General features: G+C 55.7%; 15 protein-coding genes across 18 annotated transcripts in view; 6 read left to right on the forward strand and 9 right to left on the reverse strand.

Annotated features, from left to right (window-relative positions):
* Positions 1-10,407: 10,407 nt before the first annotated feature.
* On the forward strand, positions 10,408-56,820 carry CTNNBL1 (catenin beta like 1). Its single transcript, XM_068416121.1, has 16 exons — positions 10,408-10,535; positions 18,018-18,206; positions 20,323-20,429; positions 21,237-21,376; positions 24,561-24,658; positions 26,883-26,976; positions 27,848-27,939; positions 30,915-30,987; positions 31,264-31,322; positions 32,074-32,222; positions 36,415-36,596; positions 44,704-44,801; positions 45,864-45,944; positions 51,825-51,962; positions 52,575-52,647; positions 56,567-56,820. The coding sequence occupies exons 1-16, from the start codon at positions 10,506-10,508 to the stop codon at positions 56,653-56,655; spliced, it is 1,692 nt and encodes a 563-aa protein (XP_068272222.1). The 5' UTR covers positions 10,408-10,505; the 3' UTR covers positions 56,656-56,820.
* Positions 56,821-63,072: 6,252 nt separating this feature from the next.
* On the forward strand, positions 63,073-73,601 carry VSTM2L (V-set and transmembrane domain containing 2 like). The gene is made up of 4 exons (XM_068416358.1): positions 63,073-63,181; positions 69,797-69,966; positions 71,084-71,134; positions 73,201-73,601. The coding sequence occupies exons 1-4, from the start codon at positions 63,073-63,075 to the stop codon at positions 73,507-73,509; spliced, it is 639 nt and encodes a 212-aa protein (XP_068272459.1). The 3' UTR covers positions 73,510-73,601.
* Positions 73,602-77,215: 3,614 nt separating this feature from the next.
* On the reverse strand, positions 77,216-91,097 carry TTI1 (TELO2 interacting protein 1). The gene is made up of 7 exons (XM_068416430.1): positions 88,802-91,097; positions 88,154-88,327; positions 87,217-87,365; positions 86,220-86,360; positions 84,640-84,844; positions 83,813-83,900; positions 77,216-78,705 (listed from the first exon to the last, which is right to left on the reverse strand). Exons 1-7 carry the CDS (start codon positions 91,095-91,097, stop codon positions 78,483-78,485), a joined length of 3,276 nt encoding a protein of 1,091 aa, XP_068272531.1. The 3' UTR covers positions 77,216-78,482.
* A 486-nt stretch (positions 91,098-91,583) lies between these two features.
* RPRD1B (regulation of nuclear pre-mRNA domain containing 1B) lies at positions 91,584-111,358 on the forward strand. 2 transcript variants are annotated; one of them, XM_068416142.1, is made up of 7 exons: positions 91,584-91,784; positions 93,422-93,551; positions 94,337-94,470; positions 98,084-98,196; positions 99,427-99,553; positions 100,576-100,751; positions 107,411-107,714. In XM_068416142.1, exons 1-7 carry the CDS (start codon positions 91,634-91,636, stop codon positions 107,441-107,443), a joined length of 864 nt encoding a protein of 287 aa, XP_068272243.1. In that variant the 5' UTR covers positions 91,584-91,633; the 3' UTR covers positions 107,444-107,714. The 2 variants fall into 2 exon arrangements, with proteins under 2 accessions (XP_068272243.1, XP_068272241.1); XM_068416140.1 differs by lacking the exon at positions 107,411-107,714 and adding an exon at positions 108,848-111,358 and having other exon boundaries at positions 91,585-91,784.
* A 4,572-nt stretch (positions 111,359-115,930) lies between these two features.
* TGM2 (transglutaminase 2) lies at positions 115,931-127,197 on the reverse strand. The gene is made up of 13 exons (XM_068416451.1): positions 127,051-127,197; positions 124,534-124,713; positions 122,652-122,894; positions 121,431-121,549; positions 120,704-120,832; positions 120,406-120,586; positions 119,366-119,501; positions 119,145-119,248; positions 118,793-119,032; positions 118,361-118,633; positions 117,414-117,574; positions 117,024-117,160; positions 115,931-116,717 (listed from the first exon to the last, which is right to left on the reverse strand). Exons 1-13 carry the CDS (start codon positions 127,058-127,060, stop codon positions 116,561-116,563), a joined length of 2,070 nt encoding a protein of 689 aa, XP_068272552.1. The 5' UTR covers positions 127,061-127,197; the 3' UTR covers positions 115,931-116,560.
* Positions 127,198-133,115: 5,918 nt separating this feature from the next.
* KIAA1755 (KIAA1755 ortholog) lies at positions 133,116-145,743 on the reverse strand. Its single transcript, XM_068416450.1, has 14 exons — positions 145,569-145,743; positions 142,236-142,433; positions 140,557-141,832; positions 140,300-140,464; positions 139,553-139,676; positions 139,077-139,170; positions 138,056-138,142; positions 137,496-137,612; positions 137,087-137,185; positions 136,711-136,859; positions 136,104-136,242; positions 135,712-135,834; positions 134,885-135,076; positions 133,116-134,805 (listed from the first exon to the last, which is right to left on the reverse strand). The coding sequence occupies exons 1-14, from the start codon at positions 145,569-145,571 to the stop codon at positions 133,840-133,842; spliced, it is 3,732 nt and encodes a 1,243-aa protein (XP_068272551.1). The 5' UTR covers positions 145,572-145,743; the 3' UTR covers positions 133,116-133,839.
* A 5,322-nt stretch (positions 145,744-151,065) lies between these two features.
* Positions 151,066-158,961, forward strand: LOC137672190 (bactericidal permeability-increasing protein-like). Its single transcript, XM_068416250.1, has 15 exons — positions 151,066-151,180; positions 152,027-152,141; positions 152,686-152,814; positions 153,326-153,481; positions 153,920-153,983; positions 155,098-155,161; positions 155,615-155,706; positions 155,833-156,009; positions 156,241-156,300; positions 156,414-156,581; positions 156,804-156,871; positions 157,074-157,116; positions 157,490-157,553; positions 158,053-158,129; positions 158,678-158,961. The coding sequence occupies exons 1-15, from the start codon at positions 151,066-151,068 to the stop codon at positions 158,729-158,731; spliced, it is 1,446 nt and encodes a 481-aa protein (XP_068272351.1). The 3' UTR covers positions 158,732-158,961.
* A 386-nt stretch (positions 158,962-159,347) lies between these two features.
* On the forward strand, positions 159,348-166,158 carry CDK5RAP1 (CDK5 regulatory subunit associated protein 1). Its single transcript, XM_068416342.1, has 13 exons — positions 159,348-159,564; positions 160,240-160,343; positions 160,807-160,841; positions 161,552-161,652; positions 161,840-162,050; positions 162,858-162,978; positions 163,258-163,488; positions 163,737-163,834; positions 163,932-163,987; positions 164,104-164,234; positions 165,111-165,260; positions 165,627-165,767; positions 165,915-166,158. Exons 1-13 carry the CDS (start codon positions 159,348-159,350, stop codon positions 165,993-165,995), a joined length of 1,677 nt encoding a protein of 558 aa, XP_068272443.1. The 3' UTR covers positions 165,996-166,158.
* Positions 166,159-181,155: 14,997 nt separating this feature from the next.
* LOC137672320 (BPI fold-containing family B member 4-like) lies at positions 181,156-187,414 on the reverse strand. The gene is made up of 16 exons (XM_068416468.1): positions 187,309-187,414; positions 186,978-186,996; positions 186,453-186,668; positions 185,736-185,840; positions 185,456-185,599; positions 185,190-185,250; positions 184,600-184,660; positions 184,035-184,126; positions 183,498-183,692; positions 183,225-183,278; positions 182,751-182,921; positions 182,551-182,618; positions 182,373-182,415; positions 181,665-181,728; positions 181,289-181,365; positions 181,156-181,179 (listed from the first exon to the last, which is right to left on the reverse strand). The coding sequence occupies exons 1-16, from the start codon at positions 187,412-187,414 to the stop codon at positions 181,156-181,158; spliced, it is 1,500 nt and encodes a 499-aa protein (XP_068272569.1).
* Positions 187,415-188,355: 941 nt separating this feature from the next.
* On the reverse strand, positions 188,356-195,754 carry LOC137672321 (BPI fold-containing family B member 3-like). The gene is made up of 15 exons (XM_068416469.1): positions 195,658-195,754; positions 194,842-195,343; positions 194,467-194,571; positions 194,236-194,358; positions 193,792-193,855; positions 193,575-193,635; positions 193,098-193,216; positions 192,377-192,556; positions 192,174-192,227; positions 191,911-192,081; positions 191,469-191,536; positions 191,073-191,115; positions 190,571-190,634; positions 190,378-190,454; positions 188,356-188,394 (listed from the first exon to the last, which is right to left on the reverse strand). The coding sequence occupies exons 1-15, from the start codon at positions 195,752-195,754 to the stop codon at positions 188,356-188,358; spliced, it is 1,767 nt and encodes a 588-aa protein (XP_068272570.1).
* A 4,721-nt stretch (positions 195,755-200,475) lies between these two features.
* Positions 200,476-206,542, reverse strand: BPIFB6 (BPI fold containing family B member 6). The gene is made up of 15 exons (XM_068416470.1): positions 206,434-206,542; positions 205,901-206,000; positions 205,249-205,353; positions 205,031-205,177; positions 204,486-204,549; positions 204,146-204,206; positions 203,677-203,768; positions 203,206-203,379; positions 202,985-203,038; positions 202,496-202,666; positions 202,253-202,320; positions 202,027-202,072; positions 201,377-201,440; positions 200,649-200,725; positions 200,476-200,514 (listed from the first exon to the last, which is right to left on the reverse strand). The coding sequence occupies exons 1-15, from the start codon at positions 206,540-206,542 to the stop codon at positions 200,476-200,478; spliced, it is 1,371 nt and encodes a 456-aa protein (XP_068272571.1).
* A 3,777-nt stretch (positions 206,543-210,319) lies between these two features.
* LOC137672323 (protein TENP-like) lies at positions 210,320-215,239 on the forward strand. Its single transcript, XM_068416471.1, has 15 exons — positions 210,320-210,428; positions 210,651-210,750; positions 211,029-211,133; positions 211,253-211,390; positions 211,837-211,882; positions 212,120-212,180; positions 212,411-212,502; positions 212,624-212,800; positions 213,112-213,153; positions 213,242-213,406; positions 213,601-213,668; positions 214,317-214,362; positions 214,660-214,723; positions 214,811-214,887; positions 215,171-215,239. Exons 1-15 carry the CDS (start codon positions 210,320-210,322, stop codon positions 215,237-215,239), a joined length of 1,359 nt encoding a protein of 452 aa, XP_068272572.1.
* Positions 215,240-216,749: 1,510 nt separating this feature from the next.
* Positions 216,750-253,057, reverse strand: LOC137672156 (BPI fold-containing family B member 4-like). Its single transcript, XM_068416190.1, has 23 exons — positions 252,990-253,057; positions 252,111-252,250; positions 250,176-250,284; positions 249,824-249,956; positions 248,839-248,928; positions 246,571-246,700; positions 229,039-229,222; positions 227,428-227,531; positions 226,689-226,815; positions 225,839-225,953; positions 225,225-225,329; positions 224,804-224,959; positions 223,345-223,408; positions 222,858-222,921; positions 222,357-222,448; positions 221,590-221,763; positions 220,848-220,901; positions 220,064-220,231; positions 219,913-219,980; positions 218,597-218,639; positions 218,050-218,113; positions 217,663-217,739; positions 216,750-217,112 (listed from the first exon to the last, which is right to left on the reverse strand). Exons 7-23 carry the CDS (start codon positions 229,166-229,168, stop codon positions 217,089-217,091), a joined length of 1,629 nt encoding a protein of 542 aa, XP_068272291.1. The 5' UTR covers positions 229,169-229,222; positions 246,571-246,700; positions 248,839-248,928; positions 249,824-249,956; positions 250,176-250,284; positions 252,111-252,250; positions 252,990-253,057; the 3' UTR covers positions 216,750-217,088.
* A 2,095-nt stretch (positions 253,058-255,152) lies between these two features.
* Positions 255,153-263,765, reverse strand: MAPRE1 (microtubule associated protein RP/EB family member 1). 2 transcript variants are annotated; one of them, XM_068416189.1, is made up of 8 exons: positions 263,661-263,743; positions 263,067-263,158; positions 262,806-262,929; positions 259,982-260,127; positions 258,556-258,760; positions 258,077-258,186; positions 257,231-257,383; positions 255,153-256,850 (listed from the first exon to the last, which is right to left on the reverse strand). In XM_068416189.1, the coding sequence occupies exons 3-8, from the start codon at positions 262,924-262,926 to the stop codon at positions 256,794-256,796; spliced, it is 792 nt and encodes a 263-aa protein (XP_068272290.1). In that variant the 5' UTR covers positions 262,927-262,929; positions 263,067-263,158; positions 263,661-263,743; the 3' UTR covers positions 255,153-256,793. The 2 variants fall into 2 exon arrangements, with proteins under 2 accessions (XP_068272290.1, XP_068272289.1); XM_068416188.1 differs by lacking the exon at positions 263,067-263,158 and having other exon boundaries at positions 263,661-263,765.
* Positions 263,766-267,046: 3,281 nt separating this feature from the next.
* Positions 267,047-271,634, reverse strand: part of DNMT3B (DNA methyltransferase 3 beta) — a 15,422-nt gene continuing 10,834 nt past the window's right edge. For both annotated transcript variants that reach the window (XM_068416148.1, XM_068416147.1), the window contains exons 10-19: positions 271,399-271,443; positions 271,148-271,227; positions 270,755-270,867; positions 270,229-270,412; positions 269,936-270,020; positions 269,261-269,406; positions 269,014-269,104; positions 268,636-268,841; positions 267,913-267,998; positions 267,047-267,188 (exon numbers count right to left, since the gene is read on the reverse strand). In XM_068416148.1, the coding sequence (XP_068272249.1) occupies positions 267,047-267,188; positions 267,913-267,998; positions 268,636-268,841; positions 269,014-269,104; positions 269,261-269,406; positions 269,936-270,020; positions 270,229-270,412; positions 270,755-270,867; positions 271,148-271,227; positions 271,399-271,443 (1,178 nt within the window). The remainder of the gene's footprint in view (positions 267,189-267,912; positions 267,999-268,635; positions 268,842-269,013; positions 269,105-269,260; positions 269,407-269,935; positions 270,021-270,228; positions 270,413-270,754; positions 270,868-271,147; positions 271,228-271,398; positions 271,444-271,634) is intronic.

Below are 271,634 nucleotides of genomic sequence, written 5' to 3' on the forward strand. Positions count from 1 at the left end.
CTTCCTTGGGTGGGGAACGGACATTGGGCCAGAGAAAAGCTGCTGTTGTTTAGCCCCAGGTGGGGGCTAAATGAAGACACGGTCCACTGCAGCGTGGGGGCACGGCTGGGCTGCCCGTGTCCCTGCCGGGGGTCTGTGCTGTGGCACCTCTTGCTGCTGGCTTGTGGCCATGCCAGCACAGCTTGCCATGCCCTGCCCAATGGCGAAGGGCACAGGCAGGTGCTGCCTGGCTTGCTCGGCCTGGGGGGGCCGCAGCAAGGTGCAGGAGGGGCTCGGGGAAGGGGCTCGTCCTCTGCTGGAGCTGGAGAGGCGAGAAAAGCCCTGGCCGGGGTCCCAGCGTGCCGGGGGGGACACTCCTTGCCCGGGCGTCTGTCGCAAGGCCAGCCTGGCTGGAAGCGGGTGTCTTTGTGCTGTTGACGTGACCTCTGCGGTCTCACGCGGGGTTTTACAGCTCAACGATTTCCCCGCTTGGAAATTCCTGTTTGCGTCATCCCAGCTCGGAGCAGCCAAATGCACTCATTGCTCCCGAGGTTTTGGGCGTGAAAGGGCCGGAGCCGTTAGCGAGACACGCGGGGCTGTGAGAGCAGCCCCCTCCCCGGTCTATGTGTGCGGGGTCCCTCGGAGCGGCAGCTTTGCCCTGGAGTGGCACGTGCCGCGGTGGTGCCGCGGGGAGTTGCCAGCCTGTCCCCAGTGGTGCCTGGTCCTTCGGCTGGCGCTGGCAGCTCCTCGCTCTGCGGGGCTTTGGCGTCGAGCCCGTCGTTCCCCGGCTGCCACGTGCCCGTTGTGTGTGACGGTGTGTAGCTGTGTGACGGCGTGTTCGGGTCCTGCTGGCACACGGTGCTGGGAAGCCTGGTGTGTCCCCCTGCCACCGTGCCCCGGGCGTGGGGAACGGTCCCGCTGGCCTGTGCATCCCTCTCCCTGCCCGTTGCCGGGGCCCCGATCCCGCAGCTCCGGGGCCCCGATCCCGCAGCTCCGGGGCCCCGATCCCGCAGCTCCGGGGCCCCGATCCCGCAGCTCCGGGGCCCCGATCCCGCAGCTCCGGGGCCCCGATCCCGCAGCTCCGGGGCCCCGATCCCGCAGCTCCGGGGCCCCGATCCCGCAGCTCCGGGGCCCCGATCCCGCAGCTCCGGGGCCCCGATCCCGCAGCTCCGGGGCCCCGATCCCGCAGCTCCGGGGCCCCGATCCCGCAGCTCCGGGGCCCCGATCCCGCAGCTCCGGGGCCCCGATCCCGGCGCACGCCCCGCGCGGCGGCCAGCAGAGGAAGCTGTGGCTCCGTCGGAGCGGGCCGGGCTCCGCCGGGCCCCGGGAGTGCTCGCCCCGTCCCTGCCCCCAGAGGCGGGGACCGGCGCGGGGCTCTGTGCCAGCCCGGGGCTCCCGGGCACTCCTTGAGCGGCCGCGGGGACAGCGCCATGAAGCTGGGACTGGGACTGGGACTACTGCTGCTGCTGCTGGCCCCCCCGGGCCACTGCCGGCCGCCCTCAGGAAGCCACCTGCCAGGTGAGCCCCGACCCGGGCTGCGTGCTGGGCTCGGCCCCGCCGCCACCCCGGGGTCCCCGGTGTCCCCTCGCCCCCTGGGTGGGGGTGCGCTGGGGGGACACGGGCTCCAGCTGGGACATCCCGACGGCCGCTGCCTGCCCAGCCCAGGCAGAGCGGGTCCCGGCCGTGCCCGCCCCACCGAGGGGGTCCCTCACCCGATCCCCCGCGCTCAGCCCCTCTGTTGTGGGGGGACGGGGCACCCGTTGCTCCCTGCCCGCAGGACCCGGGGGTGGGCTGGGTGGTGGGAGCGGGCAGGGGCTGGTGGGGCTCTGACCCTGCTGGGCACCCCCAGCCAAGAGGGGCTTCTGCCCGCGGCTGGACCCCGGCGCGGCAACAATCTGCCTGGTGGAGTGTGGCAGTGACAGCGAGTGCGGCGGCAGCAAGAAGTGCTGCAGCGTGGGCTGCCACGTCCACTGCGTGGAGCCGGTGCCAGGTAAGGGCGGCCAGGGGGCTCGGTGGGAGAGGGGCCGCGGCCAGGACAGACCCCCCGTGTGAGCCGGTCTCCTTTCCCACCCGCAGCCAAACCGGGCGTCTGCCCCGAGCGAAAGGTGCTGCAGACCTTCGCCCCCTGCAACAGCACCTGCAGCGACGACACCGACTGTCCCCACCGTGAGAAATGCTGCTTCACGGGCTGCGGCCACGGCTGCCTGCCTCCGGACAGAGGCACCGCGGCGTGGCTCCCGCCCGCTGGCCGGGGCCACCGCCTGGCTCGTGCTGCCTCCAACGGCCCCGTGTCCGGGGGTGACACCTGTCTGCTCCCTCTCGTGCCTGGCCCGTGCAGGGGATCCTTCCGTCACTATGCCTACAACCCTGCCCTGGGGGCCTGCCAGCCCTTCTTATACAGCGGCTGTGGGGGGAACCTAAACAACTTCAGGACGGTGGAGGAGTGCCAGCAGGTCTGCCAGCACTTGGGTGAGAGGAGGGGCTGCGCTGGGCCAGACTGGGCTGCCCCTGCCCAGGCAGAGGTGGGGGCCGGGCAGGGGGTGGGAGCGCAGAGCCGCGCTGCCTGTTGCCGGACCTGGAGGGTCTGCGGTACCTCCCTGGGGGGGGAGGGTGGTCTCCCCACGGCAGGGAGAGCAGCAGCATCCCACATCGCCCTGGCACACGGTGTCCCTGGGCCCTGGCATGTGGCATGGGGGCCTCTGGGCGTTCATGCTGGCTGACTTCAAGGAGGTTGCAGCTCCCTCCTGGGAGCTGGTGGTGTCTCTGGTCAGAAGCAGGCAATAGCATTAGGAATCATAATTTTGCAGCCTGATTATCAGAGTAGGAAACGTGAGCACCGAGGTGCTCGTCCTGCGTGGGCCAGGGGAGAAACCTGCTCGTGCAGTTTGCCTTCCCACACCCCTGCCGAGCGCGTTGGGCACAGGGTGTGCACTCAGGGCACTCACCCGGTTGTGACACGCATTTCCGAGCGGAGCTGTGGGCGGTTGGGGCCGTTGGTGGTTGGACGGGCACCGCGGCTGCTTGGCTTCCTTGGCACGGCAGTTGTGGCTCCAGGCAACACTGGAACCACGAGAGCTTCTCCCGGCTGTGCCATGTCCCTGGGGGTGCGGGCAGGGGGGCAGCCTGGGGCTGGGGGGGCGAAGGCATGGGGGGATGAGTGCAGGGGCCAGCTCTGCTCCTGAGCACCCTTCTGCCTCCCCCCACCCTGCCTGCACTGCCTTCTCACTGTCCCCTTTTGTCCCGCAGGGAGAGCCAAGGAGTGACCCCAAGGAGGAGGCGGCAGCAGGGCCTGGGCCCCTCCGTGGGCCTGGCAGCCCGGGGGCTGGGGTCTATGGCGGTGCTGGCCGCTGCGCTCTGCTCCATGCAATAAAGCCGCCAGGACGCCTGGCTTGCAGCAGCACGGCCTCCCCTGCCTCGCCTGACCCACACCTCCATGGCCCCACATGCCCCCGAGCGCCTTCCCCCTTCCCTTCCTGGCCATGTCCCCCTGCACTGGAGCAGCGAGCCCCGGGACCCCGTACCTGGCACATGGGCTGTGGGTTGCTCACGGTGGCAGCTGGCCCCAGCAAGCCCCTTGCTCTCAGCTCGGCCCCCCCAGCAGGCAGCTCGTGGCGGGGGTCCCAGCACCTCGTGTGGCTGCATGGAGCTGGGTAGCACCAGCCTGGTGTGAAATGTCCCTCCTGGACACGTCCCCTTCCGCAGGGGCTCTGTGGGGACAGTCTTGGCACTGCCCTGGCTCAGTGCCCGCAGCTGCTCGCTCCTGGGGAGGGCATGGCCGGGGGTGTGGGTGATGCTGCAGATGCTGGGGATGCTCCTGGGAAGGCTGAGCACACCCTGGTGTGCTCTGGGACAGCGGCACCTCCATGGCTGTGACACGCCAGCCTCTGCCTGCCACCTCGGGCTGGGCGGGGGGGGTGGATGGCGCAGGGGGCCAGAGCTTCCTCTGTGCCAGGGGTGGCTGCAGGGTGGGCATCGCTCCGGAGCTGGTGCCGAACTGCTGCGGCTGCTGCTGAGAGGAAAGTCCCCGCGTGGGGCGGGCACGGGGGGGTGGCACCCCGTCCCCAGAGTCGGTGGGAGCTGCAGCCGCTGCGCAGTGAGCTTGGGCAGGGCTGGCCCATGGCCCTGGGGCTGGCCCCCAGCTCGGGGCGAGGAGGGTGCCTGACCCAGGCAGAGTGCTGCCCACCGCAGCCCCCCCTGTGCAGCCCCCCACGATCCAGCCCTTGGGGGTTAACAGCACCAGCTGCATGAGTGGGCACAGCGGCTGCTGCTCCCAGGCTGGTGCCCCGCAGCCCAGCCCAGCTGGCGGCACGGCCACGCGTGGCGCGGTGGCCGGCGGTCTCCTGAAATGGGGCTTTTATTACAGCCATACATCACCGCGGCGGCCTGGGGCGGGCGGATGGCGGTGATTTTTCTTCGTGGTTTACAGACAAATGAGGGGAAGGAAAATTGATGTGAACTTTGCTATAGCGAGAGGTCGGGCGCGGGCAGGGAGCTGGTTATGGATGAGCCGAGGGCTGTTGGGGCCGCCTGCCCCGGGCAGAGGGACGGGAGCACCGGCAGCGGTGGCACTGGGGCACCATGTCTGGCGTGGGGACCGTGCTGCTGCCCCGGGGGGCTGGAGGAGGGGGGTCCTGGCCCTCCATCGCCCGCAGCATGGCCCCGAGCAGGCGGCTGCACTGTCCCTCGATGGTGGGTGCTCGGAGGATGCTCGGCTGCGTGGGGCGGGAGGACCATGTGGGCAGGGTAATTAATTCCCGCAGATATTCATTAGCGCTGCAGAGGCGGTTTGGATGTGCAGCTTCGGGCTGGCGGCTGTCACCGGCTTCTGGCGAGACCTCGGCTGCTTTCACCACAATTAAAGTTGCCTCCAGCCACCGCGGTCCTGCCCGGTGTAAGATAACAGCTAATACCCTCGAACAGCGACTATCAGCTTCTCCATAAGGCCCATAAATATTAATACAATTCTAATTAGTTCCTTTAAATACGTTGCCTAAATTAAGCTCTTCCTCGGCAATAAATCAGCAGCGGCTTGGTACCCGGCTCGCGCCCATTAAGCAGAGCACGAGCTCTCCCTGCCTGCCCCACACCAGTCCCTCCATGCCAGGGGATGGCACCCATGGCAGCCCAGGGCTGTGCCGTGCCAATGGGAGGGCTGGTGGTGCCCAGCCACGATGCTCCCGCTTTGGGACTTCCAAGCTTCAGGATGGGGAAAGGTGGGTGGGTTTTGGGGCTGGAGGGGCCGTGAGCTGTCCCACGCCGGGCAGGGTGCCGGTGTGCGCCGTGGTGACCTCCTGCCACGCACGGGGGCTGTCTCAGCCCGTGCCAGGAGCTGCCGTGTGACGTCGCGTGCATCCTTTCTGCGCTCTGGCATCGGCGGCGCTGGAAAAGAGCAAATACCAAACTCATTTGCTCGAGGAGAAGTTAATACGGTGTGAGGCCTGGAGTGGGTGAGTTAAGAAGTGAATTTAAAATCTCAACACAAGAGATTTTTTCATAAGGTCAGAAGAAAGATTAAACACCACAGACAAGCCCAGCACTTGCCATTTCCAGCATCTCTTTTACCATAAATACTTTGGGCTGGCGCCGTGTCCCTGCGCTGCCCACGTGGGTCCAAGCCGGCTGCCCCGGCCCGGGCAGGATCCAGCCCCAGACCCCCTCCAGCACTGCCACCAGCCTGCGAAGGTGCCCAAGCCGTGGTGCCAGCCTAGGGGGGGTGTGTGCCCACTGCCAGCTCCTGGCTCCCTCTCCCACCACCCGGCAGGGACCAGGATTGATGGTGAGAGAAGTGAAAGGCTCCAACTGTGCAGGTTGTACCGCTGAGCCGCCCCCATCCATCACGGGACGTTCATTATTGAGCAACACCCCGCACGCCGGGCTGATTTCACACCTTATCTGAACCCAGCAGCTGTGCCCTAAATCCTGAGCGTCGCGACTGTCTGGAGGAATTCAGCTGCCTGTGCTTAGAATTAGTGTGAGCATCTATCATTTCCCCACACCAAATGGCTTCTGTGTCGGCACTTGGCAGCGCCCATCCGTCACCGGGGCCCTGGGCTGCCCAGCTCTGTACCCTCTCCCTCGCTGTCACAGGACCCCTCGTTGGCCAAACGTCACCCAAAGGACAAGCGCAGCAGCTTGGCCTCTCCCTTCTGCCCAGGCTGGCAGCGAGGGTGTCCTCCATCCCCTCGGGCACTGCGGGCACCAGCTCTGCTCCCAGCGGGGCTGTCCCTGTCCCTCCAGCCCCACCACAGCTGGGCACATGGCACGAGCACCCCGGGCACGGCGGCCGCTCCCCTCCCCTGGCCCAGTGGCTCCTGTGGTGCCAGCCGCAGCCGTGTGGCCAGGCCGCTCCTGGCCACGGCTGCCACAGCCGTCCCTGGCGCGGCGCTGCTGCCAGGCAGGTGACGGCGGAGCTGTCGACGTGATGAAGAGCCTCCCGCGGCACTGCAGATAGCGTACAAGCACAGGTCAGGCGAGGCCCGTGTAGCCCATCCATCAGGCGCGGCAGCTACAGGCGCTCCCGGTGCCACCATCTGATGCACGTTACCCGCCACAAATGTGTTTCTTCCCCCAAGGTTAAACGGATGAGTGAGGTTCAGGCGCTGACAGCTCTGCCTGCCCCGCGGAGCCGATAAACGAGCTGGGAGAACCAGAGGGAAAAAAAGGTTTGTTTTCTGTCAAATGCTCCTTTTGATGGTGCTGGCACGGGGATGGCAGCAGCACGGAGACGGGCACAAGGATGGGGATCCGCTGCTGGTGCAGCCACGGGGCAGCCGGTGATGGCACCGTCACAGCCGCGTTGGGTGCCACCGCATCACCGGCAGTGACAGATGGGTGAGAGCGGGGGCTCGGCCAGACGCTGGAGCACCAAGCGTGCTGCCAAGGTGTGCCAGGGCTGGTGGGGATCAGGTGGGATGGCAGCGACCCAGCACACCCCCCCGCCAGGGCTCCCGCAGGCGGCCCCAGGAGCGGTGCCACGGGGTGGCAGAGCCGGTGCCGCAGCCGGGCAGGGGCCGGTGCTGCCCTTTGCACCTCCAGGTCTGCCCCAGCGTGTGACGCCCAGGGCCTGATCCTGCCTGGATCACCCATTGGGTGCTGCCCGCGGCCGCGGCTGAGCCGTGATGCCCCGGGGTGTGTGCCGGGCGGGGGTCTGCCTCCCCGCGCCGTGTCCCCGCCGGGCTGCCGCTGCCCTCGCTCAATGTCACACTTGGATCCTGTCAACTTGAAAAAAGGTTTGCAGGCGATAAGCGAGCGGGCTGTCAGCCGCGGCGTGCCGCTCGCTCGTGATTTACTGCGGCGTCGCTAACGGAGCACAGATTTTTCTTAATCTAAATTGAAAACTACTCAAGTAGAAAAATAATTTCATTGCTTCGTCTTGAAGGGGTGGGGGGAGAGGAAGGGGAAGAGCTGTGCCAGGGCAGGCAGGTCTGGGGCTGCCCGTGCCCCCCGCCCCAGCCGGGCAGGGCCAGCTCGGCCACCAGCCCCCGTTGCCTTGGGTGGCTCCTACACCCGGGACAAGTGGCAACTTCTCCTGCTCTGGCAGTAAAATCCTATGGCTTTGCCCTGAGCCTGGCGGGAGCCACTGGCACGTACCCGGGGCAAGGTGGGCAGCAGGAGCTGCGTCCCCACCGTGGGGCATGGGAAAGGCCTTGGGGCACCCCCATGGGGACACAGGACAGTGCCACGTCCCTGCAGCATCCTGGAGTAGCACAGAGGTGGCGTGCAGCCGCGGTGCTTCGCTGTGCCGTGGTGCTCCCCGTGCCACGGTGGCTCACAGAGAGATCGGCAATTTGGAGCGAGCGAATTCTGGGAGCGTTTGCTGAGCTGGAGAATAACGTGCCCAGTGAGCTGCATTGCAAGCACGCCGCCAAATTAAAGGAATTTTTTTTCCCCTTTAATTTAAAAGTCACCGTTGGGAAATCTCTGCCGGCCTCCGCAGTGATTTCCCCCCAGGCTGCCTTTCTGGAGAAATCTTTAATTTTGATTGTCACACTTTGTGGAGTTTAACTCGGGGAAGCAGAGCCATAAATAAGGGGCCGCTCCGGCACGGCGGCTCCAGCTGTGCCAGGACAGCGAGTGGCACCAGCGCGGGCAGGAAGGAGGGCGCAGCCTGGCCACGGACCGGGATGCGGGCAAGACCCCGCGGCACATCCCCTCCTCGGGACGGGGGCTCCGAGTCCGGCGGCCGCCCACGCTCCCGCGGGGGCTCTGCGGGCGCCCCGGGACCGCTCCCCTTCGCCCGCTCCGGTGGGGCGCCGGGCTCGGGGAACGGCCGCCTTCCCCTTTGCGCTTCACCCCCACCGAGCTGGATGGTTCTGGGCCCCGGCTCGGGATTGCTGCTGTAATTCGGGGTGAGGTTTCTCTCCTCCCCTCCATCACCCGCTCGGCAGCTCTCCGCCCGCACGGACCCGTTAGGATGCGGGAGGTCGGTCCCAGCCGCTCCCCGGGTCAGCGGTGCCGAACCGGGAGGGAAGGGGCTGCGGCGGGGGCCCGGGGGTGCAGCCCTCCCGCTTTGCCAGCGCTCATTTCACATTCCGCGGTAACTTGGTCCCTTTTTCTCATTTTCACAGACGCGAAAGCATCCGGAACGCCGCCGCGCCCGGGAGCGAGCGAGATCTGACATAATTAAAGAGTGGCTTCAATCGGGCTGTTTTCCTAATGGTTTGTCATATCAGCCCACACCGCCCTGCGCCCCCCGTGCTCCCAACCCCCTGAGGCATCATTTACATTTCTTAATAACCCCTCATTAATATTCATGACGCGGGGAGGGTAATAACGGCTGAGCGCACACCACTAATTCAATTTCAGCGAGCCTCAGTGTGTTTAGTTAATCACCGGGGGACCCGGGTTACTTGGCACAATTATTTATTCGGAATTAGATCTCGAGGCATCTGGATTGAAACCTGAACTCGGAATAAAATTAAACCGGGATTCTCCTCCTCCTCCTCCCGCTCCCGGCTCCGGTGCGGAGCGCACCCCGCGGCGCCGCTGTTCCCGCACCGGCACGGGTCCGCGGGCAGCGGTGGGGCCGGGGGAGCCGGGGGCTGTTTCAGAGCCAGCTGCCCGGGCTGTGCTCTGGGGTCCCCCCGCTGCCCCCCGGGCTCCGGTGCTGCACCCCCCGCGGAGGGAGGGCCGCTGCGGGTCCCTCCGGTGCCGTTTGCAGCGGGGGGCTCTAACGGCGGCACTGCTGCCCGTGGGTGGGGGTCTGTCCTCGCCTCCCGCTGCACCCCGGGTGTTTGCAGCCGCTCGCTGCGGTCGTCACTGTCGCGACAGCCGCACCATGTCACCAGCACCGCGCGCCGATGTCCCGTGCGTGACGCCGAGTGTTGCGGGTTCACGGCCGGTGAATTACCGGAACGCTCCAGGAAGGAGCCAGATGATCCTGTGATTATCTGCTATTTATCTCCTCTCTAACACGCAGATTTGTTGCGTTAATTTCCCCAGGACTGATCCCTCCAATATTTTATCGAAACAACAGGGGATGCGAGGGACTTCCGTGAAAACGTTATATATATTTTTAATTTTGTGAGTGTTCTCAAACCAGACCCCGACCGAGATAACTGCCTAACAGCGGCCGTCATTAGGGTATGAAAAATGATCTTAGCTCAAAGCTGTTTTCTAAAGCGTAGTTGAAATAAATTCGACAAGACTTTGGTCAGGTTGGTTCTCTTCTAATTATTCATATTTGTTAAATTGAAAAATGCCTCCGTCTGTGCTGCTCTTGGATTACCGTGTCACGTCCCCCCCGGTGCTCAGCTGTGGCCCGGCTTCAAGGTGACAGCGGTTAATGACGCTGCCTATAAATAGCGGCGCGTTGTCAATAAACGCTGCCGGCAGCTGCAGGCAGCCCCGAGCCGCGGCCCCGGGAAGGGCCGGGTACAGAAACACGCCAAAAGGGGCCGGGGGGCTCTGCCGGGGCACCGGGGCGGGACCCCCGGTCCTGCCTCACCCGCGGCACCTGGCGCTGCGTCCCCTGGGGCTCAGCCCCCCGCCCGGGGCCGGGAGGGTCTCCGGGGGCCGCTATCACCGGCGGGGACCTGCCGCTCTGCGGGTGTCGGTCAGTCACGTTTCGTTCCGGGCCAGCGGCTCCCGTGACCGGGCCGCCACGGCAGGCCCAGCCCGCCAGGGACGCGGGGGGACCTCAGGGCGGTCCCGGGCCGGGAGCGGGGCAGGGTCCGGGCCCCCTGAGCCGCTGCCCTCGCCGCGGGGCTGTGGAGGGCCCCGGGGCCAGCACGGCCCGTGGGACGCGGCTGCCGCCCGCCCTCGCCAGGGCCCCCGGTCCCCCGCCCTCTGCCTTCTCCGGCCGTGAGCATCCCGGGGCTGCTTTGCGGCAGCGTGGCGCCCTCCCGCCTCGCTTTACGGCAGCGTGGCGCCTCCCGCCTCGCTTTGCGGCAGCGTGGCGCCCTCCCGCCTCGCTTTGCGGCAGCGTGGCGCCCTCCGGCCCGCCTGCGCTTGCTGCCTTACGGCACGGTGTCGCGCGGCCCCGGTGGTTGGCGACAGTTTCCCGGTGGCGGGGCCCGACCGGTGCCATGGACGTGGGGGAGCTGCTCAGCTACCAGGTGAGAGGCCCCGCGGCGGCTCCCGGGGCGTGGGGGGGCGCCGAGCGGGGCCGCCGGTGGCGAAGGCCCGGCGGGGCCCTGCTACTGCCGCGGGGCCTGGGCCGGCCCCTCGAGCCGGTGGGAGCGCTCGGTGCGCGGGGAACAGCCCCGGGCCGGCCCCGGCCCTCCCCGCCGCCCCGCTGGGGCGGGCCGCTGCGCAGGGCTTGCCCAGCCGCCCTCGGTGCGCTCTCACGGGCCCCGGTTACGGTGTCGCCAGCTTTTGGGGGCCTCTTCCCCCCTTCCAAGGAGTGGTGCCCGGTGGGGCCCGGTTACCGGGGCTCTTCGGGCACACTGCCCTGCTGCTGCTGTGCCTTCCACAGGCGGGCCCGGTGTGATGCCTGCGCGTGTTCCTGACGTGAAGCCTGCACTGGTTTCGTGGCTTGTGTTCTCGTTCTTTTTTTCCCCTCTTGTTTTGTGATAAAACCCCTTGAATCTGATTTTCACCAAAGTACTTTGGAAAAGTTTTCATTCTTGTAAAAGTTTCCTTCTGTCTCGTGAGCGTTTCTCTTCTCTCGGCATGTGATCGTTGGTTGTTTGGAGGTCAGTGTGTAAGCAGATGGGGTAAATCGTGTATTTATTGTCACGAGATGGGTTTCGCGTGTTCCCCTGTGGCTCAGGGAACGAGAGGGCTGATCTCAACAATGTTTTGGTACTTTGTTGTGATTTGTGCACGCGATAGTGTTGGCTTGTGCGTTAATTCTCAGCTAAACTGCAACAGTGGCTTCTCCTTGCTGAGTCGGGGTAAGGACAGCACTCCAAGACATTATCTACCTTGTAAGGAATTGAGTGTGAGAGCTACGGGACTAGGTCTGCTCCTTAACTGAGGATACGGGATCTGCACGGAGCTCCTTCCCGCCTGCCGTCCTGTATGCGTGTTGGAGGCCCTGCACGTGTTCAGAGGCGAGAAGAGCATCTTCCTGTTGAGGACACGTCTGTGCCCTCAGTGTGTGTTATCTTGAGATGCCCAGGGAAAGGGGGAAAGTGACCTTTATGTTTGAGAAAGTTCTCATCATCTGTTCCCAGGGGTATAGAAACCCTCGGGGGTGTGGCTGTAGGAACAGCCTTTCTTGGAGAACATCCCTGGCCTCCTTGGTTCAGCTCCAGGACGATTCCTTCTGCTGATTGCTCTGTCTCACGTCCTTCTGACTTCATGCACTTGTGTGGTGCTGACAGCGTAGTCCTGCCGCTCTGAGACCTGCTCTAACTTTGTATTTCTGTACCTACCATTTTTTCTAGTGATTTTTCAATATCAAATCAGAATGATAATTTCTCACGTTCCTTTAATTCTTTGGTCACCTCAGTTACAGTTAACGGTGCTGTTCTTTACTTGTTCTCTGATGCACTTTACACCTAAGGCACGGAAGGGTAAACCTGTTTGGAACTTCTGTGTGTTGTAGTTGTCTTAACCAGGCTCTAGTTTAGGTTTTTGTTGTTTTTTTCTCTTGCTCTGAAAATGTGAAATCTGCAGGATTCCCTTCTGCTCTGGAGGGAAGCACACATCTGCCTTAGTCACTTTGATTTCTGCCCAGCTCTGTGTCGCATGAGCTTTCTGTACTGCGATGAGGCTGGAGGTGAAGAAATGCTGCTCAGCTGCTGGGTGTTACAATCTTAATTTCTTTTCTTGCTGCTGAAATTATTCTCAGCTGCGGGACAAAACATTCTGCAGCTTTCAACCAGTTACTGAAATTGCTCCTGAAGGTGTTGTCCTGGTCTCTCACCTCAGTGCGGGTGGCTCCTGTGTCAGTAGGGGACGTAACACTTCAGAGTAAGCGTTGGATTTCAGTGTCAGTGGATTCAGACCTCCAGAACTAGGTAAGATGGTGAATACAAGTGAAAGGGGTGGAGGAGCAGAAGGCAGATAAGTAGCTCTGGTTCTGAGATGATGAGATTCCCTTCGGGGGGGGCTTCTGGCTGAAAGATAGAAACAAAAGTTGGGAGCAGCAGGTTTCTGTGCCTGCTGCCCTGCGCGGGTCAGGCTCTGCGCCACGGGCAAAACAGGTGCCCTCGGGGGGCAGTTTTAAAAATGCACATTCTTGTCCAATGGACGTGTAAAATTCAGAATAATCCCACTTGTGTCGTGCCTGTGCCACAGGGAGGCCGCTGCCGGGTGCGTGGCAGATACATGAGGCGAGCGTTGCTGCCCGCTGTCCCCAGCCGAGGGCTGCCGCTGCCCAGAGGAGGCCAGCTCGGGACAGCGGCTCCTGCCCTGCTCCCGTTCTCTGCCTGGTGGTGTGAGGTTAACTGGGGTCTGGGGGCTTTCCTGCGCTGGGCTGAGGCACGAGCTGGCTCTGGATCTCCTCACCCGTCCTTGCTGCAGGGGTGACACCCGCTGTCAGGCGGGTGGGCTGGATGATGGGTGGTCTGCACCTCTGCTGTCAGGTTTTAATCTCTTGCTGCAAATGAGTCGGTCCTCTCATCTTCCCTCAGCACAACCCAAAATAATTGCTTTTCTCTTAGATTGTTTTGCATTTGTCTCCTCCGAGTATCTAATCTGTGTCCTTGCTTAATCAAGATGATGTTCTCCCTCAGCGCCAAACTTGGCGTGGAAGATTTCAGGCACCGTGCCACCAATTCCACACCAAGTGTCTGTCAGAGTGGGAAAAGGAACCTCTTGCAGCAAAAAATACAATTAAACAGCACCTGGCAGTTTATACAAAGCTCAGGAATCCATAAACTTTATGTGTTGCTGCAAAACAGTTGCAGATGGTCTAAATTGGTGATTAAATATTGCTGCTGTTCTGCCCAGAAAGACTGTGCCCAGATCCTCTGCGTCTGGCCTCCCATTAAGGGGGTAATTAAGGGGACAAAGCCAACGCTGGTACTTTTCAGAGATCTCTTTTAATTGTCTGGGGAGGGAATAAGGGAGATTATTGTAATTCTCATTAAATGCAGATTTCACCACTGCGAGCGATCATTACAAATTGCTAATTTTTTAATGGAATATCAGTAAAATCAAATAACAAAAGCAGCAATAAATAATGGGATAAGGTCTGACTGCACCGAGCTGGGCGATCTCCTTGTTTGAACGGGTTGAGTGCGGTTAGTGGTGGGATGGATCTCTGCCTGTCAGCGGAGGCACATCACGATTGCTGCTGCTGGTTGAGCTCATTCCCTGTGAATTTTCATGGTAATGGGTGGCTCGGCTGGGCGGGCTGGTGGGGACTTACAGCCATATTGCCCTGGTAGCTTTTGTCGTGAGCGAGTCTGGGGAGCACAGGAGTTCGTTCCCTCTGAAAGCAGGGATCCGTATCCGTGTCGATGCGGTGCGCATCTTTCACCTCAGTTTGTGGGATTTTGGAGCTCTTGGGACTTCCTGAGATTTCTGGATTTTCCTGGTACCGGTTCTTGCGGTTTGTAACGCTCAGACCATGCACCATCCAGAAGTGTCTTGCTTCGGGAAGGAGAAACAACGATAAGTAAGATTGATAGTAGCCTGGTTTGTCACAAATGTTGTAAACAAAATCAAGAAGTTAGCGAAGGTCCCTCTGGGGGCTTGGGGCTGGCTGTCAGGAGCCCTGAACCGACAGCTCGCGCGTAGCTTGGTGCAGCGGCTCTGCTGAGCAGGCTGCAGCCGGCTGAGACGTGGCCACAAAAGAAGCTGCGTCGTTTACGAAGATTTATTTCAGATTTCATTAACAAATAATTTCCGAGCTTCACAGTAACAAGGTTACTTACAAAGCAGATGTCTTAGTAACACAAACTATATTACTGAGACTTGTAAACCTTCCTGACGTTTGGAGAAGGCTGGAAGCAATGAGGGGCCTAAACAATACGTTCTCAGATTCTCTGGGGTACTTAATCCTGGTATTGATGGGCAGTCATTGCTCTGAGGGAGCCCGGCAGGGCCCCGGGCAGGTCGTTGTGCTGTGATTTAGGGCGTCGTTTCTCTCTCCTTCACGGCACAGGGTGGGTGTTTCTGGGGCAGGCGCCGCGGTACGTGTCCGTGCACACACGAGGACCCGTGTCGGTGCGTGTCCCCGGCGCCTCGCACCCGGATAACGCGGGCCCTGACAGGTCAGCTCACACCCGAAGCAGTGCAGCTGGAGGCTGGACAAGAAACAGATCGTTCTCCCTTTACCAGTCACCAGCTTTTGTTTGCTTTATTGTATTTGATAAATGTCGGCTTTTTTAAACCCTTTTGTATTCAGGTTTTTGTCTGGCGATATCAGTGTTAGATTTAAATGAGAATGTCTTCTGAATAAATTACTGTGAGTGCACTGCATTCAGCAGGGACAAAATTAAGCTTAACTAGCAAAACAATTTAAAAATGCTTTTCTTGTGCAATTTCTAATGAATTCCATCTTCTTGCTAAGTGCACCTCAGCACAGCTGAGTAAAACCCCACATTTTATTTATCAAATGATTAACTGTCCCTTTTCTACCAGGAGGCAAAGCTTGTGTAGGTGTGTGTGAAGCTATGAAATTATTTAAATCAACGTGTTTAGACACAATATCTGTGTTTGCTTAGCAAAATGCTCCGGTCTCAGTGCAACACGGTACGTGCTTAATTCTTGTTGGCTGGTAACGGTCCCGTAGCAAATACCAGTGCAACCCAGAGATGAGAATCAATGAACAGAGGCTAATGCTTGCCTTAAATCAGTTGTTCATGACTGTGCATCTCTTGTGGAATGAGCAGAAACCCAGGTGCTTCACTTAACGCCTTGATTTCTTAGTTTTAATAGCGCTGGTTGGAAAATGGCAATATTGTTAGAAAGGTTTTGCATAACATCAATAACGAAAGGAAAGACCTTAATGCCTGCTTAATAGCGTTTGCCTGGGAATTCAATTACTGTCTATTGCCGGGGTGGTGGCAGCATTAATGATTGCACGCGGGGCACTTCCATAATTTATCATAATGATTTCTGTTCTGTATTATAGAAGATTCCTCCCTCCCAACAGCGCATAAATACAAAAAAGGATAAAATAATTGAGATTGAAACAGGGTGTAAATTCTGATACTAAGGGTTGTGTACTCAGAGGAAATGGGGTTGGTTTCATGATGGAGTTTTAATTTAGATTTTGTTCTGGTGATGTAGTCCCTTCCCATGGTACATTACTTTGCGTCTGACGAACCACCCGCTCCCTGAGCCCCTCGGTACAGCCACAGTCTGGGGTTTTTATTCCTTTTTTAATGTTTAGAAACGAGAGCGAGGAAGGAGATTCTGATGCCCTAAATTAGGACCGTCCAAGGCAGGTCTTGGAGGGCTTTTTGCTGTACATTTCAGGACTCCTTATGTCACCGATTTCTATATGTGTGTTTGTAACACTAATCTGTCAGAGGTGGTTTGGGATGGATTGGGTGTTATCGAGGAGTGAGTGGAAGGACAGACGTGTGCCATCAAGGGCACTGAGTAAAGAATATGTATTTCCCAAAGTTTTTTCCTTAAATGATGTCATTTAGAAGAGCACCTTTTTTCTTTTTCTTTTCTTCTTTGGGTTGCTGATTGCTTGGGGAGGGTTTGAATTATTGCTTGTTGACAATGACAAGCTTGCTCCCAAATGGATCTATGTGAAATTATATTTCAGTGTACCTAGCAGATAAGTAGTAGGGATCTGCTTTAAAAAACCCAACAAACAAAAAACCCACAAAACCCACCACAAAATCCTCCAAGCAAATAAATTTTTCATTTCAGAGAATCTCCGGGTATGCTGCTGCTTCACAGCGATTGAATTATGAGCTGAGTAACTGCTTTAAGAGTGCATGGGAGCACTTTGGAGGAGTTTTAAGTCAGGAACGTACCACCCGTAATGGAAAGAGCAGAGAAGATGTAGGGAGAAAGGAGGCAGATAACCACGTTTGAATAGGTCTGGCTGGGAGCAGGCATCTGGAGCTTTGATTTGTGCTAATATGTTGTCTGGGAGACTTGGTTCTGCATCTTCCTCGAAGTGGTGACAACATAACCCTGAAAACAGCGTCATCTTGGTCACTCTGCTGTCCAGTTTGCCTCATTATAATTAACACTTCAAGTGCTTTTCGACAGGGTCTGGTTTTAGTTTGTTTGGGGTTTTTTTTACATCTCTCCTGAAAGCAAGAGTTTTCTTGAGAACAGAGCTTTCATTTGCCAGCTTTTCCTGTATATTGAAATAAACAAACACAGAAATGCTCTCTGGGTTGTGCCGAGAAGCAGTCGGAGCTGCCCGCAGCGTGCGCGTCGCCATCGAGGCACAGCGGGGTTGCCTGATGAGCCTGACAGATTTATTGCCCTCGGGGGCCCAGCGGTTCCGACCTGCTGGGGAGCTGGAAGCTCCCACCTTGCCGCCCACCCTCGTGCTGGACCTGGCAGGAGAACAACCCTGTCACCTCTTCCCTCTGCTTCTTTCTTTGAATCAAAGAATCCAGATCTCAGTGGAAAGCGGGCCTTGTGTTCCTGAAAGCGTGACGTGACTGGGATGATTTTAGACAAAGGGTCCCACGAAGCAGGACAGTGGGGTCTTCCTGCCAGGTGGTGTTTTGTGAAATAGGCTGGACCAGTGTTAGACCTAATGGGGTTGTGAAATCGTCTACCAGGCAACTTGCGCAGAGATGGAAAGTAAAAGTATTTTTCTTATTGTTTTCATTGTTCTTAACACACAGGCTCCTTTTAAATAGTAAAGAACTAAGCTTTGTTTTCCTGTAGTTATAGAGCATGGAGTACTCCTGTTCCAGCTTGGTTGTTCTTCAAAAAAATATGAGACCAAATTTAATATCCTTGTAGCTTTTGAAGGGAGAGAGTTCTTCCAAATGTTTTCATCCCTTTTTGCTAAATTAAAACATGGGATTAGCGTTAATGGATTTTTTTCTTGTCCCTGGCAAATTACCTTTAATTTTGACAATTAAGTAGAAATTTTGAGGTACGGCCACTTAATCTGGAGTCAAGCCCCTGCAGAACTGCAGCAAGCAGCAATGCTCCTGTCCTGCGTACTCCAGATTGGGCTCTGGTTCTGCAGACTTCAGACAGAGGATGGGGGACGTCAAGGTGAATTAGGCTGCGCACAAGGATTCAATATAATCTCATATTCTAGGGGGGTGAAAAATGATCTTTCCCTGCTGTCTGCTTGAGCACGTTGGTCTTCTGTGGGTAAAGCCTGAGGCTGTCCCAGCTGACGTGGCTGTCTGCAGAGCCTGGCGGCGGTCAGCTGTACAGCCCCGGAGCAGTTCAGCGTGCCCCCTTCTTGTCCCTGAAATACTCGTCTTTGCCTATGAAGATATTTTCCCGTGAGTCGTGTTCATAGATCAAACAAGGTAGGATGTTGACACAGCTCTTGGCAGAGCCATTCATCTACCCATGTGATGTTCCACTTCACTAAATTAATTTTCTTCCCAGTTCTCAGAGTTGTTAAGTGTTGTGTAAGCAAATGTTTTAAACAACTTGTAAGGATTTCCTCAGTGTGTCTTGTAATACGGTGTTCTGGTTCGCAGGGGTCACAAGAGACTTGTATTCATTCACCTTATTTCTCTGACTAGCCTAACAGAGGGACAAAAAGACCCCGTGATGAAGAGGAGGAAGAAATCAAAGCACGTCGGAAACAAACTAGTGCACGAGAGCACGGTCGTCACAGGGAGGAGGAGTCTGTTGTGGTGGAAGAAACTGATGATGAGAAGAAGAAACTTCTTCAGATAATGGAGAGGGATGGAGAAGAGGAAGAGGAGGAGGTAAATCACTGGTGTCCTGTGGGAAAGGGGAGGCAGTGGGAAACAAGCAAACCCTAAATCACCTCTCTGTGATTTCCAGTTCTTCCCATATAGATGGTGAGACTAGCTGGTGATTTTCACATGCCTCTTACAGCTCAAGGTTATGGTTTTACTTCCCTGCCCTGTGGGGTATTCATTAATTTCAAACGAGGCTTCTCAAAGATATCCCCTGAAGGTTTAAAGGGTGGGCGGCAAAAGGGAGGGGAAGGGGAAGCTTTCAAGCCTAATCTCTGGTTTAGGCTGGGAATACGCAAATCAACTTCTAAAATATATTCTTAGGAAATAGTCTCTGTATTCTCACCAGTTTCCTACCTCTTATTGTTCTCATCTGTAGCCCCAGACATTCAACTTCTCCCCCTCTCCCCCTCTTTGTTGCTGTGCAGCAGCAGCAGCAAATAAACAGTCTTCTGTGCAAGAAAGGTCTTGGGTCAGAGGAGGGGGGTAGCAGCTGTCAGGGGTAAATGATTTCAAGCCTTAGAGACAGAAATCCAATGCAGCATTGGCCTTTCTGCCAAGGGCCGGGGAAAAGATCACTGTATAAATGTGACACATGGATTGGTATAAATCTGGAAGATATTTGCTTCCTGCTGCCGCTGTCCAGTTTGATAAAAAAACAAGTGATATTCACCACTGCAGAATCATGTAGGTTTGTAAAATATCATTGTCCTTTGTATACAGCATTGCTGGCATTCGTCTCTGAAAATCTCCCTCGTTTTTTTGATGTTGAGCTGTTGCCAGTACAGTTGTTGCTGATAGCGGGGAAAGATAACGCAGGATTTCTGTAGCGTCTGAGCTCCACTGGGCATGAATGGACGGAGCCAAAAGTCCTCTGGACTGGCTGGAGTCTTGTGGATCCTGCAGTGTACAAGTCCCCCGTCTTTGTCAAGTGGGATTTCCCACCCAGGCATTTAAGGGCTGGAAGTCCAAGGTTTCTTTAGAACAAAATCTCTTGTTTATTCTCTTGGTGTGTAGTTAATGTAAGTGCTGTGAAAATGCACTTTGTACCAGTGAACTTGATGGAAGGAGCTAATCTGTAGGATACTGTGATACTGAATGCAGATGAAATACCAGATATAAGGCAGATCCTAATGGAGATATTGTAGTGTTAGAGGAAGCAAAGAATCACATGAAATAGAGGGGAGCGGTGTCGGCATGTGTGACACTGTCTGTGTGGATTGAGACGCCATTGGGGGAAGAATATGGTTTGGGCACTGTGCTGATTACCGGAGTGGGACGGTGCTAAGACAGGTTGGGCTTGAGAACATGGGCAATCCAATAACAGCGGAAGACTTGGGCTGGTGTCACTGCTGCAATGGGGTTTGCTGAAGAAATTGAAATTTTCTCTCTCTCGTATGAGGTTGCTGCTTAGAGCCGCTAACCAGGGAATCTTCAACAGCAGGAGCAGCTCTTGATTTAATCCTGAACAGGAGATGGGCACAAAACTTTGCTTAAGATATGAAGGGGTCTGGTTTGTTTTTGTTTTGAGAACTTCTCTTTAGTAGTGATTGTAACATAGTCAAATAGAGGAGAGGGGAGAGGTTACACCAGAGAATCTGTATCATCGTTTCAATAAAAGAAGTGCATGAAAATCAGGAAACAAGGAAGATAAGAGTCGTGTTTGTAGATGTGAGGGAGGTGGCTAAAGCTATACTGCTGCTGTACAGTAAGTGTGTAATGCCAGCTGAGAAACACCTTAGAAGAGTTTCAAAAATAAAAGTACTAGAGTAAAATATTGATTTTTTTTTTTCATTTTCTTTAGAAAATGACTTTAAAATAGAAGTGAAAGCTTATCCAAGTGAGGAAAATACAAAAGAACATAAACTCAGGGCAGTTAAATGTAGACCTACAAAAAGAAATGCCACAATGAGCTTCTGAAAAGAAACTGTGCTCAATATGTGCTGATGGTGCCAGGTAATAACAGGTGTAAAACCTCCGGGGTTGCCGCGTGTTCCCGCAGGGTCTGGGCCCCACTGCAGCCTCGCCGCGTCGCTGTGCTCCCTGTTCTGCCTTTTGCCAGGCAACTGTTCCAACCATCCAGATGCTGAGCTCTGTTTTCTGCCCTTTCTGATTTGGTTAGGATGAACCTTTGGATGAAAGTTCGGTGAAGAAGATGATTCTTACCTTTGAGAAGAGATCTTACAAAAACCAGGAGCTGCGCATCAAGTTTCCTGACAATCCGGAGAAGTAAGATGATGCCCGGCCCCTCTCTGTGACCCTTTTTTCCTTTGATTTTAGGTTGCAGCCCTAAATCAATTGCTTGAATATACAGACGTTTTCAGTTATATAAGGCTTATGTAACAGCAGTTATTGCCATGTAGTTCTTCTAAATTGTATTTGAAACTAACTTTGTTAATTAAAAGTGGCATTATTGAGACTCTGGCAATAATGTATGGCCAGCAGCACAAAGAGAATAATTAGCAACGAAGGGAAAAGTTCTAGTTTATTAAAATCTTGCTGTTGTTAACAAGATAGTTTGTGAAACTTCAGTACTAGAATTTGAGTTTATGTTGGTTTTATATTGGGAGCACACAAATACATCCCACACCCTGATGTGTGGTGGCTAGGGAAGGTGCATCACTCTGGAGAGTTTATTTTATATGCAGGTTGGGTTTTTTCATGTGTAGCTACAACCTCTTGGTGTTTTTTTTTAATTCTACAACTGATCTGCAGAATTGGAGCAAATCTACGCATTTACCCTATGTAAATGATCTAGTAGGTAGTCCTACCCTACTACGTGATTACACGTGGAGGGGCGGGCGCGGGACAGGACGAGGCACAGAGTGCCCCAGGAGTTGTGGATTTTGCCTGTAGGAGAGCTGGACTTTGACATGACCAGAGGGGATCAGAATGCCAGGGCCACGTGCTGCTGGGGTGACAAGCCTTACCTGGTGTCTCCCAGAAGGTGCTGGTCTCTCTTTGGAGAAGGGCTGTGTCCTCTGAGTGCCACTGATGTGCTTTTGGCCTTTTTTAACCATTTTTGTCTTGCCACAGGTTCATGGAATCCGAGCTGGATTTAAATGACATCATTCAGGAAATGCATGTGATCGCCACGATGCCAGACCTGTATCACCTGCTGGTGGAGCTGAACGCTGTGCAGTCTCTGCTCGGGCTGCTGGGGCATGACAACACAGATATCCTTCAGCTGTTAAGGCAGCTCTCGTGTCAGAGGCTTTCTACAGACTTTTCTGTAATCTCTCATATCCTGCTTTCACAGGCTCCTGTATATGTTTTTCTCTTCTTTCCCACCACACTGAATTTATGTCTCTCTTTTTTTTTCCCCCAGCTGAAAGCCTTCTGTTTTCAAGTAATATTGATTCTGAATTTTTTCAGTGCTGTTATTCTCCTTTCTTGTTTTATGACCCTTTCACCTAGGTCTGAGTGGCTGCGTTAGAGTGTGAACAGATGAACGATACAGGAAAAGCTAAAGCATGGGCTTAGCAGCGTGTAGCCTTGAACTGTGGGCAGGCTTCGTCTGGAACAGTCCCCAGTCAAAATGAAAATGATTTACCCCTTTTTGTGGAGAGCTGAGCTGTCGTGCTTTCAGCTGTTTGCCATGGAGTAGCTCACCACAGCGCTTAGTTTGTAAATGGGATAAATTTTTCACCTTTAATTTGGTGTGCTCAAGACTTGAGGCTGTGGGTACCCCTCTGGTTGTGTAAATACCCAGAGACATTTCCATGCTCTGTTAGTTCTTGTGTCACTGAACCTGATCCCCAGGTGCAGCTGTCTCTTGCTCTGAAGATCTGAGGACATCTCAGAGATTTCTCTCTATACTGTTAAAGATTTTGGTAGTTTTGAACAAAAACTGTAATTTTTTTAATATCCTGGTGCCTTGATGCTGTAAATAGAACTGTGTCTGCTTTACCATTGTGCAGTCTTTAAAAGTCGAGCTCAGCCTGCGTTGCTTGTAGAATATTCTAGAGGAGGTTAAGCTGAAAAATTATGACATGATTTGAGAGATCGTGTGTGTGTGTGGTGACAAACATCAGTGACTGGAGGGAGCAGTGGAGCCCAGTGGAAAGGGCGCTGGACTTAGACTTGGGATTATGGCAGGCTTTTCTTTTTTCCTTTTTATTGATTCATGACCTTAGGAAAGTAATTTATTCTTTACTTCTTTGTGTAAAGAAGTAGATAATACTTACGAGCTTTTCTAAGGTGTTTTGAAATATGCAGTTTTAGGAGTGTTAGTGCTCAATGTTGTGGTCTGATGCACAGATCTTGCTTTTCTTTTTTTAGCACTTTTCCTTGTAGTACTATGTATTAAGAATTCATAATTCATTCTTTCTAAGTGGTTGCAGTGATCAGAAGATAAAAACACAACATAAATATTTGATTGCTTACCAGTTTATATCAGAAAGCACTGCTTATGTGTTTGGCTGTTTTGCCTTGTACCTACACGAACTCGATGTGGCGAGTGCTGGTCCCTGCAAAGCAGCAGCCCCCACAGCTCTCCTCACCCATGCTCTGGGATGGGAATGACTCTCAAGTGAATGTTTGTTAACAATCCACTGATGTGCAGTGGGAAGCACCTACCATGCATAACCAGTCTCCTGGCTACCTTAGCTTCCTTACTTATTTTTTTTGCCAGACACCGCAGGCTTTTTCCGTACTATGCTCATGACATTAAAGCTTAGACTGAATTTCTTGTTCACAGGGAAAAGATAAGCTGTGGGGAATTTGGGATAGCAGAAGTGATGCATAGCTGGAGTGCGCAGGAATACAGCTTGCTTTCTCCTTTCAGCCATGAAAGCTGTGTCCTGGGGTCACTGCCGCTGTCAAGGACTTGTCAGTATCCCCACTGTGAGCTCTTTTTAATTGGTTTGCAACTTGCCTGTCAGTTTAGGGGTAGAAATTTGGCCTATGAAGTGCAATTTTGGGAAAAATGTATTTCTTGTTATAAAGCTGCTGAAGTGTTTCCAGATCTGCTGGAAGCAGGACACAGGCTGTAGTACTGCCTCTTCGCTGTGCTGCTGCTTATGTGTGTAATAGAAACACTGTTGAAGTGAAGCATCTAAACATAAAACTAAACTGATACAGCTCAAGTTTTCTAATGACTTTTTGTTAAAACAAATGGAAAAAAAAATGCGAGGCAGGTTATTTTCTCTTAACTTGCTTATTGAGTCGTGCTCCAACTTGCTTTTAAAAATTATACCCTGGCACCTCTGACAGTGTTTTGGTACAAGCACGAGTGACTGTCTGCGTAGTGAGGGGTAACCACCCTTCTGTTTGGTTCCTGATGGCAGTTGCTGCTGGAAGTGACATCTACCCATCGAGAAAATGTACCCGTAGCTTTGGCTTGGTTAAGGATTGCTGCAGAGCATGGAGAAAGTAGGAGCCTTACTGATACACGTCTTCTGCAGCGCCTAGACACAGGTTAACTTGGCACTGGGGCAGGCAGCTCTCTTACCGTCGTCCCTGAGACTACAGAAGTCATGACTGAAACCTTGCTAAGAAAAGACATACGAAAATACTTTTCCTGCTGCTGCTTGTGTGTCTGAGCAAATGCACGAATAGGGGAACTGGGAGGCTGGGCTGTCAGCCTGTGCATTTTAAAGAGATTCATCACAAAGTTGTTATATAGGGCATGCAGAGAGCTGCACATCCTCTTCTACCCCGGTGGGACTCGGGCAAGATTGATCAGCGTGTCTGAGAGAATAGGGAAGTGGGTCTAATGAGGTGGAATACGTCTTGCCATACCAGAGAGCTGTGTAGCAGTCAGGGGAACCATGTGTTATGCAGCCCGGAGTTAATGAGTGAAAATTGGGCTGGCAGAAGCGATGCTGCTCCTGCGAGGTCCGCGGTTAGAGGAGCGTGCTGTCCTAATTGGGCCGGGCAGGAGGGGTGATGGCTCCTGCTTCCTGCAGTGGCCTTGTTAGGTGCGTGCCGTGTCGGGTTAGCAGGGGTACCACTGAGAGCAGAGTACCCAAATCAGATTATTGTGACTCATTTCTCCTTGCTTATTTTCAGTCTTGGCAATGCAAGGTGATGTGTAGTTATACCATGGCTGGCAATTTTGATTTGAAAAAATAAAAAAATAAATATCATCAAGAAACAGTAAAATTGCCTGATACAGTGAGCACACAATCACATTTGTTTTTATCATTCCTAGTTGTTAGGATTCCCTGATTTTGGTGCCTGTGAGGGCTGTCTGCTGAAGCAGTCTCTGTGCTCCTGGCTCTGGTGTTCCTGTGCCCCACCGCTGTCATGTATTACCAGTTGTTTTGGATCGTGTCGTGAGCACGCTGGCCTACGAGCGATCTGCTTTTGATATTAAATGTGTCTGCCTCTGTGTTGGTTGTCCTTAACACGGAGCACATGTTTCCATAGCTGTGGTAGACTTGCTTCAAGAACTGACTGATATAGATACTCTCCATGAGAGTGAAGAAGGAGCTGAAGTCCTCATAGACGCTCTAGTAAGTAGTAAATACTCTGAACTGCCACGCTTTCTGCCGCTGTGGTTATCTGTACTGCCAGCACCACGGTGACGTTAGCCGGGTCAGGAGCCTGCTCTCTGGTAGCTGAAATGCTGGACTGAGGACCACCATGGGTGGTGTTAATGGGATGCCAGAGTTTGGGGAGTAAGTTCTTCTTGCACCTTGTCTACCACTCCTTTTCTGGAAGGAACATGCTCATATTGTGAAATCTGTGTAGGCTGGGAGGTTTTTTTTGTGCAGGGAGGGAGAATGAAGTAATATTTGTGACTTGGACAGAGTCTTGTTGAAAGTAGGAGCTTGATTTGCATTTTTCTTCCTTCTTCCGGGAAAGGGCGACCTCCGTTCACCCATGAAAAACTGAGGTTTGTGGCAGGGATCACATTGTTACCTGAAGGGCAGCGGGGCCATTGTGATCTGTCAGTCTGGGCTCTTGCAGAGGACACTGGTAATCTTCTACCCAGTAACTCGTTTCAAACCCCACAATCTGTGCTTGAACTGGGACATCTGTTGGTCTAGTGAGTGTATGTGTTTTTCTTAACAAGCAGCAGAAGCGTGAAAGTTTTTGTGTAGCAGAGCTAGTGCATTTCTAGAGGTAGTGATACTTTTTGGTGTAGAGATTATGAAAATGATCTACGTGCAGTAGGAGATGCATGGCTCGGCCTGTGCTCCCTGCCTGGTCAGCCCTCGGGTGCCTCTTGGTCTCCGTGGTTCTGCACTTCCCCTTTCCCTGGCGTTTGTGCTGGATGCCTCCTGCTCCTCGGCTGTGGAAAGAAGCTCTCCAGGGAACCGATGCCCAGCAAAACTTGTGATTTATGTGTCTGTCCTACCTTTGGGCAGCTTTTCCTAGTGAATTGCTGCCTTTGTGAATCACTGTGGCTGTGTCCTGTTCTGTAACTGTTCTGTTGAAATTGAGAAATGGGGAATTAAGGGTTTTCTTTTGTTTGCTTTGTTTGGCTGCTCTGTGTTCTCCTACAATCCTTCTTGTCCAGTCACTATAATGTTACCTTCCAAAGGTTAATGACAGTGGCCTGGAGCTGAGTTCCTCCAGCTGGCCTCTGGGCTGCTCTTAATTACTCTGCCTTCGTGCAAAGATTGCTGGATGAATGAAGCCGTAGAGATGAGCTGCTAGAGAAGATGTTTTCTATAAAATGTGCAGAGAGGTAGTAAATCAAGCAAAGTTCTTTCTCTTTTCCTTGTCACCAGCCCGCTGATAATAGCCGAGTTTTAGAGGTTTTATTGTCCTCTTTGAAAGAAACAGGTCAGGCATATCTTGGAGAAACGTTTAGATATCTGCTTTTTAGATTACTTTTTTTAAAAGCGAGTAGGTGTAATGTAGGGTGTCTGTGAAGATTGCTGCACTACCTTCCACAGCAGCTGACACTTGTATTTTTTCCACGTGTTCACTGGGCCCAATGCTAGTTTACAGTGTTTGAATTGGAAATGTTATTTTGTTTAACTTTTCCAGGCTTGTGTCCACAATGGAAAGTCAGCCAAAGTGGAGCTGGAGTCTGTCCAGTTGCAGCTTTAAAAGCATTCTTCTTGTGTGAGCTTTGTGATCAGGAGGCTCCACCTGCAGACGTGGGTTCCTGCTCCTGCTGTTGATTTGTCTGGCTTCGTTAGCTGGCTGAAGTCCACTTGGTACATTCATCTCGCTAGGATTTAAATGCAAGGCTTCGGCTGGGGATAATCCAGCTTTTGAATTTGAATCTGCATGTGTGAGCATAGTTCCTTCAGCTTTTTGTACCTGTGAAGGTGGAAGATAGAAGAAAGATGTAGGCAGAGCAGCAGTAAGCAGCTGGGAGTGGAGCTGCGTGCGGAGCTGACAGCTAGCCCGTCCGTGGTGGGTTGTGGTGCCTCGCATTTAAGAATTCTGAGGGATTATAAATCAGTCAGGCTGGTTCAGGAAATAAGACTGTGACAAGGTGCATGTTTCCCTCCAGATGTTTTTCTGTTTAATCTGAAACACGAAAGTTGTTTAATTAATTAGGACAAACGAAGTGACAGACTTACTCCATGATTCCTTCGCTTCCTCTGAGATTTTAGAGCAAGATTGTTAATGTCTTCTGATCACGTCTGGCAGGAATTTTCCGTAGGGGTTACTGATTTTTATTTTTTATTAACCCCCCCATTCTTTCTCCTTCATCTTCCTTTTTTCAGTCGTCTGTCTTATCTTTTTGTCTTTCCCGTGACCCCGGTGATTTAGGTGGAGGGCCAGGTCGTGGCCTTGTTGGTCCAGAATTTAGAGCGCCTGGATGAAGGTGTGAAGGAGGAAGCTGACGGTGTCCACAACACACTGGGTAAGTGGCTGTTGCTCAGCCTCTCACCTCGTCCTGTGTTCTGTACGGGGGGTGGGTTATCTCTCCCCCTCCTTTCCTCCCTGCCTCCTTTCCCCTTGAACCACCAACACTGGGGTGGAGGACCTAGTGCAGCTTTTGTTCAAGCACAGCTCTAACTCCCGGTAAAGCCTGGTCCCCTGAGCCAGCGTTTGTCGCGTGGCAGCTGGGAAGGAGTCTCTTCCCAAAGCGGTTACGGAGGGAGGTGCTGATACAGGGACGAGACCGAGCACTGCACCAGGTATGCTCCACTCCTCGTGCCTTCACTGCATGCTGGTCTGTGAGCTCTGCTCACTCAGGTATGAGAGCTGTTTATGTCTTAGCAATATATTTAACTTTCAGGTAGTAAAACATTTGTATTTCATGTGAGTACATCGCTAGCTCTCTCCACTCTACCTGCTTTGCAGGGTGTCAGTGTTGTTAGCATTTAGACCATCATCTGCTCCTTTGTTATTTGGGCTTGTAATCTCCTGGGGCCTGGAAGAATGAGAGACACTGGAAACATGAGTTTTGGAATTTTTGCTGTCGCTGTTGTTGTTGTTAGTTTAGTTTTGTGCAGTGAGAATTGCTGCTGGAGTAAAGGGGAGGTGTCCGAGGCTTCTGCCAGCAGGAGCTGGTGTCACACTGAGGGTGGACTGTGTGGGCAGTGCAAAAACTGAGAATATCACAGACCCAAGCTTAAGTCTCGCTCAAAAAAAGGTATTTTTGCGAATAAGACGTAACTTTGAGAAGAGCAGTGCAGCCCGAGGAAGGACCTGGCAAAGCAGTGCTGATACAGGCCTGAGCTGAACTGCAGGTGGGGACAAACGGCTGCTTTCTGTGCCTTTCTTCTCAGCAATCGTGGAGAACATGGCAGAGTTCCGACCAGAGATGTGCACAGAAGCTGCGCAGCAGGGCCTCATGCAGTGGCTGCTCAAGAGGCTGAAGGTGAGCTTGTTTTCCTGGTGTCATTTGGGAGATATCACAATAAAAACTGACAGGCCACTGCTCTGGAAGCTGCTGTGCTTGAGATGGTGTTTGGCACAATATTAAAGGCCCAAGGCTGTTTGTTGGTGACCCTTTCCATTTGTATAGGTTATCTCTGTGATAAGTTCTAACATTTGTGAATACAGTGAATTCAAAACTCTCCTCAGACTGAGAAGTATGTCCCTTTTGACTTATAAACTAGCAAAATTGAAGGAGTTGGCTTTATGTGTAAGAAGTTCTACACAGAGAGATGCAAGTCTGCGAGTAGAAGTACTCTCATTTTTGTAGTGTTTGCCTGGAAGAGTATCTGACCTTGAGTCTTCTTGAATGTCTGTGGGTTTTACTTGTTCCTGTGGGAGTTCTTTTTGGTAGCGTGTCCCTGATCCTGCTGTGGGAACAATGGTCTTTCCTGGTCCCTTTGCTACCAAACAGCACTTGGGCTCCGGCCCCTGCTGTGGTTGTCCCCAGTAGCTGCCATAGCCCCGTGTTCCGAGCTCAAGCATCGGTAGTGCCTTTGCTTGCTACATCTCTTAACACTTTTTTTTGAGTTTTAAATGATGTCTTTAACTGCTGCTGGCGGTGGCTTTTTCTTTGAACTCATCTAATTGCCTTTTGAATTCAAAATTACTTTTTGATATTCTTAGCATCCCGTGGCAGTGAGTTAGACAGTTTAACTCTGTCGTGTGTGAAAAGGTGCTTAAACATTCCCTGGAAAATACTGTAGGAAAGGAATGGATAGTTCAGCTCTTACAGAGCTAGTGAAGGAAATCTAGCAAACAGATTCTGGCTTTTTCCTGACCCTGTTAGGAAGGCGTTGGCACCTCCACCCTTAAGTGTCTTTATGGTCAGAAGGCCTCTGAATCACAGAGATACTCTCTCAGCTTCCTAAGTGTGCAGACACCCCCCTGTGCCCCTCATATGCTTGTTAGCAGAAGTAACCTATAATTTCTCACTACAGGTAGTAACATAATTATATTCCTTTTACTTAAAAACAAAAAGTGAAGTTAATTTTATTCCAGGCAGGTGTGTACTGAGTGTCGGTCTGCTGCCTGCCTTGTAATTACTTTGGCAGCTGAAAGGCTTAGAAACTTGGGAAAGGAAAATAATCACAACCTGGTCCCCTGCCGGGTGCCACAGAAAATGCATGCGAAAGGCCCTCGAAGCTTGGTGCTGAATGTGGTGACTTCATGGGTTTGGGGATGAGGGATCAGGCAGTGGTTTTACTTGTTGTGGGGAGCTGCACGCTGATGAAACCCTTGCGCAGGAGCCTGTGCTGTTGGCAGTGCTTGGGCTTGAACCTCTCACCCTGCCAGATGTGTTTAGGATTAAACCAGGATCCCAGCATCTGGGTAGAGCGTTGTGCTGCTGAAGAATGTCTGTAGGGTGAGTTTTAAAGTCAGGGCTCTGTCTAGGCGTCGGTGAGGACATCTGGCACGCAGCACAAAGCGTGAGTTTTGTATTCTGACTACACATCAGGTTGGGTAGTTGTGCTCTGACTGTCAGAACTGCCTCGGAAAGCTCAGATGGAGAGAGCCTAATACTCTCTTCTCCAGACATAGGCAGGGCTTGATGGTGTGTGCGGCCTGGAGAGAGCAGAGCGTTATTTGGAGGGGTTTAAGACAAGACTGGACGTGGCACTTAGTGCCCTGGTCTAGTTGCCATGGTGGTGTCAGGGCAATGGTTGGACTCGATGAGCCCAGAGGGCTCTTCCAACCTCATTGATTCCATGATTTCCTAACGCCTGCCATAGGACAGCAGTTGGTGTGCACCACGATAGGAGCCAGCAGAGCTGTAAGGCACCGAGTGCCTGCTGCCTTCCCCTGTTACGTGGTGGCTGTAAATACCATCGTCTGCAGAGGGGCTGGGGATCGTTGGGAAGGGAAAGCTTTATTTCAAGTTAATGCCACTTTGTGGCATTTGGGATCTTCCTCTTTTCATGATTTCATGTGGCACGGTGCTTGTGCACAGTGACCTTTTCCATGGCAGCAGGTCGGGATAACTGGCCCGGCGCAGCCTGGCACAGGGTGGTTCGCTCAGTCGAGCTGCGGGGAGTCGTGCATGTGGGGAAAAAAATGTGGGTGACAAATAGTATGTTTTCAGCCCGGTACTTATTGCTTGCTTTTTTTTTTTTCCCCCTTCTCGAACAGTGGAATACAAATAGCTGTAACTGATGATTTTTAAAGCTGTTTTGTTTATTTTATGAATTCCTTCAGTAAAGCACTTTGCATTATTATCTGATCAGTTAATGTTTAGGCTGTTTCTGTAGATGAAGCAGCTTTGGCAGCACACAGAAACGTTGCATCCAGTTCAGAATCCCACTTCAGGGTTTTATTTTTTTCTTCAAATTCAGCATTTTTTTCATTAGGATTTTCTTTTTTAACATATTTGGGTACGGAGGGAATGTATGAAATGGAAGTTATGTGTCTGTGCAGGCTGAACCCATCTAATGTTCTTCTGGCTGTGACACTGTGACCCTCGTACAAGACTGGCAGTTACTATTTCATGTTACAGTGATGTATTTTCTGAAATAGTTTTTTGTGACAGGTGCAGACTTTCACAATAGGGATAAGCCCCGTGCACTCATATAACATCACGGAAAGGTTATCACAGGAGAGAGATTCCGTGTTGCAAACAAGTGGTGACTGTTCTCAGGGGTTTTGAGCCAACTTGATCAAAGCCACTTATGTAGGACAGGGTGAAGGATCGGAGCCGAGTTTCCACGCGTGCGCGCACAAGCACACACGCACCCCCCGTCACCCCTGAATCAGAGAGAATTATTACTGTTTTGTCACTGAGGCATACTGCAAAATTACCACTCTTGTGTTTTGGTTTAAGTGTTGCTCGTACGCTCGGTGATTTGATTAATGTGTTCTTCACATCAGTGGAACACAAGGAGCTGTGCCCTGGTGAGTCTCTTGTTCCTTCTTCCCCGACAGGCCAAGATGCCTTTTGATGCCAACAAGCTGTACTGCAGTGAGGTGCTGGCTATTCTGCTCCAGAATAACGATGGTGAGGCACACCTCTGGCGTGGATATTCTGTTGGGATCGGGTTCAGGCTTCTTTCAGATCACACAGCACTCTTCTGCCTTCGGCTTCCCTTTGCCTGTGCTCCCTCCTGTGCGTGTGCTCTCACATACGCATGCGCCCTCTTTTTCTCTGCAGCTTCTGTGCTCTGTCAAGCCATATTGATTTTGTTCGCTGATATATCAGTGTTAGATGGCTGTAAAATCTGACAGTTAGCTTCATTTTTCTCTCTCTTTTCCCCTTCCCCCCACCTCCGTCTAGACAACAGAGAATTGCTTGGGGAGCTGGATGGGATCGATGTGCTGCTTCAGCAGTTATCTGTGAGTAATTCACATACGCCCTCTCTACCATCAGGAGCTCGCAGGCTGGGCGTGAGGAGGTGGAGCGGATTCTGGGTGTAGTGCTGTCCTAGCAGTCTGTAGATACTGAAGCACAGCAGTGCTCTATATTTAGTGGTGGCGTAGTCCCTGAGTAACTTCCACGCAAGTGTATCATCCGTGGTGAGGTTAATCCCTGTTTTACAGATGTTAATGTGTAGGTACACAGAAGTTAATTTTTTTGTTACAATTACAGGGCAAGCTGAAGACAGGCAGGGTTAGAATTTGGCCATCTTCAGCACTCTCTGCTCCAAGCACCGAGCTGCCTTGTGCCTACATTTGGGGTAGCTGAAGGTAACGTGTTCTCAGCTCACGTACGTTTCTTGAGGCAGTGCTGTCAGGTTAGGTGTGGCAGAGCAGGCCTCTCAGGTATGCGTTAGGCCTCGGAGTTCTCTGGTAACAAGCTTATCCACATACTTTTGTCAATTGGGCAAATTCACCGACTGCCCTTCCCTGTGGAGGCCCCGTGTTGTCCTCCAGCTGCACGTTTGGTGGTGACAGTCAGGGCAGTAAAAAGGGCAGCAGAGTTACAAGAAGGAATGCGTCAGGGCCGTGTGTGAGTGCTGCTGTCGTGACTGCAGGCTTGTGTGTGTCAGATTCTGGAGGCTTGTGATGTAAAATGTTCATGTATACAACAGTGTGGACCAAATCGAGCCCTTCACTTTGGGGTAATTCTGTTTTCTTTGTCATGCAGGTGTTCAAACGACACAACCCGAGTACAGCAGAAGAGCAGGAAATGATGGAGAACCTGTTTGACTCCCTTTGCTCCTGCCTGATGCTCAGTTCCAATCGTGATCGCTTCCTGAAGGGCGAGGGCCTGCAGCTGATGAATCTGATGCTTAGGTACCCAGATAACTTTTTGATTTTCTTGCCTGCTTTTGATGCACCAACACATGTTCTGGCTAGATATTTGTGGTTTTCTGTTTGTAAAATTCCTGTGTTAGCATGTTTGTCTGGTTTCTGTTGCCTTTAGCTTTGTTTCCTGAGAAATGGGGTTACTACAGCAGCTGCTGGAAGGTAACAGTGCAGATCTGTGTGGCAGACACCCAGGTGAGAGAGTGCTGTGGGTCAGGCCACTAATCCTCTAAGGATTTAGAAGACCCCTATGAGGGTAAGAGAGACCCTTTGGGTGTCTCTAGGGAAAACGTTTTTTCCTTTGTTCTGCAGCTCAACCTTCAGTGTGTTGTGTGTCCTCTGAGCTGGTGGATTTTTGTGGATGTTGATACAAAAATTGCTTTTGTGAAATGGGTGTAAGCGTGTGTTTCTTCTTGTGGTGCCTTTTGTCACGCCGTGAATCTCCGGGGCTTCTGGGCTCTCTCTTCACTTCCCAGCCTGTTACTGAACTGTGTCCCCTGCGCTGGCTGGCTTCCTCCAGAGCTCGGCGCTGGGCGCGGTGGGGCTCTGGCTGTCCCTGGTGTGCTGGGCTGCGCGTGGTGGCAGGTTAGCAAACGCCAACGAGAAGCGATGCGTTCCTGCAGCGCGTGGCTGGGTAATGTGCAGCAGCAGGGAGCTGAATAAATAACCAAACGTGGATTATTCAAATAGGAACACTGGGTTTTTGTGAGGCTAATTAAAGGAAAGCTCCAGAACTAAGAACGAGGGGGAAGGCTCCTTCTGCCGCCAGTACTAAGCTGCGAAGCTGCCCTGGCAGAACTGATTACTTGGAGTTCTGGTGCCATGGGGGTGGCACTCGGTGTTTGGATTTTCAGTAGTTTTTTCCTCATTGGTGGACTCTACTGTTTGCCACTCTCTGTACCAGGATCCCAGCTGGGAAATTACGACAAGAGGAAAATTTCTCTGCCATTTTAAGGGAATGGATGCTGGCAGAAGGTGGCTGCTTTAGGAGGAGAAGCTTTGGGCATGCTCAGCTGCTGCCATGGCGGGGTACTTGCTTTTGCAGGTCATGGTATGATTGAAGGTAGGAAGCTCTGCTGGACTTGGCGCTTTGATGAGGAAAATGGAGCACGCTTCTGTAGCTTGCAAACCACCAAACAAAGCCAAGTGTCTGAGAACTGACACTGCAAGGTTTTGGTGTTTGGTTGCTTGTGGGTTTTTTACGTATTTTAATCTCCAGAAGACATTAAATGGCTATTAATTCTGTTAACCTCAGTTCTCATTGGGAGCTCTCTTGGTGAGTGCTTAAAAGCTGTTACAGGTGCTCAGTTTTTCTTAGTCCTGCTTTGGTAACCACAGGCTGGCACTGTGAATCGGGAGTGAACTCGATAGTTGTGATCTAGAGAGCCACACGGGAGTGTTACATCGCTGTGTCTTCTTGATACCTTCATGATAAACAGCAAAGCCATTCAGTCGTGATTGACCACCTTGCCCACAAACAGGGCAGAATATCTTTCTCTACTGTCAGTCTCCTCTGAAGACTGGGGGGAGAGATCTGTTATTTTTTGTTTTTACTTTGAAGGTGTTTAATCATTGTGCCGTAGTCTGTGCAGATGAAAGGACAAATAAGCAAAGTTGGAAGTTTATTGACACGATGCGAGATAGATAAGCTGTGGGAGAATAAAGATATCAGGCTTGAATCTCCATTAGTGTCTCGGAGAACACAGCACTCTGTATCCAGTGCTGCCCAGTGCATCAGCCAAGTTGTGCTGCTAACAGTGGTCATGCACAGACCTGCAGGGGAGTACAGCGGCCTTCAGCCGAGCATTTAACGTGCTCAGGAGATTCCTACAGACAGTAATGAGGACAGGACTGCTGTCCGTTACACCGAGCCTTGAACAGCACGGCCAACAGTGAAAGATGACATAGTTTTGTGTGAACTTCTACTAGTTTATGGGGACGCAGGGGTTACACCTGCAAACGAGCACGGTGTGGCTGATGCCCTTTGTGTGCGTGACCTTAGCAAGCCGTGTCCTGGGCTTGGTGTGCTCTCGGGCTTGCAGGGTTGAGGGGCACTTGCCCTTGGCCCCCGGGAGCAGAGGTTTGCTGAGCAGCTGTGTGGGAGGGGAGCAGAGGGGGCTGGGAGAAGAGCAGGACAGAGCCTGTGACAGCAGGAATGAAGCAGGGTGAGAGCACGGGTGTGTACAGTTACTTGATTTACATCTCTGCAGCAACGAGGCTCCTTCATCAGTGGAGTGTCTTTATCAAAAATAAGGTGGTTTATCAAGCCACCAGTGGAAAGTTTATAGATGTCACATAGAATTCAATTCAATTTTTTTAGGTCAGGAAGCACTTTTTAGTACCCAGCCCCTCAGCCTTGCCGTGGTAACCTAAATGCAGTTTACCTTACAAAGCCAAAAGAGAGAAAACCAGGCTTGTGATGTCAGATCCCTCGCGCACACTGACAGGAAGCTTATTGCTTTTGCTGTAAAATTGTGTTAAGGTTTGGAGGAGATGCAGCCACTTGGCTCCCAGGGGATGTGTCAAGAAGATTCTCTGTTGCATAGGAAAAATGACGTGTGGCTTTCCCCGTTATTAACGGAAGGTGTGTGTGTATGCACACGGACAGATGCAGCAAAGGGAGCTCACGGGAGCCAGCGTCGCTGGGGCAGCACGGTCCGATACCCTGCAGCTATTCGGTGGCTTTGCTGCACCCTCAGAAAAGCGTTTGCTCCTGTACAGCAAAAACAAGGTGAAAATGGACAACTCTGCACGGCTCCCCAAAGCTTGACTAGAGCTATTTCAGGGTATATTTTTTATGGTTATTAAAATCCTTTTATGTTTTCTTGTCCTGCTGTTCCTAATGACCCCATGGAAACTTAGACTGTCTCTTTACTAAATCTTCTGGTTAATTAAACGGAACCATTTCATGCAGCTCTTTTCCAGGAAATCTGGCATTCTGCTTTTGCTGCTATTCTGGAAAGTGAGAGATGGTGTTATGCTAATGTGGCAAGTCCAAATAATGTCAGCACCTCTTCTTTTTGAAACACTAAATGTGCCAAGAGTTCCCTCAGATGTAACGGTATTAAAAGGAGGAAAACAAAGGTTAGCAAATAAAGTTGTGATTCGGAGCTCCCTGTGAAGGCCAAGGTCGCTCCCTGTTTGGTGATACTCATGTATGCTTGTCGCTGAATTAGTGTTCAGCTCAAAGTTACCTCAATAAGCACAGATGAGACTAAGATAAACTGCTTGCCCTCTGGCAGAATAAATATTTCAAATAAAATCAACTCTAGACAGTCCAGTCAAGCAGCTATTGATCTCTAAAAGCCTGAACTTAAACCCAATGAATATTCCAGAGATAGCTCTGTGCAGCCTTCCTAAATGCTGATCAATATGCAATTACTTCCCCTGAAAACATTTCTTGTATCATCTGGCCTAAGAAGTACTTTATTTTTAGCTCCCTGTGGAGGGGAGGTGGGGGTGCTTTTTCAGTTCATGTTTCCCAAGATATTTTGGATTTTCCCCTCGATGAATTATAAATTCCTCTGTTTCTGGTTTGAGAGGTACAGAGCTTTTGGAGGTCATTTTCAGACCATCCGTGTGCTATCGGTGTGAGTTATCAGCGTTCTGAACTCTCAGTAAAGCAGAATAGCCCAGAATCTGCTTCCTTCCAAAGGTGGTTTCTGGAGATGGGTTTTCTTTATTATGGCTGACCACCAAGCTGCGTTACCAGATTTACTCCTTTATTAAATTGGATTGTTGCTAGATCTAAATCCTGATCTCTTGGGGGTGACAATATTTGCCTTGTGTGCCTGACCCAGTCTCCCCTGCCATTTTGTGCTAGTGTGTGTAAGGTGGTGAAGCAATAACTTCTTTAATAGCTGAGAAATAAAAAAATAAGAAAATAAACCCATAACAATAAAAGATATAAAATGAAATAAAAAGAAAATGGAAAGTAAAAAGAAATAGAAGACATTAAAAAAGAAATAACCAAGAGAATATTCTCAACCACAGTTTTGAAAAGGGTATTTGTCAATAAAATATTTTGGCTTCTTGAAGAAAATCTGGCTTAGAGCTCGTGCTCAGGCTCTTCGTACTTGCCTTGTCCTATTCATTTCCCTTTTCAGGCTCTCTTTAAAGCAGTGTGGTCCAAAGCTCCTCATGTCCCTGAGAAGTTTAACTGGCAGCTTTCTTTTCACAGAGAGAAGAAGATCTCCCGCAGCAGTGCCCTGAAGGTGCTGGACCACGCCATGATTGGACCCGAGGGCACCGACAACTGTCACAAGTTTGTTGACATTCTTGGCCTGAGGACCATCTTTCCACTCTTCATGAAATCGCCCAAAAAGATAAAGAAAGTTGGAACAACTGAAAAAGAACATGAAGGTAGGCACGTTTCCAGATCCTTCTTACTGTCGTGGAGGAGGTGGATGGAAGGCAAGTGTCTGAAAAGTACCTGCAGCCAGGAGGGGCCGGCACACCTCCAGTCGCCCAGGCAGCCCGCCCGCGCCCTGTCGCAGCCCGGCTGTTGGTGACACACTTGCCCTGCTTGTTTTGGTATCAGCAGTTCCTGGCGCTTCCATTTCATGTGCTGTTAATAAGTTATTTTACTCCTGCAGGGTCTGTTGTTTGAAGCTCTGACTCTTTGATGCAAAACTCTTTTGAAAAGAGTAATGAGGCAACTACAAATGTCACCTCAAAAGCAGTGTTTTCATGGCTCTGAGCACTGAAGTGTGACTCGATGAGCATCAGGCACTGCAGAAATAAACTGCATGCTTTGAAGTTGCTTTTTATTTTTTTCTTTTTCTATTTTTTTCCTCTCTTCCCTGGAAAACTCTGCTTTAACAGAAATCTGCTGTGAAGTATTACTGCAGGACCTTATGCTGAACTGAATCCAGGGTCATTCCGTCCTGCTTCCATTTTGTTAGTAATTGACTATGTCTCGGAGGAAACTTTAAATATGCCAGTGATGCTTGAGGTTTTGTGCCGGTTCGTTACTTACCTCAGTTCTATAAAGGGTGAATATTGTCAAAAGCTGAAGAGGTGTGAGTGGGTCTCAGGCTTGCCTGGTATCCATCCATTACTCTTGCAGCAAACCAAGGGAAAATGGAAGGAGACAGCAACAAAATGGGAGCTCTGAGCCCAGTCCCCTGCTTTGGTTCTGCCCTCGCAGCTCCGGTGTGACCGGGTGTCCCGAGGTTCTCCAGAGCCCAGGCTGGGAGGTGCTGCCAGGCGCTGGGCTGGGCGCTTGCTGGGGCTGAGCAGCCTCTTGGAAGAGCTCAGAGCTGGGCGCAGCGCGGTGGGCATCTGCTTGTTCTCCTCCTGCCCGAGGACGGGGTGGACGCGTGGCAGCGGCTGCTTCCCCAGCACGGGTGGAGAGACAGGGCTTACCTGCAGCCCAGCGCCAGCCCGGGGGGGGTTCACACACAGGCTGCCAGTTCCAGCTGCCTTATCTGTCTCGTGGTGTGTTCCTTGTCTCGCGTAGATAATGGTGAGGAAGAAATGCTGTCGTGTGTTCTGGGGTCTGTGTAATAAAATCGCGGAGAGCGCAGTGTGCTCAGATGATGGATTTACAGGATGTTCTGAAATCCTCATTTGCAGTATGAAAATAAGGTTGTTGAGTTCTTCGTACTGAAAAAGCTCCAGCTAGAATATGAGCTTTTGAGTAGAGGCATCTGGGTCTGTGGCTCATGTCGTTGACTTAATTTTTCAGTTTGGGAAAGTGAGTTAATCTCTGTCTCATCTGCTTCGTCTTGAGACTGCAGCCGACGTCTGTGTGCAATCTTGGCTGCTGTGAGGATTAGGTCGGGGTCTGGAAAGCCCTAAGGGGTCAGTTCCTGACTATTTCTGTGATAGGAAAAAGGCAAATCTGCCCTCAGGAAAATGGAGCGATCCGTGCAAACAGTCTTTGTATCATACCTCCAGCTCATTAATATCCAGAAGAAATGGAGGACATTAAGGTGAGTCCAGAAATTAGTTTTATTAAAATAAACTCTCCCTCCAACGCTGTGGTAGCAAGTCCAATTTTCTTTGTTTTGCATCGCCGGGCAGGTGAGTTACTGAATTTCTAACGATGGGATTTAATTGAGATGTTTAACAGGGTTCCCCCGGAGCCCGTCACAGCCATTGTCCTGACACGTGTACAAGCAGCACAGTATATGTTTTTACTTTGCCAAATGTCGCAGCAGCAACACAGTAATTACTGTGTGCTCGGGGGCACGGCTGGCTGATGGTCGGCTCTGGTGAGCCACTGCCTGAACAGGGAAACTGCAGAGACCCCTCGGTGCCTGCTGGGGTTAAAGGGAACGGCGCAGGTCTGGTGCGACTGAGAACCGATGCCCTCCGTGCTGTGCTGATCCTAGGAAGCTCTCTTTATTTATCAAAAAGAATGCCAGTATTCAGTCTTCTCGTGTCATCTTTTTTTGTAAAAACCTTATCCTTTGTTCAAACTGTTTAAAAAAAAAAAATTGAGCGGCAGAGCCACTCTTCTCGTTGGGCACCCGATGCTCTTTAGAGCACAAAATCTTCCGTGTGTGTCCGATGGTGGTAGGAAAATACTCCTCTTGTCTCTCTTTTATAGTACAGTTGCTTTTTACATGGCAGATAGTCCATAACATAATGTTTATTTTATTGTCTTGAAGGCAATGTTCTGAATGCCACAAAACAACACCCAAGTGAAAAAACCTCAGTGCGACTTGGTGAGCTTTTATTTATTACAGAAATTTATAATCCAAATTAAATTTGATAAAAATAACTTCTCTGTAATGTATTTCTCTCTCTTTTTAAAAGCTAGCGTAAAGGTGCCGGTGCTGGTTAGCTACATTAAACACTGTCAGTGTTTAAAAATTATTTCACTCTAGGAGGCCTGTGAACAATTTAAAGCCAAACTGCACATATTTATGCTTTATATATATGACGTAATTAGGAAAAAAGGGAAAATTTCTTAACCATTTTTATGGATGATCTGAGCCTGAAGATTTGGCTGGTGGTGTCTAGCTGACTACACGTTGTCTACACTTGAAGTTTCCCTGACTTTGTACAGATCTTGATACACTTCTGAGGGTATTAGGTTTGGGAGAAAAATCTCATTTGAAGCAATTTCCCTTTTTCTGGGGCAGTGAAGCAACTCAAAACAGAAATATTTTGCAGTTGAAGACAGAAATGGCTTAGAGTTTTCCTGTGTGTTTGTTTTTGTGATCGATTGCTCCCGTAATCCTCCTGATGAAGGACTGTGATCCCGCTAGAAGCGTAATCCAGGTGGGTGTCGAGTCAGAGACTGCCTCGTGGCTGCAGTGGGGCTGAGCTGGAAGGGCAGAGAGTGTCTGTCTGGAGGGGTGCAAGATCTCCTGGTACTGGTCTTCCCGCAGCAACAGTCGAACCGAAGCGTTGGGTGCTAACTTGGAATTCTTGAACAGTCTCAGTGAGCTAAAAATGGAGAAAACACAAATTCCTTCAGAATTAGTCGGCAGTGAAGCAATGATAACTGGCTTGATAGGCTGTATGTTCTGCTCTTTCTCAGGACAGTTATTTGCAGGCTAGTTTTGCTCACTTGGAGGGTCTAATGAACTATAAAAGGATGTTTGTCCAATTCATCTTCATTTAAATGCCTTCTCTTGACTCAGATGCCAGGTTTACTTAGGAATGCTTAATTTGACAACCTGAGAATTAGTTCAGCCAATTTCCAAATGAGAATTCCTATCCCTGTGGTTTTTTGCCTGTTCGCCCTCTAACAACAAGGGAGCCTGTTTTGGAGATACTCAGCTCTACAATTCCTTTAAAAAACAGCAGCAGCAAAACCCATTTCTTAGTAAATCTACTCTCACTCCTTCGTTACGTACACGGAAAGGCAGCAGAGCCCTCGGAACGGATACCTGCTGCAGAGCTAAGCTCCCTGGGCGTGGGAAAGTGAAAAGGCAGCAACAGAAAAACGGCCTGATGAAGAGTATGTTCATTAGCTGAACCCCCCCTGCCAGCCAGCAGAACATATTTTTGTGTGGTGGTCTTCGGGAGGCACGGCACCTGGGGGAGGCATCGCTCTGTTTAAACAGAGCTTTATTGTGCCAATTTGTTACTTTACCATCAACGCTCCTGAACGTGACAGGAGTGTGTTACTTGAACGAGCCATGATGCCGAGTGCAGAGTTAAATTTGTCTCAATCAAAGTTAGCGTTCTCTGCTACAAGAACGTCACAAAAATAAACTTCTTAGTTGGCAGAATTTTGTTTTACTTTCAGCGTGATGCTCGGATCCAGCTCGACAGGGGCCTTGTGTGGAGCTTTTTCGACCTTTCAGGCCTTACTCTACCCATCAGTAAAATCAGTATTTCTTACTGTACTTCAAGATAAGATTTTTCTTGGCAAAATATTTTGAGGTGCTTGAGTGGGTTACTCTGAAAATGCAGAAGGCATTTCGTAGGCATCCGAACGCCACACAGAGGAGAAACCAGCAGCGGCCCCTCGGCCCTGCTGCTGCGGGGTGAGGCTGGGGCGGCTGCGAGCGTCCTCCCCCCGGGGCTGGGGGGCTGCTGGGCCTTAGGGTGGGCCGGGGGCTTCGTCCAGGCTTCCCAGCAAGCAGGCGTGACGCCACAGAGTTCTGTGCGTAGGAAGGGTAGAAGTTTCTGAAAGAGATGGCTGCTTTTTTTTCTGGTACTTTCCTGCTCCTAATTAGAAACCACAATTTGTCTGAAGAGGGCTTTACACGACAGAAGGCTCCGAGATGTGTTCTGCTGGTTCCTCGGCGTCCCCAGCTCGTCCACCTGATGGCTGCTGTCCCCCTGCACCCAGAGGCGCCTGCCTTCCCCTTCCTCCCAGAGGATGCTCGATATTGAAGGGGAGGGTGCTCGAGCTTCCTCCCTGCTAGGCAGATGCCCATTATCATGAAATTTAAAAAAAAAAAAAGGGGGGGGGTGAGGGGAATAATAAAGGCAGAGGAGTGTAATGTTACGGCTTGATTTGACAGGACCTCCTGCTGCTGCAGCTGCCAGTGCCAGCCATGGAATAGATTAATCTGTATTCCAACACGCTGCAGCTGAAGTCAAGATCGATCTAATTAGGGTGTTTTAAACACTGCTTGTGTTCTGGGATCTTCGTGCCTGTCTGGAGAGGGAGAGGCTCCCGGGAGTCCGAGGTGATCCTGGTCCGAGGGGATGCTGGTGCAGCTGGGTGAGCGTCTGTGATGTGCCCGGGGACGGGGCTGGCCGGTGCGTTGGGCAGAGGAGGGGTGAACCAGCCCACTGGGCAGCAAACAGGGTTGTCTGCTGGTAAGAAAAGAGCCTCTGTCTTCCCATATCCACAAACGTGTGAGATTTTGGGACGTTTACATGAAAAGAAGTTGTTCTTGGTGCATACTGGCTGCCAGCTGGTGACTGTTATTCCATCAAAGGCATCGCCGGTGCTGAGCACGGCTCATTCTGGTGTTCGCTCTTCAGAGGAAATGCATTTAGTCGTTCTTAGGAATAGGGGCTAGGCAGCACCTTCTGCCTCTGGCCGTGTCTGTTGCCCTCCTTGAAAATGCCTCTTTGTGTGTGGGTGCTGTGGCCCTCGGCTAGCGTGGGCACGGTCATTGCGAAGCTCCCGAAGCACTCGGAGGCAGGCAGGCTGCCCGTGGCATCGCCCGGGGCCATGTGCAGCTTGTGGCCTCTCTCTGCCAGCTCGGATCAAAGCTGGGCACCTGTGGGTTTTGCTTTCCGAGGACCCAGAACAGCACCAGCTACTAATTGTTTTCCAAAGATCCAACCCAGAGCAAATACTGTGGTTACAGGCTCTTCCAATTCTGCAGGTGTGAGATCTACATTGGTGCAGTCCGTGGGATATGGTGAGACCCCACGTGCGCAGAGCCCCTCGCTCCAGGTTAGCTCCTCTCACCTCTGATCGCTCGTGTAAATGCTTTAATTCATTGAATAATGGATTCAGCCCCTTATCCCCTAGTGCTTCCCTTCCCCCAGGGTTTGCCATGGTTTTGGCTGCTGTCCTTGCACATGGATGTTGCTGTTTGTTGGGCCAGGAGTTGCATTACGGCATAATTGTGATTTTTGGGGAGGGGGCATGAAACACACTAGTGTGTTTTTTCAGGAAGCTGATCAAGAAATAGGTTTAGCTGGTCCAGAAATATTTCTTTGAACACTTTGACCAGGCAGCTAGGTATTTCCTGGATTTTCTGGAGTGATATATTGAAAGAATAACCTCATTCGTAAAAAACCTGTGTCAGCTTCTTTAGACTTCTCAGCAGTTTTAAAGATTTTATTGATTAAAATGGATAAATATCTGCATATGAGCACCAAAGCAGAAATGATGGCTACAATACACTTCCTAGTAAAGGAGTATTGAAAAAAAGGGATGAAGATATATCATTGATGAGAATATTACTACTAAAATACTGTGTCAGCACTCCTAAACACTTCCAAAAAAAGAAGGTTTGGGAAAAAATAGTGTGAAATACAGGATGCTGGCTTCTTTCTGTAAGAGCAGAGCATCTGTTGGGATGTATTAAAAAAGAAAAGTCTTCATTTTTGGCAGGGTTTTTTTCTCACCTTAAGAAAAGAGGATCTTGCAAGGACGTCAGAGGCTTTCGCAGGTTTTTTTAAATGTAGACACTTAATTTGGTGTCGCTTTTTGTGGAATAACAGTTTCTCTGCAGCGAGAGCACTGAGTATGCACTGACATACCCGGAGCCATCCTTCACCCCCGCGTTATCCTGTCGCAGTGACGGAGCAGCCGCGCGGCGCTGGCCACCCGATAAACCTGTTATCTCCCTGCTCCTCCTGCCAGCAGCTCTCCCAATCTCTTTGGTACATGAAAAATTGACACCACCTCAGGCAGAAATCTGTTTCTAAGGAGGCTACATTTATAAGTAGCTAATGAAATGGGGTGTGTGCGTGCGTGTGCGCAGCCTCCTGCGCGCGCCGCCCTCGTGCAGGTGACCCGTGCTGGGCAGGGCGGGCACGGCTCGGCCCAGCACCCGCGTGGCTTTGCCCTCCCGTGAAGCGTGAGCTGGGAGTTGGTGCAGCAGCTCCCTGCAAACACGGCGCTGGGGCTTGTGCTTTGTGCGCTGGTGCGATCGATCAAGGCTGCTTGTGGCTCCGGGCAAGGCGGCGCCGTGGAAATGCATGTTCAAGTGGTCTGACGGCAATGAGGTGATGATCCCCTTCCTCTGCTCATCGCGTTTTCCTCTCTGGAAATAACAAATCTTGACACCCCTCCTCCTCTCCCTGCCGCCGCGGGTGAGGGAATGTTTATGGCCGTTATTGTTCATCAGTCTTAATCAGCAAGATTAAAGTTGAGGACACCTTGGAGAAGTTACAGTTTAGAATATATGGAGATACCGTAAGGGCTGAGCGTATGCAGACCTGGGGGCAGGGAGCAACACCGAGAGATTTGGCAAGGGAGGGAAACTTGTGCCTCTCTCATTTGCTTTGTGCCTTTGTGCTTGGTTTTATTTCCCCATATTAAAACAATGTGCTCTTTATTGCCAGTGTCATTTCTGGTGTTTGCATACATTTTGCAAATGACTTGCATCTCTGCACCTCCTGTGACCCCGGCGGTGCGGCGTGTGCCCGCTCTGCTCCCCTGGCACAGGAGAAGGAAGGTGGGCGCCTTCCCTGGGCTCCTTCCCTCGCCCTGCGCTGGCTCCCGGGGCTGAGCCGGTCCCTCCGCCCTGGAGGGCCTTGGGAGGAGACCAGCACTGCCGTGGGTCCGAGGCACGTGGTTCAGGCACCTTCAGAGCAAAGCTGTGGTTGGATGTGAACACCCGTGTTGTCTCCTGGGTGCTCCCAGCGCTGGCTTTTTGCTTGGCTCCAAGGTTTGTGCTGTAAGATACGACCCCCAAGTGCGATTGAGAAGACCGTAGAGCACGTTTATTTGGTTATTTCTGGTTTGTTGTGGCACGTTCATATTCAGTCCATGGGATTTTTTGTAAATAAAAGCGGTTTGAGGATTTTTTCCTCTAGCTAATACCAGCCAAGTCTCCGCAGGAGCTGCACGCTGGCACAGTTATTCCTTTCTCAAGCTCTCCTGTTACAATGACTGTCCCTTCTTTGGTAACCTGAGGGCCATTTGAGTGGCAGTGCTGGCTTCGGCCAGGATTCCTTTTAGCCCCGAGGGGGGAGGCCGTGCTGTGCCTTTAGCTGTGATGGAGCGTGCCAAAAGGAGCGCGTGTGCCGCCAGGCAGGCGTGCCAGCCGGGGAGGGAACCGGAGCAGAACTTGTGCTTTACGTCAGGCGCTTTTTCCAGGTCACCGAGGACGAGCAGGAGCAGCGCAGCAGAGCCAGGGGAGCCCTCGCCAGCGGGGCTGGGGTGGGCGAGGAGCTGTCTGTGCTCCCCCAGAACACGGCTTGCTGCTGCCGCTCTGCCTCCGCTCGCCGGGGATGGGAAGGGGCCGGGGTTCTGCCCACCAACAGCTGCACACGGGAGCGCTGGGAGTAAATGTAACGGCACGTTACGGAGAAAATAAGCTCCCGTTCCTCATCTCAGCATGCAATTTTCATTTTGTATCTCTAGAACATGTCTGCTCCATCCTGGCCTCCCTTCTGCGAAACCTGAGAGGGCAGCAGAGGACACGGTTACTGAATAAATTCACAGAGAATGACAGCGAGAAGGTGAGTGCTGAATGTGTGTCTGCAGGCTCTGGGCTCCCGGGCCAGGAGGATACCTGATAACGGCGGGGCGCCTGCGAGCACTCGCCGTGTTACTGAACCTGCCCAGAGAGACTTGTGCTCTCGCAGGCGTCATCCTCTCATTCATGTTATCTACAGACTGGAGAGGAACTCGAAGTGCCTTTAGCGCTTGGCCTCCCACATCACACATACTCTTGTTTTCTGGTGCTCTTGCACACAGTAGTAGCGATTGTCAGCCCTGGGTTGTGTCTCTGCTGAAGCCCTGACCGTATAACTCGTGTGGCATTACGTTGGGCTGGCTCTGTGAGACGAGGGCGGCGTGGAAAGGTGCCAGTTTTTCTAGTGAAGCTCTTTTGCAGAGAGTTGAGGAATTGCTATAGTACACACTTAACATTCCCCATTCCTCTCCTAGAATGTGTCGCTTTAGTGGTGTTTACTCTGGGAAATTCTTTCCACAATATTTACACGGTGGTGGGTAGATCAAACAGCTGTGAAACAGAAACAGCAGCTTTTGCAAACCAGTAACTGCCAAGGGATTTGTAAATTCCGCCGCTGGGGAGATGCTGGTTCCTTGGTATTCCTCATTAGTATTTCTTAAAGGTGTTTTTCATAACCTGCAGAACATTTCCCATTACTAGATAGGCTTTCAGTTGCCTAACACAGTTCAGAGGAGAGCGGGGGAGCTGTAACGTGTCTGATACATTTAACATAAGCTTGGCTGCACACAGCACAGATAGAGGGAAACCAGGAGAACTGGAGAACCACAGGAGAGCGAGCGGGGACACGTGTCTGTGTGCTGCCTTTCAGCTGGAGCTGACAGGACCATACTGTGATGTGGGATCAGTTCAAATGCCTGCAGACTCGGCGTGCTCGTCCGACCAGCGCTTGTGCTGCCCTTCTGTAACGTGTTCCTTCCCGGGGGGGACAGAATTGCCTGTTGCTTTGTGCAGACTGCAGCTGGGAGGGAAAACAATGTAGCACGAAGGATTGAAGATGACTGCATTGTTCTTTTCTCTTGCTTAGGTCTCTCTTCTGCCTTTGCAGGTTGATCGGCTGATGGAGCTGTATTTTAAGTACCTGGATGCAATGCAGGCAGCCGATAAGAAGATTGATGGAGAGAAACATGTATGTATTGCGTATTGCTTAAGTTTTGCCAGCTCCTGTCTACAGTACCTCTGCATAGGCATGTCGTCTGCACAGAACTGGCTCAGGTCACTCTCTGAGCCGTGCCCTCGTGCCTGTGCTGTTACCTCTTAGTTCTTTTTGCTCCGTTCTCCAGCTTCCAGTTAACCTCAGATAACGGGCTGAGAACTTCTCTACAGCAAGTGCTTCTGGCCTTGTCGTGGAGTGAATTTTACCAGGAGGGCCTAAGTCTGCTTCAGTTTGCCTTCCCTTTTACTTGGCTGCAGCCTTGCTTGGCTTGGCAGATGGAGCGTAAGTGAAATGTAGAGAGACAATTACGTGGTAATGTGCGAGGCCTCCTACCCCGGCCTGTAGAGTTCTGATCAGCTGCGAGAAAGTGTCTATTTTGATTAGTTAGATGGGGCTGCAGCCAAAGGCTGGTGTGTGCTCTCTGCACCCCAGCAGTGAATCGTTTTGAATGACACGAGCCTTGGTACCACACAGTACTTTCTTGGAACTGGAGCTAGAACAGCCTTTTTGAAAGAGAACGAGCTGTTGGAGTCAGGAAGCAGCTTGCAGGGCTGTTAGCGAGCTTGGCCGGCTTCCCACAAGATTATCTGTATCAGCACTGATGAGGGTGTGAGATTGATTAGCACTGACGGGGAGTAATCACTGCAGCCGCCGTCCCCGCACGTGGGCGAGCTCGGCGTGCCACGGGCTGCAGCCCCCGGCAGGCTCCGACAAACAGCTGCCTGCCCGCTGCCAAGGCCGCCTCTGCGGGCACTGGCAAACGTAGGGAGGGCACGGGAGCCGGGCAGCGCTGCTGCCGCTCAGGAGGCGCGGGGGTGAGTGATGAATGGAGCTGCTTTTGTTGCCAGCGTTCAGGCTCCATATGGGCAGCTGCAGCTTCACAAATGAACGGTGGCCTGAAGAAAAACAGCCTTTACCCTTTCCTGCTGTCCCTCCGCGCTCCATTCATCCTCCTTGGAGCAGAGCAAGAAATTATTTATTCTTTACATTTCGGCGTTGGTGTGTGGGTTTTAGAACTCGGAATGGATTTCTCTGGCTGAAGTCTTGCGGTGTACGGGCAGCTGCTGCACAGAGCCCTTACACGCAGCGTGCAGAGCTGGTGTATGTGCCCTTGACCCAGAATGATCCTGAAGCAGGCTGCGAGTGTTCAGACCTGTAGCCAACAGCCAGCACGATGCAGGGGTGAAGGGAATTTGAGTGTGCAGAAGCTCTTTTATTGATAATACTAACCCGTTTGTGCTTACTGATGCACAAGAGAAGAGAAACCCAAGAGTCTCAGGTTTTCCTCCTGTATCCAGAAGGCCACTGTGCTTCTGCCCCGCTGCAGGGCTCTGCAGGCTGGAATGGCTGGAATGAATGATCTCAGTTCTTCACTCCTATTAGAGCTAATAATAGGATTTGACAGAAACATCTCATATGCGCAACATCTTGGGCACAACGTGCAGGAAATACGATGTTGAGGTTCATTCCCAGCTTGGAACACCCTTGGAATTACCGTTTGCTTCGGTTTGTCGTGTCCTCAAAGGGTCAGTGGGAAACGCTCTGCTGAGATCTGAAGTGGCTCAAGCGTGTTCCCCACACAGAGGCAGGCGAAAGCCACCGTTCTGTCCATCAGATCACGGCGTTGTCTGGCTGCGACAGGGTTTATGGAGCACTTTAATGTTTTTAGTTGTGGCACATGAATCACTGCAGTGGGTGGTGTGAACACTTGGTCCTTTAGAAACTGTGCTGTGTCACGTGGGGGCTTTTGACCTTCCTCTTGCAGTAGAGGACACAGTACCCCAAAATCTGGTGTACAGATCCTCGCCTTTCTCCCTGCCCCAAAGAAAAATGACACCTGATGAGATTTTACAGGTGCAGCCTACGCTGATGAGAGCGAGATGCAGGTCTGATGGACAGACCTGGTGTAAGCCTTGCATTGCGAGAAGGGAAACCTGATCCTACAGGGAATGATTGAGTGTATCGAACCTGATGTTTTATCTTTAGCGGTGCAGCCGGCGTGAGGAGCTCCTGCTCTTGCAGTTCTCTTCCTTTTTCTTTCTCTCAGCTTGGCTCATTGTAGTGATCTGGTTTATAGCCCTGTGGCAGTGGGGGTGCGGGAATAGTTGAGGGTGGAAGGGAGGGAAGGGATTGCTGAGGAGGAACGGTTGTAATGAAACTGCACCCTTAATCTGGACAGTGAAGCAGGATGAGGTCCACTGAGTCCTTTCGCAGTGTTACCCACTGGTTTGCTTCTGTGGAGTCTCTTCAGAAGTGATCAGAGGTGATAACTTAGTGATTACCCTGACTGCCCTGTGAAACCCAGGAGCAAAGTCCATGTGAGCATTGGTCTCCAACACCTGATGCCTGTCTTAGACTTTTCTCAGAGTTTTTAGTTAATGAAACCTAGAAAATATCTTGTTCCCCTCTCAACTTCTTTAATTCTTTCTGTAGAAAATGGTGCAAAATCCTGTGGCTTTTAACTCCCTCTAAAATGAGATATAATTGCAGGTGGCAGCCATAGCCTCAGTGATCTCCAAAGATGGTAGGAAAAGACAGGAGATGGTTTAATATTTTTATAGTTCCACAGAAAATTATGCTCAGCAGGTTTATTCGATAAAATATTCTCACCAGACACTCAGCGCTATAATGACTTACAAATTACATGCTAATTGTGCTACAGTTAAGTCATTCCATCCTTGGAAGGGAGAGGTGGAACGCCTGGTGCGAGAGCAGCGTCCGTGGGTTCGGATAACCGAGGCAGGAGTTTGTGCCAGCCCATCACCGCGGTTTGGTTTGGGGGGACCGAACTGCAGAGGGCTCTGATGGTTCCTTGTGTGGTTCTGAGAGCTTCTCGGCCACCTTGGTGTGACCTGGGTGCCTGCCTGCTCTCCTGGCTGCAGCAGAGTCCGTGCCTGACTGGGGCTCACTCCTAACGTCCTGTGTTTGAAGGCAAACAGTGGTCAGGCTGCTGGAGAGCCTGTGTCCTGTGCAGCCTCTGCTGTGAGAGAGGCTCCTGGGGAAATTGCTGTGAGCTGAAGGCAGGGGGTCCTGGGCAGTCCTTGTTGCAGTGCTCGGGCTTCACCCGAGGCTTCTGCTTGCTCCTCTCCTGTGGCAAGTGTTGGTCTCTGTCTCCTGCATGTCCTTTTTGACCGAGGGCTTAGCGGTGACCTTGAGTTTAGCTGTCAGCCTGCGGTCTGAAGGCACCTCCTGAGCATGGCTTGTGTCACTTGCCCCTTCCCGGTAATACAGACAGAAAGTGAGGGGTGAGACTCTTGTGCTTGGTGGAGGAGACAAGCTACGATAGCCGTTTACGTGCACGGCCATTCGGAGCCTTCTCACCTCTCCTGGCCTGGGCTGCCCTCGCCGTCCCACCTGCTGAGGAAGTAAACCCAGGATCCTGGCGATGTTCTTTGTCCTGATCAGCGCCCGTCCCTGCTGCTCTGCCCAGCCCCGCTGTGTGCCAGGGAAGGAGGGGCATGGGGAGAACCTTCTGGGCCCTGCTCCAGTGACTGTGTGGAGCAGATGTGATCTTTTGTGTAGCACTGGCAGATCCAGCGTGTCTTTAGGTTTTGAGCCTCTACCTGACACCCTGAGGCCTGTCAGTCCTGCCTCATTAGTGGGAGAGAAGCTCATTTTAGCTTCACAGAAACCCATCTTATTGCTGTCTTCTCCCATCAGCAAGGGGCATCTCAGCACATATTGTTGGCAGATTAGAAATGGCATGTGAGCGCTCACTTGGAGGTTAGCGACGTGACAGCTTTGAAAGAGAGACAAAGTGGGAAGGTGGCTCTGTGGTACTGTACTGGGAGGCAGATTAGCATTTAAAGGGTGGCTGTGGTTTTAAAAAAAAAAAGGCTGTGAAAAGGCACCTTAAAACTGTACTTGTCTTCTAATTCGTATCAGCTTAATTTACTGGCATGAAATAATCTCGCTTCTCTGTCGAGAGGGGCTGCTGTAAGTGCTGCCTTCGCTGTGTAATCAAGACAGCAGTTTCCTGGGTTCGGCTCCTGCGCTCGCCGTGCTGGGATCAGAATACAGAGCAGACGTGGCCTCTGTCTCCTGCTCTGGGGATGCACAGTGCTGGCCTCCGTGATTTTCTGTGCAGGAATTGAGCACTGTTGAGAGGAGCAGCCAGCGAGGCTGTGTGCGGGGAGGGGGGAGGCAGTAGTTCAGGACTGGTGTCTTTCTGGAATGGGGGTTTTTGATATTTCAGTCAGTGGCTTCTTGCTAGTGTGGCTCAGCACTGGTTGGCTTGAGAGGCCAGATTTGGTCAGAGTCGTGCGGTTTGGCATGGGTGTAGGGCAAGGAAAGTCACTCCGTGCACAAAATTGGATTTTTCTTTTTACTGGCAAGAGCTCACATGCGAGTTCTGCCCAGTCATGCCTGTGCCCATGATTTTGGAAACCTGGAGTAAATTACAGTTGTGCAAGTGCTGGAGTCTAGAGGATCTGGTGCTCCAGCATCCTGTGCCGTAGCCGAAGCAGTTGGCTCTATGGCATTGGTAACTAGGCATTGCTTCTTGAACGTAACTTGTTCCTTCACTGGCAAGCTGGATTCCTAGGAGGAAAGGAAAAGTGTTTCATTCCCTGAGCTTTCCTCTCTCGCTGTCAGAGCAGTGGTAAACAGCTGGACTCCTAAGTCACTTCATCAGATTTCTGTGTGGAGAGCATCCGTTGTGCTCTCTCCAGGGTTAATTCTCCTTCGTGTGCGTAAAAGACTCTACCTATGATTAGATGCAGGGACTTGGCTTGGCAAAACAGGAAAATTTGGTAGCCTGAACCCGCTTTGGTGCTGGTGACCTTGCCTGGAGCGTGCACACCCCGAGGAGGCCCGCCTGGCCGGGCGGCGCGGGCACGGTGCTCTCGCCGGGGACGGCTCTAATGAGGAAATATTGCTGGGCCGGCGCGTGCCCACCTGCCAGGCGGCTGCATAATAAATCACGCCAGCTGCAGCGAGCTGGCGGGGCCTGACAGGCTGCTTCCTTCGCTTAAGAACAGAACCAAAAAACACACCCCCGAATGCAAAAGGTCGCACGTGACAGCAGTTATTTTGGCCTGTCGGTCTCCGTGAAGATGGAGACGTGGCCGTGGCCAGCCTGTCTCGGGGGAAGCCGCTCCGAGCGTGTTGCCGGGCTGCTGTCGCCGGTGTTTTGAAGATGCTCCGTTTGAACAAGAGTGGAATGGCCTCTTGGGGCTCCGTTGGGGCAGGTCTCGCTGGTGAAACGCCGTGTGTGCGGAGGAGGGACCCGCTGCGGCGTTCCCGTGGAGCCAGGGGCCTTCTGCAAGCAGACCCCGGCCGGGGTTCGGCCCCGTCGGCATCCCCCATGGGTGAAGCTGGAAGAGCAAGGCAGGGCAAGGCAAAGCTGTTCCTGGGCAGGATTTTTGGACCTGTTTTCTCATTCATCAGTCGACAGTGGAGTTGGAAGCCTGGTAGGTCTTTGAGTCTGCTGGAGTCATGTTCTGCACTGCTTAACAGCACCCTCAAACGGCCAGTAAAAGAGCAGGTTGTTTTGTTCTGTTTTGACAAAGAACTTATAAATAATAGATGGACTGGTTTGTTCCATACTCACAGTGTCTAAACGCTCAATTGAGAAATGTAATTTGTGTGTTTAAATTAAAATTTTGATTTGCAGATGGACACACTTCACAACCTGCGAAGGCAAAACCGTGTTCAAAACTGAATGAAATGTTTTGTGAATTTAAATGAATTATTAAAAGGACTTCTACTTACGGCGAGAAATGTATGGACTTTAATGGTTTGGGGAACAAAGCGTTTCTTAAGACACCGCAAATATCACCAGCATTTTGCCACTACTGATGGGAGGTACTTTGGGAGACGGTCACCACGCCTCTTCTTTGTGTTGCTGTGCAGGACATGGTGCGTCGGGGAGAGATAATAGACGACGACATGGAAGACGAATTCTATCTCCGCCGCCTGGATGCTGGTCTCTTTGTTCTGCAGCTCATTTGTTACATCATGGCAGAGATCTGCAACGCCAATGTTCCCCAGGTAACACCATAGACAGGGTTGGCAGATCATCTGTGTTTCCATCCATGATGCAAACATGACTCTAAATCCTTGCACATATTGCCTCATCGAATAATCTTCTGTTTAATTCCTTTTGTGGGAGGAAACTCCTGCTTATTGCACTTGTGTCCATACAGCTTCATGGAGCTACAGCAGTTAGGGTGGCATTAGTGGGTGCAGAAGCTGATTGTTGTCACTGAATTCATACAGTCTGCCGTGAGCGAGGTGACAGTTTGACATGGAAAGGGCCTATTTATACCACTGCTGAGAGGTAGTGGAAGGGGACGTTCTCTGAGAAGGTCTCACAAAGGCACAGACTACAGCAAGTGGCTTTTCTTGATCCGTGCAAAATCCTGCATCTCTGCTGGTGTGAATGCATTGGGGTTTGTGAGTGTGTTATGTGGTTACCTGGACCTGTGCCCCACGCCTTCCTGAGTGAGTCTGGGTGGGTGCTCTGGGACTGTGGACTGGCAAGGCTGAGCTGGGGTTTGTGGTGCTCGGGGTTTCTGCTCTTCCCTCAGAGTGGGAAGAAGTGGGGCTGTGCATGGTTTTGTGTTGTATTGATGATTACTTCTCCTTCCTGTCCCGCATCAGATTCGTCAGCGAGTCCATCAGATTCTGAACATGAGAGGCAGCTCCATTAAAATCGTTCGGCACATCCTAAAGGGTGAGTTGAGAGATTCCCGTGCACGTGTCTCATCTCTAGCAGGGGCAGCTTGGTCGGCACTTTGTAGGAAGAGCCTTCACGTGTAATTCTCCTTGACTTCATGAGCATCTTCAGGCAGCAGCTGAGTAGAGTTCTGAGATCTGGGCAGGGCTGGAATCGCCCTGATAATCGGCGTGCTTTACCTGGGAGTTAGGACACTTGCTGTTGTCTGCTGTCATGGAAGGGCACGTCACTTCGTGCTGCCATCAGCTACAGACTGGCTGGAACTCGCTGCTGACATTAACACCAGGGTAAATATTTAAGGGAAGTGTATATGCATGCTGGAGGGAAGAACAGTGGAGTCTCCTCTTTCATTAACACGGCCCTGCACTTTACCATCTGCACCGTATTATTATCCGTGGTGTATTTGTCTTCTTCTTAGTGTCAGATTAATATGGATTATAGCATTAAAGCATCCTCTGTAGCTTTAAAATGTAGCTGTTGTGATTTGCAGCCCCAGTTTTAAAGTACTGCTTGTTATTTTTAATGCTCATGTTGAATTAGAGCAGTGCTTGTTTGAGCTGGGGCTCTCCTCTGTAGCCTCCTGCTGCCCTTCAGCAGGAGCAGCCGGTTGGACCGGGGAAGAGGAGGACAGGACTGGGACTGTCCCCACAGCCTGCTCCGAGCCGCGAGGCTTGGCTGGAGAGCTGGTGACCTGCTGCCTGCAGGAGGTGCCTCCTGATTGAGCAGAGGGTTGTGTGGGACGTATCTGCTCCTGAGGGGCTGTGTTGGTGAGGGGTGAGGAGTCTCTCTCCCTTCTGAAGAGAAGGGAAGGTTGGCAGCATCTCCGGGGGCCCCGGGCTGTGCGTTGTTGTTTCGATGTCTCTGCTTTCTTTGGGAATAACAGTGATGTTCTCCTGGCCTTTTCTTCCCCCTGCCCCTCAATACTGGCACATATGGGCAGCTTTTTTCTTGCAGATCCTGTCATTTTCCTCCCTTCCCATATGCGGGAAAGAAGGAGATCAGGAGGATGGCTGATATGGTGAAATTCAATTTTCTGACAGTGTGAGATTACCTGCAGCTACAGGCAATCTCTTTGTCCCTTGTCCTTTGCCAGCAAGTGCAAGTTAATGCCTGCTGATGAACAGAGGGGACTGCATAGGTCGTCTTTTCTGCTTTTAATTGTGGTACTTGACGTTTCCTGCCTCCAAACTGTCCACTTCCAACTTAGGGCACGGCTCGTATCCACGTTCAGATTCCCATGCTTGACCTGGGCCACGGGTGCCCGAGGGGTTTTCCTGCACACCTCGCTGTGTGCACACCTCACGTTCATGTCTTTGCTCTGTTGATCTAAGTACTAAGCTGAACTGGAGGGCAGCTGCCTTAAAATTTCACCCAAATCTCCTTCAGAGACAGTGACTTGCACTGTGAAACTTTTTCAGTGGTTTGTCTGTCTTGCAGGCTGCGGGGTGTGCAGCAGGGTGGTACTCTCAGCAGTAACGTGCTCTCTTCCTGGAGAGGCCACAAATGGCATGTTAATAACACAGGGGATGGATACAGTATTTGGGGCTCTGTCTTCAGCTCGCCCCACCTCCCTGCCTGTCAGTTTGAGAGACTTGTGCCATCACAGTTGTCAGTGACCTTAAATGAGTTGGTGGGCCCTTGTGAAACACTGGAACGGGGCCCAAGAGATTCCCACCAGGCAGGAGCAGCACTGAGCTCCTCTGCAGTGTGTGCTGGTGAAATGTCAGTTTTCAGCAGTCACACACCTGTCTCCAAACACGTGGTCAGCGCAGATTCACCAGCGTTCAGCAGAAGTGACCCCACGGACAGGTACCTGCCTCTCCAGAGGAGCTGGTCCTCGGTTGGTGTGGTGGGGCTGGGGGCCCTGGAAGCATCCCTGGGGACAGGGGGGGATCTCCGACACTCAGCTGGTGTCTGAGCTGTACGACTCCATCCCAATGACACAGAGGTGGGGAGCCTTGAGCCTTGGCTGAAACGTTTCCAGGCCACTTCCCAGCTCGCTCTCAGGACAGACGAGGGCTGGTTTATTTTTACTTTTTGTTCAGTGTTTTGCTCTTGTTCAGTTTTTATTTTCTATTTTTGCATACTAATTAGGCGCTTGGTTTTTAGTTTGATTTTTATGGCCTACATATTCTCCATGTTTCTCTGGCAACCTGACAGCTGATGGATCCCTTGGGGTTGCTCAGAATTACTTACGATGCAAGTAAGGAAGCAAGAGTGTTTTCTTACGGTAGGCTTTCAAGGGGGAGGAGTGGGCAGGGAATAACTGAAGGCTCATTAAATGCATTTCTGCAGGCTGACCAGTCCGCCCACAGTCCCTTCTTGAAGATCAAGCGTTACTGGCAACGGGACAGTTAGTTTATCCTTTGGGAGAAAACGGCTGAAGGGCCTGTGCCTTGGCTGGGGGGATGGTTTGGGGATGGAGACTGGTCTTCGTGACAGCAGGTGGTGTCTGTGTCTTGGGGCAGCTCCTGGTCTCCATCTCCAGTGGGAATGGAGTGAGGCACAGACCTCTGTGGACAGCGATGCTCAGCCCTGGGAGGGGAAAGCACACTGTTACCTACGGACCCGGGGAGAGCAGCCCTGGGTGCCTGCGCCCTTCGGGGGGCTGCTGGCAGGGGGCCTGCAGGAGCTGGGGGGCAGAGCTCCCTCCCTGCAGGCACCGGGATGCGATGCCTGGTTAAACCTCTGGCTCCAGGAAGGTGGTGGGCACGTGGGGAGCTGGGAAGGTGGAATGTCTGCTGGATGTTACAAACCAGACCTGTTAGCGTGGGTAATCAGAAAGAAAAGGGAAGTATGTTATGAGGGCTGTGCTAAACTGGGCACGTGGTCCCTCAGCACGGGCAGGCTTTATAGCTTCCAATATCCATTACAAGCTTCAGTATTTCCCTATTGATTTTTACTGTTCTCTAACCATTGTATTTTGTCTAATGAAGCAGAAACCAATCTTAGGTCCTTTCCCTTTGTGTAGCTACAGCAATGTGTAAGCTCTGTTTAACTGTTGGCGGAGGGAGCTTACATTTTATTTTTTTGCCGTCTCACTGAAGTGGTGGAATTTTAAACAAAAAAGTAAATACATAAAACCTTGGTGGGAGAAGTTTGGTTTTTTTTAAGCCTGGTTCCCTTCTCCGGGACAGCGAGGTCGGGTTCACGTGCAGCAAACCTCAGCGTTACCCACCTGCTCTTGTTACAGGTGCCGGAGCAGTTTATAAATATTCAAAGGATTTCTCCCAGGGGCCTGGCAAAGAGCTCTCTCTTGTACCTGGAGAGGGAGCGTGCTCGCAGGAGGGAGGACTCCCACATCAGCCAACTTCTCCCTGTCCTCACTCCTTTCAGTGCTCTTAGAATAAAGGCTTTGATGGAGCTCGGAAGCATGTAGCAGTGCTGAACGTATAAATATTAAAGCAAACTTTCCGCAGCAGCTTACCATTGAGATGCTGAATACAAGCTGTTGTGTTTGTTTAGGGAGAAGAGAGAGAATGCGAGGAGGCGGGGGCTGGAGAGCTCTAACCAGGCAGGCTGCTCCTGATGCACTGAGATTTGTTCAGCTCCTCACTTCCACAGCTCAAAACCTGCTTCTCATTTTTTTCTTTTTAAACCATCTTTGAATATGCAGGTTCTGGTGGCAGGAAGGAGGGAGCTGGTACAGGGATGAGGGGAACGGGCACCGCTCGGGGTGTGCTGCAGCCTGTTTGCTGCAAGAGCTTTTACTGTGGGGTCAGTGGATGTTTATTGTGCAGCGCTTTAACGCTGGGGTTGGGGAGAAAAACCATCAACGCTCCTCACACGAATGCCCTGTCAGTGGTTTGCGGTGGGTGTAGGCTGAGATCCTGCTGTGGTATCTGCAGGAGAAGTTGCCCGTCGTTCGCCAGTACCTCGCTCAAAGCCTGGTGTCTGTGTGCTCTCTCCCCCGCAGAGTACGCGGAGAACATCGGGGACGGGAAGAACCAGGAGTTCCGGGAGAGCGAGCAGAAGCGGATCCTGGAGCTGCTGGAGAACTTCTGAGGGCTCGGGGGCCAAACCCCACGTCTGCCCACGAGGACGCGGCGTCCGGTTCTCCCTCCTGCTGCCCTCCTCCGGCCTCGATTGCACCATAAAAGTGATGTTTCTGTGAAACTGCTTCTAAACGGGATTTGGGAGATATTAAAGATAGTTTGCTTTTTTTTTTTAGTTCCTTGTTTGTTGTTTAAGTACCCTGCTGCGAGGGGGAGTGCAGCCCCGGACCTGGCAGTGGGGCAGCTCGAGATTTCTCCTTTTTTTATATATTTTTTTTTTTCCCCAAGTCAAACTGCAGTGATCAGTGTGAAACAATATAATATAATAATATGTGAGTGGGAGGGTAAAGAGCGAGCCCAGGCAGCTCAAGAGATTGTTAGCGAGTTACTCCAGCCTGATGCTTTGATAAGATGTACACCCCGCTGTGCTGAGGTGAGCTGGGGGGGTTGAGGTGTCCGTGGGTGTCCAGGGTGGCTGTTCTTGGGTGGCAGAGGGAAAGCAGGAGTCGGCCACGGGAGCGGTCCCTGCTGACCCTCCCTGAAGGTGAGTCAGGACCGAGGGCAGGTTTTGGCACAGGCCTGTCAGCCATCGCCCTTCCTGCAGGGACCGTTGGCGTGAGTCTGTCCAGGTCATACCCACAACGAGGAGGAGGGGAAGGGATCAGCGAAGTGCCCAAGTGACTTCCCCTCCCAGTCGGCTTCAGGGCTCGGCTGCGCTTGCACCGTAGGAAATCAGTGTTCTGATCCCTGAACGGGGAGTTGGGCTTTTTATAGTGGCAATAAGTTCCCAATAAAAGAGGGAACACCCCGCTCGTGCAGCCTTTGGCAGGTGCGTGGTGGGAGCTGCAGGGGGACCGAGCGCTTTCCCTCTGCCCGCCTGACTAATTGCAGCGGCTCAGGCCGTGGCTCGGTGCTCTGCCCCCCTCGGCACCGGCGGGGTCAGTTCAGATCTCAGCTGCCAAACCCTGAGCGCTGGCTCCCAGCTGGGACGAGAAGTAGCTGAGAATATTTTCCTGCATCCTCTTTTCTTCTGCTAAAGCTAATGACTGTCATCACAAAACATCGCGGCTCCAGCAAGCTGGGCCTCGCCTAATTTAGAGAGATTTGCATGCTGGCAGCATTCATTTTTTATCTCCAAGAAAAATGCATTGTCAGGGAAGCTTAAAGGCTTCCTTCAATCATGCCTGCGCCGGCACTGCTGGCCTGGGTGCTGTCAAACCCTGCTATTCAGGGGATCAACACAGAAGTCGTGGTTTCAGCAGCTACAGAAGGCTGCAAAAATACATTTGTGGTGCAGAACTTGCTTGAATTCCTCATTTCTTTCTTCTGTTTTCAACCCGCTTCCTTAAAGGTGTTTTTTTTCCTTTATCTCTCAGATGTGTTCAGTTTTTTACGTTACTTGAGTCTGGGAATTGTTCCCTTTCCACACCACAGTGGATCCGTGGTCAAAGCTGGTCTCTGGTTTTCCTCCTGGAAGATGATCTGTTGTTCTCGCTCTCGCAGGACCCTTGTGCTTAAGAAGCCGAGGAGAAAGGAGGTTTGAGGCAGGAGAGAAGGGGAACCCGCTGCCGAGTGGCCTGATGGCAGCGGCAGCCCCCGTGCCAGCGGGATGGTCCTGCCTTGGAGAAGCCCTCCACTCCCCCCCTGCTCCAGGGACCGTCCCTACCCGCGGGCTGGCCTCTGGGCTCGCGCTGCCGCCCCTCATGCTCCTGCCTGGAGAAATCCCTGCTCCGCGCGTATCTTCAGCAGATAAATAATGAAATTTGGTGAGGAGGGGGAGATGCAGGGGGAGAGGGTGGTGATCAATACATGGTGACCTGGCTTTGGGGCCGCTCTCCCAAGCAGGTTTCCTCGGTGCGGTGCCGGGGGCAGGGAGGCTTCGCCCCTCGCCTGTGGTGGGGGAGCCTCTGGCACCGCCGCGCACCTGCACCCCAAGCACAGCCCTGCTGGGAGATGCCCACCTGCGCCCGCTGTTATTAATTAAGGTAATTATTCAGCTTAATGTGCTGCTCCAGGCCAGCTCATCTTGGCTGTAATGTTGAGCATCACAGAAAAGCTTTGGAGGTGTGAGGATGGGGCTGTGAGCCTTCGCAGCTGGGGAGAATGTTGTTAGGGTAATGGGGGGAGGATTAAAGGGTCCAGCTAATACCAACGGATTTTCTTAATGAAGCCTTTGTAGGCTGTGGGCAGGGGGGTTTATCCCTGGTCTAACCCCTTCTGGTTGTTTTGGCCCTGGGTTTAAGTTCAGGGGCTGCAGCATCGCTGTTGGCTTTTGGGCTGAATGTGGGCTTGGGAGGGGGGCGAGGGAGCGGCCAGACCCCGGGCAGCAGCCGCTGGGCTCCGAGCTGCGGGGGTGAGGGCGGGAGGTTTGGGTTCAGCTGTGAGCCCTTGGCATGTCCACACGTTCCCCTGCCTGCCCAGGGGTGGCCGTGTGCCAGTGGCGCCAGGTGGGACATGGGGCAGCCCCGAGGGCTCGAAGGTGGTGGGAGATCTTGTGTGTGGGGAGATGCTGAACCCTTCCCAGGGCAGGGATGGCCGAGCCCTGGTGCGGGGTTCGGGCAGGACGCGGGGCTGGTGCACCCAGGGGTGCCCGTGCTCTGGGTGCCCGGCCAGGCTGGGCTGCGGCACGGAGGCAGCGGAGCGTGCGGGGAGAGAGGCCAGTCTTCATTGCACCTCTCGCTGGGTCGTGTTTTCTTGTCTGTGATTGTAAACAGATTTGACTAAAGAGGTAAATTAGAAGTTAATTAGAGGGAACATGATGGATGAGGCGCCCTGGTGATGGGGAGGTGGGAGACCTGCGCTCCAAGAGAAAGGAGAGGGAGGGTGTTCTGCCGCAGGAGCGTCGCCCCACGCTCCCCCTTCCCTCTGCAGAGGGACCCCGGGACAGTGCCAGGGGCTCTGCTCCCCCCAGGGAAGCCCAAGGCTGCCCCAGGCTGAGACCGGGGAGCGGCTGCTGCTGGCGGTGACAGGAGCTGGTGGCTGTTCCCCGCGGCTGCGGGACACCGGCACCATCCTCCCTGTGTGTCTGAATCCCCCCTCAGCTCCACTCCCGGCCGAGCCTCTGAACGGGGAGAAACGAGTGACATCGAGTGACATCGTGGCTGAGGAATCTCTCTTGACATCCCAGCAGAGAGGCCCAGGCCGCACTAAATACAAAGAGACGCTGTCAGAATCGGGAAACAAACCTCCAGCCGCACAAATAAGTCACTTAAACTATTGATTTTTTTTTTTAAACAATTTTTTTTGTTTCAAGACCTGGGTTTCAGGGAAGGCTTTTCTCATACGGCAGTAAATAATCTGGAGGGGGAAGGGGAGGTTGGGTTGGGGTTTTGGGGTTTGGTTTTTTTTTTGCATTTGATTTTTTTGGTCCTTAAAACAAGGGTTTGAGGAGCCCGTGGTGGTGCTGGGGTCTGAACCCCGCGGCTGGTGTGTCCGGGGCAGGGCTCCCTCCGTACCCCCAACCCTCTCCTGGGCCAGCGCGCCCGCGGTGGCGTGTGGAGGAGAAGGTGTGGAGCGTTTGGGCGTTGGCAGCGTTTGGGCGTTGGCAGCGTTGGGTGTCGGCAGCATTTGGGTGTCAGTAGCGTTGGGCGTTGGCAGCGTTGTTTTCCTGCAGCGCGCACAGACCTTTGCAAATAATCTAATAATGCAGGAACATCAGACTTCAGCTGCGGGAGGAAATCCTTTCATGCAGGGATTGTCAAGTCTCTAAACAAGTATCAGAAAGGAGCTCGGTATCGATGCGGAGGGTGTTTGTTCTGCCCGTCAGAGAGATGGACAACCTGACCCGCTCTCCCAGGCAGCCGCAGACTTGGGTGCTGGCTCGTGGGCTCCGTGCCCGGCCCCACAGGGCGGGGGGCTGTGGGATGGGGAACCGGCTGCCCTGGGGGGAGCATCGGGGGCGAGAGCAGCTGCGGCAGCAGGGATCCGAGAGCAGCATCCTGCCGTGCCGCGGAGCCGGGGGTGCTGAGCCTCGGGGCGCTGAGCCTCAGGGTGCCCCGCACAGACCCTTGGAAAGGTGAATCTCAAAATAGTGCCTGAGGCAACCCTCGCGCTGCAGTAGCTGATTTTTTTTATTGTTTGGTTTTTTTCCTTCCCTGGCTGCCTCGCGCTGGCGGCGCAGCTGCGGGGTAGCTCGGCACACAGACCTCCCGGGCGCAAGGGGGATCGCGGCGGGCGCGGTGGTGCCGGGGTGTTTGCGGTGCCGCTGGGTGGGAACGGCTGCTGGATTCCATCTTGCAGCTGCCCACCCTGAGCAGAATCAACGGCATGTGTGAAATTAAACAGCAGAAAACCTGCCGCTACCGGAGATAAGGAACGGTTCATCCTCGTGAGCAGGTCCCTGGGCACGTTCGGCTGTAACAGGAGCCTGGCGAGGGAGCGCAGCTGTGCCAGAGCCAGGGCGAGCAGATGAGGGACCTCGTGTCTCTCTGGGCCAGGAGCTGCTGGCTCTGCTCTCGCTCGTGCGTGTGACCGACCTTCCCTCCTCTCCCTCCTCTCCCTGTCAGAGACGCGGGGGTTCATCAGGGCTGCGTGGCCGCGAGGGCAGACAGCATCTGCTCTGGCCCTTTTCACTGATTAATTCAAATTGAGGAAAATGAAACCTTCCACGTGCGCCCGAGACGTGCGGACGCTTCGCTCTTCCCCTTCCCCGTCTGCTGGGCCCCGCACAGAGCCTGCAGCACCTGCGGGCGCCCGCCTCGTCCCTCACTGCTGCTCCCTCCTTCCCCCGGCTTTTAACTCTGGAGGGAGTAATGAATTTGGGCAGAGATCAATGCTCTGCGCTCTGCTCTGGGCTTTATTCTGACATGTGGAAAACACTGCAGAAGGTAGAACTTTTTTAAAGCTATTGCTCTGTGACACAGGTACGAGGCAGCGCAGCGGCTGCAGTCGGGCGCGGGGCCCTGCCCAGGGCCGCACCTCGCAGGGCTGTCAGGGGAGCGACGCTCCTGCTGCTGCTGGAGGAACCCTGCTGAGGGGAGGGCGAAGATACACGGGTTGTATCAAGTCCAATTTAAAGCATCTCTTTGTAGCAAGCATCTGTCATCTCGTGGCAGAAAACACCTGAAATAATCTGATTTTTACTGTTTCTCTAGAGAGCAAAATATCCTCCAGCTCGCTACGGAGCGCACAGATAATATCACGTGAGTGGAGCCTGGGCCGGGCCTCCCTCCAGCGCGGAAGGGAGGCGATACCCCCCCTTCGGGCTCCTCTTTACATGTTTAGACTTTTCCCATCAGGTGTATGAATTGTATCGGTGCCGGTGCCATGGGTCTGATCTGCCACAGGGCGCAGGGTGGGGGAGAGGCCGGTGCTCGCGGCGTGTTTGGCCTCCGGATCTGCAGAGCCGAAGGGAGATCAGGATCGCGCCCGTCGCATTGAACACCTTTGCAGCAGGAGCAGCTCTGCCCTTCCTGGCCCCGTAGCGGGGTGCTCCGGTGCAGCCCTTGGTCCCTGGGGGAGGGCTGGGGGGGAGCTCCCTGCCCGGCCGGGCTGCCCCCAGCGAGGCCCCGGGGGCGTTGGAGCCCACACGCACCCCAGCTCCGGGAGTTCATTTGGGGACGAATCCGGCACCGTGCGACTGTCCCTGATGCGGGGGGGATCGCGCCCTTGCTCTTCCCTTAATGTTTTTTTAAAAAAAAAGCATCAAACCACCCCCAGACCTGCCACCTCCCTTGTCCATAGCGGGGGGGAGGCAGCTCCTGTCCCCCTCCCAGGGCTGCAGCAGGCACCCCGGGGAGCCGGGCAGGGGTGCGGGAGCCCGAGTGCTGCTCCCGAACGCTCTGAGCGTCTCGTTGCTCTATAAATGGTTTATTTTCCCTGTCGCGAGGGACGAGGTGCAGCCGCTCCCCGCGCTGCCGGGGAGAGGACGGGAGCCGCACCCCGGGCACCGCACCCTGAGCCCTGCACCCCGGCATCGCTCCCCGCAGGCGGCCGGGCCGGGCCGTGCCAAGCTGTACTGAGCCATACCGGGCTGTACCGAGCCGTGCCGGGCCGTACCCGGCCGGAGCCGCGCGCGGCGGCGGCGGGCGCTGTCCCGGGTGCTGAAGCCGCCTCCGCCGGTGCGGGGCCCCGGCGGGGCGGTGCGGGGGGTCTCGTGTGGGTACGGGGGTCCCGACGGGGCGGTGCGGCGGGTCCCGGGGGTCCCGGCGGGGCGGTGCGGGGGTCTCGCGGGGGGGCGGCGGCCCGGCCCCGCCCCGCGCAGTTTAAGAATGAACCGTGGGAAAAACTTCGGGGGCGCGCGCGGGGCCGGGATCCCTCCGCCGGGCGCGGGAGGCTCCGGGCGAGCCGCGGCACCGCCTCGCCGCGCGGCGCCCTCCGCGCCAGGGCAGAGCTCCGCAGCGCGGCGGCGCCGGGACCGCGCGCAGCCCCGGGGACAGGGCTCGGCCCGGCGGCGCCGCCGCCCCGGGACGGACGCGCCCGCCGCAAGATGGGCGCCCTGGCCCTGGCCCTGCGGGTGCTCCGCTGCCTGGGGCTCTACCTGCAGCTCGGCGCCGCCTCCCGGCACCCCCCGTGGGACGCCCCGGCGGCGGGCAGCGGTGAGCGCGGGCGGAGGGATCCGGGGCTCCGGCGGCGGCTGCTCCGGGGCGGGGGGGTGGCTGCGCTCCGAGCGCTCCCGGGGCTCGGTCCCCGTGGGTGCCGGTCCCCGGCGGTCTCGGCCGTGCGGGGCTGGCGGCGGGTCGGGGCGGCCCCTGCCCGGGCGGCGGGACGGGTGGCGGGGGGGTCCCGGTGCCCGCGGCAGCGCTGGGCTCCGCCGCCGCGGGCAGCACCGCGTCGCGGTCCGTCGCGCCGGCGGCTCCGGGGAGCCGGGAAGCGGGGAGGGGGGGGCCCGGCCGAGCCGGGGCTGGGCTCCGCCGCTCCCGGCCCTGGGGCCTGGGGGGCGGCCGCTGGCCCCGCCGCTGGGCTGCCGAGACCGGGGGGCTTTGCCCGGTGCGTCCCCGTGCCCGCCGCCGTGCGCTGCCCCGCGCCGCCGGCAGCAGGAGCCCCGCTCCCCGCGGGCTCCGCTCCCGGCCCCGCTCCCCTCCGGCCGCGGCTCCTCGGCGGCTCCGGTGCGCGGCGGCTCGGCCGGGGTCCAGCCCGGCGCTGGGAACGGCGGATCCTTTCCGTACCCCCCGTGAAAGCGTCTGTCCCGGCGCGGGGGGCAGTTCGCCCCCGCGGGGTGCTGAGCAGGTGACAGCCCCCCTCGGCGGAGGGCACCGAGACCCCCCTGCCCTGCCGGTGACACGGGCGGGTGTAAACCTGAGCCTGAGGAGTGACCGCGGGGTGCGGGCGGGGTGCCCGGTGTCCCGGTCGCAGCCGCCCCCTCGCACGGCTCCGGAGCTCCCGGCGAGCGGAGGGAGCTGCCCCTGCCCCGAGGAGCCTCCAGGCACGGGGAGCCCCGGGGCCGGGCGGTGTGCGGGGTCCCGCAGCGATGCGGTGCGTGGGCCTGCGCGGGGAAGGGGTGAGCGGCCTTGGCGCTGGGGGGCAAAGGCAGGAGGGCTTCTGGACCTGGCGTGCGGGCAGGAGGTGTGGGCGAAGAGCCTCCATTAGCCGGTGCTGCTCCCCTCAGACTCAGCGATAGGCAAATAAATAGTGAAATGGTCGCTGTGAGGGAGCGGGGAGCGAAGGAGAAGAAATATTCTGGGAGGGCGAGTGCACTTTGGAGACACATTACAGGTTGCTACCGTGAGCAGTTCTGCAGCAACTCACTTAATCACAACAGAAACCTTTATTAACGATACCGAAAAGCAGTGAATAAGTGGGTCATGTATAATAAGCCGTTTGTGTTCAGCAGGTGAATACCAATTTGATAAAAGCTGTGTGCGCTGGAAACCTCTATAAATTGCTGTTTAGCAGATCGGAGATTGATCATTTCATTACTCGCTGGTGCAGCTTTCCCTCGGCACCACCAGAGCCCGGCGGTCGGGGCCGTGGAGCAGGAGAGGGGCCAGGGCTGATGGGATGGATTTGGCCGTGGCCAGCGGGGACGGGCAGGTCCTGCCAGCCTCTGCCCGCAGCAGGCAGCGTCCGGAGCTCGCCGCCATCGCTGCCCGTGCAGGCGGCCTGGAGGAGCCTCCGCTGCGCCGCGAGGGTCTGGCACAGCCCGGGAGCGTGTTTGCTGTTGTCTTTCTTTGCCTTGGCTGCAGCGGCGGAGCTGGAGGGGAGCAGGGCGCTGGGCAGGCGTGGGCAGGGGGCTGTGACCGCCCCACGCTGCCTCCCCTGGGTGTGAGCGATGTGCCTGTGCCCACGCGGCAGCCAGGGCCGCTCGGGAGGGGGAAAGTCTCAGTCAAAGCAAGTCCTGTGCCTGCCCCCACAACAAAGGCTCTGCCTGGGGCGAGGCTGGGCTCCATCTGCCCCGCTGCCCCCAGGAGAGCGCCCGAGCCGCAGGATCCCCCCTCGCCATCCCCCCGCTACCCACAGCGCTGCCTCTCTCCTCCTCTCTCCTCTCTCCTCTCCTCAGGCTGGCGTCTTCAATTATTCATGCCCCCGTTGCAGACAGCCTGTGCACGCTGGGCTGGTGCCATCGGCTTCCGAACCGGCGCTGGCTGGGAGGCTCCAGCCACCTCCGAGCTCCCGGCTCCGGGAGCAGGGCAGGCAGAGCCGTTACCGGGGAGGCGAAGGCTGGCTCCTGCCTCGGTCGTTGGCAAGCGCAAACCATCAGTAAAGCTGCTGCTGAAGGGCTGCGGGCTGGAGGGAGCGGTGCCCCGGCTCCCCGGGGCGCTGCCCTTCTCCTCTCTCACACACCCCGATGATTATTCTATCAATTACTTTCATAAACACTTTGCATTCTGCCGGGTTTTTTTCCCGGCTCCTGGTGGGAATTCTCCACCCGATGTGTTTTTCCTGCTGCTGTTCGTGCAGTCATTCAGCGCAATTACTTCTGACACCTCTCCTCATCAAACGCCTGGGCTTTCTTCTCCCTTGAAGAGGCTGACAGACGATGGGCCAGACACTGGGAATTATTACGTTAGGACAGTGACAGCTAATTTTAATCATAACGTTCCCCGTGAGCGAGGCAGCAAATCAAACGAGCAGCCGGTGCGGCTGCGCGCGGTCTGGGCGCCGTGGGCAGCTGGGGTGGGGAGTGGGGGCCCGGAGGGTTAACCAGCAGGTGCTGCTGCTGGGGCCGGTGGGGACCTGCTCGGGTGCTCTCCCTGTCACGGGTGCTCTGGGGTTTTGGTTCGTGGTGCAGGAAGGACTCGTGTGCCTGGGGACGGGCAGCGCTTCCCGGCCCCATCCGCCGAGGGCTCTGCCTGCGTCCGGGCTCCTTCCCCGTGGCCATTTCCCGTGGCTGCGGGTTTATCTCCCTCCTGGCCGTCCCCTCGGCACGTGGCCGGGCACCGGGGCCGTTGGCAGATGCTTTGGTGCCTCACACCACATGCTCCATATGGAGCTGCTCTGGGGGGAGCCCACTGGTCACGGGGCAGGCGGGTGCTGTGCCCGCGAGCACCGGGCGCTGGCGGCTCTGCGGGGCAGGCACCGGCACCATGCGTGGCGTGGGCAGCTCTCTGCAGCGGCTGCCGGTGCCAATCGCTCGGGTTTTGGGTGCTGGGCGTGAGACCCGGGGGCTGATCTCCAGCGGAGCAGAGCTCCTGTCTGCCTCATCCCGGTCCCTGCCTGCTACCAGGTGCCCTGCCTGTGGGCATCGGCCCCTGGCAGACGCCAGCACCGAAGCGTGTGGCAGCTGCAGGACGGCTGCGCAGCGCTGCCGAGGTCCCGCTGGGAGCCATCCTAACAGGCCATTTTAGGTTTTCCCTACTTATACTATCAAATAACTGCTCCTCCTCGTCCCCCTCGGGAGGGAATTGTCTGAGCACCGCGGCTCCCCGGCTGGGAGCAGCGAGTCCCCGTGCCTGGGGAAGGCTCCTGGCAGCCGGGGCCGGGCTGGGGCAGGATTCTCACCGCCGGCGTCTCTGCTGCCGTGGCGGTGAAGCCTGGGCAGCGGGGGGCTGCGGGGAGGGCAGGAGCTGGGGCAGCCCAGCCCTAATGGCTCGGTTAGAAATACTCACAGGTCTCAAGGTTAATTCCAGCTCCCTGGTGAGGTGAGCTCTGGCCTGAGCACAATCACCAAATTAGCTGGATTTATTTTTTTTTTTTTAATTTATGCTGCAAATTTGAGCTAATTCTGCTGCTAATATGACAGTAAACAGGGGCAGAGGAATGGCGCTCCTGTCCCCAGCGTGCCGCAGGAGCCCCCCTGTCCCCGGCCAGCGCTCGCGGTGCTCCAGCCTGGGGCTTCCCTTGGCCAGGGCAGTTGCTGGCGGGGAGCATCACTGCCACGGCACCGGGGCCAGGCTGCGGCCGCTTGGCTTTGCCCTGGCACAGCTGCTGGGGCCGGAGTTCCCTGCCCTGGTGACGCCGCCGTCGTGCCGCTGTATTCGTGCGTTGCCGTGTGGCCATGATGTGTTTTTGGTGCCCTGGGGTCAGCATCCCCGCTCGCAGGCTTGTCAGGGGAGATCCGTGCCCAGATGTTAATGGGCAGAGGGAGGAGGAGGGGGGAGGTTTCAGCACGCGCCAGCAGCCTTCGTGTCCCCGCTGCGGGGACGGGGGGCCCGGCACAGCCAGCGCGCTGGAGCGGTACCCGGGTGTCTGCGCCCAGGTCCCTCGCGGGGGGGTGGATGCCTCCTGTGCCTCCTGATCTCTGGGGTGATCCCTGCATGGGCAGCCTGTGCCAAGGGGCGGAGGGGCCCCGTGGCACCGAGGAGGGCCCGTCCCTCCCCGGTCACTGCCCGGTGCACGTGCCGGGATGCGCCGCAGGAGCCTTTGCTGCCGGCTGGGCACGGGTGCCCTGGCGGCGTCTGCGCTGGGAGCCGGGGCGAGGGCGGTGGGTGGTGACAGGAGCGTGAGGCTGACCCGGCAATTAGTCCTTGAGTGTCTTGACTCACCAAAGCGTGATAGACGGTGACTTGTGGTGGGAGCTTTGTGAAGGGACGAATAAGCCACGCTCGCCTGCAGCCCACGGCCCGGCAGCGGCAGCCGGAGGGAGGGAGCGACGAGGGGCGGCAGGGGCTGCTCCGGCGGCACCGTCCTGCACCCCCCCCAGGGCCAGGGGCTTCCCAGCCACCCCCAGCCCCTGTCTCTGCCCGGTGCAGGACGGATCCAGCCCCCACCGTGGCCTCTGGCCCGGCTGTGGCTCTGGCGAGGGGCTGGGCAGGGGATGCAGCGTGTGATTGAGCACTGCTGCGGTGGGTCAGGGGGGTAAATAACTCACGGAGCAAGCGCGAGCGCTAACGAGGTGATTAACTTGCATTTGCAAATGTCCAATGCATATTTAATCGCCCCCGATACGTGTTTACACCAACATTAACCTGTCTGCGTGCCCACACCGCTGCGTGAGCCGTGGCCGTCCTGGCGGCTGGAGCCTTGGGGCAGCCGAGGCGGGGGCCGGGGAAGCCAGCGTGGCTACTGGCAGGGAGCGGGGAGGGTCCGGGGCTGCGTGGGCTCGTGTGCTGCGCGGGGCAGGGGCAGGGATGGCAGGGGCTGCAGGGGGACGGGGCAGGGGGACAGGGCTGGGGTCCGGCCGGTCATTTCCCGGGGCGATGCACGACCTGGCCTTGCCCTGGCACAGGGCAGGTGGGAGCCCCCCTTCCCCTTCCCCCGGCTCCGGCAGCCCCCCTGCCCGCCGCGGCAGCCGGTATATCTCGGGTTTATGAGAGCACCAAGCTGTCCCAGCAGGCGTTTTCAATTCCGTTTATCTGTGTTTCCCCATTGAGTTCATTTTATTTCCCCTGATTTTTGTTTCCTGGGAGATTTATGGGTCCTGGTTTTCCCGGTTTGTGACGGGCAGCAGGCCATAAAGCACGCGGAGCCGCCGGCCCCCTCCCCTGCGCCGGGAGGACGCGGCACCAATGTCAGCGGCGGGAGGGGGACGGTGGGGGGCCGGGGGCGGGCAGGGGCTGGGGTGTCCGTCCGTCTGTCCCACACCCGCTCTGCCGTGCCGCCTGCTCCCGCACAGACTCACCCGTCCCCACCTCGCCGCCCCGCTCCCGGGCTCGGGGTGCTCTGCCCAGGGCCTGGATCCCCTCTGCTCCCCGGTGCGGAGCCCCTGCCGGTGCCGGGGTCCCGGGCGAAGGGGGGTGCGAGAGCCCCGCCGGGAGCCCCGGGCGTGTTAAACCCCTTACGCTGGGTATTTCCCTCAGTCCCCCGCTGAGATGGATTAAAGGAAAGCGATCAGTGTATGGGATTTCCACGCGTCCGGAGGGACGGGGAGATATTAAAGGTATTAACTTTTCCATCGGGGCTGGTAATAATTCCTTCTCAGAGGGGATCAGGGCTCGGCGAGGAGCCCCGGGGAGCTGCGTGTCCCGGGGGGCTCTGGCGGCAGCGGGGGGACCCGCATGGTGGCACGAGGTGGCCGGCGAGGACGGGAGGGCACAGGGCACCTGGTGCGGGTACAGTGGGATGGGCAGGGACGGGCAGGGACAGGAGGGACGGGCAGGGCTGGGAGGGACAGGCAGGGATGGGCAGGGACAGACAGGGACAGGAGGGACGGGCAGGGATGGGCAGGGACAGGCAGGGATGGGCAGGGACAGGAGGGACGGGCAGGGCTGGCCGGCCCGGCGCTGGAGCAGGTCCCAGCAGGACCAGGTTCATCCCGGTGCTGCCGCCAGCCCCAAGCGATGCTCCTTGGGTGGTGGGGACGGGGCAGGTGGCCCCCGCGCCCCGCAGCCCCTGCCTGCAGCCCCAGGCCCAGCCGTGCCAGCAAGGGGGGCTCAGCCCCTGTGCCGTGCCGTGCCGTGCCACGCTGGGGGGAAGCCACTGCAGACTGTGACAATAACATTTGCTGGTGACCTGCACGCCGGGGCCGTCTTTACAGAGGAACACTAATCTCTCCCGAGGAGATGAAAAGAATTCTAATTACATCTCCGAACAATATTTGTTTTGAGCGAGGAAAGCAAACCATATGGCGTGTGGGAGAGTGTTTGGGGCCGCGTTCAGCCAGGATTTGTTTTTTATTTGGGCCCCGATCTGAGCGGGGATGCGATGGTGCTTTATTGATGTAGTACATCTCGGGGGCGCGGGGGTCCCGTGCCCGCTCTGGGTTGGGGGTCCCGGGGGCGGCATGGGAGCGGGGGGGGCCGGGGGCTCCTGGTGACCCCGCTTGCGTGGCCGGTGGCATCGTCCCTCGCCGGGGCGGTGGCACGTCCCCGCAGCCCTCGCTCTGTCTCTTGCAGCCCTCTTCACCGAGACGCCCCACGACATGACGGCCCGGGCGGGCGAGGACGTGGAGATGGCGTGCTCCTTCCGCGGCAGCGGCTCCCCGTCCTACTCCCTTGAGATACAGTGGTGGTACGTCCGCAACCACAGGGACTGGACGGACAAACAGACGTGGGCTTCCAGCCAGGTAACGGCCCTCGTCCTCCCCCTCCGGCAGCAGCAGTGGGAGGCAGAGCCCTGTGCCCGCCCGGGGGGTCACTGGCAGCAGCTGTTGGGGCTCGGGGGGGGTCCCCGTCCCACCGCAGCATCCCCAGCGCTGACCCGACCTGCAAACACCGGGGTCTCGCCCCGCTCCAGGCTCATGGGCAGGGAGGAGCCTGGGGGTCCCGCGGCGCAGGACCCCTGCCCGGGGCGCACGGCTGCGCCGAGGATGGCCAGCGTGGCCAGCGAGGCTGGGCTGTGGTGGCCACCCTTCCCCATCAGCCAAGGGGCCGCGTGGCCCGTCCCCTGGGGCTGACCCCGGGCAGAGCCTTTGTCCTTGTGCTTGTGCCCTCTCCCACCTCATCACGAGCCGTCCCCACGTCCCCCCTCGTTCGTGCCCGTGTGTACTGGGCCGGGCAAACAGCTGTCGCTTTATTTCTCTTTCTGTTCACACAGAGATAAGGGCCAAAGAATGGGACGGCGGCTCTGGGTGTTTTAATGAGCCGTTATTGTTGTGTCTTTGGCAGAGCCGCTCCTGGTATTACCATAAATCGAGAAGAGCACCGGGGAGGGGCTGCGGCTGGGGAGCGCTGCGGGGGGGGCCTGGGGCTGCGGGGGCGAGGGGCTGGGGGGGAGCAGGGGTGCCCGGGGCGGGAGCGGGCATGGGGGTGGGCTGCATGGCGCAGCGGGACCCCCGATGCCCGGGCAGCCGGGGCCAGGGCTCGCTGCCGCGGTGGCGATGCTGCAGGAGCAGGGCCCTGGCCCCGGATCGCGGGGGGCACCCACCGGCAGAGCCGAGCTGCGGCGGGGACCACGGGCGAGCACCCCGTCCCCACTGTCCCCCCCGTCTGTGGCAGTGCTGCCATCCCCTCCCCTTCCTGGCTGCCCCGTGCTGCTGGGGTGGCTCCCATCCGCCCGGGGTGGCTGGGTTTGCTGGGGCTGAGCAGCCCCCTTCCTCCTCCTCCTCCTCCCTTTGAGCAGCCATCCCCCTGGGGCAGCCACCCCACGCCACCGCAGCCGCTCTCGGGGTGCGCAGGGGTCTGGGGTCTCCTGCCCCCTCCCAGCCGAGCTGACGGTCTCCCCCCCCCCCGCTCTCCCACCAGCTTGCCGCGTCGCCGCAGGAGGAGCCCGGGAAGGACGCGACAAAAATCAGCGTGAGTTTGGCCAACGATTCTTGGGACGTTCCCCTGCGACGCCAGCACTCAGCACCACACAGAGCTGGGGGGGGCAGGAGGGTCTCCTGGGGTTTGTGTCCCTGCAAGGCCGGGTGCCCCGGCCGAGGAGGCGGCGGGGTGTTACTGGTCCTGCTGGTGCTGCCGTGCCTCGAGCTGGTGACGCCGGGGTGAGTGGGCTGGATCCCCCCAGCCCCGGCGCTGGGAGCAGCCAGGGCGAGGGGCAGCTCCCCCGTTCCCCCCAGTGCTGAGGGTCTCAGCCTGGACCATGAGCCCCGTCCGGCTCCTGTCGGCATCTGAGGGACACATTTACGCTGAGAAAATAATCTCATTTACTCCCCGGATGAGCCTCCCAGAGCCATTTAGGCTCACGTGAGCAGAATGAGGAGACACTAATCAGTTACATAAAATAAACGCGCTCAGCCTCCCGCTGCCAGGCGCGTGTCCCCCCCCCCTGCCCTCCCCACCTCGGGGGGCTCCACAGGAACGGGGCAATATTGCACAACGCTTCCCACCACGGCCCTGCCCTCGCAGCCTCCTCCGGCTCGGTTCTTTTCCCTTCACCGAGCGAGCGAGGGGGCACGGGGGTTGCCAGGCACCTGCTGCTCCTCGGGGCCGAGGGTCCCCGTGCCCAGGGTGGGTGCCTGTGCCCAGGGTGGGTCCCCGTGCCCGATGCCAGCTGGGGCCCACAGGCATTTTGTGGCAGGGGCCTGGGGGCCGAATCCTGCGCCAGGCAGGGATGCGCGGCCGGGAGCTGGTGCTGTGTTAGAGCCCAGGGAGGGCAGGTCCCATGGCACGGACAGCGCGGCTGCACGGAGCCTGGCCGGAGGGGCCGAGGCGGGTGCCGGAGCCGTCCAGGGCTGGTGCTCCCGCTCAGCTCAGCCGTTGCATTTTTCACCATAATTAGGCAGTTAATTGCAGGCTGGAGCGTCACGGCTGCGTGTGCCCGTGTAACCAGGATCGACTCCGAAGCGCTCGGGGTGCGGCGCTTCTGCCGTCCCCTCCGGATCAGGCCAGCAGGGAGAGGCTCGAGTTTTAAACCATTTTTTTTTCTTGTTATTTTAAATGTCCTTCATCATCGGGTGTTTACAGGAAGGAGGAGATAAATGAGCGCGGGCGAGGCGCCGCCACGGGCGGCTCTGACAAACCAGAACCAACGGCAGCGTCACAGAGCTGCGAGCGGGTGTGAATCGTGGGCAGAGCCCGCGGCGTCGGGCACCCCTCGGCCAGCCTTTATCTGCCAGAACACCCTCGGGGCTGGCGGGGCCGGTGCCGGCTCTGCCCGGAGCCACCGCGGGAAATGCCACCAGCCTCTCCTGTGTGGTACCCAACACCGCGGGGATGGGTTTATTTTTTCCCCCAGCAAATTGGAGTTTTCTTTTATTGGTTCTAAATTTCCCAGGTGTTAATTTCGGTGAGCAACTCCTTGCTCTCCCGACACAAAGGGGGTTTTTTTTGAAGCTGCTTTTCTGTGACCCCCATCCCTGGCAGCCCCAGAGCTGCCCTTTGGGGTGGCCACAGACATGACACCCGCCGTTCGGTGCCGCCTCCTTCACCCCTTGGGCTGGGAGCTTGCAGCTCTCTGGTTGTGGCTCCCGGCCCCGTTTCTAAACACCATAAACCCCTCAGCTAACAAATGCAGCGGCAAGTAGAAAAATGGCCTTTGCCATCCCGTGTGATTATAGGGAACAGAGCCAGGGGCCTCGGGGCGGGCTATAAATCTGATTTATTGACCCAGCCCAGCAGCAGCCGCGGCTCGGGCTAGTGAGTAAGTCTTAAATTTCATTGGGTGATAAATACTGAGAGTGAATCAACTTGGTAGAAAAGCTAATTAGCCGGCGTGGCTCCGCATCGATCTCCGAGCCCCGCACGGCCGGGTGCGCGCCGGGGCCTCCGTCACCCCGCAGTCGGGGCCGGGGTCCCCCCATGCCACCTGCGCGGCTTTGCCCCCCTTCGCCGTGTCCTCCCCAGCACGTGGCTGGTGTGTGGGGGGTGTGGGGGCCACGGGGGTCCCGGGAGCCGCCTGACCCCCGTCTGCCCCGCCGCAGGTGGTGAAGGTGGTCGGCAGCAACATCTCCCACAAGCTGCGGCTGTCGCGGGTGAAGCCGGCGGACGAGGGGACGTACGAGTGCCGGGTGATCGACTCCAGCGACGGCAAGGCGCGGCACCACAAGGTGAAGGCGTACCTGCGGGTGGAGGCGGCGGGGGGCGCGGGGCACCCCCAGGACACCCAGCTGCGGGGCGCCCCGCTGCCGGACCCCGCCGCGCCGGGCTCGGCCCACACGCACCACCACCACCCCCACAAAGCCGGGAAGGAGCTGAGGAAGCGCTCGGCGGACGCCTCCTGCGTGCTGTAGGCGGCGGGTGCCGGAGCCCCCCCCGCTGCCCCGGACTCGGCGGAGCCGGCGGGGGTCCCGCGCCCCCCACCAGAGACTGGCCCCACCGCCCCGTCTCAGCCACCACCCCCTTACTCCCTCCAGCCGCCGCCGCCTCGGTTTCTCCCCCAGCCCCGCGACGCGGCGGTGCCGGGGCTCGCTGTGGGCGCGGGACCGTGTCCGTGACGGGGGGCATCGCCAGGACCGTGCCCAGGGCGCTCGCCCATGCGTGGTGGTCCCTGTCCCACCAGCCCCCCGCGGGCGGGCACCCCCCTGCTTGCTGCCACCCGCGGTGCCACGGGCCGTGTTCTGCCCAGCTTTGGGTGCCCGGCGGGGTCCCCTGCCCGCGGGACCCTCCGTGCCCTCCCCTGTGCTTTGCAGCTCCCCCCGCCGTCCCCGTAGGAGGCCCCGCTTAGTTGCTCTGTCCCAGCCCCGCAGCGCGTGTATCGGTTCCAGCACCCACCCTACACACCGTGCCCGTCCCCTCTCCCTGCCCCATCGCCACCCCAGCACCTCGACGCCTGAGCTCAGCGGAGGAAGGACGGCACGGCACGGCATGGCACGGCACGCTCCCCAGCACAGCCGTGGCGCTGCGGGCTGCAGCCTGCCCGTGGCCCGCGTGTGCCCGGGGAGCCGTGCCGCCGGAGCTGCCCCACTTGCACCCACTGCTCCCCCTGGCCCTTCGCATTTCACGGGGAAGGGGCTTGGCTGCCCTGGCCCCGTCCCCCTGCCCGTGCCGGCTCGGCTCCCCGCCCCCGGCTGAGCTCCCCTTCCTCCTGTGCCGCAGCCCCACGCCGCGCTGGGCAGGGTCCGGCCAGGGGCTCCTGTCACGGTGCGCGTGGCAGAGCCCGGCCCCGGTGCCCCTGCAGGTGACACTGCTGCTGGGGACAGGAGTGCGGGGAGGGACAGGGGGGTCCCGGGTCTCCCCGTCGGGGTGCCGGGTGCCGCTCCCCTGCCACCACTCGCCCGCACCACCGCGCCTGCCGCCGCCAGACCTGCCGCAGCCAATAAAGCTCTTTAAACGAAGCCTCTGCGGGTCTGCGGTCTGTGTCCCCGGCGTGGGGAGGGGACGTGGCTTTGGCACTGCCGTGGCTGCAAAGGGGCACAGCTGGGGCTGCCCCCGGGGCTGCTGGGTGCTGGGCTGGGGCCGGTGGGGTGGGGATGGGGGGGGTGGGGACGGGCATCATCACCCACAGCTGAGGGCTCAGAGCATTTAAAAGCTGCAGCCGCAGCTGGGTGGGAGCTCAGCGATGGTGCCCGGAGGGTGCAGGATGCCCCAGGTGAGTGGGGGCTGCTCCGCACCGTGGCTGCTGGGTGCAGTGGGGGAGACTGGGTGGGCTCCTGTGGCTCTGGGCTCTGGAGCAAAGGCCTCGTCCCCGGCCGGGTGGGAGGTTGGGGTCCCCAAAGCGGGGTCCCCCCCGGGGCCGGGCTCTGTGAGGAGCTCCCGGCGCTGGCGGGGCCCAGCCTGGCCCCAGCTGCCCCAGTCCCCCGGCTGCTTCACAGCCCATCAATCCCCGCGGCGCTCACCTCTCGCTTCGCTGACACGAAGTGATTTGTCACGCGTTGGAGTGACAAAAGCACAAGGCGCTGGCCCGGTGTCAGCCCGTGGCAGGGCATGGCACAGCATGGCACGGCTGGGGACCGCGGGCACGGTGAGAGCCACGCGCTCCTGGGCCACACGCTGCGGGTTTCGCCTGCAGAGACGAGGTGTTAGGGGGGCAAAGAGGAGCCTGTGACCCTGCGGGTGCCCTGGCAGGGGGGAGACACGCAGCAGCCACCAGGCGAGGGGCTACCGGTGGGATCCTGCTTGGCCACAAGCCACAGCAGCCGCCGCGCCAGAGCCGCGGGGTTTGTGCTGCGCTCGGATGCTCCTTGTCAGGGAACGGGGGGAGCAGAGGGAGCGGGAGGCATCGGCCACCGCTGCGATAAAAAACAGGCTACGGAGGAGGAGAACGGAGAGCCGGAGGTGCTTTGGGGAGGGTGGAGGGCTGCAAATCACCTCAAATGGAGAGTAAACATATTGTGGTGCGGTGTAGTGATTTGCCAAACCTAGAGGCAAGCTTTAAAAATAACAGGTTTTATTAGGAGAGATTAATTTCGCTGAGTTTATGTGAAACCTTGGGCGCGGGAGTGGGAGTCGGGACCCCGCTGGATGTGGGCGCAGGACCCTGCGGCGCTGCCCGGCCCGGGGGCTGCGTGTGGGGCTCCCCGTGTCTGGGTGGGTTTGCGTGTGGGGGAGGCGGCTGGATGCAGGTTTCTCTGCTCCCCATCCCCGGGGAGGGTGGCTGGAGCGGGGGGAGCTGGCTGGCAGCCCCCCCAGCTGCACCCCCCGTGCAGCCCCTCTGGCTCTGCTGGGGCCGGGTCTCCTCTGGATGGCGAGGGTGCTGGGTGGGCTGGAGCTGGGCACCCCTCCTGCACCCCGGGGTGCTGCCCCCAGCTCGGTCCCAGACCCTGGTGGGTTTGGGGGCTGCTCAGGTGCCTGCCTGGGGAGGAGGGTGCGGGCAGGGCAGCGGAGAAGCCCCCGGGCTCGCTTGCAAACGGGCTGAGCTTAATATGCAAGTCACTGCTGGGGAGGAACCAGCCTCATGAAAATGCCATTTCCACGCAGTCACTCTTCTGGCCATTATCCGGCTTCAGACAAAAGCAATTTTCTCTGCCTGTAATAAAGCAGGGGTGATAACGAAGCTGAGAAGGGCTGTGACAGGCGGCCGTGCGGCTGAGGCCACCCTCTCCCTGCCACCCGCGCTGAACCTCTGTCTGGGGACACGGAGAAGCCCGGAGAGAGCACCGGGGCAAGGCGGCACTGGGACGCGGCGGGTGTCCCGGTGCGGTCGGTGTGCTGGGGGCCTGGCTGGGGGACGTGGCTGGCTCCTGGGCACCGGGGCAGTGACCAACGCACTGACCTGGGGGAGCAGGCACCAGCCCTCCCTGCCTGCAGCCCTCTGCCCTGCCTGTAACGCCCAGCAAGAGAAGGGGCGGCGTGGGAAGGTGCATTTGCCTCCGCGGATACCGTGCAGGGAAGGGGTGTCACAGCAGGGACAGAGCGGTGGGACCTGCCCTGTCCCCAGGGGCATGGCAGGAGCATGCCCTCGCTGTCCTTAAGGACCTGAGCACCCTGGTCCCTGCTGTGCCAGGGCAGGGACCCGCTGCCCCAGTGTGATGTGCCCGTCAGCTGCAGGGAGAAGAGTGGCAGCAGCCCCTGAGCCCTGTCAGCATCTCCCCAGGAGCCCGGCTTGGTGCGCAGCCGGTGCCGCTGCCCAGCTCAGCAGCGAGGGCTCTGTTAGCCCCGAGACCAGAGGGCTGCGTTACGGGGTCACCAGGGTGCCCACGCTGGAGCAGCAGCCCAAGGCCCCCTTCCCGATGGATGCAGCTGATTCCAGTTGCTCCCCCACCAGCTCTATTACATGGGGCACATGGTAATTAAAAGAATTCTTCTAATTCCTCTCCTGTTGCCATAGCCCTCCTGCTCAGAAAGAGCAGCCACCTCCCTGCCCACCCCCAGTCAGGATGGAGGGAGGCTGGGCTGGGCTCCCGGGTGGTGCCACGAGGCCTCTGACCATGGGGCTCATCCCAGCAGGTTGTGCTGGGGTTCTGCAGCCCCAATGCTGCCCCTGCCAGAGACGGCTTCCCAGCAGCTGAGACGTGTTCTGGGCACTCACCGGGATCCCACAGCGATGCACAAAGCCTGTGCCGTGTAACAATCACTTTATTGCTTTGGGTTTTGCATTTCTGAGCTCGCTTCCAAGTAAACAGCCGAGATCTGTCCCTCTGCTTTAGCACAAACCCTCCGTGGCGGCCGGCGGAAGGCAGCTGCTGCCAGGAGTCGCTCTGGGTGAAGCCAACGCATCCAGGAGACGGCGCGGTCTGGGAGCAGCCACGTAAAGCAGCACCGGCACAGCGTGTCTGGGGACAGAGCCTGGAGGCCTCGGGAGCCGGAGCAGGCGACAGCAGCTTCCAGGAGAGCGGTTCTGGAGGGAAGGCCCTTGGGCAGAGGTCGAGCAGACCCCAAAGGCTCGTCATCCTCCCTGTGTTACACCCGCTCGAGCACCCCATGGCACTGCCGCAGCACCGTGTCCTCACCCCTCGTGCCACCACCTGCGCCGTCCGACCACCTCCGCACCCACCGGGGCACGGGTAGGTGCTTCATCTAGTTCTCCTTGGGGTGGGTGTGAAAAATCTCAGAGGTCTGAGAAATGGCCTGCGAGACTGGCAGGCAATCAGGGACCGAGGGGGAGCCCTAAATCACTTGCAGGTTGTAAATCAGGGCTGGCTGGTTTTCTAAAGCGTGTCTCGGCGGTGAGGAGTGGGGAGCACAGCGCGTCCGGCCGCCCTCAGCAGCCAGTCCTGGCAAACTGCAAAGTACACGGAGCAGCCGTGATGTTCCTGTGAGGACATGTTGTTCTCGCCAGTGGTACTGGTGAGGAATGCGTTGGAAACATGTTTTGACTTTTTCTGATAACAACTGGTTTAAAAAACAAGATTTCTAATGCACCCCAAAGAGGATTCTCCCCCTGGGAAGGGTCAAGGCCAGCAAAAGCTTTTGTTTTGAGTTGCTCATTGTCCAGCTGAGAACAGACAGGGATATCACAGTGGTGAGGAGGCTGGAGGGGTGTGGGGGTGCTGAGGGGGCACCTCCCAAGGATCTAGTGCTGGGAAGTCACTTGTGGAAAATGACTCTCTCTTTGTACTGAAGAACTTGAAAGAGATGTGCTGAGCCCCTTGGGCTTCAGAGAGGTACAACTCTGGAGGAATGGGGCAATGCACCCACCCAATCCTCAAACACTGCTAAAAAGAAAACCCACCAAACTTCTGCCCGTGGGGAGGGTGTCTTGGCCAGTACCCCGAGCGGGCAACCCTCCCTTGGCCCCCACGATTTGGGGCCTAAACGACGGGATTCTCCCCGGTGAGCTCTGTCCCGTGGCTCCTCTTTCCCCTGCAGCCGCTGCACAGGCCTGTCAGGGAGGAGCTGCCCCTGGGGTCGCCGCGCTCTCCCGCTGCCGCAGCCTCTCCAGCAGCAGCAGCACGTTGTGGGTGAACTCGTCCCGCTGCCTCCCCATCCCACCGAGCTTCACCGGGCGCAGGCTGGCGTGGGGGGGCTCGTACCCGTGAGGGCAGCAGAGCTTGTTCAGGAGGAGCCAGGTGCTGTCAGGGTCCACGTGCATTAAGTGGAGGAAAACACTGTGGAAAACAGTGGGAAGAAAGGAGAGTAAGGAGAGGCCTCTTGATTGGCACCCAACCGTGTCACCGAGAGAGCTCTGGAGAGCTTTGATGCTGGCTGCAGCCCCTGACAGCCCAGCAGACTGGGAGCTCATTAGAGAGAGCCACTAAAATGGCTCCTGTGCCCAAGAGAAGACGGTTCAGTGGTTTCACACCACTGGCAAGTGGGAGAGAAAGAGTTGTTATGCTACACAGTTAGTGTAACTTTCTTCCTTCCGCACAGCACCTTTCACAAGGCAGGATTGTCTTTTTTTGAAAAAAAACCTCCACCTTCATTAACACTAGAAGGGAGGAAGAGAGGAATGACAGCTTCCTCTAATGCTTTACTGCTGTGCTGATGGTTTTCACTTTGAATTTCAATACCCTGGGTAAGATGGAGGATTTGACTTTTGAGTATGCACTTCACACTTGTGACTCCAGCTGTGAGCTGCTGCGGACAGTCTGGCTGAGAGCAGGAAGCTCCTAGGAGCAAAAGAGCAAATGGCTGATTTGCATGACCTGCACTTACTCATTTCTTCCTGCCAGTCCTCCCTACCCTGACAGCACTGCGAGGCCTCCTCCTGCGTGGTGCTGAGTACTCTGTGCTCCCACAGAGACTATGAGCAGGAAGGGTACACAGCACTCACCAAACTTAGGGTCCAGCTTTCCAAGACATCCGTAAGTGCCCAGCCACAGATCTTCAGGTCTCTAGTTTCTACTGAAATCAGGGGGCCATGAGGAGGTGGCGAGGCACCTCCCCTGCGTGAGGTAACGTGAAATCAGAGGGTAGGTCTGTCTCTGTTCCCCCAAGCAGCACAGAACTCCCCTCTCTAAAATCAAAGACCACTTGCTCCAAAAGCCACACAAAATCCAGACCTGACTGCTGTCAAAACTTCTCACAGAAGAACTTTTATCCCTAAAGTGAGCTTGCTTCCTATGGAGAGCACAGAGCTCTCCTCTGAAATGGAGTGCAGTGCCACGGGTAACCTGAAAAGGCACAGAAACGAGATGGAGGCACTAGAAACCTGCCTCATCTCTTCACAACCTTGTGGCTGTGTGACTCGTTACTCCATGAGCAGCCACAGTTGTTGCCTTTGTCTGTCTGCCATTAACCCCTGGCCTGTCTCTCGGTGCAGGTCTCTGAACAGCAACGAGGGAAGACGTTGCCACTGCGAGCTGCCAGCACTGTCCCCTTGGAGGGTGCCTGCAGTGCCAGCCTGCCCGCTCCAGAGGAACCCAGCGTGAGCGTGCCCCACGCAATGGCTGCGCTTGGCGACAACCACACCAGCAGTGTACCTTCTGTCGGTAGGTGAGCTCATGGGGCTCTCTGCTCCCCTGGCTTGGTTATCACCGCTCTGCAACTGGGAAAGGGAGGATGGGTCTGACCCTGGTGCCAGCTGGGGCAGGGTCTAGAGCTCGCACCTGCTGACACCCCCGCAGCAGCTCTCCAAGCCCCGCCGGCTGCCAGCGCTCTCCCGGTGCTCGCTCGGCCGTGGCAGTGCGAGCGTGCAGCTGCACCAGCGCACAGCAGGTCCCAGCGGGTTCCCCTGGCTGGTGAGGGGCTGCTGCTGGGGGGCAGCTGCGTAGAAATAATCCTTGCTCCTCAGGCTGGGGTGGGCAGGACCCGGCAAGAAAGATCAATCACTGGGAAGCAAACAGGGGAGCAGGGAATACTGTTCAGGTGGCTTCTGCTCCTTCAGCACACGCACAGCTTCACCTCTTGTATTCACAGCAAAGGTATCCTGCTCTCCAACCTCTTCCCCATCAGCTGCTCTGGAGAGAGCAACCCTCAAGAGATCAGCTGGTCCCTGCAGAACCCCACTGCCTCTTGTGCCCGTGATGGCCCGAGGCCTGTGATTATCTCCTGATGACCTGGAGGGCTGTGCAGCTTAAAGAACAACTTCACTTTCACATTGTCAAACTAACTCTGGGGTAGTTTCTAAGCAACCTGTTTCCATGGCAAAGAATCCTAGGGTTAATCCACGTTTGTTTTCTGTTGTTGCTTTTTTTTAAACTTAAATATAATTTTATTGTATTTTGCCTTGTGCAGGTGGCTGTTTTAGTGTACTTCAGTGCACCCAGCGTGCGAGTGACAGCTGTCAGTAAGTATGCAATCAACTACACAAAAGGGGCACGCTGCATAATCAACTGCGGTATCTAAAAAGGTTCAAAAATAGCTCATATTTGTTCCAGCTGTGCTAAACAACTTATCCTACTAGCACAGAGCAGAGTTTGCCTATTCTGTTAACTTGCCTTTTCCCAAACTTTAAGCAAAGCCACGGCACAGTGAACAGGCTGGCAAAAGGACAAGTCTTTCTGGCTTTGGCATCTCTGCTGAACGTTGAACTAGGTACAGTTCCACTGACTTCAGTAAGACTGGGGGAATTATCTCTGCATCCTGGAAAAAAAACCATTCCTATCCAGACAGTTGGCTGAAAGGTCAAATGATAAACTTCACAGGCTGTAAACATTTATTAGGAATTAAGTGTAAATTTCAAAGCAGTCACTTCAAACTGAAAGAATGCAGAACTATTTGTGAAGTGTTGACATAAACCAATGACAATTTCTTAATCTCTTTTTCCTTCGAAGTTTGTTTCTTCCCCAAAGTGAAAAGCTTGTCAGGGATGATGCAACTGAATACATTGATGAGAAGCTCAGATTCACACATTATGACCCTGGCCTTCCCAAACTCCTCTAGTTTTTTTTCCAAGCTTTGGACAATATTCCTCTCCTGGAATACTCCCAGCAGTCGTCTTACAATAAAGCCTATTGTCCCATTTTCTCTCCCTCAGACATGCTGGAGTTTTTTTTTTCTTCCCAGCATCTATTTTTGCCTGTTGAGTATTGCATGAAGCTGCAGTTACAAAATTCACTTACTCCCACTGGAGTAATTTTTTTTCTTTTGTGGCTCCAGCACCTTGGCCAAAAATTCCTGCTTAGCCCTTCGCATACCGACAGAATCCTCACTTAGTTCAGGGAGTTACTGGAGCTACAACTGACTTTGTGAGACCTGACCTTGCTCTTGGCAGGTCACAACTCATGTGTTGAGTAAGAATCCAAAAAAAGCCAGTTAGTATAAATCAATATGGCTGATTCCAAATATCTTTTTACCTTGTATGATTTCTGCAGTGATAAAGCTGAGTTATGTGACGCATGTTGGCACTCCTGCTGTGGCTAAGAGTAGTTCTGGTCTATCTGTTTTTAACAGCATGTAAAATGCAGCATTTTTCATGTAGCAGGCTGATAACGGTGCCCTCGCCTAGATGGAAAGGGCCTACATGTGACAACCTGTGTCAGCTGGCAGGATTGCTTTCAGGCACATGGAGAGTGAGGAAAAGGACAGGAGCTCACAGGAATCTCGTGGTTAAGCAGCTGGCAAAAGGCAGCTGGAACACGGCTGAGAAGTGATTCTGATCCTGGTGCCAGAGCTGATGGTTATGGTGCAAACTGGTTTTGACTTTTCCAAGCTGAAACCTCACATCCCGTGTACTATAGTCAAAAGTGACTGTGATATGTTTAACTCTGATCCACCCAGGCTCCAAGGGCAGGGATCAGACAGGGCTGAACTGAAAAAAAACAAACCAACCTACAAGTACTGCCACGTGCATGGTTAATATCAGGGCAGACATGATCCGTGCCTCAGTGCAAACGTGTGTTGGCCAACGGAGCTACACGAGAGAGCTGTTCACAGACCTTGGTTTGTTCAGTGAAACGTGTCATGTATGGTGCATCAAAGGCATGGGGGGAGCAGTGTAGCATGTGGCATTTTTCCTTTAAAATAGAATAAAAATAATATAGAGGAGAAAAACGTTACTTGCCCTGAACTTTGCTGCCCTTTTTCTCCAGTAACAGTGAGCTTCTGCTGACCCTGTCACATCACAGGGCTAATTCAGCACCTCCCCCTGCCCCTGCTGGGGGGGGAAATTGCACAGCTTTTCAGACTGCTTCGTTAATGATTTAAAAGCTTAAGATTCCAAGTATCTAGCTAAATCCTGGTGTTCTGCTTTCCATTCCAGCATTGCTTACACAGATGAAGGCTTTACTGTACGAAGGGTATGCAAGCCTACAGCCAAGAGCCCCTTTGCAGAACAAACGCTGCTGACGCCTGCTGCGACGCAACAAAAGCCACCAAGGTAAAAATAAACCCGCTCTCACCAGCGCAGGAAGACAAACAAAGGTACAGCTACAGCTTCTGCCCAGCCTCACAAAAGCCCTCCGCACCCCAGGGAGGCCTGTGCTCGGGGGGCAGGGGCCTGGCAGCTCTTCCCTGCCCTCCAACACGCTGTGCCCGCTGAGCCTGCTCAGACAGAGCGGGGCTTTCACCCCTGCCCCTCAGCAGGGACAGAGGGGCACGGCCGCCTCGCTCCCTCTGCATGTTCTGCCACTGGGCTCCTTTTGGCTACTGAAACCTCTGGCCTTGTTTCCAGGTGACAATGTACGACAACAGCGATTTCTTGCCCCGACAGCAGGGACATGCTGAGCAGGATTTTGAACACCAAAGCAGCAAAGTATGTCTGTCAACAGTTCTTAGAGCTGATGTGTGTTTACCTAAACTGTCTGCGCTCTTTTAACCTCTCCCAGCTTCCTCAGACAGCTTCCCAAACAAACTCCGGTCCACCTGGCAGAGCCTGGGCTGATGTGACCACAGGAGCCCAGGGACAATGGAAGGAGAACAGAAGTAAATCCCCCAGCCTGCAGAAGGTATTAAGTGATAAAATACATGGGAATGTCTGGCACATCCTCTTGCTTAGCTGTCTTCCCTCTGCAGTTTATACCATCAGTGGGCCGAGAGCCCCAAGTATTCTGGCATAGGAGGCAGTTAGAAAAAAGCAAGCACATCTTCCCCCTCTGTCCCCAAATGCACTGCAAGGTAACTGTAACCTGTGGGCAAGCTAACCTCTCTGGCTCAGCTTGGGCAATAACTGATACCTCCCCAGAGAAAGGGCTAACTTCCATGAGAGACCCTGTTGTACAGGACTCAAACGTGCTGGAAGGAGGAATGGGAAAGGTGCAAAAGGAAAGGGGTTACTCTGCTCCCTCTGTCCCACGTTATTTGTAACCTGATACACCTGCATTTAAGAGACGTTACCTCTGGGCAGCTTCTTGCAATCTCATGGGCTGCTTGGCGCTGAGGTAAATCAGGCAGGCATCTGCCACTTTATTCAGGTCACTCTCCCCTGCAGAAATGGAACAGAAAAGAAGGGTAGGAGGTAACCTACTCAGCTGCTGCCTAACAGAATCAGCTCTAAATTGGCAGCAGGAGGCTTCTGAGCCTTTGAACTGTCTGACCCAGAGCTCTTCTGACCTCGCCTCTTAAGCTTCTTGCTGCAAAGCTAGGAAAGCAATCAAGGGCATTGACAGAGGAAAAGAGCAACTAGGCAGCAAACCTTCTCCTTCATCAAAGTCAGCTCCAGAAATTTAACCTAGGAGAATTTCAGAGTGTTTCATTCAGTAGAAGGATGTGTTGTGCTGCCTTTAAAGGGTCACCCAGAGAGATGCCCCAAAATGGAACCAGTCAGCTTAGCCAGAAGTCTTACCTGGGCTCCAACCTGGGCTCCAGTTCTTCAGTTAATTAAGAACAATGCATGGCTCAACAGGCCTAACTGCAGCAACCCAGACACTCCACTTTATACCCACTTCTCATGCACAAGTGAGATGAGCAGTCAGATTCTGCAAGGTGCTGGGAATCTTCTCTCCCATTTGTTTCTTGGGGAGTAAAGAGCGACCAGCCCCTCTTTACCGAGCTCTCAAAGAGGACAGATTATGGCCCAGCAGGACCTGAATGGGATGAGGCTGGAAATCAATCCCATGGGGCAGCAGAAGGATGAGAAGCAAGTGCAGGCCTGGTCAGTTGAAATGAAAGAAGGGGTAAGTCCTACAGAGATCTTGTACAACCTTACTCTCCCTGGTACTCACCCATGTCCAACTTCTCGCACAGAGAACCCAGTCCCTGCAACACAGCTAGCTGCAGCTTGAAGGCAAGCGTGTGGCTGTACACCGGCCCGGCTCTGGCACTTGCTGGGGCTTGGCTGAGGAGGCAACTGGTCAGCTTAGGCAGGACATCTTTGGAGAATCTCTGCCTCAGGAAGTCTCTGCACTTCTGAGCCAGGGTGCACAGCACCTAGTGAGGAAACACCAGTTACTGGAGGGTAAGTGCACATACAGGCCTGGGAGGAGCTCAGCAACCTGCCCCAGCTCGGGGGGGTAAGGCATGTCTTCTCCCTTGACAATGTTTCTGCAGTTGGGAGCGATGTGACCTGCCATGGCTTCCCATAATGAGCAGAAGGCAATTGCTGGATGGGGAGGCCGACTGACCTGCACCCTGCTCTTCACTTCCACACAGCTGACCTCCTGGGGCTGCCCTGCTCTCATCAGCACACTAAAGGTAAGTGCAGCTTGTGAAGTCTTATTCAGAATTGCTGGAGGAGCCTCTGATGGAAGATGCCACCAAAATACATCACCTTTGTGGTGGAAACAGTCCATCTTTACAAGCATGCCAGAGAACAGAAAGGCCAGCTGGGTACAGCACAGGGCACCCAGCACTGTTGGTGTGTGCCCAGGATAAAAACCAAGCTGGCCTGGAGAATGCCCTTCAATACATGTGAGGATGAAGGGGGGATCCATGGGGCCAACCCACGTGGCCAGAACACGGTTCTGTGGTTATGCTGTACTTGGCTTACACCAACACTACACTTCCTGCCCCGAGGCTGAGGAAGGAAGACACTCCCAGGGGGTTTCTTTTAAGAAAACCCAAATGCAGTGCTAATTGTAATGATCCCTTGAACTTCTCAAGAGTTAATTAGTTTTTGTGTAGCAATCTCTCCCTTCTTTTAGGGCAGGCACATGTGGAGTACGGCTGCTCTGCAACTCTAGCGTGTGGCTTTTTGAATTTGGGGAATCAAAATTCTCCTTTTATTCATGCTGAAGGATTCTAAAATGAATCTCATTCTGCACAGCAGAGGAAGCCCTGTGAAGCCCTGGGGCTAGCAACGTCTGGAAACATGCTTTATTGTCCAGCTTGTGAGTCAGGAAGAGAATGCAGCTGACAGGTCAGGAGCTCTTTAACAGTGTTATTATGAGGCTAAGTCTTTGCTTAACCTCTCCCCTCCCCTGCCAACGCCTCAATCATGGAACAATCCTTTCAGTCTAAGACTTGCAAAGGCGGGTGCTGGGACTGTGGCTCCAGCAAGGGCAAGTGGCCCTGTACGCTGCCTCTGACAGCTGCTTAGGCTGTAGAAGAACTGTTTTCCTCTCCCCTGCAATAACCACCAACATTGCTGTTTCCCCCAGGAACTGTGTCAAGGTTTTATCTCTGGACAAGCTGCAGGGGGAGTGGTACAAGCCCATCCGCTGCAGGGTGGTGACCCTGCGTTCCAAACCACGTTTAAAAATAACTCCACAAGCTCAGTGCTTCTCACACGGGCCACAGCAATGCCGGAGCCACTTGCCTTCCAAGCCCCAGTGTGAAGGCTGTTGGCAGAGATTCGCTGCTGTACCTTGAAGGCTCTGAGCACTGCCAGAGGGTCATCACTAATCAGCCGGGTGACGAGAGCTGGCCAGACACGATGAGCCATGGGAAGCAGATGGTTTCCGTGAGGATGCAGCACAGTCACACAGAGCTCCAGCACGTCCAGGACCTGGGCAGGAGGGGCAGGGAACAGGTTTTCAGAGGCTGCAGTGCCAGCAGCACCGGGCGTGCAGGTGGATCCCCAGTGTCACGCCGGGGAGCCCGGAGAAAGAAGGGTTTTAATACACAAGGGTATGGTTTTACCTCAGCATGAACTGGGACAACTGAGCAGTGCACAGAGCACAAGCCTGCACAGAAAGGGACAAGTAGCACCGTGACATAATTTGTGCTGGGCTACAGAGCCGGGCTGGGACAAGGGTGTGACCCTGGCCAGATCCTGCAGGCAGAGCTGGCACTAGGACCCCACTGGTGCTGCGGCACGGCAGCGGGATCACCTGCCAGGGCTGCGGCCTCGGTGGTAAGAATCTGGGTTATGCCTCGCTGCTGCATTTTCTGTCTCGCTTTGCAGTTTAAAAGGAGGCCACCTTCAAAGGATTTTCATAATTAAAAATCCAGGCTTTTCGCCCTGCTTATCATCACCCCAGCAACTTCAGAAATGTTCGTCAGTCTGTGCCCGACAGTCTGAGGAAGGGGGATGGGAGGCCTGGATGGGAGAAAGACACTTCTGCTTCCTCCACCAAAGGCTGAGGCACAAGACCTGACTATCACGAGCATCAGGGGAAGGTGCCTGGTATGAAGCCACCCTTAATATTCCGTTCAGCCTGGCTGCCACTCCTAAACCAGACTGCTCCCAGAGAACTGTTTCCCTTTCCCTTGCCAACACGTGGAGGGTCTGTCCTGAACAAGCACATGGCAGCACTAACCTCACTACAGCGGGAAGCCCGACATGCATCGTGCACGTGCTGACGAACTACCAGCCCCCTTCCTGGGCACCACCTGTCCCCTCAAAGCTGCCGTTCACCAACCTTCAGCCGCACCCGGAGGTCCCCATCAGACAGCAAGTGGATGCACCTCTCCATCACAGCTTTGGCCAGCTGAGCATGGCTTGGCAGGGGGGCTTCTCCTTCTGTGTCGGAGTTGTTTGGCTCCAGCTTAGCAACGGGGGGAACCTCATCTGGAAGACAAAACCATTACTGAAGCCATGAAAATGCCTTGGGTGTTCTGGGAGATCACAATACCCAGCCACAGCTACTCTGCAAGTTCCCAAGTGAGGCCTCTGGTGTTTTTAAACATATTTAGATATAGTCAAGTCTACGCTTGAGTTCTGTGAGTTAAGTGTCAGATTCAGTTAAGAGTGTGGGACCAGGGAAGGTTTGCCTTCTTTACTGGACAATGCAGTTGGTCTGACATTTGCAGTCTCTCCTCACCACGGACTTATTTCCCATTGATTTTTATTAAAAACGAAAAGCCTGGGTATTTAAAGATGAAGTATTTAAAGGTCAGGATTTCAGCACAGCCCAGTAAAGACAAAAGAGTTCCCTATATGAATGCCTGCAGGGCCTGCCGAGGCCAAGTGAGGTGGGAGTGGTGGCATCATCAGCCAGGAGAAATTGGTTCAGGTATTCCCAAGGGAGGGTGAGGAAAATGCAGTAGGATGCTGGAAAAGAGGAAACTTTGGGTCCTGAACCCAACTGGCCTGTTGTGAGGTAAGGAAAAACATAGCGTGCTTCTGTCTTAGAGCTAGACAAGCCTTGATCTGCTAATGTTTCACTTCCCCCCCACCGCCATGCACAGAACAAAGCAAGAGCAGCCAGCAGCACCTTACACGAGGTCTGAGGCTGTCAGGAGTGTGCGAGGCTTTCTGCCTGGTCCCAAGGCCCCCATCTGACAAAAGGAAACCTCAGAGGTCCCTGTCTTTCTCCAAGCTGAACCTACTCTTCTCCAGTCACGCGCAGTACTGACCTGTCTCCTCATCCCCTGGGTCAGGGAGATTGCCCTCTGCGATCTGCTTCTGTCTGATGTAGTCAAGAAAGAATTTCTCCAGTTCTTGCCTCGTCACTGCCTGCTGCCCCTGGGACACAGCCCTGCTCTGCCCGTGCTGGTGTTCCTCACCGCAGGACGATCCAAACCACCGGACTGCAAAGAAGGAACCCACGTGTCAGTCAGCAATCACCATCCCCTCCTGCGAGTCAGCAAGGCACCACAGGTTCCTTGAGAGACCAACACGACTCTCAAGTCTCATGGGACCGAACTACAGAATCAGGCACCTGCTGTCACATCACTGTGACCTCCGTGATGGTATGAGAATGTTACAACCCCAATATAAAAAGGAATACTCTCCCTGTGCTTCTACAGAACACTCATGGGAGTAGTAAATCCATCCTTTCTCAACCACTACAGGCATGTTCTTGCAAGTCTGCAGGCCAGACAAACTGGTGTGGAGAGGGGAAGCTATTGGCGACCTTTGCTTGGGAGCTGGCCCACCAGGCAAAGCACAGTTGCCACCACGCTGAGCTACTTGAGATCTCCCATGGCAAGCTGACAGGTCAAAGACAAGTACCCTTCGTTACAGTAAGACCGAACTGCGCGAGGTAAACATCATCTAGATACCTAAAGCTGTCATCACTGAGTGGAGGACCCTGAGGAAAGTGGAAGCCTGGTTACTGTAAGACTGATCTAGTGTAGACAGGACATCTTGGATAACGTCTTCGACCAGTGGCAGCAAGCTGGCATCTGAATGCCTCAGCATAGTGTCCAGGACCTGGGAAGCATGTGGCTGATGTGCCAGCTGGCGCAAGTTCAGGGAAATCCCGTTCACCAGATAGTCAGAATTGTCATTAATCAAACACTGCACAGAGTTGTAACCGCAGGCCTCGCATATGTCTGCCAGTGTCCCCAGCGCCGTCTCACTGATGAGCAGAGTCTTGTCACCGGCCTTCTCCAACACGGGGTAGAGAGCTGACAGCAGAAGCAAGCGGAACTCCTTCCCGAGGACAGCAGCAAAGCAGCTGACCCCTTCCAGCTGGATGCAGATCTGCCAGATGTTGCTGTTCATGGTGCGGGCCGTTACGTGGGGCTCAGGGGAGGGAAGGGGAACGCTGCTGCACGCGCCTCCTGGGCAGGCAGTAAGTCCTGAACATGGCACGGAGTGCTCATGGCTGACTTCTGTATCGATGCTAGTGATCAAATACCAGTTTGCCTGGTCTGTGTACTCGTCGAGAATGGACACTATGGACCCCTTGAGATCATCCATGTTCGGTGAGGTTTCCCTTTCTTGAAGGACATCCACCCCCACCCCGGCAGCTCCTGCGATCAGCTCGTTGAGCACCATCGCTGCCTGCTTTCGGTACATGCCAGATTCGCTGTACAGCCCCATGAAATGATCCACAAGCAAGTAGAGGTTCCCGTAGTAGCCCAGAACACGACAAACTTGCTGAAGGAGCTGGAAAACTTTCTCCTCCGTGAAGAAGCGGAAGTATTTCTTCTGACATCTGCCCTTCTGCACACCGTGCTGCACGGAGCCCGATGGCCCGCACGTGCCCTCGCAGCCCCAGCGTCTGTCCTCCACTATCTTCACGTCTGTCACGTCCAGCTCCAGAACTTGCATCAGCGCTCTGCACAGCCGGTGGAGGTGGGATGTGGAGTTGAGGACGATGTTAATCTTGGGGCCCAGCAGCTTGAGGTAGCCAAGCAGCAAGCTCAACGTGGAAACCTTGCCCATGTCATCCTGAGAGTTCATCAGGCGAGGAAGGGCTGTGGCAAGGGAATGGAGGTTCTCGGAGAGGATATCAGCAAGAGCCCTGTTCTGTGCTACGAGCCCCTGCTCTGCAATGCCTTGCAGAACCTCGTTACACCTGCTTTGGACTTCGCTGTTTTCATCGTTCACCAGCCCAACCAAGGCCTTTAACAAATGACTGAATGAGTCCACCAGCGACTGACTGCAGTTCCTCAGTAAGTGCTGGACCAGCTCCACCAGCTCCAGTCTCACTTTCCAGTGAGGGTGAACTGAAGAAAATTCAACCATTTTATGCAGGAGAAGACAGAGTTTTTCAGCAGTACTTCTACTCCAGTCAGGTCCTCTATGGACCATTAGTTCTGATATTCTGCTTCGTTCTGCTGGCAGCTTTTCTTTGTTCTTTGGGATTCTGGCTAGCTGCTCATCAGCCATTACCAAGCCAACAATCTGATAAAAGAGTCTGATGGCAGAAACGGTGGTTTTGTGACCTTGTTTGATGTCTCCAGTAATAACCCGAGACAGCGTAATGGAAATCCCAGGCAGAAAAGAAGCAAACAAGTCCCCACATTGCTGTGCCTCGTCTTCATCTAGCTGTCGATGCTCCTGGCAGTCACACTGCAGAACCAGGACCTGTAAGCACTTCAAAGCAGAGATCTTAATTTGCTTTGCTTTTTCTTGCTCTGATAGGCCCAGAAGCAAAGATACAGCAAATCCTAAGAGAGGAAGGGTGGAAGGTTGATACAGAGACAAGATAACATCGCCGTAAGCTGAATGCATCAGGGTGTGGAGTGCCTGGATTACAGCCAGCTTCAACTCCTCTGACAGCGAGGCTGGTTTGCTTGTGCTAGACGGGGGAGAGAGGCACGCACAGAGCTCAGAAAAAAGCTCCTGCAGGAGCTCCTGCTTCTTCACGCACGTTGCTGCGAGGACGGAGGCCATGCACTCCACCACGCTCTGCACCAGCCGCTCCTGCTTGGGCCCCGGCACCTTCAGGGCGAAGCGCAGGGGGAAGAGGACGTACTCCTGCAGCTCCTGCAGGGCCGAGGCGCTGACCGCGGCCAGGCCGGCCTGCAGGCGCGCCACGTTCTCCAGGGTCTGGGCCCTGGTCAGCTGCACGCAGGCGGGGCGCAGGGCCCCGAAGGCCTCCTGGGGGGTGTCGAAGACGGCCATGCTGGGGCGCCGGCAGGAGGGCGGCGGGAGCCGGGGGGGGGGGGGGCGGGCCGCCGCGGGCTGTCACGGCGCTGGGCCTGGCGGCAGCGGCCCGGGGCGGCCCCGCGGGATGGGACCGGGGCCGGGGCCGAGCCCGGGGCGGCCCTGAGGGCCGGCGCGCCTACCTGCTCCCGCAGCGGGGCGGCCACGTGCCGGAAGTGACGTTGAGAGAACCTGGACCGCCAGCGCGACAAAGAGTCCCCCGGAGCGCAGCGGGGGGAGCGTTGTGAGAAAAGTCCCGGGCGCGCGCAATGCGCATGCGTCTTCCGCGGCGCCTCGGCGGGTTCCGGCGGTGTGGCTGCGCATGCGCTGTAACCCCCCCCCCCGCCGCTGCCCTGCTCCCTCCGGCGCCCCGTACATGGTGCCCTTCGACCCGCCGCGGCGGGGTGAGGGGTCGCGCGGCCATCTTGTGGCGGCGGCGGCGGGCGGGTGTCGGTGAGGCGGCGTCGCGGCCTCCCCCCGCGGCGGAGCAGCGCGGCGCGGGCCGGCCCGCCGCCATGTCCTCCTTCTCCGAGTCCGCGCTGGAGAAGAAGCTGTCGGAGCTGAGCAACTCCCAGCAGAGCGTGCAGACGCTCTCGCTGTGGCTCATCCACCACCGCAAGCACGCAGGGCCCATCGTCTCCGTCTGGCACCGGGAGCTCCGCAAAGGTACGCGGGGCGCGGGCCTGGCGGGCTTGTCCGTCGGCCGCCGCCTTTCCGCTCCGGCCGGCGGGACCCCGCCGCGGGGGGCTGGGGGGCGCGGCGGCTGCGCGGGGAGCGGGCTGCGGCTGCCCCTTCTCCGGCGGGTAGCGGGGGCCGCCCGCGGGGCTGCCGGTGCGCGGGGCCGGAGCGAGGGGCCGGTTCTCCCTCCCGGCGGGCCCGGAGCTCCTCGGGTGGGCGCGGCGAGAGCTCTGTCAGCCGTGAGAGGCGGGGAGAGGCAGCTCACCGGGAGCGCCGGGTGCCGTTGTGCTGCTGTCGCGACTGGGTGTTGAGCCTCGTAGGGAATATCGCAGCCGAGTAGGTGAGGGGGGTGTGCGGGTGCGTGCTCAAAGGGGGCGTTCGGGAGGGCAGAGGGCAGGAAGGTCGGTTAAAGCAGTGAAGTGGGAGTTGAGCGGGGGAGGATGCGGGGCCGGGCCGCTCTGCGGGGCCGGGCAGCTCGGGTGTGCAGCAGAGGTGCGCTGAGCGGTCCCGGGTGTGCTCGGGTGAGGTGTGGAGCGCTTTGGTGGCTGTTTACCTTCTAAATGTTTTGCTTTTAAATTTTGGTTTTGGATTCGTGCTACTTCTCCGTTATAGAGTTGCACTAAGGGATTAGGAGGTGAGCAAAGTAAAAGTGGTTGTAGAGATCTATAAAAACTTTGGTAGTATCATCCCGAAGTGTTTCGTGCTTTTCTTCCTTGCAGATTAATTTAACTAAAGTTAACTTCTGGTAACTCCTCCAATGGCTACGTAATGAGGTCAGGGAGACTGGCAGTGTGGTGTTGATGCCCTGTCCCCAGGGGCAGCAGTGACACCAGCCAGTGTCACCTTTCTCATCCTGGGCAGCCAGCAGCGTGAGCCCCTTCGAGCTGATGAGGTCCTAGCTGGAGTCTTTCATGTGGTTGCTAGTTGTTGCCCTTTATAGTATATTAACCGTGAATTTTTGAAAGATCTGAGTTTGGCCTCTGTGGAAATAAGCGCTTTTGTTTTCCGCCTCGTGTGTGCGTATTTGCTCTGGAGAACAGCGGCTCCCACCGCTTCTGGCCGTGGTAAAACAGAAACTAATGGTGTCAAGATGGGAAAAGTTGTGGTATATGGAAGAAATTTAACGTTGCTTCGGCACAGCATTGTCTGGAAAAATATTTGAGTCTTCACAATAGCTTTCTCCTGCAATTTCATTCTGGTCTGAATTAAGTGGTTCTATACAAAGTTTTTTTTCCTGAACCTAATTAATGAAAAATAAGTCTGTTGTTACGTTAATTTGCTGTTAGGTTAAACCAGCTGGTTTTAGTTACGTGTTTAAAGTTTATTTCTTATGCTGCTTTCCTCAGAGTGGAGGTGAGGTGTCACTGTGCGCAAAAAGTATTAAGCTCATGTTTGTTTCATAAATTAGTTAGAAAAAAAGCGAGCAGAAGTAAGGAGATCAAGGACTACTTGACTTGAACGCCTCTGATTTGCCTTGGTAACGTGGAAATATTTTGAACTTTGTTTTTAGACTAAAAAGCTGTAAGTCACTTTGAAAACCGTGTTAATGATTCCAGGTGAAAGAAGTGAGAAATAAATGCAAACTCTCTCTTTTTTTTCCTTCCTTTTTTTTTTCCCTTTCCCAGCAAAATCGAGTAGGAAACTTACTTTCCTATATTTAGCAAACGATGTCATCCAGAACAGTAAGAGGAAAGGTCCTGAATTTACTAGGGAATTTGAATCTGTTCTTGTGGATGCTTTTTCTCACGTTGCCAGGTATGTTGCTGTGTTATGTATTTCTTCAACTTTTCTCTGTAGAGATTTGCATTCTTATTATACAAAGTTGAATTCAATTGGTTTTTGTTGGTTTTGGGTTTTTTTAAGTCTCAGGGATGCTTGTACCCTCTCTCTAGTAGAGATTGAATTCTGACCACTTTGCAGCTAGGAACTGTTTAGGATTAACATTTCTCTTTTTATACGTAAAAGAGAAGTGATGCAGCTCCCATCCTATCAAAAATGGACTGCCATTTAGTTAAGATTTTCTCTAAATAGCATAATAATTCCTATTATCTCAACTAAACTCCTTTAATGCTCTGTGTGTTTAGTGGTGTGCTGCTCTGGAAGGCTGTCTAACTTTCAGTGCACTGTATGAGTACATTTAAATGCCTAATGATCCAAACAACCTGCTTTTTAATTGAGATGTTATGGACTGAAACAACTGTTTAAAGTTAATACTCTGAATTGTAAACACATCAACTTGGGGGTTTTTTATAACTCTTCTTGCAAATTCTGAACAATAGCAAGTTTATTCCTTCAAAGCTTTTCCTGCTTTTACTTTGGGGTGGGAGTGTGGGGCACTTTCAGGCAATCTTTGATTCCAATAAAAGGGGAAAATGGGCCACAAATGTGTTTTGCACAGTTTGTCTCAGACAATAGGAGAGAGATTCTCTCCAAATGGGTAAATATTGCAATGGATGCAGCTGCTAGCTTGGAAGATGCTCTCTCAAAGCATAAGGAATGTTCTTCAGTTGAAGTATAATTATTTTCTAATCTTTGAACAGAGAAGCAGACGAGGGCTGCAAAAAGCCCTTGGAACGATTGCTTAACATCTGGCAAGAAAGGAGTGTGTATGGCAGTGAGTTCATACAGCAACTGAAGCTTTCTATGGAAGACTCCAATAGCCCCCAGACTAAAGGTAACGCATATTACTTTGGTTGTGTGCTTTGCTTTGTTCTTTAAATTGGTACATGTTTCACTGGAAGTGCTGTGGGGACTGGAGCTCTGGGCTCCTGTGCTTGGGTTGTTGCCAGAGCTGGTCGTGCAGATTCTTCAGGATTGTCTTGAGAGAAGTGTGATTTTTGTTAAACTCGCAGTTCCAGTTTGCAAGTGTGTTGCCTTGTGACATGTGGCTGGCACTAAGCTAAGGGTAATGTCTGCTGCTGCTCGTGCAGAGAAAATACTGCAGGGCGGCCTTTCGATGTGAGGACAAGTAAGTAGGGTGCAGGGAGCTGTTGGAATCACCTTGAGAGTGAAAACTGTCCCGCTCTACATCTCTGAGAGCGATCAGCTGGGTTATTATAGTGGTTTATTCAATATTGTTAGTGCTTTCATTCTTATATTAATTATTTTCATTTGCATAGTTGGTATATTTTATTAGGATTCAGCCTCTACACAGCCTCTACACGAAGTAGCTCGTGTTGGGGTTTTCCTGTTGTCTGGCACAATGCGTAAGATACCTGTTTGTCGTGAAAGGGCAGAATTCGCGTGCCTGAATTCCTGTTGAACTGATTAACTGAGGGTTTGAAACTGTTAAATTAAGTGTTTAGTTTTAATCTAAACAAAATTACACTGTATGTCCAAGAAACACAGCTGTGATGTCCTGGTGAACTGGCCACCAACTGTTGCTCTGTATGGTCTTCCCTTTGGCTGGTGGTGTCACTCAATCCTGCTACTGTTATCTTCTCAACCTAAAACTGTTTATACAAAACCAAACCCTTCCTAAGTGTGACAGACCTTTGTCTGGGGGAAACAGAATGAAGAAATACAAATGTTTTAAGAACTGCTGTGTGTGCATCTTCACTTGGCCAGAAACTTTGTCTGGGTAATTGGAGATGTTAATGTAGCATCTTTTATTGGAGAGAACAGTTCAGGCCTTCTCATGAGTGTGAATGTTGCTGCCGCCTTGTCAGTTCATTGGAAAAAAGAAATTGAGATTTTTTTAAACTAAGAAAAAGAGATTTGAAAAACTCAGCAGTGTTTTCCTGAGTTTTTCTCCTTGTTTTGACTGGCTTGTTTTGGAATTGGCTTCATAATGGTAAGAGCTTGTTTCACATGGGAATTTTATGGATTTCTAAGATAAATTTGTGTTCAGTTTCTGGTGGGTGACTATGTTATAGAAGGCTTAGCTGTAGTTATTCTGTATTCAAACAGGTGAACCTAAGCAAGATGGGCAATAACGTATCTTGATTTACAGATAAAATGTTTGTCATAAAAGTGGAAAACCGTAGTACAGCGCTCCTCCAAAAGCGTTCCTGGTTGTGTGTATAGCCAAGGCAGCCACAGCTGAGGAATAGGTAGTGTTAGTATCTTTAGATTGGGGCAAGGCTGTGCTGTTAAAACAGAATTTTGAAGCTCCTTAAGCTGATCTGGTGCTGTGATAATGAGTATCCTTCAGCCTGAGCATGGCAACAAGTCTATGCAGGTACTTCTCTACGGCTGTTTCATATTGCAGTGTCTGAAATGCCTGGGCTGTAGGTGCTGCTTTCTGGGCAGGATGGCTCTGCCTGGGCTGCAGAGCCCCAGTTACCCTTAGAGCTGTGTAGCTTGCCAAAGCAGAGTCCTGTGTCGGTGAGGAAAGACATCTGGTGTGTGTTTCAATGGTGCAGCTAATTTCTGGTTTCATTAGTAGCAAGGCTTTGGGTACACGTGTAGCAGTTCAGTTGGTGGCATGTGCTGAGTTCCTGCCGTGGAACAGAGTTGATTGCACACATAATGAAGCTTTCCTAGAGAGGTGGAGGGGAAGGAGAACTGGCCCTTTCCTTTTAGTCTCGATTCCTTAAGGAAATCTGCATATACATGGAAATGAGCTTTTGAATATTGATGTCTTTCTTAGATTGTTTTAAGTCTAAATATATTCGTTAAGCTTGCATTTGCTTTCTCATTAATCTCATTTTTATTGGAAAGTTTCTTCTTACAAGCAATAGGGAAGAGAAGAACCACTCATTTATCTTAAAGCCTGGGAAAACTAGGTCTGTAGACAGCTGATGTAAAATCCTTCAGGTAATATAACCTGCATTGCTGACATCTTCTTTTCATTGTCTTTGTAATAAGCAGTTGAAGGAAGGCCTTGACTGTGCTCTGATGCAGGAGTGTCACGCTGTAACAGCACTGAGCTGCTGCCCATCCGCTCCAGTCGTGTTTATGTTGCAGATTCTGGCACAGGAAGGCAGACCCACATTAAAATGTGGAGCAGAACATCAGCAGAGGAGAGCAGGCAGGGACGCTCCCAGGAGCAACTGAAATAACAGCACCCGGGGGCAGGACTAGGTGTAATTTTGGAGCAGATCAACTCCAGTTATGCTCGACCTAGGAGAGGCCACCAACAAATGTGTGTTGTAATGAGAACTTGAATCATTAGTGATGTACCCCCAAGGAAAGGATGGGTTGGAACGGTTGGGGGGTACACTGGACCATTAGGTTTCTCTTATTTTGTTCTTCTTTGTCTTCTGTTGTTCTGTGATGGTCTCTGTTTTCTCTAGGAAAGCGTCTGTTTTTTATTGTCGTTGTATTCAGTGTTTTGTCCTAGTCCACTTTCCAAAAGGGTCTTTCATATGAGTTTACTTTGCTCTTGCACAAGTTGCTAAACCCCTGGTGCCTGGAACCTAAACCCTGAAAAAGTTCAGTTTTAGTTACAGTTTTGGGAGGCTTATTTTGTGTTGTGCTGATGGAGGATGGTAGCCCTGCCAACACATGAAAATATATTTAAATTCAGCTGGTCTGCCTTCCAGGTAAACAGTTGCCTATAGAACTTCTGGAGTAGAACCCCCTGTTTTACAGGTTTGCCTGTTGTTGAACTCCAGCAGCTGTTAAATGGTGTTTCCTTGCACGTTTCCCTGTAGACAGAAGTTCCTACTCGTGCAACGTGTCATGTAACTGTATGTCTGTCAGGAAAGGCACATGACGTAGGTGTGCCGAGACTGATAAATCCTCGTGTGAGGAGATCGGTTCATGCTCTGCCCATGGCTGTTGTCGCCGTCACATCTAGTTTCACAGAGCTGTCCTGAAGTCTTCAGTTTGATGGAAGAGTGGAAGGTTGAATAACCAGCAGTTATCTAGTTGGTTGTGGGACCACAGTGAGTGTATGCTTGGTGCAAAATGATGACTTGAAATTCTTCTGTCCACATGTATCCTAGCATCAATGCTTCGTTCCTACTGGTAGAAATCCTTCCCTGCGTACATGGTACTCACCAGAGTGTCTGAGCGGGGCTGAAGACCTGCCATTTATTGACACGTGGGACGTTTGCCTGCCTTGTAGGAGGCACCAATGCCTGTACAGTGCACGCTGCTGATGTGGAGGCTGTGTCCTTGTACTTGCGTGTACGGAGATACGTGTGGGCAAAATCAACCTTTCATTGCTGTTTTGCATCTGAGTGTTTGGAATATGGTGCTAATGGTAGAGTCCAGCCGTGGTCATCCTTCTCTTTGGGGGGCTTAATCATCAGAGCATCTGGTACAGGTTTTTTTTGAAGTAGAGATAGTGAAGGTGGGCAGACCTGGCATCCCAGTGAATTGGTTATGTGCATCTTTAGTTGCAGAGGAGAAGAAGTCTTTAAAGCGGACTTTTCAGCAAATCCAAGAGGAGGAAGACGATGATTACCCTGGGAGCTACTCACCCCAGGACCCCAGTGCTGGGCCACTGCTGGTGAGTGGGAGTCGTTTGGAAAGCCACCTCCTGTGTGGTGCAGCCACAAGGTGGGGCTGCCAACAAGTAAAATGCTTTTAATGGAGCAATTCCATCGGGGGTTGAGAAGTCCATATGAAATGGAACAGATTCTTTTTTCATAGTGAAACACTGTGCCACTTCTGAGTGATTTCAGGTAGTCTAAACCAAGGTCTCAGTAGTACTACCAGTAAAGAATCTCAAAGGACTGCTAGAAGAGTAGACCATGTTTTAAATTCTTCCCAAGACCAGTGTGCAGTCTCTCAAACCCAAAGTTGTAACACAGTTAAAACATAATTCTTTTTTTGTAGGACATGTCTCTCCATGAGGTATTAAGAAGCTCAGCCTTTGGTAGATTTGTATGGAGCTGGTTAGGAAAACCAGTTCTGAAGACTTTATTTTGAGACTGACATGTTCATGGTGTGGTAATAGTAGGAATGAAATAGAGGATCATTCTGACCATTTAAGGCTACAAAATGAACATATGTTAAACCGTTGTCTATTTGAGAAGGATAAAAAAATACATCGTCCATCTGGTAGACTGTAAACATTGAAAAATAAAAATAACAGTTGGAAATAAGTGAGATTTTTCTGTTGTTTTTACTTCCAGATGCCTTGCAGTTTATGATTTCTCTTGATGATAAGCATTCTGTTTGTTACTGTTGGAAATCATTAACAGTTTGCAAAAAAGTAATAAATATTAGGTAATGGACTTCTTTATTTTTCAGATTAAAAAAATATTTATTTAAATTTTTTCAGTGTTTGCTAGTTTTCAAACAATTGCGATGTAGTTTAAACAGCTGAAGTTGAGGGGATACAATGAAGTCCAGTTTAATTGCAGATGGCAGTGTGCTTCCCAAGAGCCAGCTGAGCAACACTAAGGGCTGATGGCCGTTGCTCAGACTGGTGTGGTCGTGTACTTCTCAGCTTTGTCTTCAGTGATCACTTCTCTTAATTGGAATGAGAAGTTTTCCCCTGCAGAGTCCTGAAGATGATGATCCTACTGTAATTATGCATAAGTTCCTAAACACTGGGGTATTGTAAACTTAGTGAATACTCCCTGTGTGGGGAAGCAACAGTTTAAAAATTACTTGAAGAAAATATTCCGAAAATGGTGCTTTCAAAGGTAGGTGACTTCAGCTGCAGTGGCCACATCGATGGGAAATGGCAGAGAAGTTACCTGCTTGTAACGTTGGCTAACTTGTCTTGTAGACCGAGGATCTGATCAAAGCCCTACAAGACCTGGAAAATGCAGCATCAGGAGATGCAACAGTGCGGCAAAAAATTGCCTCCCTGCCTCAGGAAGTTCAAGATGTTTCATTACTGGAGAAAATTACAGGTATGAAACTGGAAGATGAATGATCATGGGTCCAAAGACTAACTTGAAATTAAAGGTTTTTTTCTTGAAATAATCACAGTATGTGGTGGAGTGAATTCCTGCATTTGTGTCCTTGTTTTGTAGCTCTTGGGTAATTAATAGATAGCAATCCTGTGAAGGGAAATTGGAGAGAAAACTTCACAGCTTCTTCCATTTTTTTGGCTTGGACCAAGGCTTTTGTACTTGGAGAGCATCGACAGCATTTTGCAAGAATGTAAAGGAAATAGGGCCGGCGTCCTCAAATGGATGTGTTTGGTTTTGAACACCTTGACTGTTAGATATTTTTGAGTTTTATCAGACTCCGCTGAGTATACACACTCTCCTTGATCGCTACGGAAGAGGAAACTCGCTACCCCCATTAGTCTGTCAGTTTAAATGGACTTTTGCAATTGTATTTGAAAAGTAATCTTAATAGAAGCATTTAGAGCTTGAACTGGTTTGACTCTTGTTCCTGTAAGTAGTTTTAATTTAGAACTCATTATGAACTGTCACTCAGTCCTTTATAATATACTCTTACAGTGTCCAACTGTGAAGACTAGTGTGCAATTCATGTTTCCTTGTATTGATACATTAGGAGTTATTCAGAGAAAAGAGGAATTAAAAAGAGCACACCATGTTCAAATGTGAAAACCACGTGAAGTGTTTAGGCTGTACTTTCAGATTCAGTTAAACTCTTAGTTTAATTAACCTGTTTATAGAGGCTGACTTCATAGATTTATATCCCTTCCCAAGTCATTGACATCTCTGCAGGGATAAAATGCACTCAGTCGTGTCAGTTTCTAACAAACACCCTTCTTGGGTTGTTAGTCCTGCCTATTTCCTTTATATCCCCTGGGACAAGAACTCTTATTTTCCTGTCAAGCCAGAAGTGTATTTATGAACGAGATGGTATTGTGCATGTGCCTGGTGAATTGTAGCCCTTCTGTCAAAGACAGAAAGTTTTAAACCTTGTCCTCTCAATTACCCAACACTTTTGCATGTAGACAAAGAGGCAGCGGAACGTCTTTCGAAGACGGTGGACGAAGCATGCCTGTTACTAGCAGAGTACAACGGCCGACTGGCAGCGGAGCTGGAGGACCGGCGCCAGCTGGCACGCATGCTCATCGAGTACACCCAGAACCAGAAGGATGTATTGACAGAGAAGGAGAAGAAGCTGGAGGTGAGTACTGATGGCACCGGTGTTGGCAAGCCCATTGCCTCACCGGACGCTCCCACTTGACTCCTAATGTGTGTGTTTCTCTCAAGGGAGATGACTCGAGGTGTTATCTTTACATTTGGAGTAAAACAGGGGTAAGAGAGTGTTGTAAAAAGTCTGGAGAAGGCCAGTCTGTTCTGATGTTCGGTCTAGTATGTTTTAATACACGTGGACATGGAAGGCCCAGAACTCCATACTTCTTAAAGAAAAATAACCTCACCTAACAAAGTTTCTTCAGACTTGCCCTATTTTTTATGAAAATCCCCATTTCCAAAAAATCAACCCCTTTGCCATAATTAGCTGGGGTTTTTTTATTGGTTATTTTTTATTCCTTATGGTTGGGTGCCCCTCATCTGCCTTCCCAGCCCCTACTTGATAAGGGGATGCAGTTTAATCAAGATCCTCTGGCGTCCATCCTTTAACAGCCACTCTTACCTACAGCTTCGGTGATGGAGTGTAGATTGGGCTGATACCGAAAGAGGATGACTTGGGTTTCCTGCCGTAGCTCCCATGAACAAGGAGGGCAGGACACTGTAAAGTGTGACTACGCTGCCTGGACACGAGCACCAGCTGCGCATCCTAGAGCGTGTGCAGGGGCTGTGGCAGCCAGCCGCGTGTCTGAAATGTTCTTTCTCCAAGGAAGTTCTTTGGGCACCGCATCGTGGGACTGGTGTCGAGGTTTAATTAATGGTTGTGGTTGTATGTCACTCTGCCATCTGTTAAACTGGCCCATGGCGGCACATTAAGGGCTTCCTCTGCACTCTGGGCTCGTGGTTATTATGAACAGCTGTTGCTGGGTGGGACGTGAGTTGCTGTAGAGGACAAAATCTTCTGGAAGGAGACTGGGCTCTAGCAGTTGCAGGCTGTTTACTGCCATGACAAACCTAATCCTCTCACAGCTAGGCAACGCTGTTCCGAGGTAAATTTCATTGAGGGTGTTTTCTTTGTCGTGTGTGTTTATACTAGAGTTTCTCAATGTCTTGTGACTGTGAACATGTTGCTCTTCCAGAGCAATATTTTTTCCAAATCAGCCACACAAGTGGTGATTCTGCATTCAGAATTAGAGTTAGTAATTCTGTTGGCTTGTTTAGCTTGGATTCCTTCAAGCATAGCGTCTGTCTTATGACTGAGTCATTAAAAGGCACTTTCAGACATGGGTATGAACGATGCTGTAAAACCAAAGCCTGGTTGGCACCTGGTTTATTTGTTGAATACTAGTGGAAGTTGTGGGTCAGGTTTTTTTTAACTTGCTGAAAGGAGGACACAGGTCTAATTTCTAATGCACTGGCTGAAATGTTGTGACAATCGTGTTGTTTTTTGTTTTGGAAAATATCCTTTTGGTAAGCAATGTTACTTAAAAAGTGTAACTATGGCAGAGGCAGAAATGTAGTCCTAAAAATTGTGATTCACTGGCTGAGGTACTGTAATAGTAATAATCCTGCTGATGGCAACAGGACAGGTTGCTTGTCCACTGTTAAGTGTAAACACATTGTTTAATATGTTGTAAACTAAAGAATGATTTATTAAATATCTGGATCTTATTAAATATCTGTTTAGGTTAGCATCTGTCATTCTGGCAGAACAAGGTGGCCTTAGTACTGCAGAAGTCTAAAATGAGTTGCAGGAAAGGCCACCCTTTAACAGTTAACATGAAGGCCCAATTCATATTTATGTCAGATCTCAGCTGAGGGATGTTGCCTGATTAAAGCCTGCCGTTGTCTGGAGCTGTAGAGGGTTAATGCATCCTGAGGAGACTGGTTGCAGATATGGCAGGCCGTATCTGCCTGGCAGTTTTGTTTGGCTTTGATGTTCTCACAGTAGTGTTGATAAGCCTGGAATTTTCTTTGTGGTGCTAATAAGCATTTTAATAGAAGGTTCAGAAAGTCTTGTAGCAATTAAGAATGTATTAAAAAAACCAAAACATTTACTCAGGCAAAGACTGAAATAAGAAAATAACTTAAAACAATCTGATTTTATATATCTTCTCGTTGTATGCTTTGCTCTCTCGAGGTATCTTTTCCAGAATCTTTGGTACTATTGACTGTAAGTTGTTTTTTTTTTTCTCTTGTGAAGTAAGTTTCCTGACTCTCAGATGAGGCGGCATTTTTTAGAGAGAAGATGGATTGTTTCCTTTGCTATCCTAATGAGGAAAGGGGTTTCTGAGAGTGATATGACTCAGGGCTTTATTTTAAGATATGGACATGTCTAATTTGGAAATCACTCTGGATATTTTGTATTTTATTCACTCACAAAACAGAGTCTTTCACTATGATAGCAATGAAAGTAGCTAATCTACATCTTCGAAAAGCAGCTTTTGCAGTCTAAAGAGCTCCAGTTGTTTACTAATCCTGTTAATACTGTCCCTCATGAAACACAGCACGTTCTCAAAGCATACCCATAAACTCAGTGTATTTATGTCTAGTGGGCTAATGCTCAAACTATGCAATGTCAGACCCCTGCGACACAGAGCTCTTGTCATCAGTTGCAGAAAAGCTGTTTAATTAAGGGACCGTGTCCTGAGAAAGGTGCCTTTGGACAATGACTTACTCCTCAGCATTGATACAGACTGGCATGAGTAAGGACTGAAACAACGTGGTGCTAAGCAGCACTGGTGATCTGAGGGGAGAAAGCTGGCACAGAGCCTGAGGATCATAACATAGGGACAAACTCTGCTTTTAGGGTAGCAATTAAAAAAATGGAAAGTGTAATAATTAGGATTACTTTATCTGGGGGGAGGAGATTGTGATAATTTGATTGTAGTCTAAAATGTGCTTAGAAGGAGAAGGTAGAATTTTTTAAAAGTTTTCTAGCAAATTATGCTAAAAAAAGAAGTTCGTGTCCTCTAGAGATATATATATATACTGGAAATACTTATTAATAATAATCCATGCTTTCTTAGAGAATAAAGAACAAGCTGGGGAGTTGGGGGAACCCCAAAACCAATGAACAAAAAACCCCTTACTGTTCTAATTCTGATGTGCTGTGCCTAAATGTTCTGTCAGGATCTAAGACGAGGGCTTACATGTGCTGTTTGCGTACTCACTGAGCAGGAACTTGACTCTCCTTCCTTTAGAAAGCTTTTAATTTTTGGTACTTTTCTCCCAACACCCTTCATATTGGTCATTTCTCATAAATATACTGTCGTTGTGACATTGTTATTCTAATGTGTTTTAATGAGTATGTTTTAAAAGTATATAGGTTAAGTGGCAAGCAGCAAAAGCTAAGCAATACCTAATCAACCTGCTGTATTAGTGTTGTGTATTTAATGTTTTTAAATAGAGATTTTATACGACCGTATAAGTGTATTATTGTCAGACCTCTCCCTTCACTACCTACTCTTCTCAAATATCTGTTGAGCCTCTGGTGCATTTTTTCCCTGACTTCTGTGGTCTTTTGCTTTCATACACCTGGCTCAAGCTGCAGCATATCAACACTCAGACTCACTGGCTGCTCTTCCTGGTCACTTTCTAAATTCTCATTAATGCTTGACTAGATGTTTTTCGGTAGATGCAATTGCTGTGATGACTTATGGCATGTTACTGCTTGACCCAGCACAGGACTGGAAGTGTCCAGTGCAAATTGTAAGCTAAAATGAAATGAAGTTCGTGCTGTGTAAGTCGACAAGGTGAACCAAGCCATGCAGGAGTCCTCAGAATGAATGTCCTGTCACGTCGATACAGGCAGTTTTGTCATGTTCAAGCAAGGCTTCTTTTGAATGAAACCCTTCTGTCACATTTGTTCAGTGGTGGTTAATTCTGATTTTGCAGTTGTTTCAAGGACTAAGTGTCTAATTCACTTGGCCACTGTGGCTGTAGAATGCTGCATACTGCAAGGGAATGTTGATTAGCAAAAGCATTCGTGTGGCACAGCGCCAGTTTTTTCTGTATCATCCTGAAACTCCTACTTACAGCAAAGATCTCATTATTTTGTCTAAAAAAAGCAAATAGCATCCAAATACTATTAATCTTAATGAAGGCTGGCTATGCAGCGAGGCAATTAGCTAGACACAGATTACAAACTAAGACCTCGGAAAGCAGCAGTTTCTTTTGAGTGCACTTTGTATTTTTTTCAGTGTTATATATATGCAAAAATCTGCAAGGTGCGGTTTCAAAGCGTGTCGTGGGCTACATGGGAAACATGGTTCCCATCAAACCTGCTTCCAGGGTCCTGCGAGGCAGAACGTGGCCACAGCTCGGTTTGTGGAGAAAGAAAAGCCCCCGAGCCTGGCAGGGGGTTACATGTCTCTGCTGTGCCTATTCCTGAGCAGAGCCGAGGTGTGTTCCTGAACAGTGCAGATGCAAACGCAGGTGCCTTGCCCCTCACAGGAAGGATTACATCTCTGGTGGGTGCTGCTCCATGTTCAGCAGGACTTCAGAATTCTCCACTTCTAGGAACAGCTGCCCAGAGGTGCCGGGCTGCCCCAGGCTCTGTCCTGGATACCCCCTCTGTGGTGTGCTGTGCCTGCCAGGTGGTTCAGCACCATCAGTGCTCCCTGCCCCAGCCTGGGCGTCTGCTCTCGCCGGCCCTGGACAGCCCTGCCACGTGTCAGCACAACGCTTCGGGACCAGAGCAGTTGGGAAGTGTTAAGCATGCAGGAGACAGTTCTCTAAACGTAGGCTGTGTTGTGTATCAAATCTGTCCAGCAAGTATTCATCTCTTCTAGGAAATCTTCGTTCCTGGATTACTCCCTTAGAACATCATTTCCGTTCCTGAATTTAGTGGTTTTGCTGAGCCAGAGTTTTTAATGGTTTTGGGGTTGTTGCTGCCTTTTCCTTGTGAGTATTTTTCTTTTCTCTCTCTCCTTTTAAACAGGTAGGATTTAGGCCTCGCTGCTTTAACAAAAACTTGTGTGGACTAGTTAATGCCTGCATTTACCTACTAGTAAGGTAGAATTACTTAGAATTGAACTGATGTGGTTCTCAAGGTGATTTGATTTTTTTTTTCTTTGTCATCATATATGTACAAAAGCCTCTGTTCAGATGAGAAGGTATTTCTGATAGCTCAGTGCTCCGTGTAGCTCTCAACGTAGAGTATCCCTAAAACTGGGGATATGTTAAATGGGATATTTTCCTTAACATGTGAAGCTGTTAGTTGTAAATCTGGGAACAGGTTGCTGCTGTTAATGTGCAGAGGAGTTGCTCCTATGTCTGTCTGTTTGCCATAGCATAAAAACCAGAACACAAGTATGGTTTGCGTACATCTTGGTGGTTCTTCGTGTGTCAGTGTGTTTTCTCAGGGCTGGGCTATCAAGCAAGGCGTTGGAAAGACTCTCACTCCCCTAAATAGTTCTATCAGGAAAGAAATATTGTTTGGATCCAATACAATTGTCACACAAATCGTGTTCAGCCAACCGGCCGTAGTGTCCTAGTCCTCAGTGCCCACTGCAAGCAGCGTGTCCTGGTCCCCGTGCCAGTTTTGCCCTGAGAGTGGCAGGACATCAGTCTTCCTGTGGAGGCAGACGTTGCCTTGTCCCTGTTTTTACAGAATTCTCATTCATGAATGTTGGCAATTCAAGCAGTATGTGAGCTATTTGCTTGGCTTACGCTTGGAATTTGCACCTTCTACCCGTTTATCAGACGTGGAGGACTTGCCAGCTGCCGTGCCCTTCTTGATTTCTTTCCTATCTTTAGTAAGAATTACCACAGTAAAAAATATCTGCTGATATTCACTCTTACAGAGTTGGCATTTGTGAGAAGGCGCTGCCCTTTCTTTCCTGGCTTGATATCCATCGGTCCCTGACAACGTCCTGAATTACACTTTATTTATTTATTTTTTTGAAGATAGTCTCCTGGGGGTGGCAAAAAGCAGTCCCTGAATCCAGCCTCTTCCACCTTCTATCATGTATTGGAATACAATAATACAATAAATATTTTTGCTGTCTACCCCGTACGTGCAGGAGCTGGTGGTCTGCTGCCTCCCTGCCTCAGGTTACTCGAGGCGTGCCAACCTTGAGCAGAGCACTCCATGTGCCATCGCTCTCTTTCCCCAGTGGTGGCTTCCACGTTCTCTTGGAGAAGAACACGACCTGTCAGAATGCAGCATTTCCATGGCTCTCCTCTTCCTCTGCTTTTGTTCTGTACTCATGCTTAAAAATCTGGAGTGTTCTCCTGTTCTCTGTCTCCATAATGTGACTTTCTTGACTTGTTTCCCTATTTAAGTATTTCCCAAAATGGTCTGACTGGGGATGTGGGGTGCATTCTTATTTTGATCCTTTGTCTTCCATTAAAACAAAACAAATCCTTGCAATCCTAAATTAACGGGTGCACCTTCTCCTGAGTGTGTTTGTTGTTGTTCTCCTCTAGGCTTGAGAACAGTACACTTTAGTTTATGGAGCTGGTAGAGCTTTGTTTGAACTTGATTATTTCAGTATATATCCTATGTCCATTAACAGAAGTGTTTGGTTATGATATGTTAACTCACTGAGCCTCGTAAAAGGATTTAAGTTTGAAATAGGCTGTTAAAGGACATTCTTATTTGGTGCTGCAGGAAATTTATGGAATATATTTATATAGCCATTCCAGGCGTAGGGGAATTCTGGGTTGTTGCAATTGAGTGCTGCTCTCACTATTCTAATTCAAAGCAATGAAACACAGAGAGTGTAAACTCTGCTTGTAACCCCGCAGGATCTGCTCTGCTTTGATATGTGGAGAAGGTGAAGAGAATTTCCATCACTGAGAAGGTTAGAAAGACTGGATTAAAGTTGTAAACTCTTCAGAAAGATGTTTTGATTAAATGTGTGCCTACTCTTATTTGATCTTCAAAGATAAACTTCTGTTCTCTGGTAAACTGTTCTCTTTGCCATGTAATTAAGAAATTAGAAGTAAGTTAATATTCCAGCTGACTGTATGGAAGCCTGTTCTGTGTGTGATTGTTCTTAAGCTCGTTGTTTCCTGCCATGAAAATCATGCTGTGCATAGCTGGGTAAAGGCTGGTGCATTCCAAAACAAATGATGTGGTACTGGTTTTTTATTACTTAAATAGCTGTCTTCTGTGACTGTTACATGAATTTTTAGAATCATAAAGCTTTGAAAATTACATAAACATCACTCTTTTATTGAACTTCTGTATTAGATAACTTGGATATGTGTTGGTCTGCTCTTAAATGGCCTCTAAAGATAATTTAACAAGGCACAGTTCGTTCTTTCATTTTCAGGGTCCAAACTCTTCCTCTGTCTTCTCATTATGAAATACTGGTCACTGTTATCTGGTGTCTCTTAGACTGTGGAGATTTTTGGAGATGGATAGGTATTTCTTACTGGACTTCTAGTGCTCAATCCAGACCTCATTTGTGGAAAAACTACTTGCAAATTTCCTCATCAGGAATTTTTAACTTACTGGTTTTCTCCCTTTGTAATAAAATTCTGAAAATTCTGGTGTCTGTATTGCTTGGTTTCAGTCCAGTGTGGATGTGCCTTTGTGGTTTACACGTGGTGACCACACACATTCTGTGTTTGCTGACGGGCCAGTCTCGTGGCACAGCTGCTGTGGTTGCTACCGTGAGTTGTCTGACAACCCGTAGAGGAGACCCTATTTCGCAACCAAAACTTGGTGTTGATTTAATGACTGGAAAGGGAAAATTGGATTATCTAAATATTCAAAACTGTTCAAACTTGGAAAAAATGGGCATTATAGCAGCACGGTGACAGCAGTACCTCTGGTGCACCTCAGCCTGCTGCCCTTGTCAGCAGAGGTGTCTGAGGAACGCTGTCAGTGTTCCTCCTCCGGCAGCGGGTGAAGAATGCAAGAGTAGAGCGACTGTAATGACCCTTCTCTCGAATACTCGACCAGGGCCCAGCGGGTGCAGGTCTGGGGGCATTTTTCGTAGCTTCTGCTGATGTAACACGGGGCAGGATTAGTGGTATAGGGGTGCCAGAGCCTGTGGACAGGCTGTGAGTTTGGGTGCAGACGACAGGGTCTGCAGTCACGCCAGCAGCTGCTCAGAGAACCAGGGCCTTGCCTCCTTCTCTCAGAATCCTCACCTGGAAAATACTCCTGGCTTAACTGGAAGCACTGTTAAATAACCTGTGCTTAATCTTCGTTCTCTTGTCTCTTTCCCTCAGGAATATAAACAGAAGCTTGCTCGGGTAACCCAGGTCCGCAAGGAGCTGAAATCCCACATCCAGAGCCTTCCAGACCTGTCCCTGCTGCCCAATGTCACAGGAGGGCTGGCACCTCTGCCGTCTGCCGGTGACCTGTTCTCAACAGACTAGAACAAATGGTGTCCCCTGGTTTCCATTATTACCAGCAGAAGTAAGAAGACTCTGGTGTTGACTGGAAATCCAGTCTTCCAAGATCTACAGTAGGAAGGAACTTGCAGACCCTGCTTTGAACCTCTTGGCTGCTCGTGCTCCCCCTCTCTCTGGGTACACTGGCTCACGTCGAGGGGAGGAAGAAGGGCGAGTTGTTGTGAGCTCTGAAGGGGGTGGGGATAGTTCGTATAGGCAAACGTTTCTTATATTTTTCCATACTCTTTAGCTGCTGTTTGCTCTTAGCACTTGTTACCCCACAAAAGTCATGAGAATCATGTACATACGTACCTGGAAAGTTCCCAAAGAAAGGCTGACCATACAACATTTTTCTCTGTAAAATATCCTATTATTTCTGAATAAGTCTTGTCTGTTCTAGTTGGGTTTCTGAACCTCCTCTCTGAGAGCACTAGAGTGGCTAGTGGGCTTCGTAGGATGGTGTGTGTGCAGGTGCTGTACCATGGCAGTGTGAGAAGGTGGCATCTACTGAGCAGTGGTACAGAGAAGTATTTTTCTGAAGCCTGCAGTTCCTCACACCGTTGTGGGACTGACATGAAGATAGTTCCTATTTGGCGTGTACGTAAACTGAACCTCACCACAGGCGATGAAAATAAGCAGCTTTTCTTTGTGAATTAGAGAGAGCTTCATGATTTACACTCTGCTGAGCAACGCAGAACTGGATATTACCTAAATGAGAGTGGAAGTAAATTTTGTTCTAGCTACCTTAGATTTATACCACATTTTTCCTCTTCGTTATACAAAATCAGGTGGTCACAGAAGCTTTTCGTTTACCAAACTGAGAGGTTGGAATGGTGTATTGCAACTGGTGATATCCCAGTGACAGGCACTGTCTGACCTACTTGGAGGATGGTTACACTGAAAATACTATTCTACAAATCCTCTCCATAGCTTTAGTGAAGTTATTTGATGAACAGAAGTTAAATGTGGTATAAATATTTATTTATATAGAAAATAGACCCATATATATGCGCATATCCTGTATGCACATGTACCATGTCTGTGCATGTAGATATTAGAAGGATGTACTTAATTTTGTGTCACAGATTATTGTGAGCTGATTTTTATAATCGGGAAAAGTAAAAAAAAAAAAAAAAGCCAATTTAAAATACTCTGAATTCCATTATGTTTAGCTAATGTTTTAGCTGCCACGGATGTAGTTACATTTCAGTTGGTGTGTTAGGTCTAACAAGCTGGACTCTGGTCACTGAAAACCATTCCAATCTGGATAACAATTCTGTTTAAATTTAGCACCTCTCACGATTGAAGTTTGTGGAAACACTTGATCTGATGATGCAGGTTTTGTAACACAGAGGCTGGAATTAGTTGAAGTGATGTGCTGTGTTTGTGCCTCCCTATAGTCTTAAGCTGCTGTTGTCAAAGGCGTGAGAGGAACCCTACAGAAATGCACAGCCTGTTCTGCGTCCTCATTAATTTATTTTGCAGGGCGTGCAGTAGCCTGTTCAGCATTCAGTTAAAACCAATAATGCAGCATTTTTTGGTCGTTGTGTTGTTAAGAAGCTCACGTCCTTTTCTTACTGGCGCTTCATTTTGTCCTTTTTTTAAACCTCCTTGCGCCCTTACTGCCCAGCCAAGAAATGTGTATTTCTCTAGTTCACAGGACATTCTCCAGTGGCACAACTATTCTTTCCATGAACCGGTTTGATTGTGCAGCCTTTGATGGTCCAAACATCATTTAGATAAAGCACCGTACGCTCTTGCTGCTTTTGCCAAAAATGAAAAACAAAAAACCCCCCAGACCTCAAACCCAGACCAAAAGGCTCATTTCTGTCCTGTCTCAGCTCCTGGAGTTGCCCTGGGGCTGTTCTAACCAATGATGATTTTGACCATTGACTGAATGTGTGTCCCCTATAGGACAAAAAAGCTGTCCTTCAAAACATGAGGTGACAAACGTGTTGGCATCTCACGCTGTTGTTTTGGGCAGATCTTCTGTGGGAGAGTTGTATGTCCTTGTTTTTTTTTTTAATTGAAATGTTTTGATTTTTTTTTTTTCCCAAATATATGTGTGTGTTTTATTTTGCTTAATTTAAACGAAGTCTTGTGGTTTTTAATTTTATTTGTTTTACTTTTTGGGCGAAGGGCATCTGCTGAACTGGGTGACGTTCTCTCAAGGTTAAACAGATTTCCCCAAGGTGTGTCTTTTTTTTTTTTTTTTAACAAAAGCTTCACTCTGTATATGACTTGATTTAGGAATTAATTTAGACATATAGGCTGCCGTTTGTGGCAGCAGTATATTCTGAAATGTCTCATAGATATCTATTTTTGAATAAAGAGGGTGTCGTTGAATAGGAGTGGCTTTACTTTTTTCCCCACAGCGCAGGCCTCGCTCTGGCACTCCGTGGGCTTTGGGTTGGGGTTTTGCCCTCTGGAACGGGAGGCAGCGGCTGCTGAGCCGTGTGTCCCCAGCGGGTGCAGACACAGTGTCACTGGGGTGGGTGAGGCGAGCCAGGAGAGCTGCCCTCGCCGCAGGAGCTGTGACACGGCGTCGTCGCAGCCCTTCTGCTTTTGGGGGGCGTCACGTCTCGCTGGGGGTTGATTCTCTTGGAGGATTTGGGGGGCTTCGGGGTTCTTCAGTTCACGACTCTGCAGTGGTCTCCGTGGGCACACGTAGTGATTGTTACGTGTGCCTTGGGGAGTGTCTGTGAAGCTGCTCACGTTTTCATACCGATGTACAAACCTTCCGTGCAAGGGGCTCTGTTTAGTGCTGCTGTGATAAAAGGCCTGCCCAGGTCTGGTACACAGCTGGGGGTGAGCGGGAGGGAGTCTGATGGGATTCCTTCCAGTGAAAAGCCACCTTTGTGTCCTGTCTGTAGGGACTAGAGGGAGGTTTTCAAAGACATAAAATGGGACTAGGTACTGGATGTCCTTTCTTGCCTTTGAGAGTCTTTCTTTTTTTTAAGAACTGAAACAAATGCCCCCAAAATATTGGACTGTTATGCAGCTTTTTATGCAGTTTAACTACTCGAGTGACTGGTGTGTGTTCCCTTTGCTCTTGGACTTTGCGATGGTTTGTGAGGCTGGGGCCCACCAAGTCGTATTGTGGAGGGTTTGGGATAAACGAGCAAGGAAAATGAGCCAGAAGAAGTGGAGAGCTCTGGAAGCCTCGGAGGCTCGGTGTTCTGCAGTACAGAGATAAAGGGGTTTACATCAGCACTCAGTGTTATTTTGGTACCATCTTAGAAAAGAAATTCTTGTCTCCGTAGGCAAGTGAGATGAAAGTGAAGTTTGAATCGGTGGTTTGTAAAGCAGAAGGATAAAAATGTTCCTGTTAAATTATGGCAAGTAAAGAGTGTGGGATTGAGGGCTTCGTGGTACGGGAAGTGCCAGGGGTGGTTTCCATGCAGGAGGCTTTGATGGAGGATGGGGAGGCTGGGGCTGGAGGAAGCTGCCTCGGATGAGCAGCACCTGATGTGGAAAGGAAGAATCAGTTTGAGGTTTTACGTACCTGCAGGCTTGGATTTCACGGCTTCGTGCTCGCTGCGAGCGGACCCAGGGCGTGCAGGGAGGGCCCTGTGCCAGGCAGCTGCCGAGCCCGGGGAGAGGTGTCCTGCTCGGGGCATCTCTAGCAAGTCACGAAGCAAATAAGCTGCTTTAAGGGATTATGTTGTGAAAAGCAAAGTCTTGTGGAAAGAGGATTGAAAGGAAATGGGTGGGAATTACAACGCAAATGCCTTCGTGTCTTCTCGAGAGCTGCTGCAGCCTTTCCCTTCTCCTTCCTTCTTCTTCCACTTGCAGGAATCGTGTGAAAAGTCTGCTGGAAGGCAACAAGAGGTAGAAAATTGTTTCTTTATTTGTATTTTCACTAGGGGCTTCACACAGCACCATTTAAGCAAGAAGTTTAATACAGGCTAATACCCTCCCAAGCCTCCACACGTGCTGGAGCAGATGAGACGCCGCGGTTACGCTGGTCCGGGGTGCAGGAGGGACAGTGCTCCTGGCTGCACGTGCCCAGCGCAGGTAGGCAGCGAGGCCAAGGGTGGGAGATGAGGTGGGCTTCACCCAGGGAGAGGGTGGCAGCACTGGGAATCCGCCCTGAGTCCCGTGCTGGGCATCCCCTTGTTCTGGTGTCGCTGTAGCTGTTCTGGGGTGTGTGGCGGACCTTGGTGGTGACGCGGTGCAGATATCCCTGCCCAGACGTGGCACCCGTGGTGGCAGCGAGCTGATGGGGCCACTTCCCTTCCGTGGCCGAGCAGGGGGAAGCGGGCAGGGAGGCTCTGTGGGACAAGCCAGTGCTGGTGCCAGTGGCGCAGCCCCAGCAGGGAGGTGTTGGCACCGCAGCCCCATCGAGCCTGGGCCCTTGAAGGCGGTTGCAAGTACCCGGGTCTCCGAGTTTTCCTCTGCTCAGGGGTTTGGTGGGGTATTGCAGCCTGGCTGGGTCGCTGTGGTCGAGTGTCGTGCTGCTGCTGAAATGGATCCGTGTGAGAACTGATAACGAATCATAAGCAGATTTAGGGTCTTGTCTTTTCTTTCTGGGAAGAGACAAGCAGCTGACCCAAAGCACACCCGTCCACTGCAAGCGCCTGGCTGGCCCTCACCAGTCTCCTTACTGGTTTGTGTGAGTCCAGCCCAGGCAGGAGGGTTCAGGCAGGCACAGAAAGGCTCTTTGGGTTGTAACTGGGCTTGATGGCCGCGCTGGAAGAACCGTCTCTCCGTGGTGTCTCCTCCACCTCCTGTGATCGTGAAAAAGGGGGACGGCTTCCCGTGGGAGCGCGGCGGGGGCTTTTGCCATCTGGGCTTTATGGTGTGTTTTTCTCTCCCTGCCAGCCCGTGTCTCGGGTGTCCCATCGGCTCAGCGAGTGTAAAAATGCGTCCGTGTGTGTGGAGAAGGAGGGAGAGCTTTGGAGACGCGATGGGATTTGAAAATCCCACAGAACTGCACTTGTGCGCGCTCTGATTTATGGAGGTTTGTTCTAGCCTCGATCCATCAAGGAAGGGAAGCTAAAGGTCCTCAAGTCTGAAATGAGTTTACAGTCACTTCCTGGCAAGTCAGCATCTCTGGGAGCTGGGATGTATTAATAACCTCTTCTCTACCCGCAAACACTCACGTTGCTTTGGCGCTTGGGCTAATGCTGAGTTATGAATCCTCCCATGCAATGGGTTCTGTGAATATTTAATTTATAGTTTATCGTTTGCATGGCAGGAGTGCCAGAGAGCCTCGTGGGTGTAGCACCGTTGGGTGCCCCGGGGGTGGGCGCAGGGGAGCTGCCCCTGGGCTGTGGCAGCCGGCGGTGCCTGTTCTGCGCAGGACGGGTCACGCTGCACTCGCAGCCCCTGAAGGGCGACCAAGGAGGTGTGTGGGGCAAACACCCGCGGGCTTAAGTAATTCATTAGGCTCTGCAAGCAGTGAGGCAGGGGTGGTGGTTGCTGGGGTTAAGGGGTGAGAAACCAGCCCTAAAGGGAGCCAAACCCCGGAGCCAAACCATAAACACGGCATTTGGAGCCTCTTATGAGCTCGTTTCTCGTCAAAGCAGCCTTGCTGTGCCGAGCCTGGATGGATGGGAGTGACCTTCAGAAATAGCTGTGCTAATGTTTATTTTATCAGGACCCAGCTTCGAACCCGAGGAGCTGCCGGTTATTTTTAAACCAGGCATTGAGCAGCTTGAAGCCTGGCTCAGCAGAGCTGCGAGTAACAAATGCTCTTTAAAGTAGGGCTGTGCATCATCGCTGGCGCTGAGGAATGTTCCTGACAAGGGAGGGCAGCGCGGGGTTCGTGCCGTTAACTCCTTGGGCACCGCCGCTCCTCGGGGGCTTGTGTCCTGGGCTTGATGCTGCTGGGGCTGGGGGCTGGCATGGTCCCCACCGCTCGCCCTCCCGGCTGCAGGAGGAGGAGGAGGATCCCCATCCCATCTCCCCTGGGGTTCCTGTTTGCACACCGTGGGGTGGGTGCTCTCAGGTGCAGGGAGAAGGATCCGTGGCCATCCGGGAGGGTTGTCTTGAAAGGTTTTGTCGGCCAAATAACCTGATGCCACGCACGAAGCCTGAGCCTGGCAGTGCCTGCCCCAGCCCCTCGCCTGGCGCAGATGCCCAGGGTGCTGCCTGCCCTGGGGGGGATGGGGCAGGGGCAGCTCCTGCCCGTCCTCCCAGGGCCTGGGACCCCCCACCGGGCCGGGGAGCTGCGAGCAGCTGTGTCCAGAGCTGCACGGGGAGATTTGATCTCATCTTAAAGGTAAACAGGGAAGCTGGAGGACGGGTTGTCCTGGAAGTGCTCCCGGCTCCCCGCCCGCCCCAGCTCGCAGCTGGGACAGGAGACCTCGCCGGCAGTGTCGGGGTGACCGGGACCAGCCGGGCGTGAGCGGGGTCACCTCGTGCCACAGCCTGTCCCTTGTTTGGGCAGCACGGGCTGCGTGCGGCCCCTCTGCCTGGGGCCGCGTGGGGCTGTGGGAACCCTCGGCTGCAGCTGGAGCCCGCCCGTGCTGGGATGGTTTTGTGGTGTTTGTTTAACAGGGGCAGGCAGGCTCCCACGATGGCTGTGGGAGAGGGCAGGAGGTTGTGTTCTGGCGTGGGAAGTGCCGCTCTTCAGCGGTGCCTTGACCCCTCTGCCGGGCTAGAGACAAACCCGCACGCTCCTCCCGCACCCCTGTGCCCGGCCACCCCTCCGCCCTCGCTCCCAGGTTGGGTTTTTTGTGCTTCGGGTGCCAGCCTGCGCTTTCTGGGGCCGTGCTGGCAGCTGTGCCAGCTCCGCAGCTCGGGCGGAGGGAGGTCCCCGAAGCGGAGGTGACAGCGTGGCTTTAGTGCGGCCACACCAGCCCCGGCCATCACCCGCAGCCTCGGGGCTGGGCTGGGGGGAACTCGCCCCCCACCTGCTGAGGAGCTGCTGGGTGCCTCCGTTCGGGAAGGACGCTCAAGAGCTGGAATGGCTTTAAAAGTGAAAAATAGAGGTTTTATTCAGTGCTTGCGTAGTTATTTCATGTCAAGGTAACGTCCCGTCCCTCACTGCGCGGCGTCTGCGGTGCCAGGAGCGGCTATCGCAGGGGGGCCCAGCTCTGCCCGTGCAGCGGGGCTGTAGCAGTGTGTATTTGTATGGCTATAAATAGATGTATAGGGCGTATAAACAGCTTCGTGCTCACAGTACACAGCCTTTACCGAATGGCGTTCAGAGAGCGGCGATGGCCCGTGTGACACGGCTGAGGGGCAAGCGGGGCTGGAGAGGGTCGTTCTGCTCGTTGGCTGATGAGATCTGCTCTGGGGCCTGGGGAGAGCGGGGGGCTGCCCGGGCTGGGGGACACGCGGGACGGGGACGTTGCCACCCCGCAGGGTGAGGGGAAGGTGGTGAAGCGAGCGGCTGCCGCAGGACCCCCGCATGCCCCCGGCCCCTCTCTCCCCACAGCACCGTGGCACCGCGGCCGCCGCGTTGGGGTCGGGCTGGCCTTCGGCAGTCGTCCTTCCACGCGCCGCTGGGACCGTCCTGGGCTAAAGCGAGCGGGGGGCCGGCGCGCCCCGAGCGGGAGGGGAGGCAGGGTCTCTGCGGCGGGGGGCCGCGGGGGCCGCTCACTTGGGCTGGGGCGCGATGATGACGTTGCGGTAGCCCTTCACCCCCGTCAGCTTGTCGCTCTCGAAGTCCACCATCAGCTTGTGCAGCCCCGCCTGGCGCGGCACGAAATCCAGCCGGAGCTTGGCCTCCGCCTGCGGCTCCACGGGCTCCTCGCTGCGGGAGGACGGGGGGTCAGCGGGGCAGCCCCTCTCCCTCCCGGCCACCCGGCACCCTCCCTGTGGCTGCGGTGCCGCAGGACAGCGCTGGGAAGCCGGGACCCCCGTGGCGTGGCCGAGCCCCCTCCCCAGCGAGGTGTGGGGCAGGGATCCTCTGAGCCCCCCGCAGGGACCAGCGCAGCCCCACTGTGCCCGGAGCGGAGCTGGGCCCCGGGGCTGCCCTCCCTGGGGGGGCTCTGGGCGCACCAATCTGCCCCCGCCCCGTTCCCCACCCGGGCTGGGAGGAGGGAGGAAAAGCTCTTACAGCTCCTTGATCTGCTGCCCGTCGGTGAGGCCGGCGCCCTCCACCACGAACACGCAGTTGTTCAGGGGGGCTGCGAGGGGGTTCACCAGGCTGAGCTCCGCCACCAGCCTCCGCTGCTGCATCGGCTCCCCCAAGATCTGCAGGCAGGAGAGGTTGGACCCCCAGCACCACCGTGCCCGGGGGCTGCGGGGCTCCCCTCACCCCGAGCCTGGCGGGGCTGAGGCGGGTCCCTGGGGATGCAGGTCCTGCTGCCCAAGCCCCACCATGGTGGAGTGGCCCCAGCCCCAGGGCTCAGGTCGCTGGGACCAAGCCCCCAGGGTGATTGCAGCCACCCCATCACTGGGAGATGGCCCCCCCAAACCCGCCTGGGACAGGGTGCTGGGCCCTCACCCTGATCTTGATCTCCGGGTTCTGGATGTAGACATCCCTGACGGCCACGACGACGTCGCCGGTCTGGTACTCAGTCAGGAGAGCCACCACCTTGATGAGGTTGTCCTGGGTCAGGCTCTCCCCGTACTTCTCGTACAGGATGCGCAGGGGCACGGTCTGCTCTGGAAGGGGAAGCAGAGCGGGGTCAGGGCTCGCCCCCTCCCCAGCCCAGCGCTGGCACCTGGCTGCAGCGTCCCGCTCCCCTCCGCGGCGGCGAGAGCCGGCACGTTCCTCATCCCCTTAATGCAGCCCAATAAATAGCGCGGCGCCGAGTGCCGCATTCGTCACGGGCCCCATTAGCGGAGCAGCTCCTGGCGTCGATTAAAAACGAGCCTGTTCCAGGGCAGCAGATGGATCACGTTTCCCAGCCCTGAAGGGTCTGTGGAAAACTGACATAAATCAAACCTCTGGGTTAATTACCAGGCGGTAACGCAATTTGTAACAGAGGCCAAGGAAGGTTCCGCGGCCCCGCGCCGGGAGGGCTCTGGGGGAGATGTCACACCCGCCCCAGGAGGAGCCACCGAGAGCTTCAGCGCTGCTGCGACCAGCCTGGGACCAGCTGCCCCGGGGCCAGCCCCGCTCTCCTGGTGTGGGAAAACCCTGCCCGAGGGACCAGCCCGGCGCCGGCTGCGCGTGAAGCAGCGGCACAGGGAAGAGCAGGAGAGGGGCACGGACGAGAGCGACGGACGCGATGGCAGTGCCTGCGTCCAGCCCTCGGAGCCCTCCCAGCCCCTCGCCCCAGCGCGGCTCCTCCCAGCAAAGACTGAAAATCCGCGGAGGCAGATGGACACGGAGGAAGCCCCCGAAGGTGCCATCGCTGACAGAGCACCCAGAGGTGCAGCTGAACTGACCGTCGCCGGCCTGACCACAGCCCCCAGCACCCCCCTCCCCGCCAGCAGGTCCCTCACCAGCCCGGGGCGCGAGGGTGACGTTCAGCAGGTCCTTCATGCCGCACTGGGGTCCCACGGCGCCGGTGTAGCTGGCGGTTCGGGCGCAGAGCATGAGCCTGCAGAGCCGCTCGGCGTCCGTGTTGTTGGTGACCACAGCGAGGACATCGAAGTCGCAGCCGTTGTTGGCGCCTTCCGACAGCTTGATCCGGAGGTGCAGCCCCTCGTCCTCCTCCCGGAGAGAGCTCTTCTCGTGCTCGGCCTTCGCAAACACCTCTCTCTCCTTCTCAGACCCTGCGGTGCATGAAAAAAACGTGGTTCCCAGGGGGCATGGGGGGGGCACAGTCCGGGCTGCTTTGCCCCCATCCCTGGAGCCCTCCTGGCGCAGTTACCGCATTAATTAATCATTTCCCCACTCTGTCTCCCAACAGCCACCCCGCTGCCGCCTCGTACCCTCCGGGTACTTGTAGGTGTGGGTGATGTCCTCCCTGCTGTCCCTGCCCACGCTCTTGGTGCTGATGTTCTTCCCCACGACCGAGGAGTGGGTGCTCTTCTTCTGCGACCCGTCGCCCCGCACCACCCAGTACACCACGTCAGCGTTCACCTCCGCGAAGACGAAGGGGATGTCGTACTTCAGCTGCAGGTCGCCCTCCTTGATGGCCCTGACGGGGGCCGGCCCGCAGCAGAACACCCCTGCGGGGAGCGGAGCCGCTGTCACCGCCCGGGTTCGGCCACCGCGGGGGCGAGATGCGGCTGCGGTGGGGGGGACCCGCGGGGTTGGGGCGCGGGGTGGCGCACGCTGTACCTTCACTCTTCTCCTGCGGGGTCGGGTCCAGCACCTGCCACCCATCGTAGCCGGGGGCCAGGTCCGGCCGGGCCATCCAGGACTCCACCCAGCAGTGGAAGTTCCTGCAAGGGAAGCCAGGATGGAGGGACCTCAGCCACCCCCAGCGCCCGCCGGGCTCCGGGGAGGGGGCAAACGCCGCCCCGGGGGTGGGCAGGCTGGGGTCCCGCCGTGCCGCTCACCAGATCATGTCCCTGGAGCGCCGGTCCTCCTCCCCGGTCTCGCTGAGGTAGCGGTCGATGATCAAGTTGCCGTTGGTGTCGTGGGCTGAGTTGTAGTTGGTGACCACCCGGCTGGGGATGCCCAGGCACCGCATGACTGCGGGGAGGCAGGGCAGGGTGGGACGGGGTCCGGCACCGGGGGTCCCGGGGGGCACAGCCCCTGTCCCGGGCAGCCCCGGGCTGGCACAGCCCCCGTCCCACGGAGCCCCACGTTTGCTCAGCTCCTGCCCTGCCCTTGCCCTCTCCAAGGGCTTCCTGGGACCAAGCCCCAGGACGAGCCGGTTCCCGCAGTCGCCGTGGGCGAGACGGGCGGCACGTGGCACCGGCAGCCTGGCGGGTTGTGATAGTGCAGGAGAAAAAAGGCTCAAAAGCGGCTGCGAGGGCTTTTGAGGGAGTGCGCGGGCAGCAGCACGCTGCAGCCCCTTGTTTAATCTCCCAGCTGCCTTTTACTGCGAGCGGGGCTCCCTGGGGAGCAGGGAGGCAGTTATAACGCTTCAAAGGCAGGCTATAAAATCCTGCGAGTCGCGGAAAATCCACTTTAGTTTTCTGCTATTTCTCTCCTCTAAAAAGGCTCTCGTCTGGCTGTGATATATAAATGCCCACGTGCTCGTGCAGCTTTTTTCTCAGGGCAAAACCGTGCGCTCCTCGGCGGAAGCGAGCTGGGAATTGTCCTTCTGTTTTGCCCCGCTGGCGGTGAAGTTGTTTGGATCTCAGTGGGTTCAGGACTTCATTGCAAACTTGACCTTAAAGCCACTTCCCTTCCCCTGTGCCATGCAGCCGGCCCCTCCCTCGGGCAGGCAGCGCTGATTGAAAAGCCAGAGCCCTCGGCTGGCGTTTTTTCCCCTCATTTCCTGATGGATTAGGATAACAGAGCTTAATTGCCACGCAATCATCGCGGGCTGATTGGCACCAGCCCCAGCGGTTCCCTCCTGCTGCAGCGCGGGTGGAGGGCAGGGGGTGGGGGACACGGGGAAGGGGAGATGGGGGATGTCCACTCTCACCAGTACACGCCACGGCAGCGAAGACCCAGCACTGGCCGTACTTGACTGGTTGGCACCCGAACTTCTTCCACCTCTTGAGAATATCCACACTCCCGATCCAGGCCATGGGGCTCATCCCGTCTTCGTAATTGTTGTCCCACCGCCCCGCCAGCACCCCCCGGTCCTCGTCGTTACAGTTTACCTGCGGCACGACGAGAGGGGACGGGATGGAGGGGCAGGAGCAGCTCGCACGTGCTGTCACCCCCATGAGCCATCCCGGAGCCGTGCAAGAGCTCGCCGGGATGCGGGTGGCACTCACCATGGCGCTCACCACCCTGCCGATGTACACGGGGTCGTTGCGGCGGGAGCAATCCTGGTTTTGGTCCCTCAGGAATTTGGGGTTTGCGTCCAGCAGGTTGAGGCAGATGGACAAGATGTCGTCCTCGAACTGGGGTGGGGGGGAGAAAAGGTGTGTGAGGTCCCCGCGATGACCCACAGCAGGGCTACCAGGACCCCTGTCCCCAAGCCAGCACCCACTGTGATGTCCCCTCTTCAACCCCATCGCACCAGGAGCACAGGGGTCAGCCACGGACCTGCCCCCACCGATTTCCCATCACCGTGTGAGTCCCAGCGCTCCCCAGAACTGAGGTGTGGATCCCGTGGGGGCCATGGGCACCGTTCCCACCGTCCCCACAGCCCCTCCGGGACAGCCCCGAGCTCGGGGAGGGCGGCCGGGCTCCCCCAGCGTGGCCGTGGGGGGCTGCAGCCCGGGACGCGGGCGCTGCCTTATCGGCGTGGCCAGCACGGCACCGGGGAGTGTGTTATCAGGGGCCAGCTCCTGGCGCAGCGTGGCCACCCCGATTAGGAGCATGTGGCCCCCGGGAGCCGTGCAGGAACGTGCCCCTCGCTCTGCCTCGGTTTGTTTGCCCCACGGCTGTGTTTGGGGACACACGTGGCACCAGCCCCTGTGCCCTGCAGTGCCAGGGCTGCATGGGCTGGGCTCGGCCAGGGGTCCTGGGGGTCTCGGGGGTCCCTGCCCCGCTCACCTGGCCGAAGTTCCAGGGGGTGGAGGTGATGTAGTCGCGGGCGCCCTGGTAGATGAGCCCCTCCTGGGACAGCACGTACTCGCTGCGCTCGTCCTCGTCGCGGAGGAAAACCGTGTCCTCTGCGGGAGAGCGAGAGATGGGGACGGGGCTCTGCCCCGCGCCCCCCGCCCCACCCAGGGCTCCCCCTCCCCGGGGACGGAGCTGGCGGGGAATGAGGCAGCGGGGCTGGGACTGCTCCAGTGGGATTTCAGCCCCGTTTGGTTTGAGCTCATGGGAAATGCCCAGCGCGCTCGTGCTTTGCTTTTCCCTTCTGCCTCGCTTCTCTCTTTCTCTCCTCCCTTTTGTTTCGCGGAGCCGGGTCTTTCCCCGGTGGGAGAAGCGAGCAGAGGGGCCGGCAGCGCTGGCTGAGGTCGCAGCCGAAGCCGTTTTGCTCACACAGCAGTTACCGCTGGAAAAATCACTATTTACTGGAAATGTTTGCAGGAAAAAAACCCAACACGAACATCCCCCGCGCCAGCGCCGGGCGAGCCACGCTTCCTACAGCCCCTTATCTCGGCGGGGCCGGCACCGAGCGCTGGGGGTGCAGGAAACGGGCTGTGTCGGGCCAGGGCTGGGGGGCAGCAGGGCTTGGGACTGCCCTGCGGGGCAGGGGAGGACGCGGAGGGATGGAAATCCCACTGTTTGTGTCGTTAAACCCCGCGGCGCTGAGCCCCCGGCTCTGCCAGGCTGCCCCAGTGTCACCGGGACAGCAACACCCCCGGGAGCACCCAGGGCTCGTCCCTGCAGCGGGGTGTCCAGCTGGGGGTGGGCAGGGCCGGGCCAGCTGGGGGCAATTGGGGCAATAAAGGGCTTTTCCTCCGCCCACTGCTCAGTCGGGAGCTGCTGCCGGGGGCTGCCCAGGGCTTCACACCAGCACCACAGAGGTGAGCTCCTGTGGGGCACCCTGGACGGGGCACGGGGGGTTTGGGGGGCTGGCAAAGGGGCTGTGTGTGTCCTGGGGTGGGAGATGGTGCTCGTGGCCCCGACCTGCTGCAGGGACCACGTGGAGGTGGAGGCAAAGTGGGGATTTGTGCTTAGACCTGAGCTCAGGGCAGGGCTGGGGGCACCTGGGGTCTGCAGTCGTGTGAGACCCCCGGGGATGCGCTGCCCTGGCAGAGCTGGGGGGTGGCTCGTGTTTGCCTTACCCAGGAGCCCCTGGTCTCAGGAGGGTGTGAACCTCACCTGGGTGCCAGGCGTTAAAGAGCAGAACGAAGTGCCCGAGGTGGCAGCTGGTGCCCTGGTAGCCTGTGGAGGTCTCCAGCGTGAGGCTGTAGCGGCCGACGCGGGCGTTGGGGGGGGAGCAGAGTGAGACCGAGAGGGAGTCCCCGTCCTGCTGCTGCACCACGGCGCTCCAGCCCCCCTCCTCCGGGAAGTCGGTCACGGCGAAGTGGGACTTGGTTCCCGATGTCTCGATGGGGCAGGGCCCTGCCAAGGAGGGGCACGTCGGTGCTGCGGGGGCTGCGCCAAGGGGACCTGCCCAGACCTTGGCTTTGGCAACCCAGGAGCGTTCGGTGTTTGGTCTGTGGGGTACCGGGGGCACGGGGCAGCCCGGCCGCGTCCCTTGCTGTTTGGGAAGGGGCAGGAGGGAGGGACTCGCCCCACGGGTGCCCCAGGGCCAGGAGAGCAGAGAGGGGTGCTCAGCCCGGTGCCCACCCCAGGGCCACGCTGCACCCACTTCTGCCTCTCGGAGCGGAGCCGCCGGGTCCCTGTGCCCGCGCAGCCCGGTCCCGTGGCGTGGGGGTCCTGGCGAGCCCCGGACCCCCTTCACCAGGGTGCCCTCGCAGGGGCCCCGCTGCACGCACACCCTCAGGCGTTGCAGCAAACATCCCACACCAGCGGTTACGTCAGTGGCCGCGGGGCCGGGGCCGAGGACAGCGTGATCCCGGCTGCAGCCAAGCCACCTGCGCCGAGCCGGCTCCCAGCACGGCTCCCGGTGCCCGGGGACGCCCGGCCACAGCCGAGCGTGGCCTCATGGCCATGCCAGCGCCGGTGCCCATGCGGGGCCGGCTGGCAGCCGGTGCCGCCGTGGCCCGCTCCCCCTCGGGCTGGTCCCCGCCAGCCTTCGCCCGCAGCGTGGGCAGGGCGCCAGGCAAGTCACTAAAAATACTCATGAGCTCATGGGAGTGACACAGTTTCTCCTCTCTGTCCTTTCGGGGAGGATGGGTTGAGCTAATTGTGTCCTTTTGGCAAGGGCCAGCCTGGCACAGCCACGGGGCCGGCCGGCCATGGGTGCCTGCTGCCTCCTCCTCTTCCTCCCTGCAACACCCACAGTATCGCTGGGCTCTCAACGCGCCTGCGGTAAAACTACGGCTCTGTTTTTGTGTGGAGACGTTCCCTGTTCCCACGGGAGGTGGCACGTGGTCTCGCCATCCCGGGGGGCAGGTCTGGCAGCCCCCGCCCTGGTGGCACCTCGGCGGGGCCACGCGCCTTCGCGAGAGCTGCAGCACCCTTGTCCCGTTTGCTGCAAGCGCCGGGGCCGCTGCCAGCCCCAGGGGCTGCGCTGGGGGGGCTTCTCCTCGCTTGCAAAACCAGCCTGGGATCACTCGGGGATGCAGCAAGACCTGGCGGGGTCTGAGCAGCGGGAGGGGACCCCCACCACGGCCGTGCTGGGACCAGGAGCTGCTGGTTTAGGGTGAAGCCGGGGGGTGCTGGGTTCGTGTCTGTCACCCCACAGCGGGGTCAGAGCTTTCAGGGGAAAAGAAAAAGAGATTTTTTTACGCTGTGAGGAAACCCGGCTGCAGTTTCACTTTGAGCTCTGGCCTGGTTACTCAGCAGGACGCTGCAGCCCCAAAATAACTCTTGCCTAAGAAAGAGTTTCCTCTCCCTTTGCTCTGAGCTGGCGGGGGCCGAGCCCCTGCCCGGCCATGGGAGCGGTGGCTGTTGTTTTATTTCTGTGTCGCTTCCCTTCAGCTCTCGGTACAGAGCTGGTTCTCCCTTTTCTCTCCATCTCGGTATAAAACCTGTGCATGGCACCAGCCTCTGCCAGGAGGGGATGGGGCCGGTGCCACGGGGCGAGCCCGCGGGCAGGGGCAGCTTGCCCGGGGCAGGGCACGGCGGCACTCACCCGTCTCGACGTTGAAGGCGAGTTTGTCCACCCCCTCCTCGTAGCTTCTGCCCGAGAAGTGCAGGGTGATGGCGAAGGGCTGTCCCCGCCGCACCACCAGCTGCTGGCAGCCCATGGCCGCCGTCCGGTGCTCCCGGCCGTTGCGCTCGCACTGCAGGTCCCACGTCTCCAGCACCAGATCTGTGAAGGCAGCAGCACACGGCTCATCCCTCTGCCACGCAGGGGGGTTGCTGGGACCCCCACCCTGAGCCCTGGGGTTTCAGACCTTGGCGCTGGGCCCTGGCAGCCGCCTCCGCCCCAGCAGCCCTGTTCTCCCCCTGCCACAGGGCCCATGGCTGTGCCAGCCTCTGAGCATCCCTCCTGGGGGGCTCTGAGGGCTGTGAGCTCGCCTGGGCAGGGGTTCTGCAGCAAAGCGCTGCCCTCCCGGCCGAGCTCTGTGCCGTGTTTCTTGTGCCAGGGTGCTGCCATCCACGGTACCACCGTGGCGGAGGGGCACCGTGTGCTGCCAGAGCCGTGCCAGGTCCGCGGCTCACGGCATCCAGTGCTGGAGCAGAGCCCAGGGCTCATCTCCGCTTTCTGGGCAGCGAGGGGCCCGTCAGCCAGGATTTGCTGCCCGGGTGCCCAGGAAATGCCAGGGACGGTTCTGTGCCTCAGCCAGGCTGGAGGCAGCTCTCCGGGCAGCTTCACTGCACCGCGACTGCCGACAAATCGGAGAGACCAACCGTGAATTCGGTGACAAAGAGGGTGTCTGACTCCCCGGCCGCGGGTGCCCTGCTCTGCCCCCAGCCCCGCCGCCGCAGGCAGGGCTGTGTGCCGGAGCAGCCGGCGGCCACGTCCCCACCGCCCCGGGCGCTGCGCTGGAGCGATGTGATGTTGTTCATCATCGCTCAGGGCCAGCGACCCGTGAGTGCTCTGCCGGCAGACGGGTTAGTTGCCAGAATAAGCAAAAGCGTTCGGTGCCGGAGAGCACGCGGCGAGCTCAGCGCCAGCCGGGGACCGGGGCGGCTCGTGAGGGGCGATGCTCAGCTCGTGCCGCAGCTCTCCCTGGCCGGGCCCTTCCTGGCGTTGCGTGCCAGCGGTGGTGGTCACCGAGCCCTCCTTGGGCCGGTGCCAAAGGGGAACGGCTGACCCTGAGCTCGCTGTTCCCAGAGCTAAATGGAAACCCCACTCTGGCTCTCCAGGCGCGGGGACGCTGGCCCAGGTTGCCCAGAGCAGCTGTGGCTGCCCCCTCCCTGGCAGGGTTCAAGGCCAGGTTGGATGGGGCTGGGAGCAACCTGGTCTGGTGGAAGGTGTCCCTGCGCGTGGCAGGGGGTTGGGACTCGATGGGCTTTAAGGTCCCTCCAACCCAAACCAGTCTGGGATTCTGTGATTCTATGACCCCACAGCGTGTGGCCGGGCTCGTCACCGGTCCCCACTGCACTGCGAGAGCTGCTGCAGACAGCTGGGACTGTCTGTAAATAAGGGCAAGGTCCCTCCAGCCGGTCCATGGGGACCCTGGAGCGGGGACAGAGCACAGAAAGGACCTTTCCCCTGCCATCTCCCCCTTGTATGCAGAAACACAGCTCCGTGCTACAGCGCACGAACCGTGTGAGTGCAAACCTCGCTGACACTGAGCCAAACTCGTTGCAAATAAGCGTGTTAGGAGAGCAGGAGCGGGGCTCCTCCTTGTCCCAGTCACCCAGGGTTCGCGTCCTCAGTGGGTTCAGCAAAAAGTGGAGAGTTTTTCAAAGCGCAGGCGCCTCTTCCCAACTGGTCAGTGCCCAGAGACGGGCAGGGAGGGGGCTGCGGTGACGCTGGGGCGTGCGGAGGGCAGCGGGGTCCCAGGCACGGCCGTGCAGGAGCGAGGGCTGCCCGGGGTGCAGCGGCTCAGCTTCGTGCTGGGAGCTGGCAGCGCCCGTGCCAGTGCCCGACCCCAGGGCCCTGCGCTGGCATCGCTGCTGCGGTGCCGGCAGCCGGGTGAGCTGGGACAGCCCGTGGTGCCGCTGGGCACCGGGGCAGAGCGATGCCATCTCGGCCGAGGGCTGTGTGCCCACGGGCATGGCACAGCTCTGCGGGAGGTGGGGGCTGGCTTTGCCCCCTCACGCCACCCTGCAGGGACACCTGCTGGGGGGGTCTCTGAAGGCTGGAGCGTTATTGCGGGTTGAAACCCTCCTGGAGCCGGGCTGGGACGGCGGCACGCGGTACCCGTCCAGCTGCCAACGCTCTTCTCCGAAAGCTTTAAATAGCACCAGGCTCCGTCCTGGGGCGGCTGCGGGGGAAGCCACGGGAGCGGCCCCCAAACCGCACCGAACCGCGCGGGTCTCGTCGCTGCTGACCCGGGTTTAGCCCTTCCCGTTCCCTCGCGCTTTACTGCGGGCTCCGGGAGCCGGTGCCGGCACCGGACAGCGGGCGGGCGGCTGCGGGGCCGCCGCGCTCCGGGGCTGCCGGGCAGGTGCGGGGGGAGCCGCGGCCGGTCAGCGCTCCCCGCGGGCCAGACGCCCCGGGCACCGGCGGCGGGGGATCGTCCTGCGCTCTTACCTTCGGCCATGGTGCCCTGGTCCCGGTCCCGGTGCCCGCCCGCCGCCCGCTCCCTTTATACGGCACCGCGCACACCCCCGCGGCCGGGACGGAGCGAACGGGAAAACAAAGTTTCCAGGAAACGGAGCGGCTTCGGTCCCACCTAGTTCAAACAACTCACCCCCCACCTCCCCCAAAAAAAAAGGCTGCCGGGGCTGAGCCCCCGCCCAGCCCGGCCCCCCTCGCTGCCGGCCCCCGGGGCCCCCCCGGCAGCGCTGGGAACGCGGCCGGTGAAGAGGAGGGGAAAAAAAAAAGTGGGGGGAGGAGAGGGGCTGTGCAGCTCACACCGAGGTGCCAGAAACTGGGGGAATGTTTTCTCCTTATAAAGTTTTCTTTCCCCCGTGCCTTATCTCCATACCCGGCCGTGCTGGCAGGGCTCCGGCTGCTCGGGATTGCAGCGGCCAGACCCCCTTCCCGTCAGTGTGTCCCGAAGAGACGGGGTGGACAAGGGAAAATGTGCTGGAAACTTTGCTGTTTGAGGGGAAAATGTGCTGGAAGCTTTGCTGTTTGCTCCAGTGCATGGTGCCACGGGGATGAGCGCACGGAGCAGGGACCAGCTTTCCCTGGCAGCCCTTGCCCCACGCACCGGCCGTCCCCCTCCTGCCCGGGGGTCTCTGGCCCCATGGGCTACCAGTAGCCCTGCCTGGGGCTGCCTGGCCTGGCCCTCCCTGTGCTCCCCCAGGGTGACCCGCCTGGCGGGGGCAGAGGGCACAGACCCCACACCTCCGTGGGGTCCTGGGGGTGCAGCAGCAGGGCTTGTGATAAGTGAGGGCTTGAGAAGCTTCTCCTCTGGAGCAGGCTGGGTTTAGTTACTGGTTTTCCTTCACGTGGTGTGAGCTATCGGCGGTGACGTGCCGGTGTGTTTGGGCTCACGCCGGAGGGTGCAGGGTCCAGCTCTGCCTGTACGAGCCTGCTCTCCTTCCTGCACGTGAACTCTGGAAGCCCTCGGCAGCCTGAGGGCCCGCGCTCGGGATGTGTTTAATTTCCTCCGGGTAACGTGTGACAAACAGCCCGTGACGGCACCGTCCGCCGCAGAGCGATGGGAAACAGGCTCTCCTGGCTCGGCGCGGGAGCGGGAGCGGTTCGTGGCCGTGAGGGGTGTCGGTGTGTTTGGGGTGCGCAGGGCCAGGCTGTAGGGACTGATTTCTGCCTGGTTTTCTGGCCAAGCACAGAGCGGGAACGACTGACGGTGTCTGTCCCTGGGGGCCCAGCTGTCCCCCGGGGCTGTCTGGGGAGCCCCAGGCTTGGTCCCAGCACCTCAGTGAGAGGAAACCTCCCTTGTTTCCAGCTTTAGTGCCCACCTCACTCACGACCACGTATCGCAGAGGCATCTGTCTGCCCAGGCACTGGAAAATGCTGCATGGGGGAGGCCAACCACACCGATGGCGTTGTTTTTACTCTCCTTAGTAAGACAAGGTTGCATTAAGAGGGTGTTTGCACTGCTGGATGCCCAAAATAACTCATTTGCTCAAGGTGTTCAGTGGAGAACTGCAACTTCCCTCGCACCCACCCCGCTCCTGGAGCCGCTTCAAAGCGTGCCGGTCCCTCGCCTTCCCCGCTCCGCGCAGGCAGAGCCTCTGTTTGCTTTCCTGGGTGTGTGCCGGGCAGGCTGGCAGCCCCGCTGCGCCCGCACATCCTGACTCAGTCTCTTGTGCAGGCAGATAAACAAGCCGTGAAAAGGGACAGTGTCTTCCTCTGAGTCGCCCTGTTAAGTTGTCAGCTGGCTTTAACGGACCTGCCCGGTTGCCTGCGGTGCCTCCACCCCGGGGGGGTCCCCAAAGCGTGGCCCTTGGCAGAGCCGCTGCCTCCCGCAGCCGAGGTGACCGTCTGCTCCCCACCTTGCACCGTGACCCCGGCAGCCGGAGCCCCTTGGCGGGGAGCCCGGCACCGTCCCTGCCCCGGGCTCCGCGCTGGGGTGGCGGGTCCGGAAAGGGGGCGGCAGGGCTGGGATGTGACTTCGGGAAAATGTTAAAGGGTGAGGAAGTGTTTTATGCTCGTGATGACGGGGCCGGCGGGGAGCGTTCGTAGCTGACCATAGGGACCCTGGCACGTAGGACGCGGCACTTGTCCCTTGAATGCCGGAGCTCTGATCTGCGAGCGTGGAAAAATGCTTCAAATTGGGGGGGAAAATCCTGCAGCTGCTCTGTACCTGGTAAGGGAGCGAGCCGAGGGCTGAGGACCAGTGGCAGGCACGGCTCGTAAGGGCAGCCTGTCCTTTGGGAGGAGGAGAGGCTGTTCCAAGGAAAAGCAGATTGTTTTTCCACCTGGCCCCGGGGCGGGTCCGGGGAGCTCGGTGTGCTCCGGTGTCACGGCCCCGCAGGGTCCGCTCACGGGGCGGGACGAGGGATGTGCTGGCGGCGTCGGATGCGGTTCTGGGCTCTGGCTCGCTGCTCTTGGCACCCACCGAGCCAAGAGGCTGTTACCGAGAAGTGCCGAGCACAGGACCAGCGTGGCTAGTAGAGGGGCCAGCTGACAGCCGGCTTCTCGGGAAAGGCCTGGGGCCAGGCTCTCCGGCCGCTTCGGAAGGGGGGATTCAGGAGGAATTTGTTATGTCACCGTCTTTGTTCTCAGGCCGAGTCCGTGTTTTTATTTAAAAGAAAGGAGAAACACAAATCTCTTGCACGTCTCTGGGTTTATTCGGTCTCTGGGCAGGGTTGGGGCAGGGTGTCCCTGCCGCCCGCCGTGCCCCTGGGGAGGGGGCTTCTGGCAGGGCTCCCCGTGGCGATGGGACCTGTGGGCAGGGGAGGGGGATTCTCCAGCCGTGCCAAGCCCCTCCGTGCTGGTGGCCACGGGCTGGCCATGGGCTGGTCCCAGCTCCGGCAGGGTCCCGCGGTGCAGCCGGGTGGGCTGCGGTGCTGCATGGACGGACACGGATCCGCTGTGGGGGGAGCTGCGAGCAGGGACACAGTGTTTTGCAACCCGAACTGGTTGAACCTGGTGCGAGTTGAATTCCAGTGTCTCCCAGCGTCATTTCCCAGCAGTTTGCTGGAAACCCCCCAGCCCTCCTGCCCCCGGGGTCCGGCTCCTCGAGGCGCCTCTCCCAGCGATGCCCCACCGCCCCCGTTGCCGACAGGATCCGATGGGGTTTGTGGGAGGACCAGGGGGGTCTGCGCTCCCCGGCCACGGCTCCGTGCCCCTCTGCGCGTGCACGTGTTGGGATTTAAATGCCTCGTGGTTCCCCAGGACTCGCCTGCGAGTGATGTGCTCCCCCTGGACAGGGGGTCGCCTGTGCCAGTCTGCCCCCGCAGCGGCTTCCTGGGGGTTGGCGCCCGCCAGGCCCCTGGGCGAGCACCGGCACGCTCCTGTTTGCCAGTTTTTGGGATTTTGGGAGGCAGCCGGGCTCGCCTTACCCTGGCCAGCTCCAGAGCTACGTTCGGCCCTCGGAGTCCGACCCTTTGGCGTTATCTTTCACCCTTCCCGTTTTCCTTCGGTGTTGATCGTTTCTTTGTTTTTTTCATGTTTTATGGCCACCTTGCAGCTCCCCAGGAGCACAAGGGCCACCTCGGCTTGATGACGGGCGAGACCTGAGTTTGCTCCATCGGAGCAGGAGCGTGCAGATAACGAAGCTGCTTTGGGCCATCTCTGCTCGCAGCCGCGTCCGAAACCCTCGCGCAGGCGGGGACGGAGCCGTGTGGCCTCGTGCTCAGCTTCCCCTCGCGCTAAGGGCTCGCTCTGTGTTTACCTGCTGAAACCACACCTGGTCCTCGGTTGCCCCCAGGACAAATCCAGGCACAGCAGCGTTTGCGGCGCGGGCCAAGTCCCCGTCCCGCGCCTCGAGCCGCCCGCGGCTGTTTGCAGCCGAGCCAGGCGCCGGGGCTGCCCTGACGGGAAGGGGCCCGCGGCATCTCCGCTGGCACCAGCACTGCTGGGGGACCCGTCTGGGGGGGTTCGTGCCGTCCCGCCTGCGGTTGTCCCTGCGCCTTTGCCACGCCACCCCTTGCCCACCCTTTCCTCCTTGCCCGGGACGAGGGCACGGCCGTGGCTCTGGCGGGAGCGTTGCAGCCCCGGTGCCTCTCGCCCTGCCCGTTTCTTCCTTCCTCTTCGCTCTGTCTCGTTGTGGCTGATGATAACTCAGCGTCCCTCCTGCCCCCGCGTCTGCAGGGCAGGGCCTGGGGGGAGCCCGGCAGCGAGGAGGAGGAGGAAGAGGAAGAGTGGAGCTGCCGACCTCAGCCGGAGCTCGCCGCTCAGCGCCGACCCGGTACCGGCTGCCCCGAGGGAGAGGAGGGCAGTGCCCCAGCGTCCCTGCCCGGCCCACGGCCTGTCGCTGGCTCCAGGCTCGTTTTGTCGTCTTCTGCACCCAACATTTATCACTTTTTTTCCTTTGGAAAAAAGTATTTCTCTGGGCCCCGTGGAGCTGCCCTCCCCGTGCCCCGGCCCCGCCGGACCCGGCCACCCGCCAGCCCCTGACAAATGATTTTGCCATTTCATGGGTGGGAAAGAGACGTTGATTAACTCCTGCACTTGCCTTTCTGGAAAGGTTATAGCTTAATTGGCCGGACTTGGAGTCATAAATCACGCGCTGAGGGATCAGCAGAGATAAGAAAATTTCTGCAGAATGTTGCAAAAACTTTTTGGTAGGAGGCACCCAGCTGTGGGGCTGAGGGCAGCCCCAGCACGGGGCTCCTCCGAGGAAACGGGTCACCCTCCAGCGAGGGGCTGGAAATTCTCCCTCCTGTTATCGGTTAATCTCAAGATTTGCAAAATATCCTTTTTTTTTTTTTTTTTCTTTTGGAAAAAGAAGAACAACAGGAAAGCCATTGTTTGCTTTACTCAGAAGAATCTGAATTCCGTCTGTTTTGGAAGATTATTCTCTTTCTCCATGGGCAGTGCTAGCCCCCTGAAGCTAAAAACTAAAATTTAAGAAGTCCCGACTTTTCCCTAGCCAAGGAAAGCAGCAGAGGGGGGAGAGAAAGGAGAGGGCGGAGGAGAGTGGACTGATGGCAGCACCTTCCTGCCCCGGGGACACCGGCTGGGTCGGGCATCCCACCACCTCAGGCTTGAGTGAAGGCGAATGCGGGCCAGCACTGGCCCAGCTCAGTGGTCCCTGTGCCCCAGGGACCCCACCTTGAAACCCAGGGACCCCCCTGTCCCCTGGGGACCTGCCGGTGCTCCTGGCAGTGGCGTCGCAGCTGTGAAGCATTTATTATTCATGTCAGTAATTATTTCTTCCCTGATTCTCCCCAGCATTTTATTGAGGAATTAGGATGTTAATGTGAGGAGTCTCCAAACCACGCTGCTGCTGCTGCTCAAAAATGGCAAATTAGAAAATGCCCCCAACTCGCTGGGTTTGCCCCGGCTCGACACTGTCAGACCCTCGTCTCGGTGTGCAGCAAAGGAGGGGCTGGGTACGGCCCCAGCACCCATCCTGCTGCGGGACTGGTGCCTCTCGGTCCTGCCTTGGCTGTTCTCTTCTCTTTCCAGCCTCCAGGTGTTTGCTTTGCCTGAGTTTATTTCTTAAACCCCACATCCAGCTCCTCCTGGATTTACCTCCGGCTCCTCGCAGCCTTCAGTCCCCCCGCAGCCTGTCCTGAAGCTGGGACGTGGCTGCCGTGGGTCAGGGTCCATCGGCAGCCCGCAGGGTGAGGGGTGCTGCCTGGCACGCCTGGACCCCGCTGCCAAAACCTCTCCAGGCGAGGCCAGGGGATGCTGAGGGGTTCGTACACAACGACAGCATCACCCAAACACGGTAAGAACGCCGGAGCAGTGGGGAGGGGACCCTCGGCACGAGTCCGGCGTGGGACGTGTGTGCTGGGCTGGTAGCGGGAGGCTGAGCTGAGCCACAGGGCGAGTGTGTGATGGGATGGCACAACACGTCAGCTGTCAGGAGAGCAGAAAATTGCGCGAGGGAACTGTCAGGCCAGGTGGGCACGGCTGGCACCAGCCACGTGTGCGGGGACAGGGGGCAGGCACGCTGGGCTGGCTGGTGTGGGGACAGCCAGCCCTGGGTGGCTTGCAGGGACGTTGGTGCAGGAGGAGGCACATCCATCTGCTCCTTCTCCGGGTTTATGCACTAAGCGAGCTCCTCAGCAAGGGGATTTCTGGAGCCCTTTGAACTCGGCGCAGGGCCAGACGGTTGGGCACGGGTAAATATTGCAACATGAAGAGGCAGGAAACGTGTCCTGGCTGGGGTGACCTCTGTGACAGGCAGGATGTGGCGTTGGTTGGAGGATGGAGCAAAGCCGGCTGGGCTCAGCCAGGACCCACCGTGCAGCCCTCCCCGGTGTCTCCCTGGGATAGTGACTTTAAAGCCACCAGGAAGGGGACCACGCTGGGCGCTTCTCTTCGGGTTTATTAACATTAATAATGTCAGTCCCACGCGAACAACACGCCTGCCATCGTCCCTTGGCCGGGGCTGCAGTGGCGGTGCAGGGGACGGTGAGGCTGCCCGGCGCGGGGGGAGCACGGCAGGGCCGTCAGGCAGGAACGGCTCGGCACAGGTTTGCACTCCCATGGGACGCCCCGAGCCCGGCTGCCACCTGCGGGGACCCTCGCTGCTGTCCTGAGGCGAGCCTGGCGCTGGCAGGGGTACGGCGGGGATTGTGGCACACCTGGTAGATGATTAATGCACCTTGAGAGGCCGGTGACAGGGTGACGGCCGTGCCACAGCGGGACGAGTGCTAAGGACGGGGAACTGGAGGACTCTGGCAACGGGTCCCAGTGCCCCTCCTCTGAGCACGGGACGTCCCATTCACTCGGTGATGGAGCCTTCCACAACGGGACAGAAGCAGCCCCAACTGGGAGGGACTGGTTTTACTTGGCGTTGGCTTTAGCTGGACTCTGGGTGTGGTGGTTCTCCAGGTAAACGATCTGGGGGGGCTTTTCAGAGGGACAGGGTGCTCTGGGGCTCTGGACGTCCCGTGGCAAAGCCAGGCTCGCTGCTGGGGCTTCTTCGGTGGAGTTCTGTGAGTCTGAGTCTTCAGAGGAGAAACTGCTCTGGCTGGAAACCTGGAAGTACTGGGCGGCTTCTGCCCGCTTTGCTGCAGGGGGACCGTGTGTGCTGGGGGCTGAGACAGTCCCGTGGGGCGCAGTGGTGGGACACGACGGGTCAGCGCCCAGCAAACCTGCCTGGGGAGGCAGGGTGAAGGGATGGCTGCGAAGGGGCTGGCTGCCCTCCTGGGCGAGCTGTCCTGCAGCTCCCCGGCAGGCTCTGTGCTCGGGTCTGGGGAGGGAGGCGTCAGCAGAGACGGGGCGGTGAGAGGCACAGCAGCGGGGCTGTGGGGGGCTCGGCTCCGCGCCCGGCACGGGGCCAGGAACGCTGCCGGCCCGGGGCTGTCCTGGCCCCCGGGGCTGTCCTGGCCCCTGGGCGCTGGGCTCCGGCTGCTCCGCTGCCCCCCGGCCCCCCAGCACCGCTGGCTCAGGGCTGGTGGTCACTTTGCAGACTGGGGCTTCCTTGCGAGGGGCTGCAGCCCCCGGGCTGGGGGAGCTGGCATCATCTCCCTGCCCGTCAGCGTGCTCTCCCCAGGCCTCCTGCAGCTCTGCCAGCATCTCCTCCAGGACCTGCCGCGTCTCCCGGTACCTGCGCCGTGCCTCGGCCCAGGCCGCCAGCCCACGGCTGCTCCGCATCCTGCGCACCTGGGCCTCCAGCTCCTGCAGCTTCTCCAGGGCGAGCTCGGCCGAGAGGTTCTGGAGGGAGCTCTGCAGGCACCGCAGCGCCTGGCCCTCCCCGCGCCTCGCCGGGGCCGGGCACTGCCCGCGGCCCAGCTTCAGCCCCGCGATCTGGAAAAGAAGGTGAGAGCGGCTGTGCCGTGGCCGCCCGGCCGGCAGCGGGTCCCACGGGCAGAGCCCACGCACCCACCTCCCTGGAGAAGCGGCCGAGCTCCCGCAGCAGCTCCCGCTCCGCCTGCCGCCGCTCCACCTGCCTGCAGAAGCCCACCAGCTTCGTCCGGAGAAGCGCCGCGGCCGCCTGGAAGGGCTCTGCCCCGGGGAACGCCGCGTCCCGCACCGCAGCCGCCTCCCGGCACAGGGCCAGGCCGTGCCGGTACCGAGCCTGCAGGGACGGCACGAAGGAACAAGCTCCGCGCGCGGGGAACGGCGCTGACGCGGGACGTGGGCAGGGGGGTCTGCAGGGCAGCGCCCGGCAACGCTTCTGGGCCAGTGAGGAGGAACAAAGAGGATGGGGACCCTCACAGCCTCTGCTCTGCCCTGCTCGGCTCAAAACGCATCGGCCCGTCCGGAGCGCGGTCACCCGGCCTCGTCCCCCTGCGGCGCACGGGACTGAAGGGCTCCACATTACAGGTACGGGACGAGCAGACCCTCGTCACCACGTTACGTGCGTGTTGTCTGGTGGGTGTCCAGGCCCCGCAGCCCGGCCCACGGGAGGAACGAGCCGCAGGAGGGGCTGGAACGGCAGCCCCAGCCCGGAGCACACCAAGGAGCTGCGCAGCCATCCCCGGAGAGGGGCTGCCCAGAGACCCCGGCAAACCCACCCTGGGGACACCCGGCTTTGCCCAGAAGCCTCGTTCCAAACCTGGTGGATTTGGGCTGATGGCATCAAACTTGGTAACGACAGTCGAGCGTTTCTGATTTGGCATTTTTGGTTTTGGTGGCCAGAGCCACCTCCCAGTGCTGCTGGCTGCGGCACCCTCGGGACAGGAGTTACAGAGAAGCCCCCCCCAAACCTACTGTTGCCTGGACCAGGAACTCGTTGAACTGCTCGGCGCAGCCCTGGGAGCTGTCAGGGCTCCACTCCTCGGTGCCCATGTCCTGCAGCCGCGTCGCGGCCTCCCCGTCCAGCCAGCACCCCAGCTGTGAGAGAGCGGGGCCGGGGTCAGCCGGGACCGGCCACGGGGCATCCGTGCCACCTCCCTTCCCGACTGGGGCATCCCACCCCAGGCGTGATTCCGCGCAGCCGCCCCGTAATGAAAACCAAAGCCCAGGCACTCCTGTTACTCTCCAGGCTTCCGTCATCACCAAAAACTGAGGAAACGTGCCCAAAATGCTCCGCGTGGGAACGCCGCAGAGGACAGCTTCAATGTGCTGCGCCCAGAGCAGCACCCGGGGGACGCCCAGCTCACCTTGCCGAACTCAGCCTCCAGCTCCCGCACCCTGCGGAGGAACTCCAGGCGCTGCAGGCAGCTGTTGGACTGCGACACCAGGTCGTGCAGCTCTTCCTCCAGCTGGCTGTAGAGCCCCTCGGCCGCCTCCAGGCTGGCCCTGGGGGGTGGGAGGAGAAGGGAGCAGAAGGGAGCAGTGGGATCAGAGCTGCCTGCATGCACGGACTGCCGGATGAACACGGCATCGCCGGATGAACACGGCATTGCCAGAGGAGCGTGGCCATCGCTGGACACATGCGGCACCGCGGGACGAGCGCGGCACTGCCGGGGCCTGGCCCCATCTAGTGGCTCTGCCTGGGTCCAGCCCGGGGGCTCGCTGCAGGCCCTGCTGACCAGCCCCACAGCCTGGCCCCGGGGCAGGAGACCCTCCCCGCAACCCGTGCACCTTCCCCAGCTGGGAAACCCTCCAAAGGGCCGCCGGAGACGCGAGCGCCGGGCTTGGAGGGAGTTTGCAGCTCTGCAGAGTGCTGGAAAAGCTCGTGCTGGTGGGGACCAGGCTGTCCCTGGGGAGGTGGCCAGGGGTCCCCAGCGTTGGCACCCCTCTCCCGGCGCTGCCATCCCCTCCTACCTGACGCCGGCCGCGGCGCCGAGCCGGGCGGCCTCCCGGCGCAGCCTGGCCAGCACGGCCCCCGCCTCACGCTGCACCTGCACCAGCCCCGGGTCGCTCAGCACCCTCCGCATCAGCTCCTGGTGCCTCCCGATGCCGGCAGCCGCGTCCTACGGAGGGAGGACACGCGTCTCACCTGGGGCCTGGCCGGGCAGCTCCGGGGCCAGCGCAGGACGGGCATGCTGAGGGACGAGCAAAAGGGACGGGACAGCCCCGCGGCCAGTCTGGGAGTGGTTGCACCAAGTTTTGGGGAACCAGGGTGAAACGTCACCGTGTGCTGGACTGCAGACGGGCTCTGTGGAGAGCCCCACAGCCTGCGGTGCCGCAGCCCCATTACCTGCGTCCCCGCCAGCACGTCGGCGCCCCGCAGCTCCTGGATGCAGCTCTGCAGCAGCTCCGACGCCCGCCTGAGGCTGGCCGTGAAGGGGTGCAGCTTCTGCCGGGGGGACACGCAGGGTCAGGGGGGCTGGGGCAGGAGGGCAGCCTGCCCCGAGGAGGAGGAGGAGCAGTGCCAGGCCAGAGCAGGGAGTACCGCGGGGCACCGAGGAGGAAGGGAGCTGGAGGTGGATGGGCAGGAGGAGCCAGAAGCAGGCGCGAGGGGGTTGCCCTCCTCTGCTCAGAGCTCTCCTCCTCCTCCCCTTCTCCTGGGCTTCCCCGTGGCTTTTCCAGGGATGTCTGAGCCACGGTGGGGACCGAGGGGAACCGCGGGGAGGTGAGGTGACGGCTAACGGTGTGGTAACAGACACCTGGAAGAACTGAACCCACTCGCTGTGGCAGTAGGGGAAGGTGCCGTCCAGCTCTGGTGGCAGCTGGGAGCTGTCGACGTAGCGGCCCAGAGCCTTCAGCGATGCCAGGGTCTCCACCTGCGGGGCACAGGGCCCGTGAGCGCCGTGGGACCGTGGCAGGTCCCCCCCGAAACACCCCCAGGGACAGGCAGGAGCAGGGGCCATAACCCCACCCTGCCCTGTTAATCCGGGAGATCATTAATGCACAGGAGATCGGCCGTGACAGCCAAGCTGGGTGATGGAGCTCATTAATATTTCACATTATATTAATTAAACTGGTAACTGGGAAAGTGCTTGGCTGCCCTGGGGCAGCTTTTGGCCACCTGCACAACCCAGCGAGCCCGAGGGCCTCATCCTGCCCCAGCGAGGCTCTGCTCTGCCTGCGGTCCCCGAGCAGGGAACCAGGGTCTCCAAGTGAGGGGACGGAGGGTCCCCGCGGCGGGAGGCTCCTTTCACCCTGGCTCTGCTCTTCCCACAGGAGGCGCCGCGGGGACACGAGGAGGGGACAGGGACAGGCTCACCTGCACCCCGGGCAGCCTCTCGCGCTGGGCGAGCAGCTCCTTCTCGGCCAGCAGCAGCACGGCGTGGATGCAGCCCGGCGCGACGCTCTGTGGGAGGCGGGGAAGGGTCAGCGCGGCAAACCCCGCGGCAGCCCCTGGGCTACCTGCGGTGACACCGGGGCTCGGGTGCCCGAGTCAGCTGAGGCCGGTGAGTTTGTTACAAAGGAAAAGGGAACTGGTCTCTCGGGCCATAACCCCGTCCCCATCCTCCAGCTCCCCGGCAGGACGGACCCACGGACAGACCCCACGAGCAAACCCCTTCGCTCACGCCAGCGATGCTTCTGCGTGCAGGAAGTGTTGGGGTCGGCACAGGATTTATGGGACAGGCTGTGACCGAGCCCTGAGTGGGCAGAGGCACAGGGCACCGCGGCGGGGGGGACCCCACAGCCCCCAGGACAGCGCTGGGCACCACCACGGCACAGAAACCTGCCAGGACAGATCGACCATCGCTGCGGAGCTGATGTCCAGGTGAGCTCAGCCAGCGGGACGCTGACGGGGCTGGGGTAGGGCAGTGCCGGGCCATAGCAGGGCCGAGGACGGACCCCACGGGGCTGGGAAGGGACCTTCGGTCCCAAACTGCCGCTGCCCCGCGGCTGGCGATGGAGGAGCTGGAGATGTGAGGCTGGGTGTGAGCTCGGTCCGGGGGCTGGGGGAAAGGGGGTCTCTGTGCCCTGTTGGGGACGGTCCGTGCCACTGCGGCACGCTCTGAAATCAGAGATTCAGCAGCAGCTCGGGGAACAACGGGGCAGCTGGTCAAGCGCTGCAAGACCCCCAGGGAGCCAGGAGCCAGGGCTGGCTGCTGGGGAGGGCGCAGCGAGAGGGATGGCACCGCGACACGCATGGGTAAAACCTGCAAGCGAGAGAAAAGCCTCGGGCACGGGGGGGCCGCCAGGGAAGGTGCTGCCAGCTGGGGGATTGCACTGCGTGGGGGGCACCAGGGAGGCTCGGCACGTCCGTGGCACAGGCATGGAGCCCGGCGTACCTGGGCAGAGCGGAGGGCCGGGAACAGGGCGGGAGCGGGCGGCTGCTTCCTGGCGTCCACCACGACGGTCAGCCCGGCGTCCCGCGCCTCTCGCCTGGCAAGGGGCAACGAAGCAGGAGGCACGTGGCACTGGTTAGGGGTGGCATGTGAAGTGGGGGTCCCTCCCCTCCGCAGGACCCGCGTGATGCCCCCTCCCACGGCTCCGTGCCCCCGGCAGCGGGGTGAGGGCAGGTGGGGACTGGCAACGGCCTCGTCCCCGCAGGACGCCCCAGCCCAGGGATGTGCCGGACCTTCCACAACATGTGGCTTCGGCAGAGCCATGGCACAGGGTCCGCAGGGCCGGGGACAGCGGGCATGGCGGGGACCAAAGCAGCACGTGCAGGACGCTGAGTATCCCACCTGGCTTGGCCAGGGGGTGTCGGGGACCCCCGAGCCAGAAGGCAGCCGGGGGTTCCGCAGACCCCCCTGGCCCTTACCTGGGGAGGGAGCAGAGGTGGAGGACGAGCCTTGCCAGCTCGGCGGCCGAGCACCATGTGGCCCCCCAGGCGCTGCTGCTGGTGGTCACCAGGAGCAGGGCCCTGCCCAGCCTGTCCGAGCTCCCTGCGGGGACAGGGGCGAGTGACCCCCGGCACCCACCGCTGCAACCCCAGCGCTGAGCAACCCCCCGGAGGGCCGGGGCTCCCCTCGGCCCCGCTGCCGCTCGCTGAGCGGGGATGGCTGCCGAGGGGTGCGGGAGTGGGCTCTGCCCCAGCTTGGGGGGCTCAGCCCGGGTTAATACTGTGCTGTGGCAGTGCAGTGGCTGCCCCAGTGCCACCCCGGTGCCACCTCCCCTGGCCCCTCAGGAGGGGCACCGCAAGGGCTCTCTGCACGAATGCCGGCCCTGGAAATGCCAGGGCAGAGCTGCTGGGGGTGTTTTTCCTGGAAAATGATGGTTTTTTGTCACTGTTTTTCAGTTCTTGGGAAAAGGAAGGAGATGAATATTCAGTGTTTGGCATCTGAAAGCCGCACGGCTTCACTGGTGAGGAATGGTGTGGGAGGGCCCGGGGCAGCTGGGACCGGGGCAGCTGCTCGCAGCCGACCGCTTGTTTTTATGTTTTTAATTTTTTTTGCCCAGCTGAAAGGAAATTTTCCGCCTGGGGCTTTCTGGCCTCCAGCAAAGCCCTTCACCCTCCCTGCAGAGCCCCTCTCTGTCCCCCTCCCGCCGCCCCCCGGTCCCGTGGTACCTGGCAGGCACACGATGCCCGAGCGCAGCAGCCCGGCGTGCAGCTCCTGCCAGGCCGGCGGCTCCCGGCCAGGGGTGCCCGTGCCGGGCACGGAGGGACCGTTCTTGCAGCCCGTGCTTTTCAGGGATGGTTCTTCCACGGGGGCAGCAGCTGCCGTGTCTGTACCTGTGGGGACAGAGGAGAGAGGAGCTGGTGATGTGCAGGGAGGCAGAGAGCTGCAAAACCCCCCCGAGCCTGGGCAGACCCTCGCACGGTACCTTTCCCTGGCTTGGCTCTGCCCATCCTGGGCGAGTAGATGGCAGACACCTTCCTCCAGGCCCCCTCGTGCTGGCTGGCGGCTCTCCCATCCCCGGGGGCCGCCCCGAGCCGCGGCCCTTTCAGGAAGGAGAACTTGTGGCCGGAGCCCGGGGGGAGCCGGGGGCTGCCCTGCAGTGCCACCGCCTGCGTCTGCGCTCCGGGACCCGCTCGGTGGGGCTGGCGGGTGAGGAGCGAGGGGCTGCCGGCCGCCCGCTGTGCGGGGGTCTCCTGGGGGGTGGCGGGGGGCAGCTCAGGGCCATCCGGCTCCTCCAGGATGGCCGCCATGAGCCCGGGGCCGCAGCCCACGGGGTTCTGCAGCGCGGCCAGGTAGGAGTCGCGGTGGCGGCACCGCGGGCCGTGTGGCCCCGGCTCCCAGCTCAGCCTCCTCTCCAGGCACGGGGTGCAGGGACCCTCCTCCGAGCTCAGTGCCCCTCTGCAGGGCCAGGCCCCCAGCCCCCCGCTCACCCCGGGGAGCGTCGCCTCGGCCCCAGCCCCCACCGGCCCCGCCAGGCGGGCGGGCGGCAGGGACCCGGCCAGGGGGTCCTGCTGCCCCTCGGGGGGCTCCAGCAGGTTCACGTACTCCCCCTCCAGGTTCTGGCTGACGATCTCGTAGAGGCTGGGCACGGCCAGCGTGGCCGGCTTCTTCCCCAGCCCAGCCTGCTCCACCTTGATCAGTCCCGGGTACCGTCCCTGGCTCGACGGCCGCGCAGTGACCTTGCAGCCCGGGATGGTGCCTGCGGCGTTGCCATAGGGTGCCAGGGTGCCCGCCGTGCCACGGGGCACGGTGCTGGGTGCTGCCAGCTCGGCTGCAGGCTCAGGAGCGGGGCCGTGCTGGGTCCCCGCGGGTGCACCATCAGCCCCGGCCTTGGGCTTGTCGACGAACTCCGGTGTGGCGATCCTGCTCCAGGGGAGCGGGGCGATGCCGCTCTCGGTGGCCACCAGGCAGGTGTGCAGGGGGGCTCTGCCCCGCTCGCCGTTGAGCTCCTCCAGCCACTCGTTGGTGAAGAGCAGCGCGTAGGCGGCCTCGGGGACTGGCGTCTCCTCCACCGTGCGCAGGTCCCCGGAGAGGTGCTTGACGGTGATGCGCGCCGAGTGCTCCTCGCAGGGCTCCGCTTGCAGGTAGAAGTCCCCGGGGCGCAGCAGGAGGGGGTTGAGCGGCGCGAGGTGGACGACCACTTTCTCGTGAAGACACAAGGGCCAGCCTTCGTGGAGAAAGATGCAGTTAAGGTAGGGAGCCTGGGAGGGAGGAAGAACAGAGCGCGTGAGCGAGAGCCCCCGCCGGCCCCGTACCCCCCCGCCGGCCCCGTGCGCTCTCGCTGCCTGGCTCTGCGCTTCCCGCAGCGGGCACTGAAGAGCCTGGTGACTCGATGGGATGTCCCTGAGCCGAGCCACAGCAGGGTCCTGCAAGCCCACCCTGAGCCCGAGGCCATTCCCGGGGTGCCGAGGACTCCCCATGTGCTAACAGAGGGGAAACCCAGGGCGAGACAAGGTGACCCAGGACTCCCCCCACCCTTATCGTGGGGACCGCGTGTGCCAGGCTCTGTGCTGGAGCCGTCGCGGGGAGCTGGGCACACCACGGTTAGGACAACCACCCCGTGGCGGGGAGCGGGGCACGGGGGCGCGGGGGCACAGGGCTTACGCAGGCTGCCTGCCGCACGTGCTCGAAGAGGCGCTTGGCCGGGATGAGGAAGCGGAGCAGGCAGCAGAGCCCATCTCCCCGGTAGCGGGTCTCCAGCAGCCGAAACACCTGGCCCAGGACCGTGGGGGCCGTGGCTTCGAAGGGGGGGTACAGGGCCTGGAGGGCACCCTGCACCGCCGCGTCCAGCACCCCGGCGTCCTGCGGGAGGAAAGCGTCGCTGAGGGGGAGAGTGGCCCCACAACGGGACGCCGTCACCCCCCGCAGCCTGTGCCCACCATCCTGCACCATGTCAATGCCAGGTCCCTGGGATGCCCACGCTGGCACCGCCGCCGAGCCCAGGGGGCTCCGAACCTTCCTGGGCTGGAAAGTGGGAAGGAACTGGGTGTAGAGCCCACCAAGCGCCGCGCAGCCGGAGACACGGGCACAGCCGGGTCCGGCTCCCAGCTGTGGTTTAAGGAGCCCGAGATGAGCCCCGAGTGCAGCCTGCTTCCCCGCTCGGGACCACCAGCTGGGCGGAGGGGCCACGGCAGCCCGGGGGTTAAGCTGAGCCAGACACGGAGCGTGGGGATGTGCTGGGCTCAGCAGCTCGCCGTGGGAGGAAGGACAGACACCCGGAGATGGATGGGGTGTTTTGGTCCAGACTCATCGCTGGATTCGCCGAACTCGGGATGAGTCCTCTGAGCATTTTCTGGGAAGCGCTCTGCCGGGGTACAGCCCCCTCCCCGCGCACGCTGCGTCTGTGCCACATGTGAACTGGCGGTTCCGAGTTGCTGTCCCAGCTTGGCAGGAGACGTCGCCCGCGGGGACACGGAGCGAAGCCATCGGACGGCTCCCGGGACATCCCGGCTGCGTTACAGGCAGCGCGGGGGCGGCCACAGCCACGGCTGCCAGAGGAGCCCGTCCCGAGTGGGGAACGCGGACCCTGCTCCAGCTCCTTGGGGCATTGCTGCAGGGGAGGCTCAGAGAAACCCCACGTCGGGCTGGGGCAGGTGGGCAAACGGCTCCAGATTTAACGGCGGAGGGACCCCAGCGCCGCAGGGGTGGCCGCAGGGACGAGCATCCTCGGGGCAGCAGCCAGGTCCTGCGCCTCGGGCAGCCGCCGCTCGCCATTGTCCCTGTGCTCCTGCACGGGCACCCGGGAACCCAGGTGGGATTAGCTGAAGGTGGGAATTAGTTTCAGGCAGCTAATCCCTGGCCGGGGAGCCCATCCAGAGACAAAGCGGCCTCCATTAATTCAGCTTAATTAGCTTTAATGCTCTTTAGCTAAAGCACTTTGCAGTCATGCTTTGGTTAATTCTTCTTGACTTTTTTCTCGTGTCTCCACACAGGGATGCCCTGCCCTCGGCTCCTTCCCAGCCCCAGCACCGAGGTGAGGAGCCGCCAGCTCTAACAGCAAAGGGGGATCCATCCAGCTCCTAATACTGCCTCGAGAGACGGGCCAGCCCTGCCTGCGCCTGCCTTCGCCAGAGCCCCCTGCCCAGTCACCCCCGCGCAGCCCTGGCACGTGCAACCGGCTCTGCCAACACCGAACGCAGCTCTGCCCGGCTGAGCTCACGGAGCGCTGGGAAAAAAGGGAACGGAAACAGAAGGAGAAGGCAGGTCCCTCGAGACCGGGGCTGACGGGGCTCGGCTCCGGGCAGGCTGTGGCTGCAGGGTGACGGGCAGCCCCAAACCCGGCCGTCCCCCCGCTCGGCTGTGCCGCCGGGGAGGACTCTGCGGGGTGGGGGGGTGCAGACCACAGTCTGACAGGCCAAGGCACACGGCTGCTTCCCGCAGCCCCATCCCACCCCCCGACTCTCATGACACTGTCCCCCCAAACCCCGGCGCAGCCCCCCCGGCCCTGCCCGGCCCCGCACCTTGGGAGAAACACGCGGAGTTTGGGTAAACCAGCTGGGACGAACTGGGGGTGTCTGGGGAGGGGACAGCCCTGCTGCGAGGGAAAAAGGGAAATCCTCCAAAGCACCACGCAACCCCCCAGCACAGGGACGCGCCACGGGATGGATCGACTGAATAAACAAAGCCGCTTCCCTGCCAATGGAATACAGACACCCAGGACTCGATCCAGCAGCGGGGACGGCGTGAGCCAGCGTCGGGAGAGAACCGCCGGCTGACGGCGGCTCCCGGCGCAGCCTGCCTTGTGCTGGGGAGTATTTTGGCCTGGAATGACTAAAAAATGTTTTCCTTAACTGTCACAAAGCACTTCCTCACCGGGGGAGGTTTTTGGGGTAAGCATGGCGCAGCGGCCCCGCGTTCGTGGGAGAAGCCGAGGCCGGGCTGGCCGGGAGCCGTCAGACAGCCAAAGGCAGCGACTCAGCCCACGTCCCTGGGCCAGCTGCGAGGGAGCGCAGAGCCGAAACAAAAGGCATTAGGGAGCAGAAGGAGATTTACATTTGCAAAGCTATTTCCATTTTAATAAGCCAAAGTGCTGTGAAATAGAGATTGATATTTCTCCCCAACTACCCATATTTTTGAAGCGGTTGACACCACCAAGGCGGGCTGGGCTTTGGTGTTTTGATGCTGTGAAGTTGTCTCACTTGTACCCAAAGCCACAGGGTGACTCAGCTCCATCTCCTTTCTCCCCCCTGCTCAGGAAGGAGCCAGGTCTGAGCGCTGGGACCAGCCCTGAATACCAATTCCTCTCCTGCAGCTCTTGCTGGCAGCAGCTTTGGCAGGGCACGACGCTAACGAAGAGCCCGGCCGGGCCGAGCGGGCGGCCAGCGCTCAGCACCGCACCGCCGGGAGCCCGGGGCAACGGCACGTGCCGGCTGCGGTGCCAAACGACACAGCCAGCCCGGGGATGATACGCGGGGTGTCCCGTACCCGCACGCCAGGCACGGTTCCCGCGGTAGCACCCGCTTGCAGCACCCCATCCCCTTGCCAAACTTTGCAGGGAAGTTTAAGCATCGTGGACTGCAGCCCCCCACGCGCCTGCCCGAGTGGCCGGTGGCCACCTCTGCCTGCGTACCCCAACCCCTGTACCCCCCCTCTGCCTGCACACCCCCCCTCTGCCTGCACACCCCAACCTCTGCACCCCCCCTCTGCCTGCACACCCCCCCTCTGCCTGCACACCCCAACCTCTGCACCCCCCCTCTGCCTGCACACCCCCCTCTGCCTTCGCACTCCAACCTCCACACCCCAACCTCCACCTTCGCACCCCCCTCTCCGCCTCCGCACCCTCTCTCTGCCCTTGCTCCCCCCCTCTGCCCTCGCACCCCACATTGGCTCCCCCCCTCCGCCCCCGCACCCGCCTCCCCCCCGCACCCGGGAGGGCCGGGGGCCGCAGGTGCCCGCGGGGAGGGTCAGGGGAAGGGGCAGGGACGCAGAAGGAGTTACCATGCTCGGGGGAAGCGGCGGAGGGGCCGGGGCACCAGCTCTCCCTTCCCTGCTGCCGCCGGGGGCCCGGGCGCTGCCCCTCTCCGGGCTCCCCCGCTCCGGGCGGCTCTTCCCGGCGCCTCCCCGGGCTGGGGGCGGGCAGCCCCGGCCCCCCCCGGCTCCCTCCGCCCGCCGCGCCTCCTCGGGGGGAGAAAAAGAAGGAAAAAAACAAGAAAGAAAGAAAAGGCGAAGAAAGAACGAGCGCGGCGGGGCGGGCCGGGGGAGGGGGCTGGCGGGGGCGGCCCGGGGGGCGCCGCGGGGCCGGGGGGGCCGGGCCGGGATGGGGTGGGATGGGATGGGATGGGATGGGGGCGGCCGGGGCGAGCGCCCGCCGCGTGGTCCCGAGGCAGCGGCTCCCCCCGGGCCCCGACGGGTGCCCCCGGGCGGGCGCGGCGCCGGCTCCGACCCCCGGAGGGGTTCGGGGGGAGCGTGTGTGTGTGTGTGAGTGTGCAAGACCCCCGGAGGGTAGAGCCCGGCGGGGGGTGCGGGGGCGGCAGGAGCGCGGCTGCCCCCGGGGGGTCCTGCCCTGGGCTCCGCGGCACGGAGCAGCCCCGGGCAGCTCGGGGGGTCGGTCCAGCACCGGGAAGAGGCAAAGCTGCGTGTGCTGGCATCCCATGTGTGTGCTGGCATCCCGTGTGTGTTTCATGCGTCCATGCAGGCACACGCTACTTGTGGTGGTTCCCTCTTTTTAAGTAAACGCAGGCCAGCGTCGATCCGAGCCATCAGGACGGGTTTGAATTCAAAGCAGAGCACTGAGCACGGCTCGGAGTTCTCTTTTCTGAACTGGCCTGAAAGCAGAGCAGGAGAAAAGCGTCTCTTATGGCTCTTTGGATGTTTCAGCGATGGAAAGTACCCACTCAAAGGCAGAATTGTGTGATTTAGCAACCAGAAGTCGTACAAAAGCAACGAGCTTAAGAGCCAAAGCCACAGATTTGGTCTGGCCTAACGCAAACCACTGCTGCTCGGCACAGCTCTGCAGTCCCCAGACACGGTGTCCAGCGCTCTCAGAGCCTCGGCTCCCTGCTCAGGCTGAAGTCACGGTCACTGCTGGGGTTGTGGGCACGGGCTCAAGGATGGGTCTGGGGCTGGGATGGGAAACAGGACCAGGACAGGATGGGGACAGGACCAGGGACGGGTGGGACAGCCACAGCGTGGGCCGCAAGCCGCTGGGGCCGTCTCGATACTGAACGTCTGTGCAGGGGTTAGCGAGCAGCCAAAGGACACGCTGTGCAAACACGCCGAGCCGGGAGGAGGTACAGCTGGGCTGCTGGCTCGTTTGGGGGAGGACGGCGCCAGGGAGGGCTCTGCGTTCGCTTCCCATTTCCGTGGGAGCCAGTGAGGGCAGATCACGAGTGCTGCAGGGGCTCGGGGGCTGTGCCGTGGGAGCGGGCTGCAGCCCATCGCATGGCTCCGCACACGCAGGCACCGCCGCAGCCCCGCGCAGGGCTGGCCCTCGCCACAAACCCAGTCCCAGCTGTGTGCCAGGAGCCCTAATGCAAACTGGGACCGGCTGGGCCAGCTCCTCCCTTCCCCAGCAGCCGCCAATTGCTCCTTTAATTGCATTAGTTCACATGCTCTGCTGCAGCCTTTTTATAGTTTCCCTGAGTGCGAGGGGGTATGAGCTCATGCTCTGACCTTCTTTAACTGCCTGGTTACCTCTGAACTGAGCCCAAGAACTTATTTTGGCTCATACACATTCTGCAAGGGACCAGGGCTGAGGGGGTCCCACGCCAGCAGGTAGGATCCCGTTGGGGAGCAGGGGGGAAGGCTGTGAAGCCAAGCCCAGCGGGACCCATCACCCCGGCACTGTGGGGTGCCTGAGGGTGGCAGCTCCCAGCCTGGGTCCTGGGCTGCTCTTATCAGCTGGTTTAAAGTAGCCCACCCTGCAAATGCACCCAGTGTGGCTGGATCCAGCCCCCCAGAGCAGCTCCCCGTGCCCTCCTGCCGCCTTGAGCAGGCCAGGCTTGGAGGTGGGAGCAGGGGTGCTGGGGACCAAGCCTGCCCAGCGAAAGGCAGAGCTCCTGGGGCCTCCCGGGTGCCCTGGGGCCCCTGACCCCATGAGCTCACCCTCCTCTCTTGTTCCCTTTCTCCAAGTGCTGTTTGTCCGGAGCAGCTGCTGGGACAGGCTGTATGTGGCCTCCTGCCCTGCCCCTCCGCCGGCACAGAGCCACCATTCAGATCCCCCCAGGCTCTGCCCGAGGTCACCATTCCTGCATTTTTATTTTTACTTTTCTGCAAAATCATCCCCCTCGGCTCTCTGCGTCCCCTTTTGTCTCCCACGGGGCTCCCAGCCCTCGTGTCACGTGCTGGCGTGCTGCGAGAGGAGCCCGCCTGTCTGGGGCGATGGCAGCCCTCGGCGGGTGGAGAAGATGCTCTGGCTGCAGGGCTGGTCCCGGGGTGACCCCGGGGCGTCACCGGGACGTTGGGGTGCAGGGAGGGCGAGGGTGGCGAGCCCAGCATTGGGGACGGTCTCTGGGGCTGGGCTCCTTGTTGCTTGTGGCCGTGTCCCTGCACCCCGTGTCCTCCGTGCCCCGCCGGGCTCCTGCCTTATGGGCTCTCGGGTCCCCGGGTGTCCCTGGGCATCCCTGGCTGCCTGGTTCTGCTGCAGGGGTCAGGGCTGGCGTGTGGCGACCCCGTGCTGGCAGAGAGCCCTCCCGGCTCCAGAACAGCCGGGGCCGGGTCACGCCGCTCCTGCAGCTGGGAAAACAACAGCGGAGGAGCCCCCGCGCTCCCCCGGCTGTATCTTTAGATGCTGCTGGATCAAAGGCTGTCAGCGACCTGCAGGTGACGGTGGGCAGCGTCAGGCTGGCAGGGACCCCGTCACACGGAGCTGCAGCTGCCCCACATCGATGCTGACGGTATCGTGCCGAGCTCTGGGTGAAGCCCCTGCAGGTCCAGGGACAACCATGGTGGGCACGGGTCCTGCTCGGAGCCCTGTCCCGTTGGTGGCAGTGAACTTGTCCTGGCTGGAAATGCACAGGGGGAGCTTTTATTTCTGGCTGTGGGCTTCTCTTTCCCAAGTTCCCTCCAAACCCAGCCGGGTTTCTCTCGCTTTTCTCGCCGAGTCCCTGGGTTTTCCCCGGTGTTTCCCCAGCAGCGTTTGCCAGCCCGCAGCTCTGCCATGCAGTGGCACGTGGGAGCCCAGGAGTGGCAGCCGTGATGCCCCTGGCACCAGCAGCACTGCCTGGGCCCTGGGGAATGCCCAGGGTGGTTGTGGCACCGTGGGAAACGGAGGTGGCCGGATTTCCTTGCAGAAGGCAGGCGTGGCTGGGAGTCCCTGCTCGCAGCCCAGGAGCAGTAACGCCTGCTCGCTGCCCTGCATCTGCCCCAGGGCCGCTGCACCCGAGCTGGCGGCTGCTGGGGACGGAGCAGAGCCCCAGCCCGACCCCGCGGGCCTGCCAGAGCCCCAGCACGCAGTTGCAGGGTGGTTCGGCCATTGCATCACACCAGAGATGCGGAAGGAGCTGTGGGCAGGATCGGGAACTGCCCGCACGTGCCGAGGGGTGTGTGGGGCCAGAGGCAGCCCTGACCTGGGGGGTGGCCTGGGGACAGCAGGGTCCTGACCCACAGCCCTGCGTGGGGACAGCCAGCAGCACAGGAGGGGGCCCTCCCGCAGCTCCCTGCCCTCCCAGCCATCCCGTCGGGCGATGGCCCTTTCCTGCAGGTACAGCCCAGGGAACATCAGCCCAGCTCTGGCAGCCCCGGGGGCACCAGTCCTTCCCCCGCGGAGCAGCCCCTGTGCCCCCAGCCTGGCAGGAGAAGCCTTTTCCCCTCCGAGGGGTCAGGCTGGGCAGGGCAGGGTTTCACGCTCAGTTCCCTGCTGTCATCACCAGCCGGACCAGCCCGTGTACCGAGCAGTAGATGTGGTTTCAGCTGTTCCTTGCAAACACGGGGGTGTTTGGTCAGGGTTTGTGCTATTTGAAGGGTTTTATCAGTTCAACTTTAAAATTTGCTCAAGCCCAGAAGGAAGGCTTGCTGGTTTTGCTTCCTCTCTGTGCTGCTCCTGATAAGATTTCATTTCTCCTCATGGAAGAGGTTCTGGTTCCTCAATGCTCGTCCTGAATGTCTTAAATACTGCTTGAAAACTGGGCTGCTGAGGTGTGGTGTCATGGACAGGAGGGTCTGGGGAGCTTCTCCTCCGTACCAAGCAGGGCCCAGCAAGGCGCTGATGATGGGCAGCAGCCAGGTTGTGGCACCGTGGGGGCTGCAAGTGGGGATTTGGCCTTTTAACCTTCTCTGCTCTTGGCTGCTTCTTTCTGGGCAAAATGAGCTGTGCTCGTGGGCTCCTGCCCCTCGGGGATGGTTGGGGCTGGCACTGACGGGAGGATCACGGCCACATGTCCAAGTCTGGTGGGCGTTTGCCAGGCAGCCTGCAAGTGCCCCGGTCTGACACGGGGGGGAAGGAAGGCAGGGTGGGCCCGAGAACCCCTCTCTGCAGCCCCCATCCTCCCGGTGCCTCCAGCACAGACACCCTCGGGGCCTCCTGGGGCTGCAGCCACGGGGCATGGCTGTGCCGGGCTGTGCTTGAGCAATAACCGCTTTCACAAGTGCTTGGCTCGGGGATGTTGCCTCTGGCAACCAGGACTTGCCTGGATCCAGCGTGAGATCCGCCCGCATCGGCTGCCACGGGCTTCCTGTGCCCGCTCCGGCCCCTTCCCCAGCGGGAAACGAAAGAAACTTCAGTAATTTCTTCTTCCCTCACCTCCGTCCTGCAGCCTGCAGGGAGGGTCTGGCCCTCGGGAGCCCAAGAGCTGCGACGTGTCAGTGCCCCAGAGGTTTTGCCTTTGGGGCTCGTTCCTGGTGCACGGGCTGTCTCCTCCGTGCATGGCTGCCCTGTGCCAGGGGCTGGGGGCACAGGGCACTGCGCTGGTTTAGCTTCCCCCTGAGCCCAGCCCCGGCGGGTGCCCCTTCACCAGCCCTGCTGGGTGCGGGGGGCTCTGGGGTCCGCTCGCAGGGGGCGAGACACCGTAACTTGCTGCTTTCTTTAGCCCTTGCTGTGCCCCGAGGCCGCTCTGGTCGCACCCGGCGCCTTTGGCCCCTCTGTGCTGTGGCAGCATCGGCCCAGGAGCGCGGAGCAGACCCGAGCGCGGTGGGACGGGGCGGAGGGGCTGGCAGAGGGCTCGGGGACAGAGCCCAGCCCGTGCCCACGGCTTCACCGTGCACCCGCTGCTGCTGCCTGACGGGGAGCTGGATCCCAGCTGGTGCCTCCTGGTTTTCGCTGGCCCTTCCCAGCCTGCGAGGAGAGGCGCTGGGTGTGCCTTGGGTGCAGGTGTGCCATGCTGTGCCACGGGCGAGGTGCCACCGGCACAGGAGCGGGGCGGTGGCCGAGCAGGAAGCCCTGGGCTCCGGCAGCGGCTCCGCACCCCTCCCTCGCCCGCGGTTCCCCTTTTGGCACGGCTATAAAGGCAGCGCGGGCAGGGAGAGCCCGGCTGCAGCGCGGCACCGCGGGGCAGCCGGGATGGCAGCGCGGGGCCTGGCGGTGGCTTGCGGGGCGCTGGCTTTGTGCCTGGCCCTCGCCAGGGCCACCAACCCTGGCTTTGTGGTGAGGATCACCCAGGCTGGCTTGGACTATGGTGGGTTTGGCTCCTGCTCTCTCTCCCCGCGGGTGTGCTGGGGGCAGAGGTGCGGAGTTGGGCACTTGCTCGGGGTCCTGGGGCAGGACGGGGGGAGCCTCGGCTGCGGGTGCCAATGCACCATCACCCGGTGGCGATGTGCCCCCCACCCTGCCATGGAGCCCCTGCGGAGGGGCAGGGTGCCCGGCCTGGGGGGGGTCTCGGGGGCTGCACCCAGGCGGGTGCAGGATGAGAGGGTCCGGGCGGCTGAGCCGTGAGCCCCGGAGGAGCGAGCTGCGGAGGTGGGGAGCTGCGGGGGGCAGGGACGGAGATGGATGGGCCCCGTGCTGGGTTTATTGAGGCAGGCAGAGCCCTGGCCCCCGCGGGGCGCTGGTGGGGGTTGAAATACACTGTGAGAAACAGCTCATTTACCAGCTGTGTGGGAGAGGAGGACATGAGTCCCCTTCCCAGACGGGTGCAGGGACGCAGCACCCGCTCACGCCACGCTGCTCCCTGGCACGTGGGCTCCGTCCGGCTTCGCCCGCCGGCGCTGGGCATGGAGTGTCGTGGAGCCTGGGACATCCCTCACCCCTCGCACGGTGCCCAGCTCGGAGAGCGAGGACTGGGACTTCTCCCCGCTTTCCGTGCCTGGCCACCACCTTCCCCAAGCGGGCAGGCATCGGGCAGTGTTTCGGGTGCTCTCAGGGCTCTGTGCACCGAGGTTAGCTTTAAAGGTAGCCCGGGAGGTGGAAAGCAACCGGGGCATCGCCAGGATGTCTCCTTTAACGCTTCCCCTGCGTGCCCAGTGCCTGCTCCCCGCTCCCACGGGACGCGCGTGGCCGTGACGCTGTCCCTGTGCCCCCGCAGCCCACCAGCACGCCATCGCGGTCCTGGAGAAGGAGCTGGCCCAGCTGAAGCTGCCGGACATCTCGGGCGACTTCCGCATCCGGCACGTGGGGAAGGTGCGCTATGAGATCTCCAGGTGAGCCCTGCCAGCCCCCCGAGCGGCGCGCTGCCCCCCGGCCCACGCGAGGGACAGGAGGGCTGGGGGAGGACGGGGAGCCCCGGGAGCAGCGAGGACCGTCCTGTCCCCTCCGCAGCGCCCTGAGATGTTGGCTCTGTCCTCGGTGCAGGCAGAGATGCTCCTGCTTTGCCCGCCTGCCCAAAGGGGAACAGGGAAGCGGGGTGACCACGCTCTGGTGCGGGCAGGGTTTGTGCAACCCAAGCCGAGGCGGAGGAGGTGCCCGTCCCCGCCGGGAGCAGGAGCCCAGCCCCTGTGGAGATCCCACTCCTCTCTGCCCCCGGCCCCTCTCCGCTCCCACTGTGGGGGGTTTGAGCTGCTCTCCTGGTGGCTGCGGGGACGTTTCTGCACGTCCCTGGCAGGCGTCGCTTTGCCGCAGCAGGACGGGAGCTGGGGGTGCTGCCGGCACCGTGGCCCTGCTCCCTCCCTCCCCAGCCGTGTGCCCAGGGGCGAGGCACCCCTGTAATGTGACTTTTCTCTTATTTTTTAAAAAATTTGTTTTTAGGTTGGACCTTCGCAGCTTCCACTTGCCCTACTCGCGGATTTCCCTGGTCCCCAACGTGGGCCTGCAGGTCGCCATCTCCAACGCCTTCGCCGAGCTGGACGGGAACTGGCGGGTGAAGTTACACTTCATGTGCGTGCCCAGCTCCCATTTATCCTGCTTGCAAGCGGCTGGGGAGACAATGTGAAAGCCTCCTCCCCTCTTGTGGCACCTGGGGGGTGTGAGGGACAGTCCCCCCCGCTTGCCTGCACTGGGGGCACCTTCCCGAGCACCCACAGGGACAGACCTGAGCCGGGACCTGGGGTGGGCAGAGGTCACTGCCACTCGTCCAGCCGCTGGGATGGATAAAAGGGAGTGGGAGGCATGAAGGAGTGGATGATGGAGGAGCTGTGCATCAGCTCTCCTGTCTCTCTCCCATCTCCCTCACTTGCTCCCGGCCCTCTCTCTCTAAAGGTTGCCTCTCCTAGTTTGCATTCCAGTGAAATCTGATTTCCCTGAGTTTAAAAACTTTGCTGGTCTCCTCTGCATGCTCAGTACAAAGGAGAGCCTGAGCTACACAGATCTGTCCCAAAGCTGATTTGGGGTCCCTTCACCAGGACTCGGCATTGAGAAATGCCCCTTTCTCGTCCTCCTCTCCCTGCAGCCGCGACCACGGTTCGTTTGACCTGAACGTGGAGAACGTCTACATCAAAATCAACTTGAAGCTGGGCAGCGACGCCGCCGGGAAGCCCACCGCTGACACCGCCGACTGCAGCACCCGCATCTCCAAAGTCCGGGTGCACTTTTCGGGCAAGTTTGGGTACGTAACGTCACCGTGCCAGCCTAGAAACGCTGCGTGTTAGCCCGTCTGCCGTGAGAACGTGGCTTCCACGGGCAAGGAGCAGGGTGTTGGCCCATGTGCAGTCCCTTGGAGGCTGCCCCTTCTCCTGCACCGGCACGTCAGCTGCCGCTGGACTCAAGCGATACCCTTCTCATCCCAGTGTGGAACTGGATGAACTTACCCCTGCCCTGAATTTGTCCTGCTGCAGCTGTACATTTAAGGGAGTTTAAGGCAGTCGCTAGACTTGGTTTAGAAGCAGGTCTGTTTGCAAATGCAAGCCCTCAGGCAAAGCTGGACACCAAACTGGTGTGGGAGCGACCGTTCCCCAGTGTTCCCAGTTCTCTAGTGTGTCCACTTCCTGGCCAGTGCTTCTGCAGCAGCCTCGGAGCTAAAGGACTCCTCTCTCTCCCTCTGCAGGTGGCTTTACAACCTCTTTGACAGAGCTATTGAGCCCAGGTTCCGGGACATGCTGCAGAGCAAGGTATGTGAGCGGAGGAGGGCAGAGCTCCGGGTGCTGCTGGTGTCTTTAGCCCCTGCTCGTAGCTGATGTGCGAGGAGGATGGGAGCACACGCAGGGGTTTAACCAGAGTCGGAGCACAGGGGTGTGTGGCCAATCTGGTGTAAACCAGAGGAACGGGCATCGCCAGCTGCGGTCTCGGGCTGAATTGGAAACCTGCAGCCTTTGCCAACGCTCAGCACAATTGGTTCCTAATTAACAACGACTTTTCTTTCCATGTGGTCAGCTAATTAGATCTTATGCCTTGGCCAAACTCCCTGTAACAGAGGAGACCTGCTCAGAGCTGCCCTTCGAACGGCCGCACCCCCGTTTGCTTTGGGGAGCAACGGGGGAGGAATTCTCGTGTCTGGGTTTCTGACACTCGCTGTGCTGTTTTATCGGGGCGCGTCAGGGAGGCCCCGGTGCTGTCCCCGGTACAGAGCCCCGCGTGCAGGAGACCTGCAGCAGGACACGGAGACAAGCTGTTCACCGTAATTACTACAAGGCTCACTGGCACGAGCTACAGCCTCCCTGGATGTGATCCTTGCTCGGGAAGGAGGCACTTGGAGGACAGGCAGATCCCACCCTGCCCGGGCACTAGTCCCGATGCCATGTAGTGGCTTTCCCGAGGCCCCCGGGAGCCGTGGCAGCAGATGGGCTGGCAGCAGGAGCGAACCCAGGGCTCAAAGGCCTTTTCTGCTGTTCTGCCTCCTGGAAAGAGGGCAGCTCTGGCACCCCGAGGGACCTTCTGCTGCCTCCGCTCCTCCCGCAGCGTGTCCCAGTGCACGTTTCTCAGTGTCTTTCTCCGTGTGCGAGATGGTGCCAGGGATGATGGGCAGGGGCTGGGAGTGCGCTGCGCCGGGACCCCCAGGCACAGCCCGGTCCCAACCCTGGCAGCACACGTCAGTCCTCGTGCCCCCAGCGCCGAGGGGATCCGGTCCCTGGGAGATCCCGGTCCCTGGGAGATCCCGGTCCCTGGGAGATCCCGGTCCCTGGGAGATCCCAGTCCCTGGGATCAGGGCTGCGTTTGTCCGGCCGCAGCTCCATCCTCCCCGGCAGACCTGCCACAGCTCAGCTTCGCTGCCTTTCATGCCCGCAGGTCTGTGAGATCGTGGCCAGCTCCGTGCGCAGCGAGCTCCAGCCTTACCTCCGGACCCTGCCAGGTACCGGGGGGGGGGCTGCGCGGGGGGTTGGGAGCGTTTCTCCCCAGCATTTCCCAGCCATGAGGACAGTGCTTTACCTTGTGCCCACTGCCCGTTTCCTTGTATTTCTGCACCCAGTTGGGAGCTGGGGAACCCGGTATCCACAGACACTTGTCGCTGTCTGGCTGCGGGAAGAGGCAGCACGTAGCCTCCAAGGAGCCGTGCCCCGGGGCTGGCGCGGGCATGGGCCACCTTAGCCAGGGGAGACAGACCGCTCCTCGGCTCCTGGACTTAGTCCACACGGCTGAGAGGGAGCCAGGAGGGAAACATGGGGTTTGCTTCCAACCAGGAGTGAGCACACGTGAGCTGGCATCGAGCTGGTGCACGGGGCAGCCCTGGGTGTCAGTGGGGGCAAGCTGCTCCCGGCTCTCCCGTGCCCCCTCCTTGCTCATCCATCTGCCCTGCGTTTTACAGTCACAGCCAGGATAGATGCCAAGGCTGGGATCGATTACTCCTTGGTGGCACCCCCAACTGCTACCGCCCAGTCCCTGGACGTGGGCCTGAAGGTGAGAGGCCGCCCTGGGCAAGCTCGAGCGGGAACCAGGCTTGGGTACCTCCTGCTGATGCTGTGTGCCAGCGGGTGAGCCCCACCGCCCTCTGCTCTCCCGCTTCACCTCTCGCCCTCCTCCCAGGGCGAGTTCTTCTCCCTGGCCCACCGCTCTGCCGTGCCCTTCCCCCCGCTGGCGCTGGCCTTCCCCCCGGACCACGACCGCATGGTTTACTTCGGGGCCTCCAGCTACTTCTTCAACACAGCTGGCTTTGCCTACCACGCAGCCGGGGCGCTGGTCTTCGAAATCACAGACTCCATGGTGAGCCACGCCGGTGGGACGGGGCTGTCCCTGCACCTCCGGGCACGGGTTCAATTTGCAGAGGAGCTCCGGCGGCAGCCTGGGGTCCCTGGTCCCCCGGCAAGCTGCCTGGGGGCTGCGGGATGGGGCTGGGGCTGTCCAGCACGGCAGCACATCGGGGCGGGAGGGCTGAGCTCGCCATGGGCTCGGCCACGCTGTGTTGCCCCGGTGTGACTGTCCTCCCCCTCGCAGATCCCAAAGGGCGTTGAGTTCCACCTGAACACCACCACCTTCTCAGCCTTCGTTCCGCAGGTGAGTGGCCCAGCCCTGCCGTGTGCAGCCAGGGAGTTGCTCTGTGCAAGGTGGGCTCCCCCGGCAATGGGGGTTTGTGCCGCTGCCCCTGCCCTCCCCCTGCTCCTCTGCAGCTGGAGAAGATGTACCCAGACACGCCGATGAAGCTCAGGCTGTCTGCCCCCTCCGCCCCATTCCTGACCATCGGCCCAGGGGGGCTCTCGCTCACGCCTGTTGTGGATATCCAGGCGTACGCCATCCTCCCCAGCTCCAGCCTGGCTCCTCTCTTCCTCCTTGGCCTGGTGAGTCTGGGCACAGCTGCCGCGGTGGCTGCTCCTGGCTGGGCAGCCCCCGGTGCAGCCACAGCTCTGGGTGATGCAGTGCATCGCTGAGCTCTCCCCACATCTCAGCGGGGCACAGACGGGGGTCTGAGCTGTGCGGCTGCTCGGAGCCGTTCCCCCCGGCGTGTGGTTTGGGGTGAGGTGGAGCGAGCAGTGCCGGAGCTCTGCGCTCTCTCTCCCCAGACGAGCAACGTGTCTGCTGTCGTCGACGTGAAATCCGGCCACATAGTGGGGAGCCTGAAGGTGGGCAGGTACGGAGGGGGGTGCTTCTCTTCTGGGCTTCCAGGGACAGAGGTGAGGTGGGGAGGTCCCGGGGGTGGGGACCCGGTGCAGAGGGGATGAGCTGGGGCTGGAGGGAGCGGGAGCTGCACGGCCATCGACAGGCGGCACCGAGGTGGGAACCGCTCGCTCCCTTGGGGCAGCCTTCACAGCACTGCTTCTGTCTCTGTGCAGGATTAAGCTCTCTCTGAAGCATTCAGATGTCGGCACCTTCCAGGTAAGCTATCCCTGACCGTGGCCAGAGCCCCCAGCATGGAGGTGAAAGCCTGCTGGGGGCCAAGGAGAGGGCTTGTTCCCCCCTGGGCCCCAACACGGGAGCTGGGGGTGCACCCAGGACCCCACGCTGACCCCACAGACACCTCCTGCCTCAGCCTGCAAGGCTGGGAGAGGACGCAGAGCCAGCTGCCGTTGCTGCTCTCACCCCTACACTTCCTACCCCACCAGCATGGCCAGACAAAGCCACTGGGCTCTGGTGCAGCGTGTGCCCAGCCCAGCTCCTCGTCTCTCTATTCCCAATTACCCTCCTGTGCCTGGTCACCTGCCCTCCCGCAGGCTAAAGCTCTGTTCCTCCCCCTCTCCCCGCTCCCCAGGTGCGAACGCTGCAGTCCATAATGAACATCTTTGCGTCCAGTATCCTGCTCCCGCGTCTTAATGGTGAGAAGCCGTTGGGGGGAATGGGGATGCTGGAGCAGTCGCTGGCCAGGTCGCTCCGTCCAAGCCAGCCCAGCTCGCTAATTAAATCCCTGCTGCCAAGCCTGAGGGGTGGGTAAAGCCTGCAGCGAGCGCAGGAGATGGCAGTAAAGTGGCAGGCAGTGGCGTGCGGAGCCTCTCGGCGCTGTGACGTGCATCCAGGAGTGAACACGATGGAAAAACTGAGCACGACACACGTCCTAATGCTTTCCAGACCCTCTCCCCCGCTCGTGGTTTCTCCTGAGTCCCCAGCAACGGGGGCCAGAGCGGGGCTGGTGGGGGAGTGGCGTGGCACAACGTGCAGCCCCCAGCCCTTCTGTGGAGCTTGGGAGGAATCTCCTCTGCCCTCTGCGTGGGCGAAGAAGGGGCTGGGGGGAGGAGGTGGCTGCCTGCTTTGCACAGCTCGCGCTCCGTTTTGCTCCCATTCCCACCCTAATGTGGCCACGTGTGTTGTCTCTTCCAGCCAGGTTAGATCAGGGTTTCCCTCTGCCGCTGCCCGACAGAATACAGCTCTCCAATATCCTCGTGCGGTTTCACCAGGTGAGTGAGGGGGAGCACCCAGCCCTGGCCCGACGCTGCAAACCTGAACCCTGCTTGTCCTGTCTGCACGGTGGGGCTCTGGGCTCTGCACTCCCAGGGCGGCACCGCATCGCTCCCCAGTTCTTAAACCCAGGGCCGGAATTTCCCACGATGATTTTTATAGCGCACAGAGCTCTGTGCAGCGTCGCCCCATGCCCCTGCCGTCCCCGGCCGGCGGTGCCTGGAGGGACGCCGGACACGTCTGCCTGCGGTGGGACAGGCAGCACCGGCCAGGCTGGGTGGACGGAGCCCTGCCTGGTCCAGGGGAGCAGAGAAAGCCCCGCGGGTGGGAGGCCTTGGGGAAGCCCCAGAGCGGTGCTACTATGGGAATGCTGAATATTTATTGCGAGGCGTGGCTGTGAACTGTCTTCAGAGCCCTTCCAGGGCTAAAGTTAGGCACAGGGGCTGGCAGGACCACGCGTGCCCATCCCTCCTCCCTCCGCGAGCTGGGGTGGGTGCTGGGGGGCATAGCAGCCCCCCACAGACCACGGCCGCCTTCTCTCTGCCAGAACTTCCTCCTGCTGGGAGCAGACGTTCAGTACCAGCCCCGGGGACCGAGATAAGGCGACGAGGGACCCCGAGCACCAAAACCGCCCCCTTCGCCCCTTCCCTGCCGCTGGAGCTGAGAACCACCGGTCCTGCCGCAGCCCCCCTCTCCACTCCGGCCTGGAGCACCCCCGGGGCCTCACCCCACATCCCCCGGCCGGGGTCTCACCCAGCGCTACCGCGAGTGGGGGGTCCCTGGCCCCCCTCCCCTCCCGCTTCCCCCGTGCCGGGGGCGGCTGGCGGCAATAAAGGCGTTTGCGGTGCTGCTGTCGCTGTCCGAGCCCGCGGTCCCTGCCCTGGGCCCTTCGCACCGGGCCCGGGGCCTGCCCGGAGCCCCCCGGGGGAGGGCGGGCGCCCGGGGACGCCCGTTTCGGCTATTTTTATCCCCGAGCATCACGGACCGTCTGTTTCCATCGCTATGTCACTTTTCCGCGGCGGGGCCGGGCCCGACCGCCCGCGGGGACCCTCCTCCGCCCGGCGGAACCGCGGCGGCGCGGAACGCAGCGCCGAGGGGCGGGGGCGCGGGGGGGCCGCTGTGGCGGCGCACGGCGGGGCTGCCCCTGCCCGCCCGTCCGTCCCGCAAAGCGCTCCCCCGGCCGGCAACGCGGGCTGGCCCCGGGGCCTGGCGCCGCCATGCTGCGCTGGAGGCGGGCGGCGGGGCTTCTCCGCCCGGCCGCTGCCCCCCGCCCCAGGGCCGCCCGCCGGGCGCGCTGCGGGCCGGGGGAGCGGCCGGCGGGGCGCGGGGCCGCGCTGCCCGCGGGGCCGGACCTGCGGCACTTCCTGAGAGGGGCCGCCGCGGGGGAGCCGCGGCCGGGGCCGGAGCCGGGCCCTGCCCCCGGGGCCGGGAAAGGTCGGTGGTGCCGCCTCCCCCCCGCCGCGGGCCCTGCTGGCGCCTGCGCGGTGCCGTGGGGTGGCTGGGCCGGCCCCGAGGGCGGGTGGGCATAGCCGTGCCCCGCGGCCGGGGCGTTGTGCCAGGCCAGGGCCAGCCGTAAGGACCGGGGGGTTAGCGGTGCCCCGCAGCCGGGGCGGAGGGTCGCTGCGGCCTGCACGGGGGAAACAAGTTGTTTGGGTGCTTTTAGGGACCAGAGGGTTGTTCTGGTATTAGAAGAAGTCCCCCTCGTTGGCCGCGTGCCCGCTGGCCTGTCTCCCCCGCCGTGGAGGTGTGCTGGGGAGCGGGTTGCCCTGGCACCTCTACGCAGCCGTGGCCATGGTGGAGCTGCCCCGCAGAGGGGGGGTTCATTGCACTAAATGTTGTATCTCGGTAATAACACAGGTTCTGCTGCTCTGCCAGCCACAGTCCAGACCTGTACGGGTGGAGAGACGTGCTCTGAGGCGCTCGGGTTTCCCAGAGCCTGTCTTTATTCTTGGCTTATCCTTTCTGTGTGGGCTGCAAGTGGCGGTAGCTTTGGTGCTGCCTGCCTGACTCCAGTGGTGGGACTGAAAGTTCCTTCCTATGGAAAAGGTCATAGAAGGAGGCAGATGAGAGCGCTGAGGCAGGCTTTGCGTCACGGCACCTTTGTTGCAGTGTACCTGGAGACCTACGGCTGCCAGATGAACGTCAACGACACGGAGATCGCCTGGGCCGTCCTGCAGAAGAACGGCTACGCCAGGACATGGGACCTGGCTGAGGTAAGGCACCGTGGCAGCTCTCCTGTGGCGCAGGTCTGTGAAGGTGTCACACTGCTGCTGTGCCTGCGAGCCCCATGTTTTGTGGAGAGCGCAGTTCTGCAGGGTGGTGTGATTTTTGCAGCCTAAGTTCTGTGTAAAGGAAACTACTTAACAAGTGGCTGGAAGGCTGTGCGTTGTTTTTTTTTTCTTTAAGCTGCTGGGTTCCCTCTCAGTTGGAGAGCAATTGGACACAGTGGGATGCTCCTGACTCATCTTCATCTGAATTTCCTTCTGCCCTTTAGTGGAAGGCTCTGCTTTTCTTCTTGTTAGTTTCTCTCACCTTTGTTTGTTACCACATACTGGGCAGATCTTTTAACTGGGTTAAGTGAGTTTTATACTCTCTGTTCAGGTTACCAGCGCAGGGAGTGAGTACTTACTGTTTGGCTTTTACAAATTATTCCTCCTTTTTGTTGTTTTCATCTAGGCAGATGTGATTCTCCTCGTGACCTGTTCCGTGAGGTAAGGAAACTTCTGGTTTTGGACAGCTTTTAAGGAATTGCCATTTGAAAAGCAAGGCAATAAATGTGTTGTGTGAGGAAGAGCGCATGCAGATGTGAAACTGCCTGTTTAGTTGAGGGCAGAGCTAGCTGCTGCTGTGATGTAATGCACAACATTAATTGTGCTTTTTTATATGGTGAGAAGTTGTTCTTTGGTAGTGTAAGCTCTGTGTATGTGCTATGGGCAGTTAAAGACCTGCACAGATTTGTACTTTGATGATTTTTTTTTAATTCGTCTGTCTTCTCTTGAAGTGTTTATCCCTCTAGTACAGGGTGTGTACTACAAAAATCTGGGGAATATATTTAGGCCAGTTTAGGATATAAATATATAGGGAACTTTTGGGTTTTTTTTCCTGAATGCAGATGACAAATGCTCTTTGTCACTTACAAGGTAGCTCATATTGGCGGGCTAAGGCAGACTTTTTCTCTGCAAGAGCTGGGTTGTTTCTGCAGTGTAGATGCTCCCAAGCGAGCCAAATGATAGTAGGTGAGGCAGAGCCAAGACATAATCCACACACCACAAACAGCACTCGTATGTGCCAGCAGATCCATCAGGAGGATGATTCCTGTCTTTAGCTGAATTCTCCTCTTAAAGCACTTGGGCTGCTTCACGTTTGGGGACTGTTAAAGTGCAACGATCAGAATAAAAAGGCTGTTTTCCTGGTGTCCCAGGGAGAAGGCAGAGCAGGCTATCTGGAACCGTCTGCGGCACCTCAAGGCGCTGAAAGCCCGGCGGCAGCAGGCCCGCGTACCCCTCCGCATCGGCATTCTAGGTACCTGGTGGGGTGTGCACCAGTGGGTGGCACACGCTGTTGTGCCCCATCCCATCGTGCTGAGTTTCCTCTTCCCCTCTGGCGGCATCAAGCCCTTTCTGCAGGGTGAAAGCAGCTAGCGAAGGGGTGCAGAGGGGTGATGGAGGGTGGGCACTTCCTCACGAGGACCCTTCTCCTTTGGCGGCAGGGTGCATGGCTGAGAGGCTTAAGGAGGAGATTCTGCACAGGGAGAAGCTAGTGGATGTGGTGGCAGGCCCTGATGCATATCGTGACCTTCCCCGGCTGCTGGCCGTGGCAGAGTCTGGCCAGCAAGCTGCTAATGTCCTGCTCTCGCTAGATGAGACTTATGCAGACATTCTGCCTGTCCAGACTAGCGCAGGTGGCACCACAGCCTTTGTGTAAGTACCTTATTTTCCTGTGCGTGTTTCTGTGGTTCTGGTTTGGAAACACTGCTGTGCAGAACAGACGTGTCGCTGACAGCAGCTACCCCAGAGATGCGATGCCTGGTTGCACTCGCTCCTGGTAGCCCAGAGGCATGAGTCTACCAGACTGTGTTTGCTGCTGCTTCGCTGTCTGACTGAGCCCTGGAGAGCCTGCCCCGTGCTTTGGCTGTCTGCAGGCTTCTCTCGCTCTCCTTTGAGAGCACAGGTTGTCTAAGCCTGATGCTGCACCCAGTGATTTCTGTCCCACTGATGTTTGTGCCTTTCCAAAGCTTGTGCCTCTCTCATCCCCTGCCTTTTGCTCTGTCCTGCCCCAGGTTCTCCTGTTTAATTCGTCCAATCCTCCGTGCATTGTAATGTCTGTTGTTTCCCTTTGTCCAGTTTTGGTAATAAGATTCCCAAACACAAAATCAGCCTTTGCTCAGTGTGGCTGTAGAGTACAGGGTCACCCTCTGCAGGAACAGGGTGCAGAAGGATCTTCTTGCAGAGCAAGTCTGTGTCTCATTAGTTGCTTTCCAAGTTTTTTGGAACTGTGCATGGGAAATGAGGAGGTGTTAGCCAGGGGAGAGCAGAAGTCAGCTGTGACTGGAATGGTGGGCGAGGGGAGGCTGCAGGGCTGTGTTCAGAGCTGGTGCTGTGTGTGCTGCAGGCCAAGGGAGGTGGCTGAAGGCAGCAGTGCTGGGCTAGGTCAAAGCAGGGCAGGATGCAACATGGGTGATCCTTGCAGAGCGATCATGGTGTGACCTGTGCTGTGCCTCTTGGCAGGTCTGTCATGCGGGGCTGTGACAACATGTGCAGCTATTGCATCGTGCCCTTCACCCGTGGCCGAGAGAGGAGCCGCCCCGTCGGCTCCGTCCTGCAGGAAGTGAGGATGCTCTCGGAGCAGGTGAGGCAGAGCCGCCTCCCCACCTGCCCCAGGCCGTGGGGGAAGGATGGTTCTCAGTGAGCCCTTTGGCCACTGACACCACCTTGATCTGAGGGGATGGAGTTACCGTAGGGTTCTGTCAGTTGCTTTTTGATTCCCCTTGTAATACTCTGAGGCAGACGGGGAAGAGAGAGAGGGTTTCCCCTGGAGACTCCTCCTTGAAGAGTAAAACCGTGGCTGCCCTTGTTAGCTGAGCCATCCTGCCAGGCTGTATTTTTTCCTCTCTGCTTATTTTTGTAGGGAGTGAAAGAAGTGACCCTTTTGGGTCAGAACGTCAACAGCTTTCGAGACACGTCTGAGGTGCAGTTTCAGTCGGCTGCTGCCCCAGGCCTCAGCCGTGGCTTTAGCACAGTCTACAAAGCTAAGCCAGGAGGCTTGCGCTTTGCACATCTGCTAGACCAGGTCTCTAGAATTGATCCAGAAATGAGGATCCGTTTCACCTCTCCACACCCCAAGGATTTTCCTGATGAGGCAAGTGTAAAATAAACACCTGGACCTCTGCTTGCAGGCAGGCAGCTCTGAACTGCTGGACGTGGGCTGTGCTTCCTGCCCAAAGGGAGCATCAGAGAGTGGGAACAGCAGCTCCTGGGTGGGGGAATGTTTGTGCTAAAGCTAGCAGGTCTGCAGTTTGCTGGCCTTTACCTGGGGGAGACTCTTCCCCTTGGCATCCTGGTAGGGTTGAGCTGTCCACGACGTTGTCTCCTGACTGCTCATCACAGGTCCTGCAGCTTATCCGGGAGCGACACAACATCTGCAAACAGCTTCACCTCCCAGCCCAGAGTGGAAGCACGCGAGTCCTGGAGGCCATGCGACGAGGGTGAGTCCTGTGCCCTGCCCTCTGATTTAGGGTGCTGGGTTCTCCTCATCAATGTTGTGGTTTTCTGATTAGCAAATCCATGTGTTGCTCATTGCAGGTACACAAGAGAAGCATATTTAGAGCTTGTACACCACGTACGTGAGTCCATTCCAGGTAGGGGCTCCCTTTAGCTTCATCTGAGCTCAGCACAGCTGTATCTTACTGTCCTTTCTTGAGTGAAGCGTTCCTCTCTCCCTTGAGGGAAGCATAAAGCTGTGTCTCTGTTACAGGAGTGAGCTTAAGCAGCGATTTCATTGCTGGCTTCTGTGGAGAGACAGAAGAAGATCACCAGCAGACCGTGTCCTTGCTGCGGGAAGTCCGCTACAACGTGGGATTCCTGTTTGCCTACAGCATGAGGCAGGTGAGTGCAGGACCTGGTGAAGACGACTCTTATCTCTGGGTATTTCACCTAATTCCTGGCTGCTGTTTCTCACAATAAGACACTAAAAAAAAAAAGCTGTTGAAAATAACACCTAGAGACGTGGTATATGGGTAGATTTTTTTGTTTGCATTCAGCGTTTCTAGGGTATGTGGTTCTGCCAGGGGCACCTTTGTGCCTGAAAGGCTTCCAGCTCCCCTGTGTGAGCGTCAGGGTTGGTTAGTGATTGGGTGACCTGGTTCTGCAGCTGCTCCACAGTGATGGCAGTGAAGCAGCCACGTCTGCAGAGACCTGGCTACAGGTACAATTTTCTTTGCTGATGAGAAATTGTGCTGATGTAGCAGGGCTCCAGCTGCAGAGACTGAAGTCGAGTGTGGAGAGAAGTGATGAATTTTCAGAAGGTATTTCCACAAGAAGAGTGGATAGTTGACAGGTCTCCATTAGAATGCTTTCTGAAGTGTAAGATGCTGATGGGGAGGAAGACAGGAGGCTGGGAAGCACATGGAAGCGAAGGAATGTGGATCACTTTTCAGCACATGGGACTGGAAGTAGGAGAATCCATTGCCTGTCCTTGTGGACAGACAGGCAACAGACACATCTCACACAGCAGATGCAGAACTTCTGCTTCACAACGCCACCGATACTCGGCACCCTGCATCAAACCTTCTGCCAAAAAGGTGGTGCAGAAAGAATGTGAGGAACTCAGGGATGTTGCTGGTGCTGAAAACATTCCTTCAGATTGTAAATACAAACTGTAACGCGTGGAGAGCTGTTGCTTGAAGAGCAGCCAAGCTGGCTGGGGTCAGACAAGGTTCTGCCTGGTGGTTGGGGAGCCACACTGGCTCTGTCTGTTTGCAGAAAACCCGGGCGTATCACCGGCTGCGAGACGACGTGCCTGCAGACGTAAAGCAGAGGCGGCTGGAGGAGCTCATTGCTGTGTTTCGAGAGGAGGCTGCAAGGGCAAACGAGGCGCTGGTGGGCCAGTCTCAGCTGGTGCTGGTGGAGGGGGTGAGTGTGCCTGGAGCAGAGCTGTCCTTCTCCCCTCTCCCTGGCCAGAGGCTCTTAGGCTGTACACAGCAATCGCTTCTGCCGTCCCTTCTCACTTTCCCCATACAATCCTGGGACTCCAAGACTGTATTTTCACACTTAACCAGACAGCCTGATTTTTCCAGAGCACTGAGCTGAGCACAGGGGGATGAGAGAGGTCAGAGACGTGGCTCTGGCCAAGCACTGAATTAAGCGCGGGCGTGCTTAACAGTGTGGAATGTGGATTTTAATACTGGCAATAGTGCTCAGTTAATTCCTGAGGCAATAAAGCCCAGCAGTGAATCAGAGCTATTGCCGTGCAGGTAATGTTCCCTGTCCTCCTTTCAGCCCAGCAAGCGTTCTGCCTCGGAGTGGTGTGGGAGGAACGACGGCAACATCAAGGTGATCTTCCCTGACGCCGAGATGGAGGACGCTGCGGGCTGCCAGGCTCTGGTCCGGGCCCAGCCAGGGGACTATGTGTTGGTGAAGGTGACCTGTCTACAATAATTGTTTCCTTGGGCTCTTTCTCTTGCACAGTTCTGTTCCCTAGAGCAGCTGCTGCCAGGAGAGCCTAAAATTAGCACGGATCCTCCTCAGCCGTTCTGTTCCTGAGGGCTGTTGTGCTGTTTCTTCCAGGTGACCTCTGCCAGCTCTCAGACCTTGAAGGGAGTCCCGCTCTGTCGTACCACCCTCTCCCGCTCTGCGGCTTGTCACTGAGGTGTCCCTGCTGCCAGGGGACAGAAGCAGCATGTTTTCTTCAGGAGGAAACAAGGAAGTTTGGTCAGGTGGAGGTGGGGTAGAAATAGGGAGATCTATGTATATTAAAAAATGTATATAATAATAATAAATATATATATATTTCTGTTTTGGCAACAACCTACCCCCACAGACGTGTGCCAGTTTGTAGGCAAAAGGGATGGAAGCTGTGTATGGACTGGCCAAACCCAAGTACTGCGTGATCTTGTATTTTTAGTTGCTCTCAGGCTGGGCCCACCCTTGCGCTGCTGCAGGCCTCTCCTCTGGTTTGACCGTGTCCCCTGGTGCAGCCCAGCCTGAGACACTGATGTCTGCAGAGCAAGTCATTCCTACGAGCTCAGTTGAATTTAGGAGCTGCAAAAACTGGGAGTGCCTAGAAAATCCAGCTCCAGTAACGGCTGGAGAGTGGCAGGAGCACTGCCAAAGGGGACGAAGAACTCGGAGAACTGGAGAAAATCATGATGAATTCTTTCAAAATCTTGGTAATGTCCCTGTTTGTGAAATGCTTGGAAAGGGCAGGTGAGAACCTGCACTGTGCCTGTGTGCTGGCATGTGGCACTGAACTGGGGAATATAAAATGACGTTAACGTGCACAAGTGATGCTTCATCTGTTGTACCTGAGGCTGAGGGAGTGCAGCCTTACCCCTGCACTGGGGATATCTGGATCTAGGTTAGAGAGGAAGGATTTCCCTGCTCCAGGCCTAAGGGGATGCAGGGTAAGGACTGGCTGCCAGCCCAGGGTTCTCTCTAGCCTGTTAGAACTGCAGCTTTGTAATCCAAACATTGGTGGATGTCCTTCCCGTCGCTCACTGGAGGAGAGAAATGGTTGTACCCATTTAAATGGCCATAACTTCTTCAAGAGCATCTCACAGTTCCTTGTTTCTATCAGCCTGCAGCTAACCCTGGCCACGCTGTGTCATTGCAGCCTGGTCTGCTAAAGTCAAACAAATACTTGTAAGTAAACTCTCTCGTATGAGATGTGAGAAAGAATCATTCCTTTTAATATAGATAATCATGTTATTAAAAGAAATCACTGTAAAAGGCTCTCTCCAGTGACAAAATTTGAAGGAACAGCTGATCAGCTCTTCATAGAGCAGTCACCACATGAGTTTGCAGAATTTTTAAAAAAGCATGAAAGAGTTTTGCTAGAAAGTCTTCTCTCCTGCGCAGCTCTTTCTGGGATGTAATTGTATCTCTTTGAAAACAGCATGGTTCACTGAATATTCATTAGACATTACTTGAAGAAATGAATACCTTTTGCTTATTATCTCGGAGCTGGTTCTGTTCTTGTAGAAGTGAGTGTGCACAGTCAGCACTCGTCAGTGGGGCTCTGAGGTGCTCACAAACACAGTGCTGTTCTCTCCTGCCTCCGGCTGGGAAACTGTCTTGGGCCCAAGTTCACAAACCGGTGGGTGTTTAAGGAAGAGGCAGGAGGACACCAAAGGGAGGAGCAGGATATATAAACATCATCCCTCAATAGTGACAGGCACTGAAGCCACCATGGGCTTGCTGATTAAAACACCCGGGTCCATGGCCCAGTTTTCCCTGCCCTGCGGCGTCTCTTTCAGCATATTTTTCCCATGTGTTTTGAAGCCGTGGCCCAAGCCAGCACCCCCTGGAAGGGGCTGACACCCGCCTTCCACTGCTCGCTTGAGGTGCACGAGCACCTATTCCAAGTGAGAAATACAGACGTCCTGCTTTGTGGTCATTTTACAATCATTATTTTTAGAGCAAGAGACTAATGAGGAGGAGAGCTGGGTTTTACATTTTGATGAGGAGGTGATAACGCTCGCTGCACAGGCCCCCCAGGGAGCCGTAGCCCTCACCATTTGCCTCGCCTCCTTAGTTTTTATAGACCTGGGGAATGAAGGCTGAGGTTTTAAGGCAGCAAAGCATCCATTAGGAAGGGCTGGCAGTGACCTTGGGGGCTGAGTTAGTCATTTGGCACTGCCTGAAAGCAGGAGTGGAGTTTTTCTCAGGGGCTGGAGGTGGGATGCTGTTTCATATCACTTGTCGGAAGATTTGCTCCCTGAATTGGGCTGTTGGGAAAGCTGAACTTTCTGGTGCTCATTCTGGGAAAGCCAAACTTGTGTCTCGTGTTCATTCTGCCTCACGCCCATTCTTGTACATTTCCCAGTCTGAGCAGGGCCGGGAGTCCTGAACTCCACAGGATTTTAAACCTCCCACCCTGATTTATACCTGTGCCTTCTGCAACTGGCAGCTGAAGCGCTGCGGTGTTTTGGCATCCCTCAGTGGTGGGAGGGATCTGTTGGGCTGGGATTGTGCTGTAAGACAGTTGTGGGTCCAGACCAGAACACTGGTTGGTGTAAACATGCATGTGTGTGCTCTGTAGGGAAACACAGATCCAGGAATCGTACCCAGACGTGGTGGGAACATGACTGACTGGGATTTGTTACCAGCCAAGAGGCCTGCGAGGTTTTTATTATCCAGAGCATCGTGTTTAAAAGCCTTAATTTCAACTAATTTGGTAAGTGTCCTCATGGGACACATTGTGTAACAAAGCTCAGTCCTCACCCCCCCTATCCCAAACTCTCAGAACAAGTTGTGGTGCCTTCCCCGGGGGACAGCAGCACTATTAGGATGGGAAAGCTGGATCCTGGTCTTGTTCAGCCACTCGTTTTTTTTTTAATCTAGTTTCTGATTCAAGCAGAGTCTCATTCTGGGCGCAACCTCTGCTGCAAAGCAGCTCTGGGGCCCTGTTCCCCTTCACCTCCCTGACGCCCCCACTATCCCCAGTCCCTCCTGATTGACAACAGGACGGGGCCGGGCTTGTAGGTAAGTGTTAGACAGATCTTAGTGTCACACAGCAGCTCACACGGGTGGTAATCGCAGCCCCAGCGCTCTGCCCGGGAGCGAGGAGGTGCCTCAGTCCCTCCAGCCTGTCCCACCGCGGCGAAGCGTCAGGATTTAGGCACTGCCCTGTCCCCTGCGCTGGACGGGCTGAGCTGGGGCACCAGTTGTGCCCTAGTTACAGCCATGGGCAAACACCTAACGAGGCATCTGGCAGCTCAGTTTTCCGAGCACAAACCTGAAGCACTGGGATGACATTTACTCCTGAGCATTAGCCGTGCCCTGAGGCATCTCCCGACACCGGGATTTCACAGCGTGCAACCTGCACACATCCCTTCTCTGCTTGCAGCGTGTGTTGGGTGAGGCTGGGCATCACCACGAGCACACTCAGAGCTCCACGTGGTAGAAAGGTCGCTGCCAGAGAGCACAAGAGCCCGTTTGTTCTCTGGTCTGCCATCACACCGCCCTACAGAGCGAACCTCTTTGTCCTCACCTCGGCTGTGCTCACAGGGAGGGGGGTCGGACGGCAGCGGGTGCTCTGGGCCAGCGTCTGCTCATCACTGCCCATTATTTGCCTAAGGACCATCTCAAGTGCCCGTCACTGCCCTGACCCAGCCTTGCTCCCTTCCCCAGGACTCTCAGGCCAAGCAGTCGGGCTGTTCCCCGCACCAGCGCTGGCTGTGGAGTGTCACGTCCTTCCCCAGAGCCCCCAGTGGGCTGCAGGCTGTTTTCCCTCTGAATAGCAATGAAGTTGGAGGGAGAGATTGACACGGTCCCTGATGGCAGCTTGTGAGCGCGGTTTGCTTCAGGCCAGCCGAAGCCCCCGGCTCTGCCGGCGTGGTGGCAGGTGACGGGGTGCGTTGCCTTCGAGCTGCGCCAGTGGGGAAAAGCTTCCCTTCCCTTCCCTCGTGGGTTTTCACTTCAGCAGACAGGCTTCACACGCTTGCCAGCCCTTTTCCCCAGGCCTCCTCCTTCTCCTCCTCTGTCCACCAGCACTGCTGCGAGCTGGGTGCCCAGGGGGGTTTCCTTTGGTGGCTTTTCATCGCCATTGCTGAAGCTGTCTCTTTGCATGAAGCTGAGGGATTTGATGCAGCATAAAGAACTTTTTAAAATCTCTTCCATTTCTGGAGTTAGCTGTATCTTCAGCTCACCCCTGAAGGTGGAGCGCAGGTGGAGCCTCCCCCCGTCCCCCCAGGCCAGCCCCGCGCTGCCCTGCAGCCCCCCAGCACCCACCGGGGTCCGTGTTTCCATCTGGCTCCAGCCCCTGCCCAGAGCAATCGCCGTCCCTCGGTGCCGCTGGGCTCTGAACTCAATGTCAAGGGCAGTGACGCTGATGGTGAACGGCAGCTCTGATTTTTTTCAGGGTTTTGTGAATTCAGCGGGTATCTCATCAATCTGTGCCAGTAGCTGCTGTTCTCTGGGGCTTGGGAGTCCTGCGGCTTCTCCTCCTCCCTTGTGGGCAATTTATTTCCTTTACTGACAGCTAACTATTGACTTCTCGTCCTCCTGAAGATGAGATGTTCTGTCTCATCGGGTTTAAATTAGTTTTATCTTTAGACTTTCCTATTAATAAGCTCTCATCGTGGTGTCATTACTTGGTATCTATTTTCTGATGGGTTTCATTAACGGCTCTGTATCTTCCAGATATTTTGTCAAGTATTTTTTTCCCCTCTGCTGGCTGAGTTATTGAATAGGCACAGATCAGGGATGTGAAGATGGTCAGACACTGGTCAGAGGCACGCGTGGAGCGGCCGAGCGTGCCGGGCAGGGCGATGGGGCTGCGGTGGGCTGGCGGGGACGGCCCTTGGGCTGTTGCTGGAGGTTCCTGCCGGGCTGGAGCCCCGTTCCCCAGCAGCGGGGCTGGCAGGAGCTGCTGCTGCCGGGAGCACGGGGACAGGGAGGGCTGCCAGCCCGGAGCCAGGGCCTTGGCCCGCGGGGGTTTTCTCATGGCATCGTCAGCGGTGTGGAAGGCAGAGCCCGGTGGTGTTGGAAACACCCAAATCTCCTCATTCTCCTCACGACCAGGCAAATGCATTCCCTGGGCTTCATTCCTGGGAGTCACTCACACGGGGCAAGGCTGGGCAGGGCTGGGAGGGGGCCGGGTCGGTGGGGAGAGGATTAATGTGAGAATGACCCTCGTTTCCCTGCGTGCACTTCTCACATTAACGAGGAGGAGGAAGGAAACCCTGGTGTGACACCAGCCTGATGCACAGCGGCTATTGGGGCGCTTTGGGGACGCTCCTGTGCAGGCAGGGCTGCTGCCGGCAAGGTCAGGGCCAGAGGAGAAGGGGCTGCCCAGCCCTGCTGCTGCCTCGCACGCAGAAAGCACACGGCAAGCTGCTCCGACCGTGGCAGGCTGAGCTGCAGCAGCGCTGGCTTGGGGCTGATTAATATTCAATGCACTGCTGCGAGGATGAAAAGCCAGACAGAATCGTCCTCCTCCCCTCTCTGTGCCCGGGAAGGTGCCAGGGGTGATGGCTGAGGCACAGAAACAAAAACAGGAGTCACTTTTGGTCAAGCTCATACAGGGTTTTGAGCCTGAACAAGATGCTCGTTCCCTTTGGGTTATTTAACCTCATCTTTTAACCTGTTTCTTCTCTTTTTTTTTGTTTAATGTCATCCTTCTGTTATTTAATTACAGGAAGTTTAAAAAAGAATAGCGGGAGGTTTTCTTTGAAGCTGTCAGAACCACACGGTGAGCAGTTTCTCTTTTAAAAATGACATTTTTAAAAAAAAAAAAAAGCTTCTTCCCATGTTTTCTTGATCATTTTGAAAACCCTTTTACTGTTGGTGGGAAAACTCCCCCATCCCATGCTCAGTAGAGGGCACAGCCTGGGCCACACGTCCCAGCCGCCGTGGTGGGGACCCGTGGGGTGAGAGGGGCCTCCGGGTGCCCCCAACCCCTCCGTGATGCCTCTGGGCCCCGGCTGGGGAAATCCTGCACAGAACCACGCTGGTGCCCTGGCAGAGGGGGCTCGCAGGGCTCTGAGCTGCCCCGGAGCCACCCATCCTCACACGCCAGGGCCAGGCAGTGCCAGCAGTGGGGACGTCCCCGTGGCACCATTTTACACCAGTTTTGGTGTGTAAATCACGGTGCCCAGTGGCCGCCTACCCTGGCTCTGCAGGAGCAGGGCTGGGAGCCCCCCCGATGGCATTGTGCCACCCGGGAGGGTTTGCTCTTTGGCATTTGGGTTCTGGCGTCACCGAGGGAACCGGCAGGGTCGGGGGTGGCCTCCTGCCCCCACTGAGGTCGGGCTGCTTGGGGCATCGCTGCCACGGCCAGGTAAAGGGAGAGGGGAGCAGCAGGAGGGGCTGGGCTGGGGTCCCTGGGCATCGGCGGCAGTGTCCCAGCCCCAGCCCCGGGGGCTGCCCCGGCGAGGCGCCAGGGACGTGTTTGTCCGTGTCAAACAGCTCCCAGCTCTCTGGCAACAAGCGCGGAGCAGGAACAGAGAATAAAAGAACCAGCAGCTCAGGGACAAGGGCAGAATAAATCTGCATAAATACAAACGAGGGGAATATTTATCTCTCACAGTGGCCACATTTCTGTAGCTGCTTTAACCTGTGAGAGGCACGGGGCTGGCAGGGCTCACACTCGACGCTGGGGCCGCAGCTCGTCCTAGTTCCCCCCCTTTCCAGCAGACTCACCTACTAATTATTCTTTGCGTGTAAGTCACTCCTGTAGCTGATGAGAGGAGAGAGGAATAACAAACCCCCTGCAAATGCAAAAATCCTTCTGCGGTTTGGAAAGAAACCAAATCACGTGCCGAATGCAGATGAAGAGAAATCCTTTTTATTGTAAAGGGTAACAGAGGGGATGTGACTCTGCCTCACCCACCGTGCCATACACCCAAATCTGGGAGGTTACAGGACAGGGCAGCGTTTGCTCTGACCAGTCCAAAACGTAACTGGGAACAAACCAGCCCAGGACGCATTTGGGTTGGACTGTAGGGCTTCTTTTTCCTTCTTAGCAGTATGAAATCACTGGAAATGGCAAAATTTCCTTCTGAAAAGGCCAACAGATCAGCAGAAGGGGAGAAAAGACAAAGTGTTTACATTTCGTCAGCTTTTGTCCCTTTTCTTTCTTCCCTTCACGGGAATTTGGTGCGGTTGGTGCCAACTCACGGCATCCCCGTGGGGCGGCTGCACGGGGAACAAATCGCATGGCTGACTGCTGGCACAGCTGACCCTGGCACAGTTGATCCCGGGCTGGGCAGAGACACCAGAGTCTGGTAGGACTGAAATGTAGCACAGAAGTCAGGTATTTTCTTGGTTGGGTTTCTCCATTTTTGACGTTTGTTCATCTTCCTCCCTTCCCTCCTCCTCCTCCTCAGGGCGGAGTGGTGGGTATCGCCCTCGGGGCACCTGGGGGGGACGCTGGAGCTGAGGTTTTGGGCAGCGCGGGTGCTCGGAGCAGCAGCTCTGTGCTGCCCGTCACCTCCTGCTGCCAGGCATCGGGGTCAGCCCCGATGGGCTCGTCTTGCCCAGCCCGGGCACTGGCACCGGCACTGGCACGGCCAGCGGCAGAGCTCTGCCAGCGAATCGTCCTTACCCCACGGCGCTGCCGGCCCCGCGGCTACTGGATGATCCTGGGGTCGATGCCTGTGGCTGGGGGAGAGGGAACACCCGGTCAGTGTGCCCCAGCCCCCCCGAGCCCTGGCAGCCCCCACCGCGGGGCCAGGTTCGCAGTGCCCCATGTGCCAGCGACTGGGAGCCCCGGCTTTATGGGCAGAGATGATTTAGTGCCCTGAGGATTGCGCCTCTGGGGAAGCTGGGACGGCGTCCAACTCTTCCTCCCTCCGCTATATATTAACCTTGCATATGGAGCTGAACGCTCTTCCAATCACCTCTGCAAATATTAATTAAACCTCACAGCATCCCGAGGACCATTTTTCACTCCTAGTAAGTAAATATTATTAAATCCGTTTATGAGAGGTGAAGTGACTTCTCCAGGGCTGCGCAGGGCGTGAGTAGGAGCGCACGGACTTTGTCTGCCCGGAGCTGCCGAGCGCAGAGAAGCAGCCGCTGCTCAGGGGTAAAAACCTGCCCATGCCGGAGCCGGGGGATGGCTCTGGGGACCAGGGACCCCGACCACCCTACAGCGTGGGGTGGAAGCGCTTTGTGGGACCCCCCCGAGATGCATCAGCACCCCATGGCTGCGGCTGCACCCCACGGCCATGGGGACCCGCTCCTGGCCCCTGCCCCGAGCCAGGGCTGTGTGCCCCCCCTGCAGCCCCGCTGCTGCCCCTTCCTGGCTCAGGAGCACCCGTGGGGAGCCCCATCGCGGCAGCGGGGCAGGACTTACCCTGGAGGAGCCAGTCGATGAAGGCGCTTGGGAACGGGGAGTTCTGCAAGGAGCAAGGAGGTGTCAGAGCGCGTGGCTGCGGGGGGTGGGAGGGCAGCGCCGGGGGGGCCGGGGACGGGACCCGGCCGTACCTGCAAATCCAGCTCCACGAACTGCCCGGTCGTCACCGGCAAGTTGGAGAGGGCAGAGTGGATTTTCCCCAGGAGCCCAAAGGAGACGACGCCTGGGGAGAGGGAGAGGCCGTCAGGGCTGGCAGAGCCGGTGCCTTGGCAGCAGCTCAGGTCTGGTCCCAGTTAGAAAACCAGCGGTGGGACCAGCAGGACTGTCTGGCAGCGGGGAGGTGAGCCGGGACGGTGCTGCCCACGGCAGCTTCGCTCCTGCCCCGCGCAGAGCAGCTCCCCAGGACACCCGCTGCCCGTGTGGACACACAAAACTCAATGGTCACTGTCCAAATTAGTGTAGAAAAGAAAAGTGAACAACTTACGGTTGAGGAATTGTAGCTTAATATTGATGATGCTGACCCAAATGTTCACTAACGGGCAGAGCTGCAAGGGTAACAAGCGGCACAGCTTGGTGAGAACATCGTGGGCGTAGCGACACCTTTCCCTAACGCCGCTTGAGTTGCACAGACTAAATCAAGGTGGAACAATCAGCTCCTAGAGCGAAGTTTCCTCCATAGAAAAAGAGCACCACGAATTGCTCAGCCCTCCTCAGAACGGCACTGATTCTGTTTAACAGGATAAAAGATTTTCTAACGAGCACCTTTTTGCCAAGTGAGGCTGTTGCTCCTGCTCACTGCCCTGGCTGAAAGCGATTGCTCACAAATTATCCTGTAACATCGTGATGGGATTGGAATTGCTGCTGACAGTTAAATCCTGGCTGTGAGGAGGAGCGAGCAAGTTTGCAGAACTCACTTGTGGGACGTGAGTGTCTGCCTGTGCACGCACACATACCTACGTGTAAATCTGCCACACAATTATGGCAAGAGCACTAATTTCTGTTCAAGTGCAGCTTCTTACAGCGAGGGACTTTCAGGCACTCACCAGCGCGGGTACGAAGGACTGCAGCGAGGAGTTCAGCAGCCCGCTCACCAGGTTGGTGAGGAAGCTGGAAAGGAAAAAAAAGATAGAAAAAAAAATTACCAGGGAAGTTGTCAAATCCCCTCAAGGCAGAGCTGGACACTGCCGGGCTGTGAGTGCCGGAGAGGAGCACGCGTGGTCTGCTCTCATCGCTGCTGCGAGCCCACGGCTGCTCCGGGCTGTCGCTGGAGTTACACGTGCTCAGGGCTTTGTCACCTGCTTCTCAACATCTGATTGTTAACGTGTAAATCCGTGCCCGGATTTGAGACTGGTTTTGCTCCGCTGCAGACTGGCACAGAGCAGACCCGCAGCCCCTCCTGCCCGGTATTTTAAAATATTCCAGGTCTGGAAATGGGGGGGGCTCAGGGGGCTGCACCCCGAGGGGCTCGGGAGGGGGGAACCTGCCAAGCCCCGGGTCAGTGCAGGGGGTCAGGTTCAGCTCCTGCACGCGACCCTGCCGGGGTTCCCGAGGGGCTGCCCGGGCGGTGGGAGCTCCCATGCTCACCCGGTCCGCAGGTTGACGCTGAAGCCGCCCAGCAGGTTGCTGCAATCCTTAATGACGAACTTGAGGTCGCCGGGGGTGTCCTGGGTCAGCGCCACGTGTGACGTGATGTTCGTTTCTACCGAGGAGCCGCTCAGAAAGTGAAAAATCCTGAAAAATAAGGAGGTGGCTCCTGTGGCTTGGAGGGTTACGGAGGAGACTAAAGCAGAGCGGTGGCTGTGGCTGAGCTGCAAGCTGGGGCTCAGCTGGGGCAATGTTTCAGTCTCGGGACATCCATCGGGCTCCTGGTCCTGTCAGCAGCTCATCACTGAAGTCCCAGTGTGCAAACAGGCACCGAGGGGTTCCCAGAGCAGTTCTGACTTCGGGGGGAGGAAGGACAAGTCAACGTGAAGGAGCACGGAGCCTTCTTGGCACTTTGCTTCCAACACCTTGTCCACAGGAGAATCACTGCAACCAACCACCACAGACTGGGGTCATGCCTTGGAGTGAGGACAGCTGGAATTGTCCCCAGGGAGAGGCAGCAGCACGGCGCAGAGCTTTCCTCACCAGCCCCTTGCTCAGCGTTTGGGGACAGTCCTCCAGCACCCAGGAACCTCCTGTCCTCCCCAGCACCCTCAGCCCCCATGGCCTCGCTCCACTGTCTCGCCCACCAGCCCTGCTCACCCTGGCAAGTGCAGCACCAGCTTCGAGTACAGGTTCAGCACGAGCTCGCCCCCGCGAAGGACCTTCCACGACACTCGGACGTTCTCAAGGTTCAGCGCCTTCAACCTGGGGGTTGATACCGAAGCAAACCCACCTTGAGATGGCAGGATCATCTACAGTCCCATCTCCTCCTGTTCATCGTTTGACCTGTTACCTATGTGGATATTCTCAGTTAAAAGTGAAGGTGGGGAAGGGCCAACCCCTGCTTCAAGAAGACTCAGCTTCAAAGCAGGGTCAGGTTGCTCAGAGCTGTGTCCCACTAAGTCTTGACCATCGCTAAGGGTGGAGCTTCCCCCACCTCTCGAGGTGCCCATTGCAGTGTCACATCACTCCCATGGGGAAGACTTTTCCCATCTCTGGTTGGAATTTGCCCCGTTGCAGCTGCTCACATGAGCTGCAAGCCCAGGACCAATGGTTTGTATAAGAGGAAGGATCTGGTCCCCTGGAGCACCCCCTTTAGGGGAACCCTTCCTCTGGGCGTTATTTGTTACCCTGCAGCAAGCACCACTGTGCTTCTGCTCTGACTTACCAGGCAAAGCGTTTGGACTTCTGAGGGGCTACTTCACCCAGCAGTCCTTCACCCAGCAGTCCTCCTTCACCCAGAAGACCATCGAGACCAAGTAGACTTCCATTGCCTAGGAGACCTCCTTTTCCAAGCAGCCCTGTGCCAAGCAGACCTTTCTCTCCAAGAAGACTTCCCTCGCCTAGGAGACCTTCTTTTCCGAGCAACCCCGTGCCAAGCAGACCTTTCTCTCCAAGAGGACTTCCATTGCCTAGGAGACCTTCTTTTCCGAGCAACCCCGTGCCAAGCAGACCTTTCTCTCCAAGAGGACTTCCATTGCCTAGGAGACCTTCTTTTCCAAGCAGCCCTGTGCCAAGCAGACCTTTCTCTCCAAGAAGACTTTTATTGCCAAGGAGGCCGTTGCCGAGGAGGCCATTGCTGAGGAGACCATTGCCAAGGCCTTCCCCACCAATGATGCCTGTGCCAAGCAGACCACTGCTGCCAGGTTGTCCTCCTGCAAGTCAGACCTCCGTTACTGTTCTGTTTTTCATTGCCAAGAAATCCCCCTCTCCCAAGCACACCCATACCAAGTAGACCTTCCTCACCTAGGAGGCCTGTACCAAGGACCCCAGATCTACTGGATTCATTTCCTGCATGAAGGGGACCTCCACTTTCCTCTCCACTCGGACTTCCTCTGCCAAGGAGGCCAGTACCAAGTAGCCCACCTTCACCAAGAAGGCCTGTGCCAAGAAGTCCACCTTTTCTGCTGATGAGACCTTCACTGCCGAGAGGAGCAATACCAAGCAGACCTGCACCAAGGAAGTCCCAGTTACTAATCAATCAGACTTCCACTGTTGCAAAGAGTTCATTGCCAAGAGAGGCTGGTTCAGCTATCTGAGGTTGACCTGCTCATGAGGTCTTGCAGGGACCCCTGAGCATCTTTGTGCAGAGTTGGGTTCCCCATGGAGCTGAGCCTGCCAGGAAGCAGGTCCCTGATGAGCAGAGGGACACTCCATGAGCCCAACATGACACAGGACACACTGGGACCAAGGTGGGCGCACGGCTGCCTGTGCCACAACACTCTCCTGGGAAACAAGGAAAACCTCTGAGCTCACCATCTTTGGGTTGCGCTGGGCTCAGCCCAAGGACACTGCCCAGGTTGAGGAGGCCCTGAGAGCGGGGCAGGAGTCCCCCAAGGAGGACGAGACACCAGAAAGGCAGCATGTCTGGTCCCAGCACCTGCAGAGAGATTGACATCAGTCCAAGCACCATCCCCACCATGAGGGGATCGGCAGCCTGGGCACCGCTCTGGCTCTCCATCCTTCATGTGCGGCGCCCCAGTGTGGTGGGGCAGGTCCCCCCTGGACGTGCAGCCCCCAGGCACTGTCCCCCAGCCCCAAGGGACCAGCCCAGACCCACAGCACCCTTTTCCCACTCAGAAAGATCAAACTGCTTCTAATTATCGGAGCAACTGGAGCACGGTGATGTGCTCCTCCAGAGTCGCTGATGTCTCCAAGCCTGGCTGGGCCACCCCGCTGCAGTGCTGGGTGCCTGACATCGCAGGGAAACTTGGGGGGGGACAAAATGCCATTTTAAAGAGAGCAAGAGGGATGGAGATGAGACAGGAGGATCTTGTACCGACCGAGATGGATGGCTTCCAACCGCTCCAAAATGGCCCTGAAAGAAGAACACTCGAAGAGGCACAGCCGGGGTGTGTCAAAGTTGTGTCCTTCTCCCCATTGTGAGGAACACCTTGCGTTATTGGAGCTCAAAGCGCAGCCAAAACCAGGCTCACTTCTCATGGGTGGGTTGTTTGTTTTTCTCATCTTGCTCCAGCCAGGCTGTGGAAAGAGCCCGTTCCCCCCGTATTTGATCTGCCTCTGGTCAAAAGGACGCGCCCGCAAGGACTTCGTGTTTCCGCATGAGCTGGACTTCTTGGGCTTGCCACCAGCGCTGTGGAGTGTTTGTTTATGCACAGAAAGGTGTTTGCAAAGGAATGAAAAAGACACCCACTGAAGCCCTGCTGTAGGTCCTGGTTTAGGGGAGCACCCGCCTGCACAGCCCACGGCCCGGCTCGGCTCTTCTGAGAAAAACAACGTACGGGCTCAGCACTGAGAAATAACATTATGTAGGTCAGGCTGAACAACTGCCTTATCTGTTCCAGATACTTAAATTAAAAAAAAAATAATCCCTCTATGACAGTTCTTGGCACAATTAAATTAGACTTTAATTCACTAGACTGTCTTTTCCCTTTTCCCTTTGATCAGCACATAATGATGCACAGCTCCTGTGGCTGTGGTTATTGAACAGGAGAGAAAGGCAGAGGCTCGAGCAGCTTCCAGTGGAAATTGTGTCAAATAAAATCAGTGGGATTTGTTGGAGGGGCTCTGCCAGACGTGCGCAGCATTGTAAAGGGATGCCAAAACGCTCCTCGGGTCTTTCAGAAGCTCTTAGAGAGAATACGTGACCAAGCCGACAGCTCTGTCTGCGGTTATTAACGCTGTCTGGGGTGGCACCTCCTTGGTCACACGCGTTCCAGGCAGCTGAACACCTCGTACATGCAAACGGCGTGTACGGCTCTGCAGATAAACGCTTGGCTTATCCCAGCTGAGGTGAGATCTGATAAGCTGAAAATATTCTGAATTCTGGTCAGCGAGGTCATGAAAAACCTCCCAGACATTTCTGCGGGCTTAGTCACATAATAAACTTAACAACAACAAAAATAGACGTGGAATCTGACAAGCGAGAGCTCTGCTAGCTTTAAAAATTAATTTTCATAAATGATTAAATGCTGCTACAGAAATCAAAGGGAAAATATCATTAAAATTCTCACTTTTAAAGCCCAGTTACACTTTGCTGCAGGTCGTCTAACGGGAGCAGGAGCTCCGTGGCCACGGTACCGTAACGCCGCTTACCTGGAGCCCCGTGACGCTGCGGCGCAGCTGCCCCGGCCTCTCGGCGGCACCTGCCAGGGCAGCTCTTATATACCCCAACTGCGGGAGCAGGGGAAGTCCGGGGGAGGATGGAGCAGGAAAAGTTCCTCTTCGCTGGCTGTGAAGTGTGAACCGCGCCAGGCTGGCCCCGAACGCCCACGGAGCGGTGTTGGGCCATGGCCAGCAGCCCCCACCGCGGTGGGCTCGGGCTCACCCCCGTCCCTCGGGCTCTCCTGCCTGGCCAGGGCACGCTGTCACCCCGTGCTGGGGGCTCGTCCCCTCCTGCCCCCTCTGACTCACAAGACAGCGCACTCGGAGGGTCCAGCAAGGCAGCCCCCCGCAGCCCCCGGTGCCGGGCAGGGGATGCTCTGGATCAGGCCCCCACGCAGCTCCTGGCACATGGCCCGGCGTGGCTGGCCGTGGCCGTGGCAGGGACACAGGCCGTGGCACAGGTGGCTGTTGCTGCTCACAGCTACGCAGCATCTCTCGCTTTGCTCTCCCGAAGTGGCCCAGAGCGGAGCAGGAGGGTGCTGGCTCCTGACAGCCCCTGGCTGCAAATCCCGGCCCCACTGAAAGCCCCAGACCCCACCACGAGGGCAGTCACCAGAGCCGTGGGTGCCGCGGGTGCCCGGCGTGGCCATGGCTGCAGCCAGATGGTGAATGAGCTCGCCAGGCTCCCCAAGCCTCCCGGGACAAAGCCTCGGTAAAGCTCAGGGCAGGTGATGGCGTGAGGGGTCCGGATATAACCAAGAGACCCCACAGCTTTGGGTCCAGGCCCTGAGAAGATGCTGACACACCTGGGACTAACGCAGTGTTTGCCAGCAGACAGCTCCCTGCCCACCCTGGGCTGGGTGTTGGGTGGGCACAGCTGGGGCTGGACAATGGGGCAGGGGGCTGCAGCCCTCCCACCCACCGCGGCCGGGATGCCCAGCACAGTGGGGTCTGGCCTGAGCCCCCGGGGTTCACTGGAGCTGGCCACCCCCGCAGGCTCGAGCACCTGCTGGACTTTACTAAACCCAAGCACAAGAATGCAAAATCCACCCCCGTCCTGCCAGGCACCCAGAAAAGAGTCCAAAACACGATGTTTGGAGGCAAAAAACACCCGTGTTCCTTCTGCTCCAAGCAGTGTAGGTGGGATGCAACGTTTGCAAGGAAAAGACCAAGCTGCTGGTGTGCTGCGTTGGGTACAAAGGGAACTGCGGTGGCGCGTCCTCCGGGCAGGCTGAGCTCCCGTGCCTGCGGGGTGGACGGGGAGAACCGGGGCTGCCGTCCCAGCTCGGAGTCCCGGGCTCACGCCGAGAGCACGAGGAGATCCTGGGGAGGCAAAGGGGTCACTGTCCCTCTCTGGGCACCCTCCGCACGAGTGGCAGAGCGGAGCTGGGGGGCTGTGGGGGGACCCTCAGGGCACAGCCTGGGCACTCACCTCGATGACATCGATGTCCGCGTCGGTGAAGTCAATGTTGAGCAGCCTGGGGAGGGGAACCCCCCGTCCCAGCACACCTGCGGGTCACAAGCCAGCCCAGCTCAGTGCCACGGGAGGGGGGTCACTGCTGAGCTCCTGCCTGGGCCTTGGTCCCCAGCTCCATCCTCCCTGGGTGCAGCCCCCTCCCTCCATGGGTGCAGGGCTCTCCAGGAAGCCTTTGTGTCGTGGGACTGAGCGCTTGGGCAGAACGTGCTGTCATCTGGTCCTGCCCATGGGAGCAGCCCTGCGGGGGGCTGCGGGGCCCCCGGGCTGGGCTGTGTGGGTTCACCCCCCACCAAAACCCTGCCGACCCCCGTCCCTGCAGGAACTCCCTTACTGTTCATCGCGGGCAGGAAGGCAGCGTCGAAAACCCGGCCAACGAGCCCCTCCAGGAGCGAGACCTGCAACAGGGAGAGGGGCCGCTTGGTGCCACCGCTGGTCCCGTGGTCCTCGCCCTGCCCTCGGGCACACAATGATGCTCCGCTCACACCAGCTAAACCCAGCCTGAACCCCGCGTGCTCCAGCTCCACACCCACCTAATGCAAGCTCCCAGTTTCACAGGAATTGCACTTTAAGCATCCCGTGGTCAATTTTTAGTCCCCAAATAATGCCCTTCCACGGGCCCCTTCCCGCTGGCATTAAAGCTGCCAGCAGTAACCACCTCTGGAAACCAAACGTGCTCTGCCTGCAGGTACCCTGAACAGGAGAGCCCAGGGTCCCTCCCGACCTTTGCCATCATCCCCTGTGAGGCACGGGGATGAGCAGGTCCCTGAGGGGACACCGTGGGCAGGTATGGGGTGTCCTGCAGTTCACCAGGAGCCCCAAACCTCTCCCTCGCAGTGAGGATTTTTTCTGAAAATTGCTCATGGATCATCCGTGGAAAAAAATCCACCTCCAGAGGTGCAGGAAAGGTGCTATCACATATATGACACGACCGTGACGCTGGAATTGGCCCTGATTTCTCCTGAGCCAACATCTATCAGCACTTTGCTTTCTGCAAGGGGTTTTGCATGTTGCTGAGCCTGCAAAAAGTCTGAGTCCTTACATCAAACCCGCCGATGGACGAAGACACCAAGGAGAGCTCAGCCCTGCGGGAGGAAGCGGAGGTGAGTGGAATCCAAGCAGCTCCTCTGATGACCCAGCCCTGTCGATGCCCTCATCGCCACACCACCCAGGAGACCCCACGTCCATGGCCACCCCCTGCATGAAGACCAGTGTCCTACTTCTCCAGGGTGACGCTGATCTTCAGCTTGTTGTCCTCGACTGAAAACTGGGCCACCAAAGAGGCATCCTGCGGTCAAACAGAGAGGTCAGGGCAGGGGTGGCTCCTCCAGCCCTCGCCCAGCCAGGTCACGTTGGGTGCCATGTGGGGAGGGGGGAACTGCGGGAGGGATTCCTGGTTGGGTTGTCCCTTCATACGTACGATATTCAGAAGGCAGAGAGACTCCTGGACATCATGGGGGTGGATCGCCACCAGCTCTGCTGTAGCTGTGAGCTGGATCACACCTTTGTTTTTCTTTAAGGTCACCACCGGCGCCTCGGGGACCGCAATCTTCAGCAGCAATTCACGTGGCTCCGGGTATGCCTTGAAAACCTGTCAATGGCCAAAAATGGGAAGTTTCTGCTGGCAGGAGCACGAGTGGAGCCATAGGCAGGACCTGCCGAGCAGGCAGCCCCGCGTCCAGGCACACGGGGCAGCTGCCAGGCTCCTCTGTCACCCAGGAGAGCTGCGGGGGGCGGGGTGACAAAGTTTTGGACCTAAGTCAGAGCTTGTTCACCTCCATGGGACATGTGGGATGGTGCATCCAAGGAGGAAGGGACGGGGAGACCTCCCCCACCTTGGGGTGCTGCTTCTCTTACGGGGTTGTTTGCAGTGGAAGGGGGAGGCAGGACTCACCGCGGGAACCAGGGCTCCGAGGGTCGACGTCGTCAGCGGTGGGAGCTCGGGAAACTGCGACAGAGAGGAGAGAAACGCTGCACGTGTGGTGGCGGCGGCTCCCAGCAGAACCGACTCGCACCAGCAACGGGGCTTTCACCACACGGTCCCTCACTTGTGCTTTTCACCCAAGACAGCAGAGACCCTGATAAACGATGGCACTAAAGCGTCGCACGGTGGGACCAGCCTGCGGCCGCCCGCCCAAGCCCTCCCAACCCCGAGCCCCCTGCTCACCATGCCGGTGGAGATGTCCAGGTCCAGGGCCCCCTCCCGCTGCAGGATGGACAGCACCGAGCTCAGGAAGCTCACGGAGAGGCCCAGCTGGGAGGAGCTGGCGTCTGCCATCGGTGGCAGGGGTGGCATGGGGACAGTTTCTGGCTGTCCCAGGGGATAGTCCACCAGGCCTCCTGCCACTCGCCCGACGACGGTCTGGAGTTACAGGGGAAGGAGGCACAGCCAAAATGTTTGCAATATTTGCCTTCACGGTTAACTTCACGTTCCTCCGGTGTGAAATCGCTGCACGCACGACCACGCCGCGCCAGGCCCCGTGACACTTCCTCCTCCAGAAGCTCTCGAATGCCAACCCCGCTGCTCTCTCCCATGACGGCACCAGCAGCAAGAGCCGGGCACCGAGCCGGGACCTCCCCGGGCTTCCCACAGCGACCCCAGAGGCCCCTGCTCGGGTGTTCGTGGCCCAGCAAGACCTTCCCAAACCTGAGTGAAACATCCCAACCCTTGTGCATGGATGGAAGGAGAAGCCGCAGGACTTACGTTCAGGTCCACCTCAAGGAAGTGGCCAGTTACCAGGGGAAGGCTGGACACGGTGTACTGGACACTGCCCAGCAAACCCAGCGGCACCAGTGCTGGGGGGGAGAGGAAGGGGGTCAGCGATTCCCTGCTGGGCTCAGGTGCAAACACCCCCACCCCTGCCCCGCAGCTCCTTCTCTTCCAGAAGAGCCCTGGCTTGCAGGGGGGCTTGGGGCAACTGCTCGGCCCCAGAGCCAGAGGGGACAGCTCACAGCCCCCGCTGATGCCACCTCCATGCACCCAGGGGCCCTTCTGTCCGTGGTTAGAGGCAGGGGAAGGGGCGGCGTGGGGAGGGGAGTGCATCCCGCAGTGTGCCAGGCACTGCTCCCTGACTGCTGCCCGGGGGTGACGGGGTCTGGGCAGGGGGGTGACGGGGTCTCTGCTCCCAGCATGGGGTGGACCTGGGGTCCGTGGGGTGAAGCGGGGGGTTTGCTCTCTCCACCTGGGGTGCAGCAGCGGGGGGGGAAGGTGTCACAGCCCTCCCGCAGCCAGAGGGGCAAGGCAGGGCAAGGACCCACCAAGTACTCACAGTTCACAAGACCCAGTTGGTCGTTGACGAGTCCCAGGGCGACGTCGACCACAGGGCAGAGCTGCAGGATTGGGGAGGGTCGGTGAGTGACCGTGGCCAGAGCCGGACAAGGACACACGGCCCCGCTCGGCTCTGCCTGGCTCTCCCTGGGGACGGGAGCACCGGGCGCTGGTGACTCCACGGTGCTGCTGAGGCTGCACCAGCTCTGGGGATGGCCCTGGGCATCTTGCCCTTTGTTGGAGACACGGGGTGAGGGGTGGGTCCCGGGAGCCCATGTGGGACAGCTGGAAAGACCCTGGGGCTTCCAGGAGGGAGGAGAGATTCAATTAGCCCACAGCACGGTCCAGGGCATTGTTAGAAACTTCCAGGCACAGGGGCAGACCCACGCCAGGCTCCCTGACCTTGTGTTTGGGAGGAGGGAGCAGCTTCTCCAAGCAGATGGAGACATGGCACGTGTCCCCCACTAACCCCAAAGCACTGGGTGGGCGGGTGGACATCCCGCTCCGGGACAGGAGCGATGCCGCGGGGAGCTGCGCTGCAGCTTGTCAGGCTCGCTGCTTCTTCCCAGGGTGGAGGTTTTTCCGACTTACCAGATTAGGAAGAAGTCTGTTCAGGACACCAGCCAACAGATTATCCACAACTGGGAGCAGGCTGTGGGAAAACAAAGGAACATCATGAAAAAAACCTGCTGCAAAGTCAGTGGGTCTGGGTAAACAATTCCCTGTGAGCAGCACAGGGTGCAGCCCCTTGGTCAGCCCCATGACATGGTCAGGGAGTGACTGTCACCTGAAGGGATGGTGGCACAGCCACCCGCGGGACTGGGACACACGATGGGGAGATGCCCTCCGCCACTCACCCCCTCAGGAGCCTGACTTTAATGCCACCGAGGAGGGTATCGCAGCTTTCCGTCACCAGCCTGGGGTAGCCCATGCCATCCATGGTCAGCCTGACCTTTGCCGTGACGTTCACCTCCACCGCGATGTCCAGCAGACCCAGGAGGCTGCGCCAGGGGAGGGGAGCGACCTTCAGAGCCTCTTCCCAGCGAACGGGAGCAGTGTCCCCCCAGAGACACCCCCCGTGGCAGTGCTTCCACGGGGCCCGGGGGCACGGCTGGCACTGCCACCAGCCCGCCCTACCTCTTGCCATTGAGGGCCACCCGCGTGTAGAGGTTGAGGTGGACGCCGACGCCAGGCAGGAGCCGCAGGGACACCCTGGGCAGCGTCAGCTCCACGATCCTCAGCCTGCGGGGACAGTGAGGGGACACCACGAGCGATGGCTCTGAGCCGAGCAACCCACCACCGGGCTCTGCCACCCACACAACGCCACTGCTCGAGGGGTGGGCGAGCCAGAGGCCGGTCAGGCAGGCAAGACACGGCAAAAGACACCAAGTTCTCTCAGTTATTCTCCTGTTTTATCAGCAGCTTTGTTCTGGGTGCCTCGTTATTGCTTGTGCTTCTGCTTGGTGCTGGGCTTCAAACAAGGGTTAAAATGGGATGGTGGCAAACAAGGGGCACTGCCGTGGCACGGGCAGCCCGACACGCAGCTCCGTGCACCCTCTACGGGCAAGCACCTTTCCACTGCTGTTCCTCAAGAGGCTCTTTTGCAGCCAGCGATGCAAACCTGGGGGGACTTCCAGGCAGCCTTCATAGAATCATAGAATCATGGAAGGGTTTGGGTTGGAAGGGACCTTAAAGATCATCTAGTTCCAACCCCCTGCCACAGGCAGGGACACCTTTCCTCTAGACACCAGCTCCAAACCAGATCTGAGCCTCTGCTGAAGCATCACCGCTGCTCCCCCCCAACCAGCACCGAGGTTGCCCCCCCTGTAGGAGCCCGTCCGGTGCTGTCCTTACCCGGTGAGCCCCTGGACGGTGCTGAGCAAGCCGCCTTCCCCGAGGACGCCGAGCAGGCCGCTGCCTCCCAGCAGCCCTCCGTTGCCAAGAAGCCCTCCTCTGCCAAGAAGGCCACCGGGGCCACCGAGGATCCCTGCCGTGCCGAGGAGACCTCCATCACCGAGCAGACCTCCTTGTCCCAGCGTTCCTCCAGCATCCCCCGCGGGGATGCCATCCCTGGGGACATTGCCACCAGCTGCCGGCCAGCCTCTGGGAGGGTTTCTTGGTCCCCCTCTGTAAGCACCTTCACCACCTCCTCCACCCAGCAAGTCACCGCCGGCATCACCCCCTCCACGGAGCAGACCACCAGTCAGCCCCCCCAGCAGCCCTCTGCCACCGCCGCCCAGCAAACCACCAGTGATACCACCAAGGAGACCACCACTGCCACCAAGGAGATCACCCAACAGGTCTCTACTTCCATCTGTGCTGGGACGTCCGCTCCCGAGTGGCACCTCCCCAAGGGCTCCTTGGAGGACGTGGCCTTGCCTGAGCGAGCCTGCAAGAGCTGGAAACATCACCCACCATCAGCCTGCGAGGCCGAGCCGCCTCCCCGGCCACCGCAGTCCCCCACACGGGCAATGTCCTTCTCTGTTTGGGACCCTGGGCAGGTAAAATTTTAACTACATAAAAAAACGACTCTGGGCTCAGTTTGGAGGGGGAGGTTTTCACGCAAGCCTCATGCTCTTCCCCTTCTATGTGCAATTCCCCTCCCTTCCCCGGCCGGTCGGGCTGTGCTGGTACCCCGGTGCCAGCCCCCAGGGACCACCACTGGCTCCTGGGTCCCGGGGTCCCACTCCGAGGGGGCAAAGCAACTCACCATCACTCAGAACACCTTTGCTGAGCCTGAGGACGGCGTCTCTGGGCTGGCTCAGCGCCGGGGCCAGCAGGGCGCACAGGAGGGCCATGCCCAGGGCTGGGGGCATGGTGGCTTCTGCTCGGCGGGGAGCGGCTGTGGGTGCTGGCAGGACCTGGGGAAAGACAACGGGGAAAGAGTGGGAATGGGCTGGGCGACCCCCTGGAGACAGGGCAGGTGGGTATTTTGGGCTGGGTGGAAATTTTTCAGTGAATAGAAGATGTGAGCTTTAGGAAGAGCAAAACTGTCCAGGAGTCAGAGCCACGGTTGGCAAATAGATCTGGACACGCACCAAGGGGTGGAGGGGGGTGTCCACACACATCTGCGGGGACGGCTCCACGCCAGCACAGCCCCAGCACCTGTGTGCTCGCTCCTGTTCACGGGCGCCCCGGGCAAGGTGCTCCTTCCCAGCCCTGGTCACCGTGACACGACTTCAGACTTACAGGATGAACTCGTTACTCACAACCTACAGCCTACACTGAGCTCCCCTCGCTAATAACCACCCTGGAAGTGGGTATGCAAATTAGTGCTGCAATTATACAAGCAATTCACCTTTGGGATAAAGCCTTTCTTTTTAAAACGGCGTGTTTTCACCTCGTAACAATAAAAATAATAATAACAACCTTAAGGGGATATTGCAACACAAAAAGTCCCTAACTAACTTTTACATCAAATGAATGGTTTTTTTCTTCAGAGAATGGTTTTAATTTTACTCTGGCAACCTTTGATTTTTTCAGGCTGGTCACTACATACAAACTAGAATTACCCACTTGCATCTCCACCATTACTGGTATTTTCCCCGGGTGTTTTTCTTGCTCACCAGAGTATTGCAGATGACGTGGTGGCTCTGTCCTCCCTGGCTGACAGCCCCCCACACCACTGCTGTGGCTGTATTTACCTGGTCTGATCCCCAGTGTCGAAGCCTGGCTGTGGTCCTCGGGGCTCAGCTCGTGGCCAAGGGTGACAGCTGTCCACAGGCACCTCTGCTTTGTGTGCGGGACCGGCGGGTCCTTATATAGCCACGCTGATGCGGAAGAAGTGGGAAGATGCCTGAATCGTAAAAGCTGGGGAGTGGGTTGAGCGTCTAAAGCAGCATTTGTGGGGTTAGTGTATTCCAAGATAAATAAAGATTTGGAAAACGGGGAAGAGCATTGAGCAACAGGTTACTGGATGCCCAGTTATCGGGCAGCGCTGTTACCCAAGAGCCCAGAGCTGAAGCAAAGGAGAAGGAGCCCAAGACCCTGCGGGCTGCAGGTGTGAGGCTGCCACCGACCCCAAAAGAGCTGTGCTGGAAAAGCAGCTTTTTTCCAGACAAACCCCTGCTGACACTCGCACTCAGCCTGTCACATGCAAACTACCTTAGTGGGGTAATTTTTCAAGTTTCCAGTGAGCACATGGGGCTGCTCCAGAAAAGTGCTGGGAGATTTTTATCTCAGAATCAATCAATCAGGTTGGAAGAGACCTCTGGGATCATCGAGTCCAACCATTCTCGACCCGAGAAGCAGTTCCTGAGGATCATCCCACCTGTCCCCACAGCTGCTTCCCGGCAGACGGTATTTCCACAGCCCTAGAAAAGCCCCTGTGTGGTGGGACACGCTGGTGGGACACGCTGGTGGGACATGCTGCTCCACGCCAGCTCCAGAGCACAAGGGCGCTTTTGTCCTGGTGCCCTCAACACTTAATACCTCTGTGAGATAAAGGTGTTGCTAACAGCCTGGTGCACCTTACGCAAGGGGATAACGTGCTCCCAAACAGAGAGGTGTGAGCTCAGTTTACCCGTGCCTGGCTCCGTGCAGAGCCTTGCACAACACGCACCCTTGGGCTCCGTGTGGGACATGCTGCCAACAAGCCCTGGCCAGGAGCTGCTCCCCTGCAGCAGCCAAGGGGTCCTGAGAAGTGGGGAACGTCACGAGCCCTTCGGTGGGTCTGCACCAGCGCTGCATTGCCAGCACCTCCTCTGCCCCCATCTCTCCGGCACGAGCGGCAGCAGCCGGGCAGGGGGTGGGCTGCGGCAGGGCACCCACGTGCCCCGAACCCCAGCACTGATTCACACCTCGTGCCACAGGCTGAGCTTCAAAAGCGCTTTCGGCGCGGTACTGACTGGCTCGCTACAGGCACAGTGTCCTCCTGGGGCTGCGCTGCCATGGGCACGTGGCACAGCGGCGCGGTGCAGACAGATGGGTGCTGGCAGCCAGAAACCCACATCAAATAGAATCACAGAATCACAGACTGGTTTGGGTTGGAAGGGGACCCTAAAGCCCATCCAGTTCCAACCCCCTGCCATGGGCAGGGACACCTTCCACCAGACCAGGTTGCTCCCAGCCCCATCCAACCTGGCCTTGAACACTGCCAGGGAGGGGGCAGCCACAGCTGCTCTGGGCAACCTGGGCCAGGGTCTCACCACCCTCACAGCAAAGAATTTCAGATGTTCAGAGAGAGAAATGCTGAGGCAGGGCAAGATTTTATTGAAAGAGCAATACGAGAGCAACCTTTATGGCCAAGAGTGAGCTCTGCTTCCTGACTACAGGTGTTAAAAGTGGCCACAGAAACCCCCCCACTGACATCCACCAGCCCAGCGGCTCTCCCTACCCCGATGCCAGGCTACACCGGAGGTGGCTGCCGGGCCACAGCGACAACCCAGGGCAGTGCTCAAGGGAAAAACGAAGACAGAGAGAGCAGAGCAGAGCAGGGCTGGGGGGCTGGCGGCGGGGGCCTGCCTCAGACTGTGAGCAGGGCCGGGGGTGCCCCTGGGCAGGACCTTTGCAGGTCGGTCTGGTCAGGAGAGTCGTCTGCCTGGAGGAAGCAGCACAAAAACCATTCTGTTTGCTCAGTCGGACTCTCACCAGCTTGTCCCTAGATCCCAGGCGAGGTTTTTGTGTGGGCCCACTCAGGCAGAGGGACCCCCTGGGAACCCGGAGCAGCCCATGGGCAATGGGGCTGGCCAGGGCAGCGCGGGGCTTTGGGTCCCTGCCCCGGGGTGGGCGCATCCCCTGCTCCCCAGGAAGGCAGCGCCGGGGGAAATGGGGTCCTTACATCAGTGATGTCAACCTTGACGCTCCTCAGGTTGGTGTTGAGGATGGTGGGCAGAGGAACCGACACGGCCGAGGCATCTGCAAAAGCAAGTGAAAGCATCTTGTCACGGGGGGAATGCAGGCAGCGAGGGAAGGGGGAGAGCCCCAAATCCAGCTGAGTTTGAGAGAAGAGGGGACCCAGAGCCCGGCCGTACCGTTAATGGCAGGTACGTGTGCGGCCATAAGGACCTGCTTGAGCCATCCTTCAAGCTGGGAGACCTGCGGGGGAAGAAGATGTGTGTCAGTGCCTGAAGAAGAGAGCAGCCGTTATTGGGATGAAGACAGCGATGTCAGGCTGATCAGGTAAGGTCTGTCACTGCGGGATGCTCAGAGCTATGACAGGAACCGCTGGGAATCTTCTGTCAGTGGGACTCTCCCAGGACTGAGGGTGGGGGATGCACAGGGACATGCTTTGCGGGTAATTTCTTCTCCATTTTTCCTCCCCCCTTCCCAGTAACCCCCGTGCGCTGCCAACAAGTGAACGTGTACATCCGAGTGTCACTGCTGTGGGGCACCGGGGTTCGATTGGCCTCTGCCAAGAGGAGAAGACACGTGAAGACTGAAGAAGAACTGGCATTTTGGTTCCCCCTCCCTCCCCAGCATCCCCGGCCATCCCACCGCGCGCTGCTCCCTCGATCCCCAGCAGCGGGCACTTACACTGCGAGGGTCGAGCCCCGGCGGTGCCCGTGTCAGGTCGACGCTACAAAAGACAAAACCAAGGCAGAGGTGGGGTGCGTCGGGCACAGCCCTCCTCCAGCTCCCCAAATGCTGCCCAGACCCTTTCTTGGTCCGGAATTTGTCTCACCCACATAAAGACACAAAGATTTTGAACACAGGGCAACTTTTTTACAACTCTCTCATCCCTTCAGACACGCGCTCGGGCTGAGGTTGGGGCTGGGAGGAGGCAGCAAAGCTCCAGCAGCCCTCTCCATCTCACCACGTCCCCACTGCACTCCCCGCTCGCTGCCCTCGGCCCCACCGCGCCGGGCTCCCGGGAGCGTCCCCAGGCAGAGCCCCCTCCCCGCCCGCAGCCACCGCAGAGCTTGGCTCTACCTGTCGAGAGCCAGGGACAGTCGCAGTCTGCCGTCGGAGACTGAGGGGATGGCGTTCAGAACCACGTCCTGAAATCGGAACAACGGAAGAAATGAGGTTATTTCCCTGTGTAGCTGCCAAGGCTCAAAAGAAACCCCAGCGTGTTTGTCAATAACCCGTTCTGAGAAAAAAAAACTCTCTCTGTGCCTAGAGATGGCATTTTTGTGACGATGGCATCACGTATCTCTCTCCCCAGGGCTCACCCTTCCTCTCTTTATTTTGCACTATTCCTTAAACACCCACCTGCGCTTGGATATGAGCGTTATTAAAGGGCTGGGCCCCCCCGTTCTGATGTAGTGAATTCAAAAGGACAAGGGCAGGACAAGCCGAGGGGATGCCAGAGACCAGCCACACTCACCCCTCGCCCTGCTTGGGAGGTCTCATCCCCCCGGACCGCACTCACCGTGTCGAGGGAGAAGAGGGGCCTCTGGGAGGACTGCAGGGCAGGGCTGAGGACGGCGACGGAGGCTTTGAGGGTGGCGGTGGCTCTTCTGCCCGTCACGGCCACCACCGGCTCGTCAGCCACCCGCACGTGCAGCTCCAGCGGCAGAGAGCCGGGGAGGACCCTGGCGAGCTGCGCGGGGCAGAGGGAGGTCAGGGCAAGGGGGCCTCAGCGCAGGCGAGGGGGTTGGGTGGAGATGGGTGCACACGAAGGGGGTGGCTGACCTGGGGGATGAGCGGGAGGAGGGCGGACGTGGACAGCAAGAGGCTATCGGGCACCTGCGGGAGCAGCACAGCGGCGTCGGTGGCCGGGAGGGTTTGGGTGAAGCCCACGCTGGGCTCGGCTGGACCCCACACGCGGCGGCGACCACCCCTGGGTCACCTGAGAGCCACCAGGACCCCGACCCAGCCCCAGAGTGGCGACCCACCATGGCGCTGGTGATGTTGAGGTCGAAGGCTCCCCCCCGGACCGGCTCCAGCAGGACGCCGAGGGCGCGCGGGGAGAGGCTGAGCCGCGGCGGGTGGCCGGGGGCCAGCAGCAGGGTGGCGGGGAGCGACGGTCCCTGCGCGGGGGCCACCGCGCCGCCCTCCGCGTCCCCGGCGTTGAGCTGCGGGGGGACAGAGCGGGGACGTTGGGAGGGCTGTGGTGGCATTAGGTGCCCTGCCCACCCGCGGAGCTCGAGGAGAGGCTCACGTGGGGTTAATCGAAGCTTTAATAAACCTTCAGGCTGTTCTAGCACAGGTGACGGCTGCGTCCGCTGCAGCTTTTGCTCTAAAACAGCCACGTCTCCCCCTCGGAAAGACGGGCTGTCAATATTTTTGGCCTGATTATGGTCTCTATGGATTATACACCGAACTTGTACTTGACAGGGACCATAAATGGAACCGGCTTGCGAACGGCGACCACCACTCCTGGGTGAAATCAAGATTTTCTGAGTAACAACTGTGCGAGTCCTATAATTATGCTTAATTAAGCAGTGTCAAGCCAATCTGGCTCATGCTACCCTCAAGGATTAGCAAGTAAAACGATAAGGCAGAGCCCCAGGGGTGGCATTAGCCCACTCCTCAGTGCCTCCAGCCCACGCGTCCCTGCAGACAGCGGGACAAGAGGAGCCCACACCAGACACCCGCCACGCTCGGCTGCGGTACCCCCAGCGGGGTCTGGGCCGGGGGCAGGGGGGCACTCACGTGTAGGTGCAGCTGGATGGCATCGCCGCCCAGGATGGAGAAGGGGGGCAGGTCTCCCAGGGCGCCGAGCGGGAGCGCGGCTGCGGGACACAGGGAGGAAGGTTTGGAGCTGCAACGGGAGGGGGATGCACCCAATTCCCGGGGTCCCAAGAGATGTCGGAACCACCGGCAGGCTCGCAGCGTTCCCAGCTGTAGAAAGCACTATTCTGCAGCAAAAAATGTTGTTTCTAAAAGCAACAGCTCCTGCAGTGGCTTTCTGCAGGGAAAACTGCCTGCTGCTGCTCCGGGCAAGGGAAATTGAGTGTTGTGCTTCAGCTGAGTTGTGTTGTTAGGACGTTGTTAAAATATTTGTATTTACCCAACCTAAAAAAAACCTAACCAACCCCAAGGGCAGTGGGTGGCCCAGGAGCAGAGGGCAAGGAGGGGGCCAGCACTTACGGGTCCTGGAGCCGAGCAGGGTGCTCACCGCGTCGAGCCTGGTGTTGACGATGTCGCAGCCCTGCGGGGCAGAGGGAAGGCAGAGCCCTGGCACCCGCAGCACCGGGGATGCCCACGGCTGCCCACGCTGCCTGCCCTGCCCGCACTGCCTGCCCACGCTGCCTGCCCGCCCAGCACCGTGCCAACGGCTCGCACGAAGATCGTTTTGCAGACTTACCACCCCACGCAGGGCATCCTTCAGGGAGTGTTTTAAAGGCTCATCCACAAGTGGCACGTTGGGTCTGGGTAACAGGAAAACAGGGAATAAGAAGTGACGTAGATTAGTAGCTGGAGAATAAAAAGTACTTTGCACAAGAGCAAAAACCTCGTTTGCACTGTCCAGGGGTGTACTTCAGTGCCAGATTATTACCAAAACCAAGCCCTCTGGCTCCAGCCCTGTGCTGGATTCCCACAAATATTCTTTCTTGAGCCCAGACTTTAAAAGAAAGCCCAGCAGTTCCCCTCTGAACCTGACAGCCAGGTAGCTCAGCCTCCAAGGCATCAGGCACAAAAGCGCTGCCTTCGATGGCCACCAGCACCAAGGTTCCCCACGTGCCGGCCACAAGCACCCCACTCACACGGGTGCTATCTCACGGGGATGCCACCTCACAGGGACACTTACCTCAGATGGACGTTTATCTCAAAAGTCTTGCAGTCCTCGCTGCTCTGGGGAGCTGCCCACTTGTGCTGGACCAGCATGTCCGCATCTGCCTCCACCTGCACGCAGGGCGCCTCGCCCGGCTCGCTGCAGGGGGCAAACGCAGCACGTGGCTCAGGAAACCCACCAGCCACCTCCATCCCAAAGAGCCGGTGTCCCCCCGCCCCGAGCCGTGCCCCCATGGACACGCCGTACCTGGTGGTCTCTACCAGCAGCCAGGTGTTGAAGCCCACGTGGTGCCCAAAGCCTGGCAGGGAGCGCAGAGTTATCTTGGGGAGGGTGTTGTTCACGATTTTCGGCCTGGATGGTTGGAAGGAGGAAAAGGCCATAAGTAGGACATTTGTACCCTGTCCCCCACCAGCCAGGAGCAGCCTGCGGCACACTCAAGGCACCCTGGCACGTATACAAGCTCCCAACAGCTGAACCCATGTTTATGAACCTGGCCCAGGAGGGGAAAGAAGGGGCCCCATGTGCTCAGTCAGCAGGCTCCAGACCAGAGCCTCCTTTCCCCAGCGTGGCACAGGCACACCGAGGGCTGCTCAGGGACACCCATCTCCCACTCTCACTTACCCTGTGAGATCTCCACCATTTCCACCAAGAAGATTGCCAATGAGACCATTTTTGCCAAGGAGGAGATCAAGGACAGCATCAAGGAGACTATCAACAAGACCATCTCTGCCAAGGAGACCATCAAGGACACCATCTCTGCCAAGGAGACCACCAAGGACACCATCTCCGTCAAGGAGACCACCAAGGACACCATCTCCGTCAAGGAGACCACCAAGGACACCATCTCCGTCAAGGAGACCACCAAGGACACCATCTCCGTCAAGAAGACCACCAAGGACACCATCTCCTCCGCCAAGAAGACCGCCGACAGCACCATCTCCTCCGCCAAGGAGACCACCAAGGACACCATCTCCTCCGCCAAGGAGACCACCAAGGACACCACGTCTGCCAAGGACTCTGCCACGAGGACCACCTTTTTCAGGGAGGCCATTGGGCAGATTGCCACCAAGGAAACCAACTGGAAGCTTCTGGAGGTCATTTTTGGGTAGTGAGTCTGTAATATCTGAAAAAAAAAGGATGAGAGGTCACTGTGAGCTACGTGGACTCAGCACACAAGCAAGCTGTGTCAGCCTGGCTGTCCCTTCCCCTCCGCTGTCCCTCTATTTCCCTCTTTATACGAGAGGGGTGGTAGCACCAGCCACTGTGAAGTATCTCAAATGCCACCTCCGAAGTGCCTTATAAATGCAAATTATCAGCACTGCCACTACTGCTGAACAGATCTGGAACAACTTCTGATCTTCTGAGCATGGTCAAGAGACAGAAAGAGCAGAACTGGTCTCAAAAAAAGGATAAATCCTGTCTCTTCCATCCACTTACCATCTACATCCGCTTTGGGAAGTGAGGACATGATTCCACGTCCTTGTGAAGGGGTCAGCAGGCTGCAGAGGAGGAAGACAGCCCAGAACACAGACATCTTCATTCCTGGTAACTGTGGAGAGTGATTGCCCTCAGTGCAGTGCTGGGACAGCGAGCACAAGCCAGCGGAGGGAGGAAAGAGGAGGATGGAGGAAAGGAAAAGGAGGAATGCCTGTCAGGGAGGACAAAGTCAGAGAGGAAGCTGCTGGCACCTCTCCCACCTCCTCACCACTCTGGTGGGCACCGTAACACTCCTGAGGGCACTTTCCTGCAGGAGGAACCAGAACTTCAACAACAGTCGCTCCAAAGACTCACAGCAGCCGAGGGAAAAGCAAGTGGCTGTTCCTGCTTTAACCCCTGCGTGCCACTGAGCAGGTTGGTGACTGATCTGGCGCATCTGCTCTGGGTGGGAATTGCTCCCAGAATGAAGAGCCTGTGTCCCGCGTGACGGGGAAACGGGACCTTTCTGACACGATTGTCTGTAGTCATGGAAAGAAAAGCAACGGCATCTACAGAGGACAAAAGCACCAGTGTATCTAGTGAGGAGAGCATCTCCGTGTTTGACTGTCCTGATCTCCACACAAACACCAAACATCTGAGGCTTCCCTCTGCATAAAAGCACCTTCTGCTAGAATTGTAAGAAAGAGAAAATAATTTTTAAAGTTTCAGTGTCATTGAAATATTTCTGCAGGACCTTCAGCTTGAAATAGATTTTTTTTTTTAAAGAACCATAATGAACTTCATTGCTCCAAATCTATTTAAATGTAAATAGCACATCAAAAAGGGATCAAAACAAGCGTGAGTGGTCTAATCCACCTCAGGTAAAAAGCTATCTTAGATAACAGAGTTATACCAAAAATCATTTAAGTGATAATTGTTTATGAAAACCGTGAAATACCCTTTCTTCTTCAAGGACTGCAAACACAATCAACACACGTGTCTGCTCTTAAACACAGAGTGAAAGCCGCCGCACGTTGTACTTGTCGGAGCATAATTCAGGCAGGCAGGAGGCAAGAATGACATCTTTTGTTGTAGAGCCAGTGCGCCTCAACGGACATGAAGGATTCTTCATTCAGGTCTGCAGAAGCAGAAGCCACGAGCACACTCTGTGAGGAATAAGTTTGCTCTTACCTGACCAAGCCCTTGAGCGTGAAGGTCTCTCGAGCCAACGTCCCCGTCTGCTGAAGATGACCTGCCTCGAGCGGCCCATTTATAGAGCTTTACAGCAGGAGAGAGGCAAGCGCTGTCACCGAGGACATCCAGAATTATTGGTGGGGAGCAAAACAAACAATGTATGGTTTCTGGTGACTTCCACCGCAAATATTTCCCTGGAGATGTTGTTAGGTAAATCATTGAGCAACGACCCATGGGTTGCCAGTCCGCACACCGCTGCCTGGTTTAGCACATCAGCCTTTGGGGCTTGGTCTGGTGTCCAGATGCAGACACGGCTGAAGAGTCATGTCCTCATAAAGGACTTTTTTTTTTCCCCAAATAAAGTTGAGGTTTTGACTGAAAAATGCATCAAACTGCTGGCCACTCCTTGCTGTTCTACAGCTCTCAGTGCTGCAGCACCGAGCACTTGACCCTCGCAGCGAGCCCATGCGGTGGGGATGTGCCACACGTTACGGGTGATAAATGAAGGACCAGGCAGCACCTTTCTCAGTGTAAAGACAGACCGTGGAGACAGGAACAGAGCCGGGTATTCACTGTCCAGGCCAGCAGGACATGCCCAGCGTTCCCATCCCGACTTGCCTACAGACAATGTCTATCAAAGCCAACAGCGCCTGTGCAGTGACCTGAATGGCTCATAATCCATTTGATAATTGAGGAGAAGGAGGTATTGGGTTGAAGGGACAGTGACACCGTGATAAGGTGTATCGGGTGGGTGTCACGGCTGTACGGAGACCCTGAGCTGACAGACTCTTCAGAGAGACACCATCTGATTCGGAAATGCTGCACTAGCCTAACCAGCATGGCATTATTGCCAGGTCCACCACCTCTGCCTCGGAGCACTCCAGAGGGCTGGAGGTGGGACACACTGCCATGGGGTGATACCATTGAGAGGTGATGCCATTGACCACGAAGCCAAGGAGCTCCCAGGCTAGAGCTTGTCGGCTCTGCATCATTTTGAATTCCTGGAGGGGTTGTTGATCCCTCTTGTGGGCATACCAAGAGCAGTGGCCTCCCTGCCACACCATCCCGTGCAACAGACGTGCTGCAACTGCCCAGGGTCTTCTGCCTCCCATTGCAGTTCTGCCCTCAGGGGTTTCTGGCCAGGCTTTTTCATGCTGAAAAATTGTGTCCCACCTGGTCTATCATGGCTCATTTACTGCTACAGGCAGGAGAAAAGGAGCAAGAATTCCTGCTGAGCCAATGTCACATGCACCTACAGCCACGCTGGCTTTCTCCCTTTCACCCCATCCTGGCCCCGACCACCGGCACCGCAGGGATACACGGAGCTGCTGCCTCGAGCTGCACCAGAGCAGCAGCTCTTTGGGGCAGGAGAAAGAAAACCCTCCTCTGCGGGCCACAGACCAGAGATGGATGGGGGGACGCAGCAGCCAAGGATGAACTATTCACTCCTCTGATTAACGACAGAGGTGGACGTGTTGCTCCCCAGCTCTGAAGAATAACAGTCCAGAAAAATGCTTGCTTTGGGTTAATACTTTCTGCAAACTTGGAAATAAGTATTTCCAGTAGATTAGCCAGCTTTTGTCAAACATTAATGCCGGCTTTAAAAAAATAACCTAGCTAAAGGCCAAGGGAGGGACAGCAAAGGTGCCAAAGTACTTAAGGAGTTGTCACTCTTCTTGCAACCCGATCAGCCGGACACCTTGGGAGCACAAAGCCTTGCTGTCACGGCTAGATCATGACATTTGATAAGGTGGAAAAGGGTGTTAACAAGGTGGTATTATGTTATCATCCCTCCTGAATCACTTTGTGCTTTGGACAATCACTCTATGAAACCCAGATTACCATAAAGACAGACCTGATAATGGTCAGCACACAGTAAATACTGTCGGGCGTGACGGTAACTTGGCCCCTCGCTGCCCGCTGCGGAGCGCAGAGGGCTCTGACAACTAAATATTTTGGATAAACCGAAGCAGATTCCCATAAAGAGAATGACATCGTGAGGTCCAGGTCTCGCTAAAGCAACATTCAAAGCCCTGAGAACACGGAGCCAAATCACCGTGTGAGGACAGAAACGCAGAGTGAACCAGAAGGGGCTTGGCCAAAGGGAGAAGAACGGGACTGGTGTGAACAGGCGCTGCTTTGGTGCTCGGATCGCCTGGAACCTGAGGCAGTGAGAGGGACAGACCCCCCCCAAAGCGTCAGAGATCTTGACTTGAGTGAGGGGGCAGCAGGCTCTGGCCAGGGCAAAGTGAGATGCTTTAGCCCTGGTTGAGAACCGAGGCGGTTCTGCTCGGCTCTCCCGTTGGTGGCATCGTCCCGACGGGGCCCTTCTGCCCGAGGAAACCGTCTCTGCGGGGACCCCCGGGCCGGGGCAGTCGGGGGTTGCTCTGTCGTTCCTCTGGGACCATTAGCTGTGAGAGACTGGTGCATGCCCTGCTGCTGGGGGATCAGAGCTGTGGGGTCCCTGTACAGTGCTGGGGGACGATGCTGGTGCCTGCACATGCCCGAAGGCTGCGCCTCCACCCAGTGCCCTGGGCATCAAGCACCAGTTACATGATAATCACGTGTGGAGCTGCACTAAGTGTTTCATGAAATATCATTTAGACGCGCCCTGAATTTCCAGCCTGGATTTCCCCCAGGAAGGCTGCATACGGATATTTTGATTCATTTTTTGTTCTTCTTAATTCAGACTCAAACCGGTCGATTGTTCATCAGCCAATGCGAGAACAAAAAGGGAAAAATCTCTTAAAAAAAGGTGCTTGGCATTGACAACGTTTGCAGTGAAGTGAAGAGAGAAGGCACCATAAACCCCAGTCCTCACAGGGAGCTGGTTTTACAGCTGTTCCCTCACTGCTTAGGACTCCTGAGGAGGACAATCCCTTACACACGCTGCAGAACAAATGCTGCTGGGTCTGGCAGCGCTCGCGAGAAAACAAATGGAGCTCTGCGAGCCTGCCTCCAGCGAGGATGTCTTGGGAACCATCTCTTAAAAACACAATGATCTGTTCAAAGATACCCTGAACTCTGCGCCAGCTACCTGTCACCAGGAAAAAAATGTTCGGATCACGTCAGCTCGATGAAATCCGGATCGAAGCTGTTTATTGACTTACTAATGACAGGTAATTATCCAGCAATCAGTGAACTACACGCTCGGGATCAATATCTGCAACGCAGCCGACAAACCACGACGCCAGGCACTCCTGAAAGGTTAAAGAACACGGGGAGATGTCTGACAGCCCGTCTCTAACCCATCCTGAGAAGCCCTAGTCCCCACACGACTCCCCCATGCTCCCCTCGCAGCGCAGGCACCCCGGGCATGGGGGGGTCCCCTTCCTGCCCCCACGCTGCTGCCCACCGCACGCCGATGCACGCGCTCTCTCTATTGCAAACACGATTTATTTCGGGACCAGCCCTTTCCAGGAGCACGACCTCAGCCCCGCCGTGCCCAGCGTGGCTCCACGAAACGCACAGCAGTCGCGGGGTGATGGGGTGCTTTTATTTCAGTTTGTGGAGTCGAACTATTGAAAAGCGAAGGGGAGAGGAGGAAGCGCCCCAGGAAGCCCAGCGCCCTCGCTGCTCCCCGTCCCGCCCGTTCCCGTGGGTCCCCGCAGCAGCGGCGGGTGCAGCCGTACCCCCCCACACACCTCAGGGCTCCGCAACGGGCACGCCCAGCACCAGGGCGTTCTGCAGAGTTAAAAAGAACAAGCACACGGGCAGGATTTAGGGGTTGCTTCGGTGCTGAGCTGTGACAGACCAACAGCTCTAACCCCAGGGATGACACAGCCGAAGCCCCACGCGAGCCACCCCTCAGCACCCACCTCGGCCCCGCTGACGCTGGCCCGTCCGTAGGCGATGCCCAGCAGGTCAGGCAGGGGCACCCCTCCGCGCAGCACCCCTGCAACGAGGGGACCCGCTGTCAGACACGCTGCCGGCACCTCTGGCACCTCCCTGCCTGCCCGAGGGCTGGCAAGGGGTTTGGGGGTGCTCGGAAGGAAAACTGGCAGGGCTGGAATTCCTGTGTCTGTATTTAGCCTGGACAAAATCTCTGCTTTGGGTGTACTTTAAACAGATAAATTGCTGTTCCAGGGTGGGGGTTTTTTACTGACACTTTGGCTGTTTTCAGGCACAGTAAAGAGGGATGTGTCGATTTTTTTGAGACTTCAGAAAGGCAAAGAGCTCATGAAAACCCTTCCCAGTTGTTCACGGCAAGTGGTTTTGATTTTTGAGGACAGGAACAATGTTCAAAGAGGCTTCAGAGGAGAAGCCCGTGTCCTTTGCAGTGGATCTGCTCTGCGTGGGCAGAGCCCTCCTGCATGCCCGAGCCCCGACCAGGAGGCACTGCCCTCCTCCAGCTCCCACTGCAAACCCCACCGCGATTTTCCTGGCAGGGTCGCTCACAGCCTGGAGGGCAGGGAAAGCACCAAGGTCAGCTAGGCAAGGCCAATTCCAAACAAAAAAAAGATAACAACAGTCTATAGGAAAAGAAATGAGAACTATTCCCCAGTGCAGACAGTGAATCCTCAGCCGAAGCCGTAGCCGTGCTTACTGTTCATCGACGGCACGTAAGCCACACGAAGAACATCTGCCAAAGCTCCTTCCAGCAGCAGCTCCTGAAACACAGGGAAGGGGCATAAACTGCCCATCGCCTTGCACACCAGCAGCCCCCCCAGGCTCACCCCATCGATCCATCCAGCGCCTGCTCCCACCGCAGGAAAACTGCAAAGGTCCCGCAAGCAGAAAGGAAACTTTTGAGAAATTCTAAATTTCCATGAAAACTGCCCCAGCTGGGGCTGTTCCCCGCCCCATGTCGGTGCCAGGCACCCAGGTGCCCTCCCTGCATCCCAAAGCCCTGCTGCAGCACAGGGGTTGCCAGCACTCGCCCTCCCGCGCATCCCTGCCCCGCACCAGGATTAGAGGGAGATGAGGAAGACGAACACCCAGCACACACCACCTCCCCCAGGAGCAAACAGGGACACCTGATTTGTCCTTTGTTATTCCTTTAACTATCATTCCAATCCTCAGCATTCACTTTGGGTTTCTTTTGGTTTTTTTTTTAACAAATCTGTTACTGATAACGAAAGCAGCGGGACGGGGCTCCAGGGGGCGAATTCCTGGTACAGCATCACACAAACCACCAGCACAGAGATTCACACCAGCAACCCCAGCCCCGTGCACGGCACAAACCCCCCAACTCACGTCAAACGTCCCGAGGGAGGAGGAAGCCAAGGCCACCCGGGACAGGCTGCAGGGAGAGGGACGGCACGGCGTCATTCGCCTCCCGCAGCCCCCGGACAAGCTGCCCTGCCTCCCCCAGCCAACTCCTCGCCCAGACCTGGGTCCCCAGCAACCTTCCCCGTGGGTCACCAGCTGCCCTCCAACCAGGGGCCTTCCGGGGTGGCACTGGGGCCAGCAGCCACGTTACCTCTGCAGCGCGAGGCAGAGCCGCAGCCCCTCTTCTGCCACAGCAAACTGCACCTCCAGGTCGCTGTGCTGCAAGGGGGAAAGGAGAGGGTCCCAGTACCCCCACACCCGCTCCAGCCCCGCGGGACCCCCGGCACAGACGTCCCTGCCCACTGTCCCGTATCTCCCGCTCCGGTGTCGGGGTGGGCTCGGGGTGGGGGCGACCGCGCTCAGCCCTCGCCAACTGCAAAGTGCTTCAACTCACAACGTCCAGGACAAAGAGGGACTCGGGAGCAGAGTCTGAAGGGGAAACCCAAAACTCGGCCGTGCTGAAGAGCTGCACGAAGCTTTGCTCCGGGGTTATGGTCACCACCGGGGCTTTGGCTTCTCGCATTTCGATCACCAGCAGCTGCGATGGAGGCAGCACCGTGGAGATCTGTGGAGAGTCAAAGCAAAGGGGTGACATTCCCTTTCCTTCCCAGTTCACTGCTCTGGGGATTGTCATTTGGGTGCTGAGCATCGGTGGCATTCACCGAAGTCAGTGGGAGTCAGTCAAGCTGGTCCGCACTGCCCAATAGTATGTCCCTTAAATAATCTTATTAATAAAAGTTTTACTAATAAAATAAATACAGCACCAGCTTGACCTCTGGGAAAAGGTTCTCAGCATGACTTTGTGGATGGAGAGCAGCCTTATCTGCTGCCATAAGGAGCCTAAGGTGACCCACGGGCCAGTTGGATCAAGCACAGTCCCCACCTCGGGGATGAGGGCTCCAAGCGTCGTGGTCACCAGCAAGGGAAGCCCAAGAACCTGTTGAGAAAGTGTCACAGGGCAGGGACTTAATGAAGTCACTTGGTGGGGGGGGAGCTTAACAAGGGGAAGGGAAGAGGCACAGACAGCGCATGGATCTGCCTTGAAATTGAGCGTAGATTTCTTTAGTGGCCTCTTCAGGAAAACCTCAAGCCCGAATCACCCACCGTGGTGTTGCTGATCTCCGGGTTGACGGACGCCTGCAGGACAGAGAGCGCAGCGCTCAAGAAGTCTGCAGACAGGATGAGCTGGGTGGCAGCATCCCTCTTTGGTGGCAGAGGAGCAAGAGCTGGCTGGGCTGTGAGAAGGCCAACCTCCTTCCCCTCCCGGTGGAGAACGGTCTGAAAGGAGCAGTGAGAAGAGTCGTGTCAGCAAGCTCGTCCAGGCCCATGTCCAGGACTTGCGTGTGGAACTGGTACAAGGTACCGGGTGCTTTGCTCTGTAGCCTCCAAGAAATGGAGCAATAAACTCCATAGAAAGTGATAAGCCGAGGAGGGGGTAAGGTGATATAATGCCCCCAGCACGTCTGCAGCCCTCCCCACGCCCACTGCCCCAGGCTGGGAGGGACAATGCCTCCGAGCAAAGGGGTGTCAGGAACGTCACTGCTCCGAGCCCTGGCACCAAGCAGCAGCACCCACCTTCAAACCCAGCTCTATGAAAGCGTCACTCGTCACTGGGGGGGCCAGCAGAGCATACTGGAGGGTCCCAGCAGTCCCAAGGGGCATCTCGGCTGTGTGGAAGCAAAGTGGGATGCTTCACCAGAAGGTGCAGGGTCTGTGCCACAGGGAGAGCCCTCACCAGTGCCAGACTGCTGGTTCACCAGTGCCACGTGCCGGCTCACCCGTGCCACGTGTCATTTACAGCTCCAGTGGGCTCCTGCCTCCCTGCAGCCTCTGCAGTGCCAGGCTCTCCTGACCCTGCACTGAGGAGGGGGTGGGATATTCGTGTGGCCCCCGTCAGGGTTTGTCCCCACCTGGTCCTAGTCAGGGCTCAGAGACTGTCTGTCCTCGGTGATAGATCTGTGCTTTCCCCCTTGCCAGGGGAAGGGAAGGAGATGGCTGGGAGGGAGGGATGGATGGTGGGATGGAGGGATGGGTGTCAACTCACCAGTCATGGTGGTGAATTTCGCATTCACAAGGTTGAGCACTGCATCCACGGCTGGGCACAGCTGTAGGGCGAGAAGAAAGGTGTGAGAAAACCTTGTATGGAGGCTTCTGGTGGGAGTAGAGCTCCATGGCTGCCAGACTGGCGCAGTTCCCACCCTGAAGCACTGGGACCCTCTGCTATTAATTACCCAGACAAAGGCTTGCCTCAGTTTTCTCTGTCCCTGGCTGAATTAGGTTATTCTGGAGTAAACCTGGCTTAAACGGAGGAGGAGGAGGGGGAGGGGGAGGAGTAGGGGGAGATGATCTCCGGGAAACAAGGGTGGGAGGAGGACCGGACTTACCAGACCCGGCAGCACTTTCTGAAGGGTGCTGTCCAGAAACTTGCTCATGACCTTGGGCAGCATGCTGGGCAGAGACAGCACGTCAGCGGGCACGGCCGTCACGCACACAGCAATAGTGACTTACAGATCCAAAGGCAAGAAAGTCAAGTGCTAAGGAAACCCATCTGGTGTGGGTTAAGCCAAAATATCCTTAATGTCTAACAAAAGATGCTTTCTCTCTTCACAACCCTTTTCTCAAGAATGCCATCTTCTGGCTTGAAACAAAGCTGAAGGTTTCTGTGCCCAGAAGCAGCTCTGACCTCCCAGGAGCACAGTGATTAAATGGGGACTGATGCCAAAAATGAACGTGGCACGGAATAACAGCTAGAGCTGGCCTAGATTGGCCATGAAATATTTTTGTTTCCTCAGTGGAAAAAATGAACAGTGAAAAGTATTTGTGCTCCATAGAAACCCGCACCCGGAGGGTGAAGGATGTAACGATGCTGTTAACCCCCTCCTAGGAATCACCGGTGTGGGCAGGTCGCGGTGCTGCCCGCGGGACTCACCTGCTGGGGAGGTTGGTTTTGACGCTGACCAGAGCGACGTGGCAGCTCGTGGGGCTGAGCCGGGGGCTGCCCGCGGGGTCCTGCCCCAGCCGGCTGCTGGCCGTCAGGTTTGCGGCCAGAGCCATTTCCATGGTCCCTCCGATGAAGCTGCTCGGAGCAAAGCTCGGTCACAGCGGGGCGAAGCCCCCCCAGACCCCCCGGCACCGCCTCCCGCTCACCTTTTCCCAGCGATGGTTATTCGGACTAACACGGCCATGAAGAGCCCCGAGCCCGGTGAGAGGGACAGCGATATCACCGGGGGACGGAGATCTTTCACTTTTAGCCTGTGGGGAAAAAAACAGAGAAAAAGAGCTGGGAAGGAGCAGCCAGGTCGGGCTTCTCACGCCAAACTCACCCATCGCTGATATCGCCATCACCATCCCTGTTCTTCCACTTCTTGTTTAAACTTTCCATCTAAAACCACTTTTACATCTACAAACATTCTCCTTCCCAACAAAAAGATTGCACAGTTTAATTTGCGAAAAAAAAAATATGTTTTTTTCTCCATGCTGCCACCCAGAATGGATCTGCAGGGTGCGGGGGGCAGCCCTGACCCCCGGGAGTTCTGGGGTTCCTCAGGACATCACCCCACCGGGGCCGCAGAGCCGCCGCAGCGGCTGGAGCAGGAGCCGACGCGCTTTGTTGCCTCTAAGTTATCGTTTCTCCGTGTATTTGTAGACACAACCACGCAGAAAATCACCGGCTTTACCACCACGCTTGTTAGCGGGAGCAACTCGCTCCTGCCTCGGGCTGACACTCCCCACCCTCCTGCTCCGACGCGCTCGCTCCCAGGCTCCGGCTCGCAGCACGGGGCTGCTCATCACCACTCACCCCGAGAAGCCTTTGAAGGCTTTGGCGTTCGGCTTTTTTTTCGTGGCTTCCCCTGCCACTTTCTGCAGAACATCACTCTCGTTGAGAGCAGCGGAGACCGCTGGAAGACAGGCACCAGGCGGGGAGTTCAGCACCGAATCCCCAGGGAGGAGGATGCTGAGGGTGGGGGGGCTCAGCCCCCTCCATCATACCCTGTAAAACATCATCCCACCCCGACACACACGGGCACCACCAGGACACTTCACATGCTGCACATTCAGGTCACCAGTGACCTTTGCCGTCCCTGGGTACCGGCTGGAGCTCCATGGGCACACGGAGGTTTCAGACATGAGACACGGGGCACGTTTTCAGGTTCCCACCCTAATGCGCCGCACACCAGGGAGACAACCCACGTGCCCGCGTCGGGGTGTCACAGCTGTGGGGTCCTGCTGGCAGCGTCCTGCGTGGGACGTGTGGGCTGCAGGGAAGTGGCTCCTGCCCGTGTGTCTGCATGGACAGACAGACTCACGTCCACCAACGTGGTGAGCGCTTACCCCAGTCAATCGTCCCAAGATCGATCCTGATGACAGCTCCGGGGCCACCAGCTCCTCCCGACCACACCAGCCAGCCACCCAGGAACAAAACGCACCAAGCCCCTGACATCTTCTGATCCAGAACAGCTGCTCACAGAGCTCCAGAAGGTCACAGGAGCGTGGGGGCTTCAACAGAGAGAAAGAGACAATGAGCTGGAGATGGTCCCAAACCACACATGAGGGGCTGAACACTGCACTCGTGCGAGGGGAAAGCGAGCAGGGCTCCGTGCAAGTCCGGCAGAATTACACTGGCCAAAACACAGCCTGGAGACAAGAATCACTCCCCAAAATTCTGGTGTGAACACCCCAGAGCAGCCCCATCAGGACGTGTCTGCGTCCTGCATCACCTGCCCCATGGCCAGTATCCAAGCAGAGCACTAAGCTGTCCTCCTCCACGAGCACCAGAGCTGCTCATGATGCCTAAAACCCACCACAGAGAAGGGCCTGGAGCTGCCCCGCTGGGTCTCAGGGCCACCCCAAGCCCTGGCCCCAGGAGAGCTCATGGCTGTTGGCCGTGGCACGAGGCGAGATGAGCCTCTCCATGGGTTATGGATGGACACAGCTCCCCAGGGCTGCTCCAGCTTGGCCTCACACTTCTCGCTTGCACCGGAGGGAAGTGACGTGAGCTGCTGCACCTCACCGTGATGGGGACTCCTGCAGCAAAGGGCCCTGCTGTCACCTCACCCGGTTCTTCTCCAGCAGAGAGTCCCCAGAGGCTGTCCGAGCTTCGCACTGATCTCCTGGAGAGAGGCAAGAAAGAGCCTGTAAATAAACCCTGACTGAGGAAGAGGAAAAACTGACCGAACGAAAGGGCTGGGTAATTACGGCGATGTAACCCTAATCCCGAGGGTTTCTGACACCCGCCAACACAAATAATTTCACTAATAAATTTGAAGGCCAGGTAAACCCTTGAGCCTCAGGTACGTGCTCCTGGCAGGCTGAAGCCAGCGCTGTTGCTCAACACCCAGGAAGATCCAACGGAGACTTGGACGTCAAGTCCAGAAGAGAAGAACCTGATCTGTTTAATTACATGGTACAGACTGAAGTAGGGGCGAGGAGAAACCCAAGACATGTGATGGTGAATTCTGCTTTTGGAGACACCCACATAACTGTGACTCTTGGGACGAGCGGCTCTCGCTCCCCCAAAGGTTCGTGGAGCCACCACGCTGTCCTCACCCGTCCCCTCCCGGGTACCCCATGCAGCAGGATCTGGTGCTGGGAGGTGACCCTAGTGGGATCCTGCAGCACCAAGTAATTTATTTCTTCTCTTCATTTCTTTATAAAACATGTCACAAGGTTTAATCTGTCATTACCTCCCTCCCAGTGATGTACTCGGTGTCTCTCTGCTAAGCCCAGGCAGGGAGATTTACATCTTATCTAACAGGAGTGTAAGATTTATAGATAGCTCCTGATGAGGAACCCATCATGCCAGAAAGACACCTTTGTGCTAGTAACCTGATCAGTCATTATGCTCTAAGCTGACATCTAATTAAGCCTCCACAGGGATCATCATGTCCAGAACAGCTCTTCAGGAGGAGAAAATCCACATCTAAGCACCACGGTGCCATCTCATCCCGGCAGCTTCTCCTCAGACCTTTGCATGGCTGTAAATGATAATAACGCTGCAGAGATAAATCTCCAGCACGGCTTCGGGAGGAGCTGCTGGTGTTACCTGCGCTGGAACAAGGTATAGCAGGGGCCAATTTCCAACCACTGCTCTAAAACACAGCAAAGACTCATTTCTCAGAGACATTTCCAAGTTGTGGCATGTCCCCACCGATGTCAGATGCCACGAAAGGCCTCCCGTGGCCCCAGGGGACTCGCCTGCAGGTTACAACCTTCCCAATGGATTTACTTTCCTGAAGACATTTCTTGCCTCTAAACGGGCTGCATGCATCAGCGTGGAGTGTAAATCCTGCTCGCCCTCGGTGGGCTCCTGGACGTGTATCTTCATATTCCCTCTCAACGTGTATCCTCATATTCCCTTGATAGATTCCCTCTATCCAGATGCCTCCAATGGAAACGCACACGTGGCTGAAACTCGGCTTTTCTTGGCATTTCTGTGCCAGCTGAGCAGGAAAGCAGCACAGTGCTGGTGAGAGCCAAAGGCTTTGAGCGTGTCGAGATGCACCTGGAGCCAGCGCCCAATAACTCACTTCGCCCGTGCACAAAGGACAATGGTTCCTCCCCGGGCAGCAGGTGTTTCAACAAGCACCGAACACCTGAGCCCATTGCCAAGGGATTCGGACCAAAATGGGCAACTCAACCCTCACTGGGAGAACGGTCATGCCTCAAAGTCGGAATCACAAACATCAGCGGGGGGGAAGAGTCAGGACACGGAGCACAAAGTAGAGCTGGGTGAGACCACAGAGGCTGTGCCTACACGGCATCTGCAGGTAGTCCACGCTCTGTCCTCCAGGCCAAAAGGAAGCCAGGAGAACACGATGGACCCCGAGCACAGGAAGGAGAGGGACTATGACCCCCTTCCATGAACGCTTTCACTGCTTGTAGAAACGTTATCAAAGAGGGTGGATGTCACCCACCATTTTTTCTACCAGTTGTAATAAATATTGCCAGGGGCTTTTGACTGGGAAGGAGTTAAAGACAGGAAGGAATTATTGCACGTGGGCCATTCCAGAGCTTAGAGGAGATATTTTTTAAAAAATTGATCTTCTGTCTGCTCTAAAACACACTGAGCCCAACAGAAATACTCCTGTTGCCTTCAACAGACTTACCCGGGCCTGATGGAAATGGAGGGCATCCTTGGTGAGCTGTGAAGACCTCCTTCAGCGCGACACACGCAGGTCTCACCACTTCTGGTCCGGGCCACCCAGCTGGGACAGCAACACAAACCACAGCAGCTTCTCGCTGGGGTGAACACAGCGGTGGCTGTCCCTGTGGTGCTCGGAAGAAAGCATGGCTGCAGAGCAAAGAAACCCATGTTCACTTTCGAACAATGATTTCTTGGCACCCTCCACCCTGAGACCTTTCTTTGTGCTCCCCAGTGACACCACGACGAAGGCAAGCTGCCCCAGCACCAGCTGCTCAATACTTCACCTCGCCAAGTCAGCGGCCAATGTAATCAGTTATCCAGGGAAACAATAAATACGGGATATAAAACAAAGTGTCCACCCAATGTCCTGGTCTCCATCCCTCCTTGCCAATTCCTACCCCATCAGCCTTGGGCTGAAGATATATAAAGCCAGCACAAACCCTCGGTGTGGCCACGGCGAGACACGGGCTGAGGCAGAAGGATGGGCAGAGCGGCCAGGGAAGGTAAGGATGCGTTTGCAAACGGGTACCTTGACACAGGCAGCGCTTGTGCTGACGGTGGGTCTCTGTACGGGTCAGCTCTCACCAGAAGTCCACTTGCTGCAAAGACTGATATGAGTATATACGTTCTCTGCAGGTTAAACTTTCTGAGTTACTCGTTTTCTTAATATTCTAAGAGCGTTACAAACAATATAAACGAGTCCCAATTGTTTTTCAGAGGCAGACAACACTTTCACCTTGTATTTTATTTTAGCCTCCTCCATAACTTTGTTCCTCAACTACTTGCACCTCCTGTTTATTCACCAGTTCTATCCCAGTTGTGGGCCACCAGACGCCCTCCAGCAGGCACGGTACCGCCGCGAGCACCGCTCCAGCTCACAGCCTTGCAGGGGGTTTTCAGGGCTGAGCCCTGTTAGTGCTTTTAAATCCCCAGGCCCCACCTGGGAGCTGTTACTGCGCAGGGCTGAGTAGCTCAGGACCACAAACCCACGGCTCGGTGGCTCCGTGCCTTGGTGGCCCCGTGCCGCTCTGACTGGGCTGCTGCCGGTGCCCTCCTCCTCCTCCAGGTACCAGCATGGTAAAGCTCCTCGCCCTGAGCATCCTCCTGAGCCTCCTGGTCCCCGCTCACACCGCTGGGTCACCCGACTGCGGGGGCATCCTCACCCCAGCGGGACTGAGCTACCGTAAGTCCGGACCCTGCAGGGAGGGGGGAGCAGCAGCATCCTTCAATCTAGTGGTGAAATCCCAAACACCCCATTAACCAGCTCACTTTCCTCACCCCCTTTCTCTAGCTGGTGACGGGGGTTAGCGAGGGATGGCAGCGTGTCCCCTGGACGCGTTTCTGTCCATCTCTGCGCATCCGACCGCAGGCTCGAGGCTCACAAAACATCTGCCCTGTTTCACAGTTGCTGAAGTTTCCAAGTCACACGCGGAGACAGTCCTCAGGCAGGACCTGCTGGCCCCGACGGCCCCGGGCCTGTTCCTGGGCTCCCCGAAGCCCAGCGGGTGAGTGCGTGGCTCTGCCCTGCCCGGGCTCCGCTGGAACCCTCCAAATACCCCCACAAAAGGCCAGTGTGGGCAAAAACCCTCCCAGAGCTCAACACAGCTGCTTGCCAGAGTGGTTTGGAAACCAGCTCCTGGCTCCTCCCTTGGGGTCTGAGGGCAGCAGCCCCAGTGCCACCCTCGGGGCTCATGGGCTGGGGGGGGGTTTGCCCACTGAGAGCAGCCGAGGATCGCACATCAGCCTGTCCTGGCTCCTGCCACCTTCACTTCTGCTCCTGCAGGAACCAAATTAACTCCGTCCAAGTCTCGGAGCTGACCCTGTCGCTCATCCCCCACGCCGGGCTGCGGCTCAGCATCGACGTGGACCTCGGCGTCACGTCCGCGCCGTGAGTGCCGGGGCCGCGGGGTTGGGGGACGCATCCAGCACCCGCCGCCTGCCTGTGGGAGCAGGGGGCTGGGGCGAGCAGCCCCCATGCTCCAGCACCCACCTCTCCCCTCCACACAGCTCCAGCACCCAGGCGCTGAGGTTGTCCATCCTGGCTGACCTCCACGTGGAAATGAGCCCCGAAGGGAACCTGGAGCTGGTGACCTCCTCCTGCAAGACCACCGCGGAGGAGACGCAGAGCACCGAGGAGATGGCCAGGTCGGCCCCGCGCTGCTCCTGGTTGTGGGATCGGGGTAACGGGGCAAAAGGAGAAACTGAGGCACGAGCACTTCTGGCAGGAAGGTGATAGGACTGAGATCTGCTCCCTGCCCTGAAAGCTCACAATGGTTAACACAAAACCTTTATCTTCATGGGAGAAGAAGCAGAACTTTGCTCTGCTTGCAGGGTCGCTTTCCCCCATTTTAAGAGTTTCATTCCCTCATAAAGGGGCAGATCTTTTAAAGCAGTGTAGCAGGAACATTTTTAAGGCAAGCCCAATGGCAATTCTGCAGTGTTTTAGGGTTCTGATTTACAGTCATAGGTTAGTAAATGATAGAAAATGATGGTAACAGTCTCTGGATGCCTTTTGGGCCAGATAGAAAACTCTCACCTACCCTTAGCTGAGCTGGTTCTCGCCTAACTTCTGTTCTGTTGTTTTCCTCCAGCGAGTCCTCCAGCTCAGACACAGACAAGGAGATTAACGTCAACAAGGTACGATAAAGTCTGTAAAGGCGTGAGATGGGAGAAGACGAAGTTGTAAGTTCTGTGAGGGTTAGAGCACTTTAAGTCTCCCCAGCAGCCCCGTGGCCACCGAACGCTGCTGTCCCCTGGCCCCTGCTGCCGTGCAGACGGCCCATGGGGACACCCACACGGGAGGCGTTCGGGGACGCCCGGTGCCGGCAGCCCCCCGTGTGCACCCCCCACCTCTTTTTGTTCTTTATCCCATAGATCTGCCTGGAAGTCTCCAAATTGCTGCTTTTGCCAAACGAGCAGCTGATGTCTCTGACAGGTGAGGGGTTGGCTTTGGGGCTCGTTACGGACTAAGGGCTTCGGGGCTTGTTTTGGAGCAGGTCCCGAGGAGGGACAGGCTCCCACCCTGCAGCCGCTGCCACCTCCCCGGGCACCCGCTCCCCCGCCCAGCTCTTTCCCTGCCTCTATACTCGGGAAACCCAGACGCTTCCCGGCCCCAACCTGCCGCCCCTGCTGCCCCCCCCGTCCTGAGCACCCCTGGGTTTGCAGCTCCGTTCCCCATCACGCCGAGCTGCCAGCTCCAGTACCTGCCCCTCGCCGCCCCCGTGTTCTCCGAGCAGGGCATCACCGTGTCCTTGCAGGTAAGTCCTCGCCTCCCAGCACCCCCAGCCCAGCTCTGGGCTTTGGGAGAGCTGCCTCCTCCCAGCGCTATGTACCCTGAGACACCTCCAACTCCTCTCCTCCTTGCCCGTGTCCCTGCAGACGACTTTCCAGGTGGCGGGGATGCCAATCCCGCTGCCAGTCAGCCCCGTGCCGTTCAGCGTGCCCGAGCTGGCGAGCTCCAGCCCTTCCCACCTCACCCTGGCTTTCTCTGAGCACTTCTACGCCAGGCTCCTCTTCGCCCTGGAAATGTCTGGAGCCTTCAACATGACCATCCCGGTGAGTAGAGCGAGGAGGAGGCGAAAATACGCACTTGGAGGGACAGCCCTGCCCCACGGAGGGCTTGGAGGAGCCGCAGAGAAATGAGAGCGTGTCTCTGAGTGCCCGTGGGAGTCACAGCCCCTTGCCCCCGGGGCTCCCGAAAATATGGCTGGTCTAATAACACATGGAGAGTTTGCTGTGAAGAGCAACCAGGATGCGGCTCCCAGCACGTGCTGGCATGCAGGAAGGCTCCTGTGTGCATCCTCACATGGCCGTGCTGGGCACCAGCCCCACGGCAGCAGCCCCACAAGCTGTGCTTTGTCTTTCAGAGCCCGCTGACCACCGCCACCGTGGCACGGAAGATCCCTCAGGTTCGTTGCCGTTGCCCCGAGAGGCACGGCCCCAGCTGGGGCAGGGACGGGGCCGCCGTGCCCAGAAATAACCCCCCTCCCTCGGCAGATGGGCTCCCTCTTCCCGGAGGACCTACCAGTGGTGCTGCAAGCCGTGTTCAGGAGCTCGTCGCGGGTGGTGCTGGAGGAAGGCAAGGCAGCCATGAAGCTCTTCCTCACAGTCCACGTCGGGGCAGGATTGCCGGCTTTCCAGAGCTTCCTGAGCGTGAACGTGGTGAGTGTGCCCTGTGAGGGTGAGGAGCGTGGGGAGCGTGCCCTGTGAGCACGCCCGAGCTGCACAGAGGCAATCAAAGAATCATAGAGCAGTTTGGGTTGGAAGGGACCTTAAAGACCATCACACCCCACTATTCCGAGGTGAAGCGGGACCGTTTGCTCGCTCCGACCCCGGCCCCTCTTCTCCCCTTGCAGGACATGGCTGCAGGGCTCCTCCTGAGCGTCGCCGACACAAGGATGATGATCTCCACGGCAGCGATAGAGTAATGAACCCAGCTACGCCCCGAGCCCTCGAAGGGGACACGTCCCAGGCATAGCAGGGACACGGGACGGGCCGGGGGGTTCTCAGCTTTTATGGGTTGGGCACTGCAGAGGTAGCTCCGTCCTGAGAGAAACGGTGAGACCCCGGTAGCGCGGTTAGGGAGAAGAGTGGGACCCGCACCTTCCACCGCCCACGTTCAGCACGGGCGTACGTAGGAGCCCGGCACACGCCAACCCTGACCGCCTCTGCCTGCTCCTGCCACGGCGCCGGCACCGCTGCTGGGGAAAGCACACGCTTGACTGCCCCATCCCCAAACACGGCTGCAGCTGGGGGGGCTCCGGCGTGCCCAGCCACGGCAGCTCCAGCCACGGCAGCTCCTCGTCCCACACTCCAGCCCCGCAGCATCCCGCACCCCAGCCCTCACCCCAGCAGGGCCCCGTGGAAGCTGTTCATCCCAGGTCCTGGGGGCCAAAACCCCCCCAAGCCCTCGCTGCCGTGGCCGGGGGCCAGCCAGGCTCCAGCGCCCGCTCGGATGTGCCCAGGCCCCACGTTCGCTGCCGGCGTGGCCCTGAGCTGCCTGGGGAAACACAAACTCACTGCCTGTTACAGCTTTTCACAAGCAGCTCCTGTGCAGCTCTTTGTTTTCCAGGGACACTGAGCTCAGCCTGGCCGCCTCCGACGTGGGTCCCGTGCCGGTAGGTACCCCCAGCCGCGCACCCCCCAAGTGACTGAGCGTGGGCACGTCCCCTCGCTGTGCCACGCTGCTGTGACCTGCTGAATGCAGCAGCCTGGTCCCCCTCAGCCCCAGCCAGCTCGGGCTGCCCCGAGCCATTATTGGCAAGAAAATACTGTGGGTGCTCGCTGCACCCTGCGGAAGGGAGCAGCAGGTCCGTGCAGGGTCAGGAGAGGTCCAACTAGCACCAGGACCCCTCTCCTGCTGGTCCCTGCCCCAGGGGCACGCCAGGAGCTGACTGTGGCTCTCCCCTCGGCAGGCTGCCGCGCTGGAGGAGCTTCTCCTGCCCACGATCCGTGCGGAGGTGCCGGCTCAGATGAACGGTGAGGAGCCGGGAGTCCTGCAGCGGTGCTGCCCCACAAGGACCAAGGCAGCACCCAGACGGCAACTTGCCCTCTTTATTTCCCTAGTGGTCCTGAGCGAAGGCGTGCCCCTGCCCCACATCTCCAGCTTCACCTACACCGGCGTCAACGTCATCATTCACGAGGTAAGAAATAAGACATCTCAATTGCTCCCTGCTGGGCTTGATTTAAAGGGAACCCGGGAGCAAGGCTCACCTCCTGCCTCCAGAATAAATCAGAGCTGGCTCCTCCAGCCCTGTTAACCCGCAGAACCAAGTTTCACCACTTCAAATAGGCTCAGTTCCTCTCCAGCCCCACTGGCACCAGCAATAGCTGTGCTGGAGGGGCCGCTGCCCTGCCACAGCCCCGTCCTGGCTGGCAGGAGCCCCCCGGGCCCCCGGCTCAGCCCTCCTTCCTCCCCTTACCCAGGACTACGTCTTGGTCCCCTGCGACCTCGAGCTCCGGGCGAGCAGCGGCGAGCGGAGCAGCACGCGCTGACGGCTGGTGTCCGGAGTAGAACAGCAGCAGGATTGTTCTGTTGACTCTGAAATGCTTTGTGTTCTGTCACTGCTTGGACATCGGAAATCTTCTTTCTCACCCTACTAAAACAACCCTTGCTCAGGTTTAGGATAACAACAGCATCGCACTAGCGGCTTTCTCTTCCAGCCCTGCCCTTGGTGTGTTTGTTGCCCAGAGGATGGATTGTAACGATGCTCCACACTTTAATTAAACATTTCTCTTTCATACGGCATTTTCTGGTATGACTATTGACTTTTTTCCCCTCAACGCTTTGTACCTAAAGACAGATGAATTCTGTCTTGCTAAGAACCGGTACAGATGTCCAGACCTTACATTTAATTAAGGGAGCAGGAAAATTCCACTAATTTCTAAGAGTGCAAAGCAGCCCCGTGCCTCAGCTGCACAACGCCACGGCCCCTACCAACGCGAGAGCTTTCAGCTGCCTTTCCTCCATCCCTCGTGTTACTATGGGAACGTTACGGCCGAACGCTCTTCCTACCTCTGGAGCTGCTGAAAAGCGCTTCCAAACCTCGTATTTCAGCGGCTCAGAAGCAGGAAAGCAAACGAGACAAGCCGAGTTGATTTATCATAAGGAGTAAAAAACCCTGAAGGTTCATACGCCCGGCTTGGAGACCTGACTAATGGTTTTAATGCCTGAAGTTGGCAACAGCGGGAACTGCTCCTGAGAAAAGTTTCCTGGTAGAGCTGCGATCGTTATTCTTTCACTAATATATCCTAAAGCAGTTTCCCAGAAGGAATAAGCTACAGCATTAAAAAGATGTGTTTGTTTGCCAGTGGATATTCTGGCTGGAGGCTTTACCGCACGGCTCCAGCGTGGGGCTGGGGTCACGGCGCCGCCCGCCCCACTCCCAGCCCCACACGTTTCTGCCCGGGGACAGGGCACGGTCCGTGTCACCAGCAGCACGGTCCCACGGCCCCATCAGCCTGCACGGGGCTGGGAACCGCAGGAGCCGTTCAGACTCGCTGGAACACCAGTCCTGCAGCATTACCACGTACTTCAACCCCCCCAAACCCCTCCTGCTGTGACACAGGACACGCCAGCCCATGGGATGATGGTGCGTGGCACCAGGTTTGCCACCGGGCACAGCAGTGACGTACCGCCGCCAGCTTTGGGGACACCAGCAATAAACACCACACTAGTCACAATGTCCAGTGCGGGGAAAAACAGGGGGTTGAGGGGCCGTTTAAGACCTCAGATTTATTTATTTTTTACCTAGAATCACTTGTTTTTCCAAAATCAAAACCACCTGAATTCTTTTCCCTGGGACATACAGCGACCAGCTGACGTTACACCAGCCCAAGCAGACGTGGACCATTGTCACACCAGACCCCACAGCAGGAGGCAGGACAGATGCTCTCCCTGAGAAGCACCAGAAACCAGAACCTCGTTCCAAGCACTAGGACAGTAGGAATCTTTATTACAGCACTTCAGACCCTTCTGAACGTGGGTGGTGACATCCCCTTACAAAGCCACATGCAACCAGTTCCCTTTGCCGTTACATCAAGAACAACTTTCCCTCAGAACAAATTTAACAATTCCACTGCAGCATCACACGCAGCTGCTGTAACTGTGACCCCCAAATCGTGCCAATTCCTCCAAATAAATATTTCTGCAGAGCTGCCTATCAGGTTTTGGCTTATGCAAATATCTCAGTACTTGCACGAGCCAATTAACTTTAAAGTGTCTTAACTGTTAGCAAGAATCTTGAATCAAGTTTGGAAAAGCAAAGCAGATAACGCCGGTCTCGATGCTCCATCCTCGCTGGTCTTTCCTCCTCTTCCTCTGCCCAGGAAGACCCCTCCGTGGTCACACCAGGATCACCAGCAGGCCCTGGGGAAGCACAAGGAGCGACACAGCTGTGTTATTTCCCAGCTTCGACGGATGCGGGTTCAGGACAGGTTGTAACCAACACACAGCGAACAGAAAAGCCTCTTGCAAGAATCCTCACGGCAGCAACGAGGGCACGGTGTCCTTCGGGAAGCGCCGGAGAACATCCCAGCTCCTCCGGGACATCTCCAGGGGGCACAGGGCTGGGATTCAGTGCCATCCAACACCCTTTGAACGGTGCCACTCGACAGACCCCTGCACCCACCTCAGAGCTGCTGTCCCAGAGCTCCCCAGAAAGGACAGGCAGCCGCTGGGACCTGCCCCAGAGGGGTTCGAGGCTGCTCATTGCCCACCCGGTTTGATAGCACTGATGGGCACGGAGGGCTCAGCAGCTTCTGACCCGGAGGAGGTCAGACAGAGCAGCCCTTTCCAGCCGTCCAGGGCTTAACATCGACGGCTCTAAGCCACCGCTGGCAGGAGCCAGCTGCTGGGAACAGCCCCAGCGACCTGCACCGGTGCCTCGCAGGAGGAAACAGCCTTTGCAGACACTTACCGCTAATATCCGCACATCCACGTTTACTAAGGGGATGTTCAGCACGTTTGGCAGAGGGATCCCAATGTTCAGGGCACCTGCAGGGGACAGACAGGTCCTCACACAGCGCCGAGGGGTGAGCCTGGCTCCTGCCCCACGACAAAGCTGCTCTGGGGAGGGCAAAGGGAGCAGAGCTGCTGGGGGGCACGGGCTGCAGCCCCCACGCACGGCTCTGCCAGGGCCCTTAGGGCTGACGCTGCGGTGGGTGGCGTAAGAATAAAGTTGGGACTTTTAACTACAGCCTCACGATGGGGACTGCAGACCTTCAGCCGCTCCAGCCCCATGCACACACCCCCCTCTCCCCCAGGCACGGCACTCCCGGTGTCACCGCCGCCCCGGGCACCTCACCGTTGATGCGGGGCACTAACAGTTCCACCAGCAGGTTGCTGCAGAGCGGCTTCAGGCTGGAGATCTGAAGGGGAGAAGGGAGAAGCGCGTGAACGGCGCTGCCGGGCACATGCCAGCGGCACGCACGGCCCCGCGCCGCAGCCGGGACACAGCCTGTCCTGGGATGGGAGGTCACCTCCCACCGACACAGCAAACACCACACAGTCCCTCTTTTCTTCAAAGCAAATCTGCTTTTCTTCCCCGATTTCTATTTGATCCTTCCTTTGGGAATCTTTCTACCAGGTAAAACTCCTGCCAGAGCTCCGTGTAAGCTTTGCCCAAGCAGGGGTGAGCAAACAAACAGGCTTCAAGCTTCACATTGGCATTGTTAGAAAAGGCAGGAAAAAAATAAAAGCAGCAAAAGAAGAATTGCTACAACCTACAAAGCAGAGCAGCCAACAACTAAGAGCCCCAGCAGATGTGATCCATCCCGGCCAGGACACGCTCCAGCATCACACGGCGACCGCGCATCCCGCTCGCAAAGCCTGGGCTGCCCCGAGAGACTCACGTTACTGATGCCAACATCGGAAGACTCCAAGGAGAAGGAAATGCTGCAGGAGAGGAAAGCAAACAGCACGTCAGACACCAGGGCACCGGCCAGAGCTCGCAGATCCCTGTCGCGAGAGCCCTGCGCCTCCCGGGGCAGCCCGTGGGCATGGGCGAGGCATCGCTGGGGTGTCCACCAAGGGATTGCTGTGCTGCCACACTTGCAAGAGGATAGAAAACAGGAAAGGAAAAGCTTCACCTAATTTTTATTTGCTTGTAAGTGCAGCAGCACTGCAACAGGGCACACACTAGCTCTGGCCTCCCCTTCCCTCTCCCGTGATTCACCTTAGGAAAGGAGCCAGCTCCTGGTTAGCCAAGAGCAGAGCTCCTAGGAAAAGCCTTGTCTGGATTTACAGAGCACGAGCTCTGGAGAGTTTGCTCCAGCTCCTAATCTATCATTGCAATCACCCAACTATCTCCAGAGCTGAAACACACGCTTTATTTCCACTTTGAATTTCTCTTTTCTGCTTCTATTGAATCTTGTTATATCTTTGTCTATTGAATTAAAAGCCCTTTGATGCATTTTTATTCTCTGTATTGCTGCATACGAGCTATGCCAATGTTGCTTCTAAATCTAGCTCTTTGACAAGCTAAATGGCTTGAAATCCTCACCCTCACGCTGTAAGAAATGCTTTCCCATCCTTAATCACACCTTGACTGGCATTAACGACAGCACTTCCCCTCACTCCTTTATCACCCGTGTCCAATACCAGACATTCGAACCACCGCCCAGGATCAAAGCTGAGCTGACAGCCTGAGGCAGGTCACCTCAGTTCTCCTTGTTCTAAAACTGTCACAGACTTTTCCTCCAGCCTCCTAAAACTTTCCCCCTGCTGTAACATCTCCTGGAGGTCAGCGATACCTGCCCGCCGCGTGCCATCAGCCCCGGACGCGATTCTCAGACTCAGGAAATGAAACATCTGCTTTACACCAAAAACCATCTCAGTTTGGTGGCTCTGGAGCCACCATCGCAAGGCAGAGAATGTCACAGGCCGAGGGCAGCACTGCCTGGCTGGGGCACTGCCCTTTGTGCCACGCTCCCGTCCCTTCGGCCGTGGCTCCGGCAGCTCCGTGTCACCGAGGGACACGCTGTGACAGCACTCGGAGCGTCCCTGATGAACTGCAGCCCTTCTTCTGGCCACTGCTCCCCAGCAAACCGACCCTGCGCGCCGAGCCCCGGGGCAGCCGGAGTGTCCCGGCACAGCCAGGGAGCCGGGGCTGTCTCGGGGGAGCAGCAGGCTTTGCCCCAAGCAGCCCAGCGCGGCGGGGCCAGCCTACCTGCCCAGCGACAAGCCCAGCACCAGTCTGCCTCCAGCAATCGACACGTGGGCGTTCAGGCTGAGGTCCTGCAAGCAGACAGGGAGAGGATCAGCCCGTGGAGATGTCCCCATGCCAGCTGCCAGCCCGAGGTCTTTACAGCCACACTTACGGCCTTGAGCAGCACGAGGTTGAGGATGGATCCATCTAAACGCCTAACGAACACCTGAATGATGACCAACAGCTCGACGGTGGCTTTGTTTTCTTCCAAGAGGATGAGCGGGTTCCCAGCTAACGTCAGCTTAATGCTCAGAGGACGGGTCCCGCGGCAGGCAGAGCACTGTGGGAACCGGGGACGCACGAGGTGGCCACCCGCACCCCACACACTGGCCAGGCAGGGGATGGGCAGTGCTCTGGGGGACTCTCGCAGCCCCATAACCCCATAGGGCCTCCCCCAAGGTCACACAGACCTTGAAAAAGCCAAATTTACAGAGCAAATAGGTCTGGCAGCGCGGGTCGGCACTCCTTGCTGCGGGCAGTGAGTGGCTGAGGCAGCAGATGTGGAACGAGGGGGCTGGGGCTGTATGGGGGTGCCCAGGAAGGGGGAGATGCCAGCAGCCATCCTCAGCTCCCTCTGGCAACGGCTGCCAGCGAAGGCACTCCCCTGCCCAGGGAGCAGGAGCAGGCTGGCTACAGCCCACGGCACACGGAGCTGGGGCTGCGCAGGGCTGGGCACAAACCTCGGGTCCCTTCACCTGCTCCCATCAGCCATCGGGCAGCAGGGCAGCCTCGGGCTGTGCTGGCACGGCTCAGCATGGCTCAGCATGGCCAAGGGGAGGGCAGCAGAACACCAGAGACCTTTGGCAGCAGCACGCCGGCACGTCCAGGTGAATCACTTGGCTGGCCTCGGGCCTGGCGAGGTTTACACAAACCCCTCACCAGCGAACGTCACTCACCTCAGCAGGGACGAGGGCCATGATGGCTTCTTGCAGGCGGGTGGCACCGGAGAACTGTTGGAACAAAAGCCCACGCAGCCCCGGTGAGCGCTCGGGATGGTGCCAGCAACACCCGTCCGGCCGGGGCCACCCCCCTCCCACTGTGTCCCTGCTCACGCTCCTGGGGCCAGTCCCGAGCCCTCATTCACCCCCTGTCCCCAGGAAGCCCCGGGCAGCTCAGCCACACACAGACCTACGTTACGGCAGAACCCCGAGCCCTCAGCCCTCCCCATCGCTCCCCAGCTGCCGGGGGGATCCCAGTGAGAGCAACCAGCAGCGGGAGGAGACGTCACCCCGAGGCTCTCAGCATCTGTCAGTGTGCAGAGCCCTCACATTCCCCAGTGGGAGTACGGATGGGAGGTACAGAAAACGCACACGCCTGGAGAACTGCAGCGCATGTGTGAATCTGCTTTTCTCAGTGACATTTTGCAGACTCCTGGAAACAGATTACAGCCCTCCAGGAGCCCAGGGCACAACCAGTGCACAGCTGGCTTCACCCAGCCCTGGGGGGCCCACACAGAGCCAAGACAGCCCATGGGCTAGCACAGCTTTCTGAGCAGGGCAGCGAGGAGGCAGCGCTGGGGATGGAGCATCCGCAGGGCCCCGGCACGCCGTGGCTGCCCCGCACAGCTCCCGAGCAGAGATGCGGTCAGGCTGGCATGTCCCGGCCACCACCGCGACACGCAGGCGCTGCCACACTCACGATGTCTGGCGTGCAGGTGAAGGTCTGCTCCGGGATCTGGACCAGGAGGCACAGCGCCGCGTTGACAAAGCTCTGGCGCAGCCCCAAGACGAGAAGCTTGTCCAGCAGCGGAGGCAAAGCGGAGGGGGACGAGTCGTGGGGGATGATGCTGCCGCCCACCTGCTTCACCACACCCTGCAAAGGGAGAGGACACGGACGTCAAACCTGCCCTGCAGAGCCACGAGGCATCCCAGACCCCCGGGATGGAGAGTGCGGGTCTGTGCCAGCTGAAAGAGCCCTCCTCTCGCAGCAGCTTCGGGGAAGCACCGGCCTCCGAGCTTTATTTAATGGACAAGAGGAGCTGATAAAGGGCAGAGTGTGCAACTGAGGCCGCCCGAGCTAACAACACACCGTGTCCTAATCACAACCCACTTCAGTTCATCCTGGAGATTTCACTCCAAGGGCAAGCGAGCGGTGAAGGTGCTGCCAGGCAGCAGTGCCAGCCAGCCCTGCCCTCCTCCTCCAGTGCCCAGCCGGGCAGGAGCCAGCCCCGACGCTACAGTTTGCAAACAGAGCAAAAGAGGGCTTGAAGAAAAGTGCACACAGGCACTTAGTGGGGATGTGGATAATAAATATTCCGGCAGCATTTCCAGCAGGAGTCGTTAGCCCTGCTCCGCCGTGTGATCGTGCTGGAAGGAGACAGCTGCTCCCACAGGATGGGGTGAGCGGGCTGAGCCACCGCGCCCCAGGCACGCTCAGCAGGTCCCCGTCACCCAGCGCCCACTTACATCTAAATCCAAGCCAAGGAACAAGCCAGAGGTGAAGGGGAGGCTGGCCAGGCGGTAGTGAATCGTTCCCGCTGTGCCGACGGGGATCACCTCTTCCCGGAGAAAAAACACCGTTACAGCATCAAAAAACAAGCAACACCACAAACTCCTGCCCTGACCCCGCAGGCCCCCAGCCAGACCCCACACCCAGGTCCCAAGTAGTCCCTTCTGTGGACGCTGGCTGCTCCCCAAAACGGGCCAAACATCCCCAAACTCGGCTTTGCAGCACCCGCCTTTACTGTACAGCCCCAGAGGAGCACCAGAGATAACAAGCTAAATCCAAGGGTGATGTGAGGAGGACCAAGGTGCGAGCAGCTCCCTTGGACTGCTCAGGGGCGAGTTCGAGGTTCAGTATCAGCCCTGGGAAGCGCAGCTCCTCCCCGACACGCTCAGGGACTGGATGTGGGAACGGGTGCTGCCCACCGCGGGGAAGCGACTCCTCACCCTCCCCGGGAAACGCACCGTTGACAGTGCCCAGGAGCTGGATGTTCACGATGTTGACGACGATATCGACTACTGGACACAGCTGCAACACAAACCAGACACGGCCGCTCAACCCCCCGGGCACCCCTCTGCAGGAGCCACCACCCCACGGCCCCGTCAGCCCCGCTCCTCTGATCTCAATCCCCAGGGCAAGGAGTGCTGGGGGGCTGCGAGGGGCTTGGGGGCAGCCGAGCACCCCTGGAGCTGGGCCGCCTCACCAAAGGGCACTGCTTCCATCAGGGGAATATTTCAGGCGTCACCCCATGGGCAGAAACACGCTGGCAGCTGCCGGGCTGGCCATGGGCATCCCAACCGGGCTGGCCACCGGCATCCCTGCCGAGCGGTGCATGCCAGCGACGTGGGAAAGCCACACAGAAAGACGGCGCAGCTCGCTGTGACCCTGTGACATGTTGTTCCTGACATTTCTGCGTTCCAGCTAGGCAAGGAGGGCAACCTTCAGGCTTACCAGACCGGGCAGGGTTGCTGTCAGCTGGTTGAGCACTATCTCATTTACTGACAGGGACAGTAAGCTGGAAACAAGAAAAACAATCCCCAATCACTACAAACACAGCTCCAGGACAGACCAGAGGCTCTCCAGCCCTCATTCTACACACTGCTGCGTCCTCAGCTGTCCCTCCAGGGACACAGGGGGCAAGGAGCTGCTCGCCTCACTGACCAGGGTGAGAACTGGGCTAATTTCTGAGAAATGAAGGTTCAGCACTTGGGGTGTGCAGACACCACCGCACGGAAGGAGCGAGCCGCTCGCAGCGTAACCTGCCTTTGGTCGTCGTCCTCTGGTATTTAAGTCAGTGCTGTAGTGAAGGGAAGGTGGAGTTGCTATGAAATATCTCCATGTTAGTTATGGGAAACAAACAATTTACATGTGGAGTAACAAGGAGCAGTCTGCTGGGTAACATCCCAGCGCTGCTGCTAAGCAGGTCGCTCCGGGACGCGCGATGCCCGCAGGCAGCGCAGAGCCAGTTACTTTTGATAATCAATGTGTTTCTGGACTATTGGGTTAGAACACGCAGCAGCACACTCAGCAAGCCGCAGACAGCAGGAATTCATAACACATCCCATTATTCATGCCCAAGTTCTGCCTAGAGATGCATCTGAGGAACTGCCATGAAGTTCATCGCGTGCATCCACGCTCCCCTCGCCCCCAGGGAGCTCACTTCCCACACACCATCACTTAAACCCTGATAAGACTTAAAATGGGACCCCCAGAGCGGGTGAGCCGTGTGCCTCTGTTTGCTTACGCAGTCTCTTTCAAACCAGCTGCTGCACTGATTGAAATACAATGCATAATGCAAAAATTAATTAGGAGAAATTCAATGAACCTGGAAAGCGAGTGACTCAAAAGCAATGAAAGAAAATATTTCCCATGATCAACTTACTGTTGCATCCATCATACATGAAGTCAGCAAATTCTTTCTGCCAAGAATTTAATAAGCCTGAGCAAGAGATGGCACATTGGCATGGAATCACACACACCCGCAGCAGCCAGACCAGAAGTCCATATGCCCAGCATCTTTCTGTGACAGCAGCCACAGGCAGAGCGTAAAAGCAGGGCCAGCAATGGTGTGTTCTCCTGGAACACTCCCTGCCCTCTTATCCCTACCCTTGGCGTATCATTTCACCAGCTAAGTCTAAAGAAGGTGCGCTGGAAGAGGGACCAAACCTCATACTTCAGACCTTAAAATTTCCATGGGCAAACAGGGCAAATTCACCCTCATCTTCCAACAACCAAGTTTTTTGCCAGTTCCACTGAAGCAACTGGCTTTGGTAACGGGAAAGGAATTACTTCCCCGAGGCCTGGCTCTGTGTCAGCTTAGCACCGTCTGTGTCCTGGCAGACTGTCTAGATCACTGGATACAGAGAAGAGGACCACAGGCAATGGACAACACAAATCCACAGGCACTTACCCAGAAAGGAGCTTGATCTTTATGGCACCAAGGATGCAGAGGCAGTCTTCAACGACGACCTGGACCGCGCCCGATTCAAAATTCGTGCATTTAATGTTCGCAGTCATGTTCACACTCACTATGATATCAATTAGTTCTGAAAGAAGGCCAACCAAGCTGAAAAAAGTAAATGGGTTGAACAGATTTCATCTCTCGGCCTCTAACCAGAGAAACTCAGCAAAGCCAGAAGCAACAAACTGCACCTCCGTCTCCTGCAATTCATTACAAACGCCACAAGCCATCTTTTGGTGCCTGTTCTGCTCTGTGACTTTATTATAGGTAAGAAACACCTAGAAAACCATAAAAGATGCAAAATGTTGCACAGAAGGAAGCCTGTGGGTAGGGGTTTTCCTTAGCAGCCGCCGTGAAACACCACACTCACCAGTTGCCGCTGAGCTCCAGCTTTGCGATGATGGTCATCTGGACCCCGATTCCCGGCAGCAGCATCACCGACATCTTGGGGAGCTGGACCTTCACAAGGTGCAGCCTGCAAACAGCAGCACAAGCTGACGCAAATTAAAAGCATCTCCTAACAGCTGAGCAGCTGTACACACCGAGGAACCTCAGCACCCCCATCACCAGAGCCCCCTCCGGCTGGAGGCAGGAGTATGATAAGCAAGAGACACCAGCTCCAGGATGACAGAGTCTGCAGTTGAAACCCAAAAGAAGGCAACCTAGAACCAGGCTGGGGTGGAAGCCAACTTTATAGCAGTCAACATTTTCTCTCTGTGGCACCCTCCTCTGTCTCTCAGTGCTGTCAAACATCTCAGATATCAACAGCTGCGTCAGAGCCGTCATTCTGCATCCACAACCCACAGTGCACTTCACCACCCGCCTTGCTACCGCGCAGAAAACTTTTGTCGGGCTGGAATTTCAGTATCAAAACAAAATGAGGGTAATTACTTGGGCCAATGATGCCAACTGCAGCTCAGCTTTTGCTGCTTCAGAATCGCCGGTTGAGGTGCACTCACGGAGAACCCCTCGCTCTCCACTTACCCAGTGATGCTGGTGGGGGAGTTCAGCAGACCCCCTTCACCCATGATGTTTGGGAGCACGAGGCCCTGCAGGTGCTGCTGGAGAAGCCCGTTCTGGAGTATGGCATCTGAGAGAACTGGAAAACAGCTCTGCGTGAGGACCAGCACCCACAGCAATGACCTCTCTGTCCTGGCAAAGGAGTCACACAACAAAGCCCACCACCCCCGAACCTCCTTGTAAGCCATCAGCTGTCTCAGTGCAGTCAAATCACACAGGGAGTGATATTTTACAACGTGCACTACACCAAAGCTGCCCTGAGGGACTGAACCAGGAGGGGAGCAGTGGGGAACATCCCAGAACCCCACTTAAAGATTACAGCACGGTTCTACGCTACCAGCAACGACCCGGCCCCGCTCAGTGGTTGTGCTTCGACTTACAACTTGTTTCCCATTTGTAAAGGGGTTTTGTTTGTTTAGTTTATTCCTTTTTTTAACAAAAGCAACTTGAAACAAGCCTCTTTCTTTTTTTCTGGAGCATTGCAAATATTAACACAGCTGCTAAACTTCACAGCAGCTGTTTGCCAAATATCAGCTGCTCCAATATGGAAATGAGAAACTAAGACAAAGAGAGGAAATAAATCCAGATCTAGCCCTGAAATTCTGTATGGCTGTTTGGTGCTGAAACGTGTCCCCATTCTGGAGCTCAGAGATTTCCCTGACCCGTGAACCCAGCAGTGGCTGTCAGAAGCTCTAAGCAAAGTCTGCAGCCCTGAGAAACTACAAAATAAAGATGAAGACACTCAGGAGGTTTGACACCACATCAGGATCCCACATAGCTTCCAGAACAGACATAACTCATGTTGTCTAGTTACCGTTCTGCACGGCCTCTGGGCTGATGGCGCAGGACAGACCGGACAAGACTTCTTGAGAAGGCGAGAGGAGGCCACAGAAAAAGATGATTCCAAAAAGCTTCAACATCGTCATCTCCAGGAGGCTCCCCTGTTGGCAAGGGAGACACTGGAGTGAAAGGTGGGGGAAAAGCCTCTAAGAAGAGATCCCAGCGTCTTCATGAGGAAAGAGGTCAAGCAGAAATCCCTCCTCTATTCTTTATCGAGCTCAAGTGAGCCTCTGCTTGAGCCTGGGGCAGCAGGACCTTGTTCACACCCACACACATGGACAGACTTCAAGCGTGGGTCAGTAAAAGCCCTTTCCTGGTCCTTTGTGACTGGCCCAAAATATTCCAAGTGTTCACACTCCTTTTCCCCTGAACTGCTCTTTAAGCAGTCGTTATTTCTGCGTCCCTTAGATGAAGTTACACGTGGTTTGGTAAGGGTCTTTGCCAAGGGAAGCATCTGAGGATTATTCTTGCTCTTTCTGACTTTCAAAAGCAATAAACTAAAGCTCAAGCGATAAAAACAAGCTAGCTATAAAGTTATAATGTAATAATTATTAACATAAATCTAATTATGAAATGACAGACATAGGCAGATGATTAGGAGCTTGGCACACAGCAAAATCTCAAACTAAAGCAGCCGAGCACTACGTGCATCCCTCCGGAGCGACGACACTACAGCCACGCAGCCCTCGCCAGCGAGGCCTCGAGGCACACACCATGCTATTACCCGCAGCAGCTGCAGCCAGCTGGGAAGGGCTCCCAGGTCCCCTCGGGCTCTTCTGGAAGTCGTCGAGCCTCTGCGTCGTCCTCCCTTTTTCTCCTGCAACGGAGATGGCAGAAGTTGCCTTATATAAAAACTGCAGCCAAGCAGACACACCTTCTCCTCCCAACCTCCCGTCTCACGAGCAGCCATCCCTCTCTACGCTTGCTCTTTGCAAGCAACACCCACCTGCCACCCCTCTTGATTTATACGAGGTAACGTCACTGCTGACTTGACTGGCTGCCGTTTCCCTTTGTGGCCTGGATCACTCGGACGCCGCTCTTTTCCCCCCTAGTCTGCCTCAAAAAGGATGCCCTGTGATGGTGGCCCCAGTGGGGACCCCCATGCTTTGAGGAAATAAACTTTTTAAGAATCATGAGAATTACTGAAGCATCTAAATCCGACGGGAGGCTGATGGGGCTGCGGGAAGGCAGCACACGGGCACGGATTCAAGGAGGTTGTAGCAGGCAATGATCTACTTTTGCCAGTCCTTGAGGAGTTGTGGGACTTGTAACGCTCATTCCTGTTCCAAATGCAACACGGGAAGAAGATTTTCTTGACAAAAAGCAACATGAAGAGGTTGCAGAAACCTGGTAAAAGTTAGCTTTAAGACCAAGCTTCAAATTGATTTCTGTTGTATCTGTAAAGGGCGTCAGGAATTGACTGTAAACATGAAGTTGTAATGAAATGTACCAAGCCAACACTATCTTCTGAATAAGCAATGCTTACGCCAGCTGAGTGAGCCGAGGGCGGCAGAAATGGGTATGGCAAAGGAAAATCTCATCCCTCAGCGGGACGCCCTGGCCGGGCTTCGAGGAAGTTTCCATTGTGCAGGGCCCCAGGAAGATCTTATCTGGGGACTTTGTTCAGGTCTGGTCACCCATGTTCAACAGGGACGGACTCAGATGGAAACTGGGCAGCATCAGGCTGCCGAGGTGACTTGGAACCCGGAGAGGGGCCGGCGCGCTCGGCCTCGCGGAACGGAGACGGGGCAGAGATACGATCGCTCTCCACAAACACGGGAGAGGGAGAGGAGAGCTGCTGGGCTCGGGGACAAAGCTGGCACAGGAACAAACACAAGGCAGTTCAGGTTGACGTTAGGAGCAAGCTGCTACCGCCACGGCGAGTTCTGGGCTAGCCTTCCCCTGGGAACACAGAAGGCAGCAAAACCAGCCTTAGGATGCTCTTCAGTACCACACGAGGATGCTCTTCAGTACCACACGTGGGGCTTCTTGCTCGCCCTGATGTGCTTCCACTGCCTGGGACAATCCGGCCGTACTTCTTTTTTGCTCCCTTTCAAAGAGCCTCATCCAGGTGCACAAGGCAGAGTGGTCATCGTACATGTCCGCAGTGAAGCATTCAGACTCTGCTCTGGCCTCGCACACGCTACAGGGATATCGCTGCTGGCAAAAGGCAGCTGCTGAGCACGGACAGAAGTAGATCTCCAAGTGGTTTCCGAGGTGCCACCGCGTGTGCGACGAACACCCGAGTCGTCGCGTGTGCACAACACGGCTGCACGTTTACATGGCAAGAGGCAGACACGTGCTCGTACCCGACGCACACGTACCTGCAGCAGCGAGCAGACGCTGGGGGGAAGCAGCACGTTGTGTACCTCGCTGTCGATATTTCTTCTGGCTGCGTGAGTTTTTCTTGCTCAGCCGTATCCCTCGCCGCCCCCTCACGCACCTATATTTCATCCGCTCCTCGCAGCGGTGATTTAGACATCACTTACCAGGAGGCTGAATTCAGTTCTGCAGTGACAAGGGAATATATATTAAAATGAAGCATTGCAAGAAATGCTCCAAGAGATTATCACCACCAAACGCTGGGAAGGGCTCACGGAAAGACTAACACCCACAGGGGGAAGGCGCTTCGGAGCAGCCTCTGGCACTCTGAACTGCCCCGAGCCTGCGGGTCAGGAAGATGGCAGGTTAAACTGCAAACAGGCACTTTAGAAGAGTAATATTACAGTAAATAAATATTATAATCTATTAAATACGATTAAATTCACTGATATTCTTTCTCTAATGTTCAGAACCACAGAAGCCTGGTGAAAAGCACTACATGATCTTTAAGGTCCCTTCCAACCCAAACCATTTATGATTCTATGAAAACTCAGGAGAATTGCACACATCTCAAACTAAAATGTTGAGCAACACTAAAGAACAAGAACAAAAAAAAAAAAATCATAATTTTTCCACTACAGTTTGGAGAACACCACCACATTTTGATGACAAATGGTGGGTTTGAGACATTCCAGAGGTTTGCAGGCTACAGGAACACAAGATTTCTTCACTGTTATGTGGCAAATTAAAAAAAAAGAGTAACCTCAGCCTGTAAAACTTCTTTAATGGGGAAATAGTAATTAAGGATACAGATAAACTGAATCCTGTCTCTTGAGATAAAAACCCTAAATCTGGTAGCATGAATTACTCCCTGTGATGGAGCTGCCTTGTACAAATATTCAGCCTGTTCTCTCGCAGGGACACTTCCCAGCAGCCAGTGGCTGCTTCCAAAGGGATGCTGTGAGCATTAACGCATCTGCTCGGTTCCAGCGGTGATGGAAAGGAACTTCCCTGATGACAACAAAAAGCAGCGAGCCCAAGAGAAAGGGGAAAGCACTCGGGCAGGGAAATGACACAGCAAACCTCGAGCTAAATGAGGCTGCTAGAACAAAAGCTGAGAAGGGAAGGGAGGAAATGAAATAAGTTTTGAACACTGATGGCACCTGGGCTGAGAACTTCCAGCCTGGCTTCCAGACAGCTGAGGTTCAGCTTTATGGACTGGTTTAGCACATTCCATTGCCAGCAGTCAGCAAGGGCAGAGCAGCTTAATTAATACCAATCACTCTTTAGAGCAACAGCGAGCCTGGCCAAATCGATCCCAGGCTTAGTGCACGTACCAGGGACTGGGGGCATGTCATGCGTGGGCAGACGTCAGCAGCATCCTTCCCAGCTCCACTCCTGTCTGATCGCTCACCCGTGCAGTTTCCTACAGAGGGAACTTGAGAAGCAGAAACATCATCTCGGGGCAGGGCCACACAGAGAGCACAGGCAGGAAAAACAGGGAGAAGGACACGAGACTGAGGGGCAGCAGCTCTGAGGAGCTGCCTGTCAAACGGAGCGAGAACAGCAGCACCGATTTCTGGAGGCATCCGCAGTGCCGAGCATCAACAGCGAGGCAGAGTAAAATCACGAGCTAACAGCAAATCAATGTCTCCAGGAATTTTATAGACAGGAAACTTTCTGCTTCCGAGATGTGAACTGGAGTAGAATGAGCATAATGTTATCAGCCACAAAAAAGGGACAAACTTCATTAGCCAGATGCAGCGTGACGAGCTGCAGTGCAAAAAGAGGCATTTCCACAGACACGTCGTCAGGCCTCACCAAGGCACCCGAGCTCCACAGCGCAGTGCTGACGGCAGCACCGGCCCGAGGACTCACCAGGGAACCAAGAGACACCGGGCAGGAAAGCCTCGGGAGCCCTGCAACCCCAGCTGCTTCAGACAGGCACTGGTTTCACTGAATTTTGCAATATTTTGTCAGTGTCTGTCATCAGCCTGCAGGGACCGAGCTGAAGTCAAGCGCTGCCCTGAGCATCTCCCCGGGTAGACACCTTGCATCTTGCCTTTTTCAGGTCTGGCACACTCCAGGTTTCCTTTTTCACCTGGCCCCACACAAGGCAAGCTGGGTCGCTTGCCACAAACCACCTGAAGTTCAAGGCCTGGTCAGGTCAGAAGAGGCTGTGACCTTCCTGCAGGAATGCCAGGAGCCCCCAGGGAAAGGCCACGCACAGGCTCTGCCCCGTGCCCGGGCTGCACGGCCAGAACCCCCGCGTGTCTGCAGGCAGCCGATCCGCAGCGGCATCCCTGCACGTGTGCTGCCACGGCAGCATGGATCTCTCACTGATGCCACGTGCACCTTAAAGTCAAATCTGCTCCTATATTTTACACAAATGAATCCCTTTCCTGCCTCCTTCCCATCACTTCCAATCACTCGCGCTGCGAGCGCTGCGAACGCCTCAATTCCTCCTCACTCTTCATTCTTCCCATTTATGTTTCGCCTTCCTTCCAGCCTGGGAAATGGATTTCCGTCCATTTCCTTGTCTCAGAAAGTGTCAGCACCGTGGTGCCAACAGAGACTTTTAAAATAAGACAGCTATTTCCATTTGACTGAAGGAGCACAACACAGACCCAAAGCCACGTTTCTGTCTTGCCTCAGGTTTGGGGAAGCTTCGCTTTACAAAAAGAAAAGCAGCACTGAGTGAAATTGTCCTTGATCACCTCTATTAATCCCTAGGAAGAATTAGCAGCAGCTTTATATTACACGCATACATCTTCTGTAACTAAAGGTTTGAGGCTTTCTGTTCTATTCTCAGCTTTTAATAGACTTGACACGGTCTCTTTGGACACATCATCATCACAGGTGGCAGAATTAGTGCTGTGCTTTGTCCAGACGTTCCTCAGGGGAAGCAGTCAGGGGTTTGGAGTCAGCGTTACGTAAATAAATGCCTGTTTCTAGGGAGGTACTAACTGTGCTCTGAAGAAACTGCAGCTGAAACATGACAGCAAGTTCACATTAAACAAACCTTGCTAATGAGTTAATTATCCTGATGAGAAGGACTGAGGTCTAACTCACCCATACGCTATTTCCCTCCTGTCCAGTGTCGGTTGGTACGTGGGTCCTGTCTCAAGGCAGAAGCCTCAAAACACCAGTGCGATGCTGAGAGAAGGAGACAGAGGCATTAGAGGGGATCAAACCCGGGGCAGGCTGGAGCGGGTGAACAGGGTCACGCTGGCAGGGCAGGCAGCCGTCCCCCCTCTGACCCACGCGGCTCAGCATCCCAACTCACGCCTACAGCTGGGGTGGGCAGGTTTGAGCACCCACTCCCTGTCCGGTTCCTGTGCCCCAGGGAGCCGTTCTAGGATGCCATCCCCGTCTGCCCTCGGTTCCCCTGCTCCCAAACTGAGGAGCAATTTTGACACCCAGAAGGGGTGAGGACCCCAGCTCTCCGAGAGGGGAAACAAGTGAATGGGAGTGAGAAACAGCCACGTTTCCTCACCCCACGATGCAGCAGCCTGCAGCCGCGGCAGCTCCGCAGGGCAGAGACTGCCCCGGGGGCTGGGACCCCCATCCCAGGGGCAGGGACCCCCCACCTACCCCCAACCGTGCGAACAACACACCCCATGAGAGCAGGAAGGGCGCGGGGGTCGGCGCCGCAGCAGGAGGGTTTTGCTGGTGCCATTGAATGCACGGCTGAAGCGCCGGCGTTTGAGGGCTGGAACTGAATGTAAAGCGGCTGGGAACGTTACCCAGAAAATTATTTCAAAGACACGCAGGGGATAACACTCTTCTAAAGCAACTCACAGCAGGGTCAAATTGATTCCTGCGCACAAAAATGCAATATAGACAAAAAAAGAGAGATAATTGGATTCCCCTTTAACTCTGAAAAACAATTTGATGCGTATCTGACTCACTGCAAAGAACTAAGTATCAGCCTAGGAAACAAATACAGCTCAGCGGAGCGAGTCACACGCCGTGCCCTAGAATTTCACACTACAGTGTGAAGTTTAAAACACCAAAAATTGGTTCGAGGCCAATTTCACCCACTCACACAGTAAAACCAGACTTTGTTAACGCTGGAGCAGCACAGACTGATCCATGAACAAGCTCCACACCCAGAGCTGAAGGCACCACGCAGCTGCACAGCAGCAAAAAAGGTGTCACGGTTGAAAACTTGCTGCTGCTGCCTAATTAAAACCTACATAAGGTTCCACGGTTGCTTTTAGCATCCTATCGTTTAGCAAGAGAGACCCTCTGCAAACATTCGGGGGCACAGACGCCTACAGCTGGGATTTGTGTGTGAAATTACCGGGCGCTCTGCGGAGACGTTCCAGCTGGATCACCCCCGATAAGGAACCGGCTGAGCCACGGCGCGCAGCCCTTAATACTGTCTCCGAAAAGAAGAACTGGATTCTTCGAGGCATCGCCAGGCTCTGGTAATTTCCAGCAGCCTCCCCTGACTGCAGAGGCTCAGACCATAAATAATCACTACACATTTTCGCTGCCACTGATATTTTATTGCCCGAGGTAGCCACTCGCTGGTCTGCCTCTGAGATAAGGCCGGGCGAGCTTCAGAGAGTTTGGGGACTTTGAGTGGAATCTTCTCAACATCAAAGTCCCAGTAGGGTTTTTAGTGAGACTTTAGAAACCAAGTTAAGGATTTTTAATGTTCCACACACCAACTAGCATCAAAGCGACAGCCGTCTGCAGGGAACTGCTGTTTAACAAAGTCACCCATAGCACGGAAATGGAGCTGAACTAAACAGCTTCATCACTAGTATTTTGAGAAACTTTTATGTACAGGAGATGAGTAGTCTGGAGGTTTATTTGGAGCAGAGAGTCTGAATAAAAAAAACTCCGACTTCCTTATTTGCCACATAAAATCACTCAGATGAAAATGGGGTCTGGAGAGTCTTTGAGCTTGTGCCGCGCACCTCAGGATAAATATTCTCATTGAATTACGACACTTCACAGCCCTCACACACAGAATCAGGGTCGTCTCGAGCAGCCAGCACGAGAGCTCTGCTCCCCCATCTTTGCTATTTCAGCACACAATTCTTTTTTCTTTTTCAGCAGACGGTATTGCTAAGAGGGGTGATCCGAGCTGTCAGGAGAGGGACCGTGTTTGGTATCACCGCGGCATCAGCAATGCTGCTGCACGGGAAACACGGCCGTGCTGCTCAGACTCGGGCTCTGATAAGACCAGTGACTTGTAAATCATTGTCTCCTGCTGTTCATTCCTTCCCAGGACCCACGAGCATCTTGTCACTAGCACCGAACTCTCTGCGTGCCTGCGACACCGCGCCCAGGATCAGGCACCCGGGGCTCCCGGGTCACGGCGCTGCCTCCCCCAAACCGCGCCGGCAGCGAGGGCAGCGCCTGCACCTCAGCTGCCACAAAGAGCGTCTGTTTTGCCAACCAAAATGCAATTCAGCACGGAGGAAGCCAGGCGCTGCCGTGGCACTGTTAGCTGTATCGCTCCCAGCAACACAAGCTGCTGCTCTGGAAGCTGGAGCAACCACACGTTTTCCATCAGTTACCTCTATTTTATAGAGAATGATTAAGACAAGCAAGGGCAGAGCGGGATACACGGCTCCCTCCTGCAGAGCTCCACACCCAAACTGAACATGCAGCGCCGGCTGCCTCACACAGGTGATGGGACTTTCCAAGATCTAACGCACAGAAAACAAAAGCCCAGCAGCCGTCTGTCTTGCCTGCGATACAGCAACGTCTTCGGCTCCACACGATCCTCTCGCTTGTTTGCGCCAAGCCGTGACGCAAGGAGGAGATAAGACAGTTTGGGAATTTTCTGAGGAGAAAAGCAGGATCCTGATTAGATGCTTGTTCCTTGACAAGGAAGATGTGCACCCAGTTCTACCCTGCCATGCTGCCTTCCTACCCCCTCACTTTTCTTTTTTATTTCTTTAGAGTAGCAGCCTCTAGCATCTTCTCAGCCCAGCAGCCAACATGCCTACAGATGCCGTGGCCCCACTGCTAAATATTACGCTGATGACATTTGTGCAAAGCAGGTCTAAATTGAAATGCTTTGGATGGCTTTTCGTCACCCGTTCTGCTTGGACAAGGTACCTGCTGGAAGCCAAGAGCTGGGCAGAAGGAGGTTTCCCAGTTGCCACCCAGCTGAAAAACCAAATACCATTAAGTTAATGCCAGCCCCGGGTGCCTCCACTAGCTACCAAGGCCACCTTTGGCTTCACCACCACGCAGTGACTTGTAAAAGGCTGAGCTGAAATAGTATTTCATGGCGTGAATTGCTTCAGATCCCCAGGGAACAAGTGTCAGGGCTTTCAATAGCTATAGTGCTCACAATAAACCAGGGAGCTCTCCAGTATCAGAGCACAAACAGTAGTTATTTCTCTTTCAAAGCTTTGATTCCTAAAATCTTTCTTACATTCAGCTTGACATCAAAACACCCATCTCATTCACTCAGACTGTCACAGGAGAATTGTGCGCTGCTATTAGAAACAGCCCTGAGGTGAATTAAGAACAGCCTGTAATGATGTTCCACTACAGCAACTTTATTTCTACCAAACCAAATAAACGAGCAAAATCTTCTCTGATGTGCCTTGGCGCAGCAGAGAGCAGCAGCTGCTCCCCATATGATTTATTGAATGGATGTTTTCTAAATGGCCAAAGTCAGGCTCTGAAGGCAGTCACAAAATCACTGATTCATAACAGCCCAGCGCAGAGACAGGGAGGGAGAAATTCACTTTCTGGATAGTGGCAAGTTTGGGCATGAACCGCTCTGTTTGCAGGTTTTTTTCCCCTGTAAACACAACACATGCAAGGAGCTGTATAACAAAATCTGCGAATATTGATGCTCAACAGCTGGCAGCAACGATACAGGGCACAAACAAATGCCAAGTCAAGGGAACACGGGGTGTTTGAGACACACAGAGTGGTGGTGGGGACGAGGAGAGGGTGGAGGGTGGCAAGGAAAGACAGACCTTGCCATGTTTTTGGCAGTGGCACAGGCAGCACCCCACAGGGCCGTGGCGCCGGGGTACGATGCCATCAAGTACCCGGTACGCTGGGTCCCCAGAACAGCCAGCCCCGGGCACTGCGGGGAGAGGAGCAGAGGCAGAAGTAAATCCCACACGCACACCACCTCCGGCAAGCAGGACCGGGGCACGAGCAGCCACAGCAGCGGTTTGGCTCGTGGAGAGCTGGCAGGAGCATTTTCACATCAGCGATTCAAATATGGGACATTCTGCCAAAGGACATCTCCGGAGCCAAATTGTTTATTAGATTCAAAAGAGGTCTGGACATTTACCCGGGCACTGAGGACACAGGGAAGCGTCGCAGTGACCGCTAACATGTTTCAAGGATACTGCACTTCTCTGGGCTCCAGCCTCTGCCCCCAGGGACTCCGAGGCCGAACCCGCGCGGGGAGGCAGACGGGTGTTTTCACCTGTGCTGCAAAGTGCCGGCACCTCCCTCTGAAGGGCCCGACAGCAAGAGCTGTCAGCAAGAAGGGACGGTCCCGAATGGACAGAGATTATCCACTCTGGGTATTTTAATTCTTTTAATTCCAGAGCAAAGGGAAGAGCTGACGAGGGCAGGGCGAAGTCCTGACAAGTGCCCAGCGTAGCAGCGTTGGGATTCCTGCCCTGAGACATGAAAACCACCCCAATATTTATAGCCCGAGGAATGCCAAGCGCCTGGTGCCACAGACTGGCTGAACGTTTGCTCTGGGAGCAGAAAGGCCATCCCTGAGCTGCAGGGATACGGGAGCGAGGGGCCCCCAGACTGTGCTGAAGGGACACCAGCTCCAGGAATTGCCACCTGTGGAACTGCTGATTAAACACAGCCAGGCTGGGAGGAAAGCTCAGACATTCTTCTGTTGGCTTGTGCTTAGCACGTTAACCCTGTCTCTAATGAAACATCAGGGAAGCTTTAAGGAACAAGTAGCTTAAAACATTCACAAAATGCTCACAAAGGCTTGTCCTGATGCCAGTTTGAGTCCCTCTGTGCAGATTCCCAAAGCAAAGAAACCCTTGATGCCAGCAGGGCACACATTCACCACTCCATGGCTATAAAAAAAAAAAAAGATTTCTGACACTTCACCCTCCGCTAATATGGATTTAAAGAAATAAATAACCACCTGGCATTGCCATTGCAGAGTGGCACAGACATTTCCACAAGCAGATTATTGACACAAGTACAGAAGCCAAGTTATAAACAGGTTAGTAACTCGATAAACAGAACAGCAAAGCATTTCAGAACAAAGCATACAAACCCCATTTTACCTGCGCTTCTACAAAAGCAGTCGAACATCTCTGAGATTATACCCACCTATTTTCTCTGCCATTCAACAAAAAGAAGAAAAAGAATCAAGATAAAAAGAGGGCATATTTTAGCTGTAAAGGATTTATTCATTCAATTTACATTTGAATCAATTATCCAGGCAAAGCTCAAACACTGCCAATGTGATTTAGGTGACTGAACGCGCATCACAAATAGCATTCAAGTCATATAATCTGTATCTGCAATTTCTGGCTAGCTCCGTGAGCAGGAACAATGTCCTGACTCGCAGCGTGCCTGTATTTCTCACGAGCAGCGTGCTTTGCTGCAGGTAGGAACAGAGCCCCTGAAATCTCTCATTCAAAGAAAAGCCCCAGTTGTACATTCAGCCCAGGGGACGAGGGATAAGCAACCTGCCGTCGTGTTTTGACACACATTTCTTGGCCTTGATCTCTCGCCAAGGAAAGGCTGAAGGCAGCCAGGTCACCGGGGTACCTGTGCAGCTCTGCTGTGCGAAGGGCTGGGAGGAAACCCTTCTGCCACCCCACAGCGTGGCTGCTGCCCTCGCTGCTCCGTGCGCCCTGTTCCTTGTGTCTGCTCGCTCCCTCCCTGGGGAATAACAAATTCCTGTTGTTTGAGAATAAAGAATTCTGTGAATTACAGTATCTCCATCTCATGATGGTCTCTCTCTTTACTGTTCAGTGTCAGAGTTGCAAGAGCAAGCAACTCATCCTGTACCCCAAGATTTCCCTCTTCTTGCAGTGGTTATGGCACACAGTACATCTCTAGGAGAACAACAGACTAAAAAAAAGCTCAACTAATTTCACAGCCAAAGAGTGAATCCTCTCTTCTGCTAAGTTTTTCTCTAGTAGAACGTACCTGCTCTCCAATAGAGCTTAGCCTTGTACCAATGCAAGAGGAGAGACAAAGAATTATGAAGCTATGAATGCCATTAGCATCAAAATGCAGCTACAGAGAGAAGGGGATTTTACAGAGAGAAGATAATTTTTGAAAGAGTACGAGGAGGAGGAAAAATTTCTTTTACTAAGGACGCATTTTTCATAGACCTGGAATCCACAGCACATTATAAAACTGAATTTGTTGCTGTTGTTTCTACCTTACGGCATTAATCACTCCAGGCTTGCTTAGGTGGGCAGGAAAAATCCATTTTCCATTGTATTAACTTCACGCAGTGTAAGAAGCCTTTCAAGACCCACGTAAATGCAAGTAAACCCTTCTGAGTGTGGCTGGCCCTGTGGTAGCCCAGGCACCCGGCAGCAAGCCCAGTGGGCCAGCTACTGCTCTGGGACAGGAGGGGCCTCCTCAGAGGTGTTTGGTTCTATGCAGCTTCTGCTGGACACGGTATTTTTAAAAACTTGCTGTTGAGAAAAGCCACTACCCAGCGAGATGCTGCAGGGATGGGATAATTCTGAATTAATAAAATACAGCACAAAGCATTGTTCTATCACTTGTGTTTACCTTTGTGTTCAACATAACACACGCAGCAGAGCTCAGGCTTAGCTAAAAAAAGCAATGTCAATTACTTGTTAAAGGAAGATAAATATCTCATTCTCATCATGCATTCTCCCCATAACTAATTACAGAGGAGAGGGAGCATTTGCAGGTTTCCCTTTCTTTCCCTACAACCAAAAAGGCGACTCGGGGTCCCAGCACGACACCTGCCCGCCCTCCAAAGCTGCTCCTCTGCGCTGGGCAGGGGGAAGCTGCTTCCCACTGACCCTTTCCAAGGCTGCGATCCAGCCTGGCTGGTGCTTACAGCCATGAGGCAGTGGAAGCTGCCACATGTTCGAGCTTTCCTAACTGTCCCCTACAGTCTACTCAGTATAATTACCAAATAATGTGTGCGAACATGAACGCGTCCTTGGCAATTAGGGTGCCGCCACGGGAGGGGCATCAGCCACTTGGCTGCCTCTCGCTGAGGTTCTCTGGCCAGCCACCACCACCACAACGCCTCAGCATCTCGCACGCGTTAGCAGAACACCACGCAACGCTCCACTCTCCCCTAAGCAGAGCTGCTGCTCGGGATTTTAGGCAATAAAAATAACAAACTATCAGTGGTTTAAGGACCAAGCGTTCAGAGGAAGGATTATGAGCCTGTACAAATGGTGTATTTGCACTTCACGCCAGCTGCTCCCCTGTCCAGCTCCGCGTGGCCAGGTCTCTGCCCCGTCGCAGAGCCTCACCTGTGGGTCTGATCCCTCAGAGCCTGTGGCCCCATTCTGCTCCAGAGCCAGTGCCACAGGACGGAGCTGTGGCAGACAACCACCCCCAACACCTGCAATGCCACGGGGATCAAAAAGGAGACTCACAAGGCCAGAGAGGACTGCAAAGGAGATATTTCAGCCATCGCTAAAAATAAAGCGGCTCACAAGTCATTTTCTTGCTCCCACATCCCTGCTCTTTCCAGCCATCCTGTACCCACTGCCCCCAACAGATTTCACTCTCTGAAAAGAGGCACAGAATCACAGAATCAATCAGGTTGGAAGAGCCCTCTGGGATCATCAAGTCCAACCACTGCCCTGACACCACCCTGGCAACTAGACCAGGGCACTAAGTGCCATGTCCAGTCTTGTCTTAAATCCCTCCAGAGATGGTGACTACACCACCTCCCTGGGCAGCCCCTTCCAATGGCTGATGACCCTCGCTGAGAAGAAATGCTTCCTAAATGTCTGCACGTTTGTCAGCTCTGAGCAACCTGCTCAGCCAGTTCTCAACGAGCTTGGTTTTCATCACCTACGTTTTTAAATAACCTACTTCAAGGAATGTCTCTGCTTTCACAGGATTCTGGGAGGCCAGCACACCCAGGCACCTGACAACCCAGCCAAGGCTGCGGTGCTCCTGCCTGCTGATGCTGGTGTCCTGCAACCTGCACACCCGCTCGGGAGCGGTCTGCTGGTGATGGGAGCTCCACGAAACCTGCCCCGCCTGCACGCCGGGGCTCAAGGGTTGGTTCAGGGTATATTCACTAACAGCTGCAATTATTGTAAACCTGAAGATTGGCTGTAAATACTGACGATCAAAAACGACAATATGAGGTAACAAGAATTGCAGCGTTTTCCCACCATTTTTAAGTGTATTTTGGCCAGGCTGAAATAAATTTTAGAGCTATAGCAAGTAAAAATTAAAGTGTCTGCCCCTAAAACGTGGCTGAATCCAGATTTGTTTGCTCAAGAGCAACAGATCTTACAACGTCGTAGGAGATCAAAAGCTAGAGACCAAAATAACTAACGCTTTGGGGACAAGGCAATTAAAAATAAACAGAGAGAAATATTTCGGTATTTCTTCGCTTTTTAAAATCTACACAAAAGTAGGAACCTACTGTCAGGGCTGTCAGGGACCCTTCAGAGCCACAGACTGCACTTGCCTCGTTCCAGCCCCTTCAGTGTCTGCACAGCACAAGCTCTGGCGACCTGCTGGCACTTCAGCTGGAACCAAACCCCTCTCCCTGATCTCCCACAACAACTGACCATGATTAAAAGCATTTCTAAGAATGAAACCCTTTGGTAGGAAGCCGGCATCATCCCACACTTTCAAATAAGAATACACAGAATATAAACAAATCACATGTCAATTATAAAACCAGTCACAGCACCTAATAAAACACTGGGAGGTAAATATCTGCTCTGATGAGATTACTCTGCCACCAAGCCAGGTCCCACCTCACAAAAGCCCAGCCAACACTAACAGGCGAGTACTCCATGCAATTGTACCTACGTATCTCCCTGACAGCTTCCACAGCCTGACATTGCAGTTGCTGCTAAAGTAATGATAAGCCTGAGAGTTTTTATATACAAAACGTGAGATACGTTCTTCAAATGACCCTCCAAGAGCTCAGAGGCTCTGAAGGGACCAGGGAGGAAATCCAACCATTCACAATCTGCTGAAGAGATAAAATTAATTCATGTAGATTCTCTCTAAGGACAAGCTCAACAATTTATGGAGGTTCTCGTCAGTTTAACCTTTACATCTTCCCCACTATCTAAATTATTTCTGCAGGAATTGTCACTGTGACTTTAAGAAACTGCAAGAAAGTTATCTGCCAAAAAAAAAAGAAAAAGGGGAACTTTCATCCCTTCAGGGATATGGACAGCAACAACCAACTTGCATGGTTCAGTAGTTCACAGCAAATCTGACCAAAATCTATGACTCTGAGACACAGCACGGATCAGTTGAGCACAGTCTTGTTCAGAGATTTGCCTGATGGAAAGTCAGGACCCTGCTGGACCGTATTTCTGCATTGGGTGTGGGTAAGTGTTGTAGTTCAGTTTCCTCCTGAAGATACTCTCATGTGCAGGCAAGAAGATCCAGTCATTAGCATCTGTAGACATGGTCTGGGCAACTGCACTCACCTTCACGGCACTCTGCTCAGCAGTTGCCCAGCATCCCTCCTTTCTTATCTATGGATGAAGCACAAACGCAGCCACCCCCAGAACTGCTGATGAGGACAGTTGTGTCAGGGTTTTGCTCACATTTCTGTTGCAAAATCTCCTAGAAGGGAGGACACAGAGCGACTCAGGCACTGTCTGCTCTCCCTCCTCTGTGACCAGTGGGTAGGCTGCAGAGCAGGACCAGCACTTCCAACCTTTTGTACAGCTGCTGCTTCACCCCTTAGATCTTCCTGCCAGTTTTGCTCATTTTGTTTTTCCTAAAACTTCAGTTCTAGCAGCAGCTCTCTTGTTCTTGAGAGAATCGACACATATCTTGACATTTTCACCTTCTGCTGGTTGGGCTGTCGGCAAATGTCAGAAGCATCATCGCACACCTAAAGCTCCTACACTTCAAATCACACCCCACAGACCATTACAGTCCCACTTTGATCTGAAGTACATTCTGGATGTTTAAAGTCTGTGGCAGCACTTTTTGAGGGGCATTATTTCTTTCAAGATTAAGCGGAAGAGAATGTCTTGTAAAGACAGATTCTGGAGCAACTTTACTGAGATACAAACCAGCCAGAACTAGAAAGCTGTGTGGCTGGCCAAGACAAGGCAGAGAGAGAAGCGAGAATTCTAAGATCTCATCAGTTATGCACCAACCCTTTATCAGGTGTAACTTCAGAACTATTCATGATACAAATTTATGAGAACGAAGACCAAACTCATTACTAGCTCTTGATGGAGACAGGACATGATAGCTATGAGCCAAGTGTAGTGGCACGATAACCAGATCAGGAGATCCATAAATACAGAGCCTCCAATTCCAACAAGCTGTAAGAGTTTTAAAGGAGAAAGGAAACAATGCCTTAAGGACACCTGCAGTGAGAGTGCCAGTAAAGCCCAGCACGTACAGAACTACTCCGTCACGCAGAGCCTGTCTAAACCATCACCTCCTTGCAGGTACATTGAGAAGGATTTCTCTCCTCTCACCCACGCCCCTCTTCCACCAGGAAGGCTGTGTGTGTGTGAAGGTGTTTACTGTACTGCAACAGGCATCAACAACAGGACAGCGGTCCATCGATACATCCCTGCCAGGAACGGTTTGCAGACAGAAGTGATCCATCACGTACAACACAGCAAAATCACATTAACATGCAACAAACATCGTGAGGCCAAAAAGACCAGGAATGAGGAGGCAGAAAAATTCTAATTGCATGAATGCTACTTAATTATTTTTAAGGTTACAAGAGAACCCTACCAGAATACAGGCTTTATACAGCAGCCTTTGCAGAAATTTCTACCAAACTTATCACAATTCTGCCCTACAACAGTACTGCCATTAGTGCTGACCAGCATCAACTGGCTGATTTAGACACAAATCTCAATATTACTAATAAAATAGCGAGTGTCAGAAGTAATAGTCATTATAAGCACGTATGATTTCAGCTGCAGAATGGAGAAAAAAAAGAACTTTTATGGTGTCTTGCCAATAAATTAATCTCTGGGGAACAATCAAAGCAGAGGATGCCTTTCTCTAAATCAATCACTGATGGCTTATGAGCAGAGAAAATATCCAGCTATGCATGAAAATGACAGCAGGTCACTGGAAACATGTTGCAGATTCTCAGCAAAGGCTGCGTAGGACAGGTCTGTGTGTCTGTCAGAAAGGGTCTACGTGAAGAAGGGGGATCCCAGGGTAAGTACTGAGGGCACAAAAGGGAAAGTTACAGAAAAATCAGAGAATATTAGAGAGGAGAGACTGGATAAAGAGAAGGCAAGGCAAAGAAAGGAACAAAAAAAGAGACATTTATACAAGTATCCAAACTTTGAAGCTCTGTAGTGGTCACAGACAGAAACTCCTGACCTAAACAGATTTAGAAAAAAGCCTCCATCCAGGCAGTGAAGCTCAATTGATCAGATCCATACCCAGGTAAAAAATGATTGCAGAAGAGCAGGGGCCAGTGCTGGCCTTCATTGCATGCAGAGCCAATGCTACATGCAAGGGCTATGCAAATTCTAACTCTGCTCCCAGAAGGAAAACCAGAGAAACCCAGCACACAGCTGGTCCCCTCACTCCTATCTGAGGAATAAGAGAGGAAGAGAAAATCTCCTTTTGCAGCGGGCTGGCAGTAGGCTTTTGGAAACTGTTAAAGGCTGCAAGGAGAAGGAAAGACAAAGATGCACGATATCACAATCCAGGCAGAAAAGGCAGCAGAGAAACAAGATGTGGACAGAGCAGCTCAGGAGAGGGATCCAGCATGTGCTCCTTCTGCAAGCTGGAACAACTATGGAGCATAAGTCAAGTGCAACCCCTCTTCCTACAATCCCTTGGACAGCACAACAGCCAGGACTGGGCTCTGGCAAGTAACATAGTCAGTGATTTACAACCAAACATCAGAGAGTCCTAACAGAAAAATAACAGCCTGTCAGTGTAAGCGATGGTGCTTGCAGAGGCATCCCTCACGTGTGCTTCATGGCAAGGGGATGGAGAAGGCCAGTCCAAAAGAGGTTCCTTCTAGAAATGCCTTTTCTGTTTGCAAAGCAGTTTTCCCTAATGCAAGGAGATACTAATTTCCAAGCGTCTTGGTACATGACTTAGGTGTGAGCTTCTTGTTTGGGCCCCTTTTAAAGCCAAAAGTTGATCCTGGTTTTTAATCACTTGGCTCTGTGCTTCCTCCCAGAAGCATGCTGGCCCTGCAGCACCATCCCAGGTTTGCTCAGTTGCTAAAAAAAAAAAAAACAACCATGGTCTGAAAGGATGCAGGTGTCTAGATTAACTGCAGCAATGGGCCCTCAAACACAGAATTTAAACAACCAACAGCACCCCTCAAATGCCAAATTCTGAATATCTGGGGAGTAGTCAAGAACTTGCAAGCCACTCACGGGCTGAAATTCCTTCATATAAAAAGCTTACGTGCAAATAACAAAACAAAAATTCCGCAGAGATGACCCAGGTTAATCCCACCATATAAATCCTTCCCTGAAAGCTGTACACAAAAGCCCAGGCTGTTCACAGGCCAACAGTACCACCTCGTGGTAACCCTCCTCTGCTACAGCCAGAAGCTGAAAAATCGTTAAATTCATTCAGTTTATTAAAAGAAGCCGTGTTTAAACAGCGGCAGACTGTTACACCACCCCCAGAACTCACTCCTGTACACCAAGAGGGACCACCAGAAGCTCTGGCTTCAAACCACAAGTTTGTCAGGAGCAGAGAAACGACTTTCTTGGAGAAAGGCAACAAGCCCATGTGCAGAATAGTCTTCAAATCCCCACACCATTTCCTTTGAGTTCATCTATCCGCTTGCAAAAGAAGATGTAAGATTTTTTTTCTTTAATAAGACAAAAATTTACAGACTGATGAATTCTGACAGCCACAGAAGACTCAACATTATCCTATCCACCAGCATCAGAACCACAGAAGTTTGAGAGTCCAGGTGCCAGCAATTGGGGTTTTAGACTCTTAGAAGTGGTAATTTAACATTCACATCTTTTGTTAGTGCAGAATTGTTTGGACAGGCGTAACCGCCGCTGCAGAGACCCACAGTTCCCAGGCAGGCATTATTCAGCCTCCGCTGCTGAGGAGCAGAGCAGAGCATGGCCCAAACAGGTAAAACAGAGAGGAAACAGCAATTACTGAGGGTGAAGAAAACAGCACAAGCAATACAGCTGTAGATAAAAAAATATTGTCAGATGTCTCCCAACTTTATAGCAGAGCAGATCCAGAAACACGTTTGGCCAATTGCCAGCACGCTCAATAGCAGCGCTGGGGCTTTCTGTTGTACCCCATTAGCTTTCAGGAGATGGTGGATTGCTGCCAGGCTAAATGTGCTCTGAAAGCAGAGAAGGGGGATGGGAGAATGCAGAGCCACGAGTGAGAAACAGGAACGAAAAGAGGAATGAGATGCATGTAAAGAAGAGACACAATCAAGGAGTGTGAACAAGAACGAGATGGGAAGGAAAAGGGGAATTCAAATGGTGGGGCAGTTGAGTCATATTTGCAAGTAAAGGCAGAGAAACACGACTGAAAGGTAAACTGAAAAATTGCAGGAGGGGATTGACCAGGAAGACAGGCAATTTGTGCAGGGGAGCAAGGAGACCTCAAGCACACCTGTTAAACTAGCCCTTCTTTTTCTGGGCTCCAAACTGCTCCACTCATCTAGGAAGGCAGAGCCCAAACACACCCGTTCAGTACAACCCCCTTCTCTCTGACCAGAGATCCAGCTTCCTCCCCTACCCCATCTCCCCGCCAACACCGGTGCCTCCCCAGGCTCACCCTCTCGGGACAGGCTTCCTCACCAGCTGCGCTCCCAAACTCCTCGCGAGCCGCCGGTCAGCGGCAGCTCAGCCTGAGCCTCTGCCACAGCCTGCTCCCCAAGTCACCGCTCCAGCCTCGCTTCACCCCCCTGCACCTCGACTGCCAGTTCTGCCACGGGCAATACTTCTCTGCTGGCAGGAAACTGCACAACTTCCCTGAGCCAATCCACTTCGCTCGGGTTCCTGAGCCAGGAAGGAGAATGCCTTCGGACCCCCTTCCAAGCCAAGTAGATGCCTCCAAAGGGCAATGCTTCCTACAGCTTTCCTGCAGAAACTGATCCTGTCATACCCAGTCATTCTCCTGCTCTGCAGGACCTGCCCTCATACAGCCTACAACAGCTTTCAAAAGCTTCATTTATTTACAGGTTAAAAAAAAAAAAAATCATAAATCATAAAAAAAAGTGAGCCCCTTCTACATTTTCTCCACTACTCATGCTTCCCAGCACCTGAAAGTTTGGTACCAGTGTGCTCTACTTGGAAGGAAGAGAATGTTAAAATACCAGCAGCACTGTCTGGTACCATTGTGCAACGGATAAATTACAGAACAGAGGCACAGACCTGTCTTACCAGAGTTTGTCTGTGTTCTTTTAATGGAAGTGAAGTAAGCATCGTGGCTCTTATCAGTGGTTGAGCAGGAGGCAACAAGCTTGAGCTCAGGAATGAACTTTATCTGGTGGCACCAGTTCCCAAGGAGTGTCTGCAAAAGAAGAAAGATTTCACTTAATGGCATTGTGGGTTAAGCCTCAATGTGTTTCACTGCAGACGCCTTGCTCTTAGGGGAAGGGATGGGATGGGGGGTCCATTCAGTCTAGCCCATTGTTTCTGCTTCTTCAGAAAAGAAAGAGTTCAGTGGAACATAGATGGTAAAATGTAAGTCTGAGAAGAAGCTGACAACAGGACGGTGTGGAGGGAACCGGCCACAGAAGGTGGAGAAAAGAGAAACACAACAGAAAGCCAAAGGATAATAGAGGAGATCCAGCATTTCTGGGCATATAAACAGATATATTCTGTGCAGGATAAACAGAAGACTGAGTGTGCATCGTTGGCACTGAGTAAAGGCCATGAGAGGGTCTCAACTGCAACAAGAGCAGTAACACCCTCCCAGAGGGACTCCTCTCTCTGCAATCCAGTAAGCAAAGGTTACGTGAAGATGCATTAGCCATCTGGGGCAGCGCGAGTGCTGTGTACAGCCAAGTGCTGGAGAAGGATCACAGCTCAGCCCCTGCTCTCCAGAGCGTTGGCCCCAGGGGGTGCAGACAGCAGAGCTGCTCACAGAGTGCCCTCACCAGCTCCTGGTGACACAGAAGGTGCAGGAGCACCAGCAGCAAAGTACGATTCCCATTTTGATCCAGGAAGGTACAAGCAAGGAGAGACGTAGGAGTGCCACTGATATTAATGTTTATATTATACCAGTAGCTTATGAGCAATAAAGATATCCAAGAACAATTTTATACACAAGATTCACTGCCCGAGATGCACATCCACAACAAGTTTGCTGTGCTGCCTCACAAGAGAAGGCTCTGAGGTCTTCTCTGTGAAGTACAGAGTTCTTGCAGAGATGTGTCAGGTCTCCTGGCAGGAGACAAAACACATTGCATGAAGACCTGGAAGAGAGTTACAAATGGTTGAAAAATGTATCTAAAATGGCAGAAGCAGTGCTTAATTGTCTCCATACCATTCACTAGTGAGAAGTAAAAGAATAAATAAAACAAAGAGGCCTTACTGCTTGCAAAATATGAATGAGCAACGAGCAGGAACCTGAATTAATCCATGAGTAAGAAATTAGTGACTACCTGGAATTTGCCACTGTGACTACGATGCAGACAGCAGCCACCCTGGACGTTGCAGCACGGTCAGCGTGGAGCTCAGTCCCCATGAACAGAAAGCAGAAGTTCCCACCCCCAGTGCTGAGCGGAATCGTCTCCAAGTGTTAGGAGCAGAGAGCCCAGGAACAGCGAGCATCGTTTTACACCCCAGGGAATGCAACCGCAGCTCATGAGCACTGGGTTTTTCCCCCCCTCAGGGACCCCTTTCACAGAAGGGAGGCACAGAGGTCTGACCCAAAGTCCTGCTGTAAAGAACTCATTCGCCCATTTGGAGAAGCATCCCACCAGTAATCCAAGGCCGTGTCCAGCTGTCCCGTTCAACGAGGCAAAACATCCCGTCACATTTGTTGTCACCGATATCAAAGAATTTGGTGCCAGGTCTGCAGAGAGAGATCCCATGACACAGGACTGACACGCTGATGGCACTGCTCAGACCTGCATCGTCTGATGCAGTCCTTGGCTAGTCTAGCCAAGCTGCAGAGAAGAAACTGGTTATTTTCAGCATTCAGGCAAAAGGGTGCCACCATCTGCCCCCCCAAACGTCACTGTCACTCTAAGTGACAAACAGCCTTCCTCGTGCCTCTGCTCCTGATGAACTCCACCCCAAAAGAGCTGCAAGTCAAATGTCTTTCATCCACAGTAACCTTTTCAGAAAAACAGAAAGTTCAAGCTTTCTGTTCAAGCTACAGTGTTAGCTTAAAGCTGGCTAATGACACAATGGAGAGAAACAGGAATCAAGGGTCTAATTGCACCTCTCCAGCATCCAGCCTCGATTCACTACCTTGTGCTCAGTCTAGAACAGTTGACCTAGCAGGCAGTAATTTGAGCCAAGACTAGATGCTTCTGTTTAAACAGACCCTCCTGGGAAATCAATGAAAAGTATTTATGTGAAAAATTGTGTTTTCCCTCTTAGACTTCCTAAAAAGTCTCCAGGAGAGCAGTGGCAATACAAAGGAAAAGCATTTCCTGCAGACATCTTCAAACATAAATTCATACACGCTTCCCCCACCTTGTGACACTGCTCCTGTCCTTGCTTTCTCAGCACCCAGGTTTGCTAACTTTGAAGTCATCTGGAAGGGTTTCACTCCATGGGCTCTCCCTGGATGGAGAAGAGAGAGTTGTAAGGCAGAGGAAAAAGACTGAAGTGGGATGGAGTAGGAGAGGGGACATTGTGCTTTGATGAAGAGGCAACATAGACAAGAAGTTCATCATATTTCACCTCACTGAAGATCTCAATAATCCCTAGAGAACCAGAACCACTTGTTTTTTGAATCATAAAATCAAAAATGGCAGTAGAAGGAACCTCAGAGCAGGGGGATCTAATCCAATGCCTGCCTACAGGGGAGTCAGGATCTTTCTCCTACATGTTTGTCAAACTTTTGCACTCTCCTTCAAAAGTCATGTTCTACTACTGCCCTGCCTTTAGTATTAGAAAGGAAAATAATTGTCTAATATGGAATTTAATTCCAGGAGTTTCTTTCATCACGGACATGGCCAGACTTTTCTTTGCAACAGCCCCTTATGCATACAAAGACTTAAGTCTCTTCCTCCAGCCTCAGTGTAGTCTCCTCTCTAGGTCAGATTAACCTCAGTTCTTTTATTCTTCCTAAATAGGTCATTTTACCTTTGTAAATCTAAAACCCGTGAAGGAGAATAGCTGTCATATCTTATATCCTTTTTTGCCTTTGTAACAGGCAAAATCTACTAAATTCATGGTTTTACATACAATAGCCAAACCAGACTGATTAAACCCAAAAAAGAACCCATTTAGAGGAGTCATTTATCACCAAATCTATTACTTTATAGTAGACATTGTTCTTAAATGAGGGACTGGTTTATTAAGTGAATCTCATCAGGGAGGATGCTCATGTTTTCTATTTGATGAAAAAATGAATGCTTAAGCAGTAGGCATTTTTCATGGCAGCACAAGAGAACCATTTAAGTGGAAGACAAATACAAGCAGCTCTTAGGGCAGGATTGCACCTCAAAAATACCTTACAGTGGGACTACTTTCTTGGGTGTTTCGGAGAGCAGGTGTGATTTGCTTTGTGGCATGGTATCCTTGCTTCTGAATTGGGGTAGCACACAGTCCAGATACTCTTCCAGCAAGACAGACCATGATTTCATCTGCACAGTATCGAAGGGAGAAGAGAATTAATTATCTGAGGTTCTCTAGTGTTGACAGAACAACAATTATGGAAGATAGCTATGAAAATAAACACTGCCCTACCACCAGTAACAAATGATGTTCAATTTCTTTTTTTAAAATAAATCGGGAAATTACTTTCGCAACTGCTACTCCTTAGCCCTCATCTTTCATCACAGAGGACAGTGTCCTGTCATTACCCAGGCTATGAAGCATCACAGTCAGTGCCACTCTTCATAACGTCATCAGTGTCTTTATTGTTAGTATTATCCATAATTTCCTTCATTGCCATGCAGAACTCATCCAAACCTGTGAAAACAAGCATTGCAAATTGAGACCTACACTCAACCAGATAATTCATAACTGAGAAAAAGAGACCATACAGATGGCGTGCTGTAATAGTGTTGTATCAAAGGTGAACCCAGAAAGAACCCTGCAGCACATTTCTAGTTTCCAAATCAGCAAATGCATTTATTGGAAGCCTAGATGGTGCAGTTCAGAGCCATTATGCACCCAGACAGGTATGGTATGCAGTTGTTTTAAAATTAGCCATTTATACATGCTGCTTTCCAGTTTGCACATGTAGCTGCAATAATTCTGCACGTAGAAGAAACCACTGTGTAACTCTGAAATATTAAAATTGTGCTGGGAATACCACTCATCAACCAAAACTTTCCTAAATTGATCAAAAAGGGAACCACAGGTTGCAGCTGTTATCTTGCCTGACTATTAGAAATCTCTAGCCTGAGTGTTATTTCCTGTAAATATTGGATGTTTGGAGGAGGAATTGAAGGTACATTTTTCATAAAGTGCATATCATAAATTAGGAGGAGAGGAAACGCTTTTCATCAAATATTTGGAGAGATGTTTCCCAGCCAGTTTGTTGTTTACTGTAAGTGATCATAAATAATATCTTCCACTTCTTTGGCACAGGAGATCTCTCTGAAAGGCAGTCTTTGACCTGCCTGAAAAATCTCCCAGGCTGAAAAACAGTGTGATTCAAGACCAGACTGCATGGAGCTTTTATGGCACGCAGAATCTCATAATTATGTCCCACAGAAACGGAGGAAGAGTTGCAGCACAGCAAATACACTGGAAGATTCTCACAAGGTTACTATTTCTGACACACTATCCATATGAAATGGCCTCTGTTTGAAAAGCTTTACCATCCACAGAATCAACAGAATCACAGAATCAACCAGGTTGGAAGAGACCTCAGGGATCATCCCAGGTAACCAAGCTAACACCTCCTGCTAGTTTCAAAGAACCTTCAAAGCAATGAGTGGCCTCTGCCACTGTTCCATTGAGCCCATCCAAATTATGTTCTAACAGAGCTAGAGAATGCAGATTTTTTTTCCTTGCTTTCTCTTCACCTGCATCTTGGCTGCTCATTCCCCTTGTGCTGTTTTTGAAGACTAAGAGATCATTAAACAAGAGCAGCCCGTGTCTACCCTGAAATTTCACATGAATGGAAGTAGCCTTATGAACACGCTCACCGTGCCAGTGCCGTGACTGCAGCTCACACCCCAGCTAGTTCAAGATTAGCCAGCTCAGATAACGCTGCCCGGGTGGCCATGGCAGTACCAAGCCCTACACATGCTGCTCACCCACACGCCTAACCTCCCAGGCCCACGTGACTTGAACTAACCTTAATAATACACCAGTAAGAAGGAAGATCTCTCATTCCTTTATTACATATGAGGAAACAGAGCTCTTAAGCTCTTCATATCCATCCAAGTATTTAATAAGGATCTACTGTGACTTGGATTTCTAGGGAGGTTCAGAAAGAGCAGCCTTATCTGAAAAAGAAGGAAACCAGCTGCCACCAGTTCTTTGTGGCCCATCTTTCAGCACAGTGTCAGAGTAAGATGGTTGTCATTTCTTGTGGTGCTACTCACCCTTGTAGCAACACGTTTAATCTGTTCCCACCTCCCCTGTGCATCCACCCATCACAGGGAGGGTGACTGCTTCACCTCCCCGCCTTTATGTGGGGCTGCTGTGGAGCTTCACCATCATCTTGACAGCCACTGTCACAAACCTCTGTCCGTTCTCCTCATTCTCCCCAAAAGCCCTTTTTTGAGGGAAAAGTCAAGATTAAATATGGTTTTGTATTCAGGTTTTGAAAACAGACCCACCTCCACTGTCCCCTCATTTTAACCTCATCTGCTCATCACTTCATAAATATCTGCAGATCTTTGAATATGTCGAGATTTATATCCATGCTGTCCCACGAGATTTAATGCCTCCTGAATGTCCATTCATCCTTGTGCACCCCCTGGGGACAGAATCAGAGTCAGAGCGCTATGAGAAGATTGACAGACAACCATTTTACAAAATTATTTTCAAGAGGAAAATGTCTGCAAAACATCTCGCAATCTTCAGAACACCACCAGTTCATGCTTCCCACAGTTCTGACAGGTCAGCCAAAGGTATTTTTTATATCTCTATATATACACACACACATATTACATATTTATAGATATTTTAATATTATATATTGTCATACTATTTAAATATTTATATATTTATGTCTGTCTTAATGACAGTGTAAGTGTGCATATCCTCAAAAATACTGTTTCCTTCCAGACAGTCAGATCCTTCAGTTTAACAGGTATTACTCAAAAAAGAAAACCCCTTTGTCTTCCATTTCTTTGGGGGGCTTTGCCTGTACCAAACCCAGCTCCTTCTCTGCAGCACTGCTACCTAACCACGTATTCCCTGGCCAGTGTTTGTGAGCCCATTCTTCCTCTTTAACCATAGAATATTGCACTTTTCCTTCCTTTCCTTACAAGTGTTCTCCCACATCAGATTAATTCCCAGTTTTATCTGATTTTATGAGTTTGTTCCTATGCATTTATCTTGCTCCTTTATAACTGCAACCTTCTCTAATTTCTGCTTCCATACCTCTCATGTTCTCTACTCACATTTCACACCCTTCCTTCCTCTGATTCTACCCAAATGCAATTTCTGTGGGGAACTGACAGTCACAAAATCTCATCCCAGATCTTACTTACCAACAGTTGGTTCATGTCTCCTTTCAGCAAAGCCACGGTTTGCATTTTCACTCCCTGCGTTCTAAGCATCACCAGCTACAGCACTGCACACTCATCCAAAGGGCGGGCAATTTCGTATTCCAACGAACCAGAAGGGGATCTGCAATGCCTTCGTCTCTCCTTGCTTTCTCTGCATTAAAAGATCAGTAAATTCTTCAGCTGTCCTGCTAACAAAGCACACGTGCCCTGATGCACGTTCCTGTTTCTCTGCCAGTAACCTGGTGGTTTGCAGCCCCTGCAATAACAGCCCCTATGTTAGGCCCATATTATCCCCCCTATTTCTTGCACTATACAGAAATGGAGAGGCATGGTCCACGTACCTCCAGGCTAGCTTGACCTCATCAGGTTTACACATCGACTTGCAAAAAGATACCTTTCTCTTGTGAGAAGCAGTTTCCAGGCTTGTCCTTGGAAGGATGTTCTGAGAAAGAAACACTCCCGCTCCTGAAGGACACGCACATTCCTGTGGATGGACATTCAACTAGACAGACAAGACGACTGAGCGCTCAAGCAGCCACATTAGATAGTGATGGGATACCACAGCAAGCAAGTTTTTTGCCTTTATTTGAAGGCTTTTAACAGTTACAGTAAGAATTGTCATTGCAAACCAGGAATTTTAAAAAAAATCGAACAATAAAAGTTAAAAAAACATCCACAAGTCCACCTGCAAGTAAGACATGGTGGCACAGAATGGAGACGTGAGCTTCTGCTTCTTCCATTCTGTTCATTTTTCAAATATCTGACAAAACTAAGACATTAAGAAAGGTTGGATGCTATTGGAATTGTTCCAGCAGGTGAGCATTTGATATTTAACCGCATAAACTGTACCAGTGTAACAGAGTAGCTACGATAAGTGTATGGGTTTGAGTTGGGCTTACTGTTATTTTCTTCCCAAAAGGACATTAAAAAACAGATTATGCCAAGATATCTATAACGTAGTCATAAGTTGACTACGTGAGTTTGTCCCCATTCTATTTATAACTCATCTTGGTAGCAAAGAAGTGATGTAAGCACTGGAAATCTTAGCAGCATTTGACTTACAAGACTGCAGTTCTGATTGTTTTATAATGCACATCCACACACTCAACAGTCTCACAAGGTGCACCAGCAGCGCTTCTGACTCACCATTCTCTCAGCATAAAAGGATACTTGCTTGCTTTGCTAGCCGAGATCAAAACCAACCTAACGCAACCCATGTGCTGACCTGCGTGCTTCACAGCTCCACACACACAATCCTGTTAACAAGAGACTTGAAGCAACCAGGTCCCAGTGCGCAACTGGACTGCAACGAGCAGCCACCCAAGAAGTCCTCTTCAAACTCAGCCACGTACTATTGCCATCTTTTGCTGGAATAATGGAATACTTAGAGTCGAAAAAATATGCTTCCGACCTCAAAGCAAGTAAGTAATGGTAGAGAAGATTTTATGTGCATCAAACCCCCTGTTCTACATCTGCCCTTCTGTAGTCCAACACCAGCAAGCAATGCAGCAATGCCTGTTCTTTAGAACAAGGCACCCACAGAGCACTTGGGGGGGATGGCAGAGGAGCCCTGCAGGGAGTGCTTCCAATTTCCAGCTTAGACACATCACACAAGCACTTCTCTGAAGATGCTGGTCTGTGCACACACCTGGGACAGTAACATTTAAGGTCATTTATGAAACATGCTTTGATGTTTCATGAAACGAATGGAATGAAACAGATCAACCAAGTTTACAGCCACTCTGCTTATAGAGACTGGTGACTCCTTATTTGTTTATAACTAATAATCAGCCTTTTAGCAGCTTTAAAACACTTTAAACACACTTAAGTCATGAGACAGCATTCCTGACATACAGCCCCATCTCACACCCTCAGGAGGAGGAAGCCAACAGCACACTCACATTTCATCCACTTGGGGTGGGGGGTGGTGGGAACCAAATCCCAAACCTCAAGCGATGGCTTCCCCCAGCCCACTCCAAGGGGAATGTCAGCCCTACTGCTGCTCAAGTCAGCAATGCCTGTAACAGGACTGGAGAATGAAAGCTGATATTCCAGGTCCTGCAAGCTTCATCATGAAAACTATCACGAACTTCAGCTTTGCCTAATCGTATCTGAAAGCACGAGAGACTCCAGCAGACATGACACTCTTGAAATACAGAACTTTATTTAGAAACTGCTTAAAATAGAAAAACCCTTGTCAAGAAAAGTCCAAGTCAAACTCTCAGTAAAATGGAGTTTTAGGGCAACAAAAGTCTGAAAGGCCACAAAAGAAATAGCACCACTGCAATTTTAAACAATGGCTGGATACTTGCATTTTTGGCATTCACTGAATTTGGGTTTTTCTCTGCATTTCACAAAGATTCATGCACTACACAACAATTACCATAAAATGCTCTCCTACACACATTTCAGGACAAGCTACCACCAGGAACAAATGAACACAAGCACAACAGGACTGATCAATCTCAGTAGTGAAGGAGGATCAGAAGTCTTGCAGGATCTTGCCAAACACAACAGTAACGAGGGGCATGAGAGCAAAAAAGGACAGTTAAGGAAAGGACTTTAAATATTAATATTTAAGTTAGTCTCAGTACTGTATTTTCTGCAATAACATTAGCTCTGTTAGCCAGCATCTTTTAGTTTTTACCCCAGAAGACTACTGAACTGGCAAGTGTTATTATTAGGTATGCCCTGGTTTGAAAGGAAAAAAAAAAAAGGAAAAAAAGAGACAGAAAAATCATCCTCCTCATGTGCTCAATTCACTTCCATTCTAAGATAGCTGCACAGGGCAAGTCCTGTTCCAGCTATCGGGTCCGATCAGCATTCCTCGGGATGGGAGAGAGAAAAGAACGAGCGAGAGATCAAAAAGTAAATCAACAAAAATGAAAAGAAGGACAAACAGAAACGAGAGCCAGGAAGGAAAATTACTTCTGAAGCAGATTTTAGGCAGTAAAGACTTGGTGCCCTTTGCTTTTTTGTTGTTTGGGTTTTTTGTTTTGTTTTTCTTACAGAAAACACAGTACATTTTGGCAAAGTCATTAGCCACTATGTCACAGAAAAAGGCTCTAGCACTCTTCAAGGTAATTTATGTGTCTCAGCTGTTCATACTCCCTCTAATCTTGTGACAGGCAACGTTAAGGCCTATTTCATCGAGAACTAATCACTTAGTAAGCAGCTTTACATAGGAATGGAGTTTTGTTTTACTAGCCCCTTTCGAGCACTTGCTGACAAAGTGAGATTGCCAAGCAAGGCCTCTCAGACAGCAGTGAATGGAGTTAAACAAGTGTCTACCCCACCAAGAAGCACATAAAATCTCCTGTCACATTACTTCAATTTGGCATATGGAAGCATATTTTAAATACTCTTAAGGCATTTTATTATAATTTCTGTGCTGCAATTTCCCGTTAACTCAATCTTTCTGTGAGTCAGAGTCTTTAATTTCTCTACTACACACCACCCTAGATACAAAAAGAGTCTCCCCACAAACCAGTGTTTTACCAGCAAACCATTCTGCAACAAGTTCCAAATATTCAGCCTCTTGCTCCCTAAATATACCGCCTAGATGTGAATACTGCTCTGCTACGACGTGAGAAAGAGCTCCTAACTCAAACCCACTGTAAAAAGTGAAACTTCCGCAAAGTGCACTTTAAGAAGAGGTACTTTTTTTGCTTATGGAAAGAAACCAGTGAGTCCTCTAAGAATAAAGTGGAGTATTTTACAGTTAAGCACATGATCTGGGACAAAGAATTCTGATGTTGCTGCTCTGCTGGTACAGTATGTGGTCTGTTAATACTCTTCTTGTTCCTCCTGCGGGGCTCCTTCGTCAGGTATCACAAAGCCTTCCTGAAGGGGAATAAAACAAGTGCTTTAGTGAAAATCCAGTGTCAAACCAGTTCCTGGCTACTCTGTACTCTTTTTTTTTTCCTTTTACTTAGGACAGGTACCCTTAAGTCACCATTCACAGTATCAAGATATGTTACCAGAAGAGTCATTTTCCTCATCTTTGACCTATTTGTTACATACTGTTCATGAAAGACTAACCTTGTTTGCTGCCTGCCTATCATTATGTTATCTCTTCCTTTATTACAGGAAAAAGCTAGGCCATAAACCTAAAGGAGTTTTAAAAAAAAAGCAGAAATAGAGGGAGCCCTGGAAAGGAAACCAGCTTCCAATTACAAAGGCAGTAAGGAAATATGTAATACAATTTTTACCATGTTACTTACATCTGTGGCATAAAGAATTTCCACAATCCTCTGCAACACTGGATCGTTCTCCCCTTCATTCTCCTGGCAGATCAGTTCAATGTTCCTCAATTTGCCAAAGTAGAAGTCTCTCTCCTTCTCCAGATCTTCAACAGTAAGTTTCAAAACATTTATCTGCCAAAGGGCATCAATAATAATTTATCCACCAAAGAGAGAACTCAGCAGTGTCTATTCAGAAGGCAGGGTTGCCAAAGTTCTCAGAAGGGTGTCAACAGGCAAAGCACTTCAGAAGTAGCCAAGATGGGGGGGAAAGGGGGAGTGTGAGAGGAGGAAAAGGCCTGTTTTGCAAATTGTAACATTACTGCCACAACAAACACCCAGTTCAACACATGCAATACCACTTGGAAATTCTAAAGGCTTATTACACGAAACGGGTAAAACTCTTAACTGCCTGCACTCTTTGCTAACACGTTCTTTCAAGACAACCCTCACGCTGACGGCAGTTTTACTTGTATTACACTCAGTATCTCAGTGAAGCAGCAGCTGCTCATAGCTCAGTTGGAATGCTGGGATAGCTGCACCACAGCTGCAGAAATACTTGAAAACCGTGCTATGTGTGATATGGCACACGCCAGGTTTGAATGTCTGGGAACTCGTGTACTGCAGAAGGGGTTTCGCTCCCATCAGGGGAGCGAGACCATTACAATGAAGGCTTCCAACTAAGAGATTTTAAATGAGCTTACTAGATCCAGATCACTTTCTTCCATCTGCCTGACCCAGTCATTTCATGCTATTAAAAAAAAAATAACTCTGCCCATAGATCTGTAACGCACAGGTCGGTACAGAGGGCCACTCTGGTCAACCCACCTGCTCAATCAATCCTGCTGATTCGTCATCTCCTGCACCCTTTTTGACCATCCCAGTACCAGCTTTTGGAGTCGCTGCGGTCCTCTGCGTAACAATGGGCCTCTGCGGGGCTGCAAGATTAATTCAGTGTTAGTTCCTCTCAGAACATCTTTCCTCCTACTATAAAGGTACTATCCCCCTTCCAAACATGCTTAGGCATGTCAGAGTTTGAAGATAGGTTCCTTCCTTCTTCTTGACTCCATGTGACATGTCCATTTTTTTGGCACCAACCCTTCCCATTTTCGCTTTTAGAGAAGATTGTTCTTTCTGCATCTTCCAGATAACTGGGTACTACATGCTGAGTCAGTGTTTGAAGCCTAGCATCTCGGAAACAAGATGCAAAATACTGTAATTTCATACACTGATTTTAAATAGCAATGCAGTCTTATTTTCCCCAGAGTTTTTAATGATCTAGATACTCTTTTAACTGTTTTCGCTACCTGCACTGCCAGAACCGAGAGATTTCTTGGGTTTGTTCACAACTGGAGCAACAAGGTTTGGTGCTAATGTCTCTTGGCCTTGTCGAGCAGCAACAGGATCATATTCCTTCCCATCATAGTTTGCATCAAAAAATTTTTTGAACCACTGAACAAATTCAAAGTTGTCCTGAAATTTTCCTTTCACTAGTTTGTCCACAGGAATTATCTGGAGGGAAAAAAAAAAGTCAAAGGCTCATTAAGGGTAAAGAATCTCTCCCTCTCTTTTTACATAAAGTTTTTAAATTAGTGCACTCAGAAGATATGCAAATATAATTCTTTGTCCAGTCTAGAGAAAATCCTCCTTGAACATAAGTGCATGTCAAATAGTAGGATTTTTGCTAATAAATAAATAAAAACAAATCATGCTTTCACTGTGAGGGTCCAAATAATTTTAAATAATTGTTCAGCAAGGCTGCTGCTACACCAGGTTTCACCACAAAACTTCTCTCTGTACATCTGAAGCTGGCTCATCCACTGCTGGCTTTCACAAATCCAAACTGCTGACCAGTTTCACAGACTGCTGACACACAGAATTGCTGCAAGATCTAAACATCACCTTTTTCGTAGATTACAATTACAGCTTCTCTGGAACGAGGAGTATAAGTGAAGATTATGAAAAAGACGCAGCAAATTGTGAGGTCTTGTCTGTAGGCCACGGGCTGAGAGCCCACGACCTGGCAGGGGCCAGAGGCCATTGCCATTCCGCAATCATTCAGCATTTGAAGGCACGACTGGCTGTCCTACTCTGGACACGCTGCACAAGCTCCTTCCCCCAAGCAGAAGCCTGACTAAGTGCACGTTGAAGCTGCCAGCCCACACAGAGTGAGACCCCGTCTTAAAGACAGGAAAAAGCTTTAACACATAAATGTTCTGTGTCCCACCACACGTGCTGTCAGTAACTGTTACCTTGATCAATCACCCTTCCATAAGCAGAACTATCACGTAGTCTGAAAGGGTTTTTTTTCACAGAACTCATTTTCACTAGCTTAAAATTACATATGCTTGTACAGAGGAATTTGAAATCCTTAGGACTACCATACCAGTAGGTTATGGGAACGTACCTGGTACGACGATGGTTTAAATAGGAAGTTCAAGCAAACCTTATCCCATAGAAATGTCTATATTAGTCTGTGCTACACAAGTTGCACAGAATTAAAATGGAACAATTAATCTCATCATTAAGAACTGGAAACCTAATCTTAGCTGGAGTAAAGCAGATATTGTCCTAAATCAGGTCAGGACCCCAATGCAAACCAGAACCAAAAGTTTGGATATTTACAAACCAAAAGCAAACTCTGTTCCCAGATTTTTTCAGCTCTAAATTTGAAAGTACATTCCAGCTACTTGAACATTAAGCACACAGAGAATCAGTTACAACCCAGCTTACTTTGTCAACACCCATTCGTTTAAAACCTGCTTGTAGAACCTTGAAGTTTTGAATGTACTCGTGTTCCAATTTTGCTTGAAACTTCACTTTCTTGAGTGCTACAGAACCTGGGAAGAGCATGTCCATAAACTGGCAGTATGCAGCACCTGCCAAAAGAAGAATACAAATCCTGGGATGAATCAAGGCAGCTCACCAGCCGACGTCAGGTACTTTTCAGTCAGATCAGCAAACTGACCTGACTCATTCCTCAGCTACACAATCCCTTAAAGGCAACAAAAGCAAGAAAACAGGAACCTTCAGTCTCCTGGTTTGGTGCAGCATGGACATAAATAAGCTTAAGTGAGCTGCAGAACCAAACTTTTGGTCTCGTGACTCGAACTCTTAAGAACAAGAGCAATCCTGCCTCCAGAATTCCAAGAGAAAAAAAACAAAAAATCCAGTGAGTAATTTGACTTTCCTTTCTTCATGGATATCAGGACAGATCTGACATGTTACATGTGTCCAACAGACATGTAATCTCCTCTTACCAACACTAAAAGGACTAAACTAGAAAAATCATTCTAAAAATTATATTTAATCATTATGAAAATAGTGATAAATTTACTTACTACAAACAGAACCTATACAAGGTGCCCTCCAAAGTAAGAGAGTAAATTAAGCTGGATTATATTTAAATCAAGCCTTAATCAAAGAACTGAAACGAGACAGTGTTTCTTTCTATTAATTTAAATCCTTCATGTCCTTCAATTCAGCTCTTACTGTAACAAGAGTAAAAGGGGGATTCAGCTCAGCCACAAAGATTAGACAACCACCTCCAAAAAAATTAGCTTTTGTAGAACACACACACCCATTAAAAAAAGTTATTTTTAAACTATATCCTCACTCTGTAGCTATGATATGCAACTGTGTCACTGAAAATACAAGGGCAACATTCTGAGCATTATTCCCCCCACCAGTATCCATGGAGAGTAATGGGAACCTCAACCTAAAACATCAAACAGCTCCATGACGAGCTTCTGTGAGACAGCTAAAGAGCAAGAAGCAATACACCACGGTGCTGCCCTGAACTAGTCTATTCATCTCAACCACAGGTAACAAAGTCCTATATTGTTCATTTTCTATCAAGATATTTTGCAGGTCTTTGGGGCTCCCACTTTCACCTCCTATTAGGAGATTGCTGCTCATCCACTGGTGCAAATAAAATCTTGCTGTTTGATCTCTACTGCCTTTCAGTTCACTTGCTGAAGGACTCCAATGCCCAGCTCAAAAAACAGATGACCTGCCAGAAATCAGGGTTTTGCTAACTACTGGCAGTCTCAGCAATAAGCATGATTAAAAAAAGAGATCACAGCACCAGCCAAAGGTCATCTTTTGTGCTTTTATGCAAAGTCAAACAGCTGCTGTCACTGCCGCCCTCGCCAAAGGTGGCAAAGCAAGCCTGGAAACTCCCGTTTGCACATGACTCTGACAGACAGTGAAAGCCACTTCCATGCCTGCAGAGGCATGAAGTATTTTTGCAGACACGGGAAAGGGACATTATTCAGCACATACCACATCAACAGCTTTCAGGCTTTTCCTGAAAACAGGTGAGCTGAACTTCTGCAGAGCCAGTATTAATTATCCTCACTTCTCAAGACAGAGCTCTCACAGCATTCATGACACACCAATTCTAAGCAAAGGTTCTCAGCCATATGAATCAACTCTGCACACGACAGGTTTTTGAACCTGCCTATCTGAACGCAGACAATGGTTATCACTTCCCTTACTTCTGTGGTTGTAGATCCTCAGTTCCTTCATCCTTACAGTTTTTCTCCATCATCTCACTAGACAAAAGCCACTACAGATACCTACAGATGTCTACTGTAAGTCCACTACTTCTCTGTAATCTTTGTGAATGTTTCTTCCACAGACTCAGCCACAGGCTGTACCGACAGTCCCAAACTTATTTTAAATTTATTCATTCTCTTCTTCCACCTCCAATTTCCACATCTCTCATTCTGTGAGCAATACCTTATCCCAAACTCACTGCATGAGCTGCACTTCCACTATTCACCAAGTCCCTTTCATCTCCCTGTTGCAGTTATCCAAATCACCACCTTTCACCTAGGCTGCATTTTTAGCCTTGGGTTTTTTTCAGCTCTTACTACACAGACTATTATTTTTTATTAGTTCCTACAAGCCTCCTCCCACACACACACTCCTCCCTATGACGACACTTGACTCCATTCCTGTACAACAATCACTTCCCCTTTTCTGCCTACAACTCTATCAGAGACTCAGCTGTGCTAAAGTCAGCTCAAGCCAAAGCAAGCTGGGGTGACACAGCCCGACACGCTCCTTTACCATAAGAAGCCGGAAAGTCCTGAAGGTGAACCCAAGAGTCACCAGTATGCCTTCCTCCCACTGCTCCCAACCTCCCAAATCCTAGTAGTTCTCTTCCATAAGAAATCACATTTGTTTACGCCAGTTACCCCACTTGTAAGACTTAGTCTTGATGAATAGAGTAAATTCTTAATTCCTCATTGAAAACACCCTCTCCTAAGAGTCTTTTCTCCACATTAAACCCCATTCCTCCTTATTGCATCTACGCCGCAGCGAGTCAGAAGAATGTGCCTTTTCATTATGCTTACGTTATTAACAACCATTTCAATAAAACTCTAACCACAACCAGATTATAACACCGGCCATAAATCTGTTCCTACCAGGAGTTAAGCCAGCTGCGTGGCTACAGAGGGCCAGCACAGAGGGTTCACGTGGTGCAGCTGTATCTCTACAGCACCGGGGTGCACATGAACGTGGCGCTCCCCGCGCGGAGCCCCCTCACCTGAGCACAGCTGTTCAATCTTGGTCAGCGTCAGTTGCAGGGACTCGTTTATCCACGCCAGCATGTCGTGTCGACTCAGGTTATCGCTAGTCACCGAAGTAGAATACACATTCACTGCCATTTTCTGAAAGACACAACCGAAGGCGTCAGCACCGCACAGGGCAACGCGGCCGGTTTGAGTCGCCTCTGCCCAGACCCGCTCGCCAGGCTGCGGCCGAGGCACTGCCTTAGGAGCCCGCAGGACACAACAGCCCAGCGTACCGATGCACAGGAAGCGCGAGGAAGCTGCCTGCTGCTCACAGCCGGGGGGGCCTTATTTCATCACCGCTGTAACGGACGCGGTTCCGTGCGTTCTGAAGGAAAATTAACACCGAGGCACCCACGGGGCCACTCGGGCGGGAGGGAACACGGCGCGGCGAGTTATCCTCACCCGCGCCGGCCGAGCCCGGCAGGAACACCGCCCGGGCGACCCCGGTACCCCTCCCGGCAGAAACACCCAGCGGCCGGTCCCCGCCCAGCCCCGCCGGCACAAAGCGGAGCCGCCGCGCTCGCAGAGCCCCGGTGCAGCTGCCGCCGGGCAGGCCCGGCCGTGCCGCACGCCCCCGCCGCGGGCGGGGCACGGCCCGCACCCCCTCGCCTTCCCCCCACCCGCCACAGCGGGCACCCCGCTCCGCCCCGCCGCCTCCCCGCGGCACCCCGCGCCCAGGGCAGGCGCGGCCCGGCCCTGCAGGCCTCACGCCGGTCTCCGCACAGCCCGCCGCCCCGGCCCGCCCCGCCGGCCCAGCAGCTCGCAGGGCCCGGGCGAGCCTCCCCGCCCGCCGCCCCCGGCCCCGCCGCCGCGGCCCGGCCCGTTACCTGCCCCGCTCTCGCCCCGTCTCCTCCGCGTTCAAACCGGCCCCGCCCGCCTGCCCAGGACTACGTCACACGCACTCTACGCGCTGGCGTCACGCGTACGTCACTGCAGCTGCGGCGAGCGCCGCTCCGCGGCTCGCGCCTGGCCATGCGGGGCGGGGCCATGCGGCTGCCAGGGGGCGGGGAACCCGCTGCCTTATCAGGGCGAGGCTCCGCCCACCCCTCCCGCAGGCTTGCCTGCGATTGGCTGTGCCGCTAGCCCCGCCCACATCCATGGACCGCCGCGTGCCGGCGGCTCCGTCACGGCTCCGGCCCGAGGCGCCGGGGCAGCCGCAGGCCCCGGGCCCTTCCCCGGCCCCATCCCCGGCCCCGGCCCGTCCCCCCGCCCCAGCCGGGCCGGGCCCCGCTGCCCTGCGGTCACGCATCCGGCTTCCCCGGGGCCGCTGCCCTGGGCCTGTCGCTGCCAGCGGGGAAGGGGCAGCGTGGCCTCTCTCCGGTGACACCCGGCCCTCTGAAACCCCCTTTTTCACACCGTGAATGTACCGAATAAGGACTGTCCGCCCACACGGAAATACTGTTTTTTAATTAGACAACGGTAAACAGTAAACTGTAGACATGGACCCCCATTTTTCCCCACACAAACTGCATGGCCAAGGCAGTTCTGAGCTCCCCTGCTCCCGACACAAAAGGCATACGAAATGTGTTCAACAAAACAATACAACTTTTTTATTTTTAACAGATTGTATAAAAAAACCCGCAAGACTTTCAACATCAAAAATCCTTAACCTAAAAAAATAGCACCAGGGAGAGTTAGAAACCTTTAAAAAGTATTAAAAAGGCATTTCTGAAATCTACCTCTCCTTACAACATTTTTATAAACACGTAATAAAAGGCAGCTCTTACAGGGAAAAAATATTTCAAGGAAGACTTGTCTACTACAATTCTGATCAAGTAAGCTTAATGCCAAGACAATCCTCATTCCTCTTTTATCTTTGTTTACTTTCCCCAAGTCTTTTTTTTAACTCTTCTATTTATTTTTCTTGTGATCAGACTGGAAAGGATGCGAGATCTGGAGTAATGAAATGGGGGATGCCATGGAGGAGGTTAAGTGTTAGCCCAGTTTGGAAAAACAAAAACCATGAGAGGATCCCAAGGCAGAGGACGGCCATCACCCCCGCGTCGGGCCCCGTATGGGGACTGCGGCTGGGGCTGGGTGGAGGAGTTACGTATCGTGACTCGGGTCCAGGCCGTCGCGGCGGTGGCGATGCCGGGCTTCCCGCACACCTCCAGCACCCACAGGACCCACCTTGCAGTGAGGGCACAAAGGTGGCGAGAGGGTGTGACTTGTCCCCGAGCACTTGCGGAGCGCTGCAGATGCCAGCGGTGACGCAGAGGAGACCGCTTGGCTTTCTCCAGCGTTTTCCTAACTAAGTTGAGCAGCTCGAACTTGAGAACGAACCCCTGTGGGAAGACTAAAGAGTAACCTCCGGGCAGGATCAAGGAAAAAAAGCCTTTAAACTTCACCTGGGCTTCCCGAGTGCAGCCTTGGGTTGGAGACTGAGAGAAGACGGTCCCCAGAGCCTGGGAACAGGGCGGGAAGCTGCACACAATCAGCTCCATGCCAAGAAGAGTGGAAAATGGGAGGCTCCCTCCGAGGAGGAGGCTGCCGTCCTCCACCGCCCGCGAGGGGGGTGCAGGGGGGGTCCCCATGTGTCAGAGAGGTAGAAGGAGCCAGGAGAGAAGCTCTCATTTCCCACTGATGCTGACCAACACCTCGTGAGACAGCCTGGCATCGGGCGGAGGGTTGGCCCATGGTTTGCACCTGATTAATCTCGAGAAGGCACCCAAGGACTCTGCCAGACACAGGCTGTAGGGACCAGCAGAGGCAGGGGAGGACAGAGGGACCAAGGGGGGGAACGTCACGAGTTGTGTCAGTGCATTGAAATGTGCATTGGAGTCAAGAGTCCCCGGGAGACGGCGGCCAGGACAGCAGCCCTGCAGGCACAGAAAACCTGGGGGGAGAGGGCCGGGCTCTGCTGCGCACACACCCGCTCCTGCCTGGACACCGGCCGTGGGGACAGCGAGGCCAGGGCTCCGGGGACAGCGAGATAATCACCCTGGCACAGTCAGGGAGCAGAGGAGGGCAACCAAAAGCGAGCATGGCCGTGGCCGCAGGAGCTCCCCATTTGGGGGTACGGCCCCAGGAGCCCCCCAGGGCACTGTTGGGCCGGGCAGGTAACGAGCACCAGCAGCATCCCACCTCCGTGCGCAGGGAAGGAGAGGGACAGCCCCTGCCCGCAGACCCCCAGCGAGGGGACACGCGCAGCCCCCGGCCGTGGCAGCCTTCCCACCTCACTGCTGCTGCGGGATCAGCCCCGGGAGCAGGATGGGTGCGGGGCGAGGCCGGTGCTGTACAGGACCTTTGGGGCTGTATCCTGAAGACGCCGTGGCCCACGCCGCTATCCTTCCTGCTGACACACCGCACTCGTTTGGGACATGAATGCTCAGAGAACATCTTCCTTTACGGACACCGGAGCCCAAATCCTCCGTGCTCTGATGACTGTGTCAGCTTTCGAACCACTCAGCAGGAATTTAAAATGTAAGGAAAAGGTTTAGATGCTTTAAAAAGGAAGTAGTGAATATTTGTAAACTACAGCCAACCATGTAAAACAATATTTCTTTAGTTCTAGCTAGAAAAGTAATTCTATCACCTCACAGTTCAGTTTCAGCTACATTCAGGTCTAGGAATCTCCACATTCTTATGTAATGCCTTAAAGCAGCAACAGACGTTAAACAACAAAATTAAAAGTTTATCAAAAAAGTCTTAAAAATAAAAATAAAAAAAAAAGATTTGGTTTCTGTCTCCTGCATGTTCAGTGTGTGTAACCTGACCAGGGTCCCTTACACCTGCTGCTACAGTCTGGGCGTTTTTGGCAGTTGCTTCAAGAGAGGTTTTGTTTGTTTAGGAAGAGCAATAATTTGCTATAGTTCAAGTTTGCCTGCAGCACCCCGGCAGCTGCCTCCGCGCTCGCTGCTCAGCAAGTTGTGCCTTTCCAGCTCTAGGCTAAACCGGAGTATTTAATGCTCTGGAGGAGACTTCCCGTCTCATCGTTACGCACGGAGCTTCCTGCGCTGGGTAATTAAAGCTCTTTTGTCCATCCTTCCCTACGCATCGCTGCCGTTAGTCCCTTCAAAGAAAAGTTACCCTGCCAGGTTCTTTGGTTAAAGACGTTTCCTCAGCTCTCCCTGCGGGGCCCGGCTGCCTTCCCGCAGCACGTGGCCGGGGAGGGACGGTGCCGTGGCAGAGTCCGGCGGCCGTGCCCGTCCCTCTCCCGCCACGGCAGCGGAGCTGTGCATCTTTACCAGAGAGACGAGGGACGCTCGGCTTGCTACTCGCAGGCAAAGTAATCCTTGAGCGGGGAAAAGAGGTGCCGGATGACGGGGACGCTCCACGACCTCCCCGGTAGCTTCTGGCGAGCCCCGCGGCCGGCGTTGGAGACCTCTGTGCAGTGGAGGGGGAAGCCGAAGATCCTGCAGAGCAGAGGCAGGAGAGGGGGGCTGAGGCTTGGCGGCTGCCCCGCTCCCCTGGCACCCACCATACGGCGTCCCTCCAGCCCCAGCCTGTGTCCTGCCTGCCCCTGAGCAGCCGGGCACCTTGGCCCCGTGGCCCCAGGCTCCCTCTCAGCGATAGCCAAGTCCCTTCCACCTCGTTACAACTAGGTGGAAGCTCAAGGGCCGCTTCAAACAGCAGGACACGACAAAGGCTCAGTAACTGCTATTTCACCTTCAAAGACCTACACACCTCTAGCCCACCTTCAATTAGTTTTAACTCCAACAAATACTGGCAATTTAAATATAAACAAGCAAAATTATTTAACCCCGGCCTGTGCTTATGGGCTGAGGCACTCGCTGGGCGAAAACAGCACCCCCCATCAGCACAAAGGCCGGAGCAAGTGCGTGCCCCCAAGGCGGACACAGCACGCAGCACCCTGCGCAAGCCCCACCACTCTCCCCTCCACAGGCTTCAGGTCCAGGCACGGGGACGCTGCTACACTTCTCCCACAGTCCCATCGTTGCTCATTAACGAGCGTGTCACCATGTGCACATCACTGCAGGGAAGCTGCCCCGTGTGGGAGCTGCAGCCCTTTGGCTCCAGGAGCTGGGCTCAGGGCCAAGGTGGGAAGAAGAACCACACAAGCACCATGAAACAGAACAAAACTACAGCGAGAGATTCAAAACCACAGCAAAGGATTACCTGTTCATCCCCGGCAGGTTGCCCCAGAAATAGCGTGCTCGGTGGGCAGCCGATATCTTGATGGCATCGATCATAACCGGGTTACACTGCAGCGGGGGAAGAATAGATGTTAGAGCAGGCGTGGGCTCCCCTCTCCGGCATGGGAAGCCCTCCTCCACCGCACTGCAGGGACGTCAAGTCTCCAGCAAACCTTCCTATGGATGTGGCCCCAACAAACCCTTGTTCCACACCAGAGCACAGCCCCATTGGCCACGGGGGCTCCCACACCGTAGCCATGGCCAGCAGCTGATGCAAATCACAGCGTGCTTCAGTGCTGATCTCTCCTGGCCAGGACCAGGACCACCAGCCTCTGATGGGGCTTTTACACACGGGGGGCCCTGCTGACCCACAGCCTGTCTTGGCTACCACAGAGTTAAAAATCCTTCCCAGTCCCTGCCCTCCCTCTCCCTGGAAATAACAGGCATTGCTCTGAACAGATGCTTTCTGCCAGGCTGGCAAAAGCCTTCTGAGAACTAGTGCTCAGGGTTAACCTGCAGAAAGCCAGCAGGGATCCAGAGCCAAGACTAAAAGATTGACTTCTAGCACATGCATCAGGCAGGGGGTCTTCCAGCGTCGGGGCCACGCGAAGGCACAGCCAGACCCGCACCGCCTCGGCACACCGTGCACAGCCCAGCCAGCGCCTCCTGCTCCAACGCCTGCCCCGAAGCCGGCGGCAATTCCTACCTCCAGAAACCGCGAAATGTCCCTCTTGTCGTTGACCCTCATGGCCACCACGTTCTCGAACATCCAGAAGAAGGGACGCTCCTCTGCCGCCTTGGGACGCGCGTAGTTGAGCAGGTGGTAGAACTCGAAGAACAGCCTCCCCGTTCCTTCTGCGAGGGAGCGAGCCAGAGCGGCGGGTTGGGACCAGCTCGGGGGGCACGGGGGGCCTGGCTGTCCTCCCCACCACGACGGGCACGGAGACAGCCTGGGCTTTGCCCCGCGGGTTGAGCCACCACCAACGCAGACTGGGGCTGAAGCCCTTCCCTGGACTTTAAGGTGGCTCCGCACCCCAGGAACACCCCGGGGGCCCCCAGCCCCGCAGAGGAGGAGCAGCCTTACCGTACAGCCCCTTCCTGGCCGGGCTGACAAGGGAGAGGTCGTTACAGGGGCTTCCACCGATCACCAGGTCAAAGGGACCCCACTCCTCGATCTGGAGTGAACAGAAAGACCCAGTGAGGAGACGCCACATAAGCAGGTCTCTGCTCCCCGGCAGGGTGGGGGGCAAGCCCATCCTGGGGCCAGTGGGGCGAGACCCCCGTGGCCATGGCCCCACGCTCCCCAGCCTCCCCGCGGGAGCAGTGCTCACGTTTCTTTTGGTGATGTTCCTGACGTCGTGCACGTAGGTGATGTCGCCTTCGTGCCGCATGGTGCCCACAGCAATGGGTTCTTCGCAGATCTCCGAGGCGATGTACTTCTCCACCTGGATGCCCAGGTCCTTCAGCACCAGGTACCCTGCCAAGGGACAGAGGTCTGAGGTGGCACTGCTCTCTTGAGTCTCCCCGTCCCCTTTGTCAGCCCAGAAGCTCCACGTGGCCACTCTCATGTGTCCCAGGTGGGTGCAGTCACACAGGACTTCTGGATGAGCAAACTACTTTTTTGACCCGTTCCTCCAGGAAGGTTTGCTCCCAGAAAGCAGATCTCCAGAGCTCAGAGAACGGAGTCAGCCCAGTTGCCCTCAGGCACTTACTCACCAGAGGCAGGTGACCAGTGCTCCCACAGCTCTTGCTTCTCAGTGAAACCAGCCACCCAAGACAGCAGCAGGAACCTCTGAGAGCCAATTCCCACCCCATCCCTCCCTCCTCCACAGCCCTGTCCCACAGGAAGGGGAGCCTCTGCCCTCATCCCCTCCTCATGGGGATCCCCCTGCCCTTCATCCCCTTCTCCCCCCCAGGCTTTCAGAGCCAGGTCTGGGGCCATGGAAGGACTCCTCCCACCATCCCGAGCTGCCAGCCGCCCGGACCGCGCTCCTCCAGCGCCTCACCTGTGGCTATGCCATCAAACAAAGAGAGCACTCGAATAGGTCTCCTCTTCGCTGGTGGGACTGTCGGGTAGATTTTGGGTGCAGCCTGCAAGGAAAGGGCAGCAGTGAAGCCCCAGTGCAAGGCCAAACCTCGGCTCTACAGGCACCGCCCTCAGGGGAGCGTCTGCGGGGCCAAGAGCCCAGCACCCTCCAAGGCTGGACCAGCGGGACCAGGGCTGAGGGATCCTGAGCCGTTGCCCTGCCCTCTCCCCCACAACGCCCCAGTGCTGGGCTCGCCCGCCCGCAGCCCTTACGTATTCCTGCCCCTTGTCGCTGGTGAAGAAGTCCTGCAGGCGGGTGCCCCAGTCCTGCCGCCGCTGCAGCACCCCGTAGCTCCGCTGGGGCTGGCACATGTAGCAGTTCCAGGGCTCCTGCTCTTTGGCCTTGGCCGACGTCCCTCGCCCCACCAGCACCTCCAGACACTCCACGCAGAAGCACCTGCCCAAACCACACCGCCTCGTGCTCATCACCTCCAGAAACCCCTCCGGGTCACCCCAGCCTCTCGAGTCTCCCCTGAGCCCCCACCCCATTTTGTAGGATGCTTTTCCATCCTGGTGTTCAGGGCTGCTAACACAAGCTGGTCACCCAGGCACAGGTAAAGCTCCTGCCACCCTCCCCAGGGCTGATTCAGGTGCAGCCCAGCTCAGCGGGGACAGCAGCACGGCAGCCAGCCAGGGCCCAGCACAGCACCCAGCCCAGGCGCGCGCCTGGCCCCGCTTCCCTGCGGCTCCCTGGAGCTCTGCTGGGAGCTCAGCGGGGACGGGGACGCGCGGGGCCCACCTGCAGCAGCTGGCGTTGCTGCAGAGCAGCAGCTCCTTCCCTTCGCAGCACACGGTGCAGTAGGACTGGTAGCCGTCGTCGTCGTACATGTAGAAGAGCTCCAGGAATCTATCCTAGCGAAAGGACAGCCGGGAGGAGGACAGAGGGTCAGGGTCCGTGCTCGGAGGGTGACCAGTGAACGCGGCTTCACTCCGTCCCTGGTGCACGGCGAGAGCCTGGAGATGCACGTCCTCGGTGCTTCGAGTGGAGGGCACGTGCCCAGGGACAGCCCCGCGGTGGGCACGGCACGGCCAGGACCTGGCACGGTCACACCCCTCCTGTCCCACTGTGCCGGACCCTGCACTCCATCCCCGTGCCCAGGCCCCCGCGCAGCCCTGGCACGGCGGCACTTACCCTGCACGTCTGGCACAGGCCCCCCTCGAACAGCGGGTGGAAGGTGGCCGGGTTCCTCCTCCCGCAGGACAAACAGCTGTCTGTGACAGAGCGAGCCCCGCTCACCCGGGGCAGGCGGCACCCCACAGGGCACCCCACACCCCAGGGCACCCCACACCGCAGCCCAGCCCTGTACCTCCACCCCACACTCCAGGGCAGCCCCGTGCCTCCGCCCCACGTGTTTCCCCAAGAGGGACAGGGTGACCGATTACCTTCGAGACTCCCGCTGTTGTTCGTAACTTCGGAAACCATTTGCTCTTTATAAAATTAAAAAAAAAAAAGAGAGAGATTTATCATTCCTTATGTAACAAACTTTAAACATACCCTACCTACAGACGCCTTATTTCTTGCATTAAAAGTGCCACAGCTCTGCTGGGTGTTGCACAGAGAAGGCAGAAATTTTGGTGCAAAACCCACGTCCTTTCCTTGCCGGAGACAACAGAGCTCA

Source organism: Nyctibius grandis, chromosome 19, assembly GCF_013368605.1.
Source record: "Nyctibius grandis isolate bNycGra1 chromosome 19, bNycGra1.pri, whole genome shotgun sequence".
NCBI lineage: Eukaryota > Metazoa > Chordata > Aves > Nyctibiiformes > Nyctibiidae > Nyctibius > Nyctibius grandis.

What these genes read in the sequence shown, in the direction of transcription:
- CTNNBL1 (XM_068416121.1), top strand. Translation starts at nt 10,506, where the DNA reads ATGGACGTGGGGGAGCTGCTCAGCTACCAG. An exon ending in TTTCCTGACAATCCGGAGAA is followed by an intron (nt 20,430 to 21,236) that starts GTAAGATGATGC and finishes GTCTTGCCACAG; the next exon opens with GTTCATGGAATCCGAGCTGG. An exon ending in CAGAGAATGACAGCGAGAAG is followed by an intron (nt 44,802 to 45,863) that starts GTGAGTGCTGAA and finishes CTGCCTTTGCAG; the next exon opens with GTTGATCGGCTGATGGAGCT.
- LOC137672156 (XM_068416190.1), bottom strand. Translation starts at nt 229,168, where the DNA reads ATGAAATATAGGTGCGTGAGGGGGCGGCGAGGGATACGGCTGAGCAAG. An exon ending in CAGCAACCCTGCCCGGTCTG is followed by an intron (nt 222,922 to 223,344) that starts GTAAGCCTGAAG and finishes TTTGTGTTGCAG; the next exon opens with CTGTGTCCAGTAGTCGATAT. An exon ending in TCCTTGGCTTGGATTTAGAT is followed by an intron (nt 221,764 to 222,356) that starts GTAAGTGGGCGC and finishes CTCCCTTTGCAG; the next exon opens with GGTGTGGTGAAGCAGGTGGG.
- LOC137672320 (XM_068416468.1), bottom strand. Translation starts at nt 187,414, where the DNA reads ATGCCCCCAGCCCTGGGCATGGCCCTCCTGTGCGCCCTGCTGGCCCCG. An exon ending in ACCGTCCAGGGGCTCACCGG is followed by an intron (nt 185,841 to 186,452) that starts GTAAGGACAGCA and finishes CTGTCCCCGCAG; the next exon opens with GCTGAGGATCGTGGAGCTGA. An exon ending in CGGACATCGATGTCATCGAG is followed by an intron (nt 181,180 to 181,288) that starts GTGAGTGCCCAG and finishes TTGCCTCCCCAG; the next exon opens with GATCTCCTCGTGCTCTCGGC.
- KIAA1755 (XM_068416450.1), bottom strand. An exon ending in CAGAGCCAAGCCAGGGAAAG is followed by an intron (nt 140,465 to 140,556) that starts GTACCGTGCGAG and finishes CTGTCCCCACAG; the next exon opens with GTACAGACACGGCAGCTGCT. An exon ending in ACGTGCTGGCGGGGACGCAG is followed by an intron (nt 136,860 to 137,086) that starts GTAATGGGGCTG and finishes CTCCCTCCGTAG; the next exon opens with GACGCGGCTGCCGGCATCGG.
- CDK5RAP1 (XM_068416342.1), top strand. Translation starts at nt 159,348, where the DNA reads ATGCTGCGCTGGAGGCGGGCGGCGGGGCTTCTCCGCCCGGCCGCTGCC. An exon ending in CTCGTGACCTGTTCCGTGAG is followed by an intron (nt 160,842 to 161,551) that starts GTAAGGAAACTT and finishes CTGGTGTCCCAG; the next exon opens with GGAGAAGGCAGAGCAGGCTA. An exon ending in GGGACTATGTGTTGGTGAAG is followed by an intron (nt 165,768 to 165,914) that starts GTGACCTGTCTA and finishes TGTTTCTTCCAG; the next exon opens with GTGACCTCTGCCAGCTCTCA.
- MAPRE1 (XM_068416188.1), bottom strand. Translation starts at nt 262,926, where the DNA reads ATGGCAGTGAATGTGTATTCTACTTCGGTGACTAGCGATAACCTGAGT. An exon ending in TCTCGGTTCTGGCAGTGCAG is followed by an intron (nt 258,187 to 258,555) that starts GTAGCGAAAACA and finishes TTAATCTTGCAG; the next exon opens with CCCCGCAGAGGCCCATTGTT. An exon ending in AAATTCTTTATGCCACAGAT is followed by an intron (nt 256,851 to 257,230) that starts GTAAGTAACATG and finishes ATTCCCCTTCAG; the next exon opens with GAAGGCTTTGTGATACCTGA.
- TTI1 (XM_068416430.1), bottom strand. Translation starts at nt 91,097, where the DNA reads ATGGCCGTCTTCGACACCCCCCAGGAGGCCTTCGGGGCCCTGCGCCCC. An exon ending in CTCAGTGATGACAGCTTTAG is followed by an intron (nt 88,328 to 88,801) that starts GTATCTAGATGA and finishes CCTTCTTTGCAG; the next exon opens with TCCGGTGGTTTGGATCGTCC. An exon ending in TTGCAAGAAGCTGCCCAGAG is followed by an intron (nt 78,706 to 83,812) that starts GTAACGTCTCTT and finishes TGTTTTCCACAG; the next exon opens with TGTTTTCCTCCACTTAATGC.
- LOC137672190 (XM_068416250.1), top strand. Translation starts at nt 151,066, where the DNA reads ATGGCAGCGCGGGGCCTGGCGGTGGCTTGCGGGGCGCTGGCTTTGTGC. An exon ending in CGGGTGAAGTTACACTTCAT is followed by an intron (nt 152,815 to 153,325) that starts GTGCGTGCCCAG and finishes CTCTCCCTGCAG; the next exon opens with CCGCGACCACGGTTCGTTTG. An exon ending in TCGAAATCACAGACTCCATG is followed by an intron (nt 156,010 to 156,240) that starts GTGAGCCACGCC and finishes TCCCCCTCGCAG; the next exon opens with ATCCCAAAGGGCGTTGAGTT.
- LOC137672323 (XM_068416471.1), top strand. Translation starts at nt 210,320, where the DNA reads ATGGTAAAGCTCCTCGCCCTGAGCATCCTCCTGAGCCTCCTGGTCCCC. An exon ending in GGTGCCGGCTCAGATGAACG is followed by an intron (nt 214,724 to 214,810) that starts GTGAGGAGCCGG and finishes TTATTTCCCTAG; the next exon opens with TGGTCCTGAGCGAAGGCGTG. An exon ending in TCAACGTCATCATTCACGAG is followed by an intron (nt 214,888 to 215,170) that starts GTAAGAAATAAG and finishes CCCCTTACCCAG; the next exon opens with GACTACGTCTTGGTCCCCTG.
- VSTM2L (XM_068416358.1), top strand. Translation starts at nt 63,073, where the DNA reads ATGGGCGCCCTGGCCCTGGCCCTGCGGGTGCTCCGCTGCCTGGGGCTC. An exon ending in AGACGTGGGCTTCCAGCCAG is followed by an intron (nt 69,967 to 71,083) that starts GTAACGGCCCTC and finishes CTCTCCCACCAG; the next exon opens with CTTGCCGCGTCGCCGCAGGA. An exon ending in AGGACGCGACAAAAATCAGC is followed by an intron (nt 71,135 to 73,200) that starts GTGAGTTTGGCC and finishes GCCCCGCCGCAG; the next exon opens with GTGGTGAAGGTGGTCGGCAG.
- LOC137672321 (XM_068416469.1), bottom strand. Translation starts at nt 195,754, where the DNA reads ATGTCTGTGTTCTGGGCTGTCTTCCTCCTCTGCAGCCTGCTGACCCCT. An exon ending in CGGCCCAGACCCCGCTGGGG is followed by an intron (nt 192,557 to 193,097) that starts GTACCGCAGCCG and finishes GTCCCCCCGCAG; the next exon opens with CTCAACGCCGGGGACGCGGA. An exon ending in CCCTCTTCTCCCTCGACACG is followed by an intron (nt 191,537 to 191,910) that starts GTGAGTGCGGTC and finishes TTCCGATTTCAG; the next exon opens with GACGTGGTTCTGAACGCCAT.
- RPRD1B (XM_068416140.1), top strand. Translation starts at nt 91,634, where the DNA reads ATGTCCTCCTTCTCCGAGTCCGCGCTGGAGAAGAAGCTGTCGGAGCTG. An exon ending in CCAGTGCTGGGCCACTGCTG is followed by an intron (nt 98,197 to 99,426) that starts GTGAGTGGGAGT and finishes CTTGTCTTGTAG; the next exon opens with ACCGAGGATCTGATCAAAGC. An exon ending in ATTACTGGAGAAAATTACAG is followed by an intron (nt 99,554 to 100,575) that starts GTATGAAACTGG and finishes TTTTGCATGTAG; the next exon opens with ACAAAGAGGCAGCGGAACGT.
- TGM2 (XM_068416451.1), bottom strand. An exon ending in CGCTCCAGGGACATGATCTG is followed by an intron (nt 119,249 to 119,365) that starts GTGAGCGGCACG and finishes CTTCCCTTGCAG; the next exon opens with GAACTTCCACTGCTGGGTGG. An exon ending in ACCCGGAGATCAAGATCAGG is followed by an intron (nt 117,161 to 117,413) that starts GTGAGGGCCCAG and finishes TCCTGCCTGCAG; the next exon opens with ATCTTGGGGGAGCCGATGCA.
- BPIFB6 (XM_068416470.1), bottom strand. Translation starts at nt 206,542, where the DNA reads ATGTCAGGGGCTTGGTGCGTTTTGTTCCTGGGTGGCTGGCTGGTGTGG. An exon ending in ATAACCATCGCTGGGAAAAG is followed by an intron (nt 205,178 to 205,248) that starts GTGAGCGGGAGG and finishes TGCTCCGAGCAG; the next exon opens with CTTCATCGGAGGGACCATGG. An exon ending in CCTCCCTCGGGACGTTTGAC is followed by an intron (nt 201,441 to 202,026) that starts GTGAGTTGGGGG and finishes CCTGTGTTTCAG; the next exon opens with GAGCTGCTGCTGGAAGGAGC.